Source organism: Onychomys torridus, chromosome 11 (genome assembly GCF_903995425.1).
Source record: "Onychomys torridus chromosome 11, mOncTor1.1, whole genome shotgun sequence".
NCBI classification, from domain to species: Eukaryota; Metazoa; Chordata; class Mammalia; order Rodentia; family Cricetidae; genus Onychomys; species Onychomys torridus.
Genome location: NC_050453.1, coordinates 66,110,467 through 66,341,437, shown reverse-complemented (window position 1 = coordinate 66,341,437; position 230,971 = coordinate 66,110,467). Strand labels below are relative to the sequence as shown.

The window sequence follows — 230,971 nt, the reverse complement described above, 5'->3', positions numbered from 1 at the left end:
TCTCTCTCTCTCTCTCTCTCTCTCTTCCACACACCACACACACACACACACACACACACAGAGAGAGAGAGAGAGAGAGAGAGAGAGAGAGAGAGAGAGAGAGAGAGAGAAACAAGCACAGATGAGTTCAGATGCCCAAAGAAGCTAGCTCCACCCTCCTGGAGCTGGGTTACAGGCTGTAAGTGGCTGGCAGAAACAGAATTCTGGTCTTCTACAAGAGCAGTACATACGCTCTTAACCACTGAGCCACCTCTCCAGCCCTTTGTTTATTTTTCTTAATGTTATGTGTATGTGATTATGTGTGTGTGTGGCAGGGGATGGGGTGGGGGGTGGAGGGGTGGGGGGTACAGGTAAGGACATTCTCAGGCCTCGGGAGCCTTCCACTTTTTGTTGGAGGCAAGGCCTCTCACTGGACTGAAACTGAATAAGTTGGTTCGCTAAGCTTCTGGGGATCCACCTCTCTCTACCTCAGTCTCTGCATCTCTGGGGTTACAAGCGTGCATCGCTGCCCCTGGCCTTTGTCTTGGGATACAGGGGTTGAATTCAAGGCCTCATGCTTCTGTAACAAGTACTTCATGGACTGAGCTGTCTCGGCCCTCAAGTCTTGTGGAAGAAAAGCTAAGGGGGACATCTCCTGCAACCACCCTAGAATCTGAAACTTGACGAAACACTGCGATAATAACTAAGAAGAAAGAAAAGTGTGTTTTGCCCACAGTTTCAGAAGGTGGGCTTGCGATTGCTTGGCCCTGTTTCTTTGGGCCTGTAGCAACAGTAAATCATGGTAGCACAGTGTGGTAGAGAGGGACTGCCCTGTGGTGGCCAGGAAGGAGAGGAGAGAGGAAAAGTGATTAGGATCCCAAAATGTCTACCAAGGACATGCCTTCAGTAACCTCCCTTTCCTTCCCATGAGAGAGAGAGAGAGAGAGAGAGAGAGAATTTAAAAATAAAGCAAATATTGAAGATTTGGAGTGACTTCTTAGACAACTGTGGAGTCACAGGAGCCACCTGTGAAGAAGGGCAAGAGAAACATGGAGGGATCATTCCACAACCAACCTGCAGCCTGGAAGTCAGACTCAGGGCGGTTTGCAAAGTGGATTTCCCATTCGGTTCTCAGGCATACAGGCAAACCATTGTTCTCAGAAAACAGCAACTGCTTCTGGCCAGTATTCAGCGTCTGGGCGTGACAACTTTGGGAAGCTGGTTTTCCATGGGAGGCACACACCAGGCCCTTCTCTGAAAAGGACAAGGGAAGACGTTCTGGTCAGGATACTCGCTTTCCAATGCTCCCCACAACTAAGCACCACAGACTCAGTGACTTCCCACAGCACAGTTTATTATTAGAGCTGTAGGCCAGTTCCTCCTGGGCCACAGGAGATGTAGGGACATATCCATTTCCCGGTCAGCAAGTGGGATTCTGTGCCTTGAGGCTGTGGCACGGTTTTCCTGTGGGCTGTCAGCAGCTGGGGGGGGGGGGGCTGCTTAGCTCCATCCTCGAGACCCCTCGCTGGTCCTTGAACATTCCAGAACCAGCAACAGGCCCTATCTCAGGCCGCCACGTCTCTACTCACGCCCACAGTCAGCCATGGTCCTCTAGCTGTTATTTGTTTTATTTTATTTTGTGTGGGGGCACATGTGTGCATGTGGGCGTGGCCAGAGCTGGCTTCAGATGCCTTCGTCAGTGTCCTCCACTTTTTATTTTTTGTGTCATTTACTATGAAGCTTGCTTTGCATTGCATTGTGGTAGCTTGTGAGATGAGAACTCATTATTACATTAAAATGCATGAACTCTAATGCCAGAGAAATGTATATAAACAAAATCAAGTTGACTTCTTGCTACAGGAGAGTTGTAAGACATCATTGCTGTCTAATGAAAACTGGTTACTAGCCTTTGATACTACAGGAAAGGAATTTGTGTTCCACTCTACCTTATGTTTTTACATACACACACACACACACACACACACACACACACACACACACACACACACATTTTTTTTTCATATATAGGCATATTGTGTGTGTGTGTTTGTGTGTATGCCTGCACACCTCAAGTTCATGCACATGTGGAGGTCAGAAGTCAACCTATAGGCATTAGTTCTTGCCTTCTCTACCACATGGATTCTGGGAATCATACTCAGGTCCCTGATCCTTCTTGTTGGCCTTATTTTTTGAGACAGGGTCTCTCATCAATCATGGAGCTCAATGATCCAGCTAGACTGGCTGGCCACTGAGTCCCATGAATCCTGCTGTCACTGCTTCCCAGCGCTAGGATTATAGGCTCATGTCATCATACTCAGCTGGTATGTTTTTTCGGGGGGGGGGGGGGGGGAGCATTGTGTGTGTGTGCATGTGTGCGTGTGTGCGTGTGTGCGTGTGTGCGTGTGTGTGTGTGTGTGTGTGTGTGTGTGTTCATGTGCTGGTGTGCATACATGAGTGTGTGTGCATGTGTGTGGATGCCAGTGTTAAATATCTTCCTCCATCACCCTCCACCTTGTTTTACTGAACTAATATATCGCACCAGTTCAGCAAGACCAACTGGCTAGCAAACCTCCTGTCCTTACAGCACTGGAGTTACAGACACACACCACCACACCAAGCTTTTTATATGTGTGCTGGGGATCGAACTCAGGTCCCCATGTTTGCACAGAAAGCATGGTTACTTACTGAGCTTCCTCCCCTGCCCCCTACTCTCTACTTTAAGGACCTGTGTGATTCAATGGAGCCAACACAGATAATCTCCTTATCTAAAAATACTTACCTTGATCACATCCACAAAGTCCCTTTTGCAGACTACAAATTCATATCATGTCACATATTCTTAGGGTCCGGGGTTTAGAAAGTGGACATCCTTAGGGCCCTACAATTCTGCCTCTTCTAGTCAGATTAGGCTGTGAGATTTGCTCACCTTTCATTAGATGTTACAATGAAGTAGTAAACTTTGACCAGACAATTTCTGTCATCTGTCATACAATTTGTATGACATTCTTTCCTTCCGTTCTTCCTTCTTTTCTTTCATAAGCACTGTGGGTGTTCAGTTTCCAGCACCCTCATAAAAGAGCTGGGCATGGCAGCACACGCTTGTAACCTCGGTGCTAAGGAAGCAAAGACAGTCAGATTCCTGGAGCTTGCTGGGCAGCCAGTCTAGCCAACTGGTGAGAAGAAGAGGAGGAGAAGGAAGGAGGAAGAAGAAGAGAAGAAGAGGGGAGAAGAGGAGGAGGGAGGAGAAGAGGGGCAGAAGGAGGAGAAAGAAGAAAAGGAGGAAGAGGAGGCGGCTGTGCAAAGAGAACAAGGCCGAGCCAGGCTCACGTGGCCAGCCTTGTTGGCTCCATGTCCTTGGGCTCCCCACCACCAACCTAGGACTTGTAACCATAGGCAGTTAAGATATTTGTTTTATTTGGAAGTCTCCAAATTATGTTTTAAAATAATCCTGGGTTTCTTTCAGAGGGCAGGTTGGGGAGGAGCATTCGGAATGAAAGGAAAGAACTCTCCAGAGAGGCTGTTCCCGGTAGTGCCCGAAAGAAAGGCACGGAGGACGGAGGGGGCAAAACAAACTTCTTAGTCATTGCAAGACGGGGAGAAACCCCCGGCATGGGTGCCTCTGGGAGCACTTTGCTCCTACATTTCGGAAAGAAAGAAGTTTCATTTCAGTAATTTTGGGTCTTTCTCAAAACAGTAATTCTTATGTGTGCTTCTAAATTATACACTAGAGTTAAGTGTGAGGGGACATCATACAGAATTGGTACCTAAATGTCCCCCTCTCCAGCCAAGCTTGGAGTGTGCCTGTAGTACCTGCTGAAGTGACATCCTGGAGCCCAGACACTCAAGAGCAGCCCAAGCAGCATGGCAAGGTCCTTTCTCACTCCTGTGACCCCAGCACTCAGGAGGTGGGGGCAGGAGTAAGAAGAGTTCAAGGTCATCTGCAGCTGCAGAGCAAGTTCAAGGCCAGCCTGTTCTACAGGGTATCCTCTTGCAAAAAACACCAAAGGAAAGAAATACTCATGTTTCTCTAAGTAGACAGAATCCCATGTCTAAACAAGAAGCTATTTGCAATTGATAACTGCTGGGAAAGGAAAAAAAATCAGTTTTCTCCAATGGAGTATCACTGGACATACAGACACCCCAGGACAGGCCCCATGCCCAGGAGTAGCTGGTCAACACAAAACGTACTGTTGTTTTTTGTTTTTGTTTGTTTTCCCCCTGGAGCTGAGGCTCGAACCCAGGGCCTTGTGCTTGTTAGGCAAGCACTCTACCACTGAGCTAAATCCCCAGCCCCTGTTGTTATTTTTTAATGCACTTTTTGTTTGATTTTGGTATTTTGTCTTATAGTGTGTGTGTGTGTGTGTGTGTGTGTGTGTGTGTGTGTTTAGTTTGTTTTGATGTTTACTTTTGGTGCTGTTGTTTTGAGAGAGAAGGATCTTGAAGTTGGGCAGGTAGGGAAGATCTGGTGGGGGAGGGGAAAGAATACCCTCAAAATATATTATAGTAAAATGTTTTTCTTTATTCTTTTTATTCATTCTTCTCTCATATAAAAATTTTAAAGAAATATATAAACAAGCCTGGAGATGACTCAGCCATTAAAGGCTAGGCTCACAACAAAAAATACATGAACTATATAAAAAATAAATGATGCAGTGTTCTTAATAATTTTGTTATCATCAATATGGATTCAAATAAAAATGTTTGACCATTTAAAAATGTATTTGTCTTTTCTTCGAGAACTAGCTAGGAACTCTAGTCCTACCTTGAACTCACTATGTAACCCAGATGACCTTGAATTCTCCTGCTTCTACTTCCTGGGTACTGGGTTTACAGGAAAACGTTATCACACCCAGTTGATGCCAATTTACATGGTGCTGATTGAACCCAGGGCTTCATGCTCACTAGACAAGTATGTTATCAACTGGGCTACATCCCCTGCATTTCTTTTCTTTCTTTTTTTTTTTTTTTTTGAGACAAGCTTTCTCTGTGTAGCTCTTGTGCCTGTCCTGGATCTTGCTCTATAGTCCAGGCTGGCCTTGAACTCACAGAGATCCACCTGGCTCTGCTGGGATTAATGGCGTGGGCTACCACTGCCCAGCTCCACAATGCATTCCTGACAGACATGTTTCTCAGCAGTAGCTCTGGGGGCTGCTTGCTCAGAGTTTAAAAAGCACCAGCATCTTCAAGAACTCTCTTCAATGGGCTGAGGAAGGCTCCCAATGCAGCTAATGTGAAGGCAATATGAAGGCCTAGATTTGACTTTACAGACTCCATCTTAGGGAAGGGCCACCATCTTAGACCACTTGGTGACAGGGAGTGGGGTGCTGTACTTAGTTCCAGGAAGAACCTCAGGAATGTGCCGTGACAACTCGAACAGACACAGGGTGTAAAGTTTAACAAGATCCAGATGCTCCTGCAGACATCCTGTGGGCCATTTATGGCCCTTGCAGACATCCAGATATCCTGTCAGCAGGTTGTGGTTTCAAGCCAAAAGTCTAACCCAATAGTTTCAAATGTGGTTTTGTGCCAAAAGTCTAGACCAATAGTTTCAAAAACAAAATCACCTTGCTCCATATCCCTTCTACCCAATCCCCAAAACTGCCACAGCATGTAATTCCCAGCTTGTGTTTTGTTTTTTTGTTTTTTTTTTTTTTTCCCTTAAAAACCCTCCAACCCCTGAGCCCAGGGTCACTGCATTTCCCTTCATCTGCTGGGTGGTGGCCCAGGTTCAAACTAATGATAAAAAAGACACCTGCTTGCACTGGAAGCCGCTCCTTGGTGGTCTCTGGGGGTTTCATAACACGGGTACAACATTACTCAATTCTCAGTGCAAGCCATTTATCTCAGGAATCCTACCAGCTGTGACACCAAGCATTTCTGACTTGGGCTCCTCCTCTTTAGGAGGAGAAATAATGGAACACCTCTCACAGAGCAAGGGAGAGAAGCAAGAGAAACATCATAAAGTATTTATAGGAATAATAGGTCAATAAACAGTAGGGACCACACTGTTAAAATGTAAACTGTTAAATAGCATCTCCAGTAAAGGAATTCAGTGCTGAATAAAGTGCCAAAGCTGGGTTGGTGGGATTTGGTAAGACATTTGTCTCACAAGCTCAAGGGCCTGAGTTTAATCCCCAGAACCCAGGCAAAAAGCCCACTGTGGTAGTTCCTGTTTATAATCACATCCCTGGTTAGATGGGAGGTAGAGATGGGCCAGCTAGCCTGGGCTATGTGGCTAAGTTCACCCTGCCTCAAAAACAAGGTGGAAAGCACCTGAGGTCTGACATCTGTAGCACAAATCCTAATTGGTCTTAATAATAAAAACCCAGAGCCAGATTATCAGGTTAAATGCTGAATGATCAGAGAAGCAGAGCAGCCAGCTACCAGAAAAGACTTCTTACCTCTACGGAATCCTCGGCCTGAAAGAGGGTGAGATCCCGTCTCCTCCTGCCTTATATTCCTCTCTCTATTCAGCCATATCTCTTCCTGTCTCCACCTCCCTAGTGCTGGGATTAAAGACATGAGATCCCAAGTGCTGGGATCAAAGATGTGTGCCACCACTGCCCGGCTCTGTTTCTCTTTTAGACTGGATCAATCTTGTGTAGCCCAGGGTGGTCTTGAATTTACAGAGATCCACTTGCCTCTGCCTCCCGGGTGCTGGGATTAAAGGTGTGTGCCACCACTGCCTGGCCTCTGTGGCTAACTAGTGGCTTAGTTCTGCACTCTGATCTTCAGGCAAGCTTTATTTGTTAGATCACAAACAAAATATCACCACAGACACCATGAGGTTGTTCCCTTATCTCCATAAACACACACACACACACACACACACACACACACACACACACACACACACAAACCATAAATTAAAACATGTTTTAAACCCATCTGGCTGAGGTTGTGAATGGATATGAAGCTTCTCAAATCCCTGAACACAGCTCTACCCAGCACACACTCCAAGCAACGGTCAATATTGAATTGTTACCTCAACAAGGACCTAGAATCACCAAGAGAAAAGTCTCTAGGCTCTAGGTCAGTGGTCCCCAACCTTCCTAATGTTGGTACCCTTTATTTACAGTTCCTCATGTTGTGCTGACCCCAACCACAACATTATTTCTGTTGCTACTTCATAACTGTAATTTTGCTGCTGTTGTGAATCATACTGTAAATACCAGATATGCAGGATATCTGATATGTGACCCTGTGGAAGGGTCATTCAAACACCACCCACAGTTTTCAAACAGTTGCTCTAGGGCTTTAATTATAGATTAAAGAATAAGTCTAGGCTCATTTGAGAGGGGTTATCTGGATTAGGTTAGACTCTGGGCATGCCCATGAGGGAGTTTCTAGATTGGGTTAATTGAGGTGGGAAGACTCCCTCTAAAGGTGGGTAGCAACCATCCTATGGGCTGGTGTCTTGGACTGAGCACCAGCATTTCAACTCTCTACTTCCTGGTATGGATACAATAGGGGCAGTGGCCTCACAGTGCTGCACGTCCTGTCCCCACAATCATGGATGATACCTTAAGCTGTGAGCTAAAATCAACTCTCCCTTTCTTAAGTGTTGTTTGTCAGGATGTATTATAGCACAACAGGAAGTGTAGTTAAAGAGACTGGGTGTCACAGTACATGGTGTGGCCGGCCCTCCCACAGTCTCTGGAGGATCCCTTTCCTGGGGCCCAGCACCTGTCTCCTTTGGCTTTCTTCAGAGCTCCCTGACTGCATGTTTCTAGTTGGTCTACTCACAGACTATTCTATATCAGGGTTCATGCCACAGGGCTCTTTCCTTTGTGGGGTCACCTTTGCTAGGGAAGGTGTGTTCCAAAACTCTCAGTGGATACTTTAAACCACAGACAGTGCTGTAGTAGCATATTATTTTAAGGTGTATTACTTTTGTTTATGTTGCATTTGTTTAACTCTGTGAAGCTGTGTTACTGTGCCTGTCTAGAATACCTGATGATCTAATAAAGACCTGAACGGACAATAGCAAGGCAGGAGAAAGGATAGGTGGGGCTTGCAGGCAGAGAGAATGTATAGAAGGAGAAGTCGGGGTGGGATGGGGCAGAGATAGAAGAATCAAGAAGTAGCTGGAGAAGGAGGAGGACACCAGGGGCCAGCCAGCCAGCTCCACAGCAAGCCATGGAGTAAGATTTACAGAAGTAAGAGAATGGGAAAAGCCCAGAGGCAAAAGGTAGAAGGGATAATTTGAAGTTAAGGAAATGTCAAGCTAAGGCCAGGCATTTGTAAGTAAGAATAAGCCTGTGTGTGTGTGATTTATTAGGGAGCTGGGTGGTGGGTTCCCCTCAAAGAGTAAAAGCCCCCCAACAACACAGTGCTCAACCCTGGGTACACTGCCTTTTTCAGATACATGCACATGTATGATAACGTTTAATTTATAGATTAGGTGGAGGGGATGTAGCTCAGTTGGCTAAGTGCATGGCAAACAGGAGGACTTGAGTTTCATCCCCAGAACACGGAAAAGAAGCCAGCTATGGCAGCACATTTTCATACCAGCACTGGGGAGGCAGAGGGGCAGATCCCCGGGGTCACTGACCAGCCAGCCTAGCCTGTTGATGAGTTCCAGGCTCCAGTGAGAGACTTGCTCTCGGAAGAAATCAGTGGACAGTGCCCAAAGACAAATACCTGAAGTTGAATTCTGGCCTCTACATGCACGCACATGTGCACATGAACCCCCACACAAAGACACACCCTGCACATACAAATACAAATAAATTAGGCAGAGTATGAAATTGGTAACTAATAATAAGGTAGAACACTACATCATAATAAAGGTCATGTGAATTGTATCTTTCTCAAAATATCACCTTTTTCTTGAAAGAAGCATGGTTTGGATTCTCTTTCATATATCTGAATTGCCAATATCACTACCTCTTATGTTTTGAGATGATTATTAAGGACTATCAGGGTTATTATTTTTTTTTAAAGATTATTTATTTATTATGTATACAGAAGAGGGCACCAGATCTCATTACAGATGGTTGTGAGCCACCATGTGGTTGCTGGGAATTGAACTCAGGACCTCTGGAAGAGCAGTCGGTACTCTTAACCTCTGAGCCATCTCTCCAGCCCCCTATCAGGGTTAATTGAACATAAGTACCGTGATACAGCAGCAGTCACTCTGATAACTGAGATGGCTACTGAATGACTAACAGACAGCATACACAGTGTGGCTACTCTGGGCAAAGAGACTGTCTTGGTTAGGGCTTCTGCCAGGCTGTCTTTGAACTCGTGATCCTCCTTCAGCAACCCTACCAGCGTGTGCCATCACAACGGACTTGGGGTTTCTTTGCTGTGATAAAACATCATTGACCAAGCTGGGCAGCGGTAGCACATGCCTTTAATCCCAGCCCTCCATAGGCAGAGCTAGGCAGATCTCTGTGAGTTCAAGGCCAGTCGGGTCTACAGAATGTGTTCCGGGACAGTCAGGTCTACACAGAGAAACCTTGTCCTGAAAAACCAAACACCAAACCAAACCAAAACAAACACATCATGGCCTAAAGCAACTTGGGGGAGGGGAGTTTATTTCATCTTCCACTTGAGGGAACAGCGAAGGAAGTCAGGGCATGATCCTGGAGGCGGGAGCTGATCCCGAGGCCCTCTGCTTCTAGAACCCAGGACCACCTGCCCAGGAGCAGTGTTGCTCTCTGTGGGCTGGGCCCACCCACATCAATCATTAACCAAGGAATGGCCTACAGACAATCTGGATGGAGACTTTTTCTCAGCTGAGGTTCCTTTTCTCAGATAACTCTAGCTTGGTCAAGTAAAAAAACAAACAAACAAACAAAAACCAAGGATAGATACAGTTCACATTGTAGGTGGGATGGCTCAGGGTGGTGCAAGAGTTCATCATGCTCCTCAGTGTGGCTTATAAATTAAAACGTATGGGCCAGCAAGTTGGCCCAGCAGTAAGAATGTCTGCTGCCAAGCCTGATGGCCTGAGTTTGATCCCCAGGACCCACATGGAGGAAGGAGAGAATGGAACTCTGAGACTGGTACTCTGACCTCCACACATGTACTGTGGCCCTGCTCACACACATAGGGACACACATGGACATGCATGTACATGCACACCAATAACCAAATGTAATGATAAACATTCTAGGATTATGAATTAGGGCTGGGGTATGGCGGCTCAGTTGGTAGAGTGTTTGCTTAGCACTCCTGAGGTCCTGGGTTGTACCCCCAGCATTGTATAAAACTCGGGGGGGCCTTCTTGTAATTCCAGCACTCAGGAAGGAGGAGGAGGACGAGGAACAAGAGTATCAGAATTCAAGGTCATCTTTGGCTACAAAATGAGTTCAAGGCTAGCCTGGGTTATGAGACTCTGTCTCAAAAATAAACTCCCAAAAGTATCTTCAGACCATGATGGGGAACCAAAATCACAGAAAGCAAACGGAAGCAAACGGAATGTTGGCTGTGGGAAGAACAATATCACCTTTCCCCACGCAGGGTTCTTAGGACCAGGGCTGCAATTTATCTTGGTTCGCTTTTTATGCCAAGAGCCCCACACAGACCCAAATCCACAACTCTCTGGCTATTACAAGGGTTTGAAACTGGTTTTGTAAGGGCCAAAGTTAACCTGTAAAGCCCACTTGCCTAAAGACAGCTAACTTCCTGAAATGCTGAAGGCTTTTGTTTATGGGAGATAACAAGTTGCCTGTTTTCACTCCCTGAAACAAATTTGTTTGACTCAACCTCACCAGCTGGGCTTGCACACGTGTAGGTAGGAGGTCCATGGGCAGGAAATATGTCAGGATGTATGCTTGCCCCTGATTGGATGTAGGCAGGAAGTACGTCAGGATGTATGCTTGCCAGATTGGACCTGGTGGGAAGAGGTCTTATGGTCTGGCCTTTTTAAGCCTCTGCAAATAGTGACTATTGGGAACCTCGGCATGGTCCTGACTACAGTTCATCATCCTTACCGGTTTCTAACTAAAGTTTGCTTCAAATTTGGCTTTAAAATTTGTGGAACTGATCTTTCTCTCCCGATTCTCAGGTTTAACAGTTTGTCTCTGTTTGGGTGGGAATCCACCTTAACCCCTGGCACCCCTATACCCAAAGAGTCTATAATATTTGGAAGGAGTCTGGTGGAAGACCCACCTCAACTCCCCTCCCCATCTCTTTCCCTAAACCCGCCCCTTCAAAGCCCACCAAACACAGCTCCTCCCCCAGAGAGGCTCCAGACCACTCCCACAGGGTATATAAGCTGCATCTCAGAAAACAGACCGGTCTTTCTTCCAGTCTCTCAGTCCTGTCTTCTCTCGGGGGGGCTGGGGAATCACCGGGGAATGCTTTACCTATTGAACCTGGGCTTTTTCAATTTGGTCTGATTCAGTTTGATGCCTTCAGGTGCAAAAGACTTATTAATCTCCATCATTGTTTTTCCTATCCACCCCTGCACCTGTAGTCCACCATAATCACAGTGACAAAAATAAACAGATAATTGCCCCTGTTAGGTCTCAAACCTGGGACAAATGGTTAACTGTGGTGTCTATTAACATATCTTACTAAGCCCTCCTAGCTGGCATACCCCACCCCCTACCCTGAACTCTCCAGCCCAGGTCTTGAGCTGGGCTTCCTCCCCCAGCTCCTCTGGCCCCTACATGACTCAGTCATTTTGGCTAGGCCAGTCTCCTGGCCCAGGCAGCCCCTCTTGGCTCACATGGCCCAGCTCCGTCTGTCTGTGTTTACTCTGGACTCTCCCAATGTCTCTACCTCTGGCACCCTGGCATCCCTATACCCAAAGAGTCTATAATATTTGGAAGGAGTCTGGTAGAAGATCCACCTCAACTCCCCTTTACCTCCCCCCTCCTTTTTTTTTTTTTTTTAACAATAAACGTTCTCCTCCACCATACCTAGGAGCAGTCATACCCTTCCTTTTTTCTTTCTTTTTTTTCATTCACTCCTCGCCCCACACCACCTCTTCCCCACCCCCATGCACACGTTCTGAAAACCTCCCATGGCTCCTCTCTGTTGCCAGCTCATTTCCAGGCTCTTGCCCTCTGGTTTATGCTTTCTTTGTGGTGGCTGGAAAGAGCATGACAGGGCCTCCCATTGTTTACCTCTGATAATTTGAGCCGTTTGCGTCTGTACACCATTCTTTGATTTGCTTATTCGCGTTGTGGTTAGAATGTGAAATGTGTCCCCAAGCTCTTGAGTTTGAACGCTCGATGCCCAGTTAGAGGCACTACTCCCGAAGATTATGGAATCTTTAGGAAACCGAGCCTCCCAGGGAGGAAGTGAGATTTGATAGTCCAGGCCAACTTGGTGTCCAGTCTTCACTTCCTGTCTGCAGACACAAAGAGATGGGCTGCCTCAGGCATCTTCTGCTAGGCTTCCTCTGCCACAGTGAGCTGTAGGTATTATTTCTTCAACTGTGGACCATAACAATCCCTTCCTCCCTTAAATTACTTCTGGCAGGTATTTGGACACACAATCAAGAAAAAGGTGTATTTTTGTTTGCTTACGTGTTTGTTTGCAGAGCCAGAGCAGTGCAGCAAGCTTTCTTGTCGGGGCTATCTTTGGACCACCAGCCTGCAAATAATGACCCAGAGACTTCTTATTAGTTATGAAAGTTTGGGTTTTCTCCCAACTGACTCTTTTGTTTGTTTGGTTGGTTGGTTGGTTGGTTTTGGTTTTGGTTTTGGTTTTCTGCAACTAACTCTTACAACTTAATTAATCCATATGTATTTTTTTAAATTTATGTTGTGACAGGTGGCTTGGTTACCTCTTCTTAGTACAGCACATACAACTTGCTGTGGGCCTACTGGCAAAATCGCATGCCTAGATTACTCCTCCCAGTTTCCCTCTCTCTGTCCAGAAGTCCTACCTATTGTGGTACAGCACAGAAGTTTTGGATCAGGACAGATTTATTAAAGGATGAAATCCATACAACACATTCATGAATACAGAACAAAGTGGTGCCTCTGTTTCTTCATCCACCAGGGAAAGATGGGGAAACTCTGGACAAGGTCACCAAGCCATGGCATCAGGAAACCTTGCATCTTCCAAAAGTGGAGCATGACCCTCCTTCTCCAATTCTTAAAGGGTCACATATCTTCAGAGAAGACCACACCCATCGGGCCAACCTGCTCCATTCTATTGGTCATTAGACTGAATGGCAGAATTTCCACAACATCTGCCTATTCTCTCCTGCCTAGCTATTGACCATTTAGCTCTTTATTAAACCAATCAGAAGGCACCTTAGGCAGAGACACATCTTTACAGTGTAAACAAATATTCTGCAACAGAGTAGAGGGCCCCATGCATGCTAAGTGCTCACCACTGAGTTCTATCCCCAACCTTGACTAATTGATTCTTTTTAAAAAGCTTTTGTTGACTTTGTTTTAGTGACTAATTTGTCTATGCTATGTGTATCCACATACATTTATTTTCTTTCTTTTCTTTTTCTTTCCTTTTTTTTTTTTGTTTGTTTTTTTAAGACAGGGTTCCTCTGTGTAGCTTTGGTACCTGTCCTAGAACTCACTCTGTAGACTAGGCTGGCCTCAAACTCACAGAGATCCACCTGCCTCTGCCTCCAGAGTGCTGGGATCAAAGGCATGTGCCAACATGCCAGGCATACCACATGCATTTCTTATAACTTATACAATCAACCAGCTGAGGCAAAGCAACAGAGGAGGAAGCCAAAAGAGAATCTTGTGCCCAACACAGAAAAAGTGAGGAAGAACTTCATAAGATGAACTGCAGCACTATTCACTGCTGCCAAGTTAGGAACAAGCCTGGGTGTCCATCAACATAAGGAAAATGTGATCGAGGATAGGTAGGTAGATAGATATTAGGTAGATAGATGTTAGATAGATAAATAGAGACAGACAGATAGGTAGATGGTAGTTAGGTAGGTAGATGATAGATAGATAGATAGATAGATAGATGATAGATAGATACTGTCATAGGGTTTCTAATGCTGTGAAGATACACCATGACCACAGGAGCTCTTATAAAGAAAAAACATTTAATTGGGGTAGCTCAAATTTTAAGAAGTTTAGTCCATTATCATCATGGTGTGACATGTGGTGTGCAGGCAGATATGGTGCTGGAGAAGTAGCTGAGGGTCCTACATCTTGACTCACAGGCAACAGGAAGTGAACTGTGGCACTGAGAGTGACTTGAACATAAGAGACCTCAAAGCCCGCCTCGACAGTGACACACTTCCTCCAACAAGCCACACCTACCCCAACAAAGCCACACCTCCTAATAGTGGCCCCTTCAGGGTCATTTTCTTTCAAATCACCACATTCTACTCCCTGGTCCTCAAAGGCTTGTAGCCATATCATAACACTAAAATGCATTCAGTCCAACTTCAAAAGTCCCCATAGTCTATAACAGTCTTAGACTTATTTAAAACTCTAAAGTTCAAAGTCTCTTCTGAGATTCGTGCAATCTCTTAACTGTAATCTCCTGTAAAAAAGCAGATCACATACTTCCAACATATAAAGGATGTACATTACCATTCCAAAACATAGGGAAGGGAGCATAGTGAGGAAATACTGGACCAAAGCAAGACCAAAAACCAGCTGGGCAAACTCCAAACTCTGCATCTCCATGTCTGATATCAAAACGCTCTTTAGACCTACATCTGCTTTCAGCTTTGTTGACTGCAACACACTTCTTTCTCTTGGGCTGGTTCCACTTCCTGTTAGCAGCTTTCCTTGGTAGGTATCCCACTACTGTGGCATCTCCAACATCTTGGGGTCTCCAAGGCAATCCAGGCCTCACCTTCACAGCTTCACATAATTGCTCTTAGGCCTCCATTGAGGGACACCCCTGACACATGCCTGACCTCAACAGCTCTCCTCAGTTGTAGAGAAAGGTTCCATAATGCCTTTCTTCTATCCTTGAAGTTAGAAACACGTGGCCAAAGCTGCCAAGTTCTGCTGCTTGCTGGGGCTGGAACACGGCCCTCTCGTTCAATTACATCTTCACCAGATTGCTGTTTTCGAGTTTCCTTTGGTGCCTAAGCTTGGCTGTTCTGGTACTTGCCCTGTAGACTAGGCTGGCCTCAAACTCAGAGATCCACTAGCCTCTGCCTTTCCAGTGCTGGGATTAAAGGACTCCGCCACCACACCTGGATCTAAATTTATCTTTAATTCCTTTTCACAATTTAGAGATTTAGCTGAGTGGGATCTTGCCCTGAGGTCCCTCTCCTTTTCTTCCATTTCTTAATCTGTTTATCTCCTTGCTCAGTTTATTCCTTTTCTTTATAAATCTTCATTAGCATTACCAGTAATAACCACACAACAGAGTCTATATGAGGCTGTTTTGAGATTTCCTCTGCTAACAGAATTATTCCAAAACTCTTCACTTTGGCCTCAGGCAGGCTCTTTGGACCAGGGCAAAAGGCAGCCACTCTTTTCACCAAAATATCACATGAAAAATCTCTAGGCAACATATTGTTATTCTCCTCTGTAACCTCTTGATCCAGTAACCCATAGTTCAAATCACACTCAGCACTACTGTCTTCCATGCTCTACTAGTACAGCCCATTAAGAAGCATTCAAAGTGTTCAGCTGCTCTTATGATCCACAGTCCCAAGGTCTATATTCCTTCAAACAAAAACATGGTCTAGTCTATCACAGCAATACCACAGTCTCTGGTACCACCTTCTGTCTTAGTTAGGGTTTCTATTGCTATGAAGAGACACCATGACCACAGCAACTCTTATATAGGAAAAACATTTAATTGGGGTGGCTTACATTTTCAGAAGTTTAGTCCATTATCAGCATGGTATGACATGTGGCATGCAGTCAGACATAGTGCTGGAGAAGTAACTGAGAGTCCTACATCTTGACTCATGGGCAATAGGAAGTAGACTATGACACTGGGTATGACTTGAGCATATGTATATATATTGGTGAAATTATTAAGGCCACTCCACATAGTTAAAAGGGAGGTTTATTTTGTGGGGTAACTTACAAATGAAGAGATAGGTTGTAGGGTCTGGCAAAGGTATGGCTCAGTCCAGCAGTGTTCTCTGGAGAACTCTGCTTGGTCTACCTCCAGCATCCAGGGTCCCAGCACCAAGAGAGACCTCTCCTCTCGATCCTGGGTCTTAAGCTTCCTCCATCCGCCCTGCCTTGTGGGTGTAACCATTACCAAAGCCTCAGTGGGGGTTGGAACTTCCAGGCCAAGGCTGGGATGGCTACCCACTACACATATATGAGATCTCAAAGCCACATCTACAGTGACATACTTCCTCCAAAAAGACCATGCTTCCTAATATGCCACTCCTTTTGGGGGCCATTTTCTTTCAAACCACCACAGATAGATAGACAGATGGATTGGTGGGTGGATGGATGGATGGATGGATAGATAGATAGAGAGATAGAGAGATAGTGATAGAGAGATAGAGATGAATTGAGGGATGGATAAAAGGATGGAAGGAAAAAAGGATGAATGGAAAGATGGATGTATATGTAGATAGATGATAGCTATATAGATGGATGGATAGATGGAGTTTTTTCATTCATAAAGAAGAATGAAGTTATGTCATTTACAGGAAAATGGATACAACTGGAGAAAATCATACTAAGTGAATTAAGTCACTCCCAGAAAGACAAGTATGTTTTCTCTCAGTTGTGGGTCCTGGACTTTTGACATACATAGATTCATGTATGTACCAATGGCATGAAAGTAGAAGTGAAGCAGGGTCAGAGGGGACTGGTGGGGGAAGGGAGAAGAGGACCAGGCAGGGAAGTCAGGGGAATATGTTCAAAATACATAATATGTTTACATGGAAACATGCCATATGTAATCCAATATAGCAGTAATTTTTAAAAATGTTTTTATTGCATTTATTTATTGAGTTGGGATACATGTGTGCCATGGTGCATATATGTGGGTCAGAGAACAAGTTGTAGGGACTGATTCTCTCATTTCAACATTCTGGTCCTGGGGATAGAACTCAGATCCTCAGGCTTAGTGGCAAGTGCCTTTATCTGCAGAGCCATCCTGCCAGCCCAATAGTGCATATATACAGAGGAAAGTGTCTCATGCAGCTAGCCTGAAACTTTAATTTGCTATGTAGGTTAGGCCAGGCTTGAACTCACACAGATCTGCCTGTTTCTGGCTCCTGAGTGCTAGGATTAAAAGAAAAGAAAGAATTTTAGAGACTGGAGAGATAGCTCAACAGCTACAAGACTTGCTGCTCTTTAAGACAATATGGCCTCTGTTCCCAGTACCCACATGGCAGCTCACAACCGTCTGGAACATTAGTTCCAGGAGATACAATGCCCTCTTCTGGCCACCAGGGGCACTGCATACACGTGGAGTACATCCACACATGCACACAAACATACACATAAATTTTTTAAAAAATTAGAAATAAAATAAAGAGCATGCTGAAAGGTGCTTCATCTTCAGCTTTAGTGCATCTCTAGTGACCTTGACAGGCAGTGAAATAATCATGAAGTGAAATCCTTTAAATAAAAGTTTATGCATTTTAAATAATCTTGCCTAATTTTGCACATTAAAAAGAAAAAAAGTTTGTGCAAAGCTAACATATATTTTGGCTCAAAGTTTCTCTCTAGTGTTTTGTGTAGAGGGAATGAAAATTAAGTTTAGATGTTTGAGTTGTGCACTGTCTTAGATGTAAAACACTTGAGGGCTCCTTTTTATAAAAAGATCTATTTTTATTTTATGTTATGAGTGTTTTGCCTACATTCATGTCTGTGGACCATGTACATGCCTGGCGCCTGGTGCCTGTAGAAGCCAGAAGAGGGGGCTGGATCTGCTGAGCCCTGAGACAGCCCTCTTAAAATAAGTGTCACTTAATGGAGTTGACCCATCAGCCCATAATTTCTTTATTTGCACTTTTTTAAAATCTGCACTCAGATTATGGACATACATGTGGCAGCTTCCAAGTTTCCCATCTGGTATCTTTAGCATCTAACTTTTTTCTTTTTTCACATGTGTGTGTGTGATGTATATGCAAATACTATCCATGTTCATATATATGTGGGGATGTGTACATGGATATGGAAACCAAGGGTGTGTGCAGTGTCTTCCTCTGCCACTTTCCACTTTATTTACTGAGGCAGGACCTCTTGCTGAACTTGGAAAACCAATACCTAGTAATCTAGTCACCCAGCTTGTCCTTGGTATCTCTTGTCTCTGACTCCCAAGTGCCAGGGTTAGAGGCAGCTGCCATACCTACTCATTTTTTATATGGGTTCTAGTGTTCTGGACTCTGATCCTCTCTAGTTACTGAGTTATCTTTTAGCAACTTTGGCAAGGTCTCACGGAGCCCAGACTGACCTCTCAAAGTCTCTAAGGCCAAGGATGTACCTTGGACTCCTAATGCTCCTACTTCCAGCACCTTAGTGTTGGGATTACAGGAGTACATCGCCATACCTGGTTTATGTAGTTCTGGAAATCAAACCCAAGGCTTGCCGCATGCTAGGTAAACTCTTACCAACTGAGTTATGTCCTATGTCCTTTGATATCTAATTTCTTTTCTTTTCTTTCTTTTTTTTTTTTTTTTTTTTTGTTTGTTTTTTGGAGACAGGATTTCTCTGTATAGTTTTGGAGACTGTCCTGGAACTCATTATGTAGACCAGGCTGGCCTTGAACTCACAGAGATCCACCTGCCTCTGCCTCCTGAGTGCTGGGATTAAAGGCGTGCACCACCACCGCCCAGCAACATCTAATTTTTTGAGGCCACTTCTTAAGGAAAGATGATATGCTGGCCTCCCATCCTGACTTCTCTTAACACGAATGAGCTCAGATCACATTCATTCCCATGTTTTATTACTCTCAGGATTTCTACAGATCTGTGATGTATGTCATGCTTATGGTAAAAGAACAGGTGGGTAGGTCTCTCACATATTGTTCACTGCCTTGTAGGTTTTTTTTCCCCAAGAGGTCTGTGAAGCAGGCCATTCTACAAAGAAAAATCAAGTTGCTGTATGATATGTTCCCAATGATGTGTGGCTTTGGAGATGACGCATTGAGATGGGCCTCCACTGACTGATTGGGATGGATGGGGAGTGTGTGTAGTACATGTGCATGAGTGTGTGGGCGTGTATGCTCTTGTGTGCATATGCAGAGGCCAGAGTAGGACATTAGATGTCTTCCTCTATCATTTCCCGAGTTATTGCCTTGAGACAAGGCCTCTCGCTGAACCAGAAGCACGCTGTTTTGGCTAGATTGGCAAGCCAACCTCTCCAGATCCCCTGGTTTGCTCCCAATGCTGAGGTTAAATAATAAACCGTATTCTTACTCACTATGGTATATACTTCATGACTGGGGATCATTTGAGTTTGTGCAATTATTTAATTACATGCACCAGAAAATACACATAAATTGTTTTTGCTGGGAAGACATGCAATCTAAGCTCTAGTTATAGAATTACCATTGTATAAGTCTTTTCCAGTCGGTCTAAAGCCAATAGGGAATCCTCCAACACAGAAGCCAAACTTCTCCTGCTTTCCTCCGCTGAATTGGTCCAGGAACTAACCGTTTTAACGACACCAATAAAAAGAAACCCTGACACCAGAGTTCAACCCATCATCCTGTAAGGAGGGGGTTGAGCATCACTTCCATGAGGCTGGCATTTTCCCTCTCACTCCCTTTGCTCTCTGCGTTTGCTCTGTCGCCCTGCCTTCATTAACCGCACTGTCTTAATTGCTGTGAAGAGATACCATGACCGCCACAACTCTTATAAAGGTGACATTTAATTGGGTGGCTTACAGTTCAGAGGTTTGGCCCATTATCATCATTCTGGGACACGGCTGCACGCAGGCAGACATGGTGCTGGAGAAGGAGCTGAGTTCTACGTCTTGTAGGCAACAGGAAACTGGGTGCGGCTTGAGCCTATATGAGCCCTCAAAGCCCTCCTCCACAGTGACACATTTCCTTCAACAAGTCCATACTTACTCCACAAGGCCACACCTCCTAGTAGTGACACCTCCTATGAACTTTCAGGGCCAAGTACATTCAAATTACCACACACGCTTAAGTCTCACAGGGCAGAAATGAACTGCTCCTCCACACATGCATACGACTTTTAGGTTTTCTATGCAGCGCAAAGAGGATCATCTCACTTCTCTGAACTCCCCCACTCCAGCCCTGAGGATCCAACCCAGTGCCCCACATGTGCTACATAAAAGCTGTAACGCTGAGCCACACCCCAGGCCCTTCTCATAGCCCTTTCAGTGAGTTTCTCTGCCTATGCATTAAGGCTCCTAAGAGCCCGAAAACTCCTGGTCTGAGAAGATGGCGGAAGCTGATGACTGAAGCTCCCCCATTGTCCCTTGTGAGCCTCTGAGGACGTCTCTGGTCTTGTGTTTATTAGTGGCTCCCTGTTAATGCTGGGTAAGCTTTCCAAGCTCTGTTTTTATTGAACTGGTGGCTTATGGGTATAAGACAATAAAAATCATAGAAGAAAATATTAGGTTCTTTGGACCAAGTTGGGTTTTCAGAAAGCCAGTGTTCCCTGGTGAGTGGTTCCAGGTAATTTTGCCGGTGATTTCCCAGCAGTCATGCTGAACATTATTGTCAGTCTCTGTGCCTTTTGAACTGGGCTGCAGGAATATGACAAGGACTGTGCAGTGAGACAAGGCCTTCCCAGTACTCTCTGGCCAGCTCCTACGTGGTGATGGGAAAGAGGACATGATAGGGACCAGAGCTGGAGACCTGGCAGGCACAGTCCCATTTTAATGGGCGGGGAAACAAAACACGAAAGTGTTCAAGTAATTTCCAGAGCAATAAGCAAAGGAAGTACAATTTGTCTCGAGGTCACATCAAATTAAAAAGCCTCTCACAGCAAAGGAAACAATGTACAGAGTGAAGAGATAACACACAGTGGAGAGTGTCCTTGCCAGCTATTTATTTTACAGAGGGAGGACACTGTAGAAGGACCTCAAGGACCTTTACAGTAAAAGAAGAAATAACCCAATCCAGCTGGGCCAAATAATTTCTCTGAGAAGAAGGGCAAAAACAGACCAGTTGTCTTGTGGTTGTGAGCACCCAAAAAGTGTCGTTTTGACACATGCCTGTCTGTATTCCCAGTGCTGGCAATATGAGAGGTGGGCATAGGTAAAGCCCTGGAAATTCTTTGGTCAGCTAGCCTGACCTACATGGCAAAGTTCAGGCTGATGAAAGTCGGTATGTCAAAAGTGAAAGGTTCCTGAGGACCCATACCTGCAGTTATCCTTGGGCCTCCACACACACACCATGCATGTTTGTACTCACACACAAATGCACATATATACACATATACACATACAACAGAGAAATCATCCAAATAATTATATACATGTATGAAATTCTCAAGGAACATATAAAATATACTATATATAAAATTGTTGGGGCTTTTTGCTCTTTGCTGGTGGGGGAGTGCTCCACTCAGCTCCCAAATAAATCATACACAGAAGCTTATCATTACTTATGAATGCCTGGCCTTAGCTTGGCTTAGTTTCTAGCCAGCTTTCCTTAACTTATCCTGTCTACCTTTTGCCTCTGTTCTCTTACTTCTGTATGTTACTCTTACTCTGTGGCTTGCTGTGGAGCTGGGTAGATGGGTGGCTGGCCCCTGGACTCCTCCTCCTTCTCTGGCTACTTATTTTTCTCTCCTCCCAGATTTCTCCCTCTATATAGTCTCTCTGTCTGTCAGCCCCACCTATCCTTTCTCCTGCCTCACTATTGGCTGTTCAGGTCTTTATTAGTCCATCAGGTGTCTTAGACAGGCACAGTAACACAGCTTCACAGAGTTAAACAAATGCTATATAAACAAAAGTAACACACCTTAAAATAATATTCCACTACATAAAATATATATAAAAATAAAAATTGAACAGAAAGTACTCAAAATTTTCCCCACCCTTCCCACCTACATCTTCCTCTAATATTGGCACCAACCACTCCTTCAGTACATTTTTAATAATCAATGAGCTGATATTGATTCATTAAGTCCATGCTCACATTAGGTCTCACTTTCGGTCGGGTACATTTTATGGATTTTGATCAAGATACAATGTGTCCACACTTACAGAATCATACAGTATACTTCACCTCTCTAATACCCATGGTGCATCTCCTGTTCATTCTCCATCTGCATGTCATTTCTAAGCAAAGCACAGACTGCATATACTAAAATATTTATTCTCTGAGTGACTATAATAAATATCTTTGCATGTCAGCAAAATGTATTTTCAATCCAATTTTTCTTGTGTGCATGTGGTGTATGTGCAGATTTTGTGTGTGTGTGTGTGTGTGTGTGTGTGTGTGTGTGTGTGTAGGTGACATGTTTGTACATGTAGTGCCTAGAGGTCAGTCTTAGAGGGTCACTCACTGGGACCTGTGGATCTATGATTAAGCTATTCTGACTAGTCAAGGACCTCCAGCGAGCTGGCTCTCTTTGCTTCCCTGGCACTGGGATTACAAGTGTATGCCACCATGCCCCAGGGGTTTTTTGTTTGTTTTTTATTAATTTAATTTAATTTAATTGTTTTTATTTTTCAAGGAAGAGTTTCTCTGGGTAGCCCTGGCTGTCCTGGAACTCACTCTGTAGACCAGGCTAGCCTCAAACTCAGAGATCCAACTGACTCTGCCTTCCAACTGTTGGGACTAAAGGCACGTGCCATCACCATCTGGATTTTTTGTTTTTTTGGTTTTTCAAGACAGCGTTTCTCTGTGTAGTTTTGGTGCCTGTCCTGGACCTTGCTCTGTAGACCAGGCTGGCCTCGAACTCACAGAGATCCACCTGGTTCTGCCTCCCGCTGCCCGGCCTTTTTCTTTTTTTCTTTTTAAAGCAGGATCCTGGTGGTCAAACTTTTGAGCTGTCCCCCAGTCCCACATCATCTCTATTTTTAGTGATAGACTAATAGTCTAAATAACATAAATCAAAACTAAACCAACCTGTTCCGTGCTATTGGTACTGGGATGGTTTTGCTAGTCTCTTTTTGTAAGTCATAGAGTAGAGGACTCAACAACATAACCCAGACCCATAACTGAAGTGTGCATTTGCCCAAAAGTGTGTGTAAGCTTTATCAAGTACGAACAACTAGCCTGGGTCTCTAAGAAACCTGAACCTACTGATTCTACAAGGTGCTTCCAGACCGTAGATACACTTGCTCTAGCACATCCCCAAGCAAGCCTCACCGGCCTTCAGAGAATATATATAATCCATCCCCCTTCCTTGTAACATGGATGTTTTTCTAAGAACAAAGTAAACAGATGCAGGAACAGCAAAGGAAAGTGATGTTAGGACCAGAAGACCGCTCAGTTGGTTACAAAGTGATGTTAGGGCCAGAAGACCGCTCAGTTGGTAACCTTGTCTACTGTGCAAGGATGAAGGCTTGAGTTTGGATCCTCAGGAACCAAGCTAGATGTGGCCCTTGTCTGCCTATCACCCTGGCACTGGAGAGGAAGACACCAGAGACTCCTTGAGGCTTACTGGCCTGCTAGTCTAGTCAAATTAGTGAACTCCAGGTTCAGTAAGTGAGCTGTCTTAAAAAAAGAAAAGAAAAGAAACTTTACATTGACCTCTGGACTCCACACAATTGTGGGACACACACACACACACACACACACACACACACACACACACACACAGGCATGCACACCTCCAAGCACATAGACATGTACCCACATGAACATGTACACGTACACAAAAAAAGTGATTTTGATGTATTAGGTGTTCTATATTTGTCATCTCCAATTTCCTTCTCATTACTTATAAATTTGCCTTTAACCATATATAAATTTCTATTAGATTAAATTTGTGTGAGTTCCCTGCACTTTCAGTTTCCAGGATTTTTTGTTTGTTTGTTTTTGTTGTTGTTGTTTTTGTTTTTCATGCCAGTGGACACCTGGGTCTGTACTTCAGAAAATTACTTAGGTTTGTTTGGGCTGATCCATTAGTCATGCTGCCATTAATAAGAAAGGATAATGCTCAAAACAAATCATGTGGGCTGGGGAAGTGGTTAAGAGCACTTGCTGTTCAGTCATTAGGAACAATGTTTGGATACCAGCACGTACATCAGGCAGCTCACAAATGCCTGTGATTCCAGCTTCAAGAGTTCTTATACCTTCTTCTGGCCTTCAGGGGCATCTACATGAACATGTATGCATTATTCTCTGTCTCCGTCTCTCTCTCTCCCTCTCTCTCTCTCCCTCTCTCTCTCTCTCTCACACACACACACACACACACACACACACACACACCACACAACAATAAAGTAAAACTTTTATTATACATATACATATATATACATATATATGTGTGTGTATATATATATATATATATATATATATATATATATATATATATATATATTTTAAGTAAGCCTCAAGTTTAGGTCTCTGTCTCTCTAGCCTGGCGCTCAAGGGGGATGCTGGGTTGTACAGTGTACTGTACTGTGAGACTCTGAATCCCCAACATAACCATTGGTATTAGGAGTATCTAGAGGAGTTAGTAACTGAAATGGAATTAGCAATTACAAGATTTGACTGACTTTGGTCAAAGAAACATTATTTATCTCTTTCATGATGAGTAGATACTATTTGAATTCTGAGTAAAAAGAAAATGAAGTATAGCATCAGTCCGTGTTTTATTATAATTATCTGTGTGTGTGTGCATGCCTGTGCATCTGTACATATTAGTGCAGGGAAATGTGCACCCGTGTTTGTGCATAGAGAGGCCAGAGGTTGCTGTTGGGCGTTGTGGTGCCTAATCATGGTCGTCAACTTTGTTGTATCTGCAGTAAACCAAAGCACAAGCTGCTGGGCACTTGTGTGAGAGATTTTCCTGACCAGAGTATCGAAAGCAGGGAGACCCACCCTAAACGTTGGTGGCATCTTCTGGCGGCAGCCCGGATCAAATGACACCAAAGGAAACTTTGCTTTTCTGCCCGTTTGCTCTCACTCTCACCAGCAAGTTCATCTCTGCTGCTACTGCAGCATTTCCTCAACTATGTTAGAACCGACTTCTTCAGACCAGCAGCTCTGCAGGAATCCCCCAGGCTGCCTCCAGTGCTGGATTAGGACTGCTGAGACAGCCAGCTTCACGGACCGAGACACTACCAGATTCTCAGCCTATTTGGTGTGAGACAGTCATGGGTGGACGACACAGACCACAGCCTGTAAGCCAATCTACTAAATCCCCTTTAATGTATACAATCATTCTATCAGTCCCGTTCCCTTAGAGAACCCTGACTAATACAATGTCTTTCTCAACATCTATCCACATTATTTTTTTGAGACAGGGTTTCCCATTGGGCTTGGAACTCACCAATTTGTCCATGGAGCCCTGGTGAAATCCCCCTGCCTCTCCAGTATGGGAATTATGGGTGGATATCACCAGGCCCAGCTTTTATTCGGGTCCTGGGGATTGAACTCAGGCACTCACACCTACATGACAAGCACTCTCCTGACTGCATTCCTCCACCCCACTTTTTGTTGTAATGCATTCCCACTGTTCCAGCTGAAGAAAAGAAAGGTCTACATAATTCATTGAATGACTGCAAAATAGTTCAGATGTCATAGTATAGTTTTCCAATACGTATGATGGGGCAACAGTAAAGTACTGTGTTAATCTATTGAATATTCAGTAAAGAACATGGTAACGTAATAGGGAGCTAGTAACCTCAGTAAGAATTAAAATAAGCCTTACCTAGGTGACTAGCAGTGTGCTTTTGCCAATTGTAATCCATGTGAAGCTTTGCCTTACCTCCAGCAAAAGTTCAGAGACAGAAGCGGAGCCATATTTTAAAGCTGGTGACATATGTCATGATAAGACATCAGGTTTCCAGTATCTCACATCTGGGTGATTGCAACAGACTTCTGAATCTCCTTTCCCTGCACCTCAGGCAAAGAGCAGACTTCACTCTCCACCACTGATCCCGTGGCATGGGAAGGGTGTGGGTGATGCATCAGATTGGGTGGAGAAGGGAGGGTGAGAGCCAGGACTGAGACTCTAAGACACCTGCAGGGGAAGATGCTGTTTCCTACTGTAACTGGTCTACCAGGGTGAACCTCAGTCAAATCTAATCTCTCCTTCCTCCACCCATGGAATTAATCTTTCTTAAACCATTGGCTTCACGAGCATTCTCCCTTCTTACGCTTATTTGTCACTTCCCAGTTAATGCTCATACACTACTGCTTAACTTTCAAGGAACTTGACACAAGTTAGCACAATCCTAAGGGATTATGACAAATGGGAACAGTCCCACAAACAACCTTCAATAGTCTCAGAGGTTAGCCACATCTCTTGCTATGGCAGCAGCCTTTGGAAAAGGAGTTAGAGAATCTGTTTATTTGGGGGCTGATGAGATGGTCAACAGGTGAAGGCTCTTACCACCAAGTCTGACAAGCTGAATACCATCCTCAGGACTCACCCCTGCTGGAAGGGGTGAGCCAGTTCCCGAAAGCTGTCCTCTTGTCTTCAAATGCATGCCATATGATGGTGTACACATCCACACACAAAGTAGATAAATAAGTGTAAGACAAATCAGTTGATTTCACCAACTCTTTTTCCTTTTAGCTGTACTATGTGAGGCTCTGAGGAACCAAGAGTAAATGACAGAACCATTATTCCAAGAAGCTTAAGAGTCAACTGGTAAGGAAGAACTGGCCGGTTGTGTCCTCCAGCTATATGTATGGCTGGAACAGAATTGAGACTCGGGGATGGGGATCATGCGGAAGCCAAGGTGAGAGCTGGAATCTAAAAGGTGAACAGGAGTTTGGCAAAGAAAGGGAATGTGGGTATTATAGGTGAAAGGACAAGGTTGCATGTGCTGGTGAATTGGCTCTGCAGGTAAAGGCCCTTGTCCCCCAGCCTGACAACCTGAGTATGATTCCTGGGACACATATGGTAGAATTAATTCCTAAAAGTTGTCCACTGATCTCTACACTTATACTATTCATATGAACACCCCCACACATAAACACACAAACACACAAATAAATATAAAAACTTTTGAAAAAAAGATGATGATATATAAAGAAGGCGAGAAGTCATCAGCTTAGGATGAATGAGTTTATCTGTAGACCAAATCTGCCTGAGTATAGTAGACAGATACATTGCCAATTAAAAACTGCGAGGTTCACTCATCTAGTCAAGGTAACTTGAGATACTCTCTGTTAAAACCAGGGAAAAGGGGGTTAGGTGGATAGCTCAGACGGTGAAGTGCTTAAGTAGAAGGGCCTGAATTCAATCTGACATTGATTTCCCTGAACCCTTGGGGGAAAAAAAACTGGGCATGCTGGTGTGAACCTGTAATTTCAGTGCTGGGGAAGGTGGGAACAGGCAGATACCAGGACTTTGTTGGCCAGCCAGCATGGCCCACTTACTAATCAATCAATCAATCAATCAATAAATGGTGAGTGATGCCTGAAGTTGTCCTTGATCACCCACAGGCATATGCCCTCTCATAAAAGAAAAGAAAGAGAAGAGAAGAGAAGAGAAGAGAAGAGAAGAGAAGAGAAGAGAAGAGAAGAGAAAAGAAAAGAAAATTGGGGCCTGTGGGATGGCTAAGTAAGTCAAAACACTTGTGGCCACACCTGAGGATCTGAGTTCAGTGTCCAGGTGGAAGGAGCAAACAGATTCCTAAAGTTGTCCTCTGATCTCCACTCACAGATGTGAGCTGCCTGTTGTCTGGCTAGAAACTGAACTCTAGTCCTCAGCAAGAGCAGTGTACGCTCTTAGTCCACTGGGGCTGGGGATGTAGCTCTATTGACAAATGCTTCCCAGCATGTAGGAAGTGCCAGGATGGGTTCTCAACACCATAGAAACCTGACTTGGTGGCACATGCCTCTAATCCCAGCAAAGGGAAGGTAGACATAGTGGGATCAAGATTTCAAGATTAGCCTCAGCTCTATAGGAAGTACCAGGTCATCCTGGGCTACATGAGACTGTCTTCAAAACAAAACCACAACCTTTAAAAGATCAGCACATGGACAGATCCCAGGGCCTGTTCAATTTGGATGTTGTTCTAATAAGATCAAAATTCCGGCTCTTTAAAACCTGGGCCCTGTAGCCCTGTAGCAGACAGGGATGCCCTGGGAAGGAGTCAACAGGCCTGCTCCCCAAAGATTATTACTTTTAATTACGTACATGTGAATTCAATTCGGATATGAAGGGACACCAAAGGTGTTGGAGATGAAATTATAGACGGTGCTGGAACCTGAACTCTGGTTCTCTCCCAGAGCAGTACGTGCTCTCAACCACTGAGCCGTCTCTCTAGCCCAGACTTGCTCCTTAAAGGCAGTAAGAACCGCCCTGTGTCCTGCTAGCCTCATTCCTTGTCTTCTACATCTTATGTTTCCTCCTTAGCCCATTTCCAGAAAGAAAGTAACCTAGAGCAGTCTGACTCAAAGTGCAGCGCTGTAGAGGGTTCTGTCAGCTGTCGTGTGTGTGTGTGTGTGTGTGTGTGTGTGTGTGTGTGTGTGTGTGTGTGTGTGTGCGTGTGTGAGAGAGAGAATTGAGAATAAGCAATAAGAACCTTTTAGAGAAAGTTGTCAGTAATTTATTTCTGTTGAATCTATTAAAGAAGGAGGATTGTGTTTTATCAGATGGCATCGGCTTTTCATTTGATGTTACAGTAATTTATTTGTACTTATATTTTATAAAGACAGTGGTTCACTGGGGATAGAAATGTAGCTTGGCTGATGGAGTACTTGCCTAGCATACCCCAACCCCCTGGTTTTAATGTCCAGTACCACGTGAACTGGATGTAGTGATGCACATCTGTAACCCAGTAAGTAGGAAGGGGATACTCAAGGATGAGAAGTTCAAGGTTTATCCTTTGTATACAGCAAGTACTAGGTCAATCTGGGCTAATGAGGCCCCATGTCAGAAAAAAACAACAATCAATGGATCAAACAAAAATATTTGTTCTCAGATGATCGGTCTAGATAGTTTTAGAAGATAATTAGAGGGCAGTGATGCATTTTACGCTGATGCTATATGTTTTTTTTCCCCCAGAGCTGAGGACCGAACCCAGGGGCTTGCGCTTGCTAGGCAAGCGCTCTACCACTGAGCTAAATCCCCACCCCACCCCATGCCTTTTTTTAAAAAAAGATTTATTTAATTATTATGTATACAGCATGTGTGACTGCAGGACCTCTGGAAGAGCAGTCAGTGCTCTTAACCTCTGCGCCATCTCTCCAGCCCGCTGTATGGGTTTATGCCTGTCCAAATGGAAACTCTGCTGCACAGTAAAAACTCCTGGGAGCTGGGGGAAAAAAATTTACAATATCTAGAGAAAGAAACTGCAAAGGTGTGGACTGCTAGCTCAGCAGTTAAGACCTGCTCTTCCAGGTCAATTCCCAGAACCCGTGTTAAGTAGCTCACAAGTGCCTGAAACTCCAGCTCCAAGAGATCCAACACCCTCTTCTGGCCTCCAATGGCATTGCACCTATGTACCATACACACACACACACACACACACACACACACACACACACACACACCTTATTTATTTATTTGTTTATTTGTTTATTTATTTTTGGTTTTTCAAGACAGGATGTCTCTGTAGCTTTGTAGCTTTGGTGCCTGTCCTGGATCTCACTCTGTAGCCCAGGCTGGCCTTAAACTCACAAAGATCTGCCTGTTTCTGCCTCCCAAGTGCTGGGATTAAAGGCATGTGCCACCACTGCCCAGCTACAAAACCTTTTTTAAAAAGTGGAAAAAAAAAAAGAAAAAAAGGAAAACCAGAAATCTCTTTAGTCCCACCTCGATCAATTAAAGGAGAGTGGGGTTGATGGTTGTAGTGTGTCTGTAGTTGTAGTTACCAAGAACCCCCTAGGTGTTACTAACATGCAGTCAGGGATAGGGATCTTCAGTGTGAGTGGTACCCCACTGTGTCCACAGGTTGAATGTGCAACTCAGGCAGGCCGGACAGCCCTCAGCAGGTGTTTAGTATGCATCAGAAGCATTCCTGACACTGTATGATACCATACAGGTGCTGAGCCACAGGCTACAAACACGGGTGGAGACTTTCCAACCTGATGACAAAGCTTCTGTGAACAAGGTCCACACCTAAGGAGCCCAGGTTGTTGTCTTCTAAGTAGTTAAAGGATCCATGGATGTCACTCAAGGTCCCTAAAGTTACATCTTCAAGGATGTGACCACCATTCAATTATATTTTGTTTTTGTTTAGCTCATGCAGCCCTGATTGTCCTTTGTAGCCAAAGATGACCTTGAACTTGTGACCATCTAGATTCTGTTTCTTGCTCACATGCACCACCATGGCTGGTTTATGTGGTGCTGTGGATTCACCTCAGGGCTTCTTACATACTGGGCAAGCATTGTATTAATTGAGCTGTGTCTCCAGACCCTCCAGCATTCATTTATAGGTGACATTTTTTTCTCTCTAAAATGTATGCTGACAGTCATGGAAGCCCTGCAAAACAAAGGAGTGCTGGACAGGGCTACAACTCAGTGGTGATGTTCTTCATTCATGTGCGTGAGGCCCTTGGCTCCATTCCAAGCTATGAAAAACAAATTAACAAACACACACATGATGCAGATTCTATTAGTCATGTGCTCTCTTCCTACTGCCTTCCTTAGGCCCACCCCATTCATTCACTTGAAAGTAACTGAATGGGAAATTTTATCTCAGACATTTGTTTATGGTGTGATGAAATAATGGCTTGTAAAATACCATGACTTTCTCTTCATGAAGTTTTCAGAGTCATTTGTGAACATACTTCTCACTCTAATTTGGGTTGTGTGTGGGGGGGGTATACATATGTGTACATGTATGCAGGTGTGTGTGCCCATGTAGGGATGTGTGGAGGTCAGATGTTGAGGCTGACTTTGGGCTGTGTTCTTCTATTGTTCTCCACCTTATTGTTTGAGATGATCTCTTCCTGAATCTGGAGTTTGCCATTTTGGCTAGACTGGCTGGCAGGCAAGGCCACAGGATCTTCCTGTCTCTATCCACTAGCACCAAGATTACAAAGGCACACCTCCATGCTTAGCTTTTTCTGTGAGTATTAGGGACCACACTCAGGTCCTTGTGCGTATGTGTCAATCACTTTACCCACTGAACCATCTCCAAACCTCTGTCTGTTATACTCCCTTCAAGGGGACATTCTCACATTCTTCACTGCCACACCCAGAGAAAGAAAGGAAGGAAGGAAGGCAGAGAGAGAGAGAGAGAGAGAGAGAGAGAGAGAGAGAGAGAGAGAGAGAGAGTGAGGGAGGGAGGGAGGGAGGGGGAGGAAAGGAAGGAAAATAATTTTATATAGCAACTATAAAGTTCCACAAGACAATGTTTATCATATATGTAACATACCCTAAGATAGTCTTGTCTATTTTAGTTTATTTCATTTTTTTTTTCAAAATGTGGGTTATAATTCTCCCGATTGATCCCACTACTCACTAATAAGTCACAATCTTAAAAACAGAAAATATGCTGGGTACATGCCTTTAATCCCAGCACTTGGGAGGCAGAGGCAGGTGGAACTCTGTGAGTTTGATGCTAGCCTGATCTACAGAGTGAGTTTTAGGACAGCCAGAGATATACAGTGAGACTCCGCCTCAGAAAACAAAAACCAAACAACAAAAAAGAAAAATACTTGTGTGGTGGTTTGAATAGGAATGGTCTTCATAGTCTCACATATTTAAATATGTGGTCATTAGGGAGTGGTACTACTTGAGAGGGATTAGGAGGTGTGGCCTTGTTGGAGGAAGTGTGTCACTGGGATGGGCTTTGGAGTTTCAGAATCTCAAGCCAGGCCCATGTCTCTCTCTTCCTGCTGCCTGAGGCTCTAGGTTTGGAACTCTTGAACTCCTTCTCCAGCACCATGTCTGCCTGTGTGTCTCCATGCTTCCCACCATGATGATAATAGACTAAACCTCTGAACTGTAAGCCAGCCCCAGTCAAATGCTTTCCTTCACAAGAGTTGTTGTGGTCATGGTATCTCTTCACAACAATAGAACACTAAGACAACTTGTCTGGAGGACAGAGGCTACCTCTTATCTACACTCCCAAAATCTAGAAAGTAGTGAGCAATGTGGGATTTTTAAAATGAGTAGTGATCATGAAGACTATTTGTACTAATGTTTAATTTCAAAGACTTAGATAAAGGTTTATTATCTTTGGCAAATTAGTGTCTTATAGATAAATATATCTACACACATTGTATTCACATTTGGGGTCAGAAAATAATTAATCTTACACTAGGCACACTACATATGCTGTTGATGTAATTTAATATTTCAGTCACAATCTGAGGTTCCCATATTTTAAAAATCATATAATTAAATATGTGTTCATCTTGGGGCTGCTGAGAAGGCTCAGTGGTTAAGAGCATGTACTACTCTTATAGAGGATCCAAGTTCATTTCCCAGCACCCACATCCAGCTGCTCACAAGCCCCTGTAACTCCAGCTCCAGAAGATATGACATCCTCTTCTGGACTTCACAGGCAACTGCACTGATGTGCACATACCTACACATAGATACAGTCACATGATTGAAAATAAGTTTACAATGTTCATCTTGGAAAGTTATTAACCTTCTCAAATATTTAAGCTTACTATAATGGCCCCAAAGTGACTGGCAGTAAAGACTGTGGCCCACGAACTAACGAACACCAAGGGGCCTCATCATCAGAACCCATGACTATGTGGCATTACACAGCAAAAAGGACTTTGTAGATGTAATTAAAGACTTTGAGATGAGGGTCTTATCCTGGACTACCTGGCTAGGCCCAATGCAATCAGAAACTCATCTTGTTCTCCTTCTTATTCAGTTTGGCTCACCACCCCATGGAATGGTACCACATATCCTTAGGATGGGTTTTCACAACTTAATTAATCCAGTATAGAAACTCCCTCTCAAGCAGGCATAGTGGCCCATGCCTTTAATCCCACCACTCAGGGGGCAGAGGCAGGCAGATCTCTGAGTTCGAGGCCAACCTGGTCCATAGAATGAGTTCCAAGACAGCCAGGACTACACAGAGAAATCCGGTCTTGAGAAACAAACAAACAAACAAACAAGCAAAACAACCAAAAAAAAGAAAGTCCCTCACAGATCTGCTTAGAGGATTGTCTCTTAGTTTCAGTAGGGTCTTCTGATTGAACCCAAAGTTGGCTAGTTTGGGCTAATCTAGCTGCCCAGCTTGCTCAGGTCGTGCCTCTACTATCCAGAGATGGAATTATAGGTGGGCCTCCACACCCACCCAGAATTTACATGGGTGTTGGGGGATCCAAAGTCTGGTTTTCATGCTTGCCTGGCAAGTGTTTTATTTACTGGGCCATTTTCTTGGCTCTCCCACACATACAAATTAATGAAATACAACATATGCAGTATGACCTCTTGTATCCATATGAAAGAGATATATAATGTTTACCTTATAGCAACACAGAATACATTCTAGAAACTTGCCCAAGAACTATTAATAGTGCTTATCTTTAAGGAGTGGGCTGGGAGTATAAGAAATAGATATAGATATGGATATATATATATATATATATATATATATATATATATATATATATATTTTAACTTTTTGTATAGAATTTCTACCTGAATATACTATACAGACCAGAGTGGCCTCAGTATATAGCACAGGCTGGCTTTGAACTTGCTGTTCTCCTTCTTTGAGGTGCCCAGTGCTAGGACTACAGACATGCACCACCACACCCGGCTTTCTATATGGTTCTTGATCTCAGAATTCCTAACTTGGGGTTTCTGTTGCTCTTTAGAAAAAATGGATAACACAAGAAGAGGGAGCCATGTAGACAGAGTGACACATCTGGACCAATGGTCTCAGAGCTGTATATCATCTGAGTTTAAAAAGCAGGTTCTTAAACACATACACATACACATACACATACACACACACACACACACACACATACACACACACACTTACTTGATAACTTGATATAGTTCTGTAATCATAGGAAGACCAAGGCACATAATATTTCTGCATTTATTGAGAAAATGTTCAATGTGTGTGTGCGTGTAAGAGAGAGAGACAGACAGACACACACAGAGACAGAGAGAGAAAGAGAGGAGGAGAGAGAGAGAGAGAGAGAGAGAGAGAGAGAGAGAGAGAGAGACTACATTCATGTGTATGCTTATGTATGTGTAGAGTCTAGAGGCCTTTGGGTGTTTTTCCTTAAGCAGCTGTCAGCTTTGTTTGTGAGGCAAGATCTCTCACGGGGACTTGAGGCTTGCCAAGTAGGTTAGGTTGGCCCGCCAGTGAGTCCCAGAGATCTTGATGTTTCCAGATCCCCAGAGCTGAGATTATAAGCATCCAACTGAGGTCCCTTGCCAGAGCCGTGTGTGGTACTTACAATTATTTGAAAGTCTGTATACCTTGACGTGTGTGTATGTGTGTGTGTGTGTGTGTGTGTGTGTTTGTGTGTGTGTAGACACACAAGGGTGCAGATGTGCATTCATGTGACAACCATATTTACAAAAGCCATCTGCCATAGTGTCTTTCGTTGGACTGAAGCTAACTAATTAGGTTAGGCTGGATGGCCAGCAAACCTTAGGGGTCTGCCTGTAATGCTAGGATTATAAGCATGGGCCACCATCTCTAGCATTTTTATGGAGGTTCTGGAGATCAAACTCAGGCCTTCACATTTGGAAGGCAAGTACTTTACTGAGGGTTTTACTCCAACCCCTGACAGTTCATGTACCTTGTATGCTTCACCTCAGAAGTTTAGACAACAAAATTAAGTCATTCTTAACACAGGTATGTTTTAATGTTAAAACTCCTATCACCTTGAGCTGCTCCTAGCAAATGGGGTCTAATTTTCCTCGAGTGTCACCTCCTTGGATGTCCTCATTGACCCCACGGTGTCAGTGTCTCTCTGTCTTGTCTTTGTCTCTGCCTCTCCTGGTACTGGAAATCAAATCTAGGGCTTTGTTCATACTAAGCAAGTACTTCAACACCAGAACTGTTTTAATACATTTATTTTCTGTGTGGTGCAATTTTGCGCCACAGCACGTGTAGTGGTCAGAGGGCAAGTTGTGGGCGTTTGTTTCCTGCTTCTACCATGTGGCTTCTAGGCTAGAATTCAAGTCAGCAGTCTTGGTGGCAAGCACCTTGACCCACGAAACCATCTCAGCAGCCCAGTCCTCTTTATATATAAAATATAATTTTTATTCTGAGATAGGGTCTCACTAAGTTTCTCAGCCTGGCCTTGAATCCACTCTGTAGTTCAGAAGTTAGGGCTTGCATTTGTGATGCAGAGTCGGGTTGCTCATTTATTTCAAAGGGGTCCTTCCCAGTCAGTGATGGTAGGGAGGCTTACGAGTCAGCTGTAATCAGTCAAAGTCTCTCTTGCCCTGTTGTTGCATGGAGGCACTGCCAAGGCCCGGGTGGCTGGGCTGGGCTGTACAGGAGAGAACAAATGGCTGTTCCCTCCAGGGCCTGGCTGCCCAGGGTTAGGAGAAGTCCTGCCATCGGCCACTAAGTCTAAAAGGCCCAGTCATTCTTGCCTGCCAACTGCTTCCAAGTGCCGACAGAGCCCTTGCTCTTAACCTCTCGAAGCACAGCCAAGGGCAGACTGCAGACACAGGAAAACATCACAGTCAGGAGCAGTGGCTGCCAACATCCAGTAATGTTTGCCAGTTCTGAGTTGAAAGGAAGAAGATGTCTTGCTAACTCCCAACTGTTTAATTACCTTAATTAAGTTTCTCAGGTGTATAGTGTTAGATTAGGAATGAAATCTTTATTCACTAGGTTCCTATATCTGTAAAATGTAAGCAATACACAAAATGAACCCCAAAATGTAAAACTCTATTAATATGATGTATGTGACATGCTAGATAATTCCTGAAATTAAGTTGTCTCTTCGGGTTGAGAGTGTGAAACTCACTGCTGTGGTTATAACTAGGGTCAGATGTAAAGTCAAGGGCAGTGTTTGGTTGCAAGGTTATCATTAGATGGGTCAGAATAGGCATTGAAATATATTAATTATTTTAAAGGATATAATTTAAATAAGAGCAAAAATGTATTTTTTTTTTTTTTTTAAAGAATTTGCAAGTACAGGAGCATTTCATCTGCCCAGTTCATACAGGACCCTGGAGCCTCTGATCCTCCCCCTCAAATGTAGTGAATTAGAACCTGCTTCTTTCAAATTATTTTTGCATTTTAGAATGTGTTGTGTGTGTCTGTTCCTATACACATGTGCTGGGATGTGCACGTGTTTTGGCAGGCCTGTGGATGTCAGATGTCAATTGTCAGGAGTCCATTCTTTCCTTTCACCAAGAGTCTCCTGTGTCTGGACTCAGGTCATTAAGTTTGGTAGCAAGTGTCTTTACCTGTTGAGGCATCTTGCCAGCCTAGAACCTCCATTTTAAACCAGATGTTCAGCTGGTGGCTATACGGATTAAAATTTGAATAAACTTATTTTCCAGTTTATTCCTCATTGAGCAAATATGAACTGGGGCATGGTCCAGGGTTTCATGAATGTAAGGCAAGCGCTCTACTGACTGAGCACATGGCCTGTAAAGCAACTCCGTCCTTCTCCTCCTCTTCTTCTTCTCTTTGACAATTACTTGCTCCTTCTTTTCCAGGGCTGCAGGAAGGTAGGTTTAAGACGAACTTAGAATTCTCTAGGAATGCTTGTAAGTATTGGTAACTTCAAAGGGCCCATCTAGGTGACTTCCACTGTGGAGGCTCCCTTCGGAAAGTTTCTCTGTTCATGGGTAGGCAAACACATAGAGACAGAGAATAGATTATAGACTGGTAAAGGTTTGGGGAGGCATGGGATTTCTTTTGGGGGTGGTGATAATTGGTAGAGATAGTTCTGAGGTAGAGTCAGTGGTGATGGCAGAACAACTGGGATTGGCTAACATGCCTGGCTTTTCATGTGTGCCCCGGGGAATCCATACACCGGTCCTTATGCTTGAACAGCAAGCATTTTACTGATTGAATTTTCTTTCCAGGCCCAATTTCCGTATTTCTTTGAAATTCTATCCACTAGTGATTCCAACATTTTGTTCTTTCCACCGATTTCTATTTCCCTGCCAGGCAGTGTCCTCAGGCATTCTGAGGGCTATGGAGATGACTAAGAGGATTTTGCCTTGGATAGTAACAGTGATCAGATCATGGACTACGAACGAAGTATTGTGCAGGAAAATGAACACGTGAAAAACACCAAAGGGATGTTTAAACCTACAGCAGCTATCTGTATCTCAGAAGGAAGGAATTGTTTCTTACTGCTCAACTCTGGTGAATTCTCTTTGATCTTTTGTTGGAGGATGAAGGGATGTTGCCAGAGGTGAGCTAAGAAGCGTTTTAGCAATACCATGAACAAAGGATTTCGAAATGGAGAGCTGGAGGAGAGAACACATACTTCGGGAAGAGCAAATGAGCACAGGCTGGAACTGATATGGCTGTGTCCCTCCTGCATTCCGAGACAGGGTCTTATGTAGCCCAGGCTGGCCTGGGACTTACTGTGTAGCTAAGGATGTTCTTGGACTCCTGATCCTCTTGCCTCAGCCTCCCAAGTGTCCTAGTGCTCATCACCAGTTGGACAAGAAAAAGTAGGAACCGAGTGTGAATGAGAAGAAGTGGGACAGAAATCGCTGGTTTCCGAAGTTTTGCACACATTTTCCTGATTGACAAAGTCATTTTGTTGACATGGAGAAAAGATAAGCTTTGCAGCATGTGGATGCTGGGTGCTGGGGATGAAACCCTGGACCTGGTGCATAGACTAGGCAAGTACTCTTTCCTCAACCCCCTGAAGAAACATTACTATTACTATTATTGTTGCTGTTGTTATTATTATTATTATTTTGGTTTTTCAAGACAGGGTCTGTCCTGAAGCTTGCCCTGTAGACCAGGCTGGCCTCGAACTCACAAGAAATCTGTCTGCACCTGCCTTCCCAGTGCTGGGATTAAAGGCATGCACCACCACTACTCAAAGAAACAGTTTTTATAAAGATAGTCTCTGGTGTGTGTGTGTGGGGGATACAAAGATTAAAATCAAGAACCAATAAGAAGCCTTGCCATAGAAAAAGGCATTGACACTGCCCTCCACCCCTGCAAAAAAAAGAGGCAAGGGCCTTCGAGATGGGTCAAAGGGTAAAGGAAAGGAATTTGCTACCAAGTCTTGGGTTCAATCCCTGGGACCCACAAGAGATGACCAACTCCCAAACCTTGTCCTGTGAGACTTTAACACATAAACACACACACACACAAAGAAAGAGAGAGAGACACTCACGTTTTGGGTATATACAAAATAAAGAAATGTAAAAAGCTTAAAGAGAAGAGGCCACGGCAATGCGAGGGTACTCTCAAACTCACGCTTTCCTCCTTTCAGGTGTGGTCACCAGTCCATAGGAATGTCCTCTCATCAGCAGGTTTGTATCACCCAGAAAACTAATTTAGAGTATACCGTCCTCAAAGCCCTGGCATAATACCAACTCTCCTTCTCAAAAATGAATGACCGAATTTGATTTTAAAAAGCAGTGTTGCTGGCACACGGGAAGCACCCATCCTTTGTTTTACCCAGGAACGCCTTTTGCTTAGGCTTTGTTTTCGAGAGCCTCTATTTAGGAGGAGAAATGATGGAAAAGTGCACTTCAAAGCCTCTACCCCCTATCAGCACTTAGTTGGGACAACCTGAAGCCAAGAGGTCGAGTTTCCCCACTTTGCGCTTTCCCCTCCTTTTGTGTCCCTAGAGTCAGTAGGCACACCGGGGAAGAGGGAGGAGGGGCAGGACTGACAGTCGAGGAGCCAATCCCGGCCTGGCTATGGGGTGTGGACACGGAGCCACGCCCTCCCCTCCCAGCCCGCTAAGCCCCGCCTCTCTCGCACCTGCGAGTGCCTGCGCTCCTAAGCAGGCGGCGGCGCTCCCAGGTCGGGTGGGAGGGAAGGAGGCGGAGCAGGGGCGTGGCTCCACCTCTCGCGAGACCGCCTCCTGTTGCTGAGGCCGCCGTTCCGGGACTCTGACTGGCCGGCGGCTGCGCAGCCGCCATGTTCGGTTGCTATGCTGCGGCCTAGGAGACGGGGTGTGCTTGCCGGAGGAGGAGGAGACGGAGGAGGAGGCGGTGGAGGCGAGGGAGGAGGAGGAGGAAGGAGAGGAGGAGACGAGGGAGGAGGGTGACCGAGCTTCTCCTTTGCACTCTCACACAGAGCCGCCTCCCTGGAGTCACCCGCCGGCTCACGCCGCGCGCTTTCCTGCTCCGCGGACGCGACTTTGTTCTTTAGGACTCCTGGGACCTGTCAGAAATCGGGGCTCCGGGACTTGAAACGAGACGTGACTCCGGCCCGCGCGGGCCGCGTGTTGGGGGGCACCGCGGCACTTTCGGGGCGCGTGTGAAGGGATTAGCTCATCTCGCCAGCCGCGAGGTGCGAGCGCGCGCCTCCCCGCGCACGCCGGCCCCGCCGCAGCCCCGCAGGATGACGGGGTGCTGGCGGCCCGCGGCCGTGGCGCGGCCACTGTGGCGGCGGCTGTTCGCGGGGCGCTGAGGGGCGAGCACCCCAACGCGGACCACGCGCCTCTGCACCCCCGGCTGTGTGCCCGGGGCCTCCTGGCTTTTTGTATTTGGATTTTTTTTTTCTTTTCTCTCCAGCCGAGAAGACGCGGCTGTGATCACGAAGGTAAGAGGGGCGCTTGGGGAGGTTCTTCGCTTGGCCTTCTTGGGTCCCCTTTGCAGATCGTGGGCGCGCACCTGAAGCTTGGGGAGCCAGGTAGCTAACTGGAGCTACCCGACCGACTACTGCCCTTTTTTTATTGGGTCCGGGTACTGGGATCTCCCTCCCTGGGGGTTATAGTTGAAATCTCTGCTAGGGATGAGTGCACGGTGTAAGGGATGGCATAGATGCGAGAGGGAATGTTCCAGTGTTCCTAAACTCAAGGTAAGGCTGGATTAGGATCTTCAGTATTCCATTTGTTCTAATATTGTTTCGTTAATGGACTTATATAAGTATTATTATTATTATTATTATTATTATTATTATTATATTATTGTTATTATTTGCACGCTGCATGAGCACAAGATCCCTCCCATTGAACTTGAAAGTCTCTTGTGACTCTGCCAGTATCTACTTGTTTTTAGGAATCTGTAGTTGGGCTCCCAAAAAGTTGAGATGCAGAACAGATCTGAATCCTTCACTTAGATTTTCATGATGTTTTGGAATCTTCACTGCCCTCATAATGTTCAGATTGAGTGTGAGTCTGTAGTAAAGGACAGATCAGTGTTTGTGACTTTTTGTAAACGTAAGCGCAGCGATCTTTGGCTTTCTGGCTTTAAAATTTTTATTTCTGTGGCAATGTTTGTTAATAGTTACTTACAGGAAAAATGGAGCATATGGATTGTTTTTTATGGACAGGAACTCATCTTACAAGACCTTAGTCACCTGAATTGTCCCAAGACAGACTTCTGAAAATCAATTAGATTCAGAGATTAAAGAGAAGCTGGAATTATTTTATTTTATTTTATAAAGAAAGTTGAGATGCAGTTAAAATACTCATCTGGATGCATTGCTGGGGTTACTTCAATAATGGAAAAGCTTACGATTTCACTGATAATGCATATGAATGTTTCCCCGAAACTTAGGCTAGAGACTTTATGTCTGGCCTTGCATCACATAGTGACATCAGTGTGTACAAGGACGATGTGTGGGGTTTTAAAAGCCGCTTGTTCCAGGAGGATCTGTCATTATCTACTAGCTACTTTTGAAATGAGCAGTTCAAGAAATACTGAGTGTGTGACCAGATCTTGGGTCCAGATGAAATAGCTCAGTTCATTGGTTACGTTTAAAACATGGCTGTGGAGAGGAAACAAAAACAAAAAGCCGATGTGTCTGGCTTGAGAAAGACAGTTGGGCTAGAAAGGTTGGAGCAATAAGCGTCCCAGCCTTTTGAAAATCCTGGGTTTGTGAACAGGAGTGTGTCAGAGGGGAAACATGTTTTCTAGAAGGGGAGAGGGTTACCTTAAATAGTTATTCAGTATGCTTAATAGACTATAGCTAGATGTATTATGTAAATCTTGAATTTGAGGATCACACATTCAGTGTTCTCTTAAAGAAAAAAGTCGGTTTGAAAGGAAAAGCTTATGAGTTAATATAGAACCCCCTTTTTTCACTCATAATCTGAGATCAATCATCTTGTGGACACCACCTTTTTTTTTTTTTTGCTGCTGTTGTCAGAATATATTTCTACTCCAATTACCTCAAAAGCTACTTTTGTGTCTCTTCACATTTTCTATGGTGTTCTTATCTTTGTTCATATTTTGTATTGACCATGTGCAATATTATGGGGATGGCCCCATAATATTGTGATCTTGTCTGATTTATAAGATCAACATAGTGTGTGTGTGTGTGTGTGTGTGTGTGTGTGTGTACATGTGTACATGACAGTATAGTCTGTTTTTAAACACAATGAAGCATCACTGTGTTATAGTTTTTCTTACTATTCAGTTGGTTAAAGTTTGTTAAGGTAGAGAATCAAATCCATCAAAAGTAGTAACAGATGTGACTTACCTCAGGCTTCTAATAGCTTAGCTTCTAGGTAGAGGTAAATTATGTCAAGTCCTGTTTCCTCCTCCCCCACTGTGTCCTAATTGAATATCTTTAAAATGTCCCTAGTAACATTGTTGCTTTAAATTTATGACACTAATTTCTAATTTAGGCTAGGCATAACACCAGCATCTATTGAACACATTTGCTAAAAATACTTTCTGGGTCGGATGTACTTAGAATGCAGCCTCAGGAAAATTCACTTGAACTGTTCTACTGTGACCAGTGTAGATTATTATTATTATTATTATTTTTAAGAACTTTAATAAAAATTACAGATCCTACAAATGAGTTTTTATCAGTTTAGGCATAGGTGCCACCTTTTTAATTTATAAAGTGAGACAGTCATAGAAAAAATGTGATAGCAATAGAGACTTTTCAGTTGTTAAGAAAACTTAATGTGAACTCTCTTGACTCTTAAGTACTCTGGTTTGTTTACTTTGAAATGTTTTAATTTTATCTATTACACATAGAATTGTAAAATGACGTACAGTTTATATGGTTATTCATTTAGTATTTATGGCTTTTTCTCAGCTCTAAAAGGGAGAGGAGTGGTTATGTTTTTGAGTAAATTGTCTTTAAGGAACAAAATAGGAGTTAGATAATTTAAGGAGACACTTATTCAGAGTACTTCTTTCCTCCTCTGAGAATTAGGTTGTTTGAAGAGTAAGAAATCTTTTTTTGTTTGTTTTGTTTGTTTGTTTGTTTGTTTGTTTTGTTTTGGTTTGGTTTGTTTTGTTTGAGACAGGGTTTCTCTGTTGTAACAGCTCTGGCTGTCCTGGAACTCTGTTGACCACAGGCTGGCATGGAACTCACAGAGATCTGTCTGCCTCTGCCTCCCCAGTGCTGGGATTAAAGGTGTGCGCCATCTCTGCCTGGCAAAAAGCAAGAAATCTTAAAAAAAAAAAAAAAAAAAAAAAAAAAAAAAAAGTAGGAATCTTGTTTGGTCGATGTTTAAGGGCAAATGGTTTAAAGGTCTGTTTGAATTCTTCATATTAGGAATGAAAAAATGGTGAACTTGTTAGGAATGCAAGTCTATGTGACTTAATGTAGCTAAATATAAATTGTTGCTCATAAATGAAATTTGCTTTTTGATAGAAATATACTGTTTTACAACTGAACTGAGTTGTTTTGTTGTTTTTCTGGATTATTACAGTTACAGAGTTTTAAAATGATACAGTTCAGTTCAGAGATGTTAAATTTAGATTGATTTAGTTTCTGGAAGTTGGGTTTTTGGGGGATGGGGAGGACAGTAAAGTACTATAGAGGAACATGTTGTTATGTTTTCATATAATCTTCAATCACTACAGATAGTGAGAAGTAATATAATGAAGAAGTAGTGTAGAATGTTCTTTCCCAACATGGATCATTTGTTAGAAACTGTACAGTTTATTTTATATCCTTTGAATGACAACTCAGTATAGTCATATGAAATACAAGGGACATTTATGTTCACAGTCATCTTTGATTTCATGGTTCCCAAATAGAAATATTGGAAGAGAGGTTACGAGTATTTGCAGAAATTGGTAAGAACAGAATGGGCTGTCTTCAGAGGAAGACATTAATTTGGAAGGCTCACTTATTGTATCTTCTAACAGGATGTTCTGTAGACTAGTAGAAAGAAGAGGATCTTGAGGGGGAAGAATGTTAATATTTATTATCTGTTAAGTCATCAAGTATACTTTGTGAGGTGTATGTTATGTCAATCTTGTGTCATCTGCTCCCCTCCAAGTGGAATTCAAACCGTACCTGACACTAAAGCTTATTCTTTAAAGCAGTGCAGTCAAATTACATCTTCTGTAGTGATAGAAATGCTTTCCCTTCTTTCCCAGATTTATTGAAGTATAATTGACAAATATGAGGGAACTATTTTTTTTCCTACCCTGTTAGATATGGTAGCCATTAACTATATATAGGTTATAGAACACTTGGACATATGACTCTGGTATATGTGAGAAACTGAGTTTGAAGTTGCATTTAGTTTTAATCTTTTTAAATTTCTAGCCAAGCCGGGTGGTGGTGGCGGCAGCACACGCCTTTAATCCCAGCACCCGGGAGGCAGAGCCAGGGGGATCTCTGTGAGTTCGAGTCCAGCCAGGGGGATCTCTGTGAGTTCGAGTCCAGCCAGGTCTACAGAGTGAGTTCCAGGACAGGCACCAAAGCTACACAGAGAAACACTGTCTTGAAAAAAAAAACAAATATATATAGCCAAATGTGGTTGCAGTTTTTAGATCTTGCTTCCTAGAAAATCTGAGGTCTGGCATTCAGTCTTCCACAGGTTTAGTCATGACATCAAGGCAACTTACTTAGTTCTTGAGCTTCAGTTTAACCTGTTGAGAAGTGAAAGGATTACCACTGACCCCCATCTTGCTTTAAAGTTCAGTAACTTCTTACAATGTACAATGGCATTTAGTATTCATGAGCATTATTTCTGAAGGCTTTCTCCCTCTCCATTGTGTTCACCATTCATATAAGGAATTTAGTTTTGAGAATATAAAGTGTTCACAGAGGATAAGGGGTTATTTTCTGTGCATACTCCCATACACAGTTGTTTGGTGAAAGCATTGTGTGACCCAAACCAACATAGAGCCAAGGTGATGCTAGGTAAATTTTCTGCTACTGAACTACATGTTGTAATAAAAACAGAATCTTTAAAGATCCTAGTACATTTTTATTAAGATTAGCAACTTTAAAAAGTAGAATTGCTGAATGTAGCACTGGACGCATGAAGCACAGGAAAGAAACAGTCCTTGCCACCTTCCCATGCAATTATATAGCAGTTCCTGGTACTCATCAAAGTGATTCTTAACCCCTTTGCTGGGCCTTGAAGACTCTTCTCCCAGTTTGATCTTGCTGACTTTGCTTCTTAGTCTTGTTTAAAACAACAACATTGTGTTTCCCTTCACCTTTGCTTCCTCGGTTTACAGGGTCTGCTCCTCTTAAGTCTTCCTCAGAACTCACCTTTTTGTTAGAAGGCTGCTGATTAATCCAGTCACAATGATCTGGGTTTCAGACCTGGCAGTAAGTACCTTGGGGTTAATGTGTGATTGTTTAGATAAAACTTTGTATATTCTTTGTTAATTAAAAAAAGTTCTTGTGTGTGTTCACAGCTGTGTGCTAGCCCATGCAGGCTCATGTAGAGGCCAGAAGGCAACACTGGGATGTCTTCTTCAGTCCTTTGTCCGCCGTAGTTTTACTTACTTTTTTACACTAGGTTTCTCACCAAATCTGGACAGGAGTTCAGCTGTTCTGGCTAAACTGGCTGGCCAGTGAGCTTGTCTCTCTGCCTACTGCTTGAGTTACTGGTGCTTGTCACCATTTTCAGCTTTAGGTGTTCGGAGTTCAAATTCAGCACCTTACCCACTGAGCCATCTCCCCAGACCCGCTTCTTATTTTTTTTTTTTGTAAGCTTTTTATCTTACATGTTTTAATAACATTTAAAACAAGGGTTGTTCCTTTTGTATTGCTCCATGAGTTTAATCCCTGTTTAGCTTTTTTTTTTGAGCTGAGGATTGAACCCAGGGCCTTGTGCTTACTAGGCAAGCACTCTACTTCTGAGCTAAATCCCCAACCCCATGCTAAATCCCCAACCCCAGCATTTTTTAAAAGAAAGTTTTAATTAAAAAATTATTAACGTTTACCCCAATCACCATTTGAACTGATATTTTTGTTTCTTTCTGGGCAACAGCACTACCCCCCCTCCGTGTGTGTGTGTGTGTGTGTGTGTGTGTGTGTGTGTGTGTATGTGTGTTAAAGTTTTGTGATCAAGATACAATTTTGAGTATAATATTGGAAACATTGCATAGTGGAGGCCTTTTAATATATGAAAAGGATCATGGACTTTGGAACCAAGCAAATGAATTTAAATATCTGATCTTATAAACTGTGGCATATTATATGACCTTTAAGCCAGTTGGTTCCCCACCTCCACCCCACCCCCCAGAGCTGAGGACTGAACCCAGGGCCTTGTGCTTGCTAGGCAAGCGCTCTACCACTGTGCTAAATCCCCAACCAACCAGTTGATTTTTTTGTTTGTTTGTTAACTTGTTTTTGAGACAAGGCCTCATATTATAACTCAGACCTGAAACTTTTTATGTAGCCCAATCTAACCTTGAAAATGCAATCTCTTTGTCTCTGGCTTCTGAGTGCTAGTGTGGCCTTGAATTGTAGTTGAATACTAAGAAAATATATATGAAGCATCTAGGACAGTGCTTTAAGTACGTAGCAGTTGGCATAGCAAATTTTTGTTTTGTAGTTCCATTTTCGTGAACATGATGATAAACATCCTGATGATTTACTAAGCTAAGTCATTTGCCTGTTATTAAACATTGTGTCTATGTTCTCAGTCTAAAACCAGAAGCCTGGGGTAATGGTTCAGGGTTATCCCAAATATCTCTTTTATAAAAGTAGACTGTAGATGTTCTTATTTTGGGAAAATAGTTGTGCCTTCTTTTAATTATTGAAGTTTTGAAAAATTTGTCTCATTGGTGAACAAGGGAGCAAGTTCCTTTACCTGTTAATCAAACATTTGAATTTCGGATATAATGGGAACAATGTTATGTGTAAAGGTAAATGCAGTTTGATTCTTTTTTTTTTTGAGTTCCAGTTCTAGGCTGATCATACCTATCCACACACACAATTCAGAGTGACAGTGTATTAAGATCTCGGGGAAATGAGAATTGGTGTTTGGATATGGTTCTGAAGGATGAGCTGGAATTATCAGGGTAGAACAGCATGTATAAAAGTCAGAAATGTGAAAGGTTATGTAGTATGTTTAAAGAAACACAAGTTGTCTTATTGTATATGTTTTTGTTCCCATGTGGGTTCTGTCTGGTAGGAGATGAAACCAGGTCAGATGACTCTTGTGCTTGGGCAAGTCAGTCATATCTACCTTTAGAAATGCAGCTTCCTGTTGAGCATATTAGAACCTTGAGAATGGTTTCTTTTGACTTTAAATCATCTCCTTGGTTTATCCCAGTGTGATAAATGATTGTTTTATTTATTTAATGTCAAGTTGGAAAAAGTAGAATTTTAGAAGTTCTAAATATTGGAACTTTTATCCACTCCACCTTGGCATCCCTACCATGTCATAGAAAAGATAAATATGAAGCCCTAAAATAAGCATAAATTAAAACTCAAGTCAAAGTCTTCCTCTTTTTTCTTTTTGAAGCAGGGTCTCAACGTTTAGCTCAGTCTGATCCCAAACTATAGTCCTGCCTCAGCCTTATGGAGTGCGGAGGTCATCATAGGTTTGAGCTGCTGTGCCTAGCTCAAATATCTCTCACTCTCCCTTCTCCATACTCACTTCCCTTGGTACTTAACTTATTCATTGTTTTCTTTGTTAATGAATGTACAAATGTGTATATGAAATATCCTTTCATTTTCCTGCCTTGTAAATTGACATTAGCAATATGCAGCAGTTACAGATATTTGGGTAAGTAAATAAAATTAAGTATATGTTTTAAAAGTATGAGTTCCTGATTTTAGAGTTAATAGTACAAAGTTTTATAAGAGTATCAGGGAGACAAGAATGCTGTTACAGTGGTGCAGGTGAGGTATAATGATAAGAATTAGAGATGGGGAAGTAAAGAATGAGACTCCGTTTAGACCTGGGGGAAGGAGGAAAAAATACGAAATTTGTGCTAAGATTTATCCTTTGGCAGTTCTCCTTTGGGAAGGGAGGGCCAAATACTTTTGAGTATATTTAATGAAACAGTTTTTTTGTGGGCACCATAGTTGTCATGAGTTTACACTGAACTTTTGAAAATTGACACATTGAAGCAATTTTGTACCTAATGAAAATTCTTAAGCTATATATAAAGAGCTCCTGAAAGCCCTTAAAGCACATTGTAATGTTGAACTATCTGTACTATATGTGTCTTCAAGATTAGCCTGGGACATCTAGTTCTTTTTGACTTAATAGAGTGGACTTGGCGATGTCCTTTCAGGGGTTCAGGGGTTCTTCTGACATTGCAGTTGATACTTTTTCTCTTCTACTGTATCTATTTTGTTGTTTTTTGAAGACAGGGTTTCGTGTGGAGCTCATGCTGATTGATGTGAGCTCTCTGTATAGCCAAGGGCAACCTTGAACTTCTGATCCTCATGTCTGCACCTTACAAATGTTGAGATTACAGCAATGTTCCACCATGCCAAATTTATGTGATGCTGAGGGTGGGGCGTAGGACTTCGTGTATGCTAGGTAAACACTCTACTGACCTAGTCACGTCTTTACCTCAGCCCTCTTCACTGTACCTAATTGGATTCTCAAGGTTTGGTGAAACTACCTAATCTCTTTGCTGGTGCATTCTCATTGTTAGTTCCACATTTCTAATGAATGCACCATTTGTAATCTGATTAGACTTTCCGAACCTCTTGAGAGCAAGTTGTAGATAAAATGCCTAAATATTCTAGTCTCTGTTTACCAAAATATGGACAGTCTTCTACAAAATGCCTAGTCAGGAAATGAGCACTCAGAATACTAACTTCAGGTCTATAGATGACAGTCATGTTTTCCCAGTGTGATCCGAATAGTATTTCTTTTGCTTTTCTAGTCCAGGAGCCAGTTTAGGATCATCTATTGCATTTAATTGTCATGTCTCTTCACTCTTCTTTTGTTTAAACTGGGTTTTTTGGCCTTTATTTTGTGTGTTTACTATGTGCTAAGACAATTGTATAAAGGTCAGAAGACAACTTTTGGAAGTTGATTCTCTCCTTCCACCATGTGGGTGGATTGTTAGGCTTGGTGGCAGGCATTTTTACCTTCTGAGTGATCTTGCTAGTCCCTCTTTACCCTTCTTGAATTTAGAAAAAATTTTCAGTAACCCTTCCTGTCTTTAATGACCTTGACAGTTTCAAATAGTACAGTCCTTTTATTCTGTAACATGTCCCTTTAGTTAAATGCTCCCAGTGGCTGCTCACATGCACACTGAGGACATTGTTGGCAGAACTGCCTACCACAGAAAGATGTGCTATTCTTAGTGCACTACCCAGAGACAGTCTTGACCCACCACTGTTGATGTTTGACCTTGAACACTGTAAGCTCATGCTTGCTGAGTGTCTCTATTCTATAACTCAGGAGAAGTCACCATTTTCACCTTTTAGGTTTGGTTTTGTATTTTCCTGTTCTCATACTGGACACCAAATCCAAAGCCTTGTGCTTCCTAGGCAAGTGCTCTATCACTGAGCTAAATCTCTAACCCCTCTTTTGTGGTGGTGAGGATCAAACCTACGTCTTTTGCACACACTAAGGCCCACTGTTCTTCGGTGGAGAGACACCTAAGACTGTACCAATACCTCTCATCAGAGCTTAATCATTATCACTTAGATTTACCCCCTGTCAGAGTTAGGCATTCTTTCACTCATCAATACAGATAAATTCTCATGCTTCTGTTCCCGTTTGGTAGTTTTTATTAGGTACTGTGATTTGAAATTTTATTTCACTGTTCCAGATTTTGTAGTGGAACCCTTTGAAGTTGACTTCCTTATCTTCTGGACATGTCCCTGTCATTGGTGTACTTTCCAGTGAGTTCTAAATCAGTTTGAGCTGTGGGATTATTCCTTCCTCCAAGGTATACTGATTTCTTTCAGTAGAGGAGGTGTTTGTTTAAACTGGGAAACCAGTAGTCTAGAACTCCAGAATTCTCTCTAGCCTTTTCCCTTTTTGTGTTTATGTTAGATTTTGTTTTAATTCTGTTGTATGGGGGGTTTAGACCCAGGGACTCAGGCATGCTAACTAGGCAAGAACCAATGACCTGTCCCATTCTGTATTTATGACTTCTTTTTCTCCCTCAGCAAGAAACTGGTTCTTGCCGTTCTTTAGTGTAACTACTTATTTGCCCAGTCATCTTGTGTGTGCTACTCTCCCAACGCCAGACTGGTGTCTTCCCTGCTAGTGTCCCCTTCCTTGCTACTTCTGAGGCAGGCCCATAGTTCCTCAGGACATGCTGTAAGAGTAGAAACTTCCCATTTAATTTTTTTCTTTAATCATAACAAAAATTTGTAGAAAAGTTATACCTAGTTTGGAGGAGAACAAAGGTAAAATTCAGGAAGGTGTGTGTCAGTCTGATGAAATAGCTTAGTAAGTTGCTTACTGTGGATATGTGAGGATCTGAGTTCAATTCCTAGCACCCATGTAAAAAGTCAGGTGTAGTGGTACAAGTTTGTGATCTTAGCAGAGATGGATTCTTGGGGCTTTCTGTCTAGCCAGCCTAGGCTAATTGGCAAGTTTCAAGTATCAATGAGAAACCCTGCCTTAAAATACAAAGGGTGAACAGCTCCCCAAAATAACACCAAAAGTTGACCTCTGGTCTCCACATTCATGTGCATATATCTGCATGACTTCTTATGTATCAGCATACACACTCCTCCCAAACAGACACAAAAAACAAATATACAGATTAATACATTTTAAAGTCACATGGCTTTTGGTCTGTAAGTGTAAATAGCAAGACAAATTTTTCAGATTTGGATTTGTTGCTCCTAAAGCATCATTATACTCCTATACTGCAATACCCTGAGTACCCATGTAAGTCTGGTTTGGAAGCCAGTGGATTTAAAGTTGCGTAGGTTTTATAGCTCATTGTTGAAATGCTGTTTTGTCAGTTTATGAAGGTGACCATTGTGGTCCTAACCATCATCATTGAAAGATTAAGTGGTCTTAGATGAGGACTGAATGAATGTAAAAGGTAAAGTAGAGAATTTTGGGAAAGTGTCAAGTGCTGCTAAGTGAAAGATTAAGCCAGAAGTGCTGTGATTTGGACTATTGGAAAGTTATTGGTGACCTTAGCTAATTGGTTTTCAAGTAGATTTTGACAAGCCAGCTGTTTGAGATATGGATTAAACATTAAGTTCTTTGGGTTTCATCTCAGGCTCTATAGATTTTTCAGAATAGTTGGGAATGTGGAGGTGGTAGTATATAGCAGAGGAAATCTTTTGAGATGCTGCTAAATTTATTCTGACTTACACTTATTAGAGGCCTGTGGCTTTAGCAAAAGAGTTATAGAATAGGGCTCTATTAAGAAACAATTGAGGAAACTAGACATCATAAATACAAATCAGACAGTCCTTCAAGAAATTTGAGAAGAAGGACTGTCTGGACCGAAGATTAAGAGACAGCATCAAGAAAAGCATCAGTTTTTAAGATTGCATGTATATAAACATTTGTTGGGATTAAGGGAAAGAAAGGTTATTTGGAAGGCAGGTAAGCAGAACCATATGGAAGTATCTACTATTAGAAACTGCTCTTGAGTTAACTTGGTAGCTATCTGATCTTGTGGGAATTTTGATCTCACTGTGACATTCTGAGACTGTTAAATAAAGTTTTCCTTGAGTCAGGGCAGAGCTAGTGACTAACTGACCTTGCTTTTTGTCTAGAGACCCAGTAAGAGTCTGTTCCAAAACCAAAAAGGAAGCCCAAACTCAAGTCCCTGCCCTTTCCTTCCTGTGTGTCTTCTCTATCCAAATTGCTGGCTTCTCTATGGCCACTTAGGGTGGGCTAGTCTCTAGCTCCGCCCTTGATTCAAGGTAAACTTTGTTTAACAGTCTAGGAGTATCATAGTGTGATCAAGTTTCCTGCAACAGTATGGGATGGCTCCCTGCTCCCATTTCAGATGACAGTCATCTTAGTGAGTCTTTAGAATAAAACAAGCATCATTTGTTAACTTTTTCTTTCTTTCCTTTTTTTTTTTTTTTTGGTTTTTGGTTTTTGAGACAGGGATTGGGGATTTAGCTCAGTGGTAGGCCCTGGGTTCGGATCTCAGCTCTGGCAAAAAAAAAAAAAAGAGAGAGAGAGAGAGAGAGAGAGAGAGAGAGAGAGAGAGAGAGAGACAGGGCTGTCCTGGAACTTGCTCTGTAGATCAGGCTGGCCTCTAGCTCAGAGTGCCTGCCTCTGCCTTCTGAGCTCTGAAATTAAAGGTGTGTGCCACCATGCCTGGCACTTTTCATTCCTGTTCATTCTCAAGAAGCTTATATTGTCTTTCTTTAGATAAATTAGAAATCTGTTGTACAGTTATAACTGATAAAGATCCACTATCATTAGTTATATGCAAACAATATAGTCAAAATATATAGGTAAGTCATAGTTTCTAACCAACAGCTATACATCATCAGAACCCTCTCAATTTATTTTATTCATTGTTTTCAGACAGATGTTTTATTTCTCAGGCTGGCTTGGAATTTATTGCTTGGAATTTATTATATAGCCTAGTCTAACCCATGGCTTGCCTAAATTCTGAGATTATAGGCACAAGTCACCATGCTTGGCTCTATTATTTCTAGAATCTCACTTCCTTTATTGAATCAGTAGTGTGGCTACTTGGTTCAGATTTCAAAATAATATAAAAGGTCTGTGTAGAGAAGTTTGAACACTACTGCTTCTACCTTCCATACTCCTCAGAGGTAGCCTCCTTCCCTCTTTGGACAGCATTTATGCAAATAAAAATCAAGATAGATTGTTGTTCACTTGTTTGTGCGTGTAGAAATTAGCTTACTGTACGAATGTTTTGTATTACATTTTTTTCTACACAAAATATACCTTGAAGATTATGATTTTAATATGTAGACTCCCTCTCTGTCCTTTCCAACAGAGTGGCATGCTTTATTGTCTAAATATAAAATGAAGGTAACTCATTCTGATTTTTTAAGCTCTTTCGGCTTTTGGTTCTTTAACCTCCCCTTTCTGTATGAACTAGTGTTTCCACTGGCATTTTGCACTGACTGCTATAGATATCACTCTATATAAATAAAATACTGATTGTCCAGCAGCCAGACAAAAAAATATAGACTAGGAAAACAACAAAAAAAAATTCTAAAAACAAAAAACTGAGTCAGAAAACACTGCCAGCCGCCATGAGTACCAGCATGTAAGATACTGATAAGCCACAAACCATATGACAAGGTATAGATTTATAAAAATGGGTTAATTTAAAATGTAAAAACTAAATAACTAAAAGCCTAAGTTATTAGGCCAAACAGTTTAAATAACATAAAAGTCTACATGTTTATTTTATAAATGGACTATGGGACTGCCAGGACTTGGTGGGAGCTGGAGACAAACTCTCCAGCTACAAATGGCTCCTAACTTGGGGCTACAACTGACTTTTTACACCTCATATCCTCTAATGTTCACTTAAACTAGCCTCTTAGATTTTGTGGCCAAGCCTAAGGCTTCTTCCTCATTTCCATAGTCACAGTGGAAATTGGGTGTGTATGTAGAGGTCAGAGGATAACGTGGTGTTGAGTTGATTCCCTTCTTCCATAGTATGGATCCTGGGGATTGAACTCAGGTTGCCAAGCTTGGTGGTAATTGCCTATATCTGCTCAGCTATCTCATCAGCCCACCTTGTGGTTGTTTCGTTTGTTTTTAATATATGTAACACATTTCTTTTTATACTTTTCTGAGATTTCATCAGCATATTCTGTCACAGTTACATAGTCATGAGTTGAGCATAGTGTAGTAGCAGACTTTGACAGGTGAGACAAGCCTGATCACCCATTTGTATTACCTATGAATTGTAAGAAAGACAGCTTTAAACAGTTTTTAATACCCCCCCCCTGTGTGTGTGTGTGTGTGTGTGTGTGTGTGTGTGTGTGTGTCTCCCTCCTTTTGGTTTTTTGAGACAGGGTTTCTCTGTGTGGCCCAGCTGTCCTGGAACTGGCTCTGTAGTAGACTAGGCTGCTTCTGCTTCCTGAGTGCTAGGATCAAAAGTGTGTACCATCACTGCCCAGCAAAATAACTTTAACTTTTGAATTGTATTTGTTTTGTTGCAGTGCTGGGGATCGAAATCAGAGCTTTGTCTTTGCTAGGCAGGTGCTCTAGCACTGAGCTATGTCCCTAGCCTCTTTAATTCTTGAAGAAAAAAAAAAATCAAAAGAGGCATAATATCTGGTGACCTGTGAAAATTATATGAAATTCAAACTTCAGTATCAGTAAAATTTTTTGGAACATAGCCACACTGATTTGTTTTTGTTATTTGTGGCTGATTTGATGCTATAATGCTAGAATTAAGTTGTTTCAATAAAGATCGCCTTACCTGTAAAATCTCAATTTTTAAAAATCTGGCTCAGGCTGGAGAGATGGCTCAGCAGTTAAGAGCATTGGCTGCTCTTCCAGAGGACCTGAGTTCAATTTCTAGCACCCACATGATAGCTCACAACTGTTTGTAACTCCAGTTCTAGGGAATCTGATACCCTCACACAGAAATGCAGCAAAACACCAATGCACATTAAAAAAAATTAAATTAAAAAAAAATCTGGCTCCATACAGGAAAAGTTTTTAAAGTTTTATTTTATGTACATATGAGTGTTTTGCCTGTAGGTATGTCTATGCTACCATATATATGCTTGATGCCTACAGAGGCCAGAAGTGGGCTTTGGATCCCTTGGAACTGGAGTTACAGAGAGTTGTGACCTGTCATGTGAGTGCTAGGAACCAGACATTGGTCCTCTGGAAGAGCAGCAAATGCTTTTAACCACTAAGCCATCTTTCCAGCCCCCTCCTTGAAGGAGCGAGCTTTCTTTCTTTCATTCTTTCTTTCATTCATTCTTTCTTTCTTTCTTTCTTTCTTTCTTCATTCATTCATTCATTCATTCATTTATATTTTTTTATTTATTTTATCAGTTCTGGTCAAGAACATGCTTAGCAATTACTAGGATTGTTTTATCCCCTTGTTGTGGTCGTATTACCTATTATGTGGTTAGATTTATTTACTTACTCAATTTTAGAGAGATTAGACTTTTAAATAATTAGGACTAGGAGGCTATGCAGAGATCTTGTAGTCTTGCAGTTAGATCTTGTAGTCCTGTATTGTGCAGTGAGTAAGCATTAACCAGAAATGGCAACTTTAATTTAAAAAACATTTGAGGCTGAGGGTAATTGTCTCAATGATGGAGCCCTTGAGTACATAATGTAAGGTCTGGGGTTCAGTCCTCAGTACTCATTAAAGACAATTCTTAAGCCATATAAGTCACATTTATGTCACTGTGAAGGACAACATAGATTACAGAACAGAAACATTCTATTCTTTTAACAGAAGAAGAAATCATAGCTCAGGAAAATGGAATGGCTAACCTCAAGGAAGCTGTGGGTGTTAACATTTGGGATATTATCTCATTGGCTTTCCAAGCATTCCAGATGTTGCTGTTAGAAAAAGGCATGACCTCTGCTTTGCTTTGAAAACCCTCTTCTTCAACATAGTAACTTCAGAATACTTATTAACAGACCTAATAATTGGTGTAATAGATGCCCTGTTTTTGCTGCCTTGCTCATTCATTTGCATCTACTCATTTTTGCATCAAAAACATTTTTCTGTTGTACAGTGACTTAGGAAGTCAATTTAGGAATTTTTTGTTGTTCTGTTGTTGTTGTTGTTTGAGAGGTTAAGGGGGGAGGACTAAGTTAGGTAAAATAGCAAAACTCTAATACTGATTGTCAGCCTCCCTGGAAACCTCCCCACTCCTAACACATAGGAGCAGTGAGTTGTTCTTATCTTGGATCTTAGTTTAACTTTTTTTTTTTGCTTTTGAGAAAGGGGCTCACTGAAGCCCTGGCTGACCTGGAACTCTCTAGGCTGGCCTTGAACTCAGATCTACCTACTTCTGCCTTCCAGGTGCTGGGATTAAAGGTGTGTGCTAACATCTTAATATGTGACTTCATTCTGTTTTCAGTTTTCTAGTAATGTTGAGGTAAATTATATAGTGGATCAAACTGAAGTTTTGGAGACCAGTGGTGTCTTTTTTTCAATTATTTTAGACTCTTCCATGGGTGACAGAAAAATACAGTAAGAATTATTTTAGCTTGAAGAAGTAGAAGCCATTAATATATGGTAGGAAGGGTGTCTTTGTGATTAAGTAGATCTGTTTTCAAGTGCTTCTTCTAATTTGCTTGTATAATCTTGGACCAGTCACCTAATCCTTTTAGCCATGCTTTTGGCATTTCAACACAGTATTCTTATTTGCAAAGTATGTGCTTGAGAACTGTGCACAAGTTAACACACACACACACACACACACACACACACACACACACGAGGCAAAACAACAGCAATAGTAACAACAAAAAAGAAAACCCTCCATGTTTTAAGTAAGTTTACCGTTTTGTTTTGTTTTTCACATCTATGTGCACAAATGCCTTTTTAAAGAGCTCTCAGAAGAGCTGTGGTCTGGAGCAAACCACTGCAACCAAAGGGATGTTCTTTCTACTGAGACTTGCTGCCAGCCTAGTGAACATTATCAAGAACAACACTTTTAGGCCACTGTGGAGTCCATAGTGGGGTATAGTCCTGGTAGCATAGTGTACATGGGGATCCCCAAGTAACCCTCAGGCCACATGAACCTACAGATGCATATGGCATCTGGATGACATCTGTACTATCATTCATAGCTATCATTGGTCAGGTGCCTGTGGGCTGCATGTTGGACATCTTTGCATCTTCAGAGACTATCATTGTTTTAAGAATGAAGTGACAGACACGAGCTATTCTAGTTATTATTGGTACTTAACAAGCTATGCCAATGCTTAGTGACATGAAGCAATTACCATTTTAGTATTTGTAGATTCTGTGTGTGAGAAATTCCAATGTAACAGGGCCCAGGAGTGATTGCTGTTTTCTTTTCTACAACACAATATATGCTTACTAGGCTAGGAATGTCTGGGAGTCAGAATGTTTGGGGGCTGGAGAATCCATTTACAGGCATCTTTGTTCATATGTCTAGAAACTCAAACATAGGCTCAGCTGAGGCTGTAGATTAGAGACCTTATTTATAAACTCTCCATTATGGCTGAGGGAGGGAGCCATGCTAGCTGAGTTTTGAGAGAAGTATCCTAAGAATGATTATTCCAAGAAAATCAGATAGAAGAGAAAGCCTCTGATGATCCTAGAGTTGATAAGGCCTTTTTTTTTTCTTTCAATATTAGCAATTACACATCCTTCTAAATGCTAGGCAAGCTTTATCCTTAACCCCTCCAAATTGTTTCTAAAGTACTTCCTACTGCCTTAATTAATATATGAGCTATAATAGGTGCTGTGCTTTGAATAATTCCTAGACCATAGGGTGCTTAATTGATTAAACAAACACATTAATCTTTTGGGTCTGATATATTGATTTCAGCCTCAAATTCATAGCATCTAGATTTTATATTTTCTAGCAATGTAACATTGCCAGAGTTGTGCCCCCTCTGTTAGCCTCTTTCTTCATCTTTAGAAATAAAGTGAATATCTCTCCATGCACCATTTATAAAAGTAGGTTGACAGTATTAGGTATGCATTCCTAAGATATTGTATATCTTCTACCTCTGGTTTTAAAGCTCAGTAGATGTAAGTAGAAGAAACTACTTGTGTAAAAGACTAGTATTGGATCTTAAGAATTTATTTATTTGAGACAGTCTGTCATGTAGCTCAGGGTGGCCTTCAGCTGGTGTTGTAGTCCTAGATGACCCAGCATTTCTGATTCTCCTTCCTCTACTCCCATGTGTGGGGATTAGAGGCCCAGACTATCATGGCCAGCTCATAGTTTAGGCACTGAAGTTTAAAAAGTAGCATGCTGCCCCCTAGGGACTGTGTACTATTTATCCAATTAATCGTGGGAATTTCTGTTCTTTGGCCTGCAGCATAAGCTTATATTTGGAATTAGTGTGAGATGTTAAGCAGCATTTGTGTGTGTGTGTGTGTGTGTGTGTGTGTGTGTGTGTGTGTGTGTGTGTGTGTTTGCTTTTATTTTCATTCCCCCACTTCCTTTTTAAAGAGAAGTAAGCCTTTATTTCTGTGTTTCTTAAACTAAGCTGGCTGAGTTGGTTGCTCCGAGGGGATTAGTCAAAGACCAAATCCCATATCCTGTTCTGATTCTTCCAATTCTTCCTTGGCTTCAGCCTTGTTTGGGGCTGCAGTAGCAGCAGAAGCAGCAGTGGTGGTGGCAGCCACAGAGCAGCAGCCACAAATGCCAGTGGGTCAGCCAAGAAGGCCTTGACCTTTTCATTTCAGCAAGTGGGAAGGTGTACCCAGTCTCCACAGACATTGCCAGGACACCGCCAAGGAAACAGTCAGGTAGCCAGTCTGCAGAAAAACACTGGCAACATTTTGGACATCTTCTAGGAAGTGGGAGTGCAGAGTCTGCTCTGTGGTGTCAAGCACTTGGGGTCCTCAAAGCCCACGTTCTCCCAGATATGGGGCAACAGTTTCTTCAGAGCTGGGTTGTTTTCCAGATGCCCCCGAATGACCTTGCATATCATGTTGTTCTTGCCCATTAGCAACATAGCCTTCCCTTACAGAGACATGTGGATCTGCTGCATCTGTTCAGAGCCCACATTGTCTGCCCCCAAATGAAGAAGCATTTTAGGTAATTATCCAAAAGTTGGATGATTTTAAGGAAGTAGTTGGGCTTCCAGGCTACCCTGTCTTCCCTGGGCATCACAGTGGTGTGTCAGGGATTACCACATAGGTTTAAAGATGTCACTCTAAAGAGGATGCCTGTTGAGCCCCCTTTTTGTTTTTCAGTCTTCTTCTACTGGCACATTCTGGAGTAAATCTAGATTCCCCTCATCAAATTAACTGGGTCGTTGTATATTTTTATTAATTTTCCTTTTGAAATTTTGCTAGTTTGCAAATTTCTTTTTTTTAAAGAGTAGGATCTCCAACTAAGTATTCATTTATAATAAAAGATTAGGTCATAAATGATGAAAGCTAATATTACAAATTCTATTAAGTTAAAAAGTATAGTAATATTTTTATCTACAAAAACCAAGATCACTGCTCCATGTAGTGGCATTTCCAAAGTTAAAGTGCATAGTTTTGTGATAGTATGTGCTTCTGCTTCCTTGTGGACTCATCACTGTCTCCCATCTCCTGAGTGCTTTTCTTTTTTAAAGACATAGCAGGTAATTTCCATTCCTCTTTCTGTTTTGATTGAGTACTTATTAAGTTCTCAATCTTTGGTCCACTACCCTTTTGGTGTCACATATCTGTTATCTTTTTTTTTTTTTTTTTTTTTTTTTTTCCGAGACAGGGTTTCTCTGTAGCTTTGGAGCCTGTCTAGGAACTCGCTTTGTAGACCAGGTTGGCCTCGAACTCACAGAGATCCACCTGCCTCTGCCTCCCGAGTGCTGGGGTTACCGCCTGGACTGATATCTTGCATATTAGATATTTATGATTCATAACAGTAGCAAAATTGCAGTTATGAAGTAGCAACAAAATAATGTTATGGTTGGGGGTCACCACCACGTGAGGGACTGTATTAAAGGGTCTCAGCATTAGGAAGGTTGAGAACCACTAAATATAAGTGTATTTTACTCAGCATAACATCTCAAGGTTACTAAATTGTAGCTTGTGGCAGAATTTCCTTTCATTATGTAGATATAGATCATGTTTCACTTTATCCATTTAGTGGACCCTTAGATGGCTTCTTCTACCTTTTGACTGTTGTATAATGCTGCTCTGAACATTGGTGTCTAAACATTTCTTTAAGAGCTTTCAATTCTGTTAATATATTTATTTTTCATTGTTTTTTGTTTGGTGGTAGTTGTTCTTTCAATGCTGAAGCTCAAAATTAGTTACTTACTCTTGATAGGTAGGTAGTCTACCATTGAGCTACATGTCTAGACCCCTACCCCCTTTTTAAGCAGTAGCTATCCAAATATGTGTGAAGGAAGATCTTGTCATGATTGTAGTTTGCATCTCCCCAATGATTAGTCATAGTCATACTGAACATGTTTTTAATGTGCTCATTGTCGCTTGTATATCTTTAGAGAAATGTTCATTTGAATGTAGTTGTATATTTTAAATTAGACTTTTTGTTTTTTGATGTGGCAGGGTTTGACACCAGGGCTTCCTGCATGTTAAATATATTATCAGTGCTTTACCCTTCTAACCCTTCCTCCTTTTGTAGGCATCCTTTGTATGTTCTGGACATCAGACCTGGAAGAGCTAGGATTACTAATATTTTCTTATGTTGTACTTTTTCTAATCGTTTTCTTGATGCTATTCTTGTTTTGATGAAATTAATTTTTCCTATTTTTTATTGTCTGTCATTTTGATGTCATATCTAAGAAATTATTTCTCAGTCCATTATCATGAAACTTTCCCTATGTTTTCTTTTAAGAGTTTTATAGTTTTAGGTCTCATATTTAGGTCTATTTTATTTTGGTTATGGTTTGATGTAAGGATGAGTCTTTTTTTACAAGTGAATATTCAGGTTTTTCAGAACCATTTGTTGAAAAGATAGATTTTCTTTATTGATATCTTGTCATCTGCAGAGGTTTGTTTGTGCTAAGGTCATGTGCTAGAAGCTTGGTCCTCTATGTATTGTCATTGTGAGGTCTTTGGACCATTAAGAGGTAAGGCTTGGTGGGAAGTAATTAGCCCATTGGGGCACCATTGTTGTGCTGGACTGATGTCTTTCTGGGTGAGTTCTTTGAAGACTTTGGTCTTCTAGGAGTGAGTCGGGCGCTCCAGTCGGGGTAGTTAAGATGAGAGAGCTGCTCAACAGCAGGCCAGGCCTCTGTGCTCTCTCTTTGCTGCCTCTTCCACTCCTCCACCATGTGGTGACATGATGTGAGGCTCTCCAGAAAGTGAAGACACGTCCACACATGCTCCCCAACTTCCCTGCCTGCAGAATGGGGAGCCCAAACATTGTAGAGCACTATCCTCTGAGCCTCATGGCTGCCATTTTCATCGGAGCAACTGTGACTGCTGAGAAGAGACCACTGAGACTGGGCATGCTGACTGTTAACATTCCCTCACAGAAGGAAGGAGTGCTGGAGAGTCTTTGAATCCTCACTTGAGAGGCCAGCCTTCTGCCTGCTGGTATGAAATTCTACCCTAGTTGATGGCCTTGTGCTCTCAGGAGGTGTTAGAATAGATAGAGGATAGGAGGTTGACTAAAGGAGACTTGACCTGTGCAGCTGCGGGGAAGTCGTCATCTGTGCTGCGGGGAGACATTTCAGTGGTGCCACTGCTTTGGAGTCACATGCTCCTGGAGGTCATTTGCCACCCACACTTGGTAAAGAAGCCCAGTAAACTCATTGGTTCCTCATGTAGAATTCTACTTTGGTTTGTCTTTGGGGGCCTTCAAAGAAAAAGTAGAAGTTTATGTCTTCTCCAAAGGCAAGTAAACTGCTCAACTAAGTATCCCAAGTGTAAGCAGGGCAGTGGTGGGCGGTGGTGGTGCATTCAGGAGGCAGAGGCAGGTGGATTTCTGTGAGTTGGAGGCCAGCCTGGTCTACAGAACAAGTTTCAGGATAGCCAGGGCTACACAGAGAAACCCTGTCTCAAAACAAAAACCAAAAAAAGAAAAAAAAAGTATCCAAGTGTAGTTTAGCAACACATGTAGACTGACACCTTTTCCTTATAGATAATGTGGGGTTTATTTTGGCCTTTTATTCCTAAGTCTTCCTCCTAGTATTACACTGTTTAGGCTGTGATAGCCTTGTAATAACTTTTGAAATTAGGAATAATAGTTCTGTTCTTTTTCAAGATTTCTTAGCTCTTTGGAGTACCTTCTGAAATCTGTATAAATTTTGGGATGGAAATTATTTTGTTTTTGCAAAACAGTGTCATTAAGACCTCAATTGTAAAGACTATATCAAGTGGTCCATAGATTACTTTGGGTGGATTTTTGAATGGTGCCATGAACAATTGTTTGTTATAATTTTAGTACTGTTTTCAAATTCATTTGTACCTTTATTTCTTCTTTTTCTTGGTATTTTGTAGTGTTCATATGTAGTTTTACAGTTTTCTTTCTTGATTAAATTTATTCATATATATTCTTTGATACTTTTATAAACTGAATTGTTAATTCCTTTTGGCATTATACATTGTTAATGCTTAGCAGCCCAGCTGATTTTATTGAGTTTCTATGCTGTACCTTGCTAAATTGGTCTTTTTGTGTGTGTGGCTTGTTAGGCTTTTCTCTGTGTAAGCTCCTATTTTCTGCAAAGGAAGATACTTGTAGCTCTTCTCTCGTTATTTTCTTGCATTGCATCTATGACTTTGATGCCTATGTGAAACTAGCACCAATAAGACGCTAATGGTGAGATTTTCATTGATGCCCTTGGCTATACTGAATATAGAATGTAATACATCCTTTTAGTCTAGGTCTGTTGAGATGAACAAGGTTCTGCACCTGCTGGCATTCTTCTGTATTTCCAGGAGTATGTGGGGAGCTTTTCAGTCTTTTAGGGCAGCAGCATCTTCTGCTCCAGTTTGCACTGTTTTTGTTTTGGTCATCTTCTCTTCTACCCCACCACCAGTTACTGATACTTCTGGCTGCTATGTTATTAAATACTTAGTACTGGAAAGTTTTCAAAAAGTGCTCTGGATAAAAGGCTGTTTGTAACAGTCAGATTCTTTGGTAAAATAAGCATGCTAAGCAAGTAGGAATTTTTAGGTTTCTGTTAGAATGATTAGATAATGGTTTCTCCAAAAGTGAAGACTTGGAGGGAGCTTCATGACCTTACTTTTCTGATCCAGTGGTTGCAGGAATGTTTCTATAGCTTTCATAATTGCTAGCATGTTGGCCGTTCTCTTCCCTCCCTCCCTCTCTCCCTCCCTCCCTCCCTCCCTCCCTTTCTCTCAATCTTTTCCATTTTACCCCTTTTGTTGAAAATAGATTTTTTTCCTCACATAATATAACCTGATTACAGTTTCCCTCCCTCTACTCTTCCAAGTTCCTCCCACCTCCCTCCTGGAGCCACCCCTTCTCTGTTTCTTATTAGAAAACCAACAGACTTCTAAGGGACAAGACAAGACACACAGAAATAAAAGATCCCAAGAGAAGGCACAGGAATCAGAGATCCATTTGTTAGAACACTCAGGAATCCCATTTTTAAAAAAAAAAAAGCTAAGCTGGAAGCCATAATATATATATACAGAGGACATGGTACAGATTTGTGCAGGCCCTGTGCATGCTACCTCTGTCTCTTGAGTTCATATGAGCCTTGTCCATGTTGATTTAGAGGGCATTATTTTCTTGGTGTCCTCTATTTCCTCTGGCTCTTAAACTTCACCTCCTTTTCTGTGGTGTTCCCAGAGCCATGAGGGGAGGGATTTCATAGAGATGTCCCATTTTGGGCTAAATGTTCCAAAGTCTCTTAACTGTATAATGTCTGGGTATGGATCTTTGTATTTGTTCCCATCTGCTGCAGGAGGAAGCTTTTCTGATGATGGCTGAGCAAGGCACTGATCTATGAATATTGCAGAATGTCATCAGGAGTCATTGCTATGGTTTGTTTGTTTGTTTTAGAACAGTAGTATTTGGTTTTACCCTGGGTCCTGGGCTATCTAGTCTCTGGTTCTTGGTCACCCAAGCATTGTCGGGTATAGATTCCATCTCATAGAGCCTGTCTTAAGTCCAGTCAGACATTGGTTGGTTATTCCCAAAAGCTTTGTGTCACCATTGCCCTGGCATATCTTGGAGGCAGGCCAGCATTATAGATCAAAGAGTTTGTGGCTGGCTTGGTGTTTATGTTTCTCTTTTGGTAGCATATTGAAAGTTTTCCTGTATCAGAGACATTAATTAGCTTGTAGGGATGAAGGCTCTATGTAGGCACCAGCTTGATTTCTCTGTGTTTAAGAGTTGTGAGGTATTATCTTCAGCAGTGGGCTTTGTCATTTTGTGGAGAGCAACCTTTGGTCTTGGCAACAGTCTGGGTTGTATGGGGATTCCCACAGGACCCACCCCTTTGGCCAACAACTTAATTAGATGTAACGCAACTCTGGTACTGGAAACTTCATTTGGTGACAAGAGATGGTCAACTGGGACTTTATCTCCCCTATTATTTGGCAATTTCATTTAGATTACCATCTGTATTAGGTTTCCATACTACTGCACAAATGGCCCTTAGTTTTAGCTGTCTCTCTCTGTGTTCCCTTCCACAGCTTCCTATTCTCTCCCCCAACTTGATCCTCCCATTCCAGCACCCCCATCCATCCATGATTATCTATTCTATTTCCTTTTCCTATGTGTATTCCCTAGTCCATTACTCTATACATCACCTCTGTAGTTCCACAGATTGTAGCTTCATTATCATTGACTTAACAGCTAATATCTACGAATAAACAAATACATACACCATATTTATCCTTTAGGGTCTGGGATACCTCACTCAGGATGATATTTTTCAGTTCCATCTATTACCTGTGAATTTTATGATTTTATTTTTTCTTTTTAATGGCTGAATAATATTCTATTATGTGAATGTGCACATTATCCATTCTTTTATTGAAGGACATCTAGGTTGTTTCCAATTTCTGGCTATTGTGAATAGAGCAGCCATAAGCATGGTTGAGTAAAAGTCTCTGTGGTAGGATAAAGCATCTTTTTAGTGTGTGACCAAGAGCGGTACAGCTGGATCTTGGGGTTGATTCCCATCTTCCTGAGGAACAGCCACACTGATTTCCGTAGTGGCTGTACATGTTTTGCCCTCCTACTAGCAATGGATGAGTGTTCACCTTACTCCACATCCTCACCAGCATCCTCACACAGAGAAACCCTGTCTCAAAAGAAAAAGGAAGGAAGGAAGGAAAAAGAAAAAAACCCAATTGTAGTAGGTTTTTGTTCTTTATTTTTTTATTTGAGTGACCTTCTGTTTAGTACCTAAATGTTAAGAATTGCAATGTCCTCTTAATGTGTTTTTCTCCCCTCTTTGAGCATGTAGTGACCTTCCCTTTTTTTTTTTTTTTTTGATTAGTTTGTTTTGAAGTCTGTTTTGTCAGATATTAAAACGGCTACACCAGCTTGCTTCTTAGGTCCATTTACTTGGAATATCTTTTTCTATTATTTTATCTTGAAGTGATGTCTGTCCCTAATTCCTTACTGTTAAGGTGTGTTTCTTGGGTGCAGCGTAAGTAAGGATGGACTCTGTTTTTGTATCCCATCTTGTAGTCTGTGTCTTTTTATTTGGCAGTTGTGACCATTGATGTTGAAAAGTATCAATGAGCTGTGCTTGCTGATTCTTATTACTTTGGTGTGTGTGTGTGTGTGTGTGTGTGTGTGTGTGTGTGTGTGTGTTGTGTGTGCTCTAGATTGGATTATTCCCTGTGTTTTCTTGAGTGTAGCTAACTTCTTTAGTTTAGAATTTTTCATCTAGTACCTTATGTACTAGTACTTATGGGCTAGATTTATAGATATCTCTTAAATTTGGTTTTATCACAGAGTGTCTTATTTTCTCCAACTATTGTAATTGAAAGTTTTGCAGGGTATAGTAGTCTGGGTTGGCATCTGTGGTCTCATAGAGACTGTAGCAATATGTCCAGATGCTTCTCACCTTTTGAGTCTCTGTTGAGAAGTCAGGTGTAGTTCTACTATGGGAGTAGGAGAAGTTGGGAGGGAAAGATCTGTGTGATCCACTGGAGATTGGGGCTGGGGCTCGGGGGCTGCCACAGGTATTCTGCAGAGCTGGAATTGAGGCTGGGGGATTGGATTTGGAGGAACAGAGGGATAGGTGAAGCTCTGCAGTCAGCCTATCTGTTTTTCTGGACAGTCTCCTTTTGGTTTTTCAAAGGGCCTACATTATTGGGACGAGGGAATTGGGCAGAAATCCTATTAAAATGCTACAAAGCTCATGCTTAGTGAGGTTCACTTGTTTGTTTTAAAATAAAGCTCTTCAGGGTGTAGGAAGCAACCTTTTTGTTAATTTCCAGACCTTTGGAAATGTTGATTTTTGACACTTTACCAGTGTTCTTTGACTTTTATGGAGGACTGGGTTTCCAACAGACTTTTTCCCCTTTTAGAAATGCTTCCTCCGTCTTTTCTTTATTCTTTTTATATAAAGTTGGATTACTAAATGTGACAGTTGCCTTTCAGATGGCTACTTTTTGTATTTAAAAATTGGAAATTATAAAGATTAAGATTCAACAAATGGTAGCTTAATTACTTTTAAGTGGTTGCTAAGTTTTTTTCATGTTCAAGTATATACTTATGCACAACCTGAACTCAGCTCAGTGCTTGTTTCTAAGGTAATTATTTATTTTCTTTTGTTGCTTTATACAAATATTATTAATTTTCAGTGATGCTCCATTTCTGCAAATATGATTATGATGATAGTAATAAAAATTGTGGGTTATTATTGTGGGTATTGAAGAAAGTAGATGGAGAAGAATTGTCAGTGCTTTGCTGGATGCATTGTTTCATGGCTCTTCTTGAGCTTCTCACTGCTCCAGTAATAAACTGTCAAACCCAAGAGATATTAAATTATAATTCCATGCAATTTGTTGTTCTGGTACATAAGGTTGTTAGAAGCACTTAAGTGTCACTGCCTCGCTTCGTATAATTAAAAACTATGGTCATTTAATATTCCTTTATTGGTCTATACAGAGGTCAAATTACTAATTCTGATTTCTTTGTTAGCATTCTTGTTTTAGCTTTCTCAAATGAAACACAGAAAAGTAATAAAATGAGAAAATGGTTATTTAAATGACATTTGCTTTTTTAGTGTTTGGACATATTTTACTGACAAATTATCAAATAAATCCAGGGTTACCAGGCAACTTAGCCAGTAGAAGAGCATTCTTTTAATTAATGATAAAGTTAATTAAGAATCCTTAGAAATAAGATGAATAATGGCAATACTTGTTAGAGTTGGTCATTTAAAGGAGACTAAACTGATAATTTGAAAGTTACATGTAAAGCAGGAAGACTGTTTGACTTTAAAGTCAGTGGTCTCTCTTAAGTGAAGTTGAAATCATTCCTCTTCAGCTTCTCCTCATTCTAAACTGTTCCTAATCCAAGCACTTCTATTGCCCCAGAACCCATCTTCCAGGAGATTGAAAGTCGGTATTAGAGATTTATAACCCTGGAAGCAAGAAAAGGAAGAGGCCAGAGGTGGTAACTGAGAAGGTTAGATCAAGTGCTGGTTCTCTGTTCTTGTCTCCTCATTTCATGAAATTCAACTAGCAGTTGATTGTCTGTTTTTAATGTAATTGATCATTTGCAAATTCAAGAGATACACCATTTAGAAAAATGTCTTAGCCCCAATCTAGTATTCTAGTTTTCAAAATAAAGATGTATTGTTTTAATTATTAGGAAAGTAATGTAAACCAGAATTTCTTAAGGTAATTCTTAAGAAAAATTAAGAATCAACATAATATTCTTGTGAGAAAGAGGTATAACTTTATTAAAGGAAAGACATGATTATTTCATTCCTCTAGATTGTTTTAAAACCTTTGCTCTCTTGTATCTAAAGAGGATACAGTTGTTATGCTTAACATTTGGTTTTTATTTATACTAGGATATTTATTTGTGTTTGTGGTAAAAGTCTGTGGGTGTCTCAAGTTCTTTATATAAGATGATGTAATATTTGCATAAAGCCTGCACATATCTCTTTGTATACTTTTAAGTCTTCTGTATATTATTTATACCTAGTACAATATAAATGTTTTTAAAGATTTATTTTTAAATTATATATGCTTGTGTCTGTGTGTATCTGTGTAAGTTTTGCAGTTTAAATTTTATATTTAAATCTGATTCATTGAGTACTTTTGAATATAAAACAACTATGGTATTGTTCGGTATTGGATAGCTTAGTAGGTGAAAAGTACATGCTGCCAAGTTTGATTACGAATCAGAATCCATGTGGTGGAAGGAGAGCATCTGCTACTGCAGATTGTTCTTTGACCTCTGCATGTGTGTCATGGCACACACATACCCCATCCTCAAATAAAAGTAATACAAAAAATGGGGATGGCATTTCAACAATGATAGAGAGTTGTATATATAACAAGTAACAAATGAGCCTCAGTCTACACTACCTCTCGTTTTATATTCAAAAGTACTCTGAGTCAGATTTAAACATAGAACCTAAAACTGAGATTTTTAGAAGAAAACATGAGACAATGTTTATTATCTACGTTTGAGGAACTAGTCTTAGATGTGACACTAAAAGCATGGTTCATTAAAGTTTATGTGTATATTTGTTCAAAAAAACAGAGTGGTGGTGAACACCTTTAATCCCAGCACTCTGTGGACACATGTAGGCAGATCTCTATAAGTTTTTTTTAATTAATTATTTTTATTTTATGTGCATTGGTGTTTTACCATGGGTGTCCAGTCCCCTGAAACTGGAGTTACAGACAATTTTGAGTGCTGGGAATTGAACCTGGGTTCTCTAGAAGAACAGTCAATGCTCTTAACCACTGAGCCATCTCTTCAGCCCTAGATCTTTATGAGTTTAGGGTCGTCTTGGTTTACATAGAGAGTTCTAGGCCAGCTAGAGCTACAACAGTGAGAACCTGTCTCAAAAAAAAAAGCAGAAAGAAAAGAAAACAAATTCCTGGCATGTTATTTTTTGACATTTCAGGACAGTAAATCAGTATTCCCAGGTTTTCTTAGAGTTTTCAAAATTATATTTTAAACACACGTCTAACAATCTTTAGACTATATGATTTGAATGGCTAAAATTCTTGTTTAAAGAGTAAAATATACTAGGTTCAACAGTACTTACAGAGAAGTACATCCTACAGAAATATTCAATGAAAAACATAATTTAAAATTCATGTCTCCCAGTAAGATGACAGCCCTTTACATTGGCATGCTTGGTGGGGCACCTCACCACCCTGGGTATCTCTTCAGCTCACCTTTTGTAGTTTTTAGCATAATGTTCTGTATGTGTTTTGTTATATTTGTACGTTTTATTTTTTGTTTACCTTTTATACATGGGGTTATATTTGAAATTTAACTCCATGTATTCTGTGTATACATCAGGTAATTTGCAAACATGGCCAGTTTTAGTTCTTTCTGTATGCACCCTGCCATTCACCACTCTCACTTTCATGGAATTACTTGCCTTGTTCCTGATTTTTAGGGTGAAAATGTTTAGACTCTAACCATTCAATTAATTAGGATAGGAGCCATATAGAATGCTTTTCTAGATACCCTTAATCATGTTGAGGAAGGTCCCTTTTTTTTTTTTTTTTGAGAATTTTTATTATAAAAGTGTGATAGCTGGGTGTTGGTGGCGCACGCCTTTAATCCCAGCACTCAGGAGGCAGAGGCAGGCGGATCTTTGTGAGTTCGAGGCCAGCCTGGTCTACAGAGCGAGTTCCAGGAAAGGCGCAAAGCTACACAGAGAAATCCTGTCTCAAAAAACAAAAACAAAAAAAAATGTGTGATAAATTTCAATCAATGCGGAAAAGCATTTCATTTCCCCCATTTGCTGTGGTTTTTATTAGGTTTTTTTCTGTTCTCTGTTCTGAAGGAGGTTATTAGATTATTGGTTTGAGGCATGTCCCATTTTTCTGTTATATACATGCAGTCTTATAAATTTCCCTTATTAGTTGCTGCTATATCTGTAATTTGCAAGTTTTGCTGTATTATATTTTCTGTTTTATTTAATTCTGTGTATCTTTTGTTCCCTTAAGATTTCTTCTTTGTCTAATGCACACTTAGAAGTATGCTATTTATTTTCCTTGTGTTTGGAGACTTTTCTATTGTTAATTTGTAGTTTAATTCTCCTGTTCTTAGGAATATACTTTGTATAATTTCAGTTCCTTAAGTATATTTAGTTTTGTTTTGTGTCCCAAAGAGGTAAGAGGATCTCTGAATGTGAGGCCAGCCTGGTCTACAGAGAGAGTTCCAGAACACCCAGGACTATACAGAGAAATCTTGTCTTGAAAGAACCAAAATAGTAATAATAATATCTCAAATGTCTGTGTTTCTCCTTGCTCAGTTTCCTTCATTGCATTGTCTTTAAGATGGAAGCTGTATGGATTTTAAATTTTGAGTCATGGAATGCCTGAAATGATTTTGTTCTTGTTCTTTTCTCTCTAATAATGACTGTTAGTTTTCTGGGTTCAGAACTTTGAAAGTAAAGTTTCATTGTCTTTTAATAGCTATCATTGACAAGTTTGTTCTTCTATAGGTGATCTATGTTTTTCCTCCACTTATGTAAAAATTGAAAATCTCAGAGAGGTAGGCACATCTCATATGCCTGTAGTTCCAGCAGTTTGGGAGGCTGAGGCAGGAGTTCCAGGCCAACCTGGGTACATAGTAAGGCCCTGACACCTCCCTTTTCTTATAAAAAAAAAGATAGAGTCGTAGTTGGTTGAAATTGAAATAGAATAATCTTCACTATTGTTATTCTACAGTATTTTTCTAAAAAGAAAACAATAGTGGTTGGAACAAAACAATCTTCTCCCCTGTTGTCCTTCTGCACTATTTTTAGAATACACATCAGTGAGCAACATCCCACGTGCTGAGCTGGCATATTCCTCCCACCCTTTAAGCGCACATATTTTGAATTGGAATATGACTTCCTGAAACTTTAACCTACTTAATCTTCTCAGTAGAACAGTTCAAAATGAAGTTCTTTAGGGTGGCTGGTAATTTTAGCTTTATATATAATTTCATACCTAATTTTCTTAATCTTGATGTTTCAAAACTTGTAATTGTTTTCTGTCAATGTTTTAATTTAAAATACATATTAATTTTGTTTTTAAGCTATACCATATCTTGCGCTATTCCTTTTATTTAGCGATTCTTGTTTTTTAAACCTACATATTGTGTGGACAACTTTTAATTGTTTTCTGTCAATGTTTTAATTTAAAATGCATATTTACTTTGTTTTTTAAGCTATATTGTATCTTCCACTCTTCTTTTTATTTAGTGATTCTTGTTTTTTAAACCTAGATCTTGTGTGGACAGTAATGACCGCACGTTTCCGATTGCCTGCTGGCAGAACCTACAATGTTCGAGCATCAGAGTTGGCCCGAGACAGACAGCATACAGAGGTGGTTTGCAACATTCTTCTTCTGGATAACACTGTACAGGCTTTCAGAGTTAATGTGAGTATTTTATTTTCTTCTCCTCCTTGCCTTAGCTTCACCACCACCACCACCACCACCACCACCACCACCACCATTGTCTCTGGATATTAGTCTGAATTTAGATTTATTTTAAAACTAAAACCATTAAGTAATAGTACAGTTTGAACATTCTTAGTTAAGGAAGTCTTTTTCTTCCTTTCTTTCTTCCTTTCTTTCTTTCTTTTTTTTTTTTTAAAGATTTATTTATTTATTATGTATACAGAAGAGGGTGCCAGATCTCATTACAGATGGTTGTGAGGCACCATGTGGTTGCTGGGAATTGAACTCAGGACCTCAGGAAGAGTAAGTAGTCAGTGCTCTTAACCTCTGAGCCATCTCTCCAGCCCAGGAAGTCTTTTTGATACAAGTTTATATCCAGTATGCCTGCTTATTCAAACAGCAGAGCATTCTAGTTCATGAACAGATTAGTAGTATGCAGGTGGTTTTATAATGTGCATGAGGGTGTCTGAAAATAATTTGTCTTAAATACCTTCCTAATATGTTTCACTAAAGCCTTATTGTACTGTCTGTGAATACAACTTTTGTTAAACAAAGATAAGTTATAAGACCAATCTTACATGAGTATTGTTTGAAAGGCATTTATCCAACAAGTATTTGTTCTTGTTATTAATATCTAGCTTCAGTTGTTCCTCATTTGAATTTTACTGAATTGGTATGTTAGTATTATTTCATTCATTTTCATTGCTGCATTCTATTCTTTTGTATAGTGTATTTATGTTCCTATCTCTGTTTAGTTATTCCATTTTTTTCTTTGTGTTTGGATTATTTACACTATAGGCTCTTAAGTTCTTATACATGTCTTAGTAATATATACAAATATGGGGGTCCACAGAAGCTCCATAGTAAGGCCTTATTCAAGGTCAGAAAGTCTGAGTTTGTTTTGCCCAGTAGGGCTGCATAATGAGATAATTTGGCCAAGGGCATGGTTACCAGGTCTTGAAGGGTCTACACTTGTTGGTACTTTGTAACTTGACCTTGAGAGGGGGAGATCTTTTGTTCCTCCCCTGGCTAATGTATAAAAAGCACATCATGATTAAACTTAGGGCAACTGGGTATTGACCCAGGGCCCTCCCAAAGCTATTTTGTGTCTCTGTCTTTTTTCTTCATCTACTTCTATATTTCCTATCTAGTATTTCTCAATTCCTTACTTCCCTCTTGAAGGGACCCCAACACTGGGCTGGACCCTGACATACAAGGATGTAGATACCTTTTTTATTTTAAAAACTTCAAATCTGTAGTTGGAATGGAAGAATAGTATACTGAATATCTAGCTCCCTTTGCCCAGACTGAACTGGTGTTAACATTTGTACATTTACTTTCTCTTTTCTTCCTGAACTCCCTGAAAGTAAGTGGTAGACACACCAGTAAGTACTTAGCATCAGGAGAGTCTTCTAAATTTATACAATACCATTGTCATACCCCATAATTTAGCATTCTTTATATGATACTATTTAATATATAGTTCATATCCATATCAAAGTCTCTGCAATGACATGTCATCCATTTCCTGATTGTGTCTATCTATACTTTGAAATCTGTGATTTAAAATATTAATATTTACCAAGTACTTAAAAACAACCTTTATTTTACTTATGGTGTTCATGTGTGATGTGCATGGGGGTTAGGAGGAGCACATGTGCCATAGTGTGAATGTGGAAGTCAGAGGACTACTTTGTGGAGCTTGTTTTCTCTTTCTACCACTTTTACGTGGGTTTTGGGGATCAAGCCCAGATTGTTAGACTTGCAAGGCAAGTAAGTGCCTTTATCCAGTCCAATGTACCATCTTGCCAGTCCTGTTTACTAGTTTTTTAAGCTTAAATGTTTCTCTGTGTTACTTAGTATGTAGCGGGATCACTAACTTACCTTTAAAAAAAAATCCTAAGTTTCATTTCACATTTGAAAACAAGTTGCAAAATAGTGAAAATATCATTATTTATGACATTATTTAACCCAACAGCTCAGTCTACTTTCTAAAACTTAGATTTTAAATTTCTTGTTTTCTACTGTCTATTAATAGATGAAGAGTAGATTGCCAAGCAGAAATAAAAAGTAAAGAGAATTCTCCTTCATAAAAATTTCTGATTAATATAAACTATGTATCAGACAATTGACAAGGCTTTTTGCACATTATGGACTCATTAAGATTCTTTTGGAGGAAGCTGTGTGGTAGTGGTACACTTTTTTAATCCCAGCACTTGGGAGGCAGAGGCAGGTGAATCTCTGTGAGTTCTAGGACAGCCAGGGCTGTTACACAGAGAAACCTTGTCTTGACAATCCCCCCCTCCAAAAAAAAAAAATTCTTTTGGAGATATAAATTTAATAAATCTTATTTTAAATTAATATGAATTTTATTTTTTAATTATAGGAAATATTTATTTAGAACTATTCTATAATCTTTTTTTTGTTTTGTTTTGTTTTGTTTTTTGTTTTTTGAGACAGGGTTTCTCTGTAGCTTTGGAGCCTTTCCTGGACTAGCTCTGTAGACCAGGATGGCCTCGAACTCGCAGAGATCCATCTGCCTCTGCCTCCCGAGTGCTGGGATTACAGGCGTGTGCCACCACCACCCAGCTCCACAATCATATTTTTATATTTGTTTGTTTATGTTGTACCGTGGATTGAATCCGGGGCTTTGAACATGCAAGGCAAACATTCTACCACTGGACTCTGTTCCCAATCCCTTTTCTGTTTTTCATTTGGGGACAGACTTTCATAAAATTGTGCTGAGCTGGCCTTGAACTTGCGTGTTCTGTAGTCCACTCAAGCCATGAACTTGACTGCCTTCCTGCCGTAACTTCCTGAGTTGGTGGTTGTCTTAGTTAGGATTTCTATTGCTGTGAAGAGACACTATAACCATGGCAGCTCTTATAAAGGAAAACATTAAACACTGAGCATAGCTTGAACAAAGGAGACTTCAAAGTCCACCCCCACAGTGACATACTTCCTCCAACAAGGCCTACTCTAACAAAGCTACACCTCCTAATAGTGCCACTCCCTATGAGCCTATGGGGGCCAATTACATTCAGAGTACAACAGTGGTTTTATAGGTCTCTATCACCAGCCTAGTTAGTCATATTTTTTAAGAGAAATTTGGGTATTTCTTTCTTCTAGTTATGATGCATTAGTTAAATATAAAAATGGTATGAGTCATTAGGCTACTTACAAAGAGACAAAAAAAAATTTCCTCTTACTTGCTCTCTCTCTCTCTCTTTCTCTCTCTCTCTCTCTTCCTTATTACAACACTGTTATATCATTAAATATTAAATAGCATTTATTAAGTGATAACTAACTCTTCTTCAATTTGATACATGAATTCCCTTTAAAAGTTTTTTGGTATTTGTGGGCATGCAGGAGATCTCAGAGGTCAGAAGAGGCAGTGTCTCATGGAACTAGAGTTACAGACAGTTGTGAGCTGCCATGTAGGGTGCAAAAGAAGCAAGTGCACTTAACTGCTGAGGCATCTCTCCAGCACCACATTAATTCCTTTTAAAAATATCTTTCACACATAATGTATTACTTAAAAAAAATTTAGTCAAGGAAATAATTAACAAAATTAAAGTTCAAAATTAGCAGATCCTTGCTTTGTTACTCCTTAGACATAATCAATGTTTATTTATTACTTACTATTTATTGTTACATATGTTTTTAGTTTTGTGAGTTTTTTCTTTCATTTATTTGGAGAATGAGAATATAGATCTCAACTCCATCCCCTTTCTTTATACAAACACTTCAAAAACATAGTAATTATTTAATAATATTTGGTTAGTTTAGTGTTTGTGTTTTCTAGAAGAAAAAAGTCTCCAATTATCTGGCTTGAGTTTGGAGAGCCTAACTGCTTTGTCATCTTTGTGAGTGAGAGAAGGGGTCTGAGTGTTACCAACTATTCATTGTGTAGACATTCACTTACTACAGTCTTGTCTGTTTTCACTGTAGTAAAAGTTAATTCTTCCTGATGTCGTTTAGCCCAGAGTTGAAGTTTATTTTTCAGAGCTTCCACCCTTAGCTCCTAATAACAAGGGGCAGTGGTTTGGTGGTGGTGCATGAAGGGGAGTAGAGGTCTGGAGAATCTCTCATCAACAAACCTTCTCAAATCTTCAAGTCTTCCCTGGACCTATTTTTTCAGAGATTATTTGTACTTGTGGTTTTAGAAAAATTGGCTTGCTCCTGGGTCTTTCTCACATTGTTAGCTTTATCAACTTACATTGCTTTTAATTTTTGAAATTTTTGTTAGTGTAGTCTCTTCCTTGTTTTGTTAATCACAAAGATGCTAGGAGAAAATATCACAAATTATTATAGCCAAATTAATTAAAGCAAGATTTTTTATTCATGTACACAATCTGTCTCTCCCTAAAATTGGGTTTCAGGAGATCAGCATTGGATATGAAGAAAACATTTTTATAGCTCAAGGGTAGGGGGTTTCCAAATGGGGGATTTGGTAGGCAAAATAGATGGCATTACAGGAGCAGAACATAAGCTAACAAGTTAGTCATAGCAACCTCCTGAAAGAAAGACACGATTACAAGGTAGTCGTAACAAGTCATAACAGGTAGTCATAACAACCTTTTGAAACAAAGGTAGGGTTGCAAGGTGGTTTTAAAAAAAAGACATGGTTGCTATTTCCAGGAACAAGCAGTACAGAGTCATTTGTAGTTAAGGTTACAGGTCAGGGGCATAGACTAATCTTTGAGAAACAGAAGTTTAATCAAAAACAGGAATGAGCCTGCTTTGTCTTTACTCTATAATGTCTTTTAAGCTAAAAAATGGAGGCTTTTAAGCCTAAATAGAGGCAGGCTGGTTCATCAGCTACTTTGTTATTTTAAGCAAACATTTTATTTAGTCTCCCTTAGATTGATTTTGAACAGTGAGTGTCTGCCTTGAGAAGTTTATTGAATACAAAACTTTTAAAAGTAAAATTAACTGGTTGTGTATGCCTTTAATCCAAGTTCTTGAGAGGCAGAGGCAAGGTGGATCTCTGTAAATTCAAGGTCACCCTAGTCTACATAGCAAGTTCTAGGACAGCCAAACCCCATCTCAACCCTTCCCCACAAAAATGTAAAATCAGTTGTTAAATAGAAATGGTCATTTTAGTGTAAAAACACATGGTTAATTGGTGAATTTTGGAATATATGAGAAATTGAACTTTATATTATATGATAGAACTTACAGTCATGCTTTTAATTTGGAATGTCCTTTTCTCTAAACTGTAATTGTATATTAAGCATGAGAAAACTATTAGTTAGATTTATAGTGTGAATAGTTGATCCTGTTTTTGCCTATTGCATTTTCATTGGGCAAGTGTAGTTCTTGGGTCTCATGTCATATTTGAAATATATTGATTTGTTACTAAAAATGACATTTCTACTAAAAAATTCTGGGTAGTTACCCTATCCAAGTTGGTCCACTTTTGTGTTAATGTTTGAAGTATTTTTTTTCTTTCATCTTTTCTTTTTTCTTTCTACCTACCTTCCTCCCTCCCTCCTCCCCTCCCTCCCTCCTTTCCTGTTTTCTCTGTGTAGCCCTAGCTGTCCTGGAACTCGGTCTGTACACCAGTCTGAACTAAGAGATCCTTCTGCCTCCCAAGTGCTGGTATTAAAGGTGTGTGCCACGACCGCCCAACTTGCTTGCTTTCTTCTTCTCCTTCTCCTCCTCTTCCTCCTCCTCTTCTTCTTTTTCTCTCTCCTTCCCTCCCTCCCTCCTCTCTTTCAGACAGTCTTGCTGGGTAGTGCTTGTTGGTTTGGTACTGACTATATAGCTCAGGATGGTCTTGAACTAATTGCAGTCCTTCCTCCTTCAAGACTCCCACAAGCTATAGGTGGTATTATGTGTATGTGTGGTATATGGGTGTGCACATGTATGGGTGATTGTACTTGCCTATGTACATGTACATATGGAGGCCAGAGTTCAACTTTGTATCTTTTTTATCTGTAGTTCTCTACCATATTTTATTTACTTTTGAGATAAAGTCTTTCCTTGCACCATGAACTTGACATTTCAAGCTAGACTGACTGATCAACAGGCCCCTGCGATCTGCTTATCTCCTCTCCCTACTTCTTCATTATAAAGATTACAGGGACATGCCACAATACCAATCCTTGAGGTGGCTGCGAGGGATTCAAATTCAGTTTCTTATGCTTGTGTAGCAAGCACTTTACTCTCTGATCCATTTTCCCAGTTCCTACTTATTTACTTACTTATCTATTTATTTACTTATTTATTTATGATGTGATAAAGGGATTCAAACTTGGGTTCTTATGCTTGTCTAGCAAGCATTTTAACCCTGAGCAACCCTCCCAGTTCCTATTTACTTATTTTTAATGTAATAATGTAAGCTTGTATGGAGACTACAAGACAATCCTCAGTCATGCCGTCTACTTTCTTTGCCTTTATTCCAACTTTATCCTTACTCTGAGGATAGTGTGTTTGAGTTCTCAACTCATGCCTCAGATGCACATCAAAATCTCTTGCCTCCAATTGAATCTGGAGTCTTCTGTCTTCCTAGAGTCATGCAGCCTCTGAATCTTTTTCTGTCCTAGAATACAGATGAGGACACTGCAGAATTTTGAAGTAGATCTTTGTAGCTTTTTCTCTTTGATCTTTCTTGTCTAATAACCTACACAATTCACCTGCTTTAGTAGCTCCAATTATACTTTTCATTCTATCACCCTAGCCAAGACTGCTTGTTACTCTCTTCTTGGTCAGTATTTCTTAATACCATTGTTTAGGAAATGCCCACAAGAACAAAGCCAGTAGAACTTGGCTCATCTGTTCCCTTTACCCAAGGATCATAGGTTTTCTATTGCCTCTTTAAAAAAAATACACACGGACACATTACACGTATGTTTATAGGTACACACCCCACACATATATCCAGCTTTTGTAGGTGTTTGTGACAGGTCAGTATTTCAGTACCAGCTACTCTGTCTAACCAAAAATGAAAGTCCTGAATGCTTTAAATATAAGATTATGTCATTGTATGATGAGTTTTTTTTTTTTTTACTTGAAACATTTAATATATTCATGTGTTCATAGATCTCTCCTTTATTTGATTAGGATAGATAATTGAGTGAAATAAGACTTGTGTCTCACTGATATATAAAATGTCTTGTAAAATCAAAATGGTCTGAAATACACTGATTTGAATAAGAGAATAAATGGTACTTGATTTCCAAAGATAGAACCCTGAGCAGCTGGGCCATTGATGAATTTGGTATTTTAGATTTCAAGTAAGCAGTCATTCACAAGACTTGAGATATAACTTAACCCTAGTTGAGCTAGGGTTAGTTTTTGTTAGAGAAACAGCTTTCCGTGGCTAATCAGTTGGTAACAATGAATTAGTTAATGTTTTTGTGTTTTTTTGTTTACTAGCCACCATCTTAAAACATTTCGTCAGTATTTTATCCTATATTCTTTGTTTCTCTACTATAGTTACAGTTTGTATGAAAAACTTAAGTGTAGTACCTTGTGACTTAACTCTGAGCAGGTGTCTATATACATGTGTGCGCACACTTATGTGTATATGCATGTGGAGGCTAGAGAGCATTCTTCAGTCCACCTTGTTTAGTACCATCTGCCACTGGGACCTGGTTACAGCTCACTTAGTGTTACATCTCTGAGCTCTTGAGAGCCAGTAGCTCTCATTTCTTAGGGTCCACATCTCTGCACTCTTAGGTAATAGCTGCTCTCAGCAGGTAGTGTTAAACAGCTTTCCCAGCTTCTCTTGGCAAATCTTGCAGCTTTTCTAGCAGCTCTTTCCTTGCTCTGGGCAGCTCACTGGAGCACTTCAGCTGCCCTCTGGCTGCTAGGCATTTTCTGGACCAGCAGCCCTGGTGTTAGCTGCTCTTCTTGGTGCAACCAACTTAGTATTTTCTGTCTGCAGTAGAAGACATGATAAGCATAAATTCACCAGAGTGAGGCTTTATCAGGGCCTGTGCTAAATAAAATTGGTAATGCTAGGATGGACATGACCCAATGAGAGTAAGAGGTAGACTGCATATATAGGGAGTGGGGGACAGGCCCACATTTTGACATTGCTTTTTCTGATGTCTGCAGTGTCTGCACTGTCTTGCAGTCTGCAGGTTTACTGTTGCTAGCTGTCATGGGTTGGAGAGATTCTTCTTCTGACCAGAGTGGGAATATCTGAAGTGGTGGCTGCATGGCCCAATCAAATCTTTTCCACACTGATGACAACTGGATTATGCAGCAGACAGAGAGAAGTCTTCTGGAATGGTCATGGGACACTTCAAAGCTGTCGTAGCAGATTTGAAGTCTCCTGGAGCTGTCATTGGGTATGTAGAATAGCAGGAGCTGTCAACAGCTTGGCCAGACCATTTAATCACTTCTGTGATTTCTGTGGAAGCTGAAATTACAGCAGCTTCCTTAGATGAGACGTCAAGAGTAGTGGCAGTTCCTGTCATAGCCCAGCTGAAGCAGAGCTCCTGGGAGATGTAAACAGTGGCTCTGAACTTATCCCATTTTTATACTGCCTGGAGCAACTATATCCCAGGATAGGGTTTAGTGACTGGTTTGTGTGTCAACTTGACACAAAGTAGAGTCATCAGAGAGGAAGGAGCCTCAGTTGAGGAGATGCTTCCATGAGACCCAGCTGTAAGGTATTTTCTCAATTAGTGATCAATGAGGGAGGGCCCAGGCCATGGTGGGTGGTGCTGTCCCCAGCTGGGCTGGTGGTCCTGAATTCTATAAGAAAGCAGGCTGACTTGACACAGGGGGGAGGGGTTTGGTCCTGTTTCAACTTGGTATGCCAGACTTGATTGACTCCCTAAGGGAGGCCCTACCCTCTCTGAAGAGTGGATGGGGGATGGGATGAGGGAGGTGAGGGGGCCGGAGAAAGGGAGGGAAGGGGAATTGGGATTGGTATGTAAAATGGGGGAGGGACCTTGAAAAATAAATAAATAAATAAAGCAAGCAGGCTGAGCAACCCAGGGGAAGCAAGCCAGTTAGCAGCACCCTCCCAGACCTCTGCATCAGCTCCTGCCTCTGGGATCCTGCCCTGTTTGAATTCCTGTCCTGACTTCCTCAGTGATGAACAACAATGCTAAGTGTAAGCCAAATAAACCCTTTCCTCTCCAACTTGCTTTTTGGTCATGGTGTTCCATTGCAGCAATAGAAATCCCAAGTAAGACAAGTTGGTACCAGCGTAGTGTGGTATTGTTATGATAGACCTGACCATGCTTTTGGGAGGATTATGCAAGTAGTTTGGAACTTTGGACTAGAAGAGCCATTGAGTATTGAGATCTCTGTGGGATGTTCTGTGGGAACTTGGAAGATAAGATTGTTGAGAGCAGTGTCAAGGATGAAGGCCTGGCTTGGGAAGTTTTAGAAGGAAGTTGACTCTACCGGGGCTGTTTGCTATTTTAATTTAAGATTCTGTGGTTCTGGTTAGCTGGGGCTGAGGAATCAGCTGTATTGACAAGATACCAGAACTACTAAAGTGAAACCTTTGTATTATGGGACAATTGATGCTGGTTAGCTGGAGCTAATAAATTAGTAGTGATGAAGAAGAGACTGACATCACTGCGGTGAAATCTGGGAAGTGTTTTCCTGAGATCACAGAGAAGCTGTATTCCATAATTGGTTAAGCTTGTACCTTATGCTGGCAGCCAGACTTGGTAATGTGTAAGCATCACCTAGATGGTACTGTTTTGAAGGAATGAAGGGGTCATGGAGAGCAGCTGAGGCTCGGCACTGTTAGAAGCCAGGAGAGATCATTGGTAAAGGTGCAGCCTCAGTGGCAGTTGAAGCCCCAGGACTGGAGGGGTCATGCAAAGAAGTTGAGGCTTGACACCATGAAGAGAGCCTGTGAGAGGTTATTAGTGAAAGGGCAGCCCAGTTGTAGCAAGGGACCCCAGCATTTTGGAGGTGCCAGTACCGTGGGATGACCACCAAGAACAACAGCAGCAGTGGAGTGGGACCAGTCGGAGCCTAGAAGATAAGCTGTGTGTACCGCAGAGGACAGAGCTGGTGAAGTGACCCAAGCTCTTTGGAGGAGTCCAGAAGATCATGAATCTCAGATAATTGGACAGTGAGTTATTTATACTGTTGTAGTTAGGTTTTGCTTGGTTCAGATTGTAATGGTGCCCTGGTTCTTCCCTCTTGAAGAAAGTATTTAATTCAATTTTGATTTTTAAAGGAACTTAACTTCTTTTAAAAGACATTAAATATTTTAAGAGTGAAATTTTGATGTGTTTGAATTTGTAAAGACTGTGGGACTTTGAAAAGTATGATTTCAATGTAAGATCTTGGGGATGAATAAGAAAGGAAGGGTTGTGGCTTAATAGTGATGTGTTTGTGTGGGGGTAGCAGCCCAGTGGCCAAGAGTAAAGGAAGGACTCTGTTCTTGTCATTGGAGGCCCCTCTCCTCCCTCTTGCCAACCCCAATAGGTTCAGTTTTTTAGATGAAGATAAGAACGTTCTAAAAATAACAATGCAAAGAATTTATCTGAATGCAAAGAATTCTTATGTATCACCCATAGAAAACAAAATCTAATTATTTAGAGGACCAAGACTGTATAGTCTACAGTTAGCTTTTCTTTCTAGTAAATGTAATCCATCGAGTACTTATTCTCAAGCTAATCCCCTTATAAATGAGAAGTGCCCAGTTGGAGAAGATCATATGCATTTATGCACATATATTACTTTTATAATCTTTGTTCTCATGAACATCATACACACATAGACACATATGTATATGTGCATGCAGAAATCTTACCTGGTATTTTTTTTTCCTCCTCATTGGCAATTTGTTATAGTAATATACTTTCCTTTTAAATATTGTCCTTGGTACTGTTTTCTGACTTTTCCATTAGTTCTTTGAAGTGTACATATAATTCATTTTTAAATTTTATTTTATGTGTGTTTTTGCTTACATTTATGTCTGTGTACCACATTTATATCTAGTGCCCTTGGAGGCCAGAAAAGGGCATTGGATCCTCTAGGATTTGATGGTTATGAACTGCAGTGTGGGTGCTGGGAACAAATGCAGGTTCTCTGGAAAGCAACCAGTGCTCTTCACTGCAGAGCCATCTTTTCAGTTCCCTAAATTTTAACATATTAATTTGTTTAATTTCCACAAAAGAAAAACAACAGCTGCTATATATGAAGAGTTAGTAATAGTATTATGACATTTTTTCTCAATGTGCAAACATTTCCTTTTGATTTGTTTATGATAAACATCAGAGCTGATGGTTTTGGCTGCCTCTTTTTTCAACTTAAAAAGAAAATTTCCCATGTAAAAAGAGATCTGGAAGTAGATAGACACTTTACATTGAATAACTACTTAATTTTAGCACTACGTTAGCTTACATCTTGGATTCATTATATAATTTTTTCTTATAGTACTAGGTATCAAACCCTAGGTCTCATTCATGCTAAGCAAGTACTCTGCTACTGAGCAATACTACCACCATGCTGTCATGTATTTTATATGTCACTTAAAATTGTTTTTAGATTTTTAAATTTTATGTATATGGGTGTTTTGTTATATATGTTTATTTTTCAAATGACTTGCCTGTGGTGTTTAGAAGTGGTCATTAAATTCCCTGTAACTAGAGTTAGGGATGGTTGTTAGCCACCATGTGAACTGAGCCCAGATCCCTGTAAGAGCAACAGCTGTTCTTAACCACTGAGCCACTTTCTAGCTCCAATGTCACTTATTTTTATTATTGTATAATTTTTTTATTTCACTTTCTTTTGAGACAGGGTCTTGCAGTGTAGCCCTGATTCACTGAATACCAGATTGGCTTTAAATTTTTGGTGCTCTGTGATGGCTATTTTTTTTAATCTGTGAACTTAATATAATCTAGAATCTCCTAAAGATAGTCTTAGATTGTCTAGATCAGGTTGAGCTGTGTAGCCAGAAGAATTCCTATGTCCCACCTGGCCTGCAGCAGCTTATAAAATAAACACACAGAGGGAGGCTTGTATTAATTACAAACTATTTGGTCTATGGCTCATGCTTCTTGCTAGCTAACTCTTACAACTTAATTCAACCCATTTTTATTAATCTATGTTTTGCCACATAGCTTTGTGATGTTACCTGTCTCCCATTACATCTTGCTTCCTTGGCAGCGTCAGTGTCTCCTCTGGCTCTACCTTCTTCTCTGTGTCTCTCTGCTTGGATTCCCCACCTGGCTGTATTCTGTCTAGCCATTGGGCGTAGCAGCTTCTTTATTAACTAATGGTAGCAACACATTCACAGCATACAGAAAGACCATCCCATAGCACTACCCCTTTTCTGCCTAACCAAAAAGGAAAATTTTCATTTTAATATAATAAAATCACATGTAACAAAATAGTTATCAATCAAGAATTGCAGTCACAATATCTAGCCTATTTGTATTTAGCAAAATTAAGGAAAATATTCTATCATCTGTCCTATTTTTTGTGAGTGTAAAGATTCATACTTAATTTACCTTTTATCATAACCAAGGAAAAATACAAAATAGCTATCTAGTCTTTAACTCCATCAAAGACCCCAGAAGAATATAATATTACCTGAGTAAACAGGAAGTACATTGTAAGCAACTTCCAAAATTCTAGAAATGACAGACATCTGGCTGCCTGGACAGTCACCCAAAGTTCTTCTGTAACATTGGGGCATCTATCTTCAGCCTACAGGCCTAAAGTCCCTGGCATACTTTTCAGTGAAGCAGGAAATTTGAAGGACCATTTTGCCTATTTTGGCAAAGTTTGTCAGTCGCTTTTCTCTGTGTCCTGTATAATTTCTGGCAGTTTCTTCTGTGAAGCAAAAACCTAAAGGACCATCTCGCCCTATTTTGGCAAAGTTCAATCATTTTCCTATGCGTCTTGCATGTCCAGTTTCTACAACATTGTCAAGGAGTCCAAACGAGCAGTTTCTTGCCCAAAATGCTAACTTTTTCCACATTGTAAGCAAACTTCATAATATCCTTTGAAGTAATTGGTGCTGCCAGGAATAGATGTGTCTCACTGTCCTGAAAGGTCTAAGTTCTTAAAACATTTTATATTGTCATATTCTGTAGGTCTTTGAAGTGTTGGAAGATTATCTACCTAATTAAAACCTTTGTATACCTAGAAAAACTTAACTAACATAACTATAAGTTTTGGTTATCATAGATAACTATTAATCTGTATTTCTTAATTATATATTACAATTTTAAATGAGTTGCATACATAATACCTTAATCAAGGATAGAAATATAGCTATACATACAGTATAACAAAATTAAATTTAAATTTGTATCAATAAACCAAAATCCATACTAATATAAAATAGGTAAGATTAATAGTTGTTTTTTTGGATTAAAGTAGATTCAATAATCTACTTTGATGGGGTTGAAGACTAGATAGTTACAAGTTATGATCATTTTGTATTTTATTTAAGGACATATCAAGTACTAGATTTAGATTCTTCAGGATAGAACAGCTATTGAAGTAATCTCTCTAATTTGCCAATTACCTATGATCTGGACATTCAGCATATTTCTTACTCGATGTTCTTGTTGGTTGTAGTTCCATTTTTGTTTATGTTAATACCCTTTCTTTCTCCTGGACAGTATTTGATAATCGTTCTTATTGTATATAGTTTTGTATTAGCTTTAGAACCTTCTTATTTAGACAAAAAGGAGAAATGTAGTGGGAATTGGCTCTACCCATGACCTAGGGCTATCTGGCCTGATAGAGGCTGTGGCAGGGTTCTGTGTTGTTGTTCCCATTGGGGGAGGGGGCCAAGTAGATACAGAGTCAACCACACAGACTCCAGGAGAATGTGGAAACAACAAGCTCAGTTTATTCAGGAAGAGGCAACCCTTATATACCCTCCACCCCACCCTAGGGAAAGGTCTGATGAATATGCATCTGCTGGTGTGACATGGCTGCCTCTCATTGGTCCAGGTCATCTCCAGAACCTGTCTCAGCTGCTGTTGCTAAAACCCTTAGGCAGACCAAGGTTGGCTCTCAGAAAGTATCATTTTTAATGGTTTGGGCCAGGTTAGGGATGAGTCATCCCACAAAAGGTGGTTCTTCTTGTCTGCCTGTAGGACCTCTTAAAAAGGAAGGGGGAGGGAGTCTTAAGCTCTCTTGGATGTGGAAGGCTTCCTTGTGCACAGTTTGGTGACCTGGTCTGGAACTTTCCCCATCTTTCTCTGGGAAACAATGGCACATCTTTCTCTGGGAAACAATGGCATCACTTCATTTTGTATCAGTGATTCTGTTTTCCCCATGGAACCCCTTAATAAATTGATAGACCATTGAGGCTCTCATTACAGAGCTGTGGGCATGTTTTTGGTGGATTTTCTTTTTTCTTTTTTCTTTTAGATTTATTTATTTATTATGTATGCAGTGTTCTGCCTACATATATGCCTGCACGACAGAATAAGGCAACAGATCTCATATCAGATGGTTGTGAGCCTCCATGTGGGTGCTGGGAATTGAACTCAAGACCTCTGGAAGAGCAGTAGTGCTCTTAACTACTGAGTCATCTCTCCAGCCCCAGTGGATTTTCTTAATTGGATTAATTGAAGTGGGAAGACTCATCTAGAATGTTGTGTGACACTCTTTCATGAGCTAGGCCCTGGACTGAACAAAAAGGGGAGGAAGAGGGAGAGAGAATGCTCTTGATTGTGGATATGATGTGACTAGATGCTTCAAGTTCCTGCTGTCTTGACTTCTCCACAGTAATGGACTATAACCAAGAATTGTAAGCTAAGATAAGCCCTTTCTCCCTTAAGTTGCTTTGGTTGGAGTGTTTCATCATGGCCACAGAAAGGCAACTAGGATACAGTCTTGCCTCTGCCTGTCTCTTGAGTGCTGGAAATATTGTGTATTTTCCATCTTTATGTGCCTTTTTTAAATATTAATTTTCTCCCTTTTTAAGGACTTTAATTTTAAAACTATATATTTCTTTTTTTATGACTGCCTGTACCTTTTCTTTATTCTTCCAAGCCTACATATATTTTTGAACACACCATGAACTGTCTAGAGGTTGTTTTTTTGTTTTGTTTTGTTTTTGTTTTTTGGTTTTTTTTTTTTTTTCTGAATCTGTCCTTGTTGCCTATCTTTTATCTTTTTCTGACCACTTAAGCATTTAATCTGCTAAGCAGGAGTGGCTTGGATTAAAGTTTCTGGCTCCACCCCATTCCTTGGCTCCCTGACAGTCGCCCCCCAACTCTGGGGAGGTTTTAGATCCATGCCACCACCGAGTAGTGTGCTGTCAGCTGCTCATAAACACCATATAAATGTTTGGCAGCAAGGTCTCTTAAATGAGCTGCACAGTTTTTGCTACTAATGATGAGTCAGGAAACTGTCTTTTAAAGGAGCCAAGCCTCTGCTCGACACCAGCAACTGAGCCCACCAGAGAAAAAATGGTTACCAGGAAGCCACATTTGACTCTGTATGTGTTTAGAATCCTTTCCCAAGCTCTCTCAGGTTTTTTGTGAATGTAGTTGCTGAACATTTGGTGCCATTATGTAACCAGAAGTTTTCCTGTGTCCCGTTTAGTTATAGTTTTTCTTAAGTTATAATAAAAGATAGATTAGATACAAAACTTTAGACTCGCCAGCAGTGGTGGCGCATGCCTTTAATCCCAGCACTCAGGAGGCAGAGACAAGTGGATCTCTGTGAGTTTGAGGCCAGCCTGGTCTCCAAAGCGAGTTCTAGGAAAGGCGCAAAGCTACACAGAGAAACCCTGTCTCAAAAAACAAAACAAAACAAAACAAAAACTTTAGACTCTACCAAGATAAGGTAGATAATTAAATATTTTTTCTAATTTTGTCAAGTGCAAATGAATTGGATATTGTTACTATAATTCTGTAATTCTTAATAACTTTTTGTTTTACTATATTAAGGTTAAAACCCTCCTTTTTTTTTTTTTTTTTTTTTAGACAGGGTTTCTCTGTGTAGCTTTGGAGCCTTTCTTGTAACTCTGTAGCCCAGGCTGGCCTTGAACTCACAGAGATCAGCCTGCCTCTGTCTCCCAAGTGCTGGGATTAAAGGAGTGAGCCACCACTGCCCAGCAAAACCTTCCTTTAATTAAACAAAATAGGATAAATGCTGTGGGATAATGCTCTTGTACACTGTAAAGATTTGTCACTCAAATTGGTTTAATAAATTGCTGATTGGCCAGTAGTGAGGTAGGAAGTATAGGCGGGGCAAGCAGACTAGGAGAATGCTGGGAAGAGGAAGAGTGGAGTCAGGAGCCGCCAGCCAGACACAGAGGAAGCAAGATGAGAATGCCGAACTGAGAAAAGGTACCACGCCACGTGGCTAAACATAGATAAGAATTATGGGTTAACTTAAGTGTAATAGCTAGTCAATAATAAGCCTGAGCTAATGGCTGAGCAGTTATAATATAAGCTTCTGACTGGTAATTTGGGAAATGGCTGCTGGGTATTTGGGAGTTGTTGGTGGAACAGAAACGTCCATCTACAAACCTGGGCTACAGAGTCAAAACATTCAAAGAGGATATAAGGGACAGTTCACATTTAAGCTGGAGCTGTGACTTTGTGATGTACTGCACAATAGAATCTAGCAATATACTAGATTTCAATCACTTTTGCTGTTTGACAGCCTTATTATTTTTCTGTTTTGAAAGTACAGCACTCCCTGTAGGTATCAAGTGGTGGTGTAGGTAGTAAGTGGTGATATGGGAATAATGGGGTACCTTTGAGAGTGATGGAATCTTTCTCAGTTCTTAGGTGGGCTTAACTAGAGAGCTGGCCAATTGCTTTTTTTCCCCCACTTGTGAATCTGAAGAATGAAATTTGTGGACCACGGAGAGTGAGTTTTTACAGAAGTTTTTATTATAGGGAACTTAAGAGGAAGAAGACAGAGTTCCTGTACAGCATGGAGGGTTCCCAGGACTAAGATACCACTGAGCCTCACTGCCTTGGTGTGAGTGAAGACTTCACTGCATGGAGGAGGGAGGAGGGAATGCACTGTCAGTTCAGTCCCCATTCTGGGTGTTGAGGTATCTCAAGATTTAGTCATGTCCACAGTATGGTTTCTAGAAAAGGGATATTTGAGAAGGGAAAAGAGATGAGGAAAAGCTAGGACCCTTTCTTGGCAACTGAGCTCTAGAAAGGGTAAGGCTATCATCAGGTCCAAGGACAGTTCTGGGTACTATGCAGGAAAGAAGCTGGTCATTTTTCTTTTAAAATTTGATTTATGCATACGAGTATTTGTATCTGTGTATGTGTGCCACATATATGGGTACATGCCCATGGAAGCCAGAGGAGGGCATCAGACCCCCTGATGTTGCAGACAGTTGTGAGCCACCTGACACAGGGCTGACTGGGACTTTGGGGTCTTTTTACATTTAACTTCCTTGCCAGTTTCTGCCTCCTGTTCTCATATTGGTGGCATCGCACTCTAGTTTACATTTTGTATTTTTGCAACTACTTTGTTACACACCAGTTAAAAATTATGACTTCAGCAAATTATATATTAGTCATCTTTTAGTATAATGGTTTTCTTGATACTTAGTAACATTTTTCCCTTTTCATTCATAAGCAAAATCAATTTTATTTTGTAAAGATCTTTCTACATTTCCAAGGCCAACACAGCCCAAGGAAAACACATATATACAATGAAGTTAAAAGCATCCCAGGGTGACAAAAATACATAAGCAAGTCACTAATGCCTCTGAAACCTCTTTTCTTCCAACCTTTGTTAGGTATCTACTTCTGCTTTTTAACAGGACTCTGATCCTCATCAAGTGAGCGGTTTCTCCCGTCAAAGCATTGATGTCGCGGAAGTATGTGCAGGAATGAAGCTGTGAGCTCATAGTACTTGCTTGCTTTTGCTGTCCATTCTCTTGCTTGTTCCACTTAAACTCATCTTCATGCCCTATCTTCATGGTTAATTCTGTGTTGATCCTCCTGACTCTGACAAATGACTTGAGGATGCCAGGCATCACAGATTTTTCCTGGGGTATCTGAGCACTGCTCCTTAAGCTCACAAATGACAGAGCTGCTCAGTACCCATCTCTTGGCTTGTTCCAAATGCATTTGCTCCTGCTCAGCTTCTGTTTCATTATGTACTAGAACCAAGTGTAGTGAGACATATTTAAACACTCCTTTTGTAGGTTTCTTCTCTGAAGCCTCAGACTGGCTCTCCTCTGCTTCATCTTCCTCTTTATCCTCAGAGCTCAACTTGCTTAGCATATTGCTTGAATCGGGCTTAAAATGAAGTGGGTCACTCACACTGCAGCTGCCTGTCACTGTGGTCTTGACTAGTTTGTCAATTTATTACTTCAGTTTTTGGTCCAAGGGACGGAGTTTTTCTAAAGCCGTATGAATCTCCACCAGCCTCAAAACTGTAGGATGTCCCTGCAGAGATTCCCCCGAGGCTTTGTCAGGATGAGGTGGCTCAGATCCATAGGGTACATGAACAACAGCTTGTCTTGCACTTCCAGTAAGCTTAGCTCCTTTGTAGACTATGTTCCAGCCTGAGCCATTTTTGTAGTGCTTGTACTTGTTCAGTTATAGTGCCCCTGGAAGGCTTTCAAAAGTGTTACCGAACTCGACACCTCTAATTCCAGCAAAGCCCACCCTTTTCGTGGCCCCACTTTTTCCTTTCTTATTACATTTATTTAATTCTTTTGAGGTGGGAGCACACATACCTGGAGGTCAGAGAATAAATACCTCCTTTAACCTTGTGGGTCCCAGTGATTGAACTTAGGCCAGCAGGCTTAATGGCAAGTGCCTTTCTTTGCTAATGCATTGAGCCAGCCCCAGTCTCTTTTATTTTATTTCAAAATGTGTCCTGTAGCTTTCTTTGACTGTTTTTCTGTCCTTTAATTTTTAATTATTTCATGAATCTATTGCTGCTTCGTATGTACTTGGAAAAATGCCTACTCACATATCTTACTCATTTTAAAACTATTGTTAAATAGTAAGAATTCTTTTTTATATTCTGGGTGCAAGTTACTAGTTACTAGGCTAGGTATGTGATTTCCAAATACTCCAATCTTTGTTCTCTGTGTTATCTCTTCATGGTTTTGGTGATATCTTTTAATAGAAAACATGTAACCCTTGGATTCCAGTTTGTCATATATTTAAAAAAATACCTGGTCCATGGTTGCTAGGATTTGAATTCTTTTTTTATATGATGTCAGGTATGTATCCAATTTTATTCCTTTGTACATGGATATCCACTTACCCTAGCATCCATCATTGAAAGGACAGTTCATTCCTATCTGAATGTTCTTAGCTCTTGTAACAGCAAATGCAGTAGTTGATTTCTGAACTCTCTGTTCCTTCCTACTTAAATGTCTGTTGTTATGAGAGTATCACATCATCTTGATTTCTGTAATTTCCTAGAAAATTTCAAAATTTGGAAATGTGAGGTCTCCAGAATTGTTATTTTCTGTTTTTCTATACGTGTATATTTAAGATTGCTGTCTTGGGACTGGAGAGACAGTTCAAGTGATTAAGAACATACTGCTCTTGCAGAGAATCAAGTCCAGTTCCCAGCATCCATGTTGGGTGGCTTACAGCCTGCACTTAAATGCACACAAACACACCATACAAGTTGTTAAGAGATTGCTCTATTGGTGAATTGGCCACTTTGTCATTTATATTACCTCTTTGTCTATTAAAATCTATTGCTCTGAGATCTTCGGTTTATTTTTTCATTATTCATCATTTACTTTCAACCTATGTGTATTATTATATGGTGTATCCAAGAAACTTAAAAATATATTTGAATTATGCTTTTGTGTTCAGCTAAAAAAAAAAATACCCAGCACACAATAAAAATGAGTGTATATTGTCCTGGGGCTTATTAAAGAGCAAGCACTTTGGTTTTATCCTACATATGCAACAATGTACAGGCTGGGAGTCCAAATAAAGCAAAATACCTTATAAAAACATGTGTTTCTATAAAAAGCCTGCACTCTAGGTGGCAGCATTCTCAATGTAAGATAAAATAGGGGAAATAGGAGAATAAAGGCTTTTCTGCTAATTCTATATGGAATCAAGGTAAGTCATGTGAAAATTTGTATATGACACTGTCTTAATATGGGTCTGAAGTTTGAATTTTATACTATTTACTGTTTATAGAACCCCTAAATTGAAAAATGTTAAAATTTAATTAGGTTAAAAATAAAACAGTGAAAGAACATACTCTTTTTTCATTTAAAAATAATTAAAACTGTATGTGTCTGGATATTTTGCCTAGAACATGTCTGTGCACCACATATATGGAGTGCTTTCAGAGGTCAGAGGAGGATGTAGGGATACCTGGAGCAACAGATGTTTTGGAAGCCACCATGTCAGTGCTGGGAATTGAACCTGACTCTTCTGGAATAGCAGCAAGTGCTCTTAACCACCACTTTAGTCTTAATGAACATAGTCTTAATCCTGACTAGAAATGATTCTCAGGGTTAACGTTTCTGGAAGACAAGACTACAATCCAAATATTATGAGACACAAAAGTGGAATTGGTTCATTAATAGCAAGAGTTGGCAGAACTGTATTACACCTATTTGACTTTCAAGTAATACAAGTATAGAAATTTAAAACTGAAATGATAAGAAGGGTGCAAACGTAAGACAATAATGTTTTATCCAGCACACCTAGATATTTTGTTGCAGGACTAGTTTGCCATACTGCCTGAAAAGGAATTGGTATTTTAGAGTAGGCTATCCCAAGTCATTATGAATTGTCAGCCTAAGTACTGATTTTAAGTGGGAGGACTAAATATAAACAGCCTTCCACTTTTAACAAAAGAAAAACAACTATAAACAGTTCTGGAGTCAATAACCTCAGCTAGCTTATAACTCCCCACTTACTACCTGCAAGGTCTTGAAAGTTTGCACTGTCTGTGCCCCAGCCTCTTCATCTCTAAAGCCTTAGAGCCATTAGGGTTATTCTGACAACTGTGGAGTCTGACCACATACACTTAACAGCAGTGTCTGGCAATAGTATTCAGTAAGTGTTAGCTGTTGTTAATGTTATTATTAGGAATTTAGCTACATATAAAACTTCTTTATTAGGGCCTCCTTTCCTATATAGAAAAGTTTACATAGTTTCATCAACCCTAAAAACTATGAGAAAGTTTCATAATATATAGAAAATTTTAGTTTTAGTATTTTGTATTATATCTTTTAATTTAGTGTGTGTGTGTGTGTGTGTGTGTGTGTGTGTGTGTGTGTGTGAATGATTGTGCCTCTGGAGGTAAGAAGACAACTGATGAGAGTTGAGTCTATCCTTCCACCATGGGCTCAAACTCGGGTCATCAGGATTGGCGGCAAGAACCTCTTTGCCCTTTAAGCCATCTCACTGGCCTTTTATAAAAAGGTTCAGTTTATGCTTTATCTTTTCCACTTCTATTTTATGAATGAGTTCAAGGTTAAAAAAACAAACGAACTATTGCCACAGTGTGTGTGTGTGTGTGTGTGTTCATTCATGTGCCTGTCTGTGTGTGCACATGAAGGCCAGAGGTAAACATTGAGTATCTTTCTCAATCATGTTCCACATTCCATATTTTGAAACTTTATCTAAATCACTGTACATCTTTTGATGTTCCTATTGTCTGTTAGGAAGATCTGTTGTTCCTGGAGGAGTTCTTCACTCAGAGGGTGATCAAACTCTATCTTCTGATAATGGCTGAAGAATTTTGGTCTCTTAAGAGCTATTATAATATGCCGTTGGGCTAAATATGGAGGGAACTCTTCCCAATATCTGTTGATCTTCAGGAGAGCATCTTTAGAAATAGATACCTCAGAGACCATCTAGGTTAGATGATTACATTTTAAAATACAGAATCCTTTTATTTTCTAGTGAAGATACACACATGAACATATGTATAATGGATCAAGTTATAGTTACTGCAAGGAGTCCCAATTTGGCCTTGGACTTTTCCTGTTCAGTACATCAGTCCCTAAGTACAATCATTCAGCCTTAGCTTTTGTAAAACATAGCTCTGGTGTTGTTGAAGTTATAGTTTTCATAGTTTAGGATCAATGAAAACTGCCTTATATGGGAACAAAAACTCATAAGAAACTAACCAGCCAATAAAGAATAGATATAGCCCGGTCTACAGAGTGAGATCCAGGAAAGGCCCAAAGCTACACAGAGAAACCCTGTCTTGAAAAACAAAGCAAAACAAAACAACAACAAAAAACACAAACAAACAAACAAACAAACAAACAAAAAGAATAGGTATAAATATTTTCTGTTTAACTTTTGCTATTCTGCATTCTAAAGAGTATATAGCTCTCTGTCTTTAGTCTGCAGAGCAGCTGCTCAATCTTCTCTTCCAGCCAGGTCTCAACACATCTCTCCTTGTTCTTGGGCTACCAAGAAGAATCTTCATTTAGTTAGGCAGTTACTAGTAACAAAACTAAGTATATTCTGTCAAGGATAGCCTTTACTTTTAAAAATACAGTTTACCCTAAGTTATCTGTAGTATTATCCTTTGAGCTTTAGTGATTCTCCCAAATGCCTTGGTTTATCTATTTATTTATTTATTTTGTTTGTTTTTGGTTTTGTTTTTTTGTTTTTTACTGGTCCTTATGTGAAATAAGAAGAACCGAAGGGCTGGTAATTCTTGCAGGGGGACTAAAAACCGTACATAAACTTTAGAATTGTTTCAGTGTACTATTTTGTCATTCACTGACTCAACTAATCAAATATTAATTAATTGGCTTTATAAAGCAGCCTACTGAGAATTGTTAGTTCATGATGTGTTTCTCCTGCAGCTGTTTTCTTTTTATTCTCATCTGAGCAATTTTATCTGCTCTATTTATCACCCATTCATTGGCAGCCTATAAGGAATATGACTATTCTGCACATTGCTGGCCTTACAGGCTTTTCTTTGAAATGAGGGTAGAAACCTTTGTGACCTTGAAACTCTCATAATCTGTGTGTCCACAAAACATTAGTCCTCATGCCTGAAAAAAATATTATGTGTTCAAAGCCAAGGTTTTGCTGCCAGCCTGAATGGTAGTTGGACTCCCTTGGACCGTGGTTGATGTAGCCTTGCACCTGATACTGCTGGGTTCTTGGAAAATGCTTCTTTAGGTGGTCTTGTGCAAACAAGGTGTCAGAAGCACTCTCTACTTGAGGGGAAATCTTTTCTAGTGAGTTTATACTTTTATATTTTTGGCCTTGGCATGAATGGTAGGTAGTCTCACTGACATCTATGATATCATCAAGGAATCTCTCTTATTTTCATGGTACAAAAACTTGCATCTCTTTAGTGACTCCAGTTTCTTTAACAACCATAGCCTTATTGCCAGCAAGTTTAAGTGCTACATAATTTTCTGGCCAAACCACCTATCTTTTAAATCTTTCTGTTTTGTTCCTTGCTTAAAAAAGAAAAAAGAGGAGGAAAAACAAACATACAAACAAACATACAAACAAACATACAAACAAACAAACAAACATGTAGTGATGACTGTGCCATAGCCTGAATGCTGGATTTTCTCCATCAGATTAGTTAATGCACTGACTTTAAATTTTGATTCCCTGAAATTCTCAGGGCACAGACAAAATGCCAGCAAGTTCTTTGCCACACTGTCCCGTGAATGGCCTTTAGTCCATTTTCTTATAGGTCTTTATTCTCATCCAAACCCTCATTAACCTGGTGTTCTTTGTTTGTACTCCTGTTAGCCTTCTCCCACCTTTAAGTACTCCTGGCTTTGGCCTCTTCAGCTCTTGTCACCAAATTTTCCCATATTTCTCCCTTAAATGAATCCCAAATGCTTTAGAAACCTATGGTTAGGTAATCACAGCATCTACTGCACTTTCCTGCTTCTAATTTCCTGTGTTAGTTTTTCACAGCTGTTACACACGAAAAAAAAAAATAGAGAAAGGACTTATTTTGGTTTCATCGTCTCTTGGCTATGGTTAGGCAGAACATCATAATGGGGTTTGTAGTAGAATAAAGCTGCTTTCTTTATGGACACCAAGAAGCAGAAAGTCAGGAAGGTTCTAAGGCAAGATGCAGCTCCTCATGACATTATTTCTTCCATTTTCTACAGTTTCCACAACCTCCCAAATAGCACCCCCAGCTGAGACCATCTCATCAACATATGAGCCTGGGGAGAATGTTTCATATCTGAACCATAAAATTGACATGTTTCTATCTCTTGTGATGGCTACATGACCTCTGCTGTCTACCATCAAGAAGGCTTTCATTATATGTGGTCCCTTTACTTAAATACTTTCAGAACCATGAGTCAAAATAAAGGTCTTTTGAGTTAAACTTACCCAATTTGTTTTATCATGATGTTGACAATAGAAAGTTAATGAAGCAAGGAATCAGCAGATTATTTCTATTTTCATTTGTATTTTTTAAATAAAGAGCTCCCACTTTTTCAATGTAGCCATATTAGGAAAAAGGGACAAAGAGATCCAGTGAACCCTTGAAGTCCAGCTTTCTCTTTCAAAGATTATTTTTATTTAATGGGTTTGAGTGTTTTGCCTATATATATTTATGTACGTTTTGCCTATATATATTTATGTACAGCATGTGCATTAGTGCCCATGAGGGCCAGAATAGGGCATCAAATCCCCTGGAACAAGGGTTTGTGAGCCATCATGTGAGTGTGGGGGACTGAACGCAGATCCTCTTCAAGAGTAGCCCATGAATGCTCTCAACTGCTGAAGCATCTCCCTAGCCTCTCAGTTGTGTTTTTTAAAATCTTCTCTTCTTTCTTTGAAAGCTCATTGTTTTTGAAAATTAACTTCTCTCATGGACTGCAGTGTTTTTATATTGTTCCTTCTAAATCAGCAAGTGGCATGACCAGGAATCCATTTGCTAATCAAGACACAAACACAACATTCTTGATGTGTCATTTTTTTTCTCACCCATAGTTAGTTACCTTTTTGACAATCTACTATTTTGGAATAGGTCCATTTTGTCATCTTTGATACTCTAATTTAGGTTACTTATTATTACTATTAGTACAATCATCTCTTAATTGAACTTTCTATCTTTACTCTTTATTTTTAGATTTTTTTTTTGTTTTATGTTTATTTGTTTTGCTGCATGTTTGTCTGTGTAACATATGTGTGCCTGGTGCCCATAGAGACCAGAAGATGGGTTCTGATCCCCTGGAACTAGTTATAGGTGGGTGTGAACCACTATGTGAATGTTAGAAACTAAACCCAGATCCTCTACAAAAGCAAGTGCACTAAGCCATCTTTCCAGTCACTTCTGTCTTATTCTTAACATCTCCATTTCCCTGCACAAAACCATATGGCAGCTTTTGTTTCAAGTATTGAAATCTTTTATGTGTTTTAATTAGTTCATTATTTACATTTCAACTGGAGGTATAGCAAGAAAAGTCTACTCCATCTTGTTCAGAAGAGAAGAGTGCATTAGATTTACTGTAGTAGCTTTAAAAAGTAATGCCTAGTCTTTTCCCTAGACCATTTAATCAGAATGAGAAAAGGGAAGAGGAGATTGTAGCAGTACTTAATTTTATTTTTAATGCAGGTAGCCACATGGGCATTGAGTAGTATCATTGAAGCACATATTTCCTTCCATTGGTTTCAGTCTTAACAGTTTTGACCAGTAAGACATGATGCATAGTCTTTTTGTGGGGTAACTTTACAAGTATGTTTGTTTTCTTGAACTTTATCATGTGTGGGTATGCATCTTGGAGTTGATGATATTGCTGGTAAGGCCTGCAAATACGGCCAACACTTGAATGCAAGTGAGGCAGAAGGGAGGGAACCTATTCTCGATTGCCTCTTATTGTCTGATTTAGCTCTGGAATCTGTCCTGCCTTTATACACTACATTATGAAAAAAAAAAAGTATGTCCTTTCAACTCTGAGATTGGTTCTAACTTTATTTAGAATCCATCCGACTACTATATGACTGTAGCCAATGAGAGGAAATCATAGTGGTAAAATATATCATATTGAGGTTGGGGATTTAGCTCAGTGGTAGAGCGCTTGCAAGGCCCTGGGTTCAATCCTCAGCTCAATATATATATATATATTATATATATATATATATATATATATATATATATATATATATATTATATATATATATATCATATTATGTTTTCTAGTGAACATAGTGATGTGTTAAGCTATTTATTTCAATATTAGACTTTAATTTGCTGTTTACATATATCTGAAAAAGTTGATACAGTTACTGTTTTTGCTTAATGCTTATAAATTTAGACTGGGGAGATAGCTCTTGGGTGTGAAATTAACAAGTATGAGGGCCTGAAATTAGAACCTCAGTAAAAAGCTAGCATAGCAGTACCTGTCTGTAACTCCATGCTGGGGTATTGAGACAGGAGGGTCCTAGGGACTTTCTGGCCATCCAGGTTAGTCTAAATAATGAGCTCCAGGTTCAGTGATAGACCCTGACTCAAAAATAAGAGAGGTATAGGTGAGGTGGCTCAGCATGTAGAGGTATTTGTTGACAATCTTGACCACCTGAGTTCAGTCACTGGCACTCACATGGGGGAAGGAGAGAACTGACTCCTGAAAGTTGAACTCTTACCTCCACATTTGTGCTATGGCATGTACATGTACAACTGTATAGATACATGTAGATAAATGTAAAAATAATGTAAAAGATAAAGGAGATATCTGACATCAACCTCTGATTTCCCCATGCACACATTCAGATGGGTGATTCTGCATGCACACACACAAATAGGTGATTCTGTATACACACACACACACACACACACACACACATATGGGTAAGTTTGCATGCCCATACAGATGGGTAATTTTGTGCACGCACACACACACACAGATGGGGGCTTGTGTATGTACACACACTCAACAGATGGGTGATTCCTCATGCACACACACAGATGGGTGCTTTTGCATACACACACAATTTTCTAAGGTTTTCCCTACAAACTATGTCATTTTACAGTTCTGTAGCTAAATAAGTATTTTTATCTTACTCATTGTTTTTTATATTTATTATCTACTCATGGCATGTCATTGTGATTTCTCACTTTTATTTCTATTATTATTATTGATAAACTTATTAATTTCTGTTTTATCTATTAGGTTTTACTCATTACTAGTAAATCATTCAATCATGTCTTTTTATAGCATATTTAGTGGTTGTGGAACATGAGGATAATAATGTCTACATTATTGAATTAATAAGGTTAAAGTCAGATTTTTTTAAAATTCTGTACATAATTGTAAAGTATGTTCTGTCAAATCAAAGGCCTTTCTCAAATTTCCTGCAAAGTTTGTCAATGTGCTGCCTTTTATGACTTCTACACAAAACTATTTTAAACTGTAGTCAACTTTCTAGTCATATTTGAGTATAAGAAAAAAGAGACAGAGATGCCATAGACATATATACATAAGTTATTTGTGGGGGGCCTACTCATTTCTCTGTGGGAAGCTCACTCCCATTTTTTCCCCAGGGTACTCTTGAGGAGGGGGAGTTAGAAATATTAAGATAGAAGGATAGAAGGAAGAGAAATAGATAGAAACACAGGATAGCCTTGGGAGAGCCTGGATCACTATCCACTGGCCCCTTCTGTCGCTTCTAAAGGGCTTTTTATAGAAATGCCAAGGGGTGGAGCAAAATATCTCCTCCTAACACAGCCAGGTGTGGACCCTTTCTAATCGCCTGGTAACTAACTACACATGTGGTCAAGCAATCTGCTAATGCAGCCCTACTGGGTAAAGCAATCTCAGATCTCTCTGGAAACCTTTGTGGGCCTCCACAATCCCCTCTTCTTGATATAATAAAGGGCCTCTCAGGTCCCTGAGATAGACTGTGCCTGTCTTAGGTTGTCCTTATTGATTGATTTTTTACATACATATATTCAGGAAGCTATCAAGAAGAAAGATGCCCGTCTTTGGTTACCTCTGGCAAGAGGGGTACGGTGCTTAACTGAGTTCTGACCCAGGTCCCTATTAAGAGCCTGGAAACATCCACAGTGATCTCCATAGCTGCCACACCTCCCAGTAAAGGAGTAGAGGATAATAAAGATGGAATATCCTTTTGGAATGGGTCGAAGGTGACGACAGCAGTCTTAGCTGCACCAGACCCTTTTCTAAATCAATAATCTCTTCTAACAGATGTTTAATAAAATTTTCAAGAGACTATTTTGATTCCCACAAGAAAACAGTCATTTCAAAACACTTCAAAGTATCCACTTAACTAAACTAAAACCCATACTAATTATAAAGACACTTTTTAGCTATTTAAGTAGCTCATATATACATGTATTCCTAACACAGCAGTAGATTTTCTGTACAAACTAACTCGATTGTGGGAGGCCTACGCCATTGTGGGAGGCCTACTTCTTTATAAACAGAAATGGATGAGGAGTGGAAACTTCTAGGAAGAAGACAGAAAAGCTCCCCTAATTATAACACCTTTCCTTAAGTTTTCCAGGGGCTCTTGAGACCATAAAATTATATTTTAAGCTATCATAGTGTTCAGATATATCTGAAGGTAAAAGAGTAATAAAAACTTTAAGATGTTTCTAATGAGATTGATTTGGTTTATCCTTTAAAAAGTAATGTTACCTAATTTGTCCGGACTATACAGATATTGAAGTAACAATAGAAAACAATTCTAGTATGTATTTATACTTTTTTCAAATTTACATTCAACATTTATACATTTTACATATTTACAAGTAGCATGAACATCACTATACATATTTACACTTTTTATGTACTTATATTCAAAAGGAAACTCTATACAACTATTTTTGAAACTTATGCAAATATTTAGAAAGAATATATTAATAGCACCCTACATATTTACAACTAACATGGATACCACTATACTTACTTATACTTTTTACAAACATATTCAAAAGGAAACTCTATAGAACTATTTTACAAATTTTAGCAAATATCTAGAAGAATCTTTTAACAGAACTGACTTACATTCAAAAGCAAACTCTACAGGACTATTTTAAAAACTTTAGCAAACATCTAGGAGAGATCTCTTAACTGAACTATTATATTATCTTTCAACAAGACAGAGGGTTCACAAATCATGAATAATTACCATACTGAGCTGCTGTAAAGCTCTTAGAAAAAAACTTCCTGTGCAACTTTTAGGCCTGAGGAGGAGTGTCATTGGAGCTGATGTTCCTCTGTTGCACACTCCTCACCAAACTAACCAGCCAGCAAGCTTCTGAGGATACAATTTCCCCTTTTTAATTTTTTAAAGCTGCTTAAGATGCCATGATCCCAGTGTTTCTCTCTTTCATTTTAAGCACAACCCAAAGGGTTTTTTGTTTTGTTTTGTTTTTTTGTTTTTAATCTGCCTGTAAGTTTTTTCCATACCTAAAGCAGTTTCCCAGTGTATGGAACACTGTCCCTTGCTTTCTTAAGGGTTTCAAAATGATTTGAGAAGCATCATTAGCGTCTAAATTGCCCCCTGACAGGCATTACCTGTTTCTTGTGTTGGGGAACTAAAGGTAAGCTTTATAGCAGTGCTTGGGAGAAAAGCAATGTTTTGAGTTGAAAAAGCAGAGTTTTTTGAGCAGCGTTTGAAAGTTTTTGTCCCAGTCTATCTGCTTTTTCTCCGGGTCTGCTTGCCTAAGCTGCTTCACTTTTACAAACTACATTTCCCAAGCTGCCTTTTGGGGCCAGGTGCGACCAATGGCAGCTGTTACATTCCCAGTTCCTGTTTACACGATCCGTGTTTGTACTGAAATGAATATTTTGCTTTTTTGCATGGGAGATTTTTGAGTAAAAATTAAGCTTTTCACCAGGCACTCTCCCCTGAGTGGGCAGGCACTTGGACAGGTGCTTTGATGCCAGAAGCAAAAACACCTCAGGGCTGGCTCCCACCTTTCTGGGTCAGTGAAAGAAGATGAAAGTACTGAAAATAAAAGTTTTTTTTCACCCCCACCCCTAAACAAAAAGTAGCTTTAGCCTAGTGGTGGTGATGCACGCCTTTAATCCCGGCACTTGGGAGGCAGAGCCAGACAGATCTCTGTGAGTTCCAGGCCAGCCTAGTCTATACAGAGTGGTTTCCAGAAAGGCACAAAGCTGCACAGAGAAACCCTGTCTCAAAAAAGGGGAAAAAAAGTTTTTTCAGCCTTTTCAGAGAGATTCCCTCCAGGATAGATTTTGTCTTGTCCTGGCTTATCTCCTCCCACAGATACAGAGTCCCTGCTCAGGCTCTGCTAACTGCTTTCTCTTATGGGGGTAAGAGCTTGTGTCCCCGTTTCTGTATGGTAAAATATTGTTTCTGCTTCTCCCATGCTGCCAGTGCAGCTAGGAACTTGGACCCTGTTTATTTTTTCCTCTGCAGGGAGGATTCCATAGCCTCCAAGCTTCTTCAATGCCAGCAGCCCCTCACTGGGTCCCATGCTGCCTCTGCTGTGGCTCCACCCTGGGGGCAGGCTGCCTCTGCTCAGTGGAATACGGGCATAGGCTCTGGCCAAAGGGCATTCTGGCTGCTGTTTTTCTAATACAGGCTTGAAGGGGAGATAGTACTAGCAGAGAGGATTTGCTATGTTTCAAGAGGGGTTTTTTGTTTCTTCTAGGGTAATTACAGGTGATTGTCCCATTCTGATAGATGTTATTTCCAGGTAAATTAATTTTTTTCCTTACAGAAAGAGAAAAATCTGAAATGGAAAGACCTGAAGAGCTTTTAGGGCTTTTGCTTTTGCTTTTCTTTTCTTTTCTTTTTGTTTGTTTTTTGAGACAGGGTTTCTCCACGTAGCTTTGGTGCCTGACCTTGTCGCGCCCGCCTCGACCAGCAAGGAAGACGCGACACCGGGATCCTTCTCATCACAGTTTATTCAGACCTTTGATTAGTTACATTGTGTCTCTCTCGCTGGGGCAAGCCTCTCCCAGCACCTAAGTAGGGCTGGGCTGCCAACCCCAAGCAGCCACGTGGGCACTGTCCACAGCTTCACGCATATGCCAGCAGCACACGAATCCAGCCACAGCCAAATAAGGAGCTGTTTACCATAAAGAGTGTTTGCCATCGGGAAGGCAGAGGGTAGAAGCCAGAGCCATCTTTAGTGTGCGGCTACACGCGGCTCTCTACAGTTTCCCCTTTTGTTTTACAAAGCAACAGGCAAGAGTAGAGGTCTGATCTCTGCTAAAATGGAACATGTACTAATGTTTGTCCAGGCGTCGTCCACCCAGAGAACACTAGACCCGTCCGATACCCTTTTCACAGAGGTGGGAGTTAGGGTACCAACCCACATGCAATCAGACTTGCTCTTCTTGAGGTCAGCGTATCATAACCTCAAGTGCAGTGCACAGGCCTCGCATCCTGTGCCTAAATATCTTTTAAAGTAGCCAACCAGGCTTGGGGGGACTGCCCTGCACCAATGGCCATAAAGGCTTGGACAATCATGGCTGCATGGCGACACTGTGAGATCCTAATGCGACAAATGCACCACAAGCATACTAGGGAGGTGAGCACCAGTAAACCTACTAGGGCTCCTATTCCCGCCCACTCCTTCATGTGGCCCATGGCTGTAGCAATCCAGGAAGACAATCCCTCCACCAGTCCGGTATCCACTCGAGTCGAATTCACCGTGACAATAGCCACTCTCAGCTGGTCCATCAGGTTATCGAACTCTCCAGTCCAATTGCCTAAAAGATAACTAGACAACTTTTTAGATAAATCTGCAGCATGACAATTGGAAGCATCCAAATTCAAAAAATTCAGAGTAAATAATGCAAGAGAAAGTCTGTCCTTAGGGGTACGGCCATAGCCTATTCCCCCTTTTTGTTTTTGAAGCAATTCCTTCAAGGAGCGATGAGCACGCTCCACAATGCCTTGACCTTGTGGATTATATGGTAGGCCATGTACAAGTTGCACATTCATCTGTTGACAGAAGGAAGCGAACTTCTGTCCGGTATATGCAGGACCATTGTCTGTCTTTAATTGTTGAGGCTTACCCCATGTTGCCCAAGCTTCTAAGCAATGAGTAATAACATGAGAGGCTTTTTCTCCTGTCATTGGGGTGGCATGAATGATTCCAGAACAGGTATCAACAGATACATGTACATATTTGACACGTCCAAATTCAGAGATGTGTGTAACATCCATTTGCCTTATTTTTAGGGGGAGCAAACCATGAGGGTTAACTCCTAAGCTAGAAGGATGATGAAAAATGACACATTGGGAACAATCTAGTACCACCTTTCGTGCATCCGCACGTGAGATAGAAAACTTTTGTTGTAATGTCCTTGCATTAACATGAAATTCTTTATGGAAAGCATGTGCTCGTTGTATGGCAGAAGCCACAAACATCCATTCCTGTCTAGTACACTGATCCACTATATCATTGCCTTTAGCCAATGGCCCTGGCAGACTGGTATGTGCACGGATGTGTTGCACAAAAAAGGGATTTTTACGTTGCCAGATCAGTTTCTGTAATTGTCCAAACAATGAGCTAACCGAGCTAGAAGATTTGATGGGCCCTGCACATTCAAGGCTTTTCAAAGCATTAACAACATAACTAGAATCTGACACTAAATTAAATGCAAATGGACAAGCCTTGAAAACTTCAAGAACTATTGAAAGCTCCACCTGTTGAGGTGCACCTGGCAAGAATTGATGCTTTACAGGTTCATTAGAATCCACCATATAAGCACCACAGCCTGTCTTAGACCCATCTGTAAATATAACATTTCCTGGAATGGGCTTTGAAGCAGTTACTTTAGGGAAAACTACAGGATGTTCTTTAAAGAAAGTTAATAGTGGATGTTTAGGATAATGGCAATCTATGTGTCCTGGATAGGTATAACGCAGTATTGCCCAATCATCTATGGCAGTACATAATACCTTGACTTGAGTAGAATCATAAGGAACAACTAGCGTTTGTGGTGATGTCCCAAAATATTGTAAACACTGCTGAATACCCTGTTGCGCAAGTAATGCCACTGCAACAGGATAATACTCAATTGATTTTGCAGGTGAGATTTTAGTATAAATCCATAACAAGGGTCCTTTCTGCCATAAAATTCCCGTAGGTTGTAATTGGGTAGGCAGAATGCACAGGGTAATATCATTATTATTTTGCACTCTTTGAAGAAAAACTCTTTGTAGTCTATCTTCTAATTTTGTTAAGGCTTCTCGGGCTGCATTGGTTAATTGCCTTGGTGAATCCAAGGCTGCATCTCTAATTAAAATATCATATAATGGTTTTAACTCATAATTGGCCATTCCTAAACTTCCTCTTATCCAATTTATATCTCCTAATAATTTTTGAAAATCATTCAGTGTGCAAAGATGATCCTTCCTTAACTCTACCTTTTGTGGCATGATATGATGATTAGTTATTTTGGAGCCAAGATAATTGACAACTTTGCTCTGTTGCACCTTCTCAGGGGCAATACAGAGTCCCTTTTGCTTTAGCAGTTCTACAAGTGAGCTATATGCTTCTTGAAGAATGCTCTCTTCTTTAGCTGCTAACAGTATATCATCCATATAATGGAGGCATTTCAAGCCTGGAAAACGTACTCTCAAAGGTTCTAAAGCAGTTGCTACAAATAATTGACACATTGTAGGACTATTGGCCATGCCTTGTGGCAATACAACCCACTGATATCTTTTATCAGGTTCCTCATGATTAGTGGACGGTAAAGTGAAAGTGAATCTCTTACTGTCTTTGCTATTCAGTGGAATGGAAAAGAAGCAGTCCTTAATATCTACCACAATAATAGGCCAATTTTCAGGCAAGGCTGACAGCAATGGAAGACCATGCTGTACAGGTCCCATAATTCTCATTTGTTCATTTATAGCTCTAAGATCATGTAACAATCTCCATTTTCCTGATTTCTTCTTGATGACAAATATGGGTGTATTCCAGGGAGAAAGAGAGGGTTTAATATGCCCTTTCTCTAATTGCTCTTTCACTAATTGATATGCAGCATGTAATTTCTCAGAGGAGAGTGGCCACTGAGGAACCCAAACTGGCTCCTCTGTTACCCAGGTTATGGGAATGCCCTCCTCAGCGGCCCCTAGGAAAAACCCAACCCTTGTTTGGGTTTCCTAGGTACTGTTTGTATTGGCTCCTTTTTGCCTTGCAAAAATTTTCCCAGGCCAAAATCAGGATGACACCCCATGTTTTTCATAATATTTTTAGATTCTTTGGAGTATTCATTACTTAACTGAAAGCCCATGGATTTCATAAGATCCCTCCCCCAGAGGGACACTGGAAGCTCAAGGACGTAGGGTTGCATAACGCCAGAGTGACCTTCGGAATCTTGCCAATTTAACAAATTTGCACTAACATTTGGAACACTGGCATAACCCAGTCCCTGCAATGTTTGTGAGGAAGCCTGTATAGGCCAACCTCAAGGCCAATCTTTGCTAGCTATGATACTGCTATCTGCACCTGCAATCCAAATCTAGGTCTCTTCCCAATTTCTCCCAGGAAGGCACTGTGAGGCTTCCTGAAATTGCAAACCAAGGAACAATTACATCACACTGTTGCAAAAATCGTTCTAAGGTGCGTTTTTTTATTTTCAGTTTCTTAGAGAGAAGCAGCTCGTTAAGAGCCAAAAAAATTGGGTGCGAGGAGGAGGCGCCCATGTTAGTATACTTTTTTTTTTCTTTTCTCAATTTGAGAAGTTTCTCGGAGGTTTCTCAGAGCCTTTGCAGAATTGCTCCAGCCCTCCTGGCTCCTGCTTGTTTTGTTTTACCTGCTGGTTTGTTTTACCCGCGGGTTTTGTTATGCAAATTACCCGTCTGCTGTAGTCGCAGAACAGATTCCACCTGTTGACTTTGTTATTTTAATTACCCGTCCGCTCTAGTCCCGGCCCAATTGAATTATCCGTCCGCTCTAGTCGCGGCTCTGCTATCCCGCTCTCCCTTCTACAGGTGAGCGTTACCCGCTTTTGTCGCGGATCCCCAGTTTTTTCTGAGGACTTACCGGTATACCGCCTGACTGTAAATGAGTTCTGAATCCGGAGAGAGCCGTGGTAATTGTCCCCGTAGGAGGCCACCACTTGTCGCGCCCGCCTCGACCAGCAAGGAAGACGCAACACCGGGATCCTTCTCATCACAGTTTATTCAGACCTTTGATTAGTTACATTGTGTCTCTCTCGCTGGGGCAAGCCTCTCCCAGCACCTAAGTAGGGCTGGGCTGCCAACCCCAAGCAGCCACGTGGGCACTGTCCACAGGTTCACGCATATGCCAGCAACACACGAATCCAGCCATAGCCAAATAAGGAGCTGTTTACCATAAAGAGTGTTTGCCATCTGGAAGGCAGAGGGTAGAAGCCAGAGCCATCTTTAGGGTGCGGCTACACGCGGCTCTCTACATGACCTGGATCTTGCTCTGTAGACCAGGCTGGCCTCAAACTCACAGAGATCTATCTGGCTCTGCCTCCTGAGCACTAGGATTAAAGGCATGTGCCACCACTGCCTGGCATTGTTTTGTTTTGTCTTTTAGATACAGATTATTAAATGTTTCCTAAAAAATTAGTTTCCCAAACTTGGCTTCATGGCCAAGAGGAAGCTGAGTCTGATGGTGCAATATTATCATACACTGTCAGCAGAGTGAATGGTTTTATTTCATTTGCATCCGCCTCAGGGAAAATTCTTCCCTGATACTCAAGGCTTGCATCTAAGCTGTCCACAGGCCAAAAGCTTCCACAGGAATCTTTTTCTGCCTGTTTTCTTTAATAGTGTTTCCTTCATGACTATATTTCTTTCCCAGAAGTCTGTGTTTATAGTCCTATTGTTGGAAAAATTAAGGATATAGCTCCTCTGTCTTGTTATCTATCTTACCCTAAGTTTTTTTTTACATTATGTTCTACCTTACCCTAAATTTCTTCTTATCCAATATTCCTATACCTAATCCTATATTTTTACTTTTTATAGCTAGAAATTGAGAGAGAGAGAGAGAGAGAGAGAGAGAGAGAAAACCTAAACAGAGAGAGAGAGAGAGATATTCACTGAAGCCTCACTTTTTCACTTTGGCATTTCTTTCAGCTGCCTTACTTTATCTATACTCCCCAAAATAGAATACCTTGTCTTCATTATACAAGAAAACTGGACATGCCCACTGCTTCCTAAGGGATCCCCAACCCCCCTTTTGCCAAGTCCCTGGTCCCTGTTCCTGGTGCCATCTTTTGGGGCCTCCTTTCACTTTTTCCCAAGGGTACTTGTGAGGAGGGAGGCATGAGAAATATTTAGATAGAACCATAGAGGGGAGAGAAACAGAAACACAGGATAGCCTCAAGAGGGCCTGGATCAGTATCTACTGACCCCTTCTGTCTCTTCTAAAGGCTTTTTATTGGAATGTCAAGGGGTGGAGCAAAAGACCTCCCCCTAGCATAGCCAAGGGCAGACAGACCCTTTCCAATCACCTGAAAGCCACACATGTGGTCAAGCAGTCCTTTAATGTAGCCCTGCTGGGTAAAACAAGGTCAGATCTCACTAGGAAACCTTTGTGGGCCTCCACAGTTATTGTGGCAACTATATAAAATAACAAAAACACCATGATAATAGCCTACAGGAGCCATTTTCAATCCAAAGTTTTTCATCTTCGTATTTATTATTTTTTCTATTATCAGTTTCCCTTAAAAGGTATTTACATGTGAAGCTTTATTCTCAACTAAATTGTTGCTATATTAACAATGGCCATTGTAGTAAAAAAGGAGAAAAAGTTATGCAAGGTTAAAAAACAAAGTACATGGTGTGGTAGTGCACATCTTTAATCCTAACACTTGAGAGGAGGCAGAGGCAGGTGAATCTCTGTGATTTCATGGCCAGCCAGGACTTCTTAGTGAGACCCTATTTCACAGGGAAAGGGGGGGAAAATAATGTACAACCTATTAAAGATGGTTTCATATTATTTTTCTTGCAGAAACATGATCAGGGGCAAGTTCTGTTGGATATAGTCTTCAAGCATCTTGATTTGACTGAGCGAGACTATTTTGGTTTACAGTTGGCTGATGATTCCACAGATAACCCAGTAAGTTCAAGCAGTTGCCTTTCATTTCCTTGTAGTTTTTCTCTATGTTCATAATATAAAGTCCTTTCTTATTTAATGAGTTTTAACATCTTTAATTGAATAATTAGACTCAATTCCTTTGCCGTTATACTTGTTGTTTTAACACATCTGAGTCTATTCCTTTTTGATATTTATAACTATAAGTCAACTTGTAAGTATAATATTAATTTTATTGTGTCTCAGAGAACTAAAAAGTAAGACTAAGTCCTCTTGATCTAAAGAGAGAAAAACCTTTAGATCAACATCTCTCGACCTGTGGGACATGATCTCTTTGACAAGCTTCTATCTCCAAAAGTATTTATATTAAGATTCAAAACAGCCTGGTGGTGGTGGCGCATGCCTTTAATCCCAGCATTTGGGAGGCAGAAGCAGGCGGATCTCTGTGAGTTCGAGGCCAGCCTGGGCTACCAAGTGAGTTCCAGAAAAGGCGCAAAGCTACACAGAGACCCTGTCTTGAAAAAACAAAAAAACAAAAAAAAAGTTTCAAAGCAGTAGCAAAATTACAGTTATGAAGTAGCAACGAAAATAACTTTATGGCTGTGGGTCACCACAGCATGAGGAACTGTATTAACAGGTTGCAGCATTGAATAGGTTGAGAACCACTGCTTTAGATGTATATACATTTACTAAAATGAAATTGGAGTTGTTCAGTGATATTTTAGATGTTCATGGATATTCTATCAAAAGTTTTAATTTCTTACTGTAAATTGTTGAGTTAAGAATATTTTATAAGGACACTTCTTACACAAGATACTCCATTTCAAAGCTGTACAAATCCTCAATCTTAAGCTCCTTAGGTTTCTACCTCCTTTTTAGTACTCCTGGTCATTGTTCTTCTGGTTAGAAACATTGGGTCAGAGAAACAGAGGATAAGACATGGTGAATCATAGAGATGCTTTCTTTGACAATTAAGTATTATAAACTGCACTAAAGAAATATACCTATTATGAACATAGATGAAAGATATACTAACACATCTTAGCTGCATTCTTTGTTATTGTATTGTGGTTAGACTGTGACAGACTTAACAAAAATCCTTTTGATTAATGTAGTGGAGTTCTGTTTTTTTTTTTCTTTCTTTCTCTGTTCAAACAGAAAGTGTTTGTTATGTAGCGCACATTGGCCTCATAATCAGTCCTCAGCCTCCCAGTGTAGAGATACAGGTGTGCACTACCACACCAGGTCAAGAGGAGTATATTTTGAAAGAACTACTTGTACTATTTAGAAAATTTGTAGATTGAAGACAAGAGTTCTCTGAGTCAGTGTTTTACTATTATTCTATTTATGGAGCTGGGAAGCTGGCTCAGCTAGCTTACTCCTCTTGCAGAGGATCTGGATTTAGTTTCCAGCACCAGTTCTCCAACCTCCTGTAACTCTAGTTCTAGGGGATCTGGTGTCCTTTTCTGGCCTGTATGGGTTCCTGCACACATAATATACAAACTCAGGTGGGCAAACACAAAAATACATAAATAAATTCCAAATTACATTATAGGGCTGTTTTAATAGAATGGTTATAGAATTTTAAATCCTAAAAGTGGCTTTGGATATTTTCCATCATAACACTCATATTTTTAGAAGTTATTATTGGACTCTATGGAGTTACAGCCTGAGCTACTTCTGACACTAGTAAAACCAGGAATTTGGTTCTCCTAATTCCCTGTGCTCATTTATTACATGGAACTGTTATTTCTGCTACTGAACTCTATGTTTAAATGTTGAGAAAGAGCTATCTAATGCCAGAATCTTTCCAAGGAAGACACTTAAGAGTTCAGTTCTTATATTGTCCCACTATTAATTGGTGCGTGTGTGTTGCATGCATGCGAATGTGTGGGTGTGCAGGACAGAACAGGAGATGTCTTTCTCATTATCTACTTTGTTTTAAGATAGGATTTCTCACTGAACTGGAAGCTTACTGTTTAGGCTAGGCTGGCTTACCACAAGCTTTCAGGATTGACCTGTCTCCATCCTCTTCATGGGTTACAGGCAGAAGCTGCCAGGCCTAACTTTTGTGTCCTCATGTTTGCACAGCAAGCACTCTTAACCCCTGAGCCATCTCCCCACCCTTCTGATTATCAATGTGAAGTTACCCTGAGGTTTTAAGGATGATTTATATATTAAAAGAAAGGGATTCCATTCTTTAAAGTGAAAGGAATAAAGAGTAATATTTATGAAGCTTGTATTGTGGTTAGTCAACTTTTTTACATAATATCTCTTTTAGTTTTTACTATGATTTTAAAGAATCATTAAATTTTTAAGTGAAAAATAAATACTTACAAGCCAGGCAGTGGAGGTGCACACCTTTAATCCCAGCACTTAGGCAAAGGCAGGTGGATCTCTGTTAGTTCAAGGCTAGCCTGGTCTTCAGAGCTAGTTATAGGACAGCCAGAGCTACAGAGAGAACCCCTGTCTCGAAAACCCTAAATACATACATACATACATACATACATACATACATACATACATACTACCTTATTCCTTTGTATAAACCCGAGTACCCAATTAATTATGTCATAATATTGTATCTTTATAAGCTCTTATTCTAGTAATTTGTTTCATTATTCCTAGTGTGCCCTTTTATTTTTTTTCCTGCCCAGTCTTTATTCTTTTGTTTGTTCCTCATTTTTTGGTTCATTATTGCATGGCGAGGGATCACTAGGACAGTGCTGAATAGCAGTGATAAGGAGGTAACCTTGTCTTCCTCCCCATCTGAAGAAAGTATTGAATATTTCATTATCAATTATACTGTGAGCCCTAGATGCTTTTTTTAAAAACTAAATATGCATAATTGAAGCACCATTTATATAGAATAAAATTTAGTATCTATTTATCATGAAAAACCATAAGAAACTGTACTCTTTTACTCTGAAAAAGAATATTTGCTAAACACTGGCTGATATGCATTAAGAAACTGAAAGGTTACTATATATCCACTGGAATCACTGAATTAAATATTCCTAGTCAGCCTGCTGGTGCAGATAAGAATTTCAAGGTGGTGCACTCAGCTACTTGAGAAACTGAGTTAGGTCATAGCTTCAGGGACCTACAGGGATACTGAAAGAGTTCAAGGCCAACCTCGATGAGATCCTATTTCAATATAAAAGAATAGAAAGGCTTGGGAATATAGTTCAGTGGTAATGCACTTGCCTAGCACATATAAAGCCTTCGGTTCAATCTCCAAAACTACAGCATAGACAGATTGATGATTAATGATGGTTCTTCTTTTTTTTAATTTTTTTATATTCATTTTACATGCCAACCACAGATCCCCCTCTCATCCCTCCTCTTGCTCCTTTCCCCCCAGCCTCTCTCCCCTCGACCCACCTCCATCCTCTCCTCCAAAAGGGTAAGGCCTCTCATTGGGAGTCAGCAGAGCCTGGTACATTTAGTTGAGGAAAGAACACCCCTCCCCCCATCAAGGCCGAGCAAGGCGTCTCATCATAGGTAATGGGCTCCAAAAAGCCAGCTCATGGACCAGGTAGGTATAGATCCTTATCCCACTTCCAGGGACCCCTTAAACAGACCAAGCTACACAACTGTCTCCCGTATACAGGGAGCCTAGTCTAGGCCCATACAGATTCCACAGCTGCTGGTCTAAAGTTCGTGAATTCCTATGAGCTTGGCTCAGTTGTCTCTATAGATTTCCCCATCATGATCTTGACACCCCTTGCTCATATAATCCCCCTTGCTTCTTTTCAACTGGACTCCTGGAGCATGGCCTGGTGCTTCATTGTGGATCTCTGCATCTGCTTCCATCAGTTACTGGATGAAGGCTCTATGATGACAGTTAGGGTATTCACCAATCTAATTACCAGGGTAGGCCATGTCAAGAACCCTCTCCACTATTGCTAGTAGTCTAATCTGGGGTCGTCTTTGTGCATTCCTGGGAATTTCCTAGTACCCTTTACCCCATAATGTCTCCCTCTATCCAGATATCCTTTCCTTGCTCTCCTACTCTTTTCCTCCCCAGCTGGATCATCCCATTCCCTCATGTTCTCATCTCTCATCTCCTCCCCTATATTACCTCCCCTCATCCCCAGCTTACTCATGGAGATCTCATCTGTTTCTCCTTCCCAAGGTTAGCCATGCATTCCTCTTAGGGTCCTCCTTGTTTCCTAGCTTCTCTGGAGCTGTGACTTGTAGTCTGGTTATCCTTTGTTTTACATGGAGTATCTATCCACTTATGTCTTTCTGAGTCTGGGTTACCTCAGTCAGGATGATATTTTCGAGTTCCATCCATTTGCCTGCAAATTTCATCATGTCATTGTTTTTTACAGCTGAGTTATATACTCCATTGTGTAATATGTACCACATTTTCTTTATCCATTCTTCAGTTGAGGGGCATCTAGGTTTTTTCCAGGTTCTGGTTATTACGAATAATGCTGCTATGAAAATAGTTGAGCCAAGTGTCCTTATGGTATGATTGAGCATCCCTTGGGTGCTCAAGAGTGATATCATTGTGTCTTGAGGTAGATTGATTTCCAATTTTCTGAGAAGTTGCCATACTGATTTCCAAAGTGGCTATACAAGTTTGCACTCCCACCAACAGTGGAGGAGTATTCCTGGTGCTCCACATCCTTTCCAACATATACTGTCATCGGTGTTTTTAATTTTAGCCATTCTGACAAGTGTAAGATGCTATCTCAGAGTCATTTTGCATTTCCCTACTGACTAAGGATGTTGAGCAGTTCCTTAAATGTCTTTCACCCATTTGAGATTCTTCTGTTGAGAATTCTCTGTTTAGATCTATAGCCCATTCTTTTAATTGGATTGTTTGGTATTTTGATGTCTAGTTTCTTGAGTTCTTTATATATCTTGGAAATCAGCTCTTTGTCAGATGTGGGCTTGGTGAAGATCTTTTCCCATTCTGTAGGCTGCCATTTTGTCTTATTGACAGTATCCTTTGCCTTACAGAAGGTTCTCAGTTTCAAGAGGTTCCATTTATTAATTGTTGCTCTCAGTGTCTGTGCTACTGGTGTTATATTTAGGAAGTGGTCTCCTGTGCCAGTGCTTTCTAGGCTATTTCTTGCTTTCTCTTCTGTCAGGTTCAGAGTAACTGGATTTATGTTGAGGTCCTTGATCCACTTGGACTTAAGTTTTGTGCATGGTGACAGATATGGATCTATTTGCAATATTCTACATGTTGACATCCAGTTATGCCAGCACCATTTGTTGAAGATGCTTTCTTATTTCAATTGTACAGTTTTGGCTTCTTTGTTAAAAATCAGGTATTCATAGGTATGTGGATTAATGTCAGGGTCTTCAATTCAATTCCATTGGTCCACATGTCAGTTTTTATGCCAATATCAAGCTGTTTTTATTACTATAGCTCTGTAGTAGAGCTTGAAGTCAAGGATGGTGATGTCCCCAGAAGTTGCTTTATTGTAAAGGATTGTTTTAGATATCGTAGGTTTTCTGTTTTCCCGTATGAAGTTGAGTATTGTTCTTTTGAGGTCTGTGAAGAATTGTGTTGGGATTTTGATGGGGATTGTGTTGAACCTGTAGATTGCTTTTGGTAAGATTGACATTTTTATTATGTTGATCCAACCTATCCATGAGCATGGAAGATCTTTCCATTTTCTGATATCTTCAATTTCTTTCTTCAAGGACTTAAAGTTCTTGTCATACAGGTCCTTCTCTTGCTTAGAGTTACCCCCAGGGTATTTTATATCATTTGTGGCTATTGTAAAGGGTGATGTTTCTTTGATTTCTTTCTCAGCCTGTTTATCATTTGTATATAGGAGGGTTACTGATTTTTTTGAGTTAATCTGTATCCTGCCACATTACTGAAGGTGTTTATCAGTTGTAGGAATTCCCTGGTAGAATTTTTGGGGTCACTTATGTATACTATCATATCATGTGCAAATAGTGAGTTTGATTTCTTCCTTTCCAATTTTTATCCCTTTGAGCTCCTTTTGTTGTCTTATTGCTGTAGCTAGAACTTCAAGTACTATATTGAGTAGATATGAGGAGAGTGGACAGCCTTGTCTTATTCCTGATTTTAGTGGAATCCCTTTCAGTTTCTCTCCATTTAATTTGATGTTGCTGTAAATTGCCTTTATGTTTAGGTATGTTCCTTGTCTTCCTGATTTCTCCAAGACTTTTATCATGAAGGGGTGTTACAAGATTTTGTCAAAGGCTTTTTCAGCATCTAATGAGATAATAATGTGGTTTTTTTTCTTTCAGTTTGTTTATATGATGGATTATATTGACAGATTTTTGTACATTGAATCATCCCTGCATCTCTGGGATGAAGCCTACTTGATCATGGTAGATGATTTTTTTAAATGTGTTCTTAGATTTGGTTTGCCAGTATTTTTGCATCAATGTTTATGAGGGAGATTGGTCTGTAATTCTCTTTCTTTGTTGCATCTTTGTGTGATTTGGGTGTCAGTGTAACTGTAGCCTCATAAAAAGATTTTGGCAATGTTTCTTCTGTTTCTGTTGTGTGAGAAGTATTGGTATTAGCTCTTCTTTGAAATTATGGTAAAATTCTGCACTGAAATCCCATCTGGTCCTGGGATTTTTTTTGGTTGAGAGACTTTTAATGACTGCTTCTATTTCCATTGGGGTTATAGCTGTATTTAAATTATTTATCTGGTCTTGATTTAATTTGGGTATGTGGTACCTCTCCAGAAAATTGTCCATTTTGTGGAGTGTAAGGTTTAGAAGTATGACCTGATGATTCCCTGGATTTCCTCATTGTCTGTTGTTATGTCTCCCTTTTCATTTCTGATTTTGTTAATTTGGATATTCTCTCTCTCAGCCTTTTGGTTAATTTGGATAAGGGTTTGTCTATCTTGACTTTCTTTAAGGGATTTATTGATTTCTTCCAATTTTAGGTCATAAAGTCAATTTTAAGGTCATTTTCTTCTGCTTCTTCTAAGTTGGGATGTTCAGGTCTTACTGTAGTAGAACCGGTAGGTTCCGGTGGTGCCATATTGCTCTTTATGTTGTTGAATGTATTCTTGAACTGGCATATACCCATCTCTTCCTCCAATCAGTGCAGATTGTGTCTTAGGGAGCTCTTGGTCCAGTTGGAGCTCTTGGTGTTTCAATCAGAGCTGGCTGAGTCTGTGTCTCAAGTAGAGGCTGCGGTCTCCAGGGATGGGTGGGTTTGTGGAACGGAGTGGGGTGTATAGATTACAGGGTCCTATGGGGGTGTGGTGGTGGTCAGGCCCACCAGTAGAAGTCTTCCCTGCTGGCCCGCAACTGGGACTGCAGTTGGTGGGGGTATGGGATCATGGGTTGTGTCTCTGGGCCTAAGACCTAGAAGCTGATGTGACTGGCTAGGTGAACATTGGAGCTGGCAGAGTCTGTGTCTCAGGGAGCAACTGCAGTCTAGGCTGATGGGTGGGCTTGAGGAACAGAGTGGGACTTGCAGATTACAGAATCCGAGTGGGTGGGGGGAGTCAGGAGTGCCTGCAGGAGTCTTCGATTAATGATTATTATCAACAATACAGTACAAACGATAATTTCTTGTTAACAGTCATTTGCTTTTATAGTTTCAGCATACAGGATGCCAAGGAAGAAGGATTGTGAACACTTTGTGTGTATATGTATATGAGTACAAGTATGCCATAGCATAGTGGTGGCATTCAGGGAACAACTTGATCATAGTTAGTTCTTTCTTTCCACTATTTGGGTCCCAGGGATCTAACTTGGGTGGTCAGGTTCGGTGGTACCTTCTTTTGCCAAGCCATTTTGCTGGTGCCTTACTCATTTTTTAAAGTTTCCAGCTGCTTGTTTTTTGTTGTTGTTGGTGGAGTGCTCAAGTCTTTCTATACATGTGTATTTCATCTTTCAGAAAGAATTGGGGTGACTTGTATGTCTGTGCTTCTTTGAACCTTAGCTTCACCTATTTCTCCTGTCACAACTCAGCTTCAGTTATCTAAGATTCTGCCTTCCTGTATTCTGACATCTCAAGCATGTTTGTTGTCTGTATGAGAAACAATTAGAGCTTGCTTACCCTTGGGCTAAAAACTAGAAAATTGTGAATCTCACCCACTTTGGTTTTTCTCTTTTTCAACTTTTGTTTTCAACCACAAGACTGGTATAATTTGTTTATCTTTACAGATTGCTCTTCCCAATGTAAAACATGGTTTATTCACTTCGGTAAATCTATCTCATAGTATTGACTCCCCTCCAATGTCTTCTCTTTTCAACAGCTTCTTTTTCTACTTTTGGGAAAAGTCACATGGTACACCAGTGCTAGTATGTGCATACCACTAACTCAATTTTAAGGATTCCTTAGAAAGTGGAATCTAAGACAGGATTAGTAGAAAAATCAAACCAGAGGAATACCTCCAGAAAATAGGGAGAAGAAAGAGGATAAAGATACTACTTAAAGAAGTTAATGGCCAAAAGCTTCCTAGATTTGAAGAAACATCTAAATGGTTAAAAAACTGTTGGCAAACAAAGAGAATCTTGAAAGAAGTGAGGAAAAAAAATGTCTCAACAGGTACAGAGGATCCTCAACTTAGTGGGACATTTAATAGAAAATTTGTAAGCCAGAGGCAATGGAATCATATAGTTATAATAATGGAAGAAAACTGCAGTGAACCGACGGATTCTCTATCCAGCAAAATTGAGGGAGTTCAAGTATGGCACCTGTTGTCTTAGCACTTGGAGACTGAGACTGGAGGATTGGGAGGTAAAGCCAGGCTTTGAATCGGAATGACCTCCATAGACTCATGTGTTTAAATATTTGAGTGTTTAAACTCAAGTCCACAGGAAGTGGAACTATTAGGAGATATAGCCTTGTTGGGGTTAGGTGTGTCTTTGTTGGAGGAGGTATGTCACTAGGGAGTGGGCTTTGAGGTCTCAGAAGCTCAAACCAGTTCTCTGCCTGCTGCACACGGATCAAGGTGTAGAGCTCTCAGCTCCTTCTCCAGCACCAAGTTTGCTTGCATACCACCATGCTTCCTGCCATGATGATAATGGACTAAACCTCTGAACTGTAAGCCAGACCCAAATAAATGTTTTCCTTTTTAAGAGTTGCCTTGGTCGTGATGTCTCTTCACAGCAGTAGAGCACTAAGACAGCAATATTCAGTTTCACTAAACAAAATAAGGTGCCAGAGGTGGTGGTTAAAGAAAGTATTCTCAGATAAATTACAACCAAGGGAGTGCATTACCACTAGATTTACCTTAAATGCTTATGGCAGATCCTTCAAGTTGAAATGAAAAAGTACTAGACAGCACAGCAGAGCTATAGTAAAAGTTTCCCCACTGAATTCATTACTTTTGTATTGCTGTGACAAAATGCCTAGCGGAACACTGAAGAAAAACACTTGTTTCAGCTTACAGTTTCCTAGGTGTTGTTTATCATGACATGGAGGAGCTAGTTGAGCAGAGCAGTTTACATCGTGGTGAACCAGAGACTAGATAAACATGGACACTAGCTGTTATAAACTGTGGCAGCTTATTAATCCCCCACCAACTATTTGGATTCAAACTATATATTTTGTCTTTTCTCCAAGATGGGAAGTATTCACAAAAAAATCTTACAGAAAATTTCAAAGAAAAATAAATGTTTAACAAATGGGCACCAACATTTGAGGGAAGTCAATACTATAAAATAGATTTACCCAATTAACAAACAAATGCATTGGGAAGAGCAATCTGTAAAGATATACAAGTTTTGGGTTTAAGGAGATGAATTGGGTTTTTACATATGCCTTGCATAGAGCAGGGCTTGACACATTAATAAGTCTATAATAAATATTAAAATAAAACATCTTTTGGGCTTGGAGACTGCTTTAGTTGGTAAAGTGCTTGCCATTTATAATGAAGTCTAGAGTTTGAGATTACAGAAACCATATAAAAAGCTGAGCACAACAGTACATATTTATAATCCCAACAGCAAGGAAGCAGAAACAGGAAGAGCCCTGTGACTTACTAGCCTTGGTTTCAATAAATAAACAACAAATGAATAAATAAATGAATGAATGAATGAATGGGTCAGCAAGATTGCTCAGTTGGGTAAAGGCGCTTAATGCTGTACCTGATGACCCAAGTTTGATCCCTGGGTTCCACATGATAGAGAGAACTGACTCTTGAAATAGTCTTTTGACCTCCATGGTATATTTATGTGCTGCCAATAAAATGCAATATTTTTTTAAAGTAAGATATTGAATTATTGAGGAAGACACCCAGCATTGATTTCTGCCCTGCACATGTGCCCACATATAGTAGCACTAACTAGCTAAGATACAGTAGATGCTGTGGAAAGCTTATGCTATAAAGTATAATCAGACAATCACATAATCTTTGTCTAGTGGAAGTTCTTCCAGAAAATCAGCATATATTGGCCAAATTGGGGCCCTTCATATCCCTGTGAGAGACCCAGTCAAGGAAAAAAAAAAAAAGGTGAATGGCTCCTGAGGAACAGCATCCCAGATTATTCTCTAGCCTTCACATACATACACACTCATGTGCACGCATACATGTTCATGCATGTGCACAGGTATGCCCACATACATGTGAGCAAGTTTCTAATTTGTATACATAGATATACATATAAAGTAAAATAGAAGTTATAATACTTGTTTTCAAAACGTACCCAAGGCTTGTAAGCATTTCTACACAAAATCTTGTGCTTAGATGTTCATAGCACTATTATTCAAAAGAGCAGACTAATAACTTAACCATCCAAAAATGGCACATCTATGGATTGTAATATTAATCGACCAACAATAAAAAACAGTTTTCATTGGTTATTTTTAGTTGTCAACTTGATACAGTCTAGAATCACCTGGGAAAGAAATCCCAGTGAGGGACTGTCTGAGTTGGCCTCCAGGCTTGTCTGTGTGATTTTCTTCAGTATGTTGATTGATATGGGAAGGAAGAGTCTAAAAGTAGGTGGCATCATTCCCCAGGTTTGGGTCCTGGACGGTACTAAAAGGAGAAAGTGAGCTAAGTGCAGGCATGTGTGCATTATTTTATTGCTCTTTGCTCTTGACCGTGAATGTGATGTAAATAGCTAGCTGCTTCAAGCTCCTGTAGCTGTGACCTCCCTTCTAGAATGGATTTCTAGAGTGGACCTGGAGCTATGAGCTAACACAAACCCTTTCTTCTATAAGTTGCTCTTGTCAGGGTATTCTATCACAAAAATAAGAAATGGAACTCCAGACACAATGACATAATTTTCATTCATTAGGGTGACACTCATTTTAAAAAGCTTATGTTGTTGGATATGGAGGTGTGGTGGCACATGCCTATACTTCTAGCACTTTGGAAGCTATAGCAAGTGGTTTATAAGTTCAAAGCCAACGTTAACTTTTAACTACTGAAACCAGTCTCAAAAGCAGAGCCCAACATACATTTACTTTGAATTTCTTTAATTGTGGTCAAGATTGACTATCTTTATATATTTAAATGCCATTTATTCCTTAGTTGTGAACTTAGTGTCCATTGTCTATTTTTTTCTATTAATATTGGTCTTTTTTCTTATTGATGTATAAGATTTCTTTGTAGGTGGATTTGTTTGTAGTTGGAGAGCTTCTCCAGCCCCCGCCAAGCCCTGTTAGTCCAACAACCCACTTATAAAATAAACACACAGACATTCATATTATTTAAAATGCTTGGCCATTAGTTCAGGCCTACCATTGTCTAGCTCTTACTCTTATATTTAGCCCATTTCTATTCATCTATACTTTGCCACATGGCTCGTGGCTTACCATTACCTTATCCTTTTCTTGTCATGGTGGTGGCTGGCAGTATCTCTCTCCCCCAGCCTTCCACCTCCCAGAATTATCCTCCTCCTTGTCCCACCTACCCTATCCTTCCTGCCTGGCTACTGGCCAATCAGCACTTTATTTATTTTAACCAATCAGTGCAACACATTTGACAGACAAGACATCCCACAGCATTTGTTTGTTTAATTTTTTGTTTCTTTTTGTCTTTTACATTTACTTATTGTGTGTGTTTGTGTGGTGGTGTGCAACTGTGCCACAGCACATGTGTGGAGACCAGAAGGCAACTTTTGAGACTCAAGTCTTCTTCCAGCATGTGAGTTTAGGGGATTAAATTTGGGTCATCAGACTTGGCTACAAGTGCCATTCCCACTGAGCTATCTTGCCAGCCCATTCTAGTTTTTTTTTTGTTCATTTTTTTAAAATTTAATTATCTTTTTATTTTTTAACTGTGAATGCTGTCCTTTAATAGCCAAGTGCTACATATTACCGTTGTTCCACTTTCCTTGCTTTAATCAAGAACCTAAATCTTTTCTCACTGATGTTGTTCATGAGTGTGTTAAGTTTCTCAGTGCTCATTATAATATTATTTCTAAGCAATGTCAACTTCACACATTTATTTAATTAAGTATTTGTGCTTCTTATATCAGATTATGTTAGTTCAAAGAACTGAACAAGGAAATCAGGCTTTGGGTAGATTAATCTCACATTTAGATAATCATTAAAGTCAATATAGTTTATGACTGTGCTAGTTTGCTGTGATACAACACTCTGAGAAAAAGTAACTTGGGGACAAAGTGTTTTGTTTTGTCATGCTCAAGGCAGGAGCCTGAACAGGAACCCTGAAGGAATTTGCTCAGTGGGTTGCGCCCAGGCCCATGCTTTGCAGCCCAGGTTCACCTGCCTACTGGTGGTACTACCCTTTCATACCACCAGCAATCACAGAGCAATGTTGCTTCTATTTTGCCTCTTTTTCTACCTAACCCTTTTCCAAACAGCAGTCTTTACGTGGGACAGATACACAATAACCAATGTACTAGTTACTCAGGTGAAAAAGAAATCTCTTCTTTATCTTTCAGAGGTGGCTGGATCCAAACAAACCAATAAGGAAGCAGCTAAAGAGTGAGCATGCTATTTACTTGATATTTTGCAAATATGCCTTATAAAGATGATGGACTAATATAATCTGATTAATTAGAGCTATTTTTGTTAATTTTAGGAGGATCTCCTTACAGTTTGAACTTTAGAGTCAAATTCTTTGTAAGTGACCCCAACAAGTTACAAGAAGAGTATACAAGGTGGGTTTATGGAACTGTTTCTTTTGAAAACATTGGCAAAGATCTAATATGAAAAAAATGAAATTAACTAGGCAAAAATAAATGACCATGCTGAAAACTTGAACTTCTAATTTAGCATACTGAAAAGTTTATAAATTGTCCCAACACAACTCTTTCCTCCCCGTTTGAATGACTGGAAGAAGTTTCAGGAGTTGGACACCCAGAGCCACCTCATCCAGCCCCTAGCAGCACTGCTGAAAGTGAGTGAGGGCATGAGATGGCATTGGAGTGTATCCAAGGCATTTTGCATAGTAAAAGTTTCTGGTGTATTTTTTTTTCATGCAAAAGCATATTCTAGTTTTTTTTCTTTCTTTTTGTTGAGGAGAACATAAAATTCCATATATGTATATATGTGTATATGTATGTATAGCCATCATGTGAAGGATGTGTTTTTATCTTTTAAGTCCAAAGAAAATACACTGGATTTTATGAAGGATGTTGTAGGGATAAAGCACATTCGGGCCTCTGAATGCCCACCTGACTGCCTACTCTAAATCTCAGCACATGACTTCTACTTCAGAAAGTTCTCAAGAATGACGTATAGAGCCTTCCGGCACTGTCCTTGAGAATCAGGAAAGATGTTCAAGGCAGAAGTAAGAGAAGTGGTGACAGTCATTGTTACAGTGAGCTGGGGACAGCATTTGGTGAAGTGCAGAGTTGGTAATTTCAATGAAATAATTAGAACACATTCCTTCTGCACTTCTCAGATACAAGACTATGCTTGAGTGGCTATCAGAATTTAGTGATGTGGTAGAATGGAACAGCAGAAAAATAAAGCAATTGAATTCGTTCACAGTGCCATTCCTTGGATTTCTGTGGAGTTAGCAATGCTAAACCAAGCTAAAAAAAAAAAAAATAGAAAAAAGAAAAGTCATAGTTTTTGCGAGTCTTTTCTGTTTGGTGATGTTGCTTTTTTGATAATGAGAAGACACTGGAGTACAGGTGCCATGTTAGACAGCTAGAATATTTGCAATAGTAATAGAATCTAAGCTAATTTTTTTTGGAAAACAAAATTGTGTTTAATTTACCATCATAGCTCTTAGTTTTTGTCGTTGCTTTTCCTCCCTTTAAAAATCATACTTTATTTTATGTATCACAATACCATTTTCATACTAAATTTAACAAATATGTTGTTGATGTTAAATATTTAAAATAATCTTTTGTCATTATAAAATATCTCAAGACACTAAAAGTTTTCCTAATTTTGCGTGTACTCCAAGGAAATTATTTAGAATTAATGAGCAATTTTAATTATAAAGCAGTATAAATATTCTAAGGTGAAGGTTTTAGGTAATCAGACTTTTAATATATAAGAAACACAATTCAAACATCAACCTAATTTTAAATTAGATTCCTAGCATTTTTATGGTTTATGATGTTTTATTAATATAAACAGTTAAAATACTGTCAGCTATATTGTATTAGTTATTTCTCTTGTTACATTGATTAAATACTTGACAAGAAGCAACTTAAGGGAAGAAGGATTCGTTTTTGACCAGGTGCTTAGGGTTGATTACAGCCTATCATGGCAGGGTAGGCCTGGCAGCAGGAGCAGGAAGCAGCTGGTGTTATCACATCTGTAGTTAGAAAGCAGAGAGGAAGGGGCCTGCCCCAGTGACTCACTTCTAGCAAGGCTCCATACCTTTCACAATTGCACCACCAGCTAGTTGGGTACCAAGTGTTCAAACACCCGAGCTGTGGGGACATTTCACATTCAAACAATAGCCGGGTTCAATATTTAATTCACACAGAAAACTGAATTTCCTGTTGGAACCAAATGTGTGTTTATGTGTATTAATAGCATGTACTGGAAACAATGAGGGTATGTTTCACTGATAATTGAGTCAGAACTTGAAGAGAGTTAATTGTGTTCAAGCTATCATAATTATACAAAAGTGATTCTCTACCCTGATTAGCAATTTATAATATTTTGGGAAAGCTTTAAACCTTAGTAGTTGTCTATACCTCTAGATGCTCTGATGGAATGTGACTCAGACAGCACCTGAGTAAAGACATGTATAGTTCCTCAGGTAATTCTAGTATTATAATGGGGGATCAGGGCTAAGAAGTGCATTAGTGTGGGGCTGAAGAAGATAGCTCAGTGTTAAGAGCACATACTGTTCTTGCTGGGTACCCTACCTTGGTTCCCAGTACCATGTCAGGTGCTCTACAACTGCCTGTGACTCCTCGTCCAGGCCATCTAGGGTACTCTTTGGGCCTCTGTGGGTACATGTAATCATGTGCACATACCTATACACTGATACAAGCACATATAGACAATGGTTTTCAATTTTGTTTTTATGGATTTTCTGTGAGTGCCAAGTGTTTGTCTCTGTGTCTGTATGTGTTTCTTGAGCTTTGTGTGTGTTTATGTGTCTGTGTCTGTTTGGATGTTTGTTTTGTCATATTCTGGTTTTTGTGTTTGTTTTTATATTATTGTTGTTGTTGTTATTTAGATGCCTGTTTTCTAACCAGAGAGAGGGGGGGGGGGAGGGGGAGAGAGAGAGAGAGAATTTAGGTGGGTGGGGAAATGGAGAGGGTCTGGGAGGAGTTGGGGGGAGGAGAAACCATAATCAGAATATGTTGTATGAAAATATTCTAATTTCAAAAATAAAGAAAGAAAGAATTTACTGTGATGATTCTGATTAGTATGCACTCAGCCACAGCTGTTCATTCTTCAGGAGTACTTTAGATTTCACAAAAGAAGGAAGTTTGCTATACCTTCTTGCTTTGAGATAACATTTTGAATTAGTGGGAAGAAAAACAGTGGCATCAAAGTCTTTCATCACGATAAATGTACTTCAATATTGGCAAGTATCAACATCATTAGAACTGAATTTTTTAAACTCCTAAAACATGTACTCCTGGCAAGTAATCTTATTTTCCTTTTACAAATGTAGAAACTAAGACTTGCTCAAATTTTAGTAATTTGCCTCAAATAATAGGCTGCATTGGAACTTCAATTCTGCTTTTTACTAATAATTCCCCGTTTTTGTTAAATGAATATAGAAATCATCTTTGATAAGTGTAAGTATTAATTGTGTAAGATTTTACAATTATATCAAGGGCATGTATTACCTTTCAACACAACTATAAAACTGTTTCTGTAACAAAGACATTTTAGATTTTTTTTTCTTGTTGTTGTTAGTGATATTAGGCCTTGTACATGGTAAGCATGTCCTCTGCCTTTGACTTATGACACCAATCTCATCTTTAACTTATGAAACCAAGTAGATCTAATAAAATTGTATTGCCTTGAATTAAGTAAGTAATATTTACGTTTTGAGTTTTGACTTTTTAAAAGTTGAATGAAGTCCTTGGACTCCCTGGTTAATGTTTGAAATCATGAAATTTATTATTATGCCAATGATATTCAGCACAGGTGATTTTGTCCACATATTGACTAGCTTACCCACTGTCAGGGACATAAGAACATGCCATTTTGTAAGCAACCTCAGCAGCATATCACAACATACTATTGTTCGTGTTAGAAGAAGCTGATCATGTAACCACTCTAATACAAGAGTAATAGTAGGAGAAGGAATTTGGTTAATACAAAGTTGCATATATTAATGAATTTTAAAAACTTATAGTCAAGTCACAAAAGCCTATTTCTGGTGTTTTTTGCTAATGTGTACATATGCTGACTTTCTATGTGTTAATGTGTAGATTACAAAAGGAAATACTTTAATATTTAATTTTGTTCATGTAAATAAATATGGAGTATATAAGAACTCAAATTAATGATTCTAGTAAATATCTTTTTTTTTTTAAAGGTACCAGTATTTTTTGCAAATTAAGCAAGACATTCTTACTGGAAGGTGAGCTATTTTTAAGTTTTTTGTAATGGTATAAAAATACTTTAAATTCTGTATTAAGTAATTCACAATTGATTGCTGTAACAAATTAAAAAAATGGTTATATGGGGGTTGGGGATTTAGCTCAGTGGTAGAGTGCTTGCCTAGCAAGTGAAAGGCTCTGGGTTCGGTCCTAGGCTCTGAAAAAGAAAAAAAGGAAAAAACATGGTTATATGTAATATTAGTTCCTTTTATCAGACTTTTTAGGGGGCTTCTTTTGTTTGTCTGAGACATTGTCTATGTAGCCTGGGCTGGCCTCAAACTGGCAGTCATCTCAAATTCATGAGCCCAGCTTATTTAATTTAATTGTGGCTACAATTAATGCATATAGAAATTTGCAGTATCAGTAGTATAATATAAACTATAATGCATTTGAAATGATATTTATCCTTGGGTTCTGTATTTTCTCTTTTGTCTTATTAGATTGTCCTGTCCTTATAATACTGCTGCCCTTTTAGCTTCATTTGCTGTTCAGTGTAAGTATCAGCTTAATTTTAAGTCAAGTTTTGTAGTCTGTATTGATAATACATTGCCTTTAGTGGAGGAATTCTTTAGATGTGTAGAATGTAGAAACTACTGAAGAAATGCAATGAAATGGCCAAAGAAAAGCAATTACTTTGATTCTTGAAACATTTTTTATGATATTGAGATCCAGAAGAATTTATTGCAACTTATTTAATGTGGTTACATATATTCTTCCCATAAATATACACAAATTAATGACATTGCTGATTTAGTATAATTAAAATATTTATTAAAGCATGATATTTTCTTTTTCTTATTAGCTGAACTTGGAGACTACAATCAGTCAGAAAACTTGCCAGGCTACCTCTCAGATTATTCTTTCATTCCTAATCAACCTCAAGATTTTGAAAAAGAAGTTGCAAAGTTACATCAGCAGCATATGTAAGCATTTATTTAATTTTCTGCTTATTTGATAAGCTTTATTGGCAATCTTTCTAGAAAGAGGAATGTTGTATATCATTTTTAATTTTATTGTTTTATTTATTTAATGTAAAAGTTTGTTATATAATATAAAAATATTATGTAGATAATTTATACTAACATTTTATTGCTTATTTCACAAAATATATGAACCTTGTTCATTTCTTTAACAGCCATAAATTATATGTAGACAGAGTTTATTTGCTTATACGCAACATTGTCAGTTCTTTAAGAAAGAATTTTAGGTGGCTGGAGAGATGGCTCAACAGCTGAGATTGCTTGTTGCTCTTACAAAGGACCCAAGTTTCATTTCCAGCACCCAGATCAGGTGACTCACAACTGTGTGTAACTCCAGCTCCAAGGGATCTTGGTGCCCTCTTTGGCCTCTATGGATACCCATAGTCAGTGCACATACCCACCCATAAGTACACATACATGTAATTAAAAATAAATTAAAACTTTAATTTTAAAAAAGAAAATTCTAGAGTAATGTATTTATAATACGTGAAACAATTGGCTTGGTAATTGTCTTAGTTTTTGGTTTTTGAAGGATGTTGATTGTGTTTAGTAATGAATGAGGAGGAGGAAAGTAACAACCCAGTGCAGCTGACATTAGTGTTCAACTTTGAGTTTATTTTAGTCCAATCTCTTGTGACATTTTTAAAAGATTTATTTATGACTTTATGTGTATGAGTATTCTGCCTGCATGTATGTGTTTGGACCACATGTCTTCCTGATACCCACAGAGGACAGAAGTGAGTGAGCATCAGAATCCCTGGGGTTGGTTGTAGGGAATTGAATCTGGCTCATCTTGAAGAGCAAGTGCTCGTAACTGCTGAGCCAACTCTGCAGCTCCTTGTGACATTTTTTTCAAGAAGACAGTTGTTGGGTTTTGTTGTTGTTGTTGTTTGAGACAGGGTCTCTCTGCAGAGCCCTGCCTGTCCTGGAATTCATGCATACTAGGCTGGCTTCATACTCAGAGATCCGCCTGCTTCTGTCTCCTAAATGCTGGGATTAAAGTGTGCGCCATCACTGCCTGTCCTTAAGAATGGTTTTTGGGAGGTGGTGGCGCATGCCTTTAATCCCAGCACTTAGGAGGCAGAGGCAGGCAGATCTCTGTGAGTTTGAGGTCAACCTGGGCTACAGAGTGAGTTCCAGGACAGCCAGGGCTACAACAGAGAAACCCTGTCTCGAAACAAAAACAACAAACAAACAAAAAAAGTTGCTTTTTTTGTTGTTGTTGGCTCAAGTTTTGCTCTAGGTTGTGATTCAGAATAGTGACAGAACAAAGATAGTGTAGCATGTTGGCACAAGTCTAAACTAGAGTTGGACTCACTGGCTTACTTCTAGTCAGATTACTTACTGTTTTAGAACTTTGCCCATAGTCCTGTTTGTGTTGCTCTATTCCCCTGTGTAATTTGAGATAATTAATGTATCTTGAGTTAGAAATTCTGAATCTTTGTTTGTTTGTTTTTTCAAGACAGGGTTTCTCTAAAGTGTATCCCTAGCTATTCTGGAATTTATAAACTCAGAGATCTGTCTGGCTCTGCCTCCTGAGTGTTATGATTGAAGGCCTGCACCACTACTACTGGCCAGAAATTCTGAGACTTAAGTGAGATTATGTATACAAAGTTCTTAAGCTGGTACTTAGTACATGGTAGACACTAAAGAAATATTAGCTCTTACTGCCAATTTGGTAATAATTCAAGTGTCACAAGCAAGTTAGAAAACAACAGCTCAATACCTAATTTTGAACAGCCAGTGGACTAAGCATGGCAAATACATGTTTTTTTTAATGTAATACAGTATATATTTTTATATTGTAAATGCAATATATATTATTATATCTATCTAAATTATATATGTATAATTATAAATAAATAATTATATATATCTAAATATGCCACAGACTATTTGGATCAAACCTAGACCTTGCTCATGTTAGGAAAGTGCTCTACCATGGAGCTACATGATCAGTCTCTATATTTTAAATGTTTGGGAGGAAAATAATATTTTATAGGATTTGAAATTTTCTGAAATCCATTGTTCATAAATTAACACTCATGTGAACAGACATCCTCATTTATGTCTATGTGGGATGTGGCTTGCTTTTACATGATAAAGTAGTTGCAAGGTTACAATCACGGTTTATCTAGAAGGCTTAAAAATAGTGTTTAGTCTTTTCTAGTAAAAGGCTTTTTGACCTTGATCTGCTGTAGACTATAATGACTTGAGAATTTAAACTGAGTGATATCATGTGGTAAGCCTGCTGTTTTTCTCTAAAAGCCATCCCTATATAGTGAAAACTTGCCATATAGCCTATCTGAGTAAATGGTTTGAAGATAAATTGGAATTTTAAAATTTACCTATTAAAAGCCACTTAAGGGGCTGGAGAGATGGCTCAGTGGTTAAGGGCACTGACTGCTCCTCCAGAGGACCTGAGTTCAATTCCCAGCACCCACATGGCAGCTAACAACTGTCTATAACTCCAAAATCTGACACCCTCACATAGACATACGTGCAGGTAATGCACCAATGCAAATAAAGTAAAAATAAATAAGTTTTTAAAAAGTCACTTAAATAAGGAAAGTATTTTTCACGAGCTAGTTCGGTTTGAAAAGCTGATTTATCAGATCTATAAATGAAAACAGAATTAAGTTTAATTGGAAGGACTGTTGGTGTTGAGGGGTCACATTCATTTTGATCATGCATTGGCAGGTAGTTGGCTCCTTTCCAGTATCAGGGATGCAAAGGTTGATAGCTTAGCTTATAATACTCTGCTATATTGCCTGCTAACATCATATACCTAAGGTCAATAGAACTATATATTAAATTGAGTTGACCTTTTGAAAAGACTGTTTTTTAGAGTAGTTCTGAAATTTTTGTTTTAAGAATCACTAGCAATGTTTATTAAATATGAGGTTTGGACCTCAGCCTCCCTATGGAATTGTACTTATAAGCATCTCAGATGACAGACTAATTCTTCCCCATCAGTCAGTATTATACCATGCATGATATATTTTGAAATATATAGTAAAAATAAATGAATAGTTGAAAGGCTAAAAACAGAAAAATGACAAGCATTTAAAGGCTGCAAGGTTGCTCTGAAAACCTCTTGATACTTGGGTTTGTGTATGCTGTGACATTGTCAACTGTTGAATTGTCCTGTAGGTTTTCATGTGGCTGTGGTGTATAAACTGGTGTGAAAAAGTTTGAGAGTTACATCTGGAAGTTACGTGGCCTTGTTAACAGCTCTAAGATCCGTTAGAGGTTTTAAAACTTTCTGTATTGTTTTTCTTTTTTTTCTCTTCTGTAATATTTCCCAATAGTTCCTCTCTACTTGCCACTGTCTTTCAAAATTATTTTTATTTAAAATATTTCATCACTCTCCTCCTTCCCTTTCCTCTCTCTACTCCCTCCAGTGCTCCGCTGACTCCCTCTCAAATTGATACCTATTTTCTTTGTTATCGTTATCTATATACAAGATATATTATACACATACATATACTTATGTATGCATAAACATGTGAATACAGCTTACTGACTCCATTTAGTGTGGCCTGTGTGTGTATGATTTCCGGGCTGACAGACCATTTGGTATTGGATAACCAATTAGAGGGTTCATCTCTGGAAAAGACTGATTTCCCCCCCCTTCTCAGCACATATTAGTTGATCTTTGTGGATTGGACCTCATGAGATTTCCCCCTTCTCTGCTGGCATGTCTATTAATACCACCATTGTTTAGGTCTTGTTTAAGCAGCCATATTCTTGAAGTATCATGAGTGAAGCTTTCCTATCATTTCTAGAATCTCACAGCAGACTTCCTGGTTTGCTGGCTCTTGTAGTCTTAGCTCTCTCTTTCTCAATGTTCTCTGAGCCTTAGGTTCAAGAGTTGTATTGTAGATGTATTTAGTGGGACTAGCCCCCCCCCCCATGACCCATTGTTTTTCTGCATTATAACATGTTATGGCTTTTTATTTATTTATTTGTAATAGGCTCCATGTGCTATAAAGAGAAGCTTCTTTGATGAAGGAATGAAAGTAACACTTAACTGTGGGTATAAGGAAAAGTTTAAGGATGTAATGAGGAATTCTACTGGTCTGATAAAAGAATGGTAGTAGGTTCTCTCTAAGGTCCATGACCTCATGAGCCCCAGGACTCTCTGTATTCTTATAGCCCTGAAAAATAAGTAATCTGGTGAAAGTATGCCCTTGGAATAAGTTAGCTGTTACTATATAGAACTAGAAGGAGGACTCCTGCTTGGTGGTGAGTGAGACTTCATTTCTTTCCATAATCTTTCTGTAAGTTGGCAATTTTTACTATGGATCTAGTTTTTGACCTGATGTTTTCTTTACAGTGGCTTATCTCCTGCAGAAGCAGAATTTAATTACCTAAACACAGCACGTACCTTAGAACTCTATGGAGTTGAATTCCACTATGCAAGGGTAAGTAAAGAAAAATTACTTAGATGCTGAGCTTAGTATCAAAAATTTTTAAATCTTTTTGTCTGTGTACATGGCTGGAGTGATTGAACCAGGGTCCTGTGTGTTGAGCGAGTACTCTTAAGCTTATCCATACTAACTCAACTCCTCAAAATTTTAATTCCTTGAGAGAACTAGGAAACAGGATAATTTGTGTTTGCTGTTGACATAGTTACACTAAAATTTTCCTCTCTATAAATATTTCACAATAGCGTAAGTACAAAGTTAGTGGATTTTTTTCCAGGTGGTTGTTTATGTTGCAAAAACAATGTTTATAGACTGTAGGAGACAGAATATTTGTTTTATAAACAAAAGGTTGCTTTAGGAAAATGCTTTTGTATAAATCTTTGATAATTGTGATCATAAAAGATGCTCTCATGTCATTGAAACTTTCTTTCTTGTCCTGATTGTTTCCAACATTGAGCTGTCTCATGGTCAGTTTTTATTTGTAAAGCCCTAAATGAAGATTATCAATATGTCATGTTTGTATCTGCCTCCATCTCTTTATTAAAGTGAAATTTATAATCACTGGCTTTTCACTGTGTAATGTTTTTCTTGTGTGAAACACTTATTCTTTCAGAGACTGTTACCCTCCTCCCTATATTTGTGAGTAGCTGTCCACATGTATTTCTTTTTGTCAGTTACCAAGATTTAAATTCCTTTGAAGTCCCTAAAGTAAAGGTATTTTCAGTAGAAGTATAGCCATCAATTGAGTCAGCAGTGAGTTTTCATTTCCTTAGACACAGTCTTGAGCCTGATTAGGCTAGTATTAGCCAGGAAGGGGTTAGAAAGAGCCATGATTTCCCTTAGGCCAATTATTTTGAACTTGCCTCAATACAAAGACACAGGCAGGTGCAGAGTCCACTGGAAGAACTCAGACTTCCATCCTGTAGTGCTTTTGTCCTTGAGGGTTTCACCCAGTCAGGTTTGAGGTGAAGAACTGTACTGGTTTGTTTGTTGGTTGGTTTGTTGTTGTCTTGCTTGCTCTTATAGGGTTTAATTTCTTTTCTTTTTTTTTTTTGTTTGTTTGTCTTTGGTTTTTTGAGACAAGGTTTCTTCGTGTAGTTTTGGAGCCTGTCCTGGATCTTGCTCTATAGACCAGGCTGGCCTCGAACTCACAGAGATCCGCCTGACTCTGTCTCCCGAGTGCTGGGATTAAAGGCGTGCGCCACCACCACCCAGCGAGCTCTACTTCTTATGTTTCAAAAATTGTATGTCTGTCTCACTTTTAAATCTGTCTCACTGCTGGCTTGGTTTCCTCAAATGATTGATATCTTGGAATTCTTTAAGTGTCTCTTGAACTTTTTGCTTTTTAAAAAACATGGCCCTTCTCTCTCCTTATTTGGGGCTTACTTTTTTGAGCTTAGGTTTTTTATATACTCTCATTGGTGTTTGTACTGCTAGGTTTTGCTTTTTATTACCAGAAAGTTTACAACTGATGGAGCTACATTTTTGACTAGTTATGCTTTAAAATGGCCGGAAAAGGGAGCTTCACTCTTTTCAGTTTTCTGCGTGGCTTTTACATCTGCAGAGATCCTTGGCAATTAAATGAAAAGAATATTAAACTTTAAAAAAATTTAGGGGTTGGGGATTTAGCTCAGTGGTAGAGCGCTTGCTAGACCCTAGGTTCGATCCTCAGCTCAAAAATAAATAAATAAATAAATGCAAGGTTAGATAAATGTAGCGTTATAATAAAATCCCAGATCCAGATATTGGTGTAAATGCTGAAAGATCAGAGGAAACAAGCCACAGCCACTTCTCACCTCTCCAACTCCTCAGCTGAAAGGGGAAGATATTGTCTCCTCGAATCCTCAGACTGAGTGTGCCTGCGCCCTCAGCCAAAAGGCAGGTGAACTTCTGTGTCCTCCAACTTATATTCCTTTTTCCGCTTAGCCATATCGCTTCCTGTCTCAACCTTCCTAGTGCTGGAATTAAAGGTGTGTGCCACCACTGCTTGGCCTCTATGGCTAACTCTGCAGCTGGCTCTGCCTTCTGAGCTTCAGACAGCTTTATTTGTTAGAGTATCACCACAGATAAATCTCATATAACTAACTATATTTGTTATTTAATGATTTAATTAAAATAGTTTTCATTTGTTTAAACTGTTAGATTGTAAAACAGTTTCTGAGAAAGATCTAAATGTAGAGTGTCAGGTTAAGGGGATTTAAATTTTAAATGGTTAGCTCTTTAGGAGCGTGTTTTGTCCAAACCAAACCAAACAAAAAATGTCCCACACAGTGGCCTACCATTTGAGTACCCAGTTGAGCACTTGAGGCAAGCTCACCCATCCCAGGGCAGCCTAACTAACTATCATATGCATAGGAATAGTAATATGATGCCTCCAAAATATTTTTTAAGGGCTATGAGAAGCATTATTACTTGGATGTGCACACTAAGACCTCAAAAGATCATTCAGTAAATATAAAGGAAATTTTCATAAGGAAAAGTATATTTGAAATAACAAGCAGGGGGAAATGTTTGCTCTTTGCTTTCAAGTGGAACAGTGTATTTATCTCAAGCTCCAAGATTCAAATATGTTTTAAGCCGTCATTGTAGTGGGGTATTATGTGCTTTCCATAGCATTCGTTCTAAGCATTATTTAGTGCATAAAACAATGATTCCTGCCCTCACGAAACTCACAGGATAGTCAGAGGAGGGAGGAGAAAAGCAAACCAATCCACGGATCTTGTATTAACAGTTCCGTCTGTGAGACTGAGGGAGAAAGTACAGGATGCTGAGGGATTGTGTGGCGGCAGCGTGTGAACTAGCCAGGGACAGCTCTAGTGGTATACTCACTTATGCTGGAAGAAGGGAGTATGCCAAGAGTGTCATCTTCTTCTTCTTGATACTGTTGAGCAATCTGCATGAATGAAAGCTTTGTAATCAAAAGAGAACACAGCACATTTGAAACAATACAAGCACAGTTGCTAAAGGGTTGTATGAATGACAGAATAGGGAACTGTAGAAAAGAGAAAGTCAATGATAGTTTTTTTTGGGGGGGAGGGAGGGATTGAGACAGGGTTTCTCTGTGTAGCCCTGGTTGTCCTGGAACTCATTCTGTATATCAGGCTGGCCTCAAACTCAGAGATCATCCTGCCTCTGCCTCCCAAGTGCTGGGATTAAAAGTGTGTGCCACCATACCTGGCAGTCAATAACAACTTTTAAGGTAAGAAGAAACAGCCCCACCCCATTCCTCACCCTAACTCCTGCCACCTGCAACAGGTGGGAGAGCCAGCCTTGGGGTATGAGAATGGAAGAGCTGGTTCTGCCTCTCACCAAGTGCAGCAATCCAGAGAGCAGACCCTGCACCTTACCTGGGCAAAACAGCAGAGCTTGCCCTGTGGCGCAAGTATGAATGAGCTGGACTAGAGGGTGTGAAAGCAGGAGAAATGTCTGCTACATTGAGTGAGCTAGCTGGGGCAGTGCTGGAGAGCTCACCCAGATGGTGACCGTGAGGGAAAGCTGGTGGGCTGACCAACCCAGCTACCACCCAGGCTCAGAACAGGACTGTGAGGTAGCCCGCCCAACATCCACCTCATTTGTGATCTGCTGGAGCATGTAAAGGGGCAGGACCTGCAGGTCCAAAGCTACAGGATTTCCACGACACAAGGCAACAATAGTATATCAAAGAGGAGTCCCAGTGAGGGTCCAGTATAGTGTACCAGAAGCCAGAGGCCTCAAACCAGACCAATGACTCATTACAATGAGCACTTACAAATAAAGATGTGTGGACTAAAGGGTATGCTGTGTGACTCACTGGGCCATACTGCAGCTTCCATGCTGAGATTTTTGTTTGTTTGTTTTATTCTTTGGGTTTTTGTTTGTTTGTTTTTACCTTTAAATTTTGTTTTGCGGGGGAGGTTAGGAGAACAGAGGACAGTAGCAAAGGGACAGGGAAATGAGTGGGATTTGGATGCATGTTGTGAAATCCACAAAGAATCTATAAAATGTTAAAAACTAAATAAAAGTACTCGTACTAGGCAAAATATTGTGTTAGAAAGAGTAATGATATATGACAAATTCCTTTCAATTTGCTATTGATCTCCCCAAAGCACAGCTTAGACATCAATTTTACCACTGAGCTAAATCCCCAACTAATTTTTTTATTTTTGAGCTGAGGATCGAACCCAGGACCTTGCTCTTGCTAGGCAAGTGCTCTACCACTGAGCTAAATCCCCAACCCCATATACATGATTTTTAAAATAAAAAAAATAAAAAACAGGATTTCTGGTGAACCACAAAGAGCTGTTTCTTTTCAGATAGCATGTAGTGTATATTCAGTTTTTTGAGTTTTAGCTCTTGCTTGGCTTTGTGTAACTGCTGCTACAATTGCAATGTGGAACAGATTTATCACCTCAAAGAAACCCATGCTTCTAGTGTGCCTTTGCAATCCGCTTTCCACTTAACCTTAGCCTGTCTCTAACTAATGCTGTAGTTTTTATCGTTTCTAAAATGTCTTTTAAATGGGTTTGTCATTGTCATATACTGACAGAAATTAGGTATTTCAGATAAATGGGTTAAGAGACAGATAAGTATGAGAAATGTGTGGATGTGAATTAAAGTTTCATAGAGAAGTTTATGATCTAGACTTCATTTTGGGTTGTTTTGATTGGGCAGAAAAACAAAGAACATGTGAAAGCAGCATTAATAAAACATGAGATTATGGAATCACAAAACATATCATCAAACTGATATGGCCTAACTAGAATTGGTTTTTGCTAGTTAGGAGCAAGATAAAATGGAGTGTTATGGACTTATATGCCAAGCTAAACAGCTAAGACATATTTGTACAGATTTTAGAGAACTATTCTTTCTACAGATGAGTTCAGTGAACAGATGACAGAAAAAGGCTCTACTCTTTATTATTTAGGTTCTTTGGGCCAAGAAAAAATAACAGGTAATAATTAGTGATATGAAGAAAAGCAAAAGAAGGAGGAGGAGGAGGAGGGAGAGGGGAGGGGAAAGGAGAGGAGGAGAGGAGAGGAGAGGAGAGGAGAGGAGAGGAGAGGAGAGGAGAGGAGAGGAGAGGAGAGGAGAGGAGAGAAGAGAAGAGAAGAGAAGATATTAAAACTGCAGTTTAGCCGGGTGGTGGTGGCACACGCCTTTAATCCCAGCACTCGGGAGGCAGAGCCAGGTGGATCTTTGTGAATTCGAGGCTAGCTTAGGCTACAGAGCGAGATCCAGGAAAGGCACAAAGCTACACCGAGAAACCCTGTCTTGAAAAACCAGAAAAAAATAAAAATAAAAAAAATAATAAAACCCAAAACTTTCATTTTAAAGGATTTGTTTCATTAATTTGGTCTGGCTTCAGGGCAGATGAATTACAGGCGGTAAAAGCATGTTTGCTCTCTTAGGTTGTCTGTATATTTCAAGTGAAATGGCAAAACTATTTCAAAGGTTGATTTCTAAGAAAAGTATTTAAAGTCTTTTCATTCTCAATAATGCAGACAAGTCAATTCAAATTGGGTTGTTACCTTAGTTAGGGTTTCTGTTGCTGTGAAGAGTCACTATGACCATGGCAAAAAATTAAAAACATTTAATTGGAATGGCTTACATTTTCAGAGGTTTAGTCCGTTATCATCATGGTGCGGCATGGTGGCATGCAGGCAGACGTGGTGCTGGAGAAGGAGCTAAGAATTCTCCATCTTGATCTGAAGGCAACAGGAAGTAAACTGTCATACTGGGCAAGGCTTGAGTATATGTGAGACCTCAAAGCTCACCCCCACCATGACACACTTCTTTCAACCAGGCCACACCTACTCTAACAAAGCCACACCTCCCAATGGTGCCATTACCTTTTAGCTTATGGGAGCCAATTATATTCCAACTACCACAGTTGTCACCATATGAAAGCTCTCATGCATTCTTCAAATGTAATTCACATTTCTTCTTTGTGGTCGTTGAAACTCCCCAAGAATTGCCTGTTTTGTTTTTTCATGATGTTAATACATATTATTAGTTATTGGATTTTCCATTGTATAGGTATTTTATTATAGCTTACCCTTGACTCAAAAAAGTTCTGATCATAAAAGAAATCATCAGATTATTTGTACTTTAGGACAATGATTTTCTTTTCTTCCTTTCTTCCTTCCTTCATTATTATTTCTTCTTCTTCTTCTTCTTCTTCTTCTTCTTCTTCTTCTTCTTCTTCTTCTTCCTTTTGTGTGTGTGTGTGTGAGAGAGAGAGAGAGAGAGAGGAGAGAGAGAGAGAGAGAGAGAGAGAGAGAGATACATGTCCTTACATATGTGTGGATATACCTGGACATATGTACATGTGCATATAGAGACCCAAAGTTGATGTCAAGAATCATCCTTGATTGCAGTTCTTCCTTATTCATTTAGCCAGGATTCAACCCTGAGTTTGTTGATATGGCTAGTCTTGCTAGACACTTGCTCAGGGGATCGCCTTTCTCCTCCTTCCAAGGCTGGAATTACAAATGGGCTGCCAAGGCCACCTGGGAGTCTGAGGATCCAACTCTGGTCCTCATGCTTGTGCAGCTGAGGACTGCTGAGACATCTCTCCAGCTTCTAGATTAGTGAATTTTAGTACTGCCACATTTAACCTTATTTGAAATTCGCCTTTTATGAGCAACAACAAACTATTTGAGTTTGTAATTAAGTATAATTTAGTTTTGTGTTATCTTTGTGACGTTAGGTGTTTAAAAAATTTAATCCTGTTTTAATTGTTTTAGATTGTCATGTCTTTATTTATTTTGAAGGATCAAAGTAACAATGAAATTATGATTGGAGTAATGTCAGGAGGAATTCTGATTTACAAGAACAGGATACGGATGAATACCTTTCCGTGGTAAGAATTTTTACAAATACTTTTGCTTTTATCATAATATTACCAAATATAATAATTCACATTAGATAACCTTTAAACTGTTTTAATCTTGTCAGCTTACTTGTGTGGTTCAATTTATACTTTATTTTGCTTACTGGAAATGAATCAAAAGACACCAAGATAATTTATTTCAATATGGCTTCTTAATAGTATTAATGATTTTCCTTCCAGGAGTATCTAAATATTACCATAAGAATACTCATTTTGGGCTGCACTTGTTGTTTCTATTTAAATGCATCCATTGAAATGCCGGTTTATTAGCTGAAAGATACATGGTTACTGAACCAACAGCCCAGCACTAGATGGCTTAAATTAGCACAAGCAAAGCATGTGGGTTCCTCAAAGGCTTCACTTTCCTGCTTCCTTTGTCTCACCCTTCTGCCATCTTTTGTTGGTTCTTCTTGCTCTCATTGTCCAAGATGGGTCATCACTGATTTATGATTTCTTCTTCTTCTTCCTCTTCTTCCTCTTCTTCTTCTTCTTCTTCTTCTTCTTCTTCTTCTTCTTCTTCTTCTTCTTCTTCTTCTTCTTCTTCTTCTTCTTCCTCCTTCCTCCTTCCTCCTTCCTCCTTCCTCCTTCCTCCTTCCTCCTTCCTCCCTCCTCCCTCCTCCCTCCTCCCTCCTCCCTCCTCCTTCTTTTCTCCCTCTCCTCCTCCTCCTCCTCTTCCTCCTCCTCCTCCTCCTTCTTTCTCCTTCTCTTTTCTCCTCCTCCTCCCCCCCCCCTCCTCCTCCTCTTCTTTTTTTTTTTTTTTGGTTTTTTTGAAACAGGTTTTCTCTGGGTAGCTTTGTGCCTTTCCTGGATCTCACTCTGTAGACATGGTTGGCCTTGAACTCACAAAGATCTAACTGGCTCTGCCTCCTGAGTGCTGGGATTAAAGGCATGCGCTGCCGCCACCACCACCCGGCTGATTTATGATTTCTATATCTCAAAGCAAGGAAAAAGAGAAAGCATCTTACGTTTCTTCTTAAGGGATAAATTAAGGATTATAAAAATCCCTTTGATCATATCACTTGTAATCAAGGTTATTCAAAGGTTTTGCTCTTTTAAAGAAAGTGACTTTAGGGGAAGAAACAAATTCAAAATCAATACATGTTTTTTGTATACCTCCTAAAAGATTTGATCTTGTTTTTTTTTTTTTTTTTTCCAGTGTCTATTATTTTAACAGGCTTCCATAATTAGTTACTTTAATAATACTTTGGTAGATTAAAAATAGAATTACAATAGCTAACAAATAAATGTCTCAGGAAGCAATCATATAAAAAAAAAAAAAACACTGTAATCCTTGGGCAGTGGTGGTGCACGCCTTTAATCCCAGCACTAGGAGGCAGAGCCAGGTGGATCTCTGTGAGTTTGAGGCCAGGCTGGTCTACATAGCGAGATCCAGGACAGGCACCAAAGTTATACAGAGAAACCCTGTCTTGAAAAACAAAACAAAAAACAAACAAACAAAAAACTGTAATCCCAGGATCTTTGTAATGCAACACCTTTGAAATACTGTATTACTGATGGAAATGCAGATACACTAACTTTGGAAACTGACCGTTTCTTTAAAACTGAGCAAAATGTATTAGGCAGTGCTTTAGAGGAACAGAAAGGAAGGAGGAAGGGAGTAGGGAGGAAGAAGAAAGAGAAAAGGGGAATTTACTAGATTATCTTACATGATAGTCTTAACAGTGGCTATCTCCTTGTTGGAGTGGTAGAGAAGCCCAGAGTTTAGTCTGAGAAGTTCAGCTGTCTCAATCCAGTCCTGGGAGCCTGGAAGTTCCCTGGAAAGTTGTTGCTACTGAGTCTGTATCAGAAGACTGAAGAGCTAGAATGTCAAGAAAGAATAACAGGAGCAGCATCTGTAGATGAACTCGTTCAGCAAGAAGCAGGGGAGGGAAGAGTACATCCTGGACCTCTTTCTATCTGGTTGCTGAGAATGGGTCTTTCCTAAGTTAATCCTCTCCTGGAAACCCCTCACAGGCTCCCCTAGAAGTGTGTCTCCTCAGTGGATCCAAAACCAATTGTGATGATTAATCTTGGTTGTCAAATTAATGGGAACAGAATTACCATGGAAAAAAGCCTTTGAGCCTGCCTGTGAGGGACTTTGCCCATGTGACTAATTGAGGTGGGAAGACCCTGTTAAATGTATGGCAGCATTCTGTGAGCTGGTGTCGTGAACTGAAAAGAGTATAAGTAGCAGCCTCATTTATTTGTGTTAGCAAACTGGAGACTGGATGTGGGGAGCTGTCACCATGCCTGCTCTGCCAGGATGAACTGCAATTTCAAACTGTGAGCCAAAATAATCCTTTCTTTCCTTAAGTTGCTTCTGTCACAGCAACAAGAGAACACAGATCACTGATGCCAGGAATAAGATTGTTGCTGTGATAAACCTGACTATGTGGTTCTTAAGCTTGTGGAACTAGTTTGTGGGAGAAGGTGTGGAAGAATTTAGACTTTTGGATTAGAAAAACCCCAGAATGCTGTAAGCAGAACTTTATGAGTCATTGTGATGGAAGTTTGGAAGGCCAGGCTACAGAGAGAACTGGACAGTGGAAGCCTGGCTCATGAGGTTTTAAAGGAGAACAGAGACTATATGGGAAACTGGGCTAGAGGCCTTTCATGTTATATTCTGGCAAGGAAAGAAAATCTGACTTTATTTGGCCCATGTCCTGAGAACTTAAGTCCGGCACATTTGAAAGGAGCAGGCTAATTTATTTGGCAGGGGAAATTTCAAAACAATATTGTATTCAGACTGTGTTATTTACTGTTTACAGCCCTTCTCCAGGTAACAGTGACGAAGCGTAAAATATGGAGCAGAGAGATATGAAAAATGTAGCTTTGTGAGGAAAAGATTATGAGCAAGTATATATATATATAAATAAAAGACAGGTTCAAAGCAGCTGTAATCATTAGAAATTAGTCCCATTGAAGGAAAACCTTCACACTGGTTCAATAGGAATTGGTATCCCAAGAATACGGAAGGCTCTATCTTGTGAAAATGCAAATTTATTGGAAAAGAGAAAACCTAAACTGAAAATATTGCTCAAGGGGTTCCTTGCTCAGAAACAACTGTCTGTTTTCTGGGGTCACCACACAGCTGCAGCTGAGCTCCATTCTGAGTTGGCAGCAGAACTCACCACTTCTGTGCATGGGATACTAGCTTTGCAGGCACTAAGATGTGAGATCACGGAGACCATGCAGCCTGTGTTGTCCTTGGCAGGTGTTCTGTCACAGAAATAAGAGAAGGAACTATTAAATAAACTGGCCAGTTTGACAGTAGAGTAGACATGGCACATGTAATCCTAGCTATTCTTTTCTTGATTATACATGAGAGACATAGGTCATATATATATATATATATATATATATATATATATATATATATATATATATATGATTTGTTCATAAAAATTCATAGCTATAGTATTCATAACAAAATCAAAATGTGTATCAACTGAAAGAATAAAGAAGTGATGGTATATCTACATGCTACAATTCTGCTCAGCATTAAAAAGAGATCCCTATTGATACAGTAAAGCATATAGACATCTCTACCCTGAGTCTATACCAGATCCAAAAGAATGCATTTCTCTCTACATGATATCCTAGAGTATGTATGTTTTTAACAATTGGAAGAGGCTGTTAACTGTAAAGGGGCACCAAGGAGAGAGACTTTGTAAGGTGACGGAACTATTACATGATGATTGTTCTGTGGTACTTATGCAGTTGAACAGATTTAGTAAAACTCATTGAATTGCTCACCTAAAGTTGGTAAATTATATTATAAATGCAAATTTACCTCTGTAAAACTGGTAAAATTAAAGATTGTTTAGTATTTCATCTTTCACCTTTGAAGTGTTTCCTATGTAATTGAAATTGCGGCATGCTCAAGTGCAAAATCAAATAAACAAAAATGTTATTCTTACCTGTAAGTACAGATAGGATACACAAAAATTACTTTTTCTTTTAATTTTCAGATATGATTAAAATGCCAATGATAATTAAATTTTTCTGCATTTTAGAGTCCTATATTATATAATCTGTTTATTTATTTATTTATTTATTTATTTATTTATTTATTTATTTATTTATTGTGTATACAGAAGAGGGCGCCAGATCTCATTACAGATGGTTGTGAGCCACCATGTAGTTGCTGGGAATTGAACTCAGGACCTCTGGAAGAGCAGTCAGTGCTCTTAACCTCTGAGCCATCTCTCCAGCCCCTGTTTTTTTTTTTTTTTGTTTTTGTTGTTGTTTTTTTTTAAATGTTTCATTATTATAAAATAAGGATTCTGGCAAAGTATTGGTATTGCTGTACGAATGGAAAAAATATATTCTATGGGATATTTTACTGAATTTGAGATGGCTTTTGTAGGAATCAGAGAAGGCTCCTCAGTTGGAAGGAGATAGTGAATTTTGAGGAATCAATTAATACATATAAGATATTTGTGATGGAAGACTTGATACATCATTTAAATATACTTGAAGCTGGTTTAAAATTGGGAAATAGTACTCATATGTCTGAGGTCTTCTCCAGGTTGGGTTTCAAAAAACCAAACAGTGAATGTTAACTTTGAAATATTAATTAGAAAATATTTCATATGATGAATTTTAAATACAGTTTTCAGTAATTAAATAGATGGAATTTAAAGTTGCTACAACTATCAAGCCCATATCACCATGGGCTATAATGGATGTTTTCCAACTATTCTCTACAGTACACAATACAAGAAAACTTATGCAAAGACCTTAAGTGAGGGACCGAGAATTCAGCTTCCCGATCTGACGTGTAAGATGTTCACTATCTTACTCCCACAACAAAGAAAAACCAATAGAAACCGAAAGTTGACAGCTCTTCTTAGGTTCTGCACAGAGTTAGACACACTGAGTAAGCTACTGCCTTGAAAACTGGAGACAGGTGACTACAGAGAATGGACATTGGGAGTGCTTGAAAGGTGGCAACTCATTGCCGGGTCGTAGATCTAGACTGGATCGAGAAAAGAACTTGTGGGTGGCCTGTCTTCTGAGCATCTTCAAGCTTTGTGAGATGAAGAACAGGTGCCCTTCCCTGGTCTTATGGAGAGAGCTAAGGGGCGTGGACTTCTGTGACACTTAGATTTAATGATAAGATTAAACCAGATTCCCCAGCTCACGTATTAACAGGCCTTATCAACAAAGGCCTGTGTAATAACAGGATACAACTGAGAAACTGAAGGCAATTCCCAGAGACTGATAGCAACCCAACGACACAAAGAGTGCCGGAGTAAGGGCACTAGCAGAAGCCGAGCTTACACCCCAGGCTGCTCACAGGCAGATAACACTTTTGTCTTGTCAGGTAAACGTGAAGTTTCAGCTAAGGATTGTTTACCTGGTTCCTTTTATTGAGTAAATCATGTCTGGATTCAACTCAAATTTCAAGAGATCAAGAGATTCAAAGACAAAGAGAGAATCTTGAAAGAAAACACCAAAAATACCGTTTTGCAGAGTAGTAAGGATAAGAATTACATGACACTTGTCTTTGGAAAACCCAAAGTGATGGAGTGAAATATTGGCAAGTGTTCAAAGAAAATACTCATCAATTTGGTCTATAGTTGTTTTCCAAAAGCAAGAACAATTCAAGGGATCTTTTACTTGTTGGTCTGCTGTTTGTGGAATGTTAAACTAAGTTCTTCAGGAAAAATAGCAACCACCCTTGAGACTGAAAAAGGCAGACTATCAGACTGGATTTTTAAGCTTTATTGCATAATTTATATGCTTTATGAAATTCATGGTTAAAATATACAGTGTTTGTAGTACAGTTAAAGAACAGAGCATCACCCAATATAATTTTGAACCGTTTTCATTACCCCCAAAAGATTGTTTGTTATAAATCCTTTTGTACCCCCTTCTCTTGCCTCTTTTCCAGCTCTAATCATATTTCTGTTCTGGATATTCTAAAATGAGATAATATATTGTGTGTTTGAATGACTTTTAGCATGTTCTTGACATTCATCTATCCTAGAACAATATATCAATCAGTGTCCCTTTCTATTGTTGAATAATGCTCTCTCCCTTAGTTACATTCCATTTTGTTTCACAGCTCACAAGTTGTTCCTTTTGGCTATTAATACTGGTGTGACGCTGCATGTTTGTGTAAGTGTTGGTAGGAGCATATACAAAGGATTAGGATGTCTGGGTTGGACAGACTTTTTTTCTCACACTGCAGTATGTCACCTTCCATCCCCACTGGGGTATGTGCTACGTTAATTTCACCATAGTCTCCCTACCATTTATTGTTTGTCTTTTGGCTTAAAGCCATCCTGGTGGGTGTGCAATGATACCTCATTTTAATTTTAATTTGTATCCTTTTATGGCTAATAATGTTAGATATCTTTTCATGTGCTTATTGTGTTTTCATCTTCTTTGAAATACTCAGATGGGATTGAATTTATGTGTATACTATTTATAAGATATAAATATATATATAAAAAATAGAGACAGATTGGTTGAGTTCACTCTAGAAGATAAATCAAGAGCATGAAAATCAAAGGAAAAAGTATCATAGCTATCTTATTATACAAAGTAAGTATTATTCATTGCTTGAGAGAATATATTTGTAAAAAACACCAGTCATACAAGTAGACTTTTGCTAGAGACCATCATCCAGTGTAAAATTTTGTATTCATTGTTTGATGTTTTCTGGTGTTTGTAAAATGAAAATGACTAGAAATTAGATTAGATTTTCTGTCTCATTCATTTATAAGTGAACAGCAGTTTTTATTTGTTGCTTGTGTGAAGGTTTTTAATGTTAATGTTTAAATGTAAAAGTATATGTAGCTCTGTATAGGTTTTTGTTTGTTTGTTTGTTCGTTTGTTTGTTTGTTTGTTTTTGGTTTTCGGTTTTCGAGACAGGGTTTCTTTATAGCTTTGGAGCCGGAACTCACTTTGTAGACCAGGCTGGCCTCAAACTCACAGAGATCCACCTGCCTCTGCCTCCCGAGTGCTGGGATTACAGGTGTGTGCCACCACTGCCCAGCTTTCTGTATAGGTTTTTAAATGGCTTACTTTCTTTCCACAAACAGAGGCTATTTTATCCAATCTTCCTTTCACTTTCTGGAAATAATACCCTCTGTTATGTGAGAAAATAATATATCCATGTTGTTATATATCTATGTAGTAAGAGCACAAGATGTAATTGTAAGCAATGAATTTCATCCCTGGGGTTGGGAATTTGGCTCAGTGTTATAGCACTTGACTGGCATGTGCAAGGTGCTGGATTCAGGCCTCCAGCAACACAAAGATCAGACCTAAAACCTAGGCTTAAATTTCCCCCCTCTGAATGGGTCTGCCTGAGTATGACTGGTACACCCGTCCTACCAAGTGACTGAGATTAGATTAGTTTATTCTCTGAGAGTCCTCAGAGCTTCTTAATGGATACAGGTATGAGTCATGAGAATCAAAATGTAGAATTACTGTGAAATAGTAGCCAAATGTTAAACAATTGGCTTCCAAATCACGTTTTACTAAGATTCAGTCCCTTTGGCCTTGTAGCCTTTGAGTGTTACAGCTCCAAATGATCTTTATTTTTTATATGGTTACTATAAGAAATCAAACCAGCTTGATTCATGGGTGGTACTAATGGAACATTGAAAAATTAGTGTTATATAAATTGCATGTATTTAGGCTGGGTGTGGTGGCCACAGTAGAGGCAGAAGCAAACCAGACTGGTCTACATAGTGAATTCTAGGGCAGCCAAGGCTATATAGTGAAACTCTGAAAAAACAAACAAAAATAAGTTACATATGTTTTTAAAAAGTAATGTATAAGGGTGAGATAAAAGTAATTATGGTTTCTAGAATGAAAAATGTTTTATAAAACCCTGAAACTTTACACTTTCCCTTACACATGCTTTGGAGTATTAAAAGTTTTAAATGTTATTTATATTTGTTGAGATTTTAATTTTTGGTGAATATTTCTATAGTTTGATAAAAATTGTCTCAATTGAACACCTAGATTTTCTTTTGTTTTCTAGGAAGCACCATAAACTTTACCAATAAACTTTAAGTTTATTGGTCCATTAAACTTAAGATCATGGCCATGAAGTTAGGAGAGAGCAAGGGTAGTGGTACCAGGGAGTACTGCTGAATAGACTGATTAATATTCATCCTATAAATGTATGAAACTTCCAAAAATCATATTTATAATTTCCCCAATTTTTAAAATATTTCCAGTAATTTTGAATACTCCAATTCTCTTTTATGCAGGTTGAAGATTGTCAAAATTTCTTTTAAATGCAAACAATTTTTTATTCAACTTAGAAAAGAATTGGTGAGTATTGATCTAATACTTATTGATCTTTTAAGGTTGCCTAGCCATAGGCGGGGAAGATGTCTTAATTTGTATACATCTTATACAAGTGCAAGAACATGGGTTTGATGCCTAGAACCCAAATAAAAAAGCTGCATGGATAATCTAGCAGTGAGGAGGCAGAGACAGGCTGGTCCATCCAGCTCCCAGCCTGCCAATCTAGCTTAATGGGAGAGCTCCAGGCCAGTGAGAGACTGTCTCCAAAAATAAGAGACAGTATTTCTGAGAAATAACACCTGAGATTATTCTCTGACATCCTAACATATGTGTGTATATGCAACTACATGCACATGAACACACACACTGAGAAAATTTAAAACTTTCTGTCCCTGTAGAAAATACTTCTAATTTTCCTCCATATTAAATCCATTAGGACTTCCTTTCATAGGAAAGCTTATTTCATTTTGAGAGTGCTGAATATTTAGTTTCTAGGTCATGGACTTACATCTTATATCAGAGTGTTAGTATAGTGTTAAAACAACTTCATCTTATAAATTACTTTACCTGTTTGATCAAATTAAACTAGCTTTGTCTGGTATGGTGACAGAAGCATGTAATCACAAGCATGCAGGAAGACTATTTGAAACCAGCCTAGGTTACAGGGCAAGATCCTGACACAAAACACATACATATTTACAAACATGAATATGCAATCAAACTAACCTTGTTCTTTGGTTTGCATTATTTTTTTATAAATCTTTGCAAATTAATGCATGTTTTAAGGTGCATATGTGTAAAATTTCCTTAAAATCTTAAAAATGTATTTGAATTAGCTACCATATCCACTGTTAGAGGATAGTGTTCTATTTTGTGATTATAGTTTATCTTTTATGTTTATTAAATATGGGAGATTTTCTAAAATAAAATTTTTATCGAAATGAAATTTAGTGTGGGAAAGTACTTAGACCTTAAGAATATACTTGATAAACTCAGATTAATATATAGAGAGCATGAGCTAGTCCTGTGCTAATGGAGCTGATGTCCACTTGCAGGTACTAACCTTTCCAACACATAAGCAGCATTATTCCCATTTGTTCTGCCTTGAATTAGTTTACACTCATGGAATGTAAATGAAACTATACAGCATGTTCTTTTTGCTTTCCTTCTTTCCAACTTAACTATGTAAAATTCATGTTGTTGTACTGACATCCATGATGTTATATGGTTTACTCCTTAGTGTGTGATATTCCACTAAGTGCATATGCCATAAACTAGCAGTTCATTCTTCTGTTAGTGGGCAGTTTTACTGTTCCCCAGTGGGAAATAGTATGACTAATGCTGGTATAGAACAGTCATATTGTTCGTGTGTGTGTGTGTGTGTGTGTGTGTGTATAAGTAAATATCCAGAGAAAGAAATATAATAAATTTTGTTGTCTAGAAACTAGAGAACAGATATTTTACTTGGAGTAACTATAAAGATATGTAGTAGACAACTTTTCTAGTTTACCTGATTGTGGTGGATATGTTATCAGTAGTAATAACAATAATAATAATAACAGTTATGAAATGTAACATTTGTTGAAAACAGTGTATGTGCCTGGTAATATATGAACCATTTTTATTATTTAGTTCTCATGCTTGTTGTCTGAGAGACTGGATCAGTTAGCACTGTGTTTACCTGTGAGTAACAACAGCTTCAAAAGTCAACCTAGTGAGTGCTAAAAGACCCCATACAGATATACTCTGCAGAAGGGCACATTGCCAATGTTCTCTCTCTGAAACATCCATGTTTTTAACTATCCAAACTTATAGCCAGATGCAGTGGTGCACACCTGTAATCCTTGTGCTCAAGAGACATAGGCAGTAGGGTAGCTTTTTGTTCAAGGCTAGCCTTGGTCTGCATAGCAAGGTTCAGACCAAGTAGAGTTACATAGCAAGACTTTCAGCCAAAACAACAGCAGCAAAACCAAACTTTCATTTGTTATCCTTACTCTTAAGATACTTTATGTCCATTGTTTACAAATTGGAGAAAAATGTTGTTGCATTTCAAATACTGTTACAGTATTAAAATTATATACAGACAATTTGAAGCAATTGTTTTAAAGGGAGGTAGCATATGTCCTTCTTAGAGCACACACACTGAGAGTGTTACTGTACTATATTCTCTGTTAGACATTCTGTCATTTTTTTATAATGTTCAACATATAAACTGACAGTACATGTACAAACACTTGTTAATGGTACATTTAATTTTCTAGTAGCCAGTCAGTTATGCTTTAATCATCTTACCTTCTAATATGAAAATATATGAACAGTTTTGTCATGATTTAATTATGGAAAATACTTTCATGATGGAAATATTTCTTGAGTAAAACATAGAATGAATTCTTCTTAACCTTGAAGATATTATTAGTAATTTTAGATTGTTTCAAAACTGGTAAATGTTCATCAAAAGGTCTCATTAAGTGAGTTAATTAAGTGAAGAAGTAGCATGGACTATATATGTAGTATACATGCCCCAACCAGTCCTTGCATCTACATGCTGTCCAACAGAAAAATATGCCTATGACTTGAATACCACCTCAGGAAGGACAGTATCCACATGTAGCTAGATACTTAACAAGGTTGAGGCAAGAAGGTTGTGAGTTCAAAATCAACCTTTGCTGCATAATGTGAGGAGGGCCTGCCTCAAAAACTAAAATAAGGTTGACATGGTGGCCCATACCTCTAATCTCAGCACTTAAGAGGCTAAGAGGGGTATTGACACAAGTTCTAGGATAGCCTGGTCTACAGAAGAGGCCATGCTTTACCTCTCTTCCCTCCAAAATCCACATGGTCGTTAACATGAAAAGATGTTGAATTTTATTAGTCATCAGGAAGAGGTGCATGTCCTAACCAAACTGTTCCACTTCTACATGTCTATCAAGACAATGAAATAAGGGTGGTACATGATTATAATACATCTCCCAAAGGATAAGACAGGAGAACTATCATGAGTTCAAGTCCAGCCTGAACTTCATAGTGAGTTACAGGCCAGCTTTTAAGGTACAGTATAAAATGCTGTCTCATTAACCAAGCAAATACAAAGCAAAAATGGAAAATTACTGAAGCTGGGTAGTATATAGAACACATACTATTGTTGGGAGGAAGTATTAACAACTCAAGCGAAACATGCATGTTATGATCTAGGAGAAAAAAGTACATATGTGTACAGACACTAGTAATGAATATATACAACATCACTCATCTATCCCATATGGGAAATATCAAATGTCTATAAATAGAAAAGTAGATAAACTATTGTGGATATACTATAATAGATTACAATGAAAATGGAAACAAGGATAACTAGTTTGTGGTCATGACAGTAAAGCGACTATCAGTAGAAGATAATCTAGTGGAAGAAGGCAGCGGAGGGTATTACCAGGTAGCACGGAACGATGTGTCTCACAGTCTGCACTGAGTGGTCGATCACATCGTCTGGAAATCCGAACTGTTACTCAGGAGATGTGTCCTTTGTGTAATGTGATTTGTGCGGAAAAAGAAAAGCTAGAGAAATTACTCTATTTTAGTGCTAGTCAATTTTTAATGTGATTTTGTAATAGTGCTTGGAGGTGTTGAATATTCTTATTTTTTTTTAAGATTATTTATTTATTATGTACACAGAGCGGGGCGCCAGATCTCATTAGAGATGGTTGTGAGCCACCATGTGGGTGCTGGGAATTGAACTCAGGACCTCTGGAAGAGCAGTCAGTGCTCTTAACCTCTGAGCCATCTCTCCAGCCCGAATATTCTTATTTTTAATCAAGACACAATTATAAATTGTGGGCCACAAATTTAATTTATAGTCCAGGCTTATATTTTGAAGCAGAATCATAGCTAATAAAATTTGAAAATAATAAAAAATTTAAACTTATTTCTAACTCTGATAGAGAATAGAAGTCCTTAAAGTTGTAAAATACTAAAGTGCACATTTTGCATATCTTTTCCTTTAGTTCACTGAGTTTTTGTTGAATAAACAAAGTCATTGAGGGAGTGATTAACATTTGCAGGATTTGCATAATTTATCTGTCAAAAAATGATCAGATCCTGATATTTTCCCATATTCTCTGAATTTTGTCATTTAATACAGCATGAATCTAGAGAAACCCTGCTGGGATTTAATATGGTGAATTACAGAGCATGTAAAAATCTGTGGAAAGCGTGTGTAGAACATCACACATTCTTCCGCTTGGATAGACCACTTCCACCTCAAAAGAATTTTTTTGCACATTATTTTACCCTGGGTTCCAAATTCCGGTACTGGTAAGTAAGTACTTCTTTATACTAAGACTTTATTTAGAGAGATTTTATTCCTCCCTTACCTTTAGATTACAGCTATAGGCCTAAAGAGATGGCTCATAAGTTAAGAGCACTGGCTTCTCTTCCAGAAGGACACAGGTTTAATTCCCAGCACCCACATGGGAGCTCACAGTATCTGTAACTCCAGGTCCAGAGCATCCATCATCCTCTATAATTCAGCATAAATCCAGAGAAATAACTTTTCCTAAATTTTTTTCTTTATTTTTATTTTATGTGTATGGGTGTTTTGCCTGTATGTGTATCTATGCACCATGTGTGTGCAATGCCCACAGAAGCCAGAAGAGTTTACCTGAGTTTGGAATTATAAACAGTTGTAAGCTAGTGTATGGTTGCTAATAATCAAACCTGCGTCCTCTAGAAGAGCAGCCAGTGCTCTTAACTGCTGAGCCATTTCTCCAGTCCCCTTAAATTTATGTTTTTCTCTTTTTAAAGTAATTTTTTATGGACACCTAATGAGGCATAGTGTGGCCTTTGATGTGCTTGTAGCATGTAATCATCAGATAAATCCACAGCCTCAGATGTATGTCATACTATGTCCCTTGTGTTGGGAATATTCGAAACTTCTATCTACTACCTATTTTGAAAATTATAATTAATGTCAATCATAGTTGCTCTGATATGCTCTAGACTATGAGGACTTACTGTTCCTATTCAGCTATGTGTTTTGTCATTTATTGACTTTTGTTTTTAATTCTCCCAAAGGCAAGAATTTTTGGAAAATAACTTTGAAGAAGCCCTGATTAGTCTTAGCTGTAGAAGTCTAAAGTGACACATAAAAGCTAGTTTTAAAGTGAAATATATTAAAACTCATGCAGAAAAAGTTAATAGTGATTTAAAAAAACAAATGTTATTATTTTACCTGTTTTTGTTTTTGATTTTCCATCTCTAATATTTTATGCTAGAAAAAATTGTTATATAAAAAAATGTTTAGATATTCCTCCAAAAGGTTAATAATATAAACCCCAACATTTATAAATGCTCAACTTATAATAGTAGTAAAAATATAACAGCATTTGTACATGATATATCACTTAAAATGCATGCCTGTCACCCCAAGAAAAAAATCTCAGCCAGGCAGTGGTGGTGCACGCCTGTAATCCCAGCACTCGGGAGGCAGAGGCAGGCGGATCTCTGTGAGTTTGAGGCCAGCCTGGTCTACAGAGGGAGTTCCAGGACAGGCTCCATAAACTACAGAGAAACCCTGTCTCGAAAAACCAAAAAAAAAAAAAAAAAAAAAAAAAAAATTTCTCTTTCTTTTTTTTTTTTAAACCAGAGCTGAGGACTGAACCCAGGGCCTTATGCTTACTAGGCAGGTGCTCTACCACTGAGCTAAATCCCCAACACCCCAAAAAATCTCTTAAGTATGGGAATTCAATATCAACCATGAAGTAGAATTTAATTTTTTTTAACCAAAAACCAAAACACAGCAGATTCTTAAGTAACTTGATAACATGTTTTAGTAAAATCTTTATTTTCCAAAAAGCAGTATTCAGAAAGGTAAGATATAGTACTTGCAATTTTAAAGCATAATAGACTGAGGAAGAGAGCGTCAGGCCAGGGGTGACAATCAAGGAAATGCAGAGACTGCCTGTCCCTGCTCACACCTTCAGCAGGGACAGGAACGTCCTGTATACTCTGAATGAATGGGAGGACATTGCAAACCCTTCAGGATATTCCTGAGTTTAATTCCAAAGTGACCAGCAGTGAAATTATGCAAGGACACACACACACACACACACACACACACACACACACACACACACACGGTTTCATTTAGGCTACAAAGAAATAGAGTGTAGTAACCAGCCTCCAGTTGCAGTTCAAACAGGTCTCAGATAAAATAAGACAAAAAAACTCAAAAAGGTTACTCACATCCTACAACATCTAATAGGAAAGCTAGTCATGATGAATCCAAATAGAAAAGACAGAATTAGTTTGGGACAAAAAAAAAAAAAAAAACTACACTGAAACAGAAGGAACTTTCTAGTAAAGACAGTTATTTAAAAACCAAGCTTAGTGCTCGCTTCGGCAGCACATAGACTAAAATTGGAACAATACAGAGAAGAAGAGAAGATTAGCATGGCCCCTGAGCAAGGATGACACGCAAATTCGCAAAGTGTTCCATATTTTTGTAAGAATTAAAAAAACAAACAAGCTAAACAGCTGTCTGTGTATAGAAAGAAAGAAACTAAGACTGGAAGCGGGGAGCTGGCTAGCTCAGTAGTTAAGTTACTAGCACCCATGTCACCACCATTCACGCTGCCCGCGACTTCAGCTCCAGTGGGGTCAAGTGTCTTTGCAGGCGCCTGCGGTCATGTGTACAGATACACATACACATGGTTAAAAATAAATAGAAATAAGGGAAAGAACCCAAAATCACCTAAGGAAAGCAGCAACCATCCAGGCAGTTACTCCCTTTGGTAACATTAGCCTAGTATTAGTACAATTCATATATATATATATATATATATATATATATATATATATATATATATATGAATTTTTTTAACTAAGATTATGGATATTTTTGAAATTGAGTAAAATGTCTTAAAATAACTTTATTGGAGCATTCACATATAGTAAACAACTATGTTCAAGTTGTAAAGCTTGGGAGTTGAATTCCTTTGAGTGAAGATTCAGTCAAGGTAACAAACATGTTCATTATTCTCAAAAGGTCCTTCATGTCTCTCATTAACTCCTCTTGCCAACCATTTGTCTTTAGGCAGTTGCTGGTCTGTTGTCTCTTAAGTTGATTTCCATTTTCTAGGTTGTTATATAAATTGAAACATACTTTATAGTGTGACCACTTTTACTCAGCACAATTATATCATCTCATTTATGTTGCTTATATTGGTAGTTCTCTTTTATTGCAGAGTACTATTCTATTGTATAAATATAATTTGTCTATCCATTCGCTTAATAATGGATTTCTCTGTGTAGTTTTGGTGCCCATCCTGGATCTCGCTCTGTAGACCAGGCTGCCTCGAACTCACAGAGATCTACCTGCCTCTAAAGTGCTGGGATTAAAGGTGTGCACTACCACCGCCTGGCCCAGGTTTGGGCTTTTATAAATAAAGCTTCTGTGAATATATATACACATATGTACATATATGCATTTATAAGGCTTTATGTGCACATTTACTTTGTTTTCTTGGGTAAACAACTAGGAGTAGAATGGCCAGGTTATATGGCTGTTTAACCATTTAAGGCACCTCCAAATATGTCTTCAAAGTAATTATGCCATTTATATACAGTACTGCAATGTGGAGGAGTTCCAGCTCAGGGCTGGCGCTATAGACTAATGGAAAAGAACTTGCCTAGGATGTGGTAGGTCCTGGGTTCAATCCCCAGCACTGCCCCCAAACAGTGTGGAGTTCCAGTTCCTTCATGGATTGATTCATCAGAGTTTGCTGTTTTCATTGTTTACCTGGGTCGGTCTTTCTTTCTTTCTTTCTTTCTTTCTTTCTTTCTTTCTTTCTTTCTTTCTTTCTTTCTTTCTTTCTTTCTTTCGACAGGGTTTCTCTGGGTAGCTTTGGTGCCTTTCCTGGATCTCACTCTGTAGCCTAGGCTGGCCTCGAACTCACAGAAATCCGCCTGGCTCTGCCTCCCAAGTGCTGGGATTAAAGGCGTGAGCCACCACCGCCGGCTACCTGGGTCCTTTGAACAGCATGGGTCTTATTTTGATGAATTTGAGTTTACCAGTTTGTCCTTTTATGAATTTATCTTTTGTTGTCATACTTGTGAAAATGCTGTCTAACCTAAGGTCACAAAGATATCTTTATTTGCTTGTAAACGTTGCACAATTTGAGCTCTTACACAGAGGACTGTGGATCGTTTGGATGTAATGCCCGTATCTGGTGTAAGGTAAACGTTGAGATTCATTTCTTGCCCGTGGATGTTCAGTTGTTGCTTCGTACTTTTGTTGTTCATATTAGTGTGCTCTTGTTCGCTCACTTTATGACTAAAGCTTAGAAGGTTCACTCTTCCAGTTTTGTTCTTTTAAAAAGATATTTGGGTGCTCTAGGTTTTTTGTATTTCCATTTGAAGTTGAGAATTATTAATAGTATCTCTATTCCTAGGTTTTAAAAAAAAGCTTTCAGCTGATGATATCAAATTTTGGAGGACTGATATCTTTAAAATACTGGTTCTTTCCGATCATGAAGCTCAGTGTGTCTTCTCTAACGTTTTGGGGTTTTTTTTGTTTTGTTTTGTTTTGTTTTTAAGATTTATTTATTATGTATACAGTGTTCTGTCTGCATGCCAGAAGAGGGCACCAGATATTCTTACAGATGGTTGGGAGCTACCATGTGGTTGCTGGGAATTGAACTGAGGACCTCTGGAAGAACAGCCAGTGCTTTTAACCTCTGAACCATCTCTCCAGTCCTCTAAAGTTTTATTTTGTTTCTTTCAGCAATGTTTGTAGTTTTGAGTGCCCATGTCTTTCAGGTCCTCTAATGCCTGTACCACTTGCCAGAAATGAATACTGTTTGACATATTTGTTTACGTATTTATGCTAAAAATAGTTTACACATGAGTAAGGATAAGAATGAATAAGAGATGATTATTAAAAAATACATAGAAGAACAAATGAAGAAAGAATTCAGTCTTGGAAGGGATATCATGAAAAGCAACATTCTGAGAGGTGACTTGGAGGGTAAAGTGTTCACTGTGCAACCACGAGAACCCAAATCTGAATGCCCAGGACTCACATGAAAGCACCAACAGCCTGTGTCTGTAACCTCAGCACTGAGGTCTTTATTAACCTTAAGTATTTTTATCTTTTATTCTAAATTATATTGCACATTGGTTGCTCCAGCCACTAAAGAGAATCGCTTTTCTTTTTAATACTTGTTTTGTGAACAGTTGTGAAACCCTGTGGAAACTGTTCTTAGGTTTCCAAGGGCTTTTCTACTTAGAGGATGAGAGATGGCTTCAGTTCTTCGTTTGTAATATGCCTCTCATTTCTTCCATGGAGAACCTTTTTATAATGTTGTATATTGTGGTCAAGTGTTGTTTCCTCTTAGAGGAAAGCATATAGTGGAAAGCAGCCACTATTAAGTATCATGTTGGTTATGAACTTTTAAAAAAAATTGGGGCTGGAGAGATGGCTCAGCGGTTAAGAGCACTGGGTGTTCTTCCAGAGGTCCTGAGTTCAATTCCCAGCAACCACGTGGTGGCTCACAACCATCTGTAATGAGATCTCGTGCCCTCTTCTGGCTGCAAGCATGTAGGCAGAATACTGTATACATAATAAATAAATAAATCTTTTTTAAAAAGATCTTTAAAAAAAAATTACTGGGAGGTGGTGGCATATGCCTTTAATCTCAGCACTCAGGAGGCAGAGCCAGGCGGATCTCTGAGTTCAAGGCCAGCCTGGGCTACAGAGTGAGTTGCAGGACAGGCTCCAGAGCTACACAAAGAAACCCTATCTCGAAAAACAAACAAACAAACAAACAAACAAACAAATAAGTAAGTAAGTAAATAAATAAATAAGTAAGCAAGCAAATAAATAAATAAAACAGTATATGGCATGTTGAAGAAGTTCTCTTTCTCATTTGCTGAATGTTTCTATCAGGGTTAGATATTGGGTTTTGTTAGATGCTTTCTCTGTAATTGTTGATATGATCATAATGATTTTCCTTTTAGTTGTTAACATAAGGAATTTCATTGGGAGTTTCAAATGTGAAACCAGTTCCTTATTCCTGAGTTAAACCTCACTTGCTCATGGAAAACTTTTTATATACTGTCTCATTTGACTTACCAAATTTTTCTGGAATTTTTGCATCCATATTCGTGAAGGACATTAGTCTTTTGTATAATTATGTCAGGTTTTAGAGTCAGGGTAAGGTTGGCTTTAGTTAAAGAGTTGAAATAAAATTAATTTTGTGGAAGGTTTTGCCTAGTCCAAATATCATTTCCCAGAGATGATACAACAGGCACAGGCTGCCACAGTGGCATTTCCTGGGTTCCAGGAGAATGAGCTCAGGTCCTCATGATTGTGTGACAAGCACTTTACTGTCTAAGGCATCTCTCCAGCCCTTCCTTTATATATTTGTTTGTTTGTTTTTCCTTTTGGTTTTTTGAGATAGGATTTCTCTATGTAGTCCTGGCTATCCTGGAACTCACTCTGGACCAGGCTGGCCTTGAACTCACAGAAATCCACCTGCCTTTGCCTCCCAAGTACTGGGATTAAAGGTGTGTGCCACCATCATCTAGCTCTTACTTTCTCTTTATAGTAAAGGAAGTGAATGGAGTAAATGCTTGATTGAATTTATCAAGGGTTAGTTTTATTTATAGAAAGTGTTTTTAAACAGCACATTCAAATAATTTACTAGATAAGCCAATTCAGGTGTTTTTTGTTTTGTTTTTTCTTGAAGAAACATTGGTAGTTGGTGTATTTCATTCCATGTAGGTTATTGACTTTATTGTCATAAAGTTCCTAATGACCATCGTTATCTTAAGTCTGGAATGTATAGGAAGGTTACTTTACTTCCTTCATTCTTGCTTGTGTTTTGTCTCCCCCCCCCAACTCCCCCGCCACCACCTGCAATCAGTCTTGTTAGAATCTCATCAGATTGGATTATTTTTAAACAATCTATATGCCAAATAAAATTTTTCTTCAGACTTATGTAGCTCAGTTCTAAAATGAGATGGGTATGGAAATGCCTGAAAATGGTAAGCTCATCCAGATTGCCATTCAAGTTAGTTTAAAGCCAACATTGTAGACATTATTCAGTATGCAAAATCCCAGGCATTGTAAGATCTCTGAATCAGCAGATAGAGAGATGGCACAGTGCTTCAGAGCACTGGCTGCTCTTACAGAGGACCTGGTTTGCTTCCCAACATCCACATGGTAGCTCAGAACTATCTGTAACTCCTGTTCCAGGGCTTCTGATGTTCTAGAGTTTATACGCTTTTCCAGTGAGAATTCACTCTGTATACTTAGGGATTAATAAAAGAAAACACTCTTTAATTTAGCTCACATCTGGCTCTGGGTAAAACCCAAAAAGAAGCTGGCCTTGATTAGAAGATTTTGCTGACTTTTATATACACCATAAGTTAAGCATTTCATATAAACTCTCATTCTTTAAATCTCTTTCAGGCTCCAACTGCAGGTCAGGTTACACGTTGAACAATTTAAACAGAGACAGGAGACTACAAGTCTCCTTAGGCACTTAGGCAGATGAGAGATTTATACATCAAAAATAATACATATTGCCCGAATTATTTTAAGTACACTGTGTCATTCTTTTTCAAATAGGTCTTACCAAAGGTCTCCTTGCCCATCTGGCAGAATTATGCTTTTCTCAAGAGTAAAACTGGGGGCTTTATGATAGACCAGGACCTTAATGTTGGTTGTGACCTTGCACTGTACCGTCACTGACTGTTGGAGGCATGTTCTTTCATATAGGAATGGGCATAATGGCTGACTATAAGTCAAGGTTGTCTCCTTTGATCTAGGAATGAAGTCTAATAACTAGTCAGTCTTTGTGAACAAACATTTATATCCTAGCATCCTAAATTTTGCTTATCTCTAACATTCCTGATTATTTGGGGGATATTTTGGAGGCAGTGACTCCCTTTGCTAAATTCTACTTTGTGTGACTTATTGTGTCCTAAGAAAATCTATTAGTAAGACTTTTACAACATCAGTTCTATTCTTTTTTCCTTCTTTATTAACTAAAACAATTTTTAAATTTGAATATACTTTGATCATATTCTTCCTCTTCCCCCAAGTCCTTCCAGATCCTCTCTTCCTTCCTGCATACCCACCTTTAAGTTCTTTCTCAAAAAACAAACAAAACCCTAACACAACCTCAAGACCCCCCAACACCAAGAAATCAAAATAACTCCCTCCCCCAAAACCCTACCAAACTGTTAGCAAATAAAAGTACACATACACACACAAAATGTGGAGTCCATTATATTTTGTTTAACTACTCCTCGACATGAGGCCTGTCCTTGACTGTCATATACCCAGTGACACTATGTTGGAAAAACTGATTTTCCTTCTTCCAGCAGATATGTGATAGTTCAGTTATTATCTTTACCCTAGTGGCTAAGTTTTAATTTATTCATCCATCTATCCATCCATCCATCCATCCATCCATAACTATTCTATTTTCTTTTTTCTAATAAGAGCTGTCTGGTCCCTCTAAACAAGTGGTTCTCAATGTGTGGGTCCTGACCCCCTTTGAGGGTCAAATGACCCTTGTACAGGAGTCACATATCAGATATCCTGCATATCAGATATTTACATTATGCTTCATATTATGTTATGAAGTATCAACAAAAATAATTTTATGGCTAGGATCACTACAACATAAGAAACTGTATTAAAGGGTTGCAACATTAGGAACGTTGAGGACTCTTATTATATACCCTCTGTGGTTCTATGGATTGTAGCTTAGTTATCATTGACTTAACAGCTAATATCCATATATAAACAACACATATCATATTCGTCTTTCTGGATCTGGGTTACCTCTCTCAGGATAATTTTTTTCTGGTTTCATCCTTTTGCCTGCAGATTTTATGACATCATTGTTTTTAATGACTGAGTAATACTTTATTGTGTAAATATACCACATTTTTTAAAAATTCATTCTTCTGTTGAGGAACATGTAGGTTGTTTCTAAATTCTGGCTACTATGAAACTTAAGGTTTTTCTATGTCACTGATCTCCTCTTCTGGTCTCTGAAGGCACTACACATGCATGGCACATATACATACATGTAGAGAAAACACACAAAATAAAAATTGAAATATAACTGAGTTTTTTTTTTAATAGTAAAATCAGGCCAATTAATTAACTCAAGAAAATAACGCAAGAAAAATCCCGGTGAAAAGAGCAGAATAAAGAAAGTTTAAGGGCAGTGGTGGCGCACGCCTTTTAATCCCAGCACTTGGGAGGCAGAGGCAGAGCACTCGGATCTTGGTGAGTTCGAGGCCAGCCTGGTCTACAGAGCAAGATCCAGGACTGGCACCAAAGCTACACAGAGAAACCCTGTCTCGAAAAACCAAAATAAGAAAAAAGAAAATAAGAAAGAAAGGTTAAACCCTTTACCAATAGGGTTAATCTGTAGCAACTGTCAGAATTACTAGAGAAATGAGTTAAAATGATAAAAGCCTTTTAAAAGATAATCTTTAAAGAGGAAGATGTAGGTGAGAGGAAGTATTTGAGTCCTCGTGGACAAAATTTAAAACATGCATATTTTAAATACACATGTCAGCTTTGTAAGGGTTTTCTAAGCCTTTCCCCCTTTTCCAACCAGCAGCAACCCCTCCCTGAGCATATGTATTGTAATCACAGTATAAGACTGTCTGTATTTCTAGCTTTTCTAAGTGAGTGTATATGAAGTTCCAGAATGATTTTTATCCTTTTATGATGAGACTTCAAATTTAAGAGTAGCTTACATTTTAGATGTTCTTTTCATTATATATTTCTTTATTATTTGAATTACTGCAATGAGGTTATATGTATGTATTTAACAGTTAGTACTTCCTCATTGCTTAAATTCATACTGTCACAATTTGGTATTATAATATTGTTAGAAATTTTTAATTTATTCTGACTCTAAAGAGTATGTTATGGAAAATGTGCAATGTAAATACCTTTTGAACAATTAATTGTTCCTGCTTGCTATGTATGAGCTTTGACTTGTTAATCCAACCTTTTGAGCAATAGAGTTGGATTTCAATCTACTTTACTGCCATATTAATATATCAGTCAGGACTGAATTAGAGAAATTCAGAGCCCTTTTTGATATTTCATGTAAAACAAAATTAATCCTCAGACTTGGTTACATAGGCATTTAAAAACAAAATAAAAAACAAACAAACAAAAAATGGGAGAAGATAAGTTGAAGAGGGGTGATTATTTAGACGTAAGTATGCAGGAGAAGTAATGTGCAAGGTCTGCATTCCCTGAGCCTAAACCTTCAGAGATGGTGCCCTCCAGTCCAGCTAGTCTTGGACCTGTCACAGCAGTAGTACTTCATCAAGATGTGATGCTTCTGCCCTCTGTTCCCAGGACTTGTGAAGCGGCTCCAAGCACTTGCCAGGACTGCTTTGCATTTTTTTTCTTTTATGACCTTCCTCCTACACATTCTGAAAGCAGAACCTGGCAAAAAGCTATGTGAGAAAGGAGTCTAGAAAATGGGATGTGTTCACTTACATCCCCATGATAAATGTAGCAAAGCACAGTGGGACAGAATAAGGCCTGTGACAGCCCATTTCACATTAGTGTTTAGACACAGGCCGTATATATTTCTAATTTCAAAGGTTAAGTTCCATGTTTGTAGTTCTTAACTTTAGAATGTATCTGAAGCACTTTTTCATTATTAAATCGGAATAGTCTTACAAATTAAATAGTAAAGTCAGCATGACAAATGTCTAACTGCATACAATTCTTTCCTTAATGGACATGCCCAAAATAAACAGAGATCAGCTCCCTCTCGCCATGGTAAGCAGTGGCTAGGAATACTGATGCTATTGTTCTACTTAAGATGTTGAAATACTATTGGCTAGAAGGTACAGCTGGGAATATTGACAAGCTTTATTGCTTTCTTAACCACCTCTGTTTACATATATGCTTATTACTATTCTAAATATCCAAGGGATAAAATGCATTAAACTAGTAAACCTGAATATGTAGCCTTCTTAGAGGAAATACATTTTTCTAGGAAACGTTTTCCCATTAAACGTTAATCATACCATTTAGTTCACAACTATTTAAATTTGTCCTAGGAATATAGTCTGAAATTTGCTTGTGTGGCTAGAGAACATGTGTTTGGCTACTTCTATATCCATTAAATAATCTATATTTATAAATGGTTCTACTTTCTGTACTTGAAATTTGTGTTCACTCACAACTCAGTAACAGGTTGCCGCCACTAGTTCATCGAGAGTTAGCTACTCTTTCATTAACACAGTTAGCTGCACACACTGATGTACCACGGATAAGGACCAGAATTCTCTGTATACACAGGGTGCTTTTTAGGCAAATCGGCTTCAAGGAGGAAATAGTGCCCAGCATCCATAATATTTCTGACATCATTTCTTTCCCATATTCAAAAATCTGAAATTTCCTGTTTTGGGACATGGAGGGAGTTGATAGGCTGTCTTCATATATGTAATAATTAGTAGTAGAATAGGAAAGAGAAGTTATCCAAGAGACCACACATTCAGCCGGTCAATTAAAAGTAATGGAGATATTAGCTAATTCTGCTCTGTAGGGTAAGTCAGGGTTGTGGAGCTTGTTTGATACAGGGCACCTCTGACTCTAGAGAGAGCATGTTAGCAGGCACAACAGAAAAGGGGTTCCTGCCATCAAACTTGTGTCTGCTGGACCCTTCTTGTAAATTGAAGAACTGCTAATTAAGCTTTGTCCATCCAGACGGAATGGAAAGTAGTCCGTCCAGTCTCTCCTTCTCACTCTGCTGCTTTCATTGTTGTTCTTGTCATCAGAAGTGTCTTGTCTCTTATGGAATGGTAGTATAGTCATGCTTTATGCTGTCTTTTTATCCTGTAGTCCCCTTTAAGATATTATGCATATTTATATATTTCAGTGGAAGAACTGAAGTCCAGTCAGTTCAATATGGCAAAGAAAAGGCAAATAAAGACAGGGTATTTGCAAGGTAAGTCGATTCTCTTTTAGTATCTGAGGTGTTTTTGTTTTGGGTTTTTTTGTTTTGTTTTGTTTTTTTCTTTTTTACATTTTAAGAGTTTATTTTGTGGTGTATGCAGGGGACACACACACACACACACGAAGGCAAGTTGGTTCTCTCCTTCCATCATGTGGGCCCCCAGAGTTGAACTCACATTGTCAGGCAGCAAGCACTTTATTTCCCCATTTAGCTATTTCACCAGCCCAGTGGATGTTTGAGTTTCTTTAGAAGGCTAAAAATTTCTAGAAATGGGGACTGGAAAGATGGTTCAGTAGTTCAAAGCACTTATTGCTCTTATAAAAGATCCAGGGATTGGGGATGTAGCTCAGTGGTAAAGGCCCTCAGCATCAGAAAGAAAAAAAAAAAGATCCAGTTCAAGGGATCTGATGCCCTTTTCTGGACCATGGACTCTTGCATGCAGTGTGCATGCATACACTCAGGTGCACACATATACACATAAACAATTTTTTAAATTATTAGAAACGTTTTCTAAATGATCTGTTAAGTATACAATACATTGTGTTTGTGAAATGGAAACTAGTTTGTCTAGTGTTCTGATTCTTTTTTTATATATTTATAAACATTAATCATGCATTGAGTACAATAGGTTTTAATAGGCTAAATCAAGTAATGCTAATACAACCTTTTATTGGAAAGTTATTCTCCTGTTACATATTTTTGAGAAATGTACTGAGTCCTATTATCCAGCCCATTTCTATATTCATTTAAATCATACTATTAAAACATAAGTTGCTTTTGATTTGCCTTTAAAAAATTTATTATCTTCTTTTCATTAAAGTTTGTTAGGGCCAGTTTGCTTTGTATTGACAGAAATGATACAATGAAATAATTTACATTTCAGAAAAGTAGTTAAAGATAATGTGTTAGTAAAGTATGGATTGGATACCCTAGTGACTAGTTAGGAGATGATTACAATAATCCAAGTAAGAATAATTAAGACCTTTACTCAACCATAATGAAGGATAGGGAACAAAGTTGAGGGAACTAGCATCAGCTGCTGACTGATGGCTAGAGGCTCAATAAAACAGATCTTTGTTCCTAGTGGAAATTACTTCAAGAGCAGAAAGCCCTGAAGAGTTACAAGTCTAGGATCTATCTACTGCTACTAGAGGCTTGGAAGCTTTCCTAAAGACAACAAAAGAATTTTACTTGGTAAAAATTTTATTCTAAATATCTATTATCCAAAAGTCCTTCCAGCTTTGTGTTTCTAGCAGAAATAGTTTTATGTTTGGCTTTGCTTTTTCTCTTTTCATTCCTTCCAAAGTAAAAATTGTTCCCTGTTTCTATCAATGAGTGACAATTCATTATATTATAAAATATCCACAGTATCAAGTGACTTGAAAGAATAAATCATCCAAGATAGCCCTACAAACTTTGAGGTATTAGTGAAGATTTTTCTTTGCATATGGGGCGGGGGAGTGTGTGTTTTGTGGTTATCTTGGACACCACTGCTCCAATTAGAAAGTTGTACAGACCTGGAAAAAGAGGATTTGCTTAGTAAATGTTGTTTTTAAAATGTTTGCTGTCTGAGCGGCGGTGGCACAGGCCTTTAATCCCAGCACTCGGGAGGCAGAGCCATGTGGATCTCTGTGAGTTCGAGGCCAGCCTGGTCTACAGAGTGAGATGCAGGACAGGCTCCAAAACAACACAGGGAAGCCCTGCCTTGACCCCCCCCCCAAAAAAAAAAAGTTTTCTGTACAATTGTCCATAAAAATAATTTTACTTCTTATCAACACTTGTCAAAATAATTATTCTAATTTACAAAGAATTTGTTCTGGCTTTTTGTACTGTCTCTTATTTGTAGTACTCCCCTATTTCTAGAAATCAAATTATTGTGTTATTTTAATGGTTTTTAACATAGTAGACTTTAGAAATATGCAGATATGCCTTCATCTTCATTGTTTTATATATTCATTATTAAAATGGTACAAAGTTTGTATATATCTGTCTTTGTTTTTTGGTGTGTGTGTGTCTGTGTGTGTGTACATGGGGTGTAGGTGTTGTTTTTTAAGGTGCTAGGTTCCCAAATCCAGGGTCTTCAATATGCTAGGCAAGAGTTCTACTTGGAGCTATATGTTCTCGTCCTGGGGAGCAGTTTCAATAGTGCTAGACTCTCCTACTGAGTGCTCTGTCTCTTTAAGACTAGACTTCCTGAGATCGTTCTATGTAAGACTCTTACCTCATACAGAGATACTACAATTCTCTAATGGTCTTACAAAGTGTTAAGTCATTTTGGTTGAGAATTCCAGATTTCTTGTCTCTCAGAATTTTAGATGGCAGTATAAATAGGAAGTTAAAAAAGACCTTTAAATTTTACATGAAAAAATTTACCAATAATTATCCCCCCTTTCACCCTTATATATTAACTCTTTGAATTGTTTTCACACTTTTCAGTTATCATATAATAATATCTTAGGAAGAGAGGAAAATAAGGTTCTGTTCAACAGAAAAATAAGGTGCCATGGTCAAAAAATAAACTCAACCACATTGTTAACAGTGTGGTATTTTTTTCTCTGAAATTTCCGAAGAGAACAGGAAACATAGACAGCAAACTTGAGTGGGTGGGTCTCTGAGGTTAAAACTGTTAATAAATTAAAATGCCTGAAATTTAGTTTTAAACTCTAGACATTTCCAAACATGTTTAGTTCGTTACCAAGGATAAAGTGTTCAGACAGTTTGTACTAGGTAAGTTTGCTGGATTTTCAAATAATTTTCCCCCATCTCTTAGTAATTTATCTTCATTGGCTCTCACAGCTTACATTTAGTCTATTTCATGAGGAAAGAATAGTTTGTAAATATTAAAGATTAACACTAAGAGAACTATATAGATGGTAAATTATGGTAAGTTTAAGATTTTAATTTTTAAATTGAAGACATTACATAATATTGTCATTTGTGTGACTAATTGAAATATGTGAAAATGAAATTTGAGTTCATATTTTTGTTTGTTTATTTGTTTGCTTGTTTGTTGGTTTCTTTGTTTTGCCAGTAACACTACGTCTCTTTTAGAAGATGCTTATTGGTTTTAGAGATAAAAGAGTTTAGACCAAACCAAGAGTGTTTGGCTATGAGATACTGACATGACAGGATACTTGTATGATTTAGATTTTAAGTATTTAACAAACTTTTTGTGTGTGTGTGTGTGTGTGTGTGTGTGTGTGTGTGTGTGTCAGAGCTGAGGACCGAACCCAGGGCCTTGTGCTTGCTAGGCAAGCACTCTACCACTGAGCTAAATCCCCAGCCCCAACAAACTTTTAAGACGCTAAAACATTGCACTGAAAACTATACTGTTAAGTCATAAAGTTGAAGTGGTAAGGAAGGACATAAAGACCTTATTCCACTAATGAGTTTAGATATTGAGTATAGAAACTTCATTTTTCTAGTATAGGCCAGAATTAGCATTCAGTGTACCTAGTAGATGTGATTATCTTAATATTTCCTGCTGTGGACCTAAACCACTGTGGAATACCATTTGCTGAGCATTGCTATTCTCTCATTGCTGTCCTGTTTGTGTAGTTAATATGTCACAAAGGAAATTTTAGGCTGCAACTGCAAATTTAAACACAGTAAACGAATTTGAATGATCTTACTGTTTGGATATATTTGGATTACTTAAATTTGAATTTATTTTGTGCCTTGCCTGATATTTTTTTCTTAGTATATATGAAAGTATGTACATAGTACATGACAAAGAGGGAAAAATTATGGACAATTTTTAAGGCCAAAAACTTTCAATGATCTAAAAAGTACATATAGTACTAAGTACAGTCTTTATTATTATTGGAAAAATCTGAAAATAAAATTTATAGAATGAAGGTTTTTGGGGTTTTTTTTGTTGTTGTTTTTTTGTTTGTTTTTGAGACAGGGTTTCTCTGTGTAGCTTTGCGCCTTTCCTGGATCTCACTCTGTAGCCCAGCCTGGCCCCGAACTCACAGGGATCTGCCTGCCTCTGCCTCCCAAGTGCTGGGATTAAAGGAGTACACACCACCACCACCCGGCCTCAAATGAAGATCTTTGAATAGAATTGGCCAACACTGAAAAAAGTTGGTTGCCTCTTAATATATGTTTTAATAAGTTCTTTTTAATTTTGTATAATGTATTTTGATCATATTCACCTTCTTTCACCTAGCTCTTCCTAGACCCACGCCTTACTTCCTTTACTCTCCAACTTTGTGTTTGGCATGAATTTGTTTTGTTTTGTTTTCTCCATCAAGACCAATTTGTGCTGTCCCAAGTATTCTTGGTAGACTTATCAGCTTCTACACTGTTAGAGATAACTGACCCTTGTTTTCCTGGCAGCTAAGAACAGCCAGTAGCTCCTCAGCTGGTGCGGGATTGCGTCTACCTTGGGCATACACAGCTTTTGTGTATGCTGTCATGACCACTTTTAGTTCCTGTGTGTGGCTGCCCTGCTATGCTACTTTATACAAATAACTGTTTCTATTTCAATTTTTACAGTTTAATTTTTTCAGTAGTATGATGGTATCTATTTCTTTCATTGTAATGTAACAAAATAACATACATGACTTTTGCGGGTCTTTAATTTATTACTGAGATTAAAAGTAATATTGGGTGATTTAAGTCACTTAATTCATTTAATTAACTTCCAGAATAATTCTACACCTCAAAAAAGAACACATTTATGCAGAAGAGTTTGGGGTAGTACTTGAATTTGCGTATTAAAAACTTTGGTTATTAATATTCCTAAATTCTAAGGGCTTATGTCTCTGAATACAGTTACAACCATTTGCTCTGTGGAAATTAGCATCTTTTTTTCTTGGCAGGACACTTAATTCTGCTTTATTACTGTGATAACTGACAAGAGATTATAAATCATATCCTTTTGTATTGGGGAGATCACTCAGTGGATGAGAACCGTTGCTGCTCTTGCAGAGGACTAAAGTTTATTTCCCAGAATTCATATCAGGTAGCCTAACAGCAGCCTGTTGCTCCGGCTCCAGGAGATCTGATTCCTTCCTCTCACATCTCCAGGCACCCGCACTTACATGCATGCACACACACATGCACACATACACATAACTAAAAATAGAAGAAATCTTTAAAAAATAACCACTTGTTACCCACTACAAGATATAGTAGTTTTAAAATGTTTCTATAAAAAGAAAGAGAAGAAATTCACTGTCCATACTCTACATAAAAAGAGAAAAAAATTATAGATGCAGTATGTATGATTATCATTTTTGGCCCTCCCCTCACTGAAGCCGAGGTTGGGAATTGAAAGTCATTGAGGAGATAATGTGGTGTGAGACTTGTTCAGTACACTTCGTGATAAACAGCGTTCTGAGTACTACAGAAGAGATGTAAACAAAGATCTATAGCTTTGTAATTCGAGAAAATGTTTGGTAGCAAACTTCTCCTTTGCTTTTTTTTATTTCTTTTTTTTTAAATATTCCTTGTTCTTTATTTTATTTATTCTTCATAGCCCCACCTTTCTTTTTTTTGTCATATAAAGCAAATATATGCTGTTTGAAATTATTTGATAAATACTATCAAAACAATGAATTTCTCATAAGCAAACTCTTTGAATATGATCTATTAAAATGAGTTTTTAAGATTTGACTCATAGGTGTATGTTATATAAAAACAAACTTTTCTATGTATTATTCAAATTTTTCTACAGATCTCCAAGTAAGCCTTTGGCACGGAAATTAATGGATTGGGAAGTAGTTAGCAGAAATTCATTATCTGATGACAGGTTAGAAACACAAAGCCTCCCATCCCGATCTCCACCTGGAACTCCCAATCAGTAAGTGGCAAGCCAGCATCATGCTTGTATTTTGCTTCTTTCTAAGTTATTGGCTACATATTTTATTGCCTTAAGATTATAATATATAAAAATTTAAATCCTTTGATCAAATTTTCAAAAAAATAGTTTTATTGTATTTTACGTGTGTGTGTGTGTGTGTGTGTGTGTGTGTGTGTGTGTGTTTATATATGTGAGGGCATATGCATGTATGTAATGGTGGGCCTATGGAGAGTAGAAGACAATTTCGGGGAGTCAATTCTTCCACTATATGGGTCCCTAGGATTGAAATCATGTATTCAGGTTTAGTGGCAGATGCCTTTACTTGGTTAGCTCCCTCACCAGACCCAAACATGACTGGTGTTACTTCAAGCATTATTCTTCTTTGCTTGCTGCTTACTGTTAAAGTGGCCTACAATAGCTTTAGGGAATGAATGAGTAGAAGATTGAAGGACAACCTTCACTTTCCTTAGCAGTTGGCTTTCACAGGAAGGGTAATTAAGGATTTAGTCATGACTTTAAAATTTCATAGAACTATTGTTTATGGAGTCCATTTCCATGTAGATCTCCATCTAGATTTTGGTTTGTTTTTTGAGACATGGTTTCTCTGTGTTAATAACCCTGGCTGTCCGGGAACTCCCTATGTAGCCCAGGCTGGCCTTGAACTCATTGAGATCCTCCTTCCCCTGCCTCCCAGGTGCTGGGATTAAAGGCCTGTGCCACCACTGCCAGGATTTCTAAGGGGGTATAAATTGTTTAAAAATGCTTTGTCTAAGTGACTGTTATTCAGTGCTCTAGCACTTCCTGTGGCTTAGAAAAAGATTTCTAACAGTAGCCCCATAAGCTCAGGTAGAGCTGGGTCAAGAATGGTAAGGTGCAGCTCTAACCATGTGTATACTGCAGTATAGCATTTCTGACAAAGCTGCCAGGTTTTGATATAGATAATAATAAGAACGGGAAGACTTCCTGAGATAGCCTACATTAGAAGAGGGAGGGTAAGGGAAGAGAAGCAAGGCTAGGGAAGGTGTGGGGGAGAGGAAAGGGTGGAAGGATCGTAAGAGGGATGATCTAAATAATAACAATAGCTCTGATTAAGTTTTCTAGGAAATGAAATAATTTAAGGATAGTCCGGAAAAAAGACAGTACAGCACAATGATTAAGCAGTGGCTCTAGAGTCAATGTTTAAATCTTGAAGTTGATTTCCATCCCATTTTCTCATCTGCAAAATCCTATTTGTAGATGGACACCATGGCACATGCCTTTAATCCTAGCATCCTTGTTATAGTAAGTGTCCTACAGTCTTAGTATGAAATTAAATTTCATAACAAATGAAAGATACTTAGAAAAATGCTATTATTAACTATTGCAATTAATAATTAAAATGCTGATATTTATGTAACCACCAGTTAGGATAGTGGGGTTCTTCATCATTTAGTCATAGGAATTCAAATTACACAAATTAAAAACATCAAGACGCTGGAGAGATGGCTCAGAGGTTAAGAGCACTGACTGCTCTTCCAGAGGTCCTGAGTTCAATTCCCAGAAACCACATGGTGGCTCACAACCATCTGTAATGTGATCTGGTGCCCTCTTCTGGCCTGCAGGTATACATGCAGGCAGAACACTGTATACATAATAAATAAATAAATCTTTTAAAAAAAATGCAAACAAACAAACAAAAAAATCAAGGGCAGTGGTGGTGCACGCCTTTAATCCCAGCACTTGGGAGGTAGAGGCAGGCGTATTTCTGTGAGTTCGAGGCCAACCTGGACTACAGAGTGAGTTCCAGGACAGGCTCCAAAGCTACATAGAGAAACCCTGTCTTGAAGAACAAAAACAAACAAACAAACAAACAAAAATCAAGAAGAAAAAATAATTGAGTCTAGAATCTACTTCTGAACATTTATTCTAGTCAGTTTTATAAATGTTGAATAAGGCATCTGATTAATAGTGACTAAAACCTAGTAACACTAGGTAGAGATAATAGTGAAATGTGTGAGGCCTTATAGCAGATTGTAGACTGCAGTCATGTCTTGATTTTGTGTTCTTTCTGTTTATATCATACTGTTTATATCATTGTTAGAGATTCTGCATATTCAACAAGTCTTTAAACACACACAAATATATACCCACTTTCTCATGAAACTATATAATCAAAAACCATGGGTTTGGGGATTTAGCTCAGTGGTAGAGCACTTGCCTAGCGCAAGGCCCTGGGTTGGGTCCTTCAGCCAGGGGGAGGGGGGGGGAGACAGACTACAGGACGGGACTATGGAAACTCAAAGTATACTTTGTTTAGCCTTTGTTTCTCTTCATTTAGTCGGAATTCTGCATTCACACAAGAGGGGACTCGAGTCCGGCCGTCTTCAGTTGGTCATTTGGTAGACCATGTGGTTCACACATCCCCCAGTGATGGTTTTGTAAGTCAGAGATCTCCATCATCAACACAAGCTAATAGCATAGTTCTGGAATCATCACCGTAAGACCCCTTTTCCATTTTTCTTCTTAATTCTTTATTTTCAAATACCTTAAATTGCTTCACTTGAAATAATCTTAGAAATTAAAGTACTTGATATAAGGTTACTAATATAATTATGAATACATATTTATAAATGTATTTATTTGTACTTGAAATGTCTTTTTGCCTCTCTTCTCTTGTTCAGGTAATATAGCAATATACTTAAGGAGTAGGAGATGTAAGACAGTCTTCTTACCCTTTTTTAAATGAAAAAAACCATAAATATGAACAGAATATATGACAAAAAGTATCAAGAGAAGAATAAGTGAGATGGCTATCACACTCAGTTGTAGAACGCATGCACATATCTTTCTTTTCTTGTTCATATTTTGAAACAGGGTCTCCCTATGTAGTCCTGGCTGGCCTTCAACTCAGTGATCTAATGTGTCTGCTTCCTCTTAAGTGTGTGCCACCACTCCTGGTTATCCACATTGTTTCTAAAGTATGTTCCTACTATTACTTTTTTTTTACTGACTGATAAATTCAGCTTCTTATTTCAGTATTGATAGCCATCAATCTAATGCATAGTCTGCATATCCTCACATTAATATGCAACATCTTGATTTATCAGCTTATGTAGTGGAGATAACTCATATAAATTTGACATAATTGAAGGACAGTACCTACCCAAGAACAGATGAGTAAGAAATACTTTGTTGAAGAGGAAGGAATATATAATAAATTATATAATGAACATGATCAGTCTTTAAGAAAGAATAGGTCTTAGGGTAGGCATAAAAGAGAGATAAAGAGGTCAGCAAAGTGTTAATAGCTACTCTGGAAAAACATGACCACCTATGTCAGCCATGGTTGTACTTACGCCAAGCAAAGCTAAGCTGCCAAGACATGTAAACGTGTAGCCTTGGTAACTTAGGTTATTTTAAGAAGACATTGTGTTTGTCTACATTATAAAGAATGAAAGAATATAGCAGATATATCATACACATTGTAACTTGTAAAAACTGAGTTGACAAGAGAGCGAATTGATAGAAATGTAATATTTTATTGCTTTAAAAATGATAACTAACTTTTTTGTTGGGTTTTGACAATCATATTTTCTGAAATTTAAACTTTAAAAGTATGGCGTAAATCTTAAGACGTAACCAAACAGTTCTATTTTTGTATATTAACTACATCCTTGAAAGGATGCATGTATTTTCTAAACTGCCTGTTTAACTTACCTTGAGTACTAATTAGTGTTTTAGTTTTTGTGCATAACTCACCAAATACTTGAGAGAACCACTTAAGATAGGGGAAAGATGTATTTTAGTTCAAAGTTTCATAGATTTCAATCTAGAGTCCTTGGCTGTTGATTCTGGGCCCATGGTAAAGCAGAACATTATGGCAGCAGAGACTGCTAACTCATAGTGGTCCAGAAGTAGAGAGAAAAGCAGAAAAGCAGGGACTGGGTACCCACCTTGAATCTACCCCAGTAACTACTTTCTCCAGGTAGGTACTTCCTACTAAAGTTTCCACAACCTCCCAACATAGCTACCTCAATCTAGGAGCCAAATAGTTAACACATGAGCCCGAGAGGAGTATTTCTTGTCCAAACTGAAATAGTCATCTATCTAATATAGTGTTTATTTTAAAAGTTCTCTCAGCATCAGTACAGATTAGCCAGAGTCAAGAAGCCTAAGTTTTAAGCCAAAATTGTATAATTTCAGTGAGGTTTCAGGTTAAATGCAGGGCTGACACTAGTGAGTGGAGTCAAATGTGACATGATCTCCTGGTGTGTATCTTAGAAAATGAGAGTCACTACCTTTCATGACTCAGGTTTATATTCGTGTCTGTCTTAGAGGATAGCAGAGTAGCAGGTAGCCTTGGGTGTCACTCCTCATAAACTTTCTACTGTACATGAATCCTAAGTGGTCTTAATAAATAAAAACTCAGAGTCAGATATAGGGAGAAAGATCAGAGAGGCAAAAGAGCAAGCCACAGCCATCACCTCATATCTTGCCAACTCCTCAGCCTGAAAGAGACTGAGCTCCTATCTCCTCTAGCCTTATATTCCTCTTTACATCCAGCCATATCACTTTCTTTCTCCACCTCCCTAGTGCTGGGATTAAAGACGTGAGATCCCAAGTGCTAGGATCAAAGGTGTATGCTACCATTGCCTGGTTCCTTTCTTTTAGACTGGATCAATCTTGTGTAGCCCAGGGTGCCCTTGAACTCACAGAGATCTGTCTTTCTCTGCCTATTGAGTACTGGGATTAAAGGTGTGTGTGTGCCACCGCTACCTGGCCTCTATGGCTGACTAATGGCTTAGCTCCAAGCTCTGATCTTCAGGGAAGCTTTATTTGTTAGATCACAAACAAAAATTCACTACATTCTACCTTTTCGTTTGAGATAGCACTGGGTGGGAATTTATGTGGCCTGGAATGCAAAAAACATCAGCTGCCTCTTGCTTTTATTCAATGTTTAACAATTGATAATTCATACACATTCTTCCCAGAGCATCTGGATTTTCATTCTAAAAGTCCATATTGTATATAATTTTCAAAATGTACTCATTAACATTTTCTAAAAACAATGAATGGGCCAAATATATGTTGGCCAAAATTGTACAATCCCTGAATTTTCAAGCACTGTCCAGGACAATGATTTCTAATCAGAACTACACTGTGGGAGGAAAAACCTGCAGCTTTTTAACGCAGGAAATGTGGATTTAACAATGTTTGTAAAATATCTCATATCCATGCAGTCTCTCTCACTTAGCTGAACTACTGTCATGCCCATACCCATCAGCTTTAAGCACTCAGCTACTCCACAGCAGGCCATGCTTCAGTTGATCGTGCTCTGTATTTTGGCCAGAACAAGAATAAGAGACGTGTCTCTGACTCTATTGCCAGCTAATTTCAGCCTCACACACCCTTTTCTTCTAAGCCTTTGGTTTTGAGGCTAAATCCTGAGTAAATAGCTGTTTGCAAGGCCAGAAAAATCTTAGATTTGGGGGCCATGTAATACCTACATTTTAGACATGGGTGAGGTTTCACCAAAGGGTGTCTGTTTTAATTTGCCTTCATACCATGCAGTCCATGGTCCAAGCCTGTATTCAGGATCATAGAAATACTTTCTAGACTAGCAGTGTTTGAACACATTGCCCCTCAGAGGCTTGTCTTCTTGGCAGTTGAAAGGAACAGAAACAAAACAAAATAAAAAAGGAACCTATGATCCCTGGTCATGAAGGTAGATCTTAAGGAAGTTTTTATTGAAGAGAAAGGGTACACACCCTGATGCAGTAATGAATAGATCTGCCAGAATTGAGAACATTTGTGGGTTACCAAAGGAAAATGGGGAGGATATGAAGGAGGGGGGTGTGTTGGGAATGTGTGTGTATGGAGTTAGGGAGTTAAGATGAATTTGAGCAAGTATGAATATATATGAAATTGTCAGGGGTTGGGGAGTTAGCTCAGTGGCAGAGAGCTCACCTAGCAAGCGCAAGGCCCTGGGTTCGATCCTCAGCTTGAAAAAAAAAAAAAAGAAAAAAGAAAAATTGTCAGATAGTAAAAGATGCTCTTTTTAAAATGTCTAGAGTGTTTGGCCTTGGATTGCTTTACACAGACACCTAGATGAATGGGCATTATTGTGGACTTACACTTAGTCTATTTTATGCCAGATTAGAAAACTTGATGACTTTCCTTAGCACAAACTTCTCTGGGAGGCCATTAAGCCACACTATCCAATTTGAATCCACTACCCCACCTTACCCCTCAGTCCCCGACAACCTCCCTAACTGCCAGGTTTCTAGCAGCCACCTTCTAAAGAGGTTCATGCCTCTACTGCCAAGGGATAGAATGTATCCAAGGTTGCTCCCGTCATGACCTCCCCATTATCCTGGGTTAAGTTGTGCTGTGGTAGCAATTGAGCCTCAATGACCTAGAAGAAATGTTTCTTGCTGTCATTGCTTTCTGTTCATCATTCATCAGTTGTGGCTCTGTTCCATATTATTTTCATACCAGGCCAAGTCTCTGTGGCGTGGCTAATATCATAGCATGGAAGACTCTTCAAGGAAGAAATCATAATGAATCAGGATCTATGTCTTTCTTTTTTTTTTTTTTTTTTTTTTTTTTTTTTGAGTTGAGGATGGAACCCAGGGCCTTGCACTTGCTAGGCAAGCACTCTACCACTGAGCTAAATCCCCAACCCAGGATCTATTTCTTAAAGCTTCCCTTTGAAGATGACACATGCCACTTTAATCTGATTTTATCCACTAAAGCAAGTCATATGGACAAGCCTGATATCATCCCTGCAGGAGAGTAAAGGGTAGTCTTTAAAATGATAGTATCATTTAAGCATCTATTACCAGTTCTCCAAGTGAGTAATGCTTGGTTAGCTCTTGGCTAGCTCTATCCTTGAGTATATCAAGAACCATTTTCAGTGCTGGAGGGATGTTCACTTAAGAATACTTGCTGTTCTTGTACAGGACCTGGATTCAGTTCCCAGCACTCACATGACAGCTCATAACTGTCTGTAACTCAAGTGCCAGGGAATCCAGTGCCCTCTTCTGGCATCATAATGCATTTGATATACATACATATATGTAGATAAAACACTCATACACATAATAAATTTAAGAAAGAATCAGTTTTAATTAGATATCGTAGCATACACCTTAAATCAAAGCACTCAGGAGACAGAATCAGGCAGTTCTTTGTTGAGTTCAAGACCAGCCTGGATACAGAATGAGACCCTGTCTCACAAGGGAAACACACCTACACACACAATTAAGAAAAAGAAAAACAGAGTTGGGGATTTAGCTCAGTGGTAGAGCACTTGCCTAGCAAGCACAAGGCCCTGGGTTTGGTCCTCAGCTCCAGAAAAAAAAAAAAAGAAAGAAAGAAAGAAAGAAAGAAAAACAAAAACAAAAAGAACAACCTTTTTTTTTTTAAATCATGCTGGGAAAACTGGAAATTCACGTGTAAAAGACTGAAACTAGTTCTTTTGGTCTCACTCTGAGCAAAATCAATTCAAAATACATCAAAGACCTTAATATAAGACCTGAAATTAATGGCAGAAGACCAATGGCAAGCCTTTCAGACAAGTGTGGACAGCATGTTTCTGAATCGCACTCCAATAGTTCAGGAGAATAGGACAGCAACAACTGACAAACAGAATTGCATCAAATGAAGAAGTTCTGTTCAGGGCAAGAGAGATGCTCAGAGGTGAAGAGCACTGACTGCTTTTCCAGAGGTCCTGAGTTCAATTCCCAGCACCCACATGGTGGCTCACAACACTTGTAATGAGATCTGGCGCCCTCTTCTGTATACATAATAAATATAAATAAATCTTGAAAAAAATAAGAAGTTCTGTTCAGCAAAGAAACAATTTTCAGAGTGAAGAGACAGCCTATGGAATGGGAGGAAAATCTTTGCAGATATTCATCAAATCTAGATCAAATAAAGAACTCAAAAAACTTAACACCAAAGGAACAAATAATCCAGTAATGAATAGGCAGACAAACTGACCAAATAGTTCTTAAAAAGAAGCACAGACCCTTGAGTGCTTTCATTCATACGGCCTGTTTTCACTCTTGACCATCATCTCACTTATCTCTTCACTCTGAGTAAAGTTATGTTGCTACTTTAATCCTTGAGTACAAATGGCCAATAAACACATGAAAAAATTCAACAACATATTTAGCCACCAGGGAAGTACAACCCAAAACTCCATTGATAGTCCATTTCATCCCAATCAGAATGGTTATGGTAAAAAAAAACAACAAACAAGTGCTGGCAATGTGGAGATTGTATAAAGAACTCTTGTACGCTGTTAATGACAATGTAACGTAGTGTGACTGCTGCAGAAATCAGATGATCCTCAGAAAACTGAAGATAAAGTTACCATATGATTCATCCTTAGTATTCCTGGGAACCAGTGTCATCGTACACTAACGATAACTACTGACCCAAGTTCACTGGGGTTATTCACAGTAGCTAAATTATGGCATCGGCCAAGGTGCCCATCATAAGAATGGATAAACAATATAGATATATTGAATGTATAGAATATGTAGAATATAAATACAATGAAGTATTGATTATTCAGCCATAGGAAAAAAAAAATGTTTGTAGGGATTTGGATAGAGCTAGAGATCATCACGTTAAATCAGCCAGACCAAGGAAGAGAAATTTAAGTTTTCTGTCATGTGTGGAATCTGAATTTAAAAGGGGACTGTTGAGAAAGGACCAAAGCCAACGAGGACATTAGGACAGAAGAGGATAGTGGAGAACAAGGTGAGAAAAATACATAATATACATTGTATATACAAAAATAGCACAATAAAAGTTTTGATCCATTAAATTTTTACAATTAATATTTGCTAATTTTTAATAGGAAAAAAGATTCCATTCCTGCTCTCTTTTTTCCAAGTTCACTTTCACGGATGCCAGCATAGTAGGATAAAAGTTGAACCATTGGTTCTTCCTTGTGGAAAATCACAAGTTATGTTCTATAGACTATTGGTTCTTAAAAGTTATGATTTCTACCTTGAAATCTCTCCTGAATACATAGCTATTCATTCCTGTTGCCACAAATTAGAGAGTCTTTAATGTTTATAAATTGTCTTCTCATCTGACAAGATTCTATGGAGTTTTGTCTCTTCAATGATGACCTTAATACTCTAGTCTCTGTCCCATGATTGCATTTACTAACCTCATGAGCCATGGTAAAGGAGGACAGTAATTTAAGGTCATTAGACTATACCTATGAGGAGGTTTTTTTCTGTTCAACATCCAATTCTCAGAGATTTTTCTTTTTGTCTTTTATTTTGAGCCTATAAGTACATGATTTCTCCCTCCCTTTCCTCCCTAAAAACCCTCCCATAAACCCCCCTTGCTCTCTTTCAAATTCATGAACTCTTTTTCATTAATTGTTACATACGTGTGTGTGTGTGTGTGTGTGTGTGTGTGTGTGTGTGTGTGTGTGTAATCTCCTGTACTGTCTATAACTGGTCAGTATGTTTTCAGGGCTGACAATTGGTATTGGATAAATAACTGGTGTGTTCCCACTCACAGCATTCCTTAGTTATCTGTAGTTCTTTGTGTAGAGTTCCAGCCTTGTGAGCTTTTCCCCATGCCCTTTGGATGTCTGTTGTTGTTGTCCTTGTTCAGCTCATGTATAGGCTGCCATGTTGGTGAGACTTTATGGATGTGGCTTCTGATATTCCTAGGAGACACAGTCTCACAGAACTCCCTGACCCTCTGGCTCTTTCTACTCCATTTTCTGCAGTGTTCCCTGAGCCTTAGGTGCAGAAGTTATTATGTAGATGAATCCGTTGGGACTAGACTCCACAGCTCTGCATTTTGATTGTTTAGATTTTCTGTAATGGTCTCCATCTGTTACAAAGAGTTCTTGATGAGGAGTGAGAACTACACCTATCTGTGTGTATAAAGACAAATATTTAGAGTATAGTTCAGGATTATGCTAGTTTAGTAAAGTAGTGGTTATAAGTTCTTATCCAAGATCCATGAGTCTAGTAATCCTGGGTAATTGGCTAGCTTCCCAGTACCAAGCACGATTTCTCTCTTGTTGAGTGGATCTTAAGTCCAATTAGAAAGCTGTTGGTTACTACTAAGGTGTGTGCGCCACTATATACCCTTAGGTGTTATTGTGCCTTACTGGGGGTTGTGGTTCATAGGTGCTATAGTTAGGTAGTTGGTTGCCTTCCTCCTTTGGAAGCTTGCATGGAGCCTTCTTGAACCATGAAAGTTCTTCCTCAGTGAGGAGGCATGCAAGTCAGTTCCAGCTCAGGGAGCCTCTGGGCCATGGGTCTGAAGTACATGGTGTCCACAGGAATAGAGGCTTACCTTCTGAAATTCTATTTTGACTTCTCTTTGCCTACAATATTCTCTGGCTACCCATGCCTCCACTAAAAACATTTTTAAAAAAGTTTTGGAAAGGTAGGTACATTATTACAGCAAATTAATAAATATATTCATAGGAATGAATACTTTTAAGGTATTCTATAATTGCTTATTGGTTGATTAAAAACAGATTTACTATTTAAGAAATTTTTATTAAAAAGTTGCATTTCTGGGGCTGGAGAGATGGCTCAGAGGTTAAGAGCACTGGCTGCTCTTCCAGAGGTCCTCAGTTCAATTCCCAACACCCACATTATAGCTCACAACCATCTGTAATGAGATATGGCACCCTCTTCTGTGTACATAATAAATAAATCTTAAAAAGAAAAGTTGCATTTCCAAGTAAATATATTTAAAGCCTTTTCACACTAGACATGGTTGGTATCTGGATTGCTTGACCTAATTTAAATAAGGTATTTCCGGGGCTGGAGAGATGGCTCAGCGGTTAAGAGCACTGGCTGCTCTTCCAGAGGTCCTGAGTTCAATTCCCAGCAACCACATGGTGGCTCCCAACCATCTGTAATGAGATCTGATATACATGCAGACAGACTACTGTATAATAAATAAATAAATAAATTAGTTAGTTAATTAATTAATAAAAGATATTTTCATCAGATGATTACAAAAAATATTAATTTCTTCCCCCCTTTTCTTACCTAGATCACAAGAAACCCCTGAAGATGGGCAGCCTCCAGCTTTACCACCCAAACAATCTAAGAAAAACAGTTGGAACCAAATTCATTTTTCCCACTCTCAGCAAGATTTAGTAAACCATACTAATGAAACCTTTGATGTGCCCTCTTCCCCTGAAAAGTCCACTGTAGGTAGCCTCGCTTTGTTTTGAACCTTTAAAATCCTGAATGCAGTTTTATTTTGAACCATAGCATGTTTTAGTTGTAAATAATAGTACTTTATCTTTTTTTCTGATTCTTTGATCATGATTTATACCATTATGGAGTTATCTTTTTCTTCATTTGTAAAATGCCCATTGCTTTGAGTTAATGTCTTAACAACTTAGTGGTAATTTCAGTATACAAAATATACATGTTTCCAGAACAACTTCTAATAATTCAGTAAATACTTATTTTAACATGTAATTTCTTAATGTAGATATATCCCCCAACTTTTTAAAATTTGGAACAGATCTAATAGTGTATGTACATTCTACATCTTACAAAATAATTTATAATTTTTGCTTCTCCAGAATATGCTTGTATACAATAAAATGAGTTACTAGCCTCTTAATGGTTTATTACTTTCTCAAGATTTAAATAAGCCATAAGTGAGATTAGCAACTTACAAATACACTATGTTCCTAAAAAAGCAAGCATAGTTATATGTAGATATGTTTCAGGAAATTTAAAGAGACATTAGGAAATTAAATAAGATGCAAAAGAGAAAGTCCATCATAGGCTTCAGCATCTAGTGTCAGAGGCCTTTGATTACTGCATTCCCTGCCTTCTTGTTTATTTACTCAGAGCTTCTCCCATTACCAAAAGTTGAAACCATTTTATTTTCTCACATGTACTGTTTCACTACAATAGACTTAATCAAAAGAGATCAGAATTCTTACCAAAAATGACAACTCTGCTACTAACTCTTTGGTGTTGTTTATATGTCTCTTCTTGCATGCATTGATTCATTCATGGTTACTGAACTTGTATTTTGATGGGAGTGGGTATGCAAAGACAATTAACACATGGTAGTTGTTATTATATAACTTACAGTCTAGTTTGTTTCTTTAAAAAATCTTTAATAAAGGCTAGAAGATAGCTTAGTTGGTTAAATGATGGCTACACAGGCACTCAGAGTGTATAGACAGGTGGAGCCTTGGGGGCTCATTGGTCAGCCAGCCTAGCCCTACATGCTAAGTCCCTGGTAGCAGTGAGAGCAAAAAGCAGGACAGCACCTGAGGACTACTGCCCAAGGTTGTCCCCAGCCCCACAGTTAGGTTCACACACACCTGCACACATATGTGGACCTGCACACAACTGTGCACGCACACATATACATGAATATTTAAAAACCACAGACTAGAGAATCATCAAGACGTGTGTAGTTACCTAAATAAAGGCTGTAGACACTGGGCCTCCAGTCCACCAAATTATAAGAATAAGGAAGATTAAAGGAGACGGAGAATGTGCAGGCAGAATAGTAGAAGGAAAAGTAGGCAACAGGGTGTAACAAAGGAACCCAAGGAGAAAATGATTCCCCTTGTTAAATGCTGCAGGTAATTCAGTAAGATAAGGATGAGACTTACCTCTGGATTTAGCAATGGGAAATATTTGTTGTCTTAATCTAGTCATGGAATGGAGGAGATGAAAATCTGACTAGCATTACGTAAAGAAAGGACTGGGGGACGACAAATCCTTTCCATTTGCCAGTGTTCTTGCCGGTAGAATGGAAGGAAGAGTGAGAGAACGCATCTTCAAGTTACTAGTCAAGAAACTTAGTTTCTTCAATTAACATTTTTCTTAGAATTGTAATTGTTTACATACCATAGATAATACAAGCAGATATAATATATACTTTATTTATAATCTGAAATTTCTTTTTTTGTCTTTTCAAGCCTAATGGTGGCATTCCAAATGATAATCTTGTTCTTATCAAAATGAAACCTGATGAAAATGGAAGGTTTGGGTTCAATGTAAAGGTAATCTGGAATTTGCCATAATTAGATTTTATTTTAAGATGTTCTTAGTTTGGTAGTATTTAACTTTCTTTGTGTTTTCCAGGGTGGATATGATCAGAAGATGCCCGTAATTGTGTCCCGAGTAGCACCTGGAACACCTGTAAGTTAGCCTAAATTTTATGTGCATACTGTTTTTAAGAATATATACTTTGGGGATGGGTGGTGGTGGCACATACTTTTTAATCCTAGCACTTGGGAGGGAGAGACAGGCGGATTTCTGTGAGTTTGAAGCCACAAGGCCAGCCTGGTCTACAGAACGAGTTTCAGGATAGCCAGGGCAACACAGAGAAAGAAACCTTGTCTCGAATAACAAAAAAGAATATATACTTTGGGGCCAGGTGTGGTAGTTGCCTGTCTTTAATTCCAGCACACAGGAGGCAGAGGCAGGCATATCTCCATTGTGTTCAAGGCTAGCCTGGTCTACACAGAGACTTCCAGATCAACCAGAGCTACAAACAAACAAAAGACAAATATACTTTCTAAGATGTTGTTATGTATATGAATATTTTGTTTGCATATATGTCTGTGCACCCTCTGTGTATGTGTGGTGTCCTCAAAGGTCAGAATGTAATGTAGGATCCACATGGACCTGGAGTTATGGTTAGTTGTGAGCTTCATTGTGGGTCTTAGGAATGGCTCCACTACAAGAAGAGCAAGGGCTCTTAACTGCTAAGTGTCTCTCCAACCCCATTTATACTTTAAAGAAACTAGTTTTGCATGGATGAGTGTTTTGCCTGCCTGTATGTGTGTATACCACATGCATGCTTGCTGCCTGTGGAGACCAGAAGAGGACATTATATCCCTTGGAACTGGAGGAAGAGCAGCACGTGCTTTAACAAAGCCATTTCTTTACCCCCTTTACTTTACTTTTACTAAAAAAAAAAAAAATCATTGAGATGGATTGGCTGTTTAGAACACTGGCTGCTCTACTGGAGGACCCAGGCTCGATTCTCCAAACCCACATAGTAGCTTACAGCTGCCTGTAACTCTACTTCAAGGAGATTCAGTGTTCTCCACAGGTGTCAGGCATTTTTGTGGGGCACAGACATAGATGCAATCAAAACACTCCCACACATAAAAGAAAAATAAATCACTTTTATTTGCTTAAATAAAGGAAGAAAGTTAAAATTTACTTTTCAACTTGTCATGTGCCAAATGTTAAATCTCAATACTAAGTACCATATTGTAAGTTGCAGGGAAGATAGATTTTAATTGACTCTGTTTCTTAGAAAGAAGCTATCCTTGGGAGGCAGAGCCAGGTGGATCTCTGTGAGTTTGAGGCCAGCCTAGGCTACCAAGTGAGTTCCAGGAAAAGTAGTAAAACTACGCAGAGAAACCCTGTCTCAAAAAACCAAAAAAAAAAAAAAAAACAAAAACAAAAAGAAGCTATCACTGACTGTTACTGCAGTGCTAAAGGGTTCTGTCCAGATAACCTCCTCATTCAACCAATACAGAGGAAGATGGAGTTCATCAGATTTTTTTTTCTTTTACAATGTACATTATTTGCCTACTTTTTGTTTTACAATTGCTCTTTGTTTGTTTTTCATGACAGGGTTTCTCTGTGTAGTTTTGGTGCCTGTCCTGGATCTCACTCTGTAGACCAGGCTGGCCTTGAACTCACAGAGATCTGCCTGCCTCTGCCTCCCGATGGCTGAGATTAAAGGCATGTGCTGCCCGGCTTAAAATTACTTTAAATGAAAATGATATGGGATTATTTTTTAAATTCTAATGTGTACATTCTAAAAACATTGAACCTATAACAGTGAGTCCCCCTGTTATTCATCATTAAGCTTTCACAGTCATGAATTTTCTGTTCATCATTGAATAATTCTTAATGGTGTGTTATCTGGAAACATGGTAAAATATTAGCAAAGTCTTCTCTTGAAAAAATGGAATTACTGCTATTTTTCACTTTCTTTTTTTCTTCCTATTTAATTATCTGAATCATGACATGGAACATGCTTTGCTCTTATGAGGTTTATGTATTGCTGATGACTTACTCCCTTCTGCTGTGTAGAATTATGCTTTTGAAATGTTGGTTGAATTTAGAACATATTGAAGCAGTAGAACTTTATCACTTTTAAATTATTTCATTAATTTAGATATCACCACAGTCTTCCATGATGTGACCTTTTTTAAAAAAGATGATTAGAGGAAACAAAAGTTGTTTTGTCTTGTTCTGTTGCTTTTCCAAGACAGGGTTTCCAGGACAGAGTCCTAGAACTCACTCTGTAGACCGGGCTGGCCTTGAACTCAGAAATCTGCCTGCTTCTGCCTCCCAAGTGCTGGGATTAAAGACTTGAGCCATCACCTCAACCCCTCCCTTCCCCTCTCCCCCACCCCCTGCCCAACCTAGTTCAATATTTTAATGTCAGGTATTTTTTTGTTTTTTGTTTTTAAATTGTATATTGGGTACCTCAGAAATGGATAATTCACATTAAAGTAATTATTTTCTTTTGTATGGAAATCTTGTAATCAACGTCTGTTCCTCTTACGAAATTTATCTAATATGCAGATGTCTTAACTTTTCAGATCAGAAAGAAATGCAAATAAAAATTGATATCTGGGGCTGGAGAGATGGCTCAGAGGTTAAGAGCACCGACTGCTCTTCCAGAGGTCCTGAGTTCAATTCCCAGCAACCACGTGGTGGCTCAGAACCACCTGTAATGAGATCTAGTACTCTCTTCTGGCCTGCAGGGACACATGCTGTATACATAATAAATAAATCTTAAAAAAAAAAATTGATATCTGACGAAAGTTCCCATCAGTGATAAATGGGTATAATAAAAGATTCAGAAGACTCATGTCCTCTAATACATAGACCACTTCTTCTTTTCTGCCAGAATACTACCCACAGAGTAAATGTGATATACTTTCTGCTGAAGTAACACTTCTCCTGGTACTGTAGCAACCATTCTGCTTCATTCTGGGTATCCTAAACACACATTTTTAAAAGCATAGACTCAAACTGATACATAGATGCATTTCTCTACATAAAGGACTATATAAATGTTTGTCATCTACTTCATTGAATAAATAGCCACCAAGGGAAAAAACCTCACAAACAATAAGGCTGACATTTGAATATTTGAGATTTAAAAACATTTGATTGAATTAACCTTTTTGTTTGTTTGTTTGTTTTGTTTTGTTTTATGAGACAGGATTTCTCTGTGTAGATTTGGAGCCTGTCCTGGAACTCACTCTGTAGCCCAGGCTGGCCTCGAACTCACAGGCCTGGCTCTGTCTCCCAAGTGCTGGGACTAAAGGCATGCGCCACCACCGCCCGGCAAATTAACCTCATTTTTATCTTCACAACTCTAGAATATAAATCAGGATAACTACCTCCTTGTTGCATTTCTCAGTGTTGGGTCTCTAAGATTATACATCTCATAAGTAGTGGATGAGCGTAACCTTTACATCAGTGTTCTTGACACTGGTCATACTACTTTGCTGAGTGTTATGAAATTGTTTGCAGTAAATTTCAGTAAGTTGGATCCGTTTCTCCTTCCCTTTGTCACAGCATTTCTTTCACTACCTGGCCTGCCATCTTTATGCTTGGTGTCCTAAGTTTTCATAGAACATGTTATTCATTATGGATTACCCATGGGTCTGGGGTAACGCTAAGTCCCGTGTGGAATATCTGAGGGAAAACAATCTGCTCAGCTACAGCTCCGTCAGGCATTCAGGACAAGAATAAATCTAGATACACCAAGCTCTTTATCCGTCTACTTAATTTCTCTGGGATGAAATCCTGTCTACATAGCTTCATTTCCGTCCTGACACTCAGTCCCTCTTTGTCCTCTCTGTTACTGTTCCCTCAAAATCCTTCTAACAGCTAAGCTCTTATGCTTCCTGCTTCATCTTGCAGTAGTGCAGAACTGTAAAGATGGCCGTGCAAGGTGAAGTCATGCAGTGGACTGGTAACCAGCTGGAAAAATTACACTGTTTTCATGACTTTTAGATCTATTTTCTATACATTAAAGTATTTTGTGCTGTCCATTATAAAAATATTGAGGAACACAAGAAATGTGTTTGGTAGTCCAAAACATCAGAAATATTGAACAGTAATGCTTCAGTTATTTATGAGTCCTTATCTCAAGTAGTTTGACTAGTACGTTGTAAAACTGAGACTACAGAATGGGTCTCTTACCTTATTAGCTGTATGGGTATATGATGGCGCTGGTGGCTAGTGCTAGATACTGCAGTGGCGGAAGAATCATGAGCCATGGTACCTTTTAGAGCTTTATTAGGAGAAGGAGAGAGACAGAGACAAAGACAGAGCATGCCGAGAGAGAGAGAAATGGAAGAGCGTGTGGGAGTGTATGTCCGGGTTTTAGGCTAGGACACAGTCGCCTGCTGATGAGGTAGTAAGGTGCCGAGCCTGGGCATCTACAGAATCCTTACATTAGCAAAGTATCGTAATCCTTCACTTTGGGTCTGTTTCCAGTGTTTTGTTCTTTGACACCTTGGTGTTGTGAAAATAACTACTTACTTAGAGCTCCAGACAGCAGAGTTGCTCATTTCCAACATCCTGTCTTCTCAGGTCAAAGGTCACTTCTGGGGTCTATCATGTTTTGTTTCTTACTTAGCTTTTGTTTTCATCTTTTCTGGCTGGTTCTTTTAGATTTTTTTATGGTTTTCCACTGAGAATCAAAGAGAAGCATAGCTGTGTTCTTTGCTTCTTGGTCACAAAATGACTAATAGATATGCCTTGGTAAGTATGATGTGTTCCTTCTTGGTCTGTTTTTTTTTTTTTTTTTTAGAGCTGAGGATCGAACCCAGGGCCTTGTGCTTGCTAGGCAAGTGCTCTATCATTGAGCTACATCGCCAACCCTCCTTCTTGGTCTTTTTTGTTTTTCAAGACAGGGTTTCTCTGTGTAGCTTTGCACCTTTTCCGGGAACTCACTTTGTAGACCAGGCTGGCCTAGAACTCACAGAGATCTGCCTGCCTCTGCCTCCCAAGTGAAATTCATTTTTATTTTATATGTATGGATATTTTGCTTGAATGTATGTTTGTGTACTATATGCCTTCAGTGCCTGTGGAGGCCAGAAGAGGGCATCTGATTCCCTCTTAGAACTGGAGTTACAGAGGACTTTAGCCCCTCTGTTAACCCGTTTTTAACTCTTCTGTAACCACACTGGGTGTGGATGCTGGAAACTGAATCTTTGGAAGAACAGCCAGTGCTCTTAACCAGTGAGCACCTCTCCAGCCCGGTACTTGATTTTGAGATAGTCATTTTGGACTGAAGCACCAGCAGCAAAGGTATTGACTCTATTCAGTAATTCACAGTGTGTCCTGAAAACTCAAATTTTGTCATTTAGAAACTGCTGTTATTTAAGCTGCAGGAACTAAAATTGTATATATTTAAACAGTACAAAATAAAAGCTGCTTGTATATATGCATTTTGACATCTTTTTTTTCTATGAACATGATCTGCCATGAGGAAGGAATTCATTCACTGAAGCTGTAAAACAAAATTAAATATTTCTGCTTTTTAAATAGTTGTGTGTGTGTGTGTGTGTGTGTGTGTGTGTGTGTGTGTGTGTGTGTGTAAACCAGAGGCTGACCTCTTCCTCAGTCACTTTCCACCTTGTTACCTTACTTTTTGAGATGGTGTCTCTCACTGAAGCTAGAGCTTCCTGATTGGCTCTATTGGCTAGCCAACAAGCTCTAGGGATTCTGCTCTGTCTTCCTAGTACTGGCATTACAGGTTCACTGCAGCACTGATGTTGATATACTTTGTGGGGATTAGAAGTCAGGCCCTTCGGCATACCTAGCAAGCACTTGCCTGACTGAGCCATCTTCCTAGCTGTGCTTGGCTGCTTTTCTATATGTAGTTTTAGTCTTCCTGCTATAGTCTATAAGAGGTGAATTTCCATAGTTTCAGGATACCATGTGCATATCTGAACATTTGTCTACATTCTATTGCAGGCTGACCTCTGTGTCCCTCGACTGAATGAAGGAGACCAAGTGATACTGATCAATGGTCGGGACATTGCAGAACATACCCATGATCAAGTAGTCTTGTTTATTAAAGCCAGCTGTGAGAGGCATTCTGGGGAACTCGTGCTTCTAGTTCGGCCTAATGGTAGGTCCTCTATTTAGCCCAGAGTATTTGTTATAATTTGTTACTGTTTATTACTGGACATGGTAGCCAGAGGAGGCTTCTTTAAGCATGTCAAGCAAGTTCTTATTCAGATGACAGTTACATCTATCGTTCTTGGAGAAAACAACCCAAAATCTTGGTTCTCTTATCTCCCATTCATACTATACTCACTTCTGTTGGCCTAGTGGCTTTCATACTATTTCCCAAAAGCTCCGACCTGATACACTTTAGGCCTGTGTACTTGCTGTTTGCTCTGCTCAGTAAACAAGTCTTGATTTTTATGTAACTCACGTTCTTGCTTCCTTCACTCAGGAAGGCTTTCTCTGCTTACTCTACCATACCTGAAGTGGCTCTCCTCTTCAACCACTCCAGTAGTAGTGTTATGTAGTCAGTGAATATTTGTTTGATGAGTGAGTAAACTCCACCAGATGGTGACAGCACGCACCTTTAATCCTAACACTCGGGAGGCAGAGGCAGACCGATCTCTGTGTGTTCTTGGTGAGTTCCAGGACAGCCAGGGCTACACAGAGAAACCCTGTCTTTGGAGGGTGTGGGGGAGGAAATCTGTTCTAGAAAATTCCAATAGCAAGCTATAGTTAAAACAACAACAAAAGCAACAAAGCAGTTTTAGCTCTATTTTCCATAGGTGATGCCCTCTTGACTAATGATGTCAAAGCCTCATCTGGACATACTAGCACTGCATTTATAGTCATTGTGGCTCTATCACAGTAGCCAAGTTATGCAGGAAGCTGTGTTCACCAACAGATATTTGAACAGCACGAGGCATGTGTACTTATGCACAGGCTTGTATTTGAAAAGTGTAAATGTAGAAGAGCATATTTATTATAGTAGGAATACAGGAGAGTGGTGCATATGATCGAAATCCAGTGTTTTTATGTGTGAGTATGTCACAGTGAGATGTATTGTAAAGAAAATTGGATAAAGCAGACATTTTCTTTTCTCTTCTGTATTTTGTGTTCTTCTCCATGTATAATCCTAGAATTGGCTTTCTAAGAATATGAAACAAGCATTAATGGACTATTCATTTTGAGGAACTCGTTTGTTTGAGCTTCATACTGTGTGTATTCTGTCATATCTTCAGGTTCAGAACAATAACAATCTCTCAGTTTTGCCTTTTTGTTCTCAATAGCTCCTATATCTCTCAGTGACAACTAAAAAGTTTTCCTTCTATCTAGGCTGTTGTCTAATGTTCTCACTTAATCATCAGAGCCAGAAAATATGATATAGGTAAATTACTCTCAGCTTATAGTTGAAAATATTCTCAAACATTCAGTTACCTGCCTACAGGTTCATGTTGGGTACAGAGCCAGAATATAAACAGAAGTCTCTATGATGGCAAAGGCCTTTCTGTAATTTGGGTTGTTTCTCTCAGACTTTAAATTCCAAGAGGAACCCAGCTGAACCTTGTAAAGGATTCTAGACTGAGACCTCTGCTCATTTTCAGTGTGGATTTATCATCTTTTTTTATTTCTCCCAAGTATGTTACATGATGTTTCCTAATCCAGCAAAACGGCTAAGAGGCAGTCCTTTGCAGAGAATGGACATACTTGCTATGGATGAACCATTCATGAGTGTGTTAATAGATCCCATTCTAAAGAATGGAGTTAAGGAGCTGGAGATGGATGGCTTAGCAGTTAGGAGCACTTGCTGCCTTTACAAAGGACTAGAGTTTGGTTTCCAACATCTACATGGTGGCTCACAATGTAACTCCAGTTCCAAGGGCTCTGATGCCTTCTTCTGGTATCCATAGGCACCAAGCATGCACTCAGTATACATATACACATTCAAGCAAAACACCCATACATGTAAAAACAAAAACCAAAAAACAAATTTTCTTTAAAATGGAGCTGAGAGGGAGAAGTGAGGGTAAGTTATAGGCCTGGCATTTATAGGTCCAACATCTGGAATCTGAACTCTCCTTATCCTAACAGAGGATGAAGTATATATAATGACTAAGTCAAGAAGAAAGGGTGGAACAAATTTATCTAGCTTTGTGTTATTTTACCTGTAACTTATCAGATGATAAAAGCCAACATATCCGTACATATAATAGTGTACAGACTTTTGTTGTGCTATTGACCCATGTCCTAGAAATTAAGGGGAGGTCTATTCAGATCTCCAGCTCAACACTGCCTCATTTTCTTTATTTTTATAAAGCTATATTTGTGTGTGTGTGTGTGTGTGTGTGTGTGTGTGTGTGTGTGTGTGTACGGCACACACATCACATGGGCACCAGATCCCAAGAATGTCAGAAGAGGCTCTCTATCCCTTGGAACTTATAAACAGGAGGTTATGAGCTGCCATGTGGATGCTGGGAACAGGACCCAGATCCTCTGTAAGAGTAGCAAGTCCTCTTTACCTCTCTAGTTCTGCCTCATTTTCTTCATGTCTCTTCACATTGTAAGCATATGGCTAAAGAACCCTTCTTTTCACCAAAGGAATAGGAAAAGCCTTTCAACCCCACAGCCATCCTTGGTTCCTACACAGTGGCATCAGTTAGATCCAGAGGAATTATTAATAACTGAATCTATAAAAAATAACTGGAAATTTCGTACTGAATTCAATTAAGATTCTTGTGTATGTTTTTTGTTTTATTTTAGCTGTATATGATGTAGTGGAAGAAAAATTAGAAAGTGAGCCAGACTTCCAATATATTCCTGAGAAAGCCCCACTAGATAGTGTCCATCAAGATGACCATTCCCTGCGAGAGTCAATGATCCAGCTAGCTGAGGGGCTTATCACTGGAACAGTACTGGCACAGTTTGATGTAAGTGATATCATTATATTAAATCAGTATGTGCTAATTAGTTTGAGCGTGGTAAGAGCCTAACCTACTGTGAATTACGATTTATAAGGTAAAATGATAGCCTTAGAACTGGTTCACATTGACTTCTAAAATGTAGTTTTAAAATTTATTACCATAATACTAATTATGCCTGAAAGAATGATAAACGGCACTGGTCATGGTGCTGGTTACTGGTGGGAAGGTCACAGTCACGACAGAATCCAGTTGCTTAGTAGCAGAGAGCTTTATTAGGAGGAGGGGGGCCAGGGACAAAAGGACAGGCCAGGGAAAGAGCACATGGGGAAGGCAGAGAGAGAGAGACTGGGGTCTGCATCCAGCTTTTTAAGGGCTCCCAGTGAATGGGTTTATGGAGCTACATCATGCATGCACTGACTACGTGACCACACCACGCGCACATAGCTGCCAGCACACACTGATGATGTAAGATACAAGACCCTTTGGTTAACTCCTGAACTGCATGTGCAATCATATAGCTGGAGTGAGGGCAGAATTCTAACAATGCCTATATAAATAAGTGTCTTTTTGAAAAAAGGATAAGAGCCAGGTGGGTTGGGGATTTAGCTCAGTAGTAGAGCATTTGCCTAGCAAGTGCAATGCACTGGGTTCAGTCCTCAGCTCTGGCAAAAAAAAAAAAAAAAAGCCAGGCATAGTGGCTTATACTTGTAAACTAATTAATCACTTGCAAACCTGAGGCAGGAATATGTTCATGAGTTCAAGGTCAGTCCACAATAGTGAGTTCCTGGCCACCCTAAGCTATTGAGTGAGACCTCTCTCAAAATTTAAAAGAGTAGTAAAGACATCTTAAATGGTTTTCCCTGTAATTTACTAGGTCTTTTATGAAAGGCAGTGTATTGTATACCTAAAGCTTGAGCAAAGTCAGGTATGACAGCACACATCATTTGCTGTTCTCACATCCACAGCAGTGCAATTTTCTATGAGCTTCAGGCCGTCCCAGACCACATGTAGCAAAGACCTCATCTCAAAAAATAAAATAGGCCAGGCGGTGGTGGCGCATGCCTTTAATCCCAGCACTTCGGAGGCAGAGCCAGCCTGATCTCCAAAACGAGTTCCAGGAAAGGCGCAAAGCTACATAGAGAAACCCTGTCTCGATAAACCAAAATAAATAAATAAATAATAAGATAAAATAAAATAAAAATAAACAACACTCTCAAGTTAAAGAAAGTCACTTTGGTGTTGCAAGTTCATATTTTGTCAATTTAGCCTTTCTCTAGTTTTGTCTGTACAGTCTTAAAACCCTTCAGATCCTTATCTCAGAAGTACAAGAATGCTTTCTCACTGCTAACCTTTATTTTGATTAGTGAGTACATGGTGACTTTTAAATGTCTGTATTTAAACCAGACATGTCCAGCCTGTTTCCCACAAGCTATATACATCCAGATTAGTTATTTATAAATCCAGTTCAACACATTTGTAGATGACAGTATCTTGTCATAGTGAACTTAATTTGTTTATCTTTACTAAAACTAGGAATTTGCCCATAGGTTAAAAAAAATGTCTATCATTATTTGTTGTTCTCTAGTATCTGTTATATGTAAATACTTGTAATAAAACATATGAGACATGCATCTTTTTTTTCTTTTAAAAGAAATCTCAGTTTTTATATTGTACTTCTAAACTAAAAGAAAGCCAAGTGTTCTCTAAAGATTTGCTATTCAAATATCAGATACTTTGATGAACAAAATTGTTTTCAGATTTTTCAGGATATCATAGATATATAATGCATGTCAAAAGCTACAGAACTGACACAGTTCTGGGCTAGCACTCTATTCTTCCAGAGAGTATCATAGTGTGTGTGGGATACGGTGTTTCCTGTTAGAATAGAAGCTTACCTGCAAAATCAACAGAATTATTGATGACTTACTGGAGTGTTTCTCTTTGTTTGTTTGTTTTTAAAGCAACTGTATCGGAAAAAACCTGGAATGACAATGTCTTGTGCCAAATTACCTCAGAACATTTCCAAAAATAGATACAGAGATATTTCGCCTTGTGAGTATCTATTAATTCTTACCATCATTAAACTTAATCTTTTAAATAAAATGTTATTAAAACTTTTTATGGCCAGAATGGATCAGTGGTAGAGTGTTGTGCTTAGCATGTGCCAGGCTTTGGTGGTTTAATCTGAAATATCAAAGCAAAAAAGGAATCCATTGTTTCTTTTAACATTTTTAGATGATGCTACACGGGTCCTCTTAAAAGGTAATGAAGACTACATCAATGCAAACTATATAAATGTAAGTTTTTTGTTATGCTTTTGTTATTTGAAATAATTGAAACCATTGTCAACTTTGAGGTTAATTCCTTTTTATTGAAAGTCTAACTTTAAATATTATGAATTAAATATATGAATATTAAAACTTGAAAATATGGATAATTTATCAAATTAATGTTTTAAAAAGTAAGCCAAGGCTATTTGGTGGTGGCACACGCTTTTAGTCCCAGCACTCAGGAGGCAGAGGTAGTCGGATCTCTGAGTTCGAGGCCAGCCTGGCCTACAGAGCAAGTTCCCAGGTAGCTACTTCTACATAGAGAGTCCCTGTCTTGGGAAAAAGAAAAAAGAAAGAAAATTAAGCCAGGTGTAGTGGCTTGAATCCCAGCATTCAGGAGGCAATACTAGAGGATCTCTGTGAGTTCAGTGCCAGCCAGAACACAAAGAAAGTTCCAGGTCAGGTCAGCCAGGGCCTCATGGTAGGTCCTTATTCACCTCCCCCACCAAAAAAAAGCTAAAGTAATTTGGTACTAGTATATTAATATGTAGTTATAACAGTACAATAGAGTAATCCACTCCAGAAATGGACTAATCTATTATTACTAGAATACTAGAGTAGGCTCGGGTCATAATAGTGGCAGCCTTTTAAATCACTAGAGATAAAACAACACATGCAGTGAATTATTTGGGTCATCTGTCCAAAATGTATCACTGTAAGGGGATTATTTCCCCCAACTAATGAGGGAAAAGATCACTTTTTCCTTAATTTCATAATATAGAAGATTTTCAAATGTATAGAATTAAAACAGGTAAAACAAAGGGACTGGAGAGATGGCTGTGCACTTCCGAATGTTAGCCACTTCTGCCGAGACTGCAGTCCAGTTCCTAGTGCCCCACTGGGCCACTCATAACTACTGTGACTCCAGCTCCAGGGAATTTGGAGCCCTCTTCTAACCCCCACAGACACCCACATATGTTCTCCCCCCCCCCATACACATGTCCTCCCTCCCTCCCTCCGCCTCTCTCTCTCATACACACACACAAATAAAAATGTAATTTTTTTTTACTGTGAAATCAATCTTCATATACACATCACTTAGCTTTGACCATTGTGAACTCATGGACAGTGTTATTTCTCTGTGTTCCCACATTCAGATTGTTACATAGTATAATTGTACACCCCTTTCTCATCTATAAGTACTTCACCTGTTCAACTTTGATGCTAACATCTGTTGAAAATACATCAGTATATAATTTCAAAAATGGAATAATGAAAGAAATATGTGATAATTACTAAGTATTTCAGATAGGGAAAGGATTTTGTTAAGCTGGATGGATACATTCCTAAGCTATAAACAGCTAGACTGTTGGTTAATGTAGTCTTTGCTTTTGGGAGACTGAAGACCCTTGAGTTCTAGATTTCACAATTAGCCTGGGCAACAAAGTAGTACCTCATCTCAAAAGGACAACCAAAGAGTCACATTTTGCACATTTTATCAGCAAATCAATGTGTAACTTCACTCAAAAACTTTAAAATAATGATAATAATCGAAAATCTTTATATTTTAATACACTTAAGGGTACTAAGATCAAATGTCAGTCTGAATTTTTAAAATGCTGTCCAGTTAAAATCTTACACATAGGCTGGACCTTGTTAGGACACATGTAAAACCAGCACTTGAGAGGCTGGCGTGGAAGCAAGACACTCTGTCTCAGTTAAAACAAAATGGTTGTAAGGCAGTAGAGGAAATGTAATCAACACTGAGTGTTGTAAACTACATGGCTAGTTTCAAATGCCTATAAAAGTAGAGAGAATAGTAAGAAGAGTCCCTCGTGTATCTGTCCCCTAGCTTTAAAGTCGATTAACAAGTGGCCAGTATTGTTTAAGTGATATCCTGTAGGTTATTTTTAAACAAAATACATTACTTTATGTACAGTTAATTCTCACTATTTAAGGTAGTCGTAAATTCTTTCTACAAAGTTTGTACAAATGATGTACATCATTTTAGGGTAAATAGAAAGTTAGGTTTTTATAAGAATATAGTCATATTTTCATCAGTTAATCAATATATAACTTCATTTAAAGACTTATTTAATTTTGTTTTGTTTTGTTTTTCGAGACAGGGTTTCTCTGTGTAGCTTTGTGCCTTTCCTGGAACTCACTTGGTAGCCTGGGCTGGCCTCGAACTCACAGAGATCCGCCTGAGCTTAAAAGGGGTGCGCCACCACTGCCCAGCTACTTATTTAATATTAACATTGTTGATTTGTTAACTTTGAATACATAGCCAACAGCATTGAAGTATAACTCATACTTGAAGAAAGCTAATCTATACTTTTTCCATGATGAATAATGGAAATAATCATCATGGAGATTTTCTTGCTCCTCAGAACACTAGATAGCACTTCATCATTATGATTGTAAATGGTGCAATTACCCACCATAAACACAGAAATGTGAAGTATATGGTACTGCACAGTACTGGCGGCTGCTTGTGGGCAGTATAAGAGGGGAACAAAACAGAGTTGCCTTATTTGGTGTCAGCTGGAAACATGCTTATCTGGTGACTCAAATTGTTTGCTTCATTGGTATGCCTGCAAATGACCAGCAAAGCTCTCCTCCTGTTTTGAAGTTACGTAGGAACGTTAGCAACTATGGGGTAGAGAGATGGCAAAGTAGTTAAGCTTGCTGTGCAATCATGAAGACCAGAGTTAAGATTCTAACACCCACCCACATAACATGATGGGTGTCCTGGAACCCTGCTTCTGGGGTATCAGAGTTAGGATTGTTGGGGCTTGCAGGCTTCCATCAAAAAATTCCAGACTCAAGCTCCAAGTGCAAGGAGAGATCCTTCCTCAAAGGAGGAGGAAGAGAGTGATACAAGATGATACACAACTCCTCCTTCTGGAGGAGATAAAGACTTGTGAGACTTTTTTTTTTTTTTTTTTTTAAGCAAAACTGGATCTAGAGAGATGGCTCAGTGGTTAAGAGCACTGACTGCTTTTCCAGAGGACCTGAGTTCAATTCCCAGCACCCCCATGCTGGCTCAGAACTGTAACTTCAGTTTCAGGGGGTCTGACACCCTCACACAGACAGACATGCATGCAGGCAAAACACCAATGCACATTTCAAAACAAAACAAAACCACAATACTAATATAAAACTTAGAAAAATAATATCAAACACAGTTAAATGAAAGTATACTTGATTTTCAAAACAAAGCACAAATTTAACCTACATAGAAGTACTATTATTAACCTATGAAAGTGAAAGACCAAAAATTTATGATAACATATGCAAGTCCAGTTCTTCATATGAAGCCTTAGAGTCAAGTATGCTTTGAGACTCAAAATTTTTAGACTTTTTTTTAAAGAATATTCTTTAGCTGGGCAGTGGTGGCACATGCCTATAATCCCAGTACTCAGGAGGCAGAGGCAGGTGGATCTCTGTGAGTTTGAGGCCACCCTGGGCTACAGAGTGAGTTCCAGGACAGGCTCCAAAGCTACACTGAGAAACCCTGTCTTGAAGAAAAAAAAAAAAAAAGAATGTTCTTTAAATGCTATAGGAAATAATGTCCCTAGCAGGCTATAGGATAAGAACCCTGTAACTTTTATATTGATATTATATAAATATTCTGAGTCAGACTAACAGACTAAACATAACTTAGGTCAATCAAAGTCAGATTTTGCTGTCAAATGCTTTCAAATGAGGTCAAGTTTAAAATGCCTTCAAGTCAAGCCAAGGTTTAAAACACCAAAAGCAGTTTTGCATGTCAGACTATTGGTATTTTTAGAACTATAGATAAAGGATTATAGGTATATTAGCAAGTATCAATGGAAATATATTCCTGTGTGTTGTTGGTTGAAGTGTAGGTTGGTAAAAATGCTCTGAAGATCAGTATGGTATTGTCAGAATGTGAAATATGCATACATTTTGATCCAGTATTTTCATTTCTTCTCTGTTGCCCTTATAGATAGGTATATTTTCACATTTGCTAAAAATGTCAAGTTTAGAGAGGTATTCAGTTTAGCCTTGCTACTGCTAACAAACATAGTATTAATGTTTTTATGTCTTAAATTATGACTTAAATGTTTTTTAAATAAATTACAGGCTTTTTTTTTTTTTTTTTTTTTTTTTTTTTTTTTCGAGACAGGATTTCTCTGTAGCTTTGGAGCCTGTCCTGGACTAGCTCTGTAGACCAGGCTGGCCTCGAACTCACAGAGATCTGCCTGCCTCTGCCTCCCGAGTGCTGGGATTGCAGGCGTGCGCCACCACCGCCCGGTGGCTTTTTTAAAAGAAGGGCTGATAAAGAAGTTTAGGTACTAATTTGGGCATTATCTTTCAAATGATAGGACCATATATTCTGTGTTATCATTTTAAAAAGTGGTTTTACAGAAAAATAGGAAAAGAGTTGTTGTGTACAGTCTGTCTATGTGAAAGAGGTACTAGAAACTAGAAAAACAAATTACCCTCTGAAAATAACTGGAAGGTGGTTTGAGAGGGAGACTTCAAGTATACACCATTTGGTGTTCTCTGAATTGCTCTGTGTAGATATCACCTTGTTAAAATCAACCTCAAGCCAGGTGGTGGTGGCGGCGCACGCCTGTAATCTCAGCACTTGGGAGGCAGAGACAGGTGAATCTCTGTGAGTTTGAGGTCAGCCTGGGCTACAGAGCTAGTCCAGAACAGCCTCCAATGCTGCAAAGAAACCCTGTCTTGAAAAACAAAACAAACAAACAAACAAACAAACAAAAATCAACCTCAAATGTATTTAAATTGTGATTCTCCAATATCTTTTTGTCTTATTTCATTCTATAAATAATTTTGAACATCATTCTAATAGCTCTTCACATTGTTTTATGAATATAATTCAGCTAAAATGCATTATTTTTTCCTTTGGAAATTTACCAATAAATATTTATAGATACCTTTAAAAAATTCTTTGCAAACTCTCTGCCTCTAAAACAAGTCTCTCTGTAAAGCTGTCCTTTAAGCCATAGTAGTGCCAGATATGGTCATACATTCCTATAATATCTGGGATTCTGGGCTACATAGTGAGACATTGTCTCCAAAAAAAGTAGCATTCTGGAAAATAATTTGTTTTTAAATTACTCTTTCCAACAATTGAATGATGAATATGTATGACTTTGGACATTGCCAGGAAATTTCTTTTACAGATGAAATTATTAATGAAGATTATTGTATTAATCAGGTTATTGAAATTAGTTATGTTCAGTTTAACATTAATAGATGGTTCTCATCTTCCTAATCATAGCAAAAATCAAAGTGCAAAAATTTTAATGTCTTTTTCTTTTTAGATGGAAATTCCTTCTTCGAGTATTATAAATCAGTACATTGCTTGTCAAGGGCCATTACCACACACTTGTAAAGATTTTTGGCAAATGACTTGGGAACAAGGCTCCTCCATGGTTGTGATGTTGACCACACAAGTTGAACGTGGCAGAGTAAGCTGTAGTTGAATCTTACCCATTACTTGGGCTCTTTTCAAATTACATTGTGTTTATGGACTCAGAATACTTTTTGTAGCCTTTATTCTTCTCTTGTGGTTTCACAGTTTGAATTATTATAGCTAAATATTTCAGACTGTGCCTAACACCATACTTGTGATATAAATGTTACAATTCTTATCATTTTATTTGTTTAAAATCATGTATATTTAAGAGGCCTGTTTATGGAATATGTAAAGATTCCTTACAATTTGACAGTTAAATGACCAGATCATTTAAAAACTTGTCAAAGAATCTACATAGACAATTGCCCAAGATGATACACTAATATCTGTTAGGCACATAAGATAACTGGATATCAAAACGTAAATGTAAATCAAAATCACAGTGAGACACTACTTTATATACAGTAGACTGATTAGAATTAAAGGGAGGCAGATAATGAGAGAGAGGAGAAAATGCATCACTGCTGTGCTTGCAGATTGGAAAAGTGAAACACGGTATTTCTGTAAGTCATCAATTTCAGTACTCTATATACTCAAGGAATTGAAGCTATGTCCATGCCTTCACAACCTTAGCCATGAAATGGAGATTCACATACTCTAAATCAAATGTAATACGTTCAAATGACTGAAGACTATTGGGTAATAATAATAACTGAAGTACTGGTACTAGAATTTGGGTGAGCCTGGAGAACATACTAAGTGAAAAGTTCTAGCAACAAAAATTATTGTATGATTCTGCTTTTATGAAACATCCAGGATTGGTTGTTCCATAAGTATAAAAAGTAGATTAGTAGATGCCTAAGTCCATGTTTGAGAAAGAGGATAGAATGGAATAGAATGCACAGCAACTACTAATAAGTGTGGGGTGGGTTTAGGGTATAGTGAAAATGTTGTAAAAGTGGTGAGGGTAATGGTTACACAGTTCTTTGAAGTGTATAAAAGCACTTTATATGGGTGAGCTACATGATAATAATGCTGGGATCATATAGTACACACCACACATATGCACACACACCTGTGGTTAAACTCTAATCTGGATATAGACAAACAGGATTGTAAACATGTGAATAATGACTGGACAAGACGGCTAAGTCTCTAAAGTGCCTGCCATGTGAGCATGGGAACCTGAGTTCAGATCCCCAGCACCCATGGAACAGTTAGGTGTGATAGATGTATTTGTAGCCCTAGAACCGGAGGGGCAGGCAAAGACAGTCAGATAGATCCCTGAGCTCATTGTCGTTGCCCCCCCCCCCCCCAGCTAATCTAGCCAAATTGGATGCACTCCAAGTACAATGACAGACCCTTTCTCCAGAAAAGTTACAGAGCTATGGAAGACACCCAACACTGACCACTGTACTACATGTGTGCACATGCACACTCATATATGTGTGCATACATTCATACAATATCAAATGCATACATTAAAAGCATTTGTAGTTGGAAGATCTAAGTGAAACGGGTATTTTCTGTAAATTTGGAAGTTCTTAAAAATTAAAATACTTGGAAAGTTGGAGATTTTAAATTCCTACACCTAAAAATGTAATTTTGTGTATTCGATTCTGTTGATAATCAGGTTAAATGTCACCAGTATTGGCCAGAACCCACAGGAAGCTCATCCTATGGATGCTATCAAGTCACCTGCCACTCTGAGGAAGGAAATCCTGCCTATATCTTCAGGAAGATGACACTGTTTAACCAAGAGGTAAGAAGTCAAGATTGTCTGTTCAGAAGAGTTGATGTAAAGACTTTGAAAGCTGAAACTGTTTTCAGTTTGAGTAATAGATACTGGGAAACAAGAATCACTCAACTGTTGACTAGAAAAATGGTTCAGCAGTTAAGAACACTTGCTGCACATTCTTCAGGACCAGAGTTCAGATTCTAGCACTGATATAACAAGCTGGGCATAACTGTAAGTGCCTGTAAACCCAGCTCTGAGAAATCAGAGCCAGAAGGATCCCTGGGCTTTCTGGGTTTTGCCATAGCTATGAGCAAGGGCCAGGTTCAGGGAGAGACCCTATTCTAAAGGAATGATTCTTCATATAGTCACATACACACATACACACATAAAAGTAAGTATCAACTGTTTGCTTTAATGGGTTACTTTGGAATTATATAAATATTACTCTTCTGTATTATAAATACTTTTTCCACTTCTAGTGATAAATGTGGTAATCAGTTAATTGGAAGTTTGGCAAATATTACTGTTATCAGTTTGCTTATTCATAACATTTGCTTATAAAAAGTTTTAGTGCATGAGGCTGGAGAGATGGCTCAGAGGTGAAGAGCACTGACTGCCCTTCCAGAGGTCACGAGCTCAATTCCCAGCAACCACATGGTGGCTCACAACCATCTGTAATGAGATCTGATTCCCTCTTTTGACGTACAGGCAAACTTGCAGAAAGAATACTGTTTATATAATAAATAAAATAAATCTAAAAAAAAAAATTTAGTGCAAACAGTATTAGGAAAGTATTTGGATATATCTGGGGCAATAGGTAAAGCTGTTAAAAGATGTCAAGTTGTTTTCACTTTTTTCCAATAGTAGAGAAGAAGAGCAGCATCACAGTTTGGTCATATGGGGAGAAAAGTCGCAGCAGGGCCTTTGCCAGCAAGCCGATTGCAGCTTTCTGACTGCCAGCTCTTCTTAATTCTACCACAGTCATTCCTCTTGGCTTCCAACGCCAGGAGTAGACCCTGATTAATGAGTGACGGCTTGGTCCCCTAGGTGGAATGTATATGTACATCGTGCTCTAGCCCTGGCAGGCTCTAGAGACAGTGGCCTTAGATTCACTGCCCACAGTTCATCCCTTCCCTGACAGCTGCCCGTCATCTTGTGTCACTCTTGTTTTTGAGACAGGGTATTACTGCATACCCCTGGCTGGCCAGAACCTCGTGCTGCCTCTCCCTTCCAAGTGCTGGGATGGAATGTTTGCACCACCACACCCAGCAACACTGCCTGTCATTCTAAAGGTACCCAAAAGAAGGAATAACCACAGCACAAGCTGGGACGGCCCAGGCCTTTTCCATCAGCAGTTAAAGCCTTGAAACTCCAGGGTAGGGTAGTGACAAGTGAGGTGGAGCCTGTCTTGCAATAGAAGGAAGGAGCAGGAAGCTGCCTCTGAGGGTCTGGGGGAAGGGACAGTCATTCAAATGAGACTCAAGGGTCAAGGGTTTGCTGGGGTAACGTGTGCTCTGTAGGTGGAGCCATTAGGATAGCGTGTGTGTGTGTGTGTGTGTGTGTGTGTGTGTGTGTGTGTGTGTGTGTGTGTGTGTAATGATTTCTATCTTCAACATAGTCCTATTTTTAGAGTCTATTTATAAAAATTAGCCAGGGCATTTTTATTTGTATATGCTGAGTACCTTAGAACTATGCAAAGATAAATTAATTTTAAAATTTGAGACAAATATGGACAAAAGAGATTTTCTACAAATATAAATGCACATACATTGACAGACAACCGACAGGTAGGTACTACATCCAAGTTGTGATTAACTTTTACTTCCATGTTCTCCCTTGAACGGAAATGGCATCCCCAGATTGAATGATGCTGAATGATAGTTATGTGTTTGAAAGTGTGTGAATAAGTAGTTCGATTGTATTTAGTCTTTTCATAAAGCCTTGTCAACCTAAAGATGGTCCTGGGAAGCAATAGATGTCATTTCATTTTTCACATGAAGGAAGCTCTAAAATCTTAAATGCCATAACTGGCAGAGTCTTTGAGCCAAGGTTCTTAATTAGTTCTACCTACCATTGCTCCCTCCCTCCCCAAGTAGATTTAATTCTTACTCAACTTGGTGTTTTTATTCCATCTCATTTCTAATATATCTGTATTGGGAGTTTTTATTTAAAAATGTGTCACACTCATGTATGTGTGAGTGCTTGTGCTTTTGTCATGGTGCACCCGGGGAGGGAAGACAACTTGTAGCATCTGGTCTCCTCCACCACTGGAGTTCCAGGGTTTGGACTTAGCTCGTCGTTCTTGGCCTCAAGCATCTTAACTGCTGAGCCTTTTCACTCTCCTGGGGCTTTCCCCTCTAGTCTCCACAATTTCATTTGCCTCATGTCAAGAGTATCTCAGTTTTTGTTCATACTCACACGGAGGTTTTTACTTTACCGTCCTTGTTCACCTGGAACCTCTTGTAGGTAATCCTTTAAGTAGTTCTCTGACCTTAGTTTATTTCTGCCTGTTGATTGACTGCCATGTTCAAAATTCTTTATAGATATAGAAACTGAGTTATAAAAGTGTAGTAATATGACAGGCAGTGGTGGCGCATGCCTTTAATCCCAGCACTCGGGTGGCAGAGGCAGGTGGATCTCTGTGAGTTCGAGGCCAGCCTGGTCTATAGAGCGAGATCCAGGAAAAGGCACAGAGAATTGTAGTTAGAGTTTTCCTGCCTGGCCCACAGTCAGGACAAATCTCTCTTACCCGCCAGTCCCACAGTCGCTCAGACCCAACCAAGAAAGCACACAGAAACTTATATTGCTTATAAACTGTATGGCCATGGCAGGCTGCTTGTTATCTACCTTTTCTATCTTAAATTAACCCATTTCTGTTAGTCTATACTTTGCCACATGGCGTGTGGCTTACCAGTGTCTTTACATGTTGTTTCTCATGGCGGCAGCTGGCGGTGTCTCCCTCCAGCCTTCTACATCCCAGAATTCTCTTCTCTCTTGTCCCGCCTATACTTCCTGCCTGACCACTGGCCAATCAGAACTTTATTTACACAGAGCGATATCCACAGCACTTCCCCTTTTCTTTTTTTTTAAGGAAGGTTTTAACTTTTACATAGTACAATTACATATAACAAAACAATTATCAAGCAAGAATTACAGTTACAATATTAAAGAAGATATCTTATCTATCTTATATTTGTGAGTCTAAGGTTTTATATGTAAGTTATCTTGTATCATAACTGAGGAAATTATAACTATCTAGTCTTCAACCACATCAAAGACCTCAGAAGGATATAATATTACCTGAGAACTGGGAGAAGGATGTAAGCATTTTTCAGGAGTCTTGCAAGAGTAGACAGAGACAGCTGGCAGCCTGGACAGTCACCTAATGTTCCTTTGTAAAGTTGGGGCATCTGTCTTCAGCCCACAGGGCTAGAGTCTCTCGATCACTTCTCTCAGTGTCCTGTAGAATGTCTGGTAGTTTCCTCTGTGAAGCAGGAACCTGAAGGACCATTTTGTCAAGCAAAGTTCAGTGGTCACCTTCCTATGGGTCCTGCATGTCCAGTTGATCGAGCAGTCCAGGCAAGAACAGTTTCTTGCCCAAATGGCTATTTTTGCCAAGGTGAAGATAAACTCCATATGAAGTGTCTTTAATGCCCATCCTCCTCTCTGAAGTAAATTGGTGCTGCCAGGAGCAGACATGTCTCACTGTCCAGAAAGTCTAAATTTTAAAAATATTTTAAATGCCATATTCTGTAGGTCTTTGAAGTATTTGAAGATTACCTATCTATCTGAAATATCTCTGTGTATATCTAGAAGACTTAACTAACATGGCTACGAGTATGATTATCATAGATGACTAATTATTAATCTATTTTTAATTCTCCATTTCAATTTAAAATGAGCTATACAAACATAATACCTTAAACAAGAGTAGAAATATACACACAATATAACAAAACTAACTTTAAGTTTGTATCAATAGACTAAAATCTATACCAATGTAAAACATTTTAAACAAGTTGTTGCTCTTTAGAAGTAAGTTCCTTAAACTACCCTTTTATCCTATTATATCTATATCACATCCCCTTTTCTTCTTTAGAAAGAGATCGTGTTTATAATCAATCTACTTTAAAGAAAAATATTGGTTTTTCTCTGTTCCACTCCAGAGGGCTCTTCTGATTTGGGACACAAGAATCTCTTAACCTTTTCTTTTAGCAATATGTCTGGGTTTAGAGAAGGAGTGAGCCAATTCCATCTCCAAAGCCAGCTTGATAATTTTGGGAATGTGGGCGTAGTTTCTCTTACTACTTCCTGCTGGAGGGGGGCGCTGTATCTTATGGGGACACAAAGAAAATTTTAGGATTATAGAGTAGTCCATGAGGGTGAACCTCTGAGCCAGTTGCCTTGAAACCATTCTGGATGTCAGATCATCTGGGCCATACTGTCACTGGAGACCTTTCAGGTGGTCTTGGCAGATCAAACCTGATGTATCTTAATCTGGAACAAATCCATAGCCTCTGGCTTTCTGTGGAAACAAAAGCAGAGACTCTTTTCCAAAGCAACATATCCTTATATCCAAATTTTGAAGTCACGCCATTTTCCTGCCTGGCCCACAGTCAGGACAAATCTCTCTTACCCACCAGTCCCACAGTCGCTCAGACCCAACCAAGAAAGCACACAGAAACTTATATTGCTTATAAACTGTATAGCCGTGGCAGGCTTCTTGTTAACTACTTCTTCTATCTTAAATTAACCCATTTCTGTTAGTCTATACTTTGCCACATGGCTTGTGGCTTACCAGTGTCTTTACATGTTGCTTTTCATGGCGGCGGCTGGCGGTGTCTCCCTCCAGTCTTCTACTTCCCAGAATTCTCTACTCTCTTGTTCCGCCTATACTTCCTGCCTGGCCACTGGCCAATCAGAACTTTATTTACACAGAGCGATATCCACAGCAGAGAATCCCTGTCTTGGGGAAAAAAAAAGAAATACTGGGTTTTAGTGAGTTTAGACACTATGGCAAGAGGAAAAGGGAAGGTGGTTTTGCTTTCCTTCTAAAGTTAAAATGGCATGGATGTTTATACTTTAAAGGCGGTCCCTGTCAAAGTGTGTAACTTTCCACTCTCATTTAGAAAAACGAGAGTCGCCAACTCACTCAGCTCCAGTACACAGCCTGGCCTGACCATGGAGTGCCTGATGATTCCAGTGACTTTCTGGACTTCGTTTGTCATGTGCGGAACAAGAGGGCTGGGAAGGAAGCGCCCATTGTTGTTCATTGCAGGTACGTGATTTCCTGTCCTTAGTATGGGACTGACTGGCTGCTCGGGGAGTGCATACTGTACTTTGGCCTTTTATTGTGGTTAATACCGTGGTATTTAGAGCGAAGGTGTGCTCTGAAGCTGGAAGACAAAGGAAATATCCTAATCAAACTATGGAAAGGGGAAAAAGAGCTGTTTTCTAGTTCTTTTCCTATTTTAATGTCTCTGAAATTGGAATTGTCTTACAATTGATTGTCACATAGATCTGATGAAATACTACCTTTATCTTCATGTGTTTGTGTTGGTATATCAAGATATTCAAAACTGTAATTTATAAAAGCAGGCATGTGGTTTTTCAGTTTTAGACTGCAAGACTAAGTGTGTCCAGCAGAGGCCCCTAGCACACGAACAAGTGGAGCTAATAAAGTGAACATAGATAGCCTGTGGGCCTCTGAAGCTCAGCCAGTGTGGAAAGTATCAGATTCAACTTGTCGTCCTTTTTTTGGGCCCTTGGGTCTCCTCTAGATTTTTTTCCCTACTATATTTTTGGTGATATTTTTAACTTTATCTTACTGTTTTCTTTTATTATTTTAACATTTTTGAGATGAGGTCTCATGTAACCTATGCTGGTCTTGGGCCTTTTTTGTAACTGAGTCCTCCACCTCCCCAGTTCTGGGGTTATACATGTGTACTCCCATCCCTGCCTTAAAAAAAAAAAAAAAAAAAAAACCTTTTATGTTTTTATTTTTAATTCCCTTTCTTAGGTTTATCTGTTTGTGTTTTTCATTATTCAACAAGCCTTTTCTTGTTTTTAATCTTCTGTTTTTTCCTCTCCCCTTTTATAACTTGTCTTTACTCTTCTTTTTCCTTTTATTTAACACTGTTTTTTTGCATCTGTTTTCTCTCCTTTCCTGGCTTTTCCCTTTATCTCATTGTTTACTATTTCCACATTTGCTCTAAATAATTTTGACTTCACAGTATAATTTCCATTAGTTTTGCCATTTTCTCTTCTTTGGTCATTGATGGTATATTATGGGCTTTGGTCAATTTTGTTTGTTTGTTTTTGTTTTTTGAGACAAGGATTCTCTGTGTGGCGCCAGCTGTCCTAGAACTTGCTGTCTAGACCAGGCTGGCCTTGAACTTAGAGATCTGTCTGCCTCTGCCTCCCTAGTGCTGAATGAAATGTGTGGGCCACTATTGCCCAGCTGGGCTTTGGTCAATTTTAACTGTACAACATACAGTGTGGTGTTACTATTGATAAACCAATTTGTTTTCATCTCCCTTAGTGGTATTGGGGGTCTAGCCTGCAAGAGTAGGCTGCTCACTAAGCAGACCCTCAAAGAAAACTGGAATGAAAATCCACACCAATGGAAACACAAATTAGGACATAGAAATACTCCTTGATTACTGAATTCAAAAATACTAAGACAGAGAAAATGGTGGGTGAATCTGCTGTGCAGTGGTGACACACATCTTTAATCCCAGCACTTAAGAGACAGAGGCAGGCAGATCTCAGTGAGTTCAAGGCCAGTCTGGTCTACAAATTGAGTTCCAGGACAGCCAGTAATGTTACACAGAGAAACCCTGCCCCGAAAAACGCAAAAAAAAATGGTTGGTTGAATTCAAACATTTTCCTATATAAACAGATGAATGAACTAAGGATTTCATATCAGGATTTGGAAAGAAAGCTGTCAACACGGGAAAAAGTAAGCAAAGTGGATGGGAAAGTTAATGTGCACATGACTGAGGAATTCATCAAAGACATTGAGGTTAATAAACTCAAGCAAGCAGCAATGGTGAAAATGAAAAACTCAGTAGAGCTAATGTGTAAAGATTTCCAAATCTAGGGAAGAAATCAACATCCAAGCCCAAGAGGTATTTAGAACCCCAGATTGCATGACCAGGGAAGAACCACTCCATGGTACAATGTACTCAGAATGTCAAAATATCAAACAAACAATATTAAAAACTGTAAGACAGCATAGGAGAGCATACATTGATACAGACACGGGGATCTTTGTGAGATTAAGGCCAGCCAGGACTACATAGTGAGCCCTTTCTTGAACAAAATAAAGCAAACTATAGGTAAAAAACAGCAACTCACTTATAAAGGCAAGCTTAGGGACTGGAGAGATGGCTCAGCAGTTGAGAACACCGGCTGCTCTTGCAGAAGGCCTAGATTTGATTTCCAGCACCCACGTAGTGGCTCATAACTGTCTATAAGCCTAGTTCCAGAGGATTTGATATTTTCTTCTGACTTCCTTGGGCCAGGAATGTATGTGATGCACACACATAATACATATACATATACCTCAAAATAAATAAATGTGAAAAGTGCGGTTGAGATAGTGAACTGTCTGGGGCAGAGTGGGGAGAAGGCAAGCAAACCAGACCTTGCAACAGGGATTTTAAGAGCCAGAGAAGCATAAAATGTTGTATTTCAATTCCTGAAAGTGAACAGCCAATAAAACTGCTATATCCAACAAAGCTACCTTTTTAAAAAAAATATATTTATTTATTTACTTACTTACTTATTTATTTATTATGTTTTCTGCCTGCATATATGCCTGCACATCAGAAGAGGATACCAGGTCTCTATAGGTGGTTATAAGCCACCATGTGGTTGCTGGGAATTGAACTCAGGACCTCTGGAAGCACAGCCAGGGCTCTTAACTTCTAAGCCATCTCTCCAGCCCAAAGCTACCTTTTTTTTTTTTTTTTTTGGGTTTCTCAGTGTAGCTTTGCACCTTTCCTGGAACTCACTTTGGAAACCAGGCTGGCCTCAAACTCACAAAGATCCGCCTGCCTCTGCCTCCCGAGTGCTGGGATTAAAGGCGTGTGCCACCAACGACCGGCCCAAAGCTACCTTTTAATGTGAACAGAAATAAGGACATTTCAACAGTAAAACAGTTCATGACCACTAAGTCAGCATTGCAAAAGATACTTAAAGGGATCCTAAAAGTAGGGGAGTAGGAAAGATAGATTCAATCAAGAGGACACAGGAAAGAGTAAGTTTCATGAGAGGACTAAATGAACAAAGGATACCTAAACCCATCATACCATGTTCAACATAGTAAGACAGTGAATTCCTAATGCAGATAGGGCAAGTGCAAAGAGCAACATTAGTCTAACCACCCACAACAACAACCAGCAAAGGGAGGTTGGAGGGAAAGAAACGGGAAGAGAAAAAGGAAGACAGGAAAGGAAAGACAGAAGATGTGTGCCCCCAACATAATAACAACTAACTGTAACACACCTGGAGCCAACATTATACTTAACTGCAGAGAACCTCCTCTAGTCAAGAACAATTCACATAGTCAATATAGAGCTTTATACTTGATTCAGTATAATCTCAAAATCTTAGCTAGACTAACAAGACAAGAGAACAAAAAAGATAGAAATAATGAAGGGGAAAAGTTAGATTAGCCCTAATTTCTGGTCACATGATCCAAGTTTTGAGAGACCTTAAAGATTCCATGAGAAAATTTAGCTCTGAAAAACACTTAGTAAAGTAACAGAATTTAAAAAAAAAAAAAATGAGCATACAAAATCTAGGTAGCTTTCATATATATCAGTAACAGATTTGTCAACAAAGAATTAGGGGCAGAGGAGTCCCATAGCTTCAATAAATAAAAGACCTCAGAATAAACATAATTAAGGACGTTAAAGGCCTCTCTAATCAAACTGTTTAAATACTGAAGAAAGTGATTGAAGACCCTGCAAGTTGAACAGACCTCCCATACTCAAGGAGTGCCACAGTAACTCTAAAAATGTCTGTGCTACTAAAAGTAACTTACAGACTGAACATAATCCTGGTCAAAATTCTAGTGACATTCTCTACAGAACTGGAACAGATGGTCCTAAAACTCACATGACCCAAATAGCATACCCCCTTCGTCCATTCATAAGCAGAGTGTATCACAATACCTGATCTCAAGTTACGCTATATAGCTGTAGTGGCAAAACCAGTGGAATCCTGGCATAAAACAGACATGGAGACCAGTGAACTAGAAAAATGGACCCAGAAGTAAATGCACACAGTTACTTCTACCATTTTACAAGGTTGAAACATACTTATTTCTTTGTTAGTATTTGTCTCTTGTTAATCACAAATTATTCTTCAGCCCCAGCTGATAAGAAACAGCCAACTCTTAATTCAAATCAAATGAACAGCTCTGATAGACTGCTTTTGAGAGACTCCAGTTCCCTCTGAAACTTCACAAGTCAGGCCTCCATCATCTTTGTTGCTCTTAGCATTATCTTCCAACAACTCATTAAGCTCCAAATACTCACTGACTTTTCCAAGTCAAAGCTCCAAATTTTCCACCTTTCTCCCATAAAATACCCCAAAGCATAAGCTACATAGGACTGTCACAGCAAGGCCACAGTCTTAGTACCAGTTTCTGCCCTATTTTAATTTTCTTCTGCTGTGATAAAACACTGACCAAAAGCACTTGGGAAGGAAAGGATTTACTTTACCTTAATAGTTTACTTTCCGTCATGGAGGGAAGTCAGGTCCGGACTCACGGTAGAAACCTAGAGGCAGAAACTGAAGAAGGACTACAGTGGGTACTCCCTTGCATCTACTGACTTGCTCACCTACTTTTCTTACATAGCCTACGTATACCTGCCAAGGACACTGCTCCCAGAAGTCTGGACCCTCCTATATCAATCAGCAATTAAGAAAACGCACCCCTCAACACATGCCCACAGGCCAGTCCAGTGGAGGCAGTTCCTCAATTGAAGTTTCTCTTGTTGTGACTCTAGTTTTTATTGAATTGATAAAAAGTAACCAGGCCGGGCAGTGGTGGCATACCCTTTAATCCCAGCACTCGGGAGGCAGAGGCAGGTGGATCTCTGTGAGTTCAAGGCCAACCTGGGCTACAGAGTGAGTTCCAGGAAAGGCACAAAGCTACACTGAGAAACCCTGTCTCGAAAAACCAAAAAAATAAAAATAAAAATAAATAAAACCAGCCACACATATATTACAGAAAAGACAACCTCCTCAATACATGGTGCTGGAAAAACTGGATGTCCACTTGTAAAAGAACAAAACTAGATTCATATTTCTCACTCTGCATAAATATCAGTTTACAATGGATCAGAAACCTTAATAATCTGAAACTCCTAGAGGAAAGCATAGGTCAACATGGCACAAGCAGGAACTTTCTGAAAAAGAGTAATAGCTCTGGAAGTAATGGTGAGAACCAACAAGTGGAATTGAATCAAATTTTAAAGCTTTTACACAACAACTGGAGATCTGCCAGGATTAATATCTAAAAAGATCAAAAACAAAATATCTACTCAGAAGCCAACAGTTCTCAAAAGAAGAAATAAAAATAGCCAATAAATGTATGAAAAATGTTCAACATCCTTTAGTTACCAAGGAAATAAAAATTAAAACTAGTTTGACATTCCATCTCATTCCACTCAGAATGGCCATCATAAAGAAAATATATGATGGTTGCCGGGCGGTGGTGGCGCACGCCTTTTATCCCAGCACTCAGGAGGCAGAGCCAGGCAGATCTCTGTGAGTTCAAGGCCAGCCTGGTCTACAAAGTGAGTTCCAAGACAGGCGCAAAGCTACACAGAGAAACCCTGTCTTGAAAAACCAAAAAAAAAAAAAAAAAAAAAAAAGAAAATATATGATGGTGAGGATGTGGAGAGAGATGAACTCTCATTCACTGCTTCTGAGATTATAAATTAATTGCTCCAGCCCCTGTGGAAATTAGTATGTAGGTTCCTCAAATATTGAACTATCATATATACCACTGTTTAGTATATACTTAAAGCACCAATGTCACGTCAGCACACAACAGAGATTCTGTATTTATTGCTATACTGTTTACAATAGCACAGATACAGAAACAGCCTAACAACACAGATAAATGAATGAGGAAATGTGGTGCGTATGTAAAATGAATTCAGTGTAAAGGAGAATGAAAATATCATTTAGAAGAAAGTTGATAGAACTGCAGCTCATCATATTAATTAAAGTAAGCCAGGTTTAGAAAGACAGATTTTGAATATTTTTGCTAATATTTACTGTAAGAATACATATGATATCCAAGTAAGAAGGGGACTGCAAGAATGAAGGGAAAGAATGGAAGGGAAGAGAGGGAGTTAATGGGAAGGATAGAGTGTTCCATGTTTTTTATCATAGAGAATTTGGATTTAAATATATACATATGACATGAAAGCAAAAATGTACTGATGGTGGAGGGAGACCATGGGGGGTGTAGTGGGAGGGAGTTAAATATGAGCAAAGTATCTTGTTATGCATGGAAAATGTCATGAAACCCATCGTTTTGAATTGTGACTTTAAAACAATGAAGAGGCCAAAGTCGGGGCTGGAGAGATGATGGCTCAGTAGTTAGGAGTACTTGTTCTTCGTCAGAGGACCAGGGTTCAATACCCACACTCCCATGGGGACTATTCACTACCTGTAACTCCTTTTGCTGGGGATGTTACCACCTTCTGACCTCTGTGGGCACCAGGCACATGCACATGGTACACTTGCATACATGTCGGCAAACACTCATACACATAAAAATAAAGTATTTCTGTAAAAACAAGTAAGATTCAGTATCAAGAATGGTGAGATATGGTGGCTTCTTTGTAGTAAATCTTCAGTAGGTGCTATAGTTATGCTTATAGATTATGTCTTGGGAGTTTTTTTTTTAAGTATCTGAATGGTAAGTTTGATATAAATTAACTTTGTTTAAAACATTACCTTATAAAACATAATTGTCGGGTTGGGGATTTAGCTCAGTGGTAGAGTGCTTGCCTAGCAAGCACAAGGCCCTGGGTTCAATCCTCAGCTCAAAAAAAAAAAAAAACACCATAATTGTCATTTATGTATTTGTTAATGATGTATTATTTTAGATCTACTTTGCATTTTAAAATGGTTTAAAATATTTAACAGTTGACTTGCTCGCTTTATGAAATAAAACCTTAAAATGAAATTGTTTTTCTTTGTTGTGATGTGATACTTTGATATTTGTGCAGTTTCCACAAGTTTCACAATTGCACCACTAAAACTTTACACATCTCTCTCTCTCTTTTAGTGCTGGAATCGGAAGGACTGGGGTTCTTATTACAATGGAAACTGCCATGTGTCTCATTGAATGCAATCAGCCAATTTATCCACTAGACATTGTAAGAACAATGAGAGATCAAAGAGCTATGATGATCCAAACACCTGTAAGCACTATACTTCATATGTACATGTATCTCCTAAACATGGTGGATCTAGTTATAATCTTCATTCTCTATCTTTTTATCTTACACACAAACACACACACACATATATGACAGGGTCCTACCATGTAGCCAGGCCGCCTACAACTATGTATCCCAGGCTGGGCTCCAACTCCTCAGCCTCCTGACAAGTATATGCCATAAAGTCTTCCTCTAAATTATACTTTTGTCTTTTTAATTCTTACTCAGAAGCTATTATTCTGTATTATAATAGTCACTACCACTTGGTATTAGACATAACAATATAGTGGAAGGCTGCCATATTCATCCTTTTAGGTGTCATCTCTGTTTGCTTTTTTGTTTTGATTTGTTTTGTTTCTTTGAGACAGGATTTCTCTGTGTAGCTTTGCGCCTTTCCTGGATCTCACTCTGTAGCCCAGGCTGGCCTTGAACTCAGAGATCCACCTGGCTCTGTCTCCCGAGTGCTGGGATTAAAGGTGTATGCCACCATTGCCCAGCTCTGTTTGCTTTTTATGCTGCAACAGCACAGTAAAGCAGCAGATACCTATGGCCTACAATGTCTGAAATACTTACTATCTGGCCTTTTACAGAGACAGCTTTGCCAACATGTAGATGGCTTAGCGTGGCAACTCTTTTGAGTATTTTCCTCGAGGAATGCTGTCAGTGAGAGCATCCCTAAACTGGAGAGTCTTTGGTTTCTCGAGACAGGGTTTCTCTGTGTAGCTTTGACTGTCTTGGAACTCACTCTGTATACCAGGCTGGCCTTGAACTCACACAGATCCACCTGTCTCTGCCTCGAGTGCTAGGATTAAAGGCATGTGCCATCACAGCCAGGCTAAGCTGGAGAGTCTTAGTAGGACTTTGTTTAGGACCACAGTTGTGGTGGAAAGCCTTTCTTTTTCCTAGGAACTTAAATTGCGTAACAATGACAAAATTCCTAGAAATTAGGCTGCTTATTCATTATATTCTCCACTGACTTTCATTCTGCGCTAGGAATCAAAAGAATCAAGAAACTTTAAAATTAGTGCTAAGATTGGTTATTGTATTAATTAAACCAAAGTGAGATGTTGGCATTGTTAGTGGCAACAAGTTTACTTGATGCTGTCTGGACTATAAGCACTCTAAAAATGACTGTCATTTTCTAAGCTTCTAAATACAGAAAATCTCAAACTTACTCAAAAGTTGACATTGTAATTAATAAAAACATTATAAATACCCAACATTTTATTTATTACACACTCAATTTCTTATTATTTAAAACAAATGTTGGATGTAAGAAATATTTTAATATGTATCTAAAAGATAAGAATTGTATTTTTCTTTAAAAAATACCATTATCTCACCTAAATATAATTGTAATTTCTTAATATTATCAAATAGTGTTCAGTTTTTCAGTTTCATAAAAAACCTTGTGAAATTTAGAACAACTTTATTGAAATACAATTCACATGCCATAAATTTACCCTTTTAAAGCTTTACTTCAGTGGTTTTTCAGTATGTTACAGAGGTTTGCCATCATCTGTATTTTTAGAACATTTTCATCATCCTATTAAAAATCTCCTTACTCAATAAGCACTTATTCCCATTCTTTCCTGATACCTTCCTTAACTATCTATCCCTTAACCCCAGGCTAAGCACATATGAATCAGTTAATGTATACTCCAGTGTATATTGGTACTTCATTCCTTGTATTACTGACTAATTTTTCATTATATATGTTTAGCACATTTTGTGTATTTCTCTATTGATAGATGAATGTTTAGATTGACACTGTGAGCACTTATGTACCATATGTTCTTATTCTGTTGGGTATACTCAGAAGTAGAGCTGTTGGGTCAGTGAGCTAGGCCACATCTGACCACTGAGCTGCATCCTCAGTCAAAGGCAACATTTTATATCCAATAGTGGAAAATAAGGGTTCCATGTCCTTAACATCATCAACATTTACCTTAGGAGAGAGTTTGTTTTGTATATGGATATGAAGTGTTATTGTGACTTTGATTTGCATTTTCTTAATAGCAATGATGTCAAGTGTCTTTTATGTAAAATTTGTTTTGCTCATTTTTATTTGTCATTTTGTTGGATTTATGTTTTCTAAATGCAAATCTTACATGAAATCTATGTTTTCAAACACTTTCTTCTTGTTTCATTTCTGTTTTTAAAATGTTCCCATTTATTTTGTGTGTGCTACTTGTTGTGGATGGGTATGTGCATGCAATGGTGCATCTGTGAAACTCAGGGGTCTACTTACAGAAGTAGGTTCTCTTTTCCTCCTTGTGTGTCCCAGGGACCAAACTTGGCTTATCAAACTTGCTGGCCCTTTTGTGGGGAGTTTTGTTTTGTTTTATTTTACTTTGTTTTTCCTTATTGATGTCCTTTAAGACCCAAATTTAGGTTAGGAATTAAGTACCCAACACCACATAAATAAACAACCAAATTTGTTTAACTTTACTGAAGTCTGGTATCTGTTCTGATTTCTCATGGTAGAGGCCTTGGTTTGGTCTATTCCTAGATATTTGTGTTCTCTGAGGCTCTTGTAGTGGGCGTACCCATGGTCTCTCTCGGCATTTTTGTTGGTGGTGTGTGGTTTTTATCTTCTCAGAAAACCAACTCTTAGAGTCAGTGATTCTCTGTATGATTTTGTTTCTATTTCATGATTTTCTACTCTGATTTTTATTATTTCTTGGCATATACTAGATTTGAATTAGTTTTGTTCTCATTTATAGAAATTCCTGAGCTGCACATCATTAGTCATTAATTTGTGCTCTTCCTGATTTTTTTTTTTTTTTTTTTTTTTGGTTTTTCGAGACAGGGTTTCTCTGTGTAGCTTTGTGCCTTTCCTGGATCTCACTCTGTAAACCAGGCTTGCCTCAAACTCACAGACATCACATCTGCCTGCCTCTGCTGGGATTAAAGGCTTTTGCCACCACTGCCCAGCTATAAACCTTCTTTATAGGACTGCTTTTAATGAGACCCAGAGGTTTTGATAGTTTGTGTTTTCATTTTCATTTAGTTCTAGGGATTTTACAATGTCTTTCTGACTTCTTCTTTGACCCATTTGTCATTCAGTTGTTTGATCTCCATGAGTTAGTGTGCTTAGAGAGGTTTGTTTACTGTCAGTTTTCTCGAATTAAAGTCAGATAGGATACATGGAATTCTTTTAGGTTTTTTAATTTCTTAATATTTGTTTTGTGCTCCAGGATGGTTTATTCTAAAGAACCTTCCATGGGCTGCGGAATAGAATATATAATCTTTAGTATTTGATGGTATATCCTGTAGTCATCTGTTAAGTCCATTTGATGTATGATGTTATTTAATTCTGATGTTTTTTTCACCAGATGACCTATCTATTGGAGAAAATGTGACATTAAACTCACCTGATATTAATAGGTTGATATTAGTCTGTGTTTTAATTTCAGTAATACACTTTCTATGAAATGGAGTACCCCAGAGTTTGGTGCAGTTATGTTTAGGATTGTTATGTCTTCTTGCTTAATTGTTCCCTTTAGAATGAAGTATCCTTCATCTCTTCTGATTAGTTTTAAATTCTATCTTATCATGTATTAGGATAGCAATGCCTGCTTGCTTTCTGGTCCCACTGCTTGGAATTCTTGTTTCCATCCTTTTCTTTAAAGTGGTACTTACCTTTAAAGCTAAGGTAAGTTTCTTGTAGACAGCCAAGGATAGATTTTTGTGTCTGTTGATTGGAGAGTTGAGGCCATTAATATTTCTAGTTGTTATTGAAAGGTGTGTATTGATTGCAGTCATCTTATTTATTTATTAATTTGCTGTTTGTATTGTTAGTTGTACCTTGTGGTTCAAGAATTATAGCTTCGTTTGTCTCCATCCTCCGGTCTCTTTCTCTGCTCACCTCTTTCTTCAGGCCTAAGTATTACTTCCAGGAGTCTCTTTAGGGCTGGTTGGTTGAACACAAATTCTTTTTGCCTGTTTGTATCATGCAAAGTTTTTCTTTTCTTTCAACTATAGCAGACAGTTTTGCTGGTTTCCACTATAAAAAAAAAATCTATTATATTTTATACGTGGCTTGTACTTTTTCTCTGTACTTTTTGTTTTCATCCATTCCATTTGTAAGGCCTTCTGACTTTTCTATTGGGTTACTAAGTTTTCCAATTCCAACTTTATTCCAGTTTGAGTTCTCTTTAATATTTCCCTTAATTGAACTTAGTTTTTAAACCCTGTATATTATCTTGGTTCATTCAGCCTTATTTGAATTTTTCTTGTGCAACACTCAGGCATTTATTCTCTTTAAGTTTATTTCCTATAAGTTCATTGAGTTATTTAATTATATCTTCTTTTATTTTGTTTTGTTTTTGTCATGTGTCACCCCCACCCAAGACAGGGTTTCTCTGTGTAATAGCCCTGGCTGTTCTGGAACTCACTCTGTAGACCAGACTGGCCTTCAACTCACAGAGATCCACCTGCCTCTGCCTCCAGAGTGCTGGGACTAAAGGTGTGCGCCACCCACCTGGCCTATGATTGTTCTTTTAAGTTCTGTGTCCTGGCCTTCATGTAGGTAATTCTCATTAGACGTTGTAGGACTAATCTATAGGACTGATATATTTTGTCAGGGATTGATAGACTTTGTCTTGGGTTTTCATTTTGCTTTCATTTTTATGAATGTTCACTTACTCTGTGTCTGGTGTGGACACAGCGTAGGATGTGCAGGTCAGGCTCGTCCTGAAGAGTGGGTGTGGTGAGAATGGGGTGAAGTCAGGTGGATACGGGGGCAGGCTGACATACAGGAGGCTGGAGACTGGGGACATCATGGTAGGGCTCATCAGACTAGGCATCAGATGTAGGATCTAGACTAGATCTGAGGATTTAGGAGGGTGCTGATGAAGTAGGATCTGCCAGGGTTCGTCTGGGCCTGGAGGTTGAGTGTGACTCAGGTGGGGCGAAGTCAGGTGCACAGAGGTTTTGGGTCTCCCCTCCCTTTTTAATTGTGATAAAATACACATAACAAAACTTACCATTTTCACCATATTTTATGTATGCATTTCAATAGTATTGCGTATATAGCCATTGTCATAGAACTAGGATTTTTTTCATACCCATTAAATGATTCTTCATACCCATTCTCCCAAGCCTCTCGTAATCACCATTCTACTTCTTATTTCTGAGTTTGATGTATCATATAAGTATTCATATAGTACTTATCTACTTCTGACTGCCTTACTTCAGTTAGTATCTTCATAGTTGACCCAATTTGTAGTCATGCCAGAATCTCCTTTCTTTTCAAAGGTGAACCATACTCCCTTGTTTCATATACTACATTTTGTTTGATCATTTCTCCGATGGTAGACATGTGGCTTGTTTCTAGCTTTCAACTATTATGAATAAAGCTGCCATGATGGAAGGTATACAGAATATCTCTTTGAGATTGCAGCTTGTTTTTTTCAGATATGTACCCAGAAGTAGAGTTGCTGGGTCATAACAATCTCAATGATTGTTTTTAGTTCAAATAATGGCCTTGTCTTAGTTAGGGTTTCTATTGCTGTGAAGAGACACCATGACCACAACAACTCTCATAAACAAAAACATTTAATAGAGGTGTTGGCTTACAGTTCAAAGGTTTAGTTCATTATCATCATGGTGGGAAGCATAGCGGCATGAAGGCAGACATGGTGCTGGAGAAGGAGCTGAGATTTCGACTGCTTGGTCTGAAGGCAACAGAAAGTGATCTGTCTCAATGGTGGTAACTTGAACATATATGAGACCCCAGAGCTTGCCTCCACAGTGACACACTTGCTCCAACAAGACCAACCTACTCCAACAAGCCACACTGTCTAATAGTGCCATTCCCTTTGGGGAACATTTTTTTTCAAACCCCCACAAGGCTACACATTTGAATTAGTTTATATGTCTTGTAAATTCTAAATTTCTTTTCATCAAAGACCTCCTCCTGTACCTTCTATCATTTTTTTTTGTTTTTTGTTTGTTTGTTTTGTTTGTTGTTTTTCCATTTCATTTAATGAACAAACCAGGTTACTTGTACAATTATCAATCCCTGAGTCTCCGATGGTTTGGTTTATAGCCTCAAAATAGTGCTTGCTGTCTGTATTTCCTCAAAGTGACAGATGGAGCCATGGGCTTAAACAGTTCAGGTTGGTAATTCTTTCCTCAGGAAGCACATGATGTTTGATTATCATTCTTCTTGTGATATCAGCATCCTTGGGTGATATATGCCTCTATCCATTATTCATCGGGTTTGTGGAATAATGGCATCCTGTGTATTTACTTGGTTTTAGCATTTACTGGGTTGCTCCTAAATTAATATTCAGCTACTTCATTTATTAAATAGAATGATACTTTAAAACATGTATTTATTTTTATTTTCTATGTATAAAGCTTTCACCTGCGTGTATGTATGTACAACATGTGTGTGTCAGGTGGCCCTGGAGGCCAGAGCAGGGATGAGACTCTCTGGAGCTGGAGTTAGAGATGGCTATGAGCTACTGAGTGTGTACTGGAATCCCAGGACATTGAAAAGTAGATGGTGTGTGTTGTTCGCATCTTAGATGGTCTTTTAATATAAAACCCAGAGCCAGATAGCAGGGTGAAAGCTGAAAGATCAGAGAAGCAGAACAGCCAGCCACTAGTTCTCACCTCTGTGAAATCCTCAGCCTAAAGAGAGTGAGTTCCTGTTTCTTCACAACTTATATGCCTTTTTCTGCCCTGCCATCACTTCCTGAGATTAAAGGCATATGTACTGGGATTAAAGGTATGTGCCACCACTGCCTGGCTCTGTTTCTAGTGTGGCCTTGAACTCACAGAGATCCAGATGGATCTCTGCCTCCTGAGTGATAGGATTAAGGGTGTTTGCCACCACTGTCTGGCCTCTATGTCTAATCTAGTGGCTGGCTCTGTCTTCTGGTCCTCAGGCAAGTTTATTAGGGTGCACAATATATCACCACAAGTGCTCTTAATGACTAAGCCATTTCTCCAGCTCCTAGAATGATTCTTTAAAGGTAAATACTTGATTCTTTCCCTTGATTTACAAGTGCTGTTTTATTTGTTACTGTGTTTTACAGTGCTGGCATGGAATCCAGGGCATCACACATGCTGCACAAGTGCTCTGTCACTGAGTTCCCCAGCCTCGTTCAGTGTCAGTTCACTAACCAGTGCCAGCAACTGACGTTTGTTTGTTTTAGTAAAATTTAAAGATTGTGAGTCTAGCTTGTTGTAGTGATGCATGACATTAATCCCCAGGACTCTGGAGGCAGAGATAAGCAGAGCTCTGTGAGTTCAAGGTGCCAGATGTAGTACAAATTGCTAAACAGTCTTATTAAAAAACAAAACAAAACAAAAAAAAAAAACAGCCAGGCAGTGGTGGGGCACACCTGTAATCCCAGCACTCGGGAGGCAGAGCCAGGAGGATCTCTGTGAGTTCAAGGCCAGCCTGGGCTACCAAGTGAGTTCCAGGAAAGGCACAAAGCTACACAGGGAAACTCTGTCTCAAAAAACAAAACAAACAAACAAACAAACAAAACAAAACAACAAAAAAAAAACCAGAGCCAGATATTGTGCTAAAAGCTGACAGATCAGCCAAGCAGAGAAGCAAGCCACTAGATCTTTTTTTTTTTTTTTTTTTGTTTTTTTGAGACAGGGTTTCTCTGTGTAGTTTTGGTGCCTGTCCTGGATCTCACTTTGTAGACCAGGCTGGCCTCAAACTCACAGAGATCCACCTGCCTCTGCCTCCCAAATGCTGGGGTTAAAGGCACACACCGCCGCCAACATTACCACCCAGCAAGCCACTAGTTCTTACCCCTACAAAATCCTCCACCCAAAGAGAGCGAGCTCGTCTCTCTGCCCAGCTCTGTTAGTTCCTGTCTGTCTGTACAGAACTTCAGACCTTTATGGTTAATTAGTGACTAGCTCCTCCTCCTGATTTTCAGACAAGCTTTATTTGCTAGAGCACAAATAAAATATCACCACATTGAGACCCTGTCCTGAAGAAGAAAAATAATCAAAAAGGAAAAAAAAAAGTTGTGCATGTAAACATATTTGATGTGTTTCAACCCATGTCTAGTTACTTTTCTCAGTGATGCCCAAAATTGTCCTGTGTTTTGGCCAGTAGGAGCCTCATGCTGGGTTCCTAAGTCCTTTTCTCAGGACCATAACTTTAGTAACTTCCTTGCTATCAAAAACATTGCTAAGCCCAGCTTTGTATTTTATGCCCCAGATTTGGAAACAGTAATTTTTCAATAATTCTTGGTTCTGTTTATTGAGAAATTACTTTAGATGCTACTCTCTGAATGCTTGGGTGGGGTATTGTTATTGTTGATATGTTTCTCTAAATTGTCAGAGATAGGGAAATACACTTATGATGTAATGTGCACTCAACAATGGTGTTTTTTACTTAACTCTCTTTACCTTTTTCTTCTTGTTTAACAAGAATACATGTCACAGTCTCAAAATTACAGTGCTGACATCACATACACAGAATGGTTAGAAGAGTTCTTGGTTTCCCACAGTTCTCTTTGAACTTGGATGTAACTACAAAACATAGTCAGTTACTGTCTTAAAATTGCTCCAAATAAATGGTTATGTCATCAGCTAGATATAGGCATGTTGATTTGTTATAGGATATTGTCAATTTTATATTTGAAATCTATAAACATAGAAAGGTAGGGGCTGGAGGGATGGCCCAGTGGTTAAGATCACCGGCTGCCCTTCCTGAGAACCCAGATTCAATTCCTAGCACCCACATGGTAGTTTACAATTGTCTATAATTCCAGTTCCCGGGGATCCGACACCCTCACATAAACACAACAACAATGCACAGAAAAAAAAAAAAAGTAAATCATTAAAAATGAAGAAGAAAGTTGTATTTGACGGAGTCTGATCTCTATCCCTCTCCTTCTCCCTTGTCCCTCCATCCTTTCATGAAAACATTTTAAAGATTCATCATATTCTTCCTTTAAAAAAAAAATTGGGTTGGGGATTTAGCTTAGTGGTAGAGCGCTTGCCTAGCAAGTGCAAGGCCCTGGGTTCAGCCCTCAGCTCCAATAAATAAATAGATAAGTAGATAGATAGATGGATGGGTGGGTGGGTAGGTGAGTGAGTGAGTGAGTGAACGAACGAACAAACAAACAAACAAATAAATAAATACTAAACTAGTGTGGGGGGGGATGCACGCCTTTAATCCCTGCACTCGGGAGGCAGAGCCAGGCAGATCTCTGTGAGTTTGAGGCCAGCCTGGTCTACAGAGTGAGATCCAGGACAAGCTCCAAAGCTACACAGAGAAACCCTGTCTGGAGTTGGGGGAGCTAAACTAACAGTAAGATTTTAAATATATATTTTATTTATCTTTTTTGTGTTTGTTTTTTTGTTTTTTGTTTTGTTGTTTTTGTTTTTGTTTTTTTTTCAAGACAGGGTTTCTCTGTATAACAGCTCTGCCTGTCCTGGAACTTGCTTTGTAGACCAGGCTGGCCTCGAACTCACAGAGATCTGCCTGCCTTCTTTTTTATAAATGTTGTACATACTTCTTATACTTTTTATCCCTCGCATGTTTTTGTTTTTTTTGTTGTTGTTTTTTGTTTTTGGGTTTTTTTTTTTTTTTTTTTTTTTTGGTTTTTATTAGTTTGTTTTGAGACAGGGTTTCTCTGGGTAGCTTTGTGCCCGTGTATGTTAATGTTTTTATGTGGCACACAGAGAGAGGGACAAAGAATAAATGTGCAAGTATGTATGGAGGCCAGAGGAGGCTGTTAGATGTCCTTCTGTGTCACTCTCCACTTGATTCTCATGAGTAAGGAAGGGTCTCACTGTCCCTGGAGCTCAGCTGGCAGCCAGCAAATCGTAATGCTCTCCTGTGTCTGCCCTGACACCCACGTAAATGCCCAGCCTTTTGCGTGGGTGTTGGAGACAGGAATCCAAGTGCTTGTACTTGTTCACATAGTCTTACCTGCTGGCCCATCTCCCCAGTCCCTCCTTGCCTTTTGTTGTTGTTTTCCTTTTTGGTTTTGCCTTGTTTTCTTGAAATGGTCTGATATTCATTATGTAGCCCATGCTGGCCTTGAACTTATGGAACTCTTGCTTCAGTCTCCCAGTAGTGATTATATGCGCAAGTCACTTTGCCTGAATTGCCTTGCTTGTTTTCACTTAATAAAATATCCTGACACGTAGCATGGTGCCCATGCCTTTAACCCCAGCACTGAGAACTCGGGGACAGGAGGATCTCTGGGAGTTTAAGGTCAGCCTTTTTATATAGCAAGTTGATGGCAACTTAAATGTTTTCTCATTTTGTTTTTTATTTTAAAAGAGTGAGTGTATATTTTCAGTTATTTTTCAAGTTTATTTTTTGAATTAGATTTTCTAGAAGTGAGATTGCTTGATCCAAAGGTAAAATAATACCATTTTATTAGATGCTTTCAAACTTCGGTTTACAGTTTCAGTGTTTTAACATTCCTACCAGCAGTGTCTTGAGTTTTGCCAACAAAGTATAATATGGTTTTTTTTTTTTTATAACTTTTTGCCCATCTATTGGTAAAAATTGTATCTCTGTGCTTTTTTACTTTCCTTACTTCCTTCCTTTCTTCCTCCCTCCGTCCGTCCCTCCCTCCCTCCCTCCCTCCCTCCCTTCCTTCCTTCCTTCCTTTTTTAATAAACAAGATAAGTGAGATACTAGTTTTTTGTTTCCTGGATTTTATAATGATTCTGCTTTTCCATTTGTGTTTTTCAGAGTCAGTACAGATTTGTCTGTGAAGCTATTTTGAAAGTATATGAAGAAGGTTTTGTTAAGCCCTTAACAACATCAAATAAATGAAAAAACAAAGCAGTTGGGATAAGTATTGGGAAACTGATTTTTGTTACATTCACTGTGCCATGACACTGCTTGCAGGAAATGACATCTCACACAAAAAGTGAAGAACTCAAACAAACTTCGAAAACTTCAGCACTATTGCACTTTATGTTTAAAAAAGTCACTCAAAACCTATAACTCACATTTTTTTTTTTTTTACTATTTTCTGCTTTGCTCTGAACAAATAGTGGAAACTGAATATGTTCAGGGTAACTTATGGAATTTCGAGGTGGTGCCATGCAGTCCCCTCTGGTAGAATTGCCCCAGACAAGGCTCAGAATTCTCATCTCTGTTACACAACTGTACCTTGAAAGCAAAAAGGAGTAAACATCAGGAATCTGCTCTGGTCTTTCCAGTGGTTCACGTACTTACTCTACTGATTACCAGATTTTACTTTTCAAACGTTAGCAATACCATTCTCAACATTAGCCAGTACACTGCCTGCGGATGCAGCACATCTTCCCTGACATCCCAGTAGGGACCTGCTGTGGAGAAGAAAGTGGAACTTGCTGTTCCCAGGAAATGCTGCACAGTGTCCATTTACCAGCATCTTATAGAAATTATAACTATGAATCTATGGATTTTCTTGGATTTAATAATGTAACTTATATTTATCATAAGGTTGGCTTATTCCAAATCATGTGATTTCACATTCTTGATGTAAAGGAATGCATGTATCGTGTCTTAACCCCTTAAGTGCCTTGAGATTCTTTGTCTAATGAAAAGGCACTCATTTGACCCCATAGGAGGTATGTATACTGTACATTCTCATAGTTTTATGAATTTTTAATAAGTTCACAGTGTAAAAAGACAGCTTCTTATGTTGAAAGTTATACAAAGAAGGGTAAGGAAATTCTGTTTCTTACTCAGTGCTTGCTTGTACTTTGCCACAAAAGGCAGGATTCTGTGTTCTGCTGAGAGTACATTCTGCTGCTATGAAATTGTTCACAATCTGTACATTCCTTTACTGAGGAACAGGGGTTAAAGTTCAGCAGCCTACTGAAAAAGAGGGGTTATTCTTCAAATTGCATATTTACTTTATACCCTAACTTAAAAAGTGATGTCACTTGTACATGAGAGATCAACACATTACCACTCTAAGCTCCAGTTCACAAAGTTCAGTAGTTGGTTTCCTCCGGCTGCAGCTGTGGTGTCGCCCTCCAGTGCTCATTCCTGTTCCTATCCGGCTGCTGTTCACACTGCTCTTTCTTGTCACTTTTGTTTGTCCTGGGTTTTCTGTTTTGGTTTTTTGGTGTTTGTTTGTTTGTTTGTTTGTTTGTTTGTTTCAAGACAGGGTTTCTCTGTGTCACAGCCCTGCCTGTCCTAGAACTCACTCTGTAGACCAGGCTGGCCTTGAACTTACAGAGATCTGCCTGCCCCTGCCTACTAAGTACTGGGTTTCAAGGTGTGTGCTGCCACCGCCTAGCCACAATGGTCTTCTCATTGTAATTCTTCAGACAAGGAATTAAGTACTATTGACTTCTAAATGTGACCCCCAAAATAGTAAAATATAGGTTTTCTTTGTCATTTTTGTATACAGTTATATTAGCTAGTTCATATATGCCTAGTACATTATAAGCATGTTTAGTGAGGCTTTAGATTGTCCATTTTGACTGAAGATTCAACTCTCGTTACAGATGTGTGTATTTTCCTTGTTTACTTCATTTGTTTCTAAATCTATGGAGATAGAGCTTCAAAATTGCCCAATTTAATGTGAGAATTTGCTCACCTACTCAAATGTTATTTTATAAGAATATAGTTAAAATAGGCACATTTGCTAGTGGTTTCAGAATATTTCTGTAATCTTAATAAAACATAGGTTCCAATGGTAAATATTTGGACTGCTATTTAGTTGGGGGAGGGGTGCCATACATTTAAAAATCTTTAGTAAAATCTAAATTATCCTTTTACATATTCAGAATCCATAATAGTAAAATTTAGAAGTTATGCTCCTAAACATTAATAGCCAGGGTACCAAATAAATTGTCTTTTACAAATATTTTTTGTCTTATTTTTTAAAGAAAGACATAAACATAATCTTTATGTCAAATGGAAGTTCTCCTATTCTGATTTCACATGCAAGACAATATGAGCTAGTCAGTGAACGATAGCTTCACTCAAGCATTCCATTGTCTACCAGAGGCAAATGTAATGTAGGCTATCATGACAAGTTTAAAAGGGAAGTGAAGTTGGAGATGTGTACATTGTAGAGCTACTTTATTTCATGTACAGATTTTAATCTAAATTTGAAGTGTCTGTCCTTGCCATATGGTTAGAATGTGACAACCAGAGACAGGAAGAGAGAAGCTGTGTGGAGGCTAACAGCAGTGTCATGATTCTTTGTCTGCAGCTTTGTTCACACCTCTGTCATTAATGCTGATGTCTGCAGTGAGCATTGCTGGCTTTAAATTATTGACAAGTAGAGAATTCCACTTCAACTTCTCCTCTGAGAACCACCCTCTGTCAGTATTTTAATGTGAAAACAGCTCTTAGGCCATTTGTTAGGACCTTCAGCTACAATTACCCTTTACAAATTGTTAATGTGGACATGCTAATTAAACTTGCCTAGTTTTCTAACATATAACACTGTCCTTTATACCTAAGCATTTAATCAGTTTATTAATCTAAATAGATTTCTAGAAATAATGCTAGTTTTCATACTCCAAGTACTGTTAGACTTCATACATACTGATTTAATATTGTGTTACAAAAAAACAAATTTCTTGAATTAAACTACTTTTCCATTTCACTAGCCACCCTTAGACCCACACTCTGAAAAACTCAAGAAAGAATGCATTTATTCTGACATGTGAAAAAATCAATATTGGTGAATCAGGGGCTTTTATACATGATAAAAAGGTGAAAATTTTTACTCTCTGAATTCAGATGATTTTTCTGTGTTTCTTTCAAGTGTTTTATTGAGCATCTGGTTTTCATCAGCATCACCTAGATACTCTATAGTATCTAGGAGTATTTGGGGTAGACTTTCATTCACAAAAAGAATGGGTTGTTCTTGCAATCCTTCCATTCAAAAGTGAGCCCAAGAAAAACTCTTGTGTTGCCTACTGAAGTGAATGACTGGGAAAGGACAATGATTGATCATTTTGACCTCAGAATAAAAGTAACATGTATGAAAATTGACTAAATGTGCAAAGTTTTCTGAGCCGTTAAGACTGTTACTTGAACCAGGCGGTGGTGGTGCACACTTTTAATCCCAGCACTCAAGGCAGAGGCAGGTGGATCTCTGTGAGTTCAAGACCAGCCTGGTCTACAGCCAAGGCTACATTGAGGAACCCTCTCTGGGGGTAGGGGGAGGCCAGTTATATGAAGGCTTAGGGCACTACTGAACATGCCTTCACAGAAAAACATCATCACATTGGTTTGCATGTGTACTTCATAAAGATGTGTGCACAGTCTGAATGGACCTTTGACCATGGGTTGTTTATGTCTCTTGGCAGGTCTGACCAAGTCTAAGTTGTTATTTGAGGGAAAAAAAAAAAAATCTTGTCTTACTAGAAGTGATACTACAACTTGATACCTATAAGAAGGTGAAAGATTTGTGTCTAATCTCTATTTCCTTATGGTAGGAAGGACCAGAGGCCCACAGTTAATTTAACAGTATCTGGTCACCTTCAGGTTGTCTAGTTCTCAATCTAGTGTCACTGTAGTGGACTAGAGCTTCAGTAAATTGTGACTGTAATAAATGCTTGTAAATTTTACCTGTCTCTACCTAGGAAGTACGCTCAGTGTTGCCACTTTGAACCTTGGACACCTTAGACGTTGAAAGTAGGCTTCAAAAGGGATGCTAATTGGGACTGGGGCCAAGTTTGCTAGGTGTGCTTCCCTAGCAGATGCACACAAGCTGTTGTGAGGTAGGTAGCCTGGTACACGGACAGTAGCAAACTGAACTGCAAGTAGGAAGGCAGCCTAAAGCACTTAAACCTGGAACTGAGACTTAGAATTTATGTCTACTTACAAAAGAGTTTATACTCATAATGTGAACATGGGATAAAATGGAAGTGTGGCTTGTTTATCAGGAAGAGAGAAGGAAACACTAATTTATAGCAATATGCTATCTAATGTCTGTGTTTTGAATATTCTGATGGTAAAGTTGCCAAAGTAGTTTTGAATTCATGTAAGTTGTTTATACCACAAATGTGGGATATGTTTACAGGCTCTTTGTAGTACTTATTTTGTAGTTCTGATGAATTTGTATTTAAGTCATTTATAATAAATATATGGTGATAAATATTTGCTGGAATAAACATCTCCGTAATATTGCAAATCATACCTAAATGATCCCACAGTCTGCTTTCATGCAAGGTGCTGCATCCACAAAGCAAGTACTTTGTGTCAACACTGCTCACGTCCCACATGTGCACCCACCATCCACCTGCTGTCCCTGGACCATCTGTGGTGCTCCCTCCAAGGCAAACTGCTGTGCTAGTCCAGTTCAGTGTTGAGTGTCTCAGATGCAAAGTTACCCATCTGTTGACAGTACTCATTTGTGTCTCAGTGTGATCGCTAATTGTAGTGACTTTTATGAAATTCTTAGAGAATTACTATATACATAAAAAGAAATTTACGGAATCTTAAAACTTTTTTGAGGGCTAATTGCTAAGAGATAATTCCATCAATTTTAAGAATATAAGAAATCAACCCCAAAATTCTATGTTTTGGGTTCTGCTTTTTACCACAATTCTTATTTTTCATGGATTTTGCTTACTCTTAGTAGTAGCTATTATAATAAACTTCTCTATGTTGACAGAAGCAACAACCCATGTATTCCAGCCCATATTTTCATGCCCTAGGTGAATTTGTTTGGAGTAGATACCCTAAGGTTACTTTCTGTTTCCATATATAAACGTGTTGCTGCTTGTTTTACATTTTTTTCTACTATGGTGTACTGTTGATTTCTAAAGCCATCGTTTGTTTTTCCGTCCTCCAAAGCTAAATAGGCAGTCATTAGTCATAGCTGCTTGACAGCAGTCCATCCACATTAGCTAGGTATGGTTCAGTACATAAACAAGTAAAGCCAGTAGTACTTTTAATTTGCAGGAGGTTGTTAGCAATATTGCAAGTTAAAAACTACACTGTTAAGGAAGAGTTCAAACATTTAGCTTTCTGGAGCCTTGTAAAATTTCCAGTATAAGAATGAAAAAGAAAGCCTTGTTAAGGTCATAAAGTTTCAATTAACCATTGTAGAGTTTTCCTATTATTATGTAAATGATATACAGAAAATATTTTTCTATGAACAGAAGGTTAAAACTGTTAACTTTAATGTCATTGTTTAAAAGGGACAAAACGCTATTTGTATGTCTTTCATGCTGTAAAGAAAAATGAATGTATCTTTCAAATGTTAGAGTTATTACTTGATTCTAAGTATATGTGTTTAAAAAGAGAGGAATCTGCAAAGAGTGAAGAGTGTTACAGTCGTTATGTCAAATGCAATGTTGGAAGGGGAAGAAATGGAGTTTCACGATAAATGATCGCTGTCAAAGCCTATTTCACGTACAGTGTGCATTTCATTTCACCTTGCTTTGTTTTGACTTCGGAAGTTTTCCTTAAAAATTGTATGTACTATTGAGTGTAAAATATTTTAATTGTATACTTGTGGGGTGTGGAAGAATGTTTGTGTGTTAGGCTAAGTGTGCTGCTGCATGTGTCTACCATGGAGGAAAGTTCCCAAGCTTTGTCATTGTCGCAGCCACCTATGGGGGCATCATTGTAAGAATGTGAAGCCAGAAACCCATGCCTAAGAGCCACTGCAGTAATTGTGTGCAGAGGCCTCTGACCCTGCTAATGAGTTTCCCTTTTTATCTTTGGTGATGTGGATAGTAAGACCACTGGGCCCAACGCTTGTGACTTATAACAGTAGTAGCTTTGTATGCTTACAAGTTTATTCAGCTAAGTGAAAACTCTTCACTTTAAACCAGTGCTTGTAGGCATGATTAATTAATCTAGTAATTGCTAATTATTAAACCTTATGAAATTGGGAAGCCATTGTTTTAATGTTTTCTAAATCTACATACTAATTTTAACTCATCGTGATGTGAACAACCAAAAGGTAATCGGAAGTTAGTGTCAGATTTCCTCAACCCCAGCGTTACGAAGTTTGGCACTATTAACTCTGGTAACTTAGAAGTCACATTGTTAAGTAAAGTCGCTGCCAGCGATCATCAAGGAAGTAGCTTTCTTCGACCTTCAGCCCAAATAGTTGCTGCTTTGTGGTTTCTCTAGATCTGCTATATGTCATTACATCCACTATTGTCATAATTGGGCCCATTTCACCTTGGTTTTAATATTTGTTTTCTGCTCATAAGTTATAGTATTCCAGTTATTTGCCATCCTGGGCAAGGATGTTTCAACCACATTCTGTGATCTCTGGATTCATCTTTCCCACTCTTTCAGTAAGTTCGTACAACTCCTCATTCCTGAATCTTGTAGAGTAGGTCAAACTTCAGTGCTAAAATTGATTTCAAATAGCACTTTATTTCATGCTTACTACTGACTTAATTTATACATTAAAATATCTATCCTAGGAGTTTTGTAAATACAGAAAAAAATGATTAGTATTAGAGTTTATTAGATTGGCCCCAAGTTTAAATGCTTTATAATGATCTCTTGATAGCTTCTTTGATATTTAAGAGGTAACCTATGTGATTTTAGCTCTGCGATTTTTCTGTAATTTGTATAATACAATAGAGGCTGCCCAGCTGACTGTGTTGCTGGACTCATTTCTCTCAGCTAGCTTCAGCCAAGCTTGGTTTAATAAAATTGTTTCTGCTCTGCATTTTGTGGATATCACATGAATTCTTGGGAATCCGGTTGTTTTCAGTGTAATATCTAGACATTAAGTGGATACCGCACCACAAATACATAGTTTATATAGAAGACAAAGGGCAGAATTTATGACACTGTAACAGTTTATATTAAGCTGTTCTCATATTCTGCCAGTACAGTATATCTGCTGTAAAAAATAAAAGTTGTCTACCTAGTTCTCTAGCATCAGAACATACCACTTGTGAACTATGTTGTAGTCTTTTCAAAGAAGGAAAGCTAGTCCTTTGTTTTCTACAGTGTAGGTTTAACTTTAGGACTGATAGTTTATACTTATCAGTACTATTTTTAAACAGTAGTTTTAAAATTCTTTTTATGTAGAGAGTATTTTAATTTGGGAACTTTCTTTTCTTGTAATAGGTGCTATATGTAAATATGGAGTGAGAAGTTTGCTTGGTTAAAGGTCTACTTTATTTCCTTACTAAAATACTTTTCATTTCTGTTTCCATTTCATGTTTGTACTGAACTAGTAGCAGAATGGAATTAGTCCCTTAATGTTGACTACCTTTTCTCCCAGTTGTACAAAACTATCTCTGTATGGTTTGGTCTTGTGATCAAGGGCAGAGAAGCTAAGAATGAGAACTTCAAGTGCAAAGCTTGAGTTTGGTCAACACTGGATTATTTGAGATGGTCACTGTATACTTGTCACTGCAACTCACTGTGTGCTTGTCTTAATGTCAAGGAAAGTTAGAATTCCAGACATTCGTGGTTTTCAACAATCTACAAATTCCAACAGTGAGCAGGATAAAAATGCTGGTTTGCATCAAAACTGTTTAGTCCTAACATCAGTTTGTGTTATGTGAAATGCTATTACACATATTTTGTTGGGCATATTTCATTTTGATTAAGTAGTTGTTCAGATACAAATGTGAAAAGGAAAAAAAACCCTCTAGTTGTTAATGTTCAATTGAAAAATAAAGATGTGCTTTAGTAATCTAATGACTTCATTTCAAGATTATTTTAGACTCTGCGAACAATGATTTTAGTCATTAATGAGGTGATCAGTTAGAAGAGATGGTTGAATGCTAACCATGATGTTTATTTCTAGAATCAGTAGCACACATAGTGGTTCTTCTTGAGGGGATGGGGAGAATAGAGATTGTGTGTGTGTGTGTGTGTGTGTGTGTGTGTGTGTGTGTGTGTGTGTGTGTATGCGCGCGCATGCACGTGCTATATATGTATGGTATATGGACATGTACATATGCTGGAACAGCCACATATGCTCATACTTGTGGAAGCTAGGGGAGGGCATCTGGTGTTGTCCTCTATCAATCTCCACCCTATTCTTTTTAGGCAAGATCTCTCACTGAACCTAGAACTTAACGTTTTTCAGTTAAGTTCTGGCAGCAAGCCTGTGACCCCTGTCTCTAGCACCACAGCGTGGGGTTGCAGGTACACACACCTGTGCACAGTTTCTCACATGGGTTCTGGGAATCCTAACTCGGGTCCTCGTACTTGAGCAGTAAGCATTCTTTTTGGTTTTGTTTTTCCAGACAGTTTCTCGTGTAGCTGTCATGGCTGTCCTGGAACTCACTTTTGTAGACCAATCTGGCCTGGAACTCACAGAGATCTGCCTCCTGAGTACTGGGATTAAAGGCGTGAGCCACCACTGCCCAGCTGAGCAGTAAGCATTCTTACCCATCAATCCATCTCCCTACCTAGAGAATGAAAGTGTCTGCAGTCTCCTTCACTGTGGCCATGCCTCCTCCAGTACCCCAGACCAAGACCTTGTCACCCAAAAGACTTCTCCTGAAGTCAGCCTGGATCACATCTTCCCAGGTGTGCCATTTTGCATCTAAAAGAGAAAGGAAAGTCAGGCATGCTATCTTGCCTGTTAGAGGAAGGGAGGAAGTAAAGACTACTAGCTCCACTCCAGTTTTGGTTTTTAGTTAGTTAGTTAGTTAGTTAGTTGTTTGTTTTTGTTTTGTGTGTGTGTGTGTGTGTGTGTGTGTGTTTTTTTTGGGGGGGGGGTTCGAGACAGGGTTTCTCTGTGTAGCTTTGGAGCCTCTCCTGGACTAGCTCTATAGACCAGGCTGGCCTCGAACTCACAGAGATCCGCCTGCCTCTGCCTCCCGAGTGCTGGGATCACAGGCGTGCGCCACCACCGCCCAGCTGGTTTTGTTTTGTTTGAGGCGGGTGTTGGATTTATGTAGCCTTGGCTTGCCTTGAACTCAATAAAATGCCTGCTTCTGTCTTTCAAGTGCTGGTATCAAAGGCTGTACCACCACATCCCTGCAACCAATAACTCTGTTTTAGGGTGCGAACATGATGAAGGACTCATTATGACAAAGGCAGGTACAATGACATAGTACCTGGAGTCCCAGCTACTCTTACGGCTGAAGTAGGAGGATCACTTTAGGACAGGAGTTCAGGGTCAGCCTATACAACACAAAGAGACCCTATGTCAAAAAATAAGAGGAAAAAATTTATGAGAAACATTTTGAGGAAGATCCAAGATGATTTATGGCAGTCTGGTACCAACTCACCATCTCTGAGAAAAGCCCCCTCAAGCCTGGTGAAAAGCCCAGGCTTGTAATCCTAGTACTCAAGAGACTGAGGCAGGTGGATTCAAATTGTGGGCTCTGTAAGTCAAAGTCACCCTGTAAGCCCTACCTACCCAAGGTTCAGGTAATTTCCTGCAATATTGGGAGTTGTAGTTCTTGGAAAAATAACAAAACTAGATGGGAAATACAGGGCCTTATGGTTTTGTCCTTAAAAGGCCCCTACAACACTTGTGTTGTGGCCACTTGCTGGGAACCAAAGGTGGAACTGACCAGAGTCCATTTTTCTGGCCAGTATTCAGTTAAAGCTTGCTTCAATTTTGGCTCAAAGATATGGAACTGGTTTTTCTCCTGCGAATTTCAGGATTAACAGCAACTCTGAGCTATATGAACATGGAAGCCCTGTCACACCAATGATGACCTCTGTTCATTAGATTTTCTTCTAGGGAAAAATGGCTACCCACTACAAGATCCCCTGAGACCCTCTGTCCACACCCTTTCCCTCCTCAGGGTCGCCGCCTCCTGCTCTTG

The 230,971-nt window shown here is 39.1% G+C and overlaps 1 protein-coding gene and 2 pseudogenes across 3 annotated transcripts; 2 read left to right on the top strand and 1 right to left on the bottom strand.

The window, feature by feature from the left end:
• The first annotated feature begins 39,019 nt into the window (after nucleotides 1-39,019).
• Ptpn4 (protein tyrosine phosphatase non-receptor type 4) lies at nucleotides 39,020-222,367 on the top strand. 3 transcript variants are annotated; one of them, XM_036202732.1, is made up of 28 exons: nucleotides 39,020-39,539; nucleotides 44,387-44,480; nucleotides 70,068-70,222; nucleotides 107,027-107,134; nucleotides 119,945-119,987; nucleotides 120,064-120,163; nucleotides 123,979-124,023; nucleotides 124,483-124,535; nucleotides 124,845-124,965; nucleotides 129,362-129,449; nucleotides 136,205-136,293; nucleotides 144,561-144,624; nucleotides 148,736-148,908; nucleotides 160,536-160,604; nucleotides 166,297-166,422; nucleotides 168,740-168,898; nucleotides 177,460-177,619; nucleotides 179,369-179,452; nucleotides 179,535-179,591; nucleotides 185,424-185,580; nucleotides 188,220-188,386; nucleotides 190,342-190,432; nucleotides 190,616-190,677; nucleotides 195,969-196,115; nucleotides 197,697-197,825; nucleotides 202,931-203,079; nucleotides 210,124-210,259; nucleotides 220,980-222,367. In XM_036202732.1, exons 3-28 carry the CDS (start codon nucleotides 70,085-70,087, stop codon nucleotides 221,061-221,063), a joined length of 2,799 nt encoding a protein of 932 aa, XP_036058625.1. In that variant the 5' UTR covers nucleotides 39,020-39,539; nucleotides 44,387-44,480; nucleotides 70,068-70,084; the 3' UTR covers nucleotides 221,064-222,367. The 3 variants fall into 3 exon arrangements, with proteins under 3 accessions (XP_036058625.1, XP_036058627.1, XP_036058624.1); XM_036202734.1 differs by lacking the exon at nucleotides 44,387-44,480 and having other exon boundaries at nucleotides 120,085-120,163; XM_036202731.1 differs by lacking the exon at nucleotides 44,387-44,480.
• Nucleotides 78,454-98,502, bottom strand: LOC118593239 (annotated as a pseudogene).
• On the top strand, nucleotides 150,982-151,096 carry LOC118593608 (annotated as a pseudogene).
• Nucleotides 222,368-230,971: the final 8,604 nt, after the last annotated feature.

Coding starts and splice junctions, on each gene's coding strand:
- Ptpn4 (XM_036202731.1), top strand. CDS start 70,085: ATGACCGCACGTTTCCGATTGCCTGCTGGCAGAACCTACAATGTTCGA. Junction 120,164..123,978: donor TTACAAGAAGAGTATACAAG/GTGGGTTTATGG, acceptor TTTTTTTTAAAG/GTACCAGTATTTTTTGCAAA. Junction 188,387..190,341: donor CAGTACTGGCACAGTTTGAT/GTAAGTGATATC, acceptor TTGTTTTTAAAG/CAACTGTATCGGAAAAAACC.